This window comes from Prunus avium, chromosome 5 (assembly GCF_965620075.1).
Source record: "Prunus avium chromosome 5, drPruAviu1.hap1.1, whole genome shotgun sequence".
Classification (NCBI taxonomy): Eukaryota; Viridiplantae; Streptophyta; class Magnoliopsida; order Rosales; family Rosaceae; genus Prunus; species Prunus avium.
In genome coordinates this window covers 20513214-20747366 of record NC_142288.1, presented here as the reverse complement: position 1 = coordinate 20747366, position 234153 = coordinate 20513214, and the positions used below count along the sequence as shown (strand labels likewise).

The following is a 234153-nucleotide window of genomic DNA, read 5'->3' as shown; positions in this document are numbered from 1 at the left end:
CGTTTCTTCCAGGCCGATCGCACTGTACCTTTGGCGTATGGGGGATTTTGGCCCAAGTGCCTCCAGGCGTGGATCGTCGAGCTTCGCCCGAACCTGGATGGGCGAGGACTGTCGTTCCCTCCGCCGATCGTTGATCCTCTCGCGGCAATCGGAATAAACGCGATATTCGGGATGGCGCTCCTTTGGAGTGGGCACGAACAATCTTCGGGAGACAGTCGGTTCGTGTGCGGCCTGCTGCTTCCCTCTATCCTGGACAGTGGGCTTCCGTACGCTTTTAAACGATTTTTCCTGCCGAAGCTGTGTAGTTGGTTTCCGATCGTTCTGCAACTGGGCGGAGAGTGTTTGTTGATGATGCAGCTGCCGCTGGGTGTCATCCAGTTTAGAGGCGAGAATATTGTTGTGCTCCTGCATTCTTGCCATATCCTGCTGTAGGGTCTCCATACGAGCCTCCAGGGTGGTCGGTCGAGCTGGTGTTTCTGTTCGTGGTGTCTGAAGCAAGGGAGCTAGACTTGGCTCGCCGCCGAGGCCGAGGATAGGGCCATCGGAAGGGAGGACCGAAGATGGATTCATTTTTTGGTCTCAGAGCTTTTGGAGATATGGGTTAATCGATAAGCGATTCCCACAGACGGCGCCAATCTGTTGGCGCTAAATCTGAACAGATAGAGATGAGTGCAACTTACAAGCGGTGTGGACGATCTAGCAGATCGATTGAGTGATAGATGGAGATTCTTCCTGTCTTCAGATGCTGATCCTGAATAGAAGATAAGCGAAGCTATTGAGGTCCATGAAACCGGTGTGGAACCAGCCTAAGACCCTCCGATGCTCAAGTAAGATTGTTTTTTAAGAGCTCTTGTTGTTGACCATATAAAAGTATAGAAGTCAAGCTTAAAAGTCTTACCCCTCTTTTGTAGTGGAGGGGCCTATTTATAGAGGGCATTTTGTATGCTCTTAGTACTCATTTTCGATGTGGGACTCGTGGGAGGGCCTTCTGAGGTCGACACGAGTCCTTAGATATTTTGGGCGGATACTTCGAGATTGATTCTCTACAATCGGTAAAGGATGCCGATTGTAGACGAGCTTGGCCTGTAATGGCTGTTCGCAGCTTTGAGACAATACCATCGGTGGCCGATGCCGATTGTCCGGGGCCTTGGGTACTTGGGCGAGTCTGTAAGATCCACGTGTCGTTGTACGAGTGGAGGGTTAGATATGGTACAAACAATACCTCTTTTGAAATATATAGAAAACTCAGTTTCTACATGGTATCAAGAGCTTAAACTTTTTTTTTCCTCTCCATGGCTTCTAGCGAGGTTCCCACTATCTCCATTCCCAATATCTCTCACCTTGTCTCTATCAAACTTTCTAATATCAACTATCTCCTATGGGAAAGCCAGGTGAAACCTTTCTTACTAGGCCAGAATCTTTGACGTTTTGTTGATGGATCTCATCCTTGCCCCTCACTTACTCTGCCTCCTTTTGATAAGCCTGATTCTTCTACTCCGCCCCTGCTCAATCCTCCGTATGCCTCTTGGTTTCAAATTGACAAAGCCTCATTAGTATTCTGCGTGCTACGCTGTCTGAGATTGTTCTTCAACAAGTCATTAGGTTCTCCACCTCGCAGGCCATTTGGGACTATATCCAACAGAATTTCTCGCATGCCACAAGACTAAATGTGCTGACAAATGGACCATGCTAAAATTTTGGTTTTTTCATTTAAATTCATAAAATTTTGAAATGAAGAAAACAAAAATTGTACCCATTTTAAATGAAAAAACCAAGGATTTAGGGTTTAGTGATATAAAGCCTTCAAAAAATTTAAAAATGAAAAAACCTTGGTGCATAAAATTTTGGGTTTTTCATTTCTAAATTTAAAAAACTCCCTTAGTTTTCTCATGTGGCATATATGTGGAGCCCACATCTCCAATAATATAGTGCCATGTGTATTTAAAATACAATATATATATATATATATATATAAAATAATTCATAAAATGTTGGTTTTTTCATTTTTAAATTTTATGAATTTTAAATTATTTTTTAAAAACTTTATTAGTTTGTTGATGTGACATATATGTGGAGCTCACATCTCCAATTATATACTGTCACATGTATTTAAAATACAATATATATTTTTAAATTAATAAAATTTAAAAAAGAAAACCAAAATTTATGAATTTTAAATCAATAAATCAAAAAATCAAAAAATTTCACAGGGACCATTTGTGATAGGTGCGTGAACCTCATGGACGTTTTGTAATATATGTATATATGCCACGTCAACAAACTAACGGAGTTTTGACGAACCCTAACGGCATAGACTATTTGTGAGCACACATACTAACCTTAAGGACCACAAATGACAACAAATAAAAATAAAAATAAGAATACAATCTGATAGTTTCGTAAACCTTAGGGACGTTTTGTGATATTAAGCCTTCTACAAAAATCCCTTAGTTTATTTACATGTGCAACAACAACATACAACTTAAGCATTTAATACTTTGTAATTTGGCAAAATTGTAGCAATGGTCCATGGAATAAGCCCCAACTTTACTTTTCGTCCCTCATATTGCTAAATTGTTACCGTGGTACTTTAATTATGCCTCCAATATCAGAAACCGTCATTTTCGTCATCTCGGTCAACTTTTCCGTTAAATTTGATGACATGGCATGAACAAGTCCTACTTGGCATGGGCAAAAATGTCTTTTCACACATTAAAATGATTAAGCCGGTTTTGAAAGCAAGATCTTGGCATGGGTAAAAAGTATTTTCACCAATGAAAAGGATTTCACTGATTTTGAAATTGAAAGTTATCGAAGGTCGACATCAAACAGAGGAAAAAGCGAGCGAAAGGGGAAAGGGAAAACGGGAAAATGGGAAAATGGGTAGGGTTTCTTGATTGCGATGTTTCAAAGTGCGATTTGTGATCGAAAGTGCGATGTTTGAAAGGTAGATAGATGTCTTCAAATTCGCTCTGCCCTCAAATACATGTTGTGACGAGTACTTTTTTAGTGGGAAGGTCACACCGTTATGCGGTGTTTACTTATGTTAAAACACGTGTATTTATTCTTTAATATTATATATTGATCAATAACATATCAAATATGTAGTCCATTAATATTATCATTTTTGAATTATTAACACCACATGACAATGTGATCCTCACACTCACACTCACACTCAAAAATCTCACATCACTATATAGCTAATTAAAAATTTGTGAAATGTTGTTAATGATCCGTCGCGTCTTATTTTTCCGGTTGCATACATGCATGTGAATAATAAAAAATGCTTTTATTTTTCCGTCGCGTTTTATACTTACTATATTCTTCAAACTTTTTCCAGTTAACAAGGTGGTGGCTGACTCCTTACATGATTGCTCCTATCCAAGTATGGCGTCTTTTCAATAATTTATTGATTCTTCTTTTGCTACTTCTTAACTGCTTTGCTCATATATATCGCTGTCATATTTTCTGTTGCTATTGCTTTAGCTGAAGTTTTTTGTTTTTTTTGGTCAGATTGCTTTAGCTGAAGTAAGATTCGAGATAGCTGAAGTTTTTTGTGTTTTTTTTTTGTCAGGCTGCTCTCTGTTGTTGTGTTTTAGTTGCTAGGGTTTCATTTGTTTTGGGCCTTTTGATGTTTGTTATGTTGGGCTTTATTTATAATCCTTACTTATGAATGAAAGTCCACTTTGACCAAAAAAAAAAAAAAGTAAGATTCGAGATAGCAATAGGCCCTTTAGAAAAAGGATTGAAAGATGGTTGTCCTCTCTATAAATAATTAAACGCATGTTTGAATTACAATATTTTATTAAGAGCAAAAAGACAGAAGTGATCCACTAATTAAGTAATAAAAAATAAAAAAATACGCATCAAACTGTGATTTGTCGATGTTGAAAGATGGTTGTCCTCTCAATATATATGCCAAAATAATTAGACCCTAAAGTCTCAAAACCGGTCTTGATGCCATTTCTGCAAGTCTTTTTCTTGCCTAACTTTCAAACGTATACAACTTTTAATCCGTTAATCTATGAGGAAACAATCAAACCGGTCTTGATGCCATAACTGCATATTTTGTTAGGTGGGACGGTTATAGCAAATTAAATATACATATAGTCTAATATTTTAACTAATATATATATATATATATATATATATAGAAATTCTCTTATGCGGACATCCGAACGTTATTATCGTGCGGACGCAGTGTATTTTGTACTACCCCTCTCTGTTTTCCTGCCTGTTTACAATAGGATCCGCACGATAATAACGTGCGGACATCCGGATAAGAGAATAACTGTATATATATATATATATATACAATTTCAACACCAATAGGTATAGTCAAAGGTTTTCCACATTTGTATTTGGTGTCAAATTTTGTCCCGACATCAATTTTAAAAACTTTATATTAATTTGTCTCCAAAAGAGAAGCATTTTTCTAAATGAAATAATATAGCTCTAATTGCATTCTTTTTTCTTGTATTTACAATTAGCATGATTTAATATATACTTTTATTTCTAGAAAAACTATAGAAAATGTAAGTACAAAAAAAAATATATCATTAGATTTTAAGCTAAACTTTAGCTTGCCCACCCATTGAAAACTTTCTTGTTCCACCCTTGGGCGGAGGGGTTTGATTACATGCCATATATAATGGAAGGAGCAAAAGTTTACCAATGGGGTGTGTGTTGGATTGACTCAGATCTTTGGTGTGCTCCCAAGTGGTCCTAGATTTAAACCCTCATGGTCCCTATATGTGTGAGAGTTTCCCCCTCTCCCCATTCCTAACTTCGGCAAACCCAAAAAAAAGTCTTTTTTTTCTCTTCAACATATGATTAGATTTCTTAGCAAGAAAGCAAATCATGATTGAATTTCAGGCCGTATTGGACCCATTAAACCCCTTCAATTGAGTTTGAGTGCCAAGAGTGCCAAAAATGAAAGCGAAAGCAATTATCAAAGAGATCTCTCATGCATCGTTATGCTTATTTCATGAGAACAGTTTGCCCCTTGGTACACCTTCCTTCCCTTATAAAAGTTATTCACTTCCCGCTCAACAAGTTAAGGGTTTTTTTTTTTTAAAGCATGGAATGACTAAAAATGCTTTTAAATAATTGGTTTTTACGGCATTTAAAATTTAAAAGTTCTTGCACTTAAATTTTTAATTGTTTATAACAAAAACGCTTTTATAAGAAGGACTTATGAGCGTAAGTGCTTTTTATAAAAACATTCACAAATGAGAGGGCTCATTTGGGAGTGATTTTGGATAGACAATAATCATTTATTCATATAATCAGTTTAAGTGATTTTAAGTGATTTTAAGAAGAATCACATTAAAATAATTATATGGAAAGGCACATTAAAATGATTATATAGAAAAGCACCTCTCCATAAATGATTCTCATCCTTCCATAATCACTCCCAGATGAACCCTAAGTTATTTATTCTTCTGTAAATCTGAATATTCCTTTAGGTGCCCTATCTTGCCTCATAAATGCAAAAGAATAAAAAAAGCAAATAAAAAAACAAGTACGTACCAAGCCATGTGAATATGGTGAAATCATAAAAAGGCCAGCAATATAATAACAAAGCCACATGTATTGCATGCAGTAGTAGTAAGCCACATGTATTGCATGTAGTGTCACATGTTTAATTATTGAATTTGTTCGTTAAATGCCAATTTAGGGAGGTTTCATGTTGATCATGAGGCCCCTGACAAGGAGATGATTTTTGGGTGTTTCAAGGAGGTTTCGTGAAGTGGCAATGAAGCCACTTATTAGCTCATAAGAGCAAGTTATGAAGGCTTTAATTCTCTTTTTGATATGCAATATTGAGGGAGGAGGAAACAAGGGCAGAGCTAGGAAATTTTCAACGACTGGGCTAGCAAAAGGATTTAGGGTAAAATCAAATATTTTTTTATATACTCATTGCTTCTTTAGTCTTTCTAGAAATAAAAGTATACATTAAATAATATAAACAATGTTAATTCATAGCTTCATTAACTAATTTTCTTTAAACTTTAACATAAAATAAATACATACATATTGTACTAATAAATAAAAAAAACCAATATATATTAAATGCAACAAAAAAAACAGATATTATCAAAATGAAAATATGTTCAACAACAAAATTGAAAGTGTACCTATTTTATTATGTATTTTTATTGCTGTTATGCAACTAAATTTATAAAGAATTGGACTTTTTTGGAATTTAATAAATTAATACATATTGGACTATATTTAAAACACACAAGATATATAGGTTTGATTTTTTTTTTTCCACCCAAAAACATCCTTGGGCTACAACCCACCTTAGCCATTAACTTAGATCTAGTGGGACGGAAGTGGACAGAGAACCTCGGATGCATGGGTAAATACTCTTAATCACTTGAGTTAGAAGCCACTTGTGCTTTAATTCTCATTTAGTTCAGTTACTGACTTTACAATAAATGTAAAAACATAAAGTCATGCAAAAAATAATAATAATAAACACTCTCAACACGCCACCACCGCATGTATGGCAAACTTTCAAGCCTATATTTGCATTCTCAACTTGACTAAATCTTAAATTCCTTAACTCTTTTTTTATTTTTTATTTTTTAAATGTGAGACAAATACTCTCAATAATTTCTCTATACAAAAGGTACCTATAGCGAGGAATCATGTAGCAAAGTATTTTCCTAAGCACTAGTGCAATGTTTATCACGTGGCAGCACAACTTCAACAACAATTGCAAACGGAACTGCAGGGCATAGATCCCAATGATTTAGGTATCTTTTTTTGGGTCGAAATCCTAACGATTATGATCAAAAGACAAAAAAGAAAACAAAAATTAAAAACCGATCTAAACAGTGGAGGCAAAGGTCTCCCTTTATTAACACCCATTTCCCATCACAATTCACAGGTCACAGCGCTGAAAGCCTCTCTCACTTAATCTCTTCTTCCATTGTTTCTCATCCTCTGTCTCTCTTTCTACTTCTTGATTCTTACTTGCTTTGTTACACTTGTTACGTAAACTATTACATAAAACTCATTTTGTAGCAACAGAAAGAAAAAGCCATGGAAGAAGTTATATGGTCATATTCTTGACCCGATTTTGGTGAAGAAACCTCAGCTATGTTTCAACCACTGTTTTTGAGCTCCTGAAAACATCCCTTTTCTAGGAGAGGGACAAGTACTACGTTGCCCTCACGGCTGCCCTGCTGCGAGATCCTGTTGTTGTCTGATCCAAAGAGTGATTTTGATAGGTGCACAAGACCCCAATCTTCTTTGGAAATTTCCAAACAAGGTGACTAGCAGAGAAGCTCTTTTCCATGAAGACATATGGTGGACTTGGAGATGAGGCTGGTGGATCATGGAGATGTATTTTACTTTTACAGCGTTTCTTTGACCTAGTCATTTGTTGCAGGCCATGTCACCAATAATATTCTGGGCCGTGCATTCTGTTTGTGGTTTTGTTTGGCTTGCAGGTGCTCATGAGCTTCAGATTTATGAGTGTGAGAGAGTAAAAGAAGCCAGAGTGCATGGAATTCAAACTTTGGTTTGCGTTGCAACTTCACGTGCGGTGCTTGAACTGGCTTCTTTGGATGTCATCAAAGAAGATTGGGGTCTTGTATACCTATCAAAATCACTCTTTGGATCAGACAACAAGAGGGTCTCGGAGCAGGGCAGGCGTGAGGGCGACGTCGTAGTACTTGTTCCTCTCCTCGAAAATGGGATGTTTTCAAGAGCTAAAAAAGAGTGTTTGATATATGGCTGAGTTTTCTTGACCAAAATTGGGTCAAGAATATGACCATACATAACTTCTTCCCTGACTTTTTCTTTTTGTTGCTACAAAATCAGTTTTATGTAAGTGTGTATGTAACAAGTGTAAGGAAACTAGTAAGAATTAACAAGTAGAAAGAGAGACAGAGGTTGAGAAGCAGTGGAAGAAGAAATTAAGTGAGTGAGAGGCCTTCAGTGTTGTGACTTAAGTATGCCTCTATTTCTTAGAGCGGCTATATATATATATATAATATAATAAAATTGTAATTCTTTGGTTGAGAAGTTAATAAGGGACACCTACCTACGCATGCGTCTATGCCTGCAGTGTTTTCCTTTTTTAGATCTGTTGTTGAAATCCTAGGAGTAGTACTGCCATGTCATAAACGTAGGGCATTGCAGAGACTCGCCGTCTTAGCTCTTGTCAATTTCACCTCCGAGAATACAAAGAACACTCCAATAGAAAAGAAAGGGAGATCATCAACCAATGGAAGAGATTTGGCATTGTTAAACCATGCTGAGGCAGAAAGCCTGAGGAGAGACAAACTTAATCATCGATTCTATGTCTTCTGTCGTGTATGTCGTTCCCAATATGTTCAAAAAGAGCAGGTGGCTTGCTGATGTTGTGGTATACATTAATCAGCTCATAACAAGATTGACGAATTGAATGCCAAAATTCCAAAATCCAAACAAACATGGTTTAGTTGGAAATGTTCTCAGTTGTGTTAAAAGTGCCTTAATAAGGCAATAAAAATGGAGAGCACACTTTCATTGGGAAAAGTCTCGATAGTCTGGCAAGATCCTCCAGCTGACTGATGTGAATCATGCTCTTGAGAGTAGGAGAAATTTCAATTGCTAGTCCTTGGTTAAAATCGTGATATCACCTTCATAGATCGAATTGATTGTTTTGTTTGCCTTAATTTGGAAAAATTGTTGTAACTAATCATAGTGAGTTTGCAGTTAGCTTACACAAATCCATTAGCTGAGTTTTTAGAGAAGATGATTATGTATGTCCCTCTCTTAATCTCTCAAAATGTCTTCTACTTTCTCAAGAAGCATATATACCACCGTGATTAAGTTGTTATTCTTCTCTCTTAATGACAATACCATGTAAAAAACACAATGATGTAATATGTGGTTTATCCGTAGCCAACCCATGGCTGCAAATACATTGTCTAGCCCTTGCTATACTAGTCTCAGATCCTCGGCGTGTTTTCTAGTAGTGAGCATTCATGAGATTAAAAGATTTTTGTATTGACAATTATACTGTTTCTTTGATGTCTATGATATTAGTGGAATGATAGTGACCAGTCATTTGTCATTTTGCGTTCTTTTTCATATCTGTTTGTATATATTATATATATGTATAAAAATGAGTGCGAGTGTTCGTGTGGAATTACTACGGGTGAGTTAGGTAGGAATCATTGCAGCAACTGCTCTTTGCTTTTTCAGGTCTTTTTTGTCTCCCAATCACGCAGAGGTGCTTGCCCTAGTTGATGGGGCTCTTTGCTGTTCAGTGGAGTGTTGGGTATTTGGTCGTGGAGGGAGATGCTAGGTATATATATATATCAGCTGTTCTGGACTCGCGTGCAGATACCTCTGATTTGCGGTGCTTAGTGGAGGATTGCCGGCTCCTTTTTCTCTCATGCCAATGGTGCCTGTCGATTTGTATTTAGAGAAGCCAACTGTGGCTCATAAATTAGCTCGTTTTGCTCTTGCTGCAGCATGAAGTCGAAAACGGGAAGAACAAAGTCAGAGATTTCAATTTAGTTAAAGCAAAAGTAATGTGACATTTGGTGATATCCTTCACGCACCTGTGCATGGGAGAAATAGGAAGCAACAAAAAAAGAAAAGAAAAAAAGCCTTTGTATCCAGAATACGACGGCAAGAAAGTTATAGAAGGAGAGAGGTCTTTTGCCCCAATTCTTCGACTACATCTAACCCCCACAAGAAGACAAAAGAAGGACATAGTCAAGAAATTAATTCAACCGAGAAGTCCAAATCCTCGGGTTTCATAAGGGCAAATGAAAACAAAACCTTGGGCTTGGCAAAAAAAGTAAGGCAGACGAAAAATCCAAAAGCTGCTACCCCTTCATTCAACACAAGGAATTTCCCTATCAGAGAAAGCCCATTACTGATTTCAATTAGCAAGCTAATTTGTGTTAAAGTCTAATATGGACTTGTCCATTACAAAATCCACATAAATTCGGATTGTTGGGCTCAAATATGAAAATTGCACATGATTCTCAAATCTCCTACTCAAAAACTCAGTAGAACAAAAACCACCCACATAAGTAATCTACTCGGTTTGGTCGAGTACATAGTCAGTTTAACTTCCCACTACATGCAACTGCAACCAAATTTGAATTAATGATTCCGATCAATCAAATTCAACTCTAATATAATCCCCATTTCATCATCTCAACTAAATTCGTCCCAAACACTACAAAGTTTTATATCCAAATCACCCCAAATTTATATCACCAAAATCCCAAATAAATCCAATGAACTATGAGTTGTCTTGATATTCACTCAAAATAGAACAAACACACTTTTCTCGCAAACAATTTTCTTACTAATTTTAATCAAAGAATCTTTCCTTAAAACTTGTAACAAGAATTGTATTAATACTCCACATGTTATAAAGTATATATTTTAAGAATAGTATTATTTTAAAAAAAATCAACAGAGCATTCTGATTCTCTTCCTTCATTCTTCGAGTGCAATGCAGCAAACATGAGATGTGATCCCCATCAAATTATTAGCAAGACCGACAAAATTCGACCTAAATATTTAATATACTGACATGCACATGTTACCAAACCTATTATCCTCCCTGTGATCCCCATCAAATTATTAGCTCTCCGCAAATAAAAAATTTGTGCTGTGGCTTTATAGACACTTGGAATTTGGAAAAAGAGTTGTCAAAGATCTGTCAAAGATCTCCTCTTATTTTTAGGTTGAAGGGTATAAAGGATTAATAAAGTCCAATCAGTCTTTGATTTAGTGGTATTTGTCTCGTATTAGTTGAAGGATGAAAATCTCAAGTTCGACTCACATGAATGACGATAACGATATATATTTGTGATGCGACTTTATTATGAACGATATATACTTGTGATGAGTTCGTATCATTTGTCAACGAAAAAATCAAGGATTAATAAATAATATCATGTGAAAGCAGTTGCATGTGACTGTTGTACTTACTATAATCTGCACAATTTTCTCATTAAATTAACAAGCTGGTCCTGACCAAACCCACCCACCCCCCCCAAAAAATTATCCATGGTTGTTGTATATTTAAGAATCACATGGGAAATGCTTGCTATATAAGAACAACATCTATATAAAAAAAAACGTATATAGATATGGATCCGGATACCTGTTTTGGAATATTCTATTAGAATCATTCAGATTTTAGAACACATTGGTGTCTTTACTAATTTCTTGATTATTTTTTTTGCCACTTCTCTCTGTAATGAACTAAACATGTTTCAATTACTTTTCAGTATAATAGCAAAAAGACAGAATATACACATAATAATTTTCGTACATAATTCTTTTTTTATTTACTTACTTGCCACATAAGTACATAGTATTCTTTAATTAGACTAAAGTGCATTTTATAACCCTAAACTACATGTCATGTTGTCCGACTATTAAAATGTTACAATGTGCACCATCACCTTTACATATTGCGATTTTAGTCCTCCTCCGTTGCCTACAGTTCAACATAACAAATGTCTCCACCTGCAACTCCTAGCTCTCTCTCGCCCCTTCCCCTTCCCTTCCTTACATCATGATAGATCTTGCTTCTCTCCTCACCCGGCAAGAGTATGGGCTCCATTTATGACGTCGATCACCTTTGCCGGAATTTCTAATGGGGGGCTAAAGTGCAAAGAGGCAAAGACGGGGTGCACATTGTAAGGTTTTGATAGTTGGGTACCAAATTGAAATATAATAACCTACGTTTCGAGGGTGTAAAATGCAATTTACTCTGAAAAAAACCGCCGGTCGACGCATCTTAATTAGTTTCCTACACAGTGCCCCCACCAAATCCAAATCCAAGCTCAAATCTCAGCATGGGCATGGGGACAAATAATAACAGTTGAGAGATAGGTTCAACTATAAATTATGTTAGGTGGGACGGTCATACTCATAGGAACAGAGAGGGTATTATTTTTTTGACAGTATACGACACAACGTGGCATATGTCGTTTTCCAATAAGTAAAACTTTTTTTATAAAAACATTTCATGATCGGATTTGTTAGCAAATAAAACACATACGATGACTAGATTTCTTAGGTAAAAACATATCATAATTAGATTGTAGGCGATATTGGACCCATGAATGACAAAAATAAAAGAGAAAATAATTATCAAAAATATATTTTATACATTATTATGTTTATTTCATTAAAATAGTTGTGTCACTTAGTCACCCATTGTCCATATCTTTTATGAAAATATGAAAGCAGTACAATTATATATTTTTCATATAAGAAAAAAGGAAATACAATTATATATTTAAGAAACACTGTTTTGTTTCTTTTTATCCCTTCGTTTTATTTTTTTTGTATTTGAACGTTTTCAATTTCATGTGGTTTCAATTTCGGGATTTGAAGTCTTGTGGTTTTCTGACCCCAAAAAAAAGTCATGTTGTATACTTAAGATTTCATTTTAGGGTAATCCATTATATCAACAAACAAAAGTTGGCGTTTTGGTCATGTGATAAATAATACTCTCATGCATCCACTACTAACAATTTCTCACCAATTGATCTACATGTTTTTTTTTAATACAATAATCTACTTTTTTTTAAAAAAAAAAATCTAATTTACAAGGAAGATGATTCAAACTTGGATGTAAGTGGACAGACTCACTACGTTGGAAGACAAGTCTAATACACATATGCAACCTCCATGTCTATACTTGTAGGGACTATAAACGTGAATCCACTAGATCTAGATCATTTTCTTTGATTTTGTCCATTAAGATCTAGGGGTGCACATCGGTTCAAAACCAATATAATTTGACCAATTTGCATCCGATTCAATATAGATTGGATTATAATTTTTCCAATCCAATCCGATAACATATTAATCTGATCCAATCAAATCAAATCAAATATGATAATTAATGTCTTACAAATCAATTACGAATTCATAATTTACCTTATTTATGTTTTAGGTGCATAATTGGAACAAAAAATAAATAATAAATAAAAGTAAATATCAATAAATTGAAAAAGGCATGTAATCTTATGTGACGCAAAAGTCAAAGGACTTGAATCAACAACAATTTATGCGTGGATTGCACTCAATATCTCCACTCATAATTGAACTTATGCCAAATTTTTAAAAAAATAAAAGGAACATTATAACTCTCTCCTTCTTCCGAAGTCAAAATGCCCTCAAAGATCCCATTTTATTTCTATGGGACTATGGCCACGATGAAACCTAATGGCTTTTCGTTCTGCTTCCTAACTAAAAATAAAAATCTCTCCTTTTTTCTCCCTCTTTTAATGGGCTTTTGTTTTCAGAATTGGTATTGTTTTCCAAGAATGATAAAACTTTCAAACAGAGCTTGGAGTCAGAAGATAAATTATTCAGGATGGAGAGAAAAGTAGAGAAACTCAAAACCAAAAAAAAAAGACTCCCGCCAATTGCTCTGTTATAGAGAAAGAAAAAAAAAACACATATATGATACCAGAAGCTTAACTCAATATAATCATGGGACTGAAAATGATTTCATATAGTTTGAGAGGGAGAGGAGAAAGACCCATTAAACAATTGTAGTCAGGACCCATATGAATGAAAATAAGGTTTGTGGATAGGATATGTGGGTTTTGATTTTCCAAGACCTTGAGCTTAAGTTTCTATTAAATTCTGTTTTTTTTCCTTTTTTTTAAGCATATTTCAATCCTTTGATTGTATTTTATTGAGGAAGTAATTTTATATTAAAAGTCAATGAAATTCTAGCAAGGAGATGGGAGAAACTCACACACACACAGTTATTTCAGAAATGGTAATATTATTTTCTTAGTCTTTCTAGGAGAGTCATGCCGATAATTTTATAAAATAATTCGAATAGGAGCACTCAAACGCTAGTTTGTTAATAAGTTAATACGATACTAACTACTTAGTTTAGCCCGCTTCATAATATCATTTCACATTGTTTAATAATTTATCCATTCATTACAATCATAATTGTCCTTAATTTCATATTATAAAACGGTTGAATATTAATATCATCATCTACACTATTAAAAACTCAAAAGTTAATAATTTATATTCCAACATAGAGAAGAAATACAAAAAAAAGAGTTCATAATCCCAATATTAAAGTACCTTACTCATACATGTAAAAAGGGAGGGAAAAAATCACAAAGCTTAAGTTGAAGTTAAACAAAAGAGGAAGAGAAAGAGAAGGGAAAAAAGAGAGGAGTTTTTAGTGCAAATATCATAACCTAACATAGTAGATTTAATTGAAAGTAGAAGAGTGATTAAGAAGTTTAATGGTCAATTTGTAGACAAAAAGAACCTAATATATTATTTATTTTAGAGTAAATATCCCAAAAATAATATACTATAATATAATATTTATATCGTATATAATATATAAATGCAAGGGGTAAACAGATTGCAGGGGGCCTAGGACCACACAGATCCCTACATGGCTCCACCCTTGATGCCGATTAGTGGCTAGTTTTCGTCATTGATGTCATTGAAAAAGATTGGGAGAAATTATGGCTGTTGAAAGAGGTTATAGAAAAGTTATTTTCAAGAGTGATTCTGTTCAAATTGTTTTAGCTTTTGGGTTGGCTTAAGTCACTCGGTAAGTTTTACCCATGTATGTCATATTCTCCTTTTACCGTATGTGTCTTTTGTATTCTTTATTCCTATTGATCTAATAAAATTATATCATTTTTTTATTAAAAAAAAATAAAAAAGTATTATTAATGTTAAATATTTTAGATTCTAATGTCCAACAACTACCTAATACGCACTATCTTAATGTAGTAATATATTTTGAATAGAAATGTGGTCTTATTTTCAAAATTTTGAATGTTGATGCTTAGTTTATGCAAATTGATTAATGCATTATTGCCCCTTGCGTGGAGGACCGTGAATAAAATATATCTGTTTTTGAAAAGGAAAAAAAAAGTGCCATGTTAACATCTGAAATGACAAATTGTCCATATTATATTGATAATAACAAATCAAATAACAACATGTATCTATATATTATCGATGCAAAATTCATCTTTTAATCATGCACACATTAAAAATTTAAAAAAACCCGTACAGCTAGCAATATAGTAACAACCTACCCTAGCTACGTTAATGGCGTAACCTTAAAAAGACGTAACAATATATTCCTTTCTCTGGTTTGGAAATTTTCGAAAGGTCTGCTATTGTTTGATGCTGTAGGTCTGCTATTGTTTGGTCCGTGGTTAATCAAAACAAGCTGAGGGATGGCTAACTTAAGCTAGTTTATTAATTAACTAACATGGTTAATTAGGTTAATCAAAACAAGCTAAAATGCCTTTAGGTCTCAATTAGGAAAAAGGGAAATACCAGGAAGAGCCCACACATATATAACTATTTTTTTCCCCAATCCTTAAGACTCAAATTTTAAGTCCACAATTTTTTTAAATTGTTTAAAAATAGTTTAAGTCTATCTTTTTTTCATGGATAACTCGACTTCATTTAATCTTTTTAAATAACTTCATAATTTAATTTGTTGAACATTTTGACCTAAAAAAATGGAAATTCCACATATATAATTTTATTTGAGAAATGGTTGGGTATTTATAGAGTTTGGAGTGAGTTTGAGATTGGATATGATTTAGATTAATTTAAAATATTATTTTGACCATTGAATTTAAATTCCAGCCGATGAATTTGTTTTTTACGTTAAGACAACTTGAATTTAATCTCAATCGCTGATTTGGATTACTGTTGGAATAAATAAAAAATAGCCACGAGTCCGCGACACCTAGTGCGACACCCCTCTACAGCACAGCAGACGCGAGCCGCAGTTTTTACTCCTTGCATGTGGGCTGCTTTTGACTCAGTGGGCTGCACCAAAAAAAATTCCTTCCGTCCTAGATTTGAGTTTTTCCAAATTTTAGTTAAAGTTGGATTTTCTTGTATCTACTTGTTACTTTTTTTGTTCCAGGTGATTGGTATTCCGTCCTAGATTTGGGGTTTTCCAAATTTTAGTTATACTTGGATTTTCTTGCACAACCTTGTTACTTTTCTTGTACCACGTGGTATTCAGTTAATAGTTGCATCACCATGTCCATATTATATTTGATATCAATTAAATGAATGAAGTGTATTTTAATAAATGAAATTAGAAAAATAAAAACTAGTATTTTACGTGATGTGGTATGTACACATCAGCTGCCACATCATGTGGTATAAATTTGTGGTATAAAATGTAGTAAGATTAGTATTATTCTACAAATAATAACAAAGTATTTTTCCCAAAAATTGAGCCACGTTCATAGTGTCTACAGTATACAATGTTTATTATCTTGTGGCAGCACTGTATATGATTGCAAAAACAATTCTAAACAAAACTGATAGATCCAGGCGCAAGTTAGTGTCCCATTATTAACTTCTGACCAAGAGGGCCAAAAAAAAACACAAAAAACAAAAAAAATACAGTGCATGCATAGGTGTCCCTCTATATACCCACCTATATTTCCGATCACAGTGCACTCACCACTTTGTTTCTTCTTCCGCTGCTTCTCATCCTCTGTCTCACTTGCTGCTAAACTTTTTACATAACAATTCATTTTGTAGCAAGAGAAGTAAGCCATGGAAGCAATAATATCCTCTTGTTCTTCACCCAATTTTTGCCAAGAAAACCTAGGCACATTTCAACAACGCCTCGAATTCGTATTTCACAACAGGCCTGAATGGTGGGTGTATTCGATTTTCTGGCAACCCTCCAAAGACAGTAATGACCAAGTTTCTTTGTCATGGGCTGCTGGCGATTTCCGAGTTAATAGTGACTTGGCATCCAAGAGAAGCAACAACAATCACCAACCCAAATTTGGGTTCAACAAGAAGGTGACTAGCAGAGAAGCTGAAGAAGCTCTTTTCGATGAAGACATGGTGGAGTTGGAGATGAGGCTGGTGGATCATGGAGATGTCACTGGCTCTGAGTGGTTTTACTTTTACAGTGTTTCTTTAACCCAGTCGTTTGCAGCAGGCCATGCCACCAATAATATTCTGGGCCGAGCATTCTGTTCTGGTGGTTTTGTTTGGCTTGCAGGTGCTCATGAGCTTCAATTCTATGAGTGTGAGAGAGTGAAAGAAGCTAGAAGGCATGGAATTCAAACTTTGGTTTGCATTGCAACTCCGTATGGGGTGCTTGAATTGGCTTCTTTGGATGTGATCAAAGAAGATTGGGGCCTTGTGCATCTATCAAAATCACTCTTTAGATCAGATAACAGCAACAACAACAGGGTCTCGCAGCAACAGGGCAGCCGTCAGGGCAATGTGCTTGCTCCTCTTCTAGAAAAGGGGATCTTCTCAGGATCTCAGAAGGAACTGGCCAGACAAGGTAAACAGGAAACTTGTCAATTAGTCCTTTATATCGGACATTCTTTGTGAATTTTTTGATTGAGTTTGTCCTTGACATTGATACTTTTGTCCATATTTTTACCAGCAGCTGGTACAAAGGAAGCTGCACCTATCACTATAGGTGGATCATCACCAGAATCACTCTCTGGCTCTGTTGGAAACTTCACATGTGAGAATACAGAAAACACTCGATCGAAAAAGAGACGCAGATCATCGAACAATGGGGCTAGTAGAGAATCATCATTGTTAAACCATGTTGAGGCAGAGAGACAGCGGAGAGAGAAGCTTAACCATCGATTTTATCTCCTCCGGTCTGTTGTTCCCAATGTCTCCAAAATGGACAGATCCTCTTTACTTGCTGATGCTGTGGCATACATCAATCAGCTGAAAGCAAAAGTTGAGGAATTGGAGCTCAAAACACAAGCACAACCTCAAAATACTGAAAGGGTTAGCGTTAATAATCTTGACAATCAGTGCAGCCAGAGCACCAGCTCCATAGTTGATCATCATAATCATCATCATCATTCAAGTTATAATAATAGAACAGCTGTGCCAGTGGAAGTGGATGTGAAGATCATGGGCTCAGAAGCCATAATACGAGTTCAGTGTCCGGATCAAGACTACCCGTATGCTCGATTGATGAACGCCCTCAAAGGACTAGGCTTACAAGTTTATCATGCAAGCATATCAAGTGTGAAAGAGTTGATGATTCAAGATGTTGTGGCAAGAGTGCCTTACGGGTTCACCAGTGAGGAAGCCATGAGAACTGGTATTATAAAAAGATGGCACAACTAGAAAATAGCTTCCTTAGGTAATGATGATTTTTCATTCTTGTTTAGTAGTCTTTGTGGTAATAAATGTAACATATGACCGTATTATTCTATAATCACTCGTTGTAATCATTCAAAATGGTTGTTAGTCAATAATCAAGCGAGACTTGTTTTCCGATGTTTATTTTTTCTTATCTCTGCAACACAAACAAATCAATTTACAAGGATCTAAAAGTCATCAATTTGGTTAGTTGGGATTTTTCACTCCAAATAATCATTTGATGAAGCTGTGGATGTTATCATCAACTTTGAGATATTTTTTTATTTTATTCGATCGATAGTCTATTCTAAGGGGAGGGGGGATTCTATTTTAAGGGGAGGGGACCATAGGGTTTGCAAACAAAGACCACAAGTTTGAGATATTGAAGAATCAAAAGTTGATATGGATCTGTGGTCCCAATCTGATATAGATCCAAATAACAAAAAGTTGAATTAGAATCTAAAGGGTTTTTTCTTTAATTCTTTACTCTCATTATTTCCTTATACTATAGTCAAGATAATGATTTGTAGACCAATAAATATCAGATATTATTATGATTTGAATTGTTTACTTGAGTTCTTTATAAATTTGTATGTGAAACTGGCTTTGGTGGTAATCATGATTCAAGTTTCCGTACTGACGCACTGTTGGCACCAAATCATTGTTTTGTTTACGTAGTATAGTAGTAGGATATGGTCATTCAAAATTTCAAACCAAAGCCAATAAAATACAAACCTAACAACAACTATTTGAATCCAAACTAACGTATAGAGCCATATTGGGAAAGTTTCTATCTTTGCAATAGTTAATAAGGTAACCTACTCTATGTGCTGAAATTCTTTCAATTCGATTCTTCATAAATTCAAGAATTGAATAAACTAGGAAAGTAGTTGATCCAATTCCAATTCATTAATTCTCCGATTCATTACTTTCCTACTTCCTAGTAAGTATACATGCGAGCAAATTCAACTAACTTTTTATTTTTGTCAAACAAGTAAAGTAACTTTCTCACCCGATCCAAAAACAAAAAAAAAAACAAAAAAAAAAACAAAGTTTCTGAAATTGTGAGTTGTGTTGTGACAGGCTTTTGTAAAATTGTAACTTTGCATTGCTGGCAACAAGCTTGTTGTATCATGTATGTGCTAGCAAATGCAATTCTATCTTTTGGCAGGTGAGTCATGTATGTGTTGGCAAATCAAATATAAAAATGCAAGTAGGCTGAAAAGTTGGCACGGAGAGAATATATAATGTTTTACTTATTCTTTTATCATTTTAAATTTATGGGATTATTTTCACTTTTTAATTAGGGATTGAGGATTTTGATTTGGGATATCTTAGTTGTAGAGACATATTAATAGACAAATATCAATCAAGAAGTTTATTGATCACGTGTGTAAGGTGTGGCTACACGTAGACTGTGTTAGTTGATGTATTATAGAATTATTTAATGAAAGATTATGCTTGTCGGATGTAGTGAATTATTTCATGAACCGTAGAGATCTCTCACAACCTCGATCACATACAATAAACCACATGCGCATAAGAGTGTTGTTGCCCGCATCCTTCATAACTTGTTGATTATTCAACCAATTGCAAGGGTCGAATGAGTAGGTTAGTTAAAGTTATTAGTTCAAAATCTAATAAATTTTTTTTTTTTGGTACTAACAGTTTCTATCGTTTTTCTAGAAATAAAAGTATACATTAAATCATATAAATCACGCTAGTTGTAAACACAATAAAAAAAATGGAATTAGAGCCATATTATTCACAAAAGGGGTGAATTTTATTTAGAAAAATGCTTTTCTTTTTGAGATACGTTAATGGAAAAGGATTAAAATTGGTATTTGGGACAAACTTTAACTCCAAATACAAATGTGGAAGACCTTTGACTATGACTATTGGTGTGGTAGAATTGGCGGACCCATGAACTTTGTAGCATATGTGCAATTTTGAAAGACTAAAAACTCTTTGTGGCTTGAACATCTAAGACTTTTTACCTATGGTCCCTTCATGCATTCATATCATACATGAAAAATTGTTTTATGTAAAAATACTGACTAAGTATGAAAAATGGCTTTTATTCCTTACACATCAAATAAGAAAACTTGATTTTATGAGATTTTGGTATGAAGTATATATTGACTTAATGAGCCATCATTTTTAGCCGAAATCGTATTTTGCACTAAAACCGATTTTTTTTCTTTTTTGGGGTGGGAATTTGATTTTCTAGTATTTTTATTTGAATCCAAATGGAGGTTACATTGCAAACTTAAGTAAATGGAGTAATATAAAAATAAATGAAAGTAAAAGGACAAAGACATTTACTTAAATGCTGAAAATGGAAATAAGATAATTTATACACCTAGAGTGCATCACCACTAGCTGAGCAAAGGGGAAATTTGAAGCACCTACAATGGTTTTTCCGGTAAGGGAGGTGCTTAATAGGTCCACCACTGTGTGGTGGGATATGCAATTGTATATATATTTTATTTATTTTTAGTTTAAAATATTAGGCTATATATGTTTAATTATTTTTTTCCCCAAAACCTTCCCTAAGCTATAGACCTTGGGCTAGTTCTGCCCCTGTTCGGTAGGTACCTATAGACTTCACGATGTGGGGTTTAAAATATCGCAAAAGGTCTTGATGCAATTTAAAGTAAACTATCACTTAATTATATACCCTTTAATTAATCCACATCTCCTATCAAACAGATGATCATTTGCTATTTGTATAGGATGCCCCAGACAAGATTAGAGGTGTCAAACGGGTTGTGTTGGGCTAGCCCGACTCGTTTAGAGTCGGCCCATTTAATAAACAGGTCATGTCGTGCTTGTCTATTTATAAAATCATCAATCTCGGCCCAAGCCCATAGGCTCCGGCTGTGTGCTGGGCCACTAAATGGGTCGAGAGGGGTCCACACCAAATTTGACTTATGTATTGCTTTTTTTTTTAAATAATTTTTTTACAACCTCATTTAAATATTTTTTATACTTATGTATATAATGACAATATTTATTATTTGTTCCAATAACTTTGTTTAAATTTTGATAATATAAAAAAAAAATTCTTTAAAGTACATTTAAATAGAAAATGAATAGATTATTGTTTGAATTTTAAAGCATTATTTTATATATAAAGAAAACAATAAATTTTAATACATACTATTAAAGAAAAGAAATAGACTTGAATTTAAAATATAAATGTAATAATATTATGTATTATTTTTTTCTAAAACAAATATAATTTAATAAATAGACTTTAAACAGGCCGGTTCATTGAGTTTCAGATCGACACAGCTCTTAATGGGTCACAGGATTGGCCAGCCCGGCCCATTAGACCTAATGTATCTTGACCCGACACGACCCAAAGATACAAATTATATAATATTGAGCCTTATTTAAACGGTCCGTGCCGAGTCGAGCCAGTCCGTTTGACACCTCTAGCCAAGATGCATGTAACAAAGGCTTGCCTATCTTGGGTTTCTCTCATATATGGGTTTTTTCTCATATATGGTATATCCAGAATTTGCATACGAAAGCCATGGCCCAATCGCATGCCGTCAACCCTAAGGCTGTTTGGAACAATTGTAGGACCATTGGGCGAATACATGTACCGGGCTGAACCCAGGCTTCTAGGTCTAGCCTTCTAGGTTTTGGTAGAAAAGTAGACCTACCAGGTCCTACTAGTTAGGCCTCTAGTTTGAAGCCACCTGCAATTTATAGGACCCCACCATTCCACCGACTCCATCCCAATGGGCCCAACCCAATCCACCCCTTTTCCCTCTCTTATACAGTTATACTTACAATTTCCGGTTTGGGGGATTTAGATTTCGATGAATTTTTACAAAGTATACTAGACTTTTATTGACTTTTCGAACGTTGATGGACAGTAGTATAGACTTTTACAAAATTCAGTAGAGCTAATTGGTGGACTTTTTGCAAAATTTTGTAGAGCAAAATATTAAACTTTCGTAGATTTGAAACTTGGGAGTTGGGAATACCTAATTCATCCAAATGGAAGACCACAAATATTGGTTTGACAGAAATCGTTTCGATTGTTTTACCCGTTAATACCCGCTTCATCCATAATCAAAATTATACTAAAAATTCAATGAAAATATCAAACTATTAAATATAACTAAAGAAAACTTAAAATAAATCCGTCATCATCAATCAACACCAACTCGCCACGATCCAAAACGGCAATTTTTCATATGAATTTGTTCCGTTTGAACAGGTCGTGTACAATTTTGCCAATCTACTTCTTTCCTTAAATGTTTTTAAAAGAGAAAAAGCAAAGAGAGAAGAAGAGTGCAGTTTACGACAAAAAAAAAACAGAAGAGCGCAGTTGCCCATCACACGTAGTTCCATTGTGGTCCTCCCTCTTCGCAGCTGAAAACATTTCAAAACAAAACCATATGAAAAATCAAAAAAGGGCAAAATAATCCTGACATTACACCTACTCACAAGCAGAGCCACGTGACAAACCGTGATATAGCGACATGTGGCATCACCCCATTTGCCCATCTCTTCAATCAATCGTACGGAATATTGCCTGTCATTTTTTTTTTGGCTAGGAGATCTCAACCATTGTACGGACAAGTAATTATTTAGAGAACTTTTGTGACTGTGCCCAACCGATGCCCCAAATTTACCTGCAACTTTGGGGTTATAAATGGACTGTCTGAATTTAACTGGCAACCGACAGGAATGTTGGCTGTTTTCGCTTTCAAGAGCCTCGCTGCCCGCTGAAACGGTCACCGGCCGCAGAGGGTTGTCAGTCACTTTACACACGTGTCACCATAAGACTTGATAGCACAGAGTTTGTGTGCCTCCAAGAAAGCTTTTTAATTTTTAGTTTTTTACCATTGGGTGAAGGAATAGTAAGTGGCTTCACATGCGTAAGCTCAGCCTTAGGCTTTTATTCTCTTGTTTTTTTTCTTTATGGGGAGGTGTCGATTAATTGCCAAAAAAAGAAAGGGGTTGTAGATTGGGTTCATGTCGTCCTTTCCTTTTTCATTTTATTCCATCTTTTTATATTACCTCAAATATACCTCATAGGGTTCTCTCTTGTAGACTTTGAAACCTAAAAAGGAAAAGAAACAAGTAGGGCAAATCCATCAATTTCTGGTTGATCTTCCTCCTCCCCCTTCTTCATCTCTCTCCTCAAATTTTCCCCCAGGGGATTCTGGGATTTCTCCATTTCACATATATCTATCTTGGATTTTGGTCTGCCCCCTTTCTATTTTTGGAAACCTTTCTTCTTCCTTTTTTCTTTCTTTCTGGGTTTTGGAAACCATTTGATTTTCTGGGGTTTTTCTTTGTTTGGAAGCTGTGAATATGGTTAGGGGGAAGACTCAGATGAAGCGCATAGAGAATGCGGCGAGCAGACAAGTGACCTTCTCCAAGAGAAGGAATGGACTGCTGAAGAAAGCCTTTGAGCTCTCAGTTCTATGTGATGCTGAAGTTGCACTTATTATTTTCTCTACAAGAGGGAAGCTCTATGAGTTTGCGAGCTCAAGGTACGTTTCAGAAAATGAAAAGAAAACAAAAAACAATTATATATAATTTTAGATTCATTTTCAGATGGTTTTCTTCTTCATTTAATTAAATTTGAGCTCAAGTCTTTAATGATTTAATACAAGCTGCTCTCACTATTAGCATAGTACATACAGCAGTCAATAGATATAGGCCAAGTACCAACAGTTTCTCAGGCTTTATACATGTCTATGGGGTATCTATATATAGTAGGTTTCTGAATCAAATCTTTTTGTGTGGATTTTGTTTCGTTGGATTGTGTTTTGGTTGAAAGCTTCTGGGTTTTAATTGGGTTTTTTTCTAGAGAGAGAGAGAGAGAGAGAGATCAGATAGAGAGATCAGAAAGAGACTTCTAACAACCATTTTGGTTAGGTTTATTGAGCAGGAACTATATAAGCTAGATTTCTTTCTTTACCGTATGATCTAAAGGTTCAGATAGCAGAGCCTGAACTACCTGCTCCAAGCGTTTTTTAAGTCCACTATAGTAAGTTGGCCTGCCAATTATATGACTCTTTATTTGTATTGATCTAATAAAATTCTATCGTTTTTATTTTTTATTTTTTATTTTTTATTTTTTATTTATATAATTTGATTACCTCTAAGTCATATATATGCTTATGTAAATTAAGGTTATATATGACTCTTTATTTCTATATATGCTTATGGAATCATTTTTTTTTTCCCACTGTATCTGAGTGCCTTTTGAGGAAGAGGTTGTATCCAACCTTAATTTCCTTTCATGAAAAAAGGAAAAAGAAAAAGAAGAAAGTCAGTTTAAATTAGCTTTAGTTTCTGGCCTCTCCATTTTTATATGTATTTATTAGGTACTTAAATATATGGGCCTAGATCTCCACTATATATAGCTATTTGATAAAGTAAGCTTAACAATCTTGTTATAAGTGTAGGATTTGATTGATTTGTGACCAAATTGTTTCTTTAATTCTCATAATTAAGGGGATGGATGCTCAATCAAATAAGCTTAATAGAGGGACCGCTAAGTATATAATTTATTGTGTTTGCTTCATCATATTTCTTTTTCGACCCCGAAGAAGAGAAAAATAATCATAATTCTTTTGTTTCATTTTCACAATATCTTCATATTAAAATGAGTACAAGATACTATTTGGTCAATAAAATTAAGATCGTTATTCCAAAGTGATCAAAATTTCACAACAAAAAGATAAAGAAGAAGAAAGATCGATCAAGATTCGAATGATAAAATGTAAAATGTAAGCTCGCGCTTGGTGTAGAACAATCGTTCACCCTGAGCTAAAACTTTCTTTCGCACAACTAGCTTGATCACTAAACGCAAACGGGTTGTCACAACTCAGACAGCAACTATAATAACTATAAAGTCCATCTCCTTTTAGGTGGTGACACTTGTCAGGGATCTGGAGGCTTCCTCTTCACCTCTGATGCTTTATATCAGACGATGATCTTATGGGAAAAAGCTAAAAACTTTATTCATGTATAATTCATAAATGGTTTTTTTTATTGCTTCATGCATGCATTCGATATTTTCACTGCGTGTGTGGTGCTTGTCAAATCTTCAGTTTTAGAGGTATTTCTTATGTATTGTTGTGGTTGGAGAAGCTTCAGTATCAGCAACACATTAGACCGTTATCAAAGGAGAGTGAAGGATCAAGGCCTCGGCAGTAAAGCAGTTCAAGTTGATATGGAGGTAAGCCAGCTGCCATCATTTTCACATTGCTTTTATCAAACCTTTCAGAAAATTTACAAGTATAAGTTGAAGGTATCATTCCAGTATCATCCCATACAATCAATTGGTCACACAATGGAATCTAAAACAAAGAGGATATTGAACCGGTGGGAATGGTTGCTTATTTCGTCGATCGGATAATTATATTTGGATAAATTATCGGATGGTTGAGAGCATCTTCAATCATGCTCCTTATTTTCAAGTTAAATTTTATCTAAAAAGACTAGACAGTTACTTTAGGAGCTCTGTATAAAGTTTCGACTCCAACCATGCTCTTTGTGTCTATGTTTTTGTTGTTGAAAGAGAACGATATATATTAAACTAAAATTGAATTGCATTAGGCTTCAAACAGGAGTCACTAGGAATAAAAATATTAGTTTAAAATATTATTTTGAATGAAAATTATTAAGAGATTTTCTATTTAAACCCCACACTTCTCTTAGTTCACCTTATATTCTAAGTTCACTCCATCTTTTAATTTAAATTTTCACAATTTCTAAGAAAACCCCACTATCTTCCCAAACTACCCTTAAATACACCCCAAATTGAAAAAATAAGAAATAAAAGAGATTTTCTATTTAAACCCCACAATTTTCTTTGTTCCCAGCAAAAAAAACACAAACAAATAGAACCATAAACCCGAAATTTAGTACTTTCTAGAGAAAGAGAATAACTTTACCTCTCTCCAAGAACTGTAATTGGAATTCCAACACTTGGGTATTGTTGAGTTGATAATCAACATGCCTTTCCATCAATTCCCACGCATATTTAAAGTGGTAGGCTCGTCAATTTTCTATGTCTTTAAAAGATGACTAATCTGGCAATAGGATGTAGAGGAGTTTGTATTTTTCTAAAACTTGATATGAAGAGTGGTGGGGTGTGTGTGTGTGGGGTGTGGGGTTTGTGTATAGATGTACTAGGGTTAATTATTAAGTTGGATGACCTTTTTTGTCTTTTTACATAATAATAAAACTTACAGCTTAATGATTTAAGTATTGGGGTGAACAAAGAAAAGTGTGGGATTTAAATAGAAAATCTCAATTATTAATGATATGGAGCTGCTACTTTCTCTCTCCTTAGATTTAGGAGCTCCTAAAGAAGGTAGGAGTTGGATAGGGGAAAAGGTTAAAGGTGAGTCTTTTTTAACTTCTCTCCAAATTTCAACTTAGAAGCTTTTTAGGAAACCCATTAAAGATACTCTAGAAGTTACTTATCTATTACTCGACTAAACGTGCATACTTTTAATTCACAGTTCAACAATATAAGTTTCTCTGCTAAGATTTTTTATTTTTTAGAGGAAGCGATGAATCTTCTGAGAGAATATTAAATATATGTGAGTGTGTGGCGCTATGACCTACATTGCCTCGCCATACAATCAATGGAAGACAATAATTAATGAAATTTACATGTCTATGATATACAAATTTACGTATATAATATTTTGACATAAACATAAATCTACAAATTGTTTCCGAATGAATACATACAAGTGCGGATATTCGCAGTTAAATATATATGCTTATATTGTAAGACTGTGAATCTGAATTTTGCTTCAATGAGTCATTCTTGCAGTTCAACTAACACATTGGAAGAATAATATTTCCTTATATATATATATATGTTTGGAATATATTCTCTTATCAAAAGCATTCTTTTTTAAAGAAATACACAATAATCTTGTTACTCAGTTTTTGGTAATTATTGGATTTGCATGCAGCGTGGGAAGGATGACACTTGTAGCATGGCGAAGAAGATTGATTTTATTGAAGCTTCTAAACAGTTAATTCGATGCTCAACTTGAAATTTGCATTCTTAAGTTTATTCTAATTATATATATGTATATACATATATTGGCGAAAGAAGCATATTCTAGTTTTGTATATTGCAATCAGAGTTTCGTTTTGGTCTGAGGTTTAAATATTAGTATGTAAAATATCCATATAATTTAATGCATATGGTGTAGGAAGCTCTTAGGTAATTGTTTGGAATCATGTTCGATAGAGGAACTGCATCAGACAGAGAACCAATTGGAGCGAGGCTTAAGCAAAATTAGGGCTAGAAAGGTACATTTTTTTTTATCATATTAAGGCCCATGCATTCTCTTTCATTCTTTTGGTCTGCACATAATTGGTTTTCTTTATATATTGCATACAACTTTCAGCAAAGATAGCATTAATAGTGTGAATATTACTTCATGTGGATCTCTACTGTGGGCCTTAGCTGGCCTCCTTTGGGAGAACGACTTATATGAAACGGGAATAACACTTTTGCTATCATTGGTCAATAATGCTATGACACGCGTGATACTGGGAATAGCAGCAACTAAGTTTTTCTCCTCCTTTGGGTGGTTTGTTAACAAATATCTCACTCTTTTAATCGACATGTGGTGGTTATGACATTGGTATCACATTGACAAATCAAATCCAAAAATTTTAACTGTTAAGTTGAGAAACTAAATTGTTATAATATATGGATGTGAATGTTATAGTGTAAGACAATGGACCGTCGTGAATTATGATTGTATATATTGCGGCAAAAATGAACTTAAGTAGTGGTCCAAATTTACAATCTGATAGCAAAACATGCTTATGGTCCTAAAATGTTACATTTGTGTGTGTAGTAGGTAGTTTGATTCATGACCATAAACTAATGCACTTTGTTTTGCCTATTATCAGACTCAGTTATTGAGGGAGCAGATAGAGAAGCTGAAGGAAGAGGTAATTAAATAGAAGTGCTGTATTATAACTTATAAGTACTCGTTTTATCAGAAAGTGTTGATATAGATTAATGTCATTTTCTTAATTTTGACTTGATCAGGAGAAAAACCTATTTGAACAAAATGCTAAGCTACGGGAAAAGGTAATCAAATCTTCTTTCTATAAACAACTTTGACTTCAGCATGGTATGCACACCCTATGCAATTCTTTGACACATTCAATCTGGGCTCATGATGATCTCCAATACAGCATAAGTGATTAAATGGAATATATATATATATATATATATATATATATATATATATATTATGACAAGTAATGATCTCTTGTCAAACTTTTGTTGTTGAGCTGTGAATCTGAATCATACATGCACTGAAGTAAGAATTAACGTGATCAATAATCCAGATTGAAATTGATCAGATTCACAATTTGACAACATAAGTACCAGAAAGTCTAAGAGAGAACCTTTCTCGATGCATAAACTGATCATAAATTACCAAAATAAGCCAATTGATTTACTTACTAATTGTATGACTGGTTGATCCAGTGTGGCATGCAACCACTTGGTCCTCCAAGCAAAAGAAAAGATGGAGAGAATCTTGCGGTACGCCAGCCCCGGACACCAGATATGGAGGATGTGGAGACTGACTTGGTGATTGGGCCACCTGAAATACGAAGAAGTGGCCAAAACCCATAGGATCATCTCAATACTAGTATTGGTGATAATAAAAGTTTACAGCTTCGAAAAACCTGCAACTGCAGCTGCAAAGCTTCCCGATGGTCGCACAAGAATTTGGTGTGCACCTGAAATAATTGTGAAGCTAAACAGTTCAATATATAATGTATAGATCTTAATATTTAAAGCTAAATGCAGAATACAATTAAATGTGTGATTATTATTTTTCTTGAACTTCTGCTTGTAGTTTAATTGGAACAACATATGACTCTGTGATTGTATTTCATGGAAGTTAAATCCATCTTCTATGAAAGTTAATTTTGCTTTCTAGCATTGGATCATTGCACGTATATATAGGCTTTTTGTAATTATTATCCTTTGTCTAAGGTATTCACGTTCTCTTGGTTAATGCGTTGAATTCATATCGAGTATGGTTGAAGTCAAGATATCTTAGAAAGAAATTGACTCTTTCTTGAAAAATTCCCTTGAAAAGTAGTAGATCAGCTTCACGCGTGGCATCTGAAATTCTAGAACATGGTATAATATGTGTCAGTTTGGAGAAAAAGTTCACCGAAACAAAAAGGCTATCATGTCTTATATGCTTTCATGAATTCAAGGAGCTTCCGCCATTGGTAAGGGTGTGAAAACCTGTGTTTCTGAACTTCCCTTCCCAAATTGACAAATTGGACCCTTCTGATAGGTCTTCAAACTTGGTAATTAGATGTTCTACTTATAATTCTAAACAAACAGAATAGTATTTTTTTGAGTTTAGGTTTACATAATTAGGCCTACCACCAAACACTTTTTTTTATAACTTTGTACTTAAATTCTGTTTTTAAGTTTAAAAACTTGAATTTAAATAGAATATAAACAAACCCTTAGGCCCCGTTTGGTTCACGGAATGGATTTGAGGGGAAATCAATTCCCATGTCATTTCCCAAGGAATGGGAATGAAAGATTCCTTTCCCACGTTTGGTAATGTTGGGAAAGTAACCGGGAGATTTCACTTTGTTTCCTTTCCTATGTTTGTTTTGAGTAGGAATGGAAAACAAAGTTTGTATAATTTTCCAATTATATCCATATTAAATCAAATAAAAAAAAGAATGCATTTAATGATACGTTGTAATTATAAATTGTTCATAGGGACAAAATAGTCATGAAAATTGTGCATTGAATGTTGGCTCATTTTCCCAAACTTTCCCATGATGAAGGAAACCAAAACCCAAGTTAAAAGGAGGGCATCACTTTCCCCCCTACTTTCCCATGTGCAAGGCATCCATTTCCCATGCCGGACTCACCAAACATGGGAAAGGAATTGAATTCCCATTTCCAAGTCTCCTTTCCCATGAACCAAACAGGGCCTTAACGCGTTGCGGTCCTATTTTGTGGACAGTAGGCCTCGTACCCAACTCATAGAAGTGGGTGATTTGGACGAGTAATGGAAGTGCCGGCAGCTTACCAAATGTAAGGACTTTTGGTGTATGGTTATTGAAACTTGGTAATTAGATGTTCCACTTATAATTAGAGGAAAATAAAAAGCACTTGCAATGTAGTTAGAAATTATAAACACTGAAATAACAGAAAAAAAATATCTGTTTTGGTCGGCAACTCTTTTGTTTGGATTCGGACTAACATGTATCCAAGTCTTGACTCTTGATGAGTGAATAGAAAGCCTCCAATGCGTAGAATACACGAAAGAAGCATTTGATGCAGAAAGACTAAATTATCAAAACGACAACGGATGATTACACGACAAGATTTACTGGCAAGTTAAGATTACACGTCTTCAAATAGTACCTTGGAAAATTAAATAAATATTTTCTTCAATAGAAAATAATGGTTGCCTTAAAAATATATTAACATTCTTGAGATTTTTGGGTTCAAAAGAAAGCACTTTTCCTTCCATTTTCTGTACCACTCACTGGTCACCACCACAATGGACTGGAAGGGGGAGGAGGACACCTACTTTTTATGACTTTGATTGAGGGGCTAAATTGTTGATTGAGAAATTAGGTCACATTTATCATCTTCAAGAACAAAATTGGTCCTAAAGGGAAATAAGAAAGTCCTTTTTGTTTGTTTCTCGGAGAAATTATAGAATGGTATCGTATCACCACGTTAGCTGGTGATATTCTCTCTCAAAATTTGACACATGTACAACTTTTTAACGAAAAATTAAAATTTTATACAATTGGATTTTCCGGCCAGGGGAGGCACATCTGCACCTCTTTGTGCCTCTGTGGGTCCACCACTGAGTATACGTGGGTGTTGGAATGATTCAAATTCCTTACTTCCCAAGTGTTTACTAACACATAAGAAATAACCAAATTATGTGAGTTTCATGTTAAAATCTGTAATCAAATACCCTCAAATGACTATCAATTAGGGGAGTAGTTGATCCAATTCCAATTCCAATTCCTTGATTCCCCTATCTTCCCCAATTCATGACTTCTCCCATTCCTGACAAATGAACATGTCCTACCACGTGAATCTAATTTTTGTGTGAGAGGTGATAATTTTTTTTAAAATAAAATCAATTCTATTGTATCAATATCATGGCCCGCTGATCACTGGCGGATCCACAGAGGCGCAAGGAGGTGCAGCTGTACCTCCCCTCGCCGGAAACTTCCTTGGGGATGCCGGAATTTGCCCCTTTGCTAGTGCCCACCAATTGTTCGACTAAATGCCTCAAAGACATTGTATTGTTTGCTGCTGTGTGAGACCCTGAATATTTACCTTATATTGTTGGGCTCGATCTCACGAGCATGTAGGAGAAAACGGTTCATCAATCGAAGCTACACAACCAAAGTTATGAATTTTCGAAGTTTTTCTTGAATATTTGAAGTTAAGTTGCAGAGGCACAGTTTAAGGAAGAAGAAGACTCCCTGTCAGCGCTTCTGATTTTGATTCTTTTTTAAATGACCCAATAGCAAGCCAACACATGTCTATTTCTAATTGGCCTAGCTTAAAAAATTCATTAAAAACTCATACGTGTGCCAAAAAATTTATCAAAAATTACCCCAAACTTTTAATCACGTATACTTTTACTTCATGACCTCCAATTTACATGTGCTTTTGGTTAGATTAATTGGTATTGACTTTTGTTAGATTAATTATGTAATTGACATGGATTTTGTTCATATTTGATATGAATTTTAGTAAACTAACTGTGTCAATAACAAAGATTTTGTTCATATTAATTGATATCCATATAGACTATAATCCATTAGTTGTAGACATAAAATTCTTATTTGTTTTAATTATGAGTGACATTAGGATTTTGCACCTCCCCTGAAAAATTCCTAGATCCGCCACTACCGCTGATTGAATTATGACAAACTGGGAGCTGTCCATGCATCACGCATGCATGCGTGAATTGCTAAACGTGAATCAATTATCAATATGGATGTGAACAGATCTAAATGCCAACTGCCGCATAAGCCAGATCAAATACACCAAAACTGGCCAGGCATGAACACATGGAAATCGTTTTGGGGTAACATGCGTGGACGGTGGACACATTGAAATCGTTCATGGCTGACAAGACTTTCCATTCAAACGGTCGATGATCAAGATGAAAACACCATCAAGGAGGGCTTCAAGACAATAATACAAATAAATGGGAGCACCTTGATAAGCCGAGCATCGAAAAAACAAAATAGTCGGACTTGATGTAAATCGATGAGAATCCTAGCAGGTAAGACCCTATCATCAAATACTTGGTGAACGAAAATTTACCAAGGGAAAAGTCTGAGGCTAGAAAAATCAAGCAAAAAATTGCAAGATACTACATGAAGGACAACAAGCTTGTTCAAATATCATATTTCGGTGCTCATCTCACCTACATCAAGTACCCGAAAACTCTCGAAGTGCTCTGCAAAACCCACGATGGCGAATATGTAAATCACGCTAGGGGCAGGTCACTCGTCTAAAAGCTCTCAGCATAAGCTACTTTTGGCTGCTAGCGACCGGCGCCGTCGCTTCCACCGATTGGACCAGGCGCTGCCACAAGATCACGACGACACCCAGCTAGCAGCCACGCCAGCTGGTCTTCGTCGCAATAAAAAATTGAAGAAAAATAAAAACCCAAGCATGACCTACCTTGGTGTGCACGACGAGCAAGTACACTTCTTCAAGATCTCTCACAAGCTAGAAAGTAGAGGATGACAAGTTTGCAATTGAAGATGAGTGAAGAGAAGTCTTGTATTTATAAAGGTTGGGCATCCTAGGTCAAGGAGGAATCACAAGCCTGTTCAAATTGGGAGCCCAACTCCAAGAAGAAGTCAAAAGCCAACTCGCAAAAGGAACCTAACTAAAAAAAAAGCCCAGATGCAGTTAGAAAGCCCGATAAATATTTCTCATTTCCACCATGCCTCACAAGTGCCATGTTAGAAGTTATGGGACATTTGTGGGAACACATATTTCAATAACCAATAGATGTGCGACACGTGAAAAAGGAATATTCCTTAGGTCAACTAATTACCATAATTAAATGGAAATTATAATTGATTTAAGATGAGAATATCTCCCTAAATAAAGGATGAGATTTCCACCAAATCTTCTTGATTAATTCTAATCTCCTATTTTTGGGTAAGAATAATCCTAATTTAATAAGGATTATTCTTAAAATCCTAGAATACAAGTAGCCTATAAATACATGGCTACACAAGGCATTCAAGGTAATTCTTTTTGAACCCTAAAATCCTCTCTTGCCGCCACTCTCTCTCTCTCTCTCTCTCTCTCTCTCCCCACACAGATAAGAATTTTATAATAAATATCGACACGTGGCAATTGAGAATCTTATTTGAAATTTGAGATCTGAATGTTATAATAAATTGGACACGTGGCAATTGAAAATCTTATCCTAAAATTTAATCCTAAAATTTAATTCGAAAATCTTATTCGAAAATGTTATCTAAAATTTTAGATGAGAATTTTATAATAAATAGTAACACGTGGCAACTGAAAATCTTATCAAAATTAATTGTTTAAGTAAAAAAAATAGAAAATAAATTAAAATGAATAGTAATTGCCCTTGCCTATAAAGGTGGAAACAAAATATGCAAAGGCTGCCACTATTCACATAAATAGTGATAGACCTTGCCTTACCTTTGCCCTTTGGGTTGGAAGTGCTCTTAGCTATTGTATGTTTCGTTTGCTTTCTGCATTATTTAATGAGATCAGATTTTAACCACCAAAATAATAATAATAAAAAAAAAAACCGTGCCCCTGATCTCGGATGGGCTCCCTAAACCTCCATCCTAATTTACTTTATTTTGCGTGGGCACTCGGCTTGAGTAGGCCCTTGCCTTAGTGTTCTAGCTGCCTCTCCAAAGTTTATGTTTGTTTTGTTTTAGGGCTTCTTAGATCTAGGTCCACAACGATTAGCTATCATTGGGTTTAGTCCTCGCGGTTTTAGTTTTAGATGCAGGTCCTTTTACATTTATTACTTTTTTGTTGTGTCAATTTTACCCTTTGAGGTAAATAAGGAAAACACATTGAAAATCTAAATTTAATACATTATTTCCTTGTAATTGAATTCCACAATTTAAATTTTGAATTCTTTCCTTCATAATATTCCTAATATATGGACAAAATACAATTTAATCAATACAAAGTAAAGACTCACAAATTATACCAATACAAGCACCCACATTAAATTATATACCTGACATACAAGTAAATAGTGTTATTATTAGTAACGAAAAATACTTAGTGATAAATCATGTTACCTATAAGTTAGGAACATAAATTAGAAAACTACCTATAAGTCAGATAAAAAAATAGAAAACTACCTATATGTCCGGTATATAAAAAAGATAAATGGTAAATCGTATGTTACCTATAACTTAGATTCATAAACAAAAAGGCAAAAAAGTGTGGTACCTATATCTCATGTATGTCAAAACACAAGTCAATTAATAACTTTTTTTTTCTTAAATGAATATGTTACCTATAATTTAGATATATATATGAAGAAAAATATATCAAAAAATGTATTACGTACCTATGTCTCCGGTATACTATACATAAAAGAACAACTAAAAAGAACAAAATAACTGAACCTGATTAAAAGTTGAGCATATATTCAACATAGAATAATAATAATAAGATTACCTCATTAAGAGTTGTTGGATGATGAAAGAAATATAATATTGGCTAATTATCTCATTAAGGTAAGTAATCTAAGATAATGGGCAAGGGTAAATTGGATAAGGAAAGAAATATAATATTGGCTAATTATGTCATTAAGGTAATCTAAGATAATGGGCAATATTGGGAAAAAAAAAAGATTTTAAATATATAAAATAAAAAGATTACATCAGACAATATTCAAAAAGGAATGTAATCTTATGTGGCACAAAAGTCAAAGGACTTGTATCAAAGTCACCAAATCCGAGGATTAAACCCAACTTCTAGATGAGAATTTGGATCTATATCAACTTTTCTATTTGTTTTAAGCCTCTTGTACGTTTCTTTTGCGTCCAGCTTTCTTTAACGAGATCAGATCTCGACCACCCAAAAAATAAAAATAAAAAACCGTGGTCCGTGATGTGCGGCAAAACTTGCCAAGCGGACACGTCTCAAACTCAAATGGACAAATCTTCAAAGTTTCAAACGCTGAGCTCAGAAGTAAACCCAAAAATCATTCTCAAAGCAAAAGCAAAAGCAAAAGCAAAGCACCCAAGTTTCAGTTAGGATTTCTCCTTTGCTTTGAAACTCTTCCTTTTCTGTGCTTGTTTTATAATCTTATTAATTAAGATAAGCAGCAGTGCAGCACCACCAGAGACTTCATTGTGTTTTCTTTCTTTCTTTGGATGCCAAAAAGATTGGAGCCAACAGAGAGAGTGGGTGTCTAAAGAAAACCCGAGTGTCTTGACTACAGAGATGGGTACTTTGACTGCTGCTTCTTCTGTGCTTCCTTCGGATTTCAAACCTTCACTCTCTCTATCTGATCACAGAGGCTCTCTCCTTCACTGTACAAAAATACCCAAGAAAAGAAACAGGGCCATGGTTCCTGTAAGCTTCTTTTTATTTTATTTTTTATTTTTATTTATAAAAAAAAAAAATCACAAAATTGTTTCTTGGGGGTTTTTTTTTTTTTGGTGTGTGTGTGGGTTATTTTGGACAAGAATGGTTGAAATGGATTTGTGGGTTTGTTTGATTAGGTTGCAAGGCTATTTGGGCCATCCATATTTGAAGCATCAAAGCTGAAGGTTCTGTTTTTAGGAGTGGATGAGCAGAAGCACCCAGGGAAGCTTCCAAGAACTTACACCCTTACTCACAGTGATATCACCTCAAAACTCACTCTGGCAATTTCACAGACAATAGACAACTCTCAGGTTTGTGCCTTTACTTGAGTGTTGTGTATGTTTTTCTTGAGGCTCAAGTAAAAAATTTAACAGAGGAGATCAAACAGGGGATTGTTGTTTATGTTATTAGCTATTGGTGTAGATAAAAAAGAAAATTTCTGGATTGAAAATTGGGGAAATTGATTTGCAGTTGCAAGGGTGGTACAACAAGTTACAGAGAGATGAAGTTGTGGCCGAGTGGAAGAAAGTTAAGGACAATATGTCTCTTCATGTTCACTGCCACATAAGTGGAGGTCATTTCCTTCTAGATCTGTTTGCAAGGCTGAGATACTTCATCTTCTGCAAAGAACTTCCTGTTGTAAGTCATTAATTAATTACTCTTAATTACTGTTTAATTTTGTCTTTTTGATCTTTATTAATATTTATAACCAATATCTAAATAGGTTTTGAAGGCCTTTGTTCATGGGGATGGCAATCTGTTCAGCAACTACCCAGAATTGCAGGAGGCTTCGGTTTGGGTTTACTTCCACTCAAGCATTCCAGAATTCAACAAGGTGGAATGTTGGGGCCCACTCAGTGATGCAGCAGCACCTTATAGAAGTACGCCAGGTGGGGCCCTCGAGGAAAACGAGAAGGAAACTTTTCCAAGCAACTGGGACTTGCCAGCGCCATGCCAAGAAGAGTGTAACTGTTGCTTCCCACCATTGAGTTTGGTTCCATGGCCCCAAGAGCTTCCCCATGTAAATGAAACTAGATATGGGCCCCAGCAGAGCTTTGACGGCCAAACCCAAGAAACAAACTAAAAAAAATTCCTTAGTTTGTTTGATTTGATGTAAATAGAAACATATTTGTTCCTTTTGGCTTTCTGGAAGGTCTTTTGTTTTAGGAAGTCAGATTTATTCATGGCCAGACCAAATCCCATTCAAGAACTGTGAATCAGTGAATGAAACAGTTCTTGAATGGTGGTGTGCTATCTATCATCAGTATGTTCCAGTTCTAGTTTGCCAAGTTACTGTAAATGTAGTTGGTGCGTTATTTGCATCAACTATTAAATTGTAAAAGTAGATGAATATTTAAAGAGATAGATTCGATATATGTTTTTCTATTATGGTTTTTTTTTCTTTAATATAAGTGATAGTCTACAATATTCTAAACTATGAAAGAATGGTGTAAGAAACATAAAGATCAATCCAACAGCTCAAATCCAAACACAGCAAAAGAGAGAGAGAGAGAGAAAAAAAAAAAGTGAGAAAAAGTGTTAAGTGACCAATAAGTATATATTTGCAAAATGTGTGGGTACAAGTGGCATTTGCAGATTAAATTTGGATTGCACTGGTAGCGGTATTTCTATTTCCTATACTATTTTTAAGAAACGTAAATAAAATCGAGTATCATCGCGCGGCTATACTATTTTAAAATAAAAATTAAAAACTGGGTATAGCCGGGCGGCTATACTAACCCGCCTAATGACTAGGAACCAAGTGTCCGAAACCGTACAGCCACCCGGCTATACTATTTATTAAAAAAAAAAACCCGGTAGAGCCGCGCGGTTATACTATTTATATAAAAAAAAATTCATCGCGTATAGCCGGGCGGCTATATTATTTTTAAAAGAAAACAAAAGAGCCCAGCGATTGGGCCTCCACGTGTCAAAATAGGAGTCGCCGCCCGGCTATACTATTTAGAAACATAAAAAGCGCGTATAGCCGATCGGCTATACTATTTAATAAAAATTAAAAACCGGGTATAGCCGGTCGGCTATACTATTTATATATATATATATATATATATTAAAAAAGGACCGCCTAGCGCCTAGGCGCCAAGTGTCAAAACAGTAAAGCCGAGCGGCGATACTTTTAAAAAAAAAAAAAAATTTAAATCGAGTATAGCCGCCCGGCTATACGATTTATGAAAAACAAAAGAGGGCGCGCCGAGCGATTAGGGGCCATGTGTCAAAATAGGTGTAGCCGCGCGGCTGGACTATTTTTAAAATTAAAAATTAAAAACTGGGTATAGCCGTTCGGCTATACGTTATATATATAGAAATTCTCTTATGCGGACATCCGGACGTTATTATCGTGCGGACGCAGTGTATTTTGTACTACCCCTCTCTGTTTTCCTGCCTGTTTACAATAGGATCCGCACGATAATAACGTGCGGACATCCGGATAAGAGAATAACTATATATATATATATATTAAAAAAAGGACCCGCCTGACGCTAGGCGCTCACGACCCACTTGAGGAAAATCCATCTCTTAAGCAAATCCAAGTTGCAGAAAAGGCTCTCAAAAGTGTTCGAAGTTGAACATTAGGATGACCCAAATGAGAGAGGGAGGGAGAATAATAAGGGGGCAGAAGAAGAGAAGAGAGAAGAGAAGTGAAACCCACAAGATGCAGAAAAAGGAGAGAGGAGATGCATGATTGGGGTTTCATCTCTGAGAGAGCAGAGCAAAGATTCGAAGAATAAACCAAAATTTTCAGAGAGGAGAAGAGAGATAGAGTAAAGAGAGTGTTTTGAGAGAGCAAATGAAAAAGTGTGCAAAGGGATTAAGTGTGCAATATATAAGTATTTATAGATAATATCTCATCAATGAATATATGCTGGATGGTATATGACCAATAGGTTTGCAAGGAGTGATCTTTTTTGCCCAATTTCCCAATTATAATAAATCACATTAACAAACCGGGGGATTCTGATTCTGTCAGACATTTTGAATCATATTCTATAATCACAGGGGATGTTCATCATATGCTGGAAATGCTAAGGAGGGTGTATTCAATTAAGATTTTTAAATAGTTTAAAAGAGTTGAGTATAAATTTGAGCTTAAACATTGTCCTTGACGTCACCAACTTCTATAGTTTTGGCGCAAAAAATGTGAAAAAATTGTGATCCATTTACAAAGAATGTGAAGATACTACACCACAATGACCAACTTATCTTTCAGTATTCTCCCTTTAAATATACAAGGGAGCACCGAGAAGGTGAAAATAATTGATAACAACCCCCCCTCTCGATCTATACATATTTTGACTACTGAAGTGGGAAAAAGAGAATAAATAAACATTTGAAAAAGATTAAACCAATCATCGCTTCAACTCTCGTCTTAGCCTTTGAGGTCCCAGCAAAATCCCTGGTCATTTGTGGGTTGATTTAAGTTTACCATCTGATCAGCTCTTTTATCATGTCAAAAAGAAATGACATATAATCCTCATTCAATTCCCATTCCTCGGCCAATATGAGCAATTGCGAAGGTTGCTAAGTTGGTATCGAAGTCCCGCAGGAGGTCACCGGATCACAGTTCTTCCAAGTGATGATGCTCCAATTTCACTTTCTGTGTTCTGCAATAATAATTTGATTAACAAGAGTTGTATTGATTTACATAAGAAAGGGAAAAACACAGGGAACAACTAAATGCAATATAGAGCACTTGCATAAACCAATTTTAATTCACGTTCTCAGTAGAATGTCAAGGATATGGAACACAATTAGTTCCTCACCACAAACGCAGAATAATCAATGCCACTCATTATATATACATTATACCCTAGTCAATTACTATCAAATAAGGAATATCTATTAACCAAATTGATGGCATGTAGTATGCATTAATTTCCGTCAACTATTGAGTCTTTTTACCTGGGATTTAGGGGAAGGAAATACATTCCAAAATCTAAGTGTTTCATCTCCTGCTCCAGTGACAATCGTCTGAAACAACAATAATCAATGTAATAGATCAGAATATGCATAAAGGAACGTCAATTAATTTGCATAACCATAAAAAAAGGGCAGGTAATTAGAAGGAATTGGGGGTACATTACCTGTCCATCAGGTGAGATAGCAAGATAAAGAACTCTGTATGTATGGCCAGTAAGAGTTGCCAGCTGCATCAGCAGAAGAAAATTGAAAATTAGAAATGGAAGTAAAGACATTTATTGGTTACAGGAATTCACAAGACTTTGGCACTTTGGCACTTCGGTACCTTGGACATGGTGGGATATCTCCAAACTATTATCTGATTTTGGGAGTACCCATGCGTGCTGACAAGTTCATTGACATTTTTAGACCACACGAGATTGCATACCTGCTTATATACAATGGATGGAAGCACAGTCCTTATTAGAAAGAGGGAGGGGGAGGGATTTCAGTCACCAACTAAATTCATTTCTATGAAGAGAAATATATCAACATTTAGCATCACGAATGAGATAAATCCATGTTTTTCTGAGTAACATATTTCTTCCTTTCATCTAGCATCTAGATGCAAAACACAGCAAAATTAATCAGATTCAAGTTGCAAATGTGTTAACCCCAGTTTTCTCCCTTTACCAATACATGGAAAAGTTCAAAGTAAAAAATTGAAGTTACATCATTCTATATTGGGTGGAATGATCTACTCATTAGAAAAAGAACAATGTTAAGAAACAACAAGTTTGGGAACTATTGAAATAATGGCATCCAGTGCAATCAGTTTAGGTTCACTAAATATTCCCCATAGGGCAAAGCTTCCTTTCCGCATGAATATTTAAAGCAAACCAAGAGGAAAAGTAAGCATATTAAGCAAACCAACAAGTTTTTCACCTGACTCCCAGTGTCCATGCAGCTCAAGTGTGAGTTAGTGGTTGTATTCCAGAAACGAATACACCGGTCTGCAGTTCCTCCCCCAGATGCAAGAAGTCCATGAAGATGGGGAGACCATGCAATAGCTTTCACAGCTGCAGTATGCTCACAGTATTTCAGCACCGGTTGAGTTGAATGTTGATTCCAAACAAAAAGCTGTATATACAAGGGACAAATGATCAGTTATGAATAGGAAGCATGACCAAATTACAATGCACATAGCGTAAGTCAGGCTGAAAGGAAAATGTAGCATACTCTATTATCATTCCCGCCCGATGCCAACTCACGGTTATCGTAAGACCACTTCAGTCCACAAACCTAAAGAACAATAAAATTATTTTCAGACTGAGAAAATATAAATTAAACAGAATATCGCATGCAGCATATATGATAATAACATAACAACTGGTATACTACCCAAAGTTTAAATTAGAAAACTGAAGGATTAGAATGAGTAACATTCATGAAAGCACACTCGAGTCCAAAAAGTTTAGCAGTCTTTTATTCAACTCACAAGTTCAATCAAACTGAACATGAAATAAAGGATTCTGACCTCTGACTTGTGTCCGGAAAGTTTGCTAACAAAATCTTCTTGAGCACGAATATCACGTTGAAGAATACTCTTGTCCCGGCTACCAGAGGACAACATAGACGAACTCCAGGCTAAGGCTCCAATGCGCAGCCGATGGCCCTCCATAGTTCTTATCCTCCTACAACGAGATGCATCCCAAATCTACAGAGTAGGTAATGAGTGCATCAGCTAATCATTCAGCAGCATATATGCAAATGCACATGTTTAACAGTAAAACTAATATGCCAAGAAATAAAGATAAGAGGTTGGTAGATACGAAGTTCATGTTGTAATGCTGCACAAAACTTAACCCACAAACTGCTCACGTGCAACTGTCTTGAATATCAACTTATCACATAAATTTTCAATCATAACCTGATTATTGTACACAATGTAATCTGGTTCCAACAAAGGCAGGATACAGAAGTGGCATGTTATACATAACCAGACCACAAGTCGAAAGTTTATCAATGTGTGAATGTGCATAAAAAGATCAAATAAAAAAGTCACCAAAATCAGAATCCAATTCTGTTTGGACTCATAGTTCCAAACACTGTCACAATGTAAAGAGCAGGAGATGGAGGTTCCCAGTTAACCTATTCATAGTCATATCTAAAAACCAGTAACATAGATTATCTACAGCTCTGAACACCTAGTAAGGAATCTTAAGATTAAAACAATACTTGGAGATTCTAGAATGATAAAGTACTACCGATAATGTCTAATTATGCACCAAAAATATTTGATATGATGTGTTGGTGGGAGTGGCTGTGCTAAGGAGACCAGACAGGGGCTTGTTTACGCTGTTACACCTTTATTGAGCTAGACAGGACATTGTTATTTGTAGTAGCCTATATTCTAATATCGAAACTTTTCCACAACTTTCGTCGTTCAGATAAAAGTTTTCAAGCATTATGTTGTCCAATGATCATATCTCACATGATAAAGTCACAAACTTGTTGCTTAAAACACTTACTGTTTAGATGTTGTTGCAAGTCCACCTTTAATTCCAATTTGCAATATTAAAATATAAAAAATAGCATCTCAATTTTAAACCTATAAGAATGCAACATGTCTGATATCATGTACAAGTATCTCTTACTTGGACTTTCCCATTGCTAGTTCCAACAGCAAGATGAGTCCCACGCTGAGCCCAGCCTACGGAACAGACACTGTCATCAATCCCCAAGTCGCATAACTTAGTTACCTGGAAGTAACATACAATGATCAAGTTAAAAAAATTTATACAGGCAAAGACTCAAATTAGCAAAATTTCATACTAACACCACGAAAAGAACACACTAGATGATCAGAACAGTCATAAAAACCTACAAGGTTGTGACTTGTGACATTGGAGAACGTACATTTGCCTCAGGTAATACTCAACCAAACAAAATTACAACAATAACGTAGAGTTAGAAAACAGAAGCAAAGTCAGTGAAGCAAGAGCTCACCTTACTACTACAAGCATTCCACAAATAAACACAATTGCCCAACCCAACAGCCAGCACATTATGCGAAGACCAATCCACAAGATTCAAATAAAAGTCGTCTTGCAAAGCAGGTGCATCCAAAACCTGAACAAGAAACAAAACTCCATAAACCCAATTGACCAAATTCAAACACCAACCGAACCCAAATCGCCAAAAAGACCAGAAATTGATAAAATTTACCTTATAAGGCGACCTGGGAACCTTCCTAGGAGCCTTAACCGGGCTATGGTGAACCCCAGTGACCACATCATCGAACCCAAACGGCGAGAGCGAGTGCATGGACCGGCGAGTCTCGGTCTTGAACCGGAAGATGTTGGGGCTGGGCGGGTTCATCTGAATCAAGTTCCGCTTCTCTGGCGTCGCCGGAGGGACGACACCGGCGGCGTCGGGGCCGAAGAGGGCGGCACGTAAGAGCGTGGCGTAAGCGCTAGAGGAGTCATCGCGGCCCTCGGCCGGAGTATTCGAGATGTCGAAGAGGGCGAAGTTGGAGCCGGATCTGCTGGGGATGAACCTATCGGAGTAGATGGTCCTCGACGGAGATTGGTGGTGGTTGGAGTTGATCATTCGGTCGATGTGCCGAGATGGTGCTAGGGATTGCAGAGCCTGAGGGGTGCGCGGCACAGCCGGAGGCGGATTGAGCTGCGACGAAGACGAAGATGGGGTTCTCGGAGCTGGTTGGTTGTTCGACAGTGGTGCCGCGGGATCGTCCATGGAAGATCACTGTGTATGTGCGTGTCTCTGTCTCTCTGTGTGTATTAGAGAGAGAGAGAGAGAGAGAGAGAGAGAGAATGGTTTGGGATGGCGATGGAGATAGAGAGAGAAAGAGAGGAAGGGGGTTGATGCGTTTGATGGCTAGAGACTTCACTAGTAATTTTCCCGGGAAAACTAGGTAAGAAAGTAGTTAATTATCCCGGGAAAATCATAAGGGGGTTATATTGTGGTAAGGGGCTTTGGGTAAACAGTTAAAGGCTGGAGCTTTAGGCTTTCACACTTTAAACAACTTACTCTTTTTCCTTTTTTCTCCAGGAAGATTTATAGAAACCTACCAAAACTGGGGGATTCAGTTTCCCTTTTATTTCTTTACCAAGTTTCAAAATAATAATAAATTGGGACTTGGTGTACAAAAATTTTGCTATAGAATAACAATATACCAAGTTTTGCCTGTAAGTTTATATATGTGGTGGTGAAAGGTTTTCTTGTGTAGTTATTATGCTAGGATCATGTCTGCTTTAAAATCAAGGGGATGCATGTGGATTTCCATTATAAAAAAAACATAAGGCATGCTGGATTTAAGTACTGGAGTGGGTTTTTAGGATTTGGGTTATAATATATTCAATTTTGTTATGGAAAAAGGGCTTTTTTTTTTTTTTTGACTTTTTAAAATTGAGGAGGAGCTCATTCTTACAATAAATGTTGTTGCGAAAAGTGTCAAATTTTTGTAATTTTCTTTTTTCTTACAATAAATGAGCTCATGCTGGAATTTAACGGGTGTCAAAACTCTATTGGTTTTAAGGAGGAGCTCATCCTCAATTTTAAGGAGTCAAGCCATGCTCGCTTAAAGGAAAATTTACTTTAATAGGAAATGGTATGAATTTGTTGATGAAATAAAGTTATCTACAATTTATTGGTAAAGTTAATTGTTTATAAGGAATGTTGGTTGCGTGAAGATGCATGCATGTAAAATATAAATCATAAAAGGGTAATATGGCATATGTTACAGAAAGAAAACAGCTAGGATATCATTTCGAGCAAAAAAAAGAACAGCTAGGACATGATTAAAAAAGACAGCTTAGAACTTTTATATCATATTATACTTTCCGGAAGAGAAACTTCTCAAAATCTCAAGAGGTGTTGCCTGTGCTTACAATTAAGAGTTGTTATCTTGAGATCTTATTGGAATTCTGATCTAATAAGGAGATTGCCCCTTCTCACTAACTCGTCCATCTTTCCTTTTTCTGTTTTTACAAAGTGAACTATTAGAATTTATAGGTAGGTGGATTCAATCACGGATGCAAGAGCGCGAGCACAGTACCATATTCAACTAGCCTTAATCTTAAAAGTATTGAGTAATGTTTAGTTTACTTAGGGATGCTCGCGCAGCATTTGAAATACAAGCTTTCAGGCGTAGTGACAATCTCTTGATGACCGATCATTACTAATATATTCAAATGCATTCTTATAATTAGACCTAACAAAATTATGAACACAAGAAAACACGATACGAAGAAGTACGTAAAATTAAGTGTTTGGGTCAAGCCATATTAATTGGGTTGAGATTTCTCCCATAACAGATAGAACAATAATAACACGATTATTAATAGGTCAGATTATTGTTTATTGGCGAGACACGATAGTGACATGTTATCTTTATTCAATATGCTTATGTTTTGTGAAAAATCTCTTAGCCTATAATTTATTTATTTCTTTCTTATGTATCGTTTTTGGAACTTTGGTTCAACATTTGTATGTAATGCGTTTGACATAAGTTTCCATCTTATTGTAAGATGCTTTCTTTATGTTATACTATTACTTGATATAAAATGGTAATTTTCTTATATTTTGGAGTTCTGTTGAAAAAATAAAGCAAAATGGGTAAACGGGTGAATCATGACATGATGACACGCAAATTTTTTAAATGGATTTGAGTTCATAACTTTAGACATGATAAGTTAACCGGAGAGGTCATGTTGAAGATAATTTCACACAACACGAAATGTTGTCAGGTCTACTTATAAGGTTACGATTACTGCCCAATTGTTGTTCTTCACTTGAAAGTAGTAGAACTCATATGTATGTATGCTCTTCAAAACTTATCACATAAAATAGGTAATAAATTCATTGCAGGCCTATAGCATTGTTTCACCGACAATTTCAATGTAAATGGTGGGTTAAGAGCGTTTTGAAATTTGAAGCATCAATGGAATTACCTTTGACACAATAAAGAAAGGTAAAGGTGAGAATCATTGTGTTAAGGGAAGAGGGATGACTTTGCCTTTATCTCACAAGTGACTAGAAATCAAACTACTCTTTTTCTAAAGGTTGCATGCATCTGATCCAAGCGGAGATCCAAAGCTTTGCTACTTTTTTTTTCCTGTGGGATAGGAGTACCACCAGCAGCATCACAATAAAATTTCAGAAAATTCTGCATTATATTTCCATATCTGAATGAAATTTTGTGTGTTCTCTGTTCTCTTACCTTAATCTGCACAAGTCCAGATTGAAGACCTTTTTTCAGCCAGATTTTGGAATTTCTTAGAGAGTGTAGCTTTCCCATGTTTACCAGATTCTCTGTTCTTGTTGGCCAATATACTTATGGTGTGCCATTGAAACTGAAAAAAAAAAAATATTTGATGAAAAATTGCAACTTTATTTTCAGGTTGAAATATGCTATATTTTTCCCAGTTAAATATACATTTTAAGGTAAAAAAAAAGAACAAGGGATTGCCCCAGCTCAGAAAGTAGAATTCCCTAGTTCCACTCAATTGAACCTTTGTAAAAATTGGTTAAATTCAAATTTATCTCAAAATAAACATTGAATACCTTTTCATTTCAGCTAATGTTACAAAAAGAATAAGTATGAACAAAAATGAAAGCAACTCAATGAGGAGGAGGTATGTACTCATGCTCAAGTGTTGGCGTTGTTCGAGTGCCCGATGCGGTAGGAGCTCTCACATGTCCAACCATTGATACCTGCAAAGCTTCCTCTTCATAAGCCCTTCTCTCCATTTCCTCCATCCTTGACCTCTTCTTCACCCTCACAAACATTGCCACCAGAAGCAGCCCCAAGAGAAAAACACCTAAAGCAGATCCAACTGAGCTACCTACTGCCACTTTCCACGGGCTCACTCTCTTGCTCTTGTTCAACTCCACTGGTGATGGCTTCTCAATGACCAACCCAAAATGGCCATGCCTTTTTGCAATACAAATGTAAGGTGAAGCCTCCTTTGCTAAAGCCACTTTGCCATGACCTTCAAAACTAGCACATAATGGCCTTGTACCCGATTCGTTGTTCACCCTTGTGATATTTCTGAAGTCTATCCTGATGGGTTTTTCTGCAGCTTCAATTCCAAGCTCAAAAGGGTTGCTGAAGTTCACATCAGTACCGGCATTATAAGCTAAGAGGCCTAGTATAGGGGAAACAAGCTGATAGCCAGATAAGTCATAATTGGCATAATATATAGAAGACCAATTGTAACCCAAGTTTTGTGTAACTATTATGACCCTCTCAACACATGGATGCACAGATACACCAAGGTCTAGATGAAATTCTTTTACCTGCGCACCATACCTTCGGAGACTACCACATCTGAATCTTGCTGTGTCAACTATGATGCCAGAGAAGTTTGCTGGTAAATTTACAGCGTGTAGAACTCCTGTCCTGAAGTGTGTGTCATAGGCCTTGAAGGTGTAGTCCCGGATGAGCAGGTCGAGTAGGCGAGCTGACTTGATCTTCTGAGCTTCTGTTTTTATTAACGCTATGGAGATGCATGAGAGAATTACCAATGTGAGAGAGAAGAGAGAGCCCATGTGAGAAAATGAGCTTGATTTTGAAGGATGAAGGTGGTAATAAATCATAAATGTACAATGGTTTTGCTTACTAAAAGAATGGCTATGGCTTGAATTCTATGAAAACTAGATCTAAATGAGTTTCTTTTTTTCCAGAGGATATAAACAGGTACAAGGTTGCAAAGAGTTAAGCTTATCACACTGTTTGAAGACTTTATAGCTCAGAAAAAGCTGAGGTGGATTAAAAGGTAAGCAAGTAAAAGGGAAAAGAAAGTTCTTACTTTGTTTCCCTTTATATAGGCCTTGGAGAGAATACAAGTTAGGTTTTGACATTTTTTATCCAAAACTAAAAGGTTGCCTGCTGTTTTCTGTAGGAGGGTTGGTCAATGCAAGACCTCACAAAATCAAGTTTGGACAACAGCAAAATATACATGCTTGTTTGTTTCCTTTAGAAACTAAAATTGGGCTCCCAAGAAAAAGAAAGTAAAATATTGAGGTGGGAAGGTTGAAGAAATGATGTTAAAGCCTTGGTGATGATGACACTTTGTGGAAAAAGGAAGAGAAAAAGGGAAGCTTGGCGTGCTTAGGCAATGAATTGAGAGGCCCTTTTTGGGGAGAAAGACTTTCATGAAACGGAGATAGCATTAGTTTGCTATCTCCGGCTAATAACGCTATAACACTCGTGATAACACTTTCACGTGACATAGTATTATTAGCCGATGTGGAAGGAGAGAGACTTTCATGCAACAGTCCTCAACTAATAACACAATTACACGTGGGATACCTTTTCCCGTTACAAGAAATGTTTTTGCCTTGGGAGGGCATAATATTGCTCCTAATTGTTCGTTTGATTTGATAACATGTTCCCCACTTTTAACCACTTTGTGGGGGTCACGTTTTAGCAAGCATGGCATTCCATTTGATTCCCCCTCTAATGGGACCACAATTCACATGGGATCAAACAAATTAAAAAAACATGACATGGTAGCAATGATCATGGTCTTGTGGGTGTTTTTGGTGATGCAATTATACTTGAGTGGTTTCTCTGTTTCTAATTTTATGACCCAATTTGAGATTTAGGATTGCAAACGTATTTCTTCTCTTCTTTGATGACTTCCCAATATGGCATTGAATCTTTAGAATGAATTATTATGTTTGTTTTATCAACTGTTAGATCACAGGATTGAAAACCAGAGAGTCTTTGACAATTTGGTTTTTGTTTTTGCAGGATAACAACATAAAGTGTGTGATGAAACATAAGACTTTTCATCCTTTGATACAAGAAAAGCCACACGTAAACTTTGTCATGGCTCTGAAATGCTTTTCAAATATATTCTTGGGACAAAAGCACTTTTCAAATTATTATATAGATGATATTTGCAGAGGCAGAGAACTTGTTTTTCAACCAAATAATGAAAACAAGCAGTTGTACTCTTAGCATGTGAACATTCTGCTCTCATTTTAGTGAGTAGAAATCACTTTAGTAAGGATATATATAAGATGCAAATTAACCAGAGGAAAATTTGCCCTGCATAAAAATTTTAAAATAAAATAAAAAAAGAAAGGGAAAATTTGCCAAGCCAAAGCAACAGAGAAAGGCCTTGCGGGCTTCATAAAAAGTAAGAAATTAAGAAAACAAAAAAGAGTCATAGATGGCATAAATATCTCTCATGATCTGCTTGTTGGGCATCAATGGAAGTTCACATTTGCATTGTAAGTCAAACCCACATTCCAGTTTGAAGGAGCAACATTCCATGCTATTATAGTCTCCTTGGATGTGTAGGAAGTGATCCTGAAAGAGAGAGCTTGGCCTCCCAAGGTTGCAAAGGCCTGGTATGAAGCTCCCCAGTTATGGCTCATTTGGATCCACCCTGATCTGCTTCCCTTCACCCACATGTTTGCAATGTCACCCCCTCCTGCTACATTCATCACATACACCAACAACCAGTACCCATTTCCCTGGAAAGAGAATCGAAGCCCCCCGGCCCTTATGCATGGTACTCTGCAAGGAAATAGCATAGATGATTGAGAACTCCATGAGAAAAATTGATGTATAACATGCTCTTATAACCATATGTTTGAAATCTTTGTGTATACTAACTCACGTAACAAGAGAGATAAAAAAGACAATATTACATCAATGAAATGTATTATGAAGCTTTAAGGGCTTATGTTGTACCTGCGGTACATGACTGGGACAATGCCAGCCTTCCACTGAGCAATTTTCATGAAAGCGGGCTTGGACATATCAAAATGGGTCCGAGGCGGGTTGCACCAGCCACCGGCGTTGGAGTCTTGGGACCAGTTTGGTGGACAAAGGTTGGTAGCGGTCACCGTGGTGAATTGAACATTTCTAAAGCATGCACTAGCCCCATAACATTTTATCTGGTAACAAGTTCCACAAGCATATCCATTGTTGAATAGTGTCGAGCTCAATGCTGCTGTGTCTGTGCCATACCCATTAACGAACAAGTTTCCATACCCACAAGCTCCACCTAAAACCCCCCAGAAAAAAAAAAATTAACATCAAGGATTTAGTAATAATTAAAGCATAAACTACTTATGTGACATCACCAATAATGGTAACGTAGTTAGAGTCTGACAAGAGATCATTTTAGTAAGTAAAGAGCATACATACCCATGGTATCGGAGGCAGTCTCGTCACCGTAAAAAGTAGCATGGGCAAGGTGCCACGGGCTAGGTCGGTAAACGACCTTTGCAACCACCGTTCTGCTTAGGGCTACCAGCATCCATGATGTGAAGAGGAAGCTAAAGCTCCATGAAGGAAGGAAAGAAGCCATGGCTGTGTTGGTAGAGGTTTCTTTGAGACCCTTTAGGATAAAAAGTACCAAGTTTAATGCCCTTTGGTACGTATTGTATGCCTTATATAATGTTCAACTACATGACACTGAGGTTGCTAGAAACGACTTCGTGGCCCCAACGAAGGTTATGCCCTTCAGTTAGTCAAAGCAAGAGTTTTTTTTTAAATTGCTCACGCAATGAATATATTTTGAGGGCTTCAATTTATGAAATATTTTATGGTGCCAAACGTTGTTATTTGCATTTTAGAACGTTGATAAATAATTAAACATTATGTAACGAATATTACATTATTTTTTATAATATATTTCAAATTCTTATTCTCTTGGGGGGTATTTGAGTTTGTTGATGGAATTTTAAGTTAGTGCCCAATTGTATGAAAAAGGATACATTGTGTTTGGCTACATTAGTGTCCTTTTTTCTCAAATGTTTTTTAAGTCAAAGTTTTAAAAATCATATATCACATTTAATCAGTTGAATGCTATGCACAAATGACAAATACTGATTTGACTTTTAATATTATAGATTATATGTTAATTTGGGGAGGTTATCTAGACACAAACACAATTAATTATAATCTAGTTAAGGAATTTTAAGTGGTTGTACTACTATTTTGGTCTCTCAATTTTCACTAAAATTCAATTTTAGATTAGAAACATCCTAATTTTTTCAAGTTGACGAGAGTAAAAAGTATTTATTTTTTTCTATTTGAATCCCGCACTTCTCTTTGTTCATTCCATATTCTAAGTTTACCCCAACTTCTAATTTAAATTTTCACAATTTCTAAGAAAACCTCACTATTTTCCCAAACTACCCTCAAATACACAACCAGCAAAAAAAATAAAAAATAAAAAAGTTTTTCTATTTAAACCCCACACTTTTAATTAAATAGATAAAGAGAAACATTAAAATTATTCGAAAACTATATGGCAACTTCACCCTTGGGGCCGACATATCTACTGTATGAATCAAATGGGAAACAAATGCAATGGACAATAAGTGTGTTTTAAAGTTCAAATTATATTTTTTTTTGAGTTTTTCTATTTAAACCCCACATTTTTCGGATTTACTTTTTTTTGTTCATTCCAATACTTAAATCATTAAACTCTTAAATTTCATTATTGGGGTTGACATATGAACTGAAAAGTCGGATATATTAAACAAAAGGAAGAAAACAAGATTATTACAGCCAATCAATCAACAAGCCTTTCCATCAGCTCCCACGTAACTTTTACAAAGGTAGGCTCCTCAACATTCTATGTTTTTAAAAGAAAAAAGTAATCTGGCAGTAGGATGTAGAGGAGTTTGTATTTTTCTAAAACTCAATATGAAGAGTGGTGGGGTATCTGGGTATAGATGTACGAGGGTTAAGTATTAAGTTGGATAACCTTTTTTGTCTTTTTACACAATGATAAAACTTAATAATTTAATGATTTAAGTATTGGGGTGAACAAAGAGAAGTGCGGAGTTTAAATAGAAAAACTGAAGAAAAAAAAAATTATTTTTTATACAAGCGATATTTGAAAAGATGAGGAATCGAATTTAGGACCATGAATACAAGGGTAAAAATACTCTCACTTGAACTACAAGTCTTTTGCAAAGAATAGTTTTTTTTAGTACAAGCGATAATCTAAATTAGAGGAGAGAAGAGTATCTCACACACACATACAACTAAGACGTCATGAGAGTTCAGACCTAAGGCCTCTTATCTACAAATCAAGGCTCTTTTCCACTAGGCGCAAAGAATAGTTTTCTTAACTTTGGAAGAAACGAGTCATTTTCTACAAAGGTTTTAAATGTCTGGGTTATTTCACCATAAAACTCAAATAACAGTTTTGGATTTATATAATATTTATAGAGTGATTGGCAACTCCATGGGCTCTTTCGGACCCTTTGGGCTAAAGGCCCATGACCCGTAGTTTTCTCAGTACAGTACAAATTCTACTACCTCAACCCAAAATCCCAAAATTCATACCCGAAAACCCGAAATCATTCTCGAACCAAAAACTCAGGGAAGGCAACAATGGAGAGGAGAAACAGAGACGACAAGATGGGCGGACCGGGTCCCCAGAACCAAGCCCAGACCCGAGGTCCACCCGGCAGACCCCTCCCTCCTCCTCCTCCTCACTCTAGGGGTCCACCGCCCCCGCCCCCTCCCCGCCTCGAGCCCGTCGACCGTGAAAAGGTCCTCCCTTTCAAGCTCTGCTGTTTGCTTCTTTAGGGTTTCTATGTTTTTCAAATTTTGTTTTCAACTTACTTTCTTGCTGGTTTATGTGCAGACTTGCCCTTTGTTGCTTCGGGTTTTCACTAAGGTATGTGCAAGTCCAGTTAGTGTTTTATTGATTTATTTTAGTTTTTAAGTATTTTATTGTTGTCAAATTGGGTTTCGGATATTGGTCATGACTGGGTAGTAGTCAGCTTCTTCTTGTGCTAATTCTTTTTCTATATTCAAAATCAGATGACCCTTTTAAAACTTCATTCTTTACTTGACTTAAGGTCTTTTTGTGGAAGTAGATATTGTTGATTTTGTTGCAGAGTAGTGTTAGAAAAGCATTTGGGTTAGAGAGTGAAAGGGAAACGATTGAAAACTTGTTCTTACAAATGTGCTTATGAAGTCCCCACTCTGAACTACATATATTAGTGGCTCACTCTCTCTTGGCCTTTAACATGGTTGCTCTAACTAGGCTCTGAAATTAGTTCGGTAGAAAGTTATGGTGGTGATTCTGAGATAAGATTTGGAAGGGGGAAAGAGAATTACATTGGGTTTCCTGTACCATCATAAGCAGTAATAATTTGGTTTTGAAGTATGGAGAAACTCACGTTGTACGAGAATTTAGCAGCAGTGTTAGTGAGGGAAGTCAATGTTAATATAAAGGAAATGAAAGAGACATATGGTTTGGCTGATGACTGATGATATTCCGATTTAGCATTTTACAATTTCATTTAACGTATCTTTCTGCAGATTGGAAGTCATCATAATAATGAGGATTTTGCAGTCAGAGGCAAGGAACCCAAAGATGAGGTCCAAATTTATACATGGAAAGACGCGACACTTCGCGAGCTAACTGATCTTGTATGTGGTGCATTCTTTATATTGTCATGCCATGCTATACTCTTTGCCATATTTGGTTGAATAATTTTATATTACTTGCTCCAAAGATGATTCTAGTTCTTTGTCAGGTCAAAGAGATTGCTCCAGAGGCTAGGAGAAGAAATGCAAAACTTTCTTTTGCTTTTGTATACCCTGACAGGCGCGGTCATTTTGTGGTGAAAACGGTACTTACTACCTTCTCACTTGGTGATATATGCATGTATTATGATACATTTTATGTTTTCAAATCAAGCTATCAAGACTTTCTTTATGCTCCACTTTACAGATAAATGAATCTTCTTTTCTGCTTCAACTGAAACTTATGCTCATTAATGTGAAAAGCTTATGTCCTATCAAAAGAAAAAAGTGAATTTCATATGTATCTTTTCACCTCTTTTAAATTTGTTTTCTATCACATGTGGCATATTCGATGGGCGTGTATACAGGATGATATTGATACAGAGTATAGGTAGGTTGGAAACAATATAGCTTAGGTACAGATGCAGTTGAGCCGTGTATATTATGATCTATACATCATCATAGATACACCACTCGTGTACTTATGCACATTAATTTAATTTGTGATTTTTAAAAATTGTGTGTTTCTCTAATTTCTAAAGGTTGGGATGACACATTCTTATGGAAATGGTAGAAATCCGGATGAGAACAAGGCATTGAATGATTTTAACTTCCAGGTAAAGTGAAATTTTATATCAGAATTTATTGTGTTCAACCAAAAAGGGAACGATGGGTGTTCTCACTTCTTTCCGTTCAATGATGTAGATTGGGGATTATTTAGATGTGGCGGTCCTATAGAGAAGATGGTGGTTGCTGCATCAGCTGTGATGTTTTTACAATGGCAGCATCTCAGATGGATTGAGTAGGAAGGAGCGAGCCTGTCTCATGTTTTTCCACCTTTAGAGTTGATTTGTTGCCCATTATTGTGGATGTATTAATATGCTTTATCTGCCTTTACTCAACCGTCTTGTGGAGGCCGTTCTGTATGTCGTATGGATGTTGAAACGCTTCAGGAAGTATTCTTGTAATCTTAGTACTATTGGTTTTTCAGTTCTTGGTACATGAGAAAACACTATCATATATTAGATGGACAATTTTTTAAGTATTTATTACTGGCAATAGGCAGGCATGATTAAGATTTTATTTTATTTTTAATACAAGTGATATTAGGAAGGAGGGGGAATCGAAGGTGCATGAGTAGATGTAGTTAACCAGTTGAGTTATAGGCCCCTTGTCGATGAAGCTTTAGTTATGCAGTCTGCATAACGGCCATAATGTACAAAGAGCTGTGGTCCTGTGGACCATAATTTGTACAAAAGTTACTAAGTAAGTAATTGCGATCAACTCTGTGGGGCTTAGTATACGCATTTCAGTCCAGAGAGGGTTATTTGTAGACAACCCAAATATAGAGAGAAGAAAATGCTTCACAACTGAGTTATTGTCAAAATTTGGAATTTAAGATCGCACGATAAGCGTGAAAGCTGAACTATCTGATCATGATATCTTCTCTCCTTGTATTCATATTCACAATCAACTGCTGAGATTTTCGAAGATCCAAAGAAGAACAAAAAACTACTGTTCGAGTATATTATTCAGCACAAGAAACCACTTACACAATGCAAGTGCTGATTTATGCATTACTTTTTATGCTACATAATTGAGTTGGGTAGATAATATACGTACTCCCAAGTTCCAAATTCTAATCAAGTATTGCTTCCTTCTGGCAATGTAATCAAACGCGTGTTTGAATCATAAACCAACGGAGTTTCACAGCTGCAGTCAAATATTACTCATAACAGTTAAAACTAAAGGGAACAAAAACAAGGAAACGTGGATACTAGAATCAAAGATTTTCCTAAGATCAGTTGTCCACGTGCAAGTGGCCGGCTCTCAGTCACTGATGCAATGTAGGTTCCACGTGCATCAACGGCTGAGAGTCGTCCATTTGATAGTGGGTGACTGACCCGAGCATTGCTCATAGAATCAATGGTTAGCTGTTTACTCACTTTGAGCATTTAATGGTGTTGGTAGCACCGCCGTTTGAAATGGATAGTATGGTCCCAAAGAAGGACACATTCTCTGTACCACAGTTTGGACAAGGGCCCTATAAAATAAATATTACATGTTAATAGCAATATAGCATCAACAACATCAGATACATAATATTTTCATATAACTTATAAGAAGTTAAGAACTAACATTTGACAACACAAATTCTCTGTACCTTTAAGATCAGAACATCCTTCACAATCAGTTTGGTGAGTGCCTGAGCTAAATAAACTATGACTGGAACAGCGGCAAACCATGTGAAAATGAAGCTGTATGGCTCTGGCAGCTGCAGCCCAAGAATTTATGAAAGGTTGTGTTAAAAGAGAGCACATCCAAAAAACAATGACTTTTAGCTATCCCAAAATATGTGTGAAATTAGAACAAGGAACTCTGGATATGGTGAATGCTTACCTCCAAAAGATATGTGATTTCGAACCCAGTTACATCATCCAGGAAGAAGAACCTAGCAGATCAGGACACAAGGAAAGTTCACCAGAGTTTCAATAAATAAAAAATAGGAAAGGCATAATTTTTAAGTTTGAACAGAGTCAAAAAATAAAAATCAGTTTCTACTTTCTAATCATTTTCACGAGGAAGTTGATTAAAATGAAAACAAGAAAAATGATGCAGTATTATATAGAATAGCCCAACTTGTTATAAGAATATATCCCTTCACTCAAAGAAGAGCTGTGAAGCAGAATAACAAAGCATTCTCAAAACAAACTCTTTTAGGTTCACATGCATTAAAGCTGCAGCTATGGGATTGTGAGTTTTAAGCCTACATTTGATGATATGATCATATAACTTACGCTGCTAGGGCAACAACAGTCGCTGGGACATTCAGCAGGAGCATCTTCAAATAGTCAACAGTCAGGTCACTATAAACCTGTTGGAAGCAAATTCATCAGTACAAGCACAGCCCTGTTTTGCCCATTTACGCCTTCATTTGTGCAAGCAAGTTAATCAGTGTACAAGTCCCGTCTAGAGAGCTGGGACTTATAAGAACTGGCTTTGACTCAGCTCCGATTCAGTCCAAGTGGAGCCACAAAACAAGGCCAAGGGTATACAGGGGTAAATGCATACAATTGATACACAGAGAAAGAGCAAGAAAACTGAGCATTTCACACCTTTCTGGTACGGAGACTGCATCTGGGACCCTCAACTACAATATCACTCCCTTCCGTCTGCAAAATAAAAGAGTGAGCTAAAGCATACATATGGAGAGGCCATTGAAGACATGAAACCAACCAACAAAAACAAACCTTTAGCCTCATCTTCAGTTTATCATACTCTTTGTCTGTCAGAATTGGGTTCCCAGACACATAGGCCATTGAAGCTTCCAAAAACTTCTGTTCATCAGAGCCTGCATGGTAAAATAAAACAAGAGAAACTGAATTTAAATCTTAAAAAAATATGAACATATGAAATTCAAGATATTGAGATATCAAGTCCCATTCAAAAACAAAAGAAGGGGTCCATACTTAGCATGACAACGCTGCTGCCTTCCCACATTAGTTCTTCCTTGAGATTATCAAATTCCTCATTTGACATAATAGCTTTACCATCGTAATAGAATGACTTTAAAATGAAAAAGAAGAAGAAGAAGAAGAAGAAGAAAAATAGTCAGTATCTTGAACACAGATAGATAACTTCTAGAACAAGGTAACTGATGGAGCCATTGCACTTTTTGCCTACATTAGTTGCTCAAGGCGACCGAGATCCAGATTTAGTATTTTCTTGTATCTCTTTGTCCATAGAATCATAATGTGTCTAAAAGAAAACACTACAGCAATATAAAGCATTGAAATGCAGTGTAGAATTACTTGTAGAGCTTGAAGAAAGTCTTGTTCAAGTTCACCCAAGGACTTCTTCCCTTTCTTGTCTATGCTACAATATTGCAGGATCTTGCCATCAAAAACTTCCTCGTCTTCAACCTTGTCTGAAACAAAGACATTGGAATTGACTCGAGAAATTTCAAAGGAAAACCAAGCAAGAAGTTTAAATTTAAGCACGATAAACTTATTTGTGAACATTGACTACATTGCTTTCTACAAAGGTGACATGGAGGTAGAAAACAAATTATGTAGATGATCCCCATATTGATAAGAAATGTGATCAGTAAATGTGGTATATATTGCAAAGAGGGAAAAAAAAACCTATTCCACATTATGGAGTAAATTTCACATGGCGACACTTGTCCGTGCAAGTAAGAAAAAATTTAAAACTGAATCATGAACAAGTCCCTAATTTTCTTTTGCACTACATTAAGAAAAAAATCTAAGTTGATCATTTTGTTTTGTTACATATTCTTTCATGACTTGGGAGATATAAGAACGAACCCATTTACAATATTATCTATTAACTAAGCACACCCTTTATAGTAAGCAAAGTGTTCAATTCATAACACAATGATATAGCAGTGAACTTGAAATTGATTACTTAATTAGTTAATTTCAATCATCATACACAATGCTCAATCAATTTCATTCTCATAAATTTTTTTTTATTAATTTCATTCAATAATTACACAAAACTTAAACCAACAAGCACCAAACACCAATTTCAAAGCCTCAAATGGACGCAAGGGGCTCGTAGGTCAAGTGGTTAAGATCATTTACCCATGCACCCGAAGTTCTAGGTTTGATTCCCCATCCCGAAATATCGCTTGTATAAAATTAAAAAATAATAATAAAAAAGCCTCAAATTGACAGATGATCCTAACCTTGTCGTTGGTCAGCAGTAGCCTTAGAGGGAAGAACCAGAAGCCGGCGCCGGAGACATAGCTGCCTCCCTCTGAACTGAAAAGACTCAACCCTTGTGGAGGGAGAAGAAACAGAAACAAAGGGTCTCTGACTAGAGGGATTAAAAGGGGTTGGAGATGTTAAGGTGAAGGCTAATTTGGTAGCCATTGGAAGTGAGAAAATGGCCACTAATCCTCTGTTTACAGAATGAGCAGAGCAGTAAATGGAGACCAAGATTTTGGGTTATCTGATTTTTGGTAATCTGAATTTAGGTTCATTTTTTTTTTCTTTTTTGGATGTTTGGAGGGAAAGCAGAGAGAAAAATCATATGAGGAGATAAGGTGACCGGGGAATGTGTGGAGGGAATCCAACGGCTTTTTTGTCGACACTTATCAAACGAAACAGTTCTAGTCTCACAAATGTTTTCAACACCACGTCCCTATGTTTGGAAACTTATGCTTTTTATGTCAATAACGCTCCGGCATCAATTTATTTGTCAACATTTTGATACCAATACATGTGGCACATGATATGTTAGAGTAAGAGCATCCACAGTGGGGGGTGTATATGGGGGTGTATGTTAAATATACACCCCGAGTCATCGGAATCGTCTCCAATGGTGAGATGTAAATGTATGTAAATATACATCACCATCATGGGGATGTAAAATAAATTGTATATTTACATCCATTTTTACATCCCTTGCAGGCGGGACCCACCCGAGAAAAGAGAACAAAAATGAAGAAAAGTCAACATAAAAGGCTGGGACCCACGGCTACACCCCCGAATTTACACCCCCCACTGGAGCAAAAAACATATTTACACCCCCCGGAGGTGTAAAGGGGATGTAAAAGTGGCTTTACACCCCCGAATTTACACTCCCCCACTGTGGATGCTCTAACAAAAAGAATTTAGATCCCCTCTTCCCCTCGATCTACTGTACTCCTCTTGTTGTAAGTTTGTGCCTTTCTGTTTATCGGCTTTGTATTTCTCTCGGCTTTTTGCCTGCTTGTTATGAAATTCCATCTTTTAGACCCATAAAACAAAAACATGGTTGCCATGTCATGTGATGTGGCATATGTATTGATATCAAAAAGTTAGTAAACAAGTTGGTGCTCGTAGCATTATTGTATTATTATTGCATATTTACGTAAAATTTATATATTATTAAAAAAGAGTACTGCTAAACGAACCCTAAAATTAAATGAGTACACCATATGATCTAAGAACACCCTAATATTTTAATCAAAATGTAAAATTAACTAAGTACACCCTATTTAACTACAAAAAATATCCCTGATACACCCTAATACAATCTATCACACAACACCCTAATACAATCTATCACACAACACCCTAATACCAATCCTAAACAAGATTTCTCTTTTACATGAATTCATGCTCTCTTTTCAGATTTTGAGTTTGCATCAAATCTTTAATTTCGTAAGTTGCTGTAGATTTACTAGCTCCTCAATTCAAAGCTTCATCATCTTACTTCTATTTTCAGCGGAACACCATATCTTTCATCACCAATCATCTTTTGTTTCTTTGTTTTTGGTCGAAGGTAGATGTGACTTCATAAAAGGCAGCAAGCCAATGAGGAGATACATCTGATGATAAGCAAATACCAAAATGGAAAGGCAAGATAAACAATTGGAAAGAAAATGGGGCTACAACTCCAACCAGTGAAAAGAAGAGAGGGCCAAATTGATTTAGAGAGAAACATAATCAAAGAAGTGACCCCAATAAGCCAGCGTCAGTCTTCAAACCAAAATACAGTTATAGTTCTTGAGGTGGACATGGAAGGCCATCATTGTTAAGCACTAGTAATCTTGAACGAAGGAATTCGATGAGAAAATCTATATAGCTCATTAGGTGGTACTTGAAACAAGATAACCCCCATGATTCACTTTGCTGAAACAAGCTAACAAATCCTTTTACTGGCACCAAACAACACGAAAGTTTATTTGCGTTTGATTACGGTTGAATATGATGAATAGGGTGTACTTATTAAAATTATTTTTGTTTCACAATTCAATATATCCTTTTTGGTCATTTTATATTAGGGTAAATTTGTAATTCAATAAATAGTTTGATAGTAGGGTGTACTCAGTTAATTTTAGGATTCGTATAGCAGCACTCTTAAAAAATTATATATAATTAAGTAATTAACCGTCCATGTCCATCATGTCAACTGTAGATACTTTTCTTGTCAAGATTGAGTGAGCAAGATTTCTGATGCTTTCTCCATATATATTTTTTTTTGGACAAGATGCTTTCTCCAGATTGGCCTTTTCTCCTCATGCACGCGTAACACAAGGTGCCCACGTGGGTAGGTGGGGTTTCAGTGTGTGACGCGTTTGTTGTCATGCTATTTGCATGTTTCCAATGCCAATGCCTTCTGAATTTGTGTGATTCTTACTATTTTGCTTCAATAATCTTATTGTTTTTGTTTTGGTCTGGTCATGAATCCTAATTTAGTTATGAGGCCACGAATCCTTTTATACAAATTTATAAATAAACTCAATCCTAGACATGTATTTATAAAAAAACTCAAACACTATTTAAACATAGAAACACACCCAAAATCAACAATTGTATATTTTTTGGGTGTGTTTATAAATGGATTTTGAGTGTGTGTAATTATGGGTTTTGGGTGTGTTTATAAAGTGTTTTGGGTGTTGGGTTTTTTTATAATTTCAGCCCCCATTTTGGGTGTTTTAGTGAAACTCCCATCTTTTTAAGTGTTCAATTTGTCTTCTACTGTCAAATTTGTTAAATTTTTTCATCAATTTTAGGATTATTTGTGTCCGCTCATAAGGCATTTTTAAGTACGAATTTGGCCCAGCCCACTTGGAAGAATTTAAGAATTGGCCCGGCACATGTTACTAAATATATTTGGTACCACAAAACCCAAAAAAGTTAGAAATAGCAAAGCACCAAATTCAAGAAGACTATAAACATAGTCTTCCATGTTCTTAATCATGAATAGGGTTTTTTTCCTTTTTCATGTTTGCGTTGAATTAAATTATATATACTACCAAATTGACAAATACTAGTCTTGGAGAGAAGAGAAGAACATATATATACCAAATTAATGATGAGATATTTAATCATATACCCATTTTTAGCACTAATAATATAGATAAACCTCACATCATTTAATTTCTATAAACAAACCCAAAAAATGATAACTGACCCTATTGAATTTAATTTTGATTATTAAATTACTTTGATACCCTATTGAGTATTTTGGGTTTTTTTAATGAGGTTTTGAGGTTGGGTTTGTTTTAAAAAATTAATTGCAATTTTGTAATTTATAAGAAGTTAAAAGTCTCTTTGTTAGGCCATCCCCAATGGTTGGGGCTCTAAAAAGGGTTTATAGAGCCCCATTTAGAGCTCCGATGGAATATTTGGGGCTCTAAAGGCATCTCTCCCACAATGAGAGACTCTATATTCGGGGCTCTATATTAAGGATTTGATATTTTTTTTATGATATAATTTAATTTAGGTGCTATTTTTGTTTTTTGTTAACTTATTTACGTTAGTGTTTTTTTTGTGAACATTTCAACCCAAAAAAATAAAAAATTGGACAAAATTTGAAAACATGGTTAAAAAAAAATAAACCTAGCCATTTAGAACTTGAGGGTCGTAGCCTGAGTTAACTTTACCCAAAAAAAACAAAAAACAATGAGACAAGCTTGTTGCAATTGGCCAATTGATTAAAAAAATAGAAAAAGTAGTCAGCAACTATCAAAATGGGCGAGTATGACTCTGTTGAGTCGCAAGGCAAGTGCTCCAAATAATTGTTGGGCTGGCAGCTTTTTCCAAATGTGGTCCCCACCGGGTTTCAGGGGCTGCAACTAGGTACACAGATACAGATTTAGCTTCAGCTCCGGTTAGGCTCTACCATTTAGAGCCCCAAAATTATACCATTGGGGATGGTTTTTTTCGAAAAATTGCTATTTATTAGAGCCCAAAGGTGGTGCAGCCCATTTTAAAGCCCCCATTGGGGATGGCCTTATGTTGTAAATGGGCTTTGGATGTGTTTATGAAGTCTATTTCATATAGAGTATTTTTATAATTTGAGTTCTTATATTGAGTATAATAGTGAATTTCCTTGCACGAGTGTGAGACTGAGAATTCAGAATTCTTCTTGCTTGATTAACTGCATGTGTGGGGAGGTTTGTTTGGTTGGAAGGATGATTAGTTGGACTCGATAATTTTCCCAATTTTGCGGAAAAATGACTATTAATATTAATTTGTTTTATTTGGTTATTATGGTGGTAATTGCTTTAATTCCAAAAAACGTAAGTATCAGATTTGACATGGGAAATGACTAACATGTGAAAACTGTCAAATGATTGATATACAATAAAAGCTAATGATAAAATATTTTGAAAATTAAAAACAATAAAAGCTTTTGACTTTTTCATTTTGCTTTTACTAAACCCCATGTTATTTTTTACTTTTTTTGTTTTTCTGCCAGTAAGTAGTGTAAGAGCATCTCCAACCGATATGTCAAAAGTGCCATATAGACATTTAACAGCTAGAAATAATATTTCACACACTCCAACCGATGTGTCAAAGCTGATGTGGAATGAAGGCTGAAGATTAAGATGTTATTTTTGACATCCCAAAAGCAAGATGTGAAATGAATATTTTATTATTTATTATTTTCTATTCTTTTTAATTAAAAATAAATCAACACTAAAATGTAATAAAATAATAATTTAATTTGACATATCGGGTGGAGTGTAAAGCTGTGTAAGATGTCAAATTGCCACGTCAGCCATCAAATTTAAATTTGATGTTTGGTATTTGACATCTCCCTTGGAGATGCTCTAAGAATCAATAGAGTTTGACAAATGTTGTTAGAAGTATATCTCAAAGACCAAAATACAGTTTTTGTACCTCAGCATAAGTTGGAAAGAAAAAATCAAGTAAAAACAATTCAAATTAAATAGGTTGGTATTTGGGCCCGAGTACGGGCACTGCCCGAGCACGGGCACAGTCTGTTTCAATGTGGATTTAGGTTTTGGGCCGTGCTGGAATAAATGATTTTATTCAATGGGCCAGCACGACGTGGCCCGATAAATTAAATGCATGTTTGACACCTCTAGTCGGGTATGAAGGATAAAAAATAAATAGAGGGACGAGTTCGGGAATTTTTCGAGTATGGTCTTCGGGGAGGGGCGGGAATGGTATTCTACTCGCACCCTCCCTGTTTAGATTTTATATATATTTATATAAAAATTCATATAAATATATTATTAAGATGTGTGATGGTGGTGCTAGTACCCCTGTAATGATGATCATATCTTGGACATATAGTTTTGACATGTATTAATATAATTTTCTAAATAATCTGGATTTTTACTTAAATACCATTAAATTGATACAAATCTTGTGCTCATAGTGTTTTTTCATCGTTCAATAGTATCACATATTTATAGGAATGATAATAGGTCAAATCGCAGGTGGGTATGTCATTCCCATCTCCATACCTGTTAAGCATTTTACCCCAATTCTCGCCTTCATATCCATAATATTTCAATCAATCCCCGCCTTCCTTGGAGAATGGATTCCTCCACCTGCCCATTATGAAAAAAAAGAGTCTAATATGACAGACAAGCGGAAATTAGTGTTGTTCGTACTGTCCATAACGTTGCCTGTGGTGGAGTGGAGGAGGTTTAAACAAGTTGATATTTTTAAAATTCAGGAGGGTGGAAAAAATAGGGAATAGTTGGAAGAAATAATGCCAATTTAAATAATAATAATAATAACAGCTCAAGGGCACAACTGAGAAGCATTTTCATGTATTAGGACGTGAGACTATTTAAATAATTTAAATTTTTTTAAAAAGCGTCATATATAGTCATATTTAATACATAAACCGTCTTTGCAGCAAGCGACCGAATCAAAACACATTATAATAATAATATAAACAATGGAGTTGCCCATAGATTTCGCCCAAGTAACCTCTTATCAGTTCCTAGTTTTGTTTGATGCACACCCTACAAATTAGCTTGCAACTACCCCTCCTATGTTGACTTGTATTCTATGAGTAAACAATTCATAGATGTGTAGAAAATTTATGGCCACTCTACTCCCATCATCCATCACAAACAGTGCCACGACGACTGTTCTTAACCATTTGAACTATTAACCCCAGTCTAGCATGATATGATGCTACATTATCGACTCAAATCATTAATTAAATGAATTTTTATTTGATTGTAATTCAAAGAGTATAGTTTAATAGCATAAGATATACAATTCTAATTAACAAGTTCTTATAAACAATAATATTTTGAAGACAATGAGACAATTATAACTTGCAAGAAAGACAAAAGGCTAAAAAAAACAAAGTGGAAAAGATTTGGAAGAAAGTAACGAAGATATAGGCAGGTAGACTGACTGAAAGTTGCGTAGTTGACACACACGAGGTGCCAAATCAACCAACTTGCCTTCAAGAGACTTCTCCCGAGTCTTCCCTCCAGACCCCAAATCCAAGAATCAAAGAAAATAGAAATCATAAACATCTTCGGGAGACTTCTCCATCTAACTCAAAACCACCTAAAAGAGAATTAGACCAACCTAACAAGCAACATTACATCAAATAGGTTAATTATCGTTCGGTCCAGTGCCAGTGTCTCTGCTTTATTAGAATTGTCAAAAGAGGTAATGTACCCAAAGGGGAATGCTAACAATCAAGGTGGTTGATGTGTGTGGTTCGGCACTTTCATTCCTTAAAAGAGGTCAGGGGTTTGATCCCTGCTCTCGTATGGAGTCATCACTTTGGCCAGCACTTTACTCTTTACGGGACGACCCGATGTGAGCGGGGATTAGTCTGGATTGTGGTTAAGGCTTAAAAGTGTCACTCATAGTTGGGGCCCATCCAGGACCACCTCGTGGTTCAGACAAAAAAAAAAAGGAGGAATGCTAACAACCTTCTTTCTAACATTCTCTTTTGGATTTTCTCCCTTTTTCTAATGACATGCGTCATTTTCTATACACTTAAAACAACGTCATCAATACTTGAGACAAGCTAACTTTTGTTTTCCAAACTTACCCTTATTAAATATAGGGCCCCTTAAATATATTGACTTTCATATTTCCTTCAATTTATCTTTTAATTTTTTTACAATTTTCTTATTACCTTGTTAAAAAATTAATTTAAAAGTGATATATCATATATTGATGAAGAATCACGTGTGTGGTGAAAAATTCAAATTCACGTGGAAACAAACATGCATGAACATGCCTGGGTCTTGAATGTATGTTGATGTTCAAATCGTTGGAATGATGTAGGTGTTCCAAGAATTTTTTTTACCATCCCATCCATTTCCGCCACCTGGGATAAATTTTTAGGTTGTTTCCTGCTGAATATTTTTTTTAAAATAAAAAATTTCTGTTAAAAGACTAATCCTACGGCAATTGGATTGATTGTAAGTTTGATTTTTACGCTCTTTTAAAAAACTGATGTTTTTTTTTCTTATTTAATTTTTAACGAGATGATAAGAAAGTTGTAAAAAAAAATTGATAAATTGAAAGAAACATAAAGGTTAATACATTTAATAAGGGTAAATTAGGAAAACAAAAGCTAGCTTGTCTCGAGTATTAATGATATTGTTTGAAGTGTAAGTAAAGTGACACATGTCATTAGAAAAAACGGGCAGGTCCAAAAGAAAAAGTTAGAGACAAGGTTGCTAGAATTCCTCTGTATCCAAATGTCACCAACAAAACAAGCTAGCTTGCCTCTGTTTGGTCTTGTTGAACCTTGTTTGCTTACTGGTAGGTAGGAAAAACGTGCTCAACAAAACAAGCGATATATGGTGGTTTTATGAGAATGGAACCTCAACGCCCGCTGATTTGTGGCACCAATTCAGGCCCGTAGTGTGGATGAGGAAGGAACTTTCTAGCTATTGATACAACCGACTTATAACTCTTTAAAATTAAATATATTAAACATGAAAAAGTCAAAGAAGCAATAAATTCGAGATCACAACGTTACTTGTACGGACTTATAGCTCTAGTGGCAGAAAAAATAAACACTGCTTATGACAAGAGTCTAACTCTTGCCCTTTTCTATTGAATACAAAGAATGTGGATTTATGAAACCAAATAAATCATTAGGGTAACTTGGGCTCAAAGTTTGAAATATTAGCAAAATGCTTGTAGCTCAAATGGATAAAAGTATTTACACTTGAGATTGATCGTGTACTCGATTCTCCCCTCCCCGATAACATCTCTACAGAAAATAAAATAGAGAGTTTGGATTATTAGTCCAGTGAAATAAGGTATAATTGGAAGTGGTTCTAATGCTACATATGCTCAGGCATAAATTGGAATGCAACTAATAAACATGTAGGTGTAGCCCTTAATCTATCTACCGTGCTTAGGGGCCTCTTTGTTTAGGGTAGCCAAATGTGTGATTAATTATTAGTTTTTAGAGTAAAAATATAAAACTAATTAGTTTCTAGAACAATGCATTTAAATGCTATAGTTAGGCAATGAAGAACAGAAGTCTTGTAGCTGGCACTGTCTGAAACTCTGAAAGGACGGATATGGTTGTAGCTTAAATCCCATGCATGCTCACTTGCCAGTCAAACCTTCCTTGTATGAGAAGTCCGGTGGGTGAGAAGTGTCACATGGACAACAGACCCAAAATCACACAAATTCAACACAAACACATTCTCCACTCTCTCTCTGGTTGGCAAGAAGTTCCCCTTGAAATATAAGCACCTCCAACTACTAATTTGGCTACACTACTATAAAAGCAACATTACCAATACACCATTAAACCATTGCTTCATCAATCCACCATAAGAAAAGAGCATAGGCCTGCACTTTTAGTGTAAAAAAGCTATTAAAGAAAGCTAGCCAAGAGTTCAGAGCTTACGAAGAGCCGGCTGCCAAAATGGTGAGCTCTGATTCAGTTAACTCAAGAGTTGAGACCTTGGCCAGCAGTGGAATTGCAACAATCCCAAAGGAGTACATCAGACCCAAGGAAGAGCTCATAAACATTGGTGACATCTTCGAACAGGAGAAGAGCACTGATGGGCCTCAAGTTCCCACCATTGATTTGAAGGAGATAGACTCTGAGAACGAAAAGGTGAGAGAGAGATGCAGGGAGGAGTTGAACAAGGCAGCAGTGGACTGGGGTGTCATGCACCTTGTGAACCATGGCATCTCCGATGAGCTCATGGACCGGGTTAGGAAGGCCGGGAAGGCCTTTTTCGATCTTCCCATTGAGCAAAAGGAGAAGTATGCCAATGACCAGGCCTCTGGTAAAATTCAAGGCTATGGAAGCAAGCTTGCAAACAATGCTTCTGGGCAGCTTGAGTGGGAGGACTATTTCTTCCACCTTATATTCCCTGAGGACAAGCGTGACTTGTCCATTTGGCCTCAAACACCTGCTGATTACATGTAAGTACTCAAGGGAAAAAAAAATTCTTATCATTCTTAATTGAATGAAAATTTTGAACATATCCTAGAAAATAACACAACATTCTTTAAAGAATTATCAATTGTTTACATAACTTTCTTTTCATAGATATCAATATTCTGTCTTATCAACAGTTTTGTTTTTTCAGACCCTCAATATTTCTGTTAACATAGATAGTTAATACCTTTGCAGTGAGGCTACCGCCGAGTATGCTAAGGAACTGAGGGCGCTAGCAACCAAGGTACTGCGCGTGCTGTCACTTGGGTTGGGATTGGAAGAAGGGAGGCTGGAGAAGGAAGTTGGGGGGCTTGAGGAGCTTCTCTTGCAAATGAAAATCAACTACTACCCAGTTTGCCCTCAGCCAGAGCTTGCACTTGGTGTTGAAGCTCACACTGATGTCAGTGCACTCACCTTCATACTCCACAACATGGTTCCTGGCCTGCAGCTTTTCTATGAAGGCAAGTGGGTCACTGCCAAGTGTGTTCCAAATTCCATTGTCATGCATATTGGGGACACCATTGAGATTTTGAGCAATGGTAAGTACAAAAGCATTCTTCACAGAGGAATGGTGAACAAGGAGAAGGTGAGGATTTCATGGGCAGTTTTCTGTGAGCCACCAAAGGAGAAGATCATCCTTAAGCCGCTCCCGGAAACTGTGTCAGAGACTGAGCCGCCAATCTTCCCACCAAGAACTTTTGCTGAGCATATTCAGCACAAGTTGTTCAGGAAGAGTCAAGAGGCTCTGCTCAACAAGTGAAGCTGCTTATATTAGTTATCATATTGTTGTGAAATTATGATATTTATGAAGCCAATTTATGGCCTAGTTTGGATGATATATCTTGGTTGTCATGATGTCTGCTCTTCTAGCTACTGTCTACCTGCTTTGTTGAATAATATTTATTTTATTTCCCTTGTTCCTGTGATTAATGGCTATTTCTAGTCCATATCTCATTATATGGGTGGTCTCATTTTTCTTATTTCTAGGCCAGATCTCATCTTCAAGTTTGGTATATATAAGTGCTTCATATTGTTTATTAAGCTGGAAAATTTACAAATGAGATTGCACCAAGGCAACCATAATGCAATCCATTTTAATATTTTGGAAAGATAAAAAGGTCTTTTTTTTTTCTTTCTTAACTAATGAGAACAATTTCTTCCTCAATTTTTTTAAAGAAAATGTACCACTTACCCATACTCCATTAGAGGCACACATGATCCAATGATTTATATTAGAAAATTAAGATTATATTACATAGTCCAATGATTTGTTGTATTTTAAATACACTGTTTCAATTCTATTTCGAATACATTTTACCCAAGTGTATTTATATAGTTTTTAATCTAATTTAGCTTTATTATAAAATCTATCATAATGGACCCTAAACGAATTTACTGGATATTAAGTGAGTTAATAAAATTGACACAATTTTCATACTAAATAAATAAATAAATGGACACAAATTTGTTCAGAGTTTAGAAATTTATGGACGTCCCCTGGCATATTCTAATGACACAACATACTATGTTTCTAACTAGTTCTTGATGTGGCGAAAAGAGTGGCATATTCTAATTACACAACATATTACGTTTCTAACTAGCTCTTGATGCGGCCAAAAGAATAATATCATGTACGACAAAAATTAAAGAGCAAAGTTGAGGACAGTCGTTCACGCGCATATAGATTACTGTATGGATATCCCATGATGGGACAGAAATCCATCCAAAACTTACGTAGCCAAAATCAAGGCCAATATCAACCATAAAGTCCAATCTCCTAGTTATATATGAGGGCGGTTTTTGAATTTAACCACCAGTCTATGGCATCGTCTCAACCAAATTCTGGCGGGGCAGACGATTTGAGTTCAAAGTAATTATGTAAATCATAAAGGTATGATTAAACTTTATATTACAACCCGTACTTACCATTCCAAATTGTTATAACATTTAAAGTTTTGAGTGGACTTTCCAAAAAGTTCTTTGCGTCAATGGAGTATTCTTTCTCTCTATTCATTGTCCAAGCCCTGCTTTTTGACTGACGTTTAACCTAACTCATTTTTGTCATTTATCACCTGCAACCAATTTGAATATGTAATCATAATCATCCAATTTGTAATTTTTGCATTTCGAATAATATATTTCCATGTGACTTTTTTCCTTCATAATTTTTTACCTCGCGAGATTCTCACAGAACTATCCCAAATTTTTTTACTTCAGATAGAACAATGAACATGGAGTTTTCCAATTCTTTTCATAATATATGGACAATTACTGAAAAGTATGTGATGTGTAATAATATATTCCATCAAAACATCATATGCAGTAATAAATATTGCTAAACAAAATTAACCCAACTGATAGTTTTCTTTTAGAGATCTGTTTCAAAACTCAGAAAACTGTTTTCATTCTTTCCTCAACGATCGATGAGTATATCCTTTCGAGCTCTTTTTTCGTTATAATTATTATATAAGTGTTTTTTGTATTGTAATACCATATATGCTAGCATATGTAACAATAAGGAAGAAAGAGCTGAATGATGAATATAATTTACACAAATTATAACTGGACAACCAAAAAACACAAAGCTTTCCTCATCTCATAACCGATTTAAAGCGCACAAATGATGAGCAAACAATTAAGAAATTATATATATGTATGGGACAAGTTACCTTAAATATACTTGTGATATAACGAGAGAACATGATGGTATGATTGATCATGGAGCTGAAAGAAAGAAACTGATACCATCAAGAAAGTTACAGTTTCCAATCTCAAAACCAAAAAACCTTAATAAAACACAAATTTCACATATATACAGGGACATGTTATATTCAACAGCTTTTGCAAAACTCTCAGCCACATTTCAATACCAGGCCACATTAAGTGCCTGGAAGGTCGAATATCTACAGGTATATAAATTCATCACACCAAACTTTTACAAAGGATATCAGTTCTCCCAGCACCTTATTTGAAGTCAGCTGGCTGATCATAAGTTTTTGTCAATCTCTGTTGGAGCTCAGACGTATCAATGCTTCTCCCATCACTCACCTGTGTATTTACACACCAAATATGAGGTATTGATGGAGAAATGTTCTCTTGTCAGACTACTTTGCTTTGCAATGGTAGTCGAAATTTGCAATCTGACAATATAAGTGTTTGTCTGGTAGCATAAGTACTCTTCTAAGAGAACATTAGCCATGGTTGATAAAAAAGATACTTTTTACACAAGCAATATTATAAAGGAGGGGGACTCAAAAACAGAAGATCTAAAGTGCGTGAGCCACTTGAGCTATAAACCCCCTTGCAGTAAAGATATTTAAGTAGCCAAGAAAAGAAAAGTGGCAAATTAAATCCCTAACTAAAGTTGAAGACAGTTGCCAATGATTCTAACCGTCATGGTGACATGTTATGTTACTAGATTGTGTATCAAGACCGTTGATTAGTCGGACTATGTCCGAATTCAGTACACAGTGTTGATTAACAGTTGTATATATATCTCGAAATTTAACACATTATTTGAGAAAATTAACTAGCTAGCTACCGTACCTTGAGATATTCGAGGGGGAGTTGTGATCGAAGAGATGCATAAAGGGTGGCCATTTCTTGTCTTCTTTGCCGTTCAATATCTCTATGCATGATCTTCTTATTGCCCTTTGGGTTTTCATCATCAATTTCACCAAAAGTGATATTGGATGAAGGTATTGATGCCTTGTGCTTCTGCCCAGATTTTGGCCTGCAACTGAGATCACGACCATCTTGAGATGGAGTTGGTGGGAGTGCTAGATTTTCTTGGGTTGTGTGCTCTGTGTAGGGAAGGCAGGAGATTTGGAACAGCTCATTATTTTCCATATATTTTATCCCCAACACAAGTCCTCGCAATGCAATTATTAGCCAAATACCGTCGATACTCCAACTACACCTTCTTTTGTGATTACAAATTGAGACGATGCAGGGGCCAAATGTGGGGCAAAAACAACAGTAAGTCTCCTTCGTGTTTGACTGGATATACTTGTTGAATGTGCATAAGGACTGTTAACCCCAACAGATTCCTCATGCCTTGACAAGAACACCCTTGAATTGACGCAATGTGCCCAAGCCAGTCCCAAAGCTGGACTAACTCGTCTGGCTGATGTATGTAAGCACTCCAAGTTTCCCAATCTCACCCCATCTATTCCATCAGCTGACCCAATGAAATCCACCACCTGGTTGGTCAAAACCACAGCCACCCCAAACTTATTTGCCAAAGCCTTTAATTTCCCGGAAACCTTGAAAAACATTTCAGATCTGCGTTTCAAATCAGCGGGTGTTCGGTCATATTGTGACCCAAACAGTGCAGCAATGGAATCAATGACAATGAGCTTTACAGGTAACCGGGTGTGACCAATGCCCATAAATGCTTCTATGTCTCGAAGCACATGGACCATTTGTTGTGCATCATGAACGGCATGAACATATATGTCTTCCAATGGGTTCAACCCTATCAAGTTAGGGTGTGATGCCTGATAATGGTTGGCTAGTTGCTGCAGTCGACGAAATGGGAAGCTGAATTCTGTGTGTATGTAGAGGGAGGACCCTCCTAGTCCACCATGTGAGGGTGGGAGCTGAGCTCTTACTGTTAGTTGGAGACAAACTTGCGTCTTTCCAGAACCGCTCTCCCCCACCAATTCTGTTATGGAGTTGCAGGGTATGCCGCCACCCAAGCAGCCGTCCAGTATTGGGCATCCGATGCTTAATTTAGGGGTTGAAAGAGGAAGGACCAGGAGGTTTTGTGGTGTCATTTTTTCGAATGAGTAATAGATGACCAAAACAACTCCCCTTAAACCTTTCCAACTGCTCTGAACTGAACTTCTCCTTAATTGCAGTAATGGCGGTCTTTGTGTATGACAGGGACAATGCCTTTCCTTGAAACTTGTTCTTCTCCACAATCATGAGCTTTACATTTGAACTTAATCTTCAAATCCCTGCACAACAAAATTATACATTCGGAAATTAGATATACAAAAAGGTTGCGTCCCTCCAATCCATGCATTCATTCAGTTATCTTTCAAAACCAACACTGTCCTCCTACTCTAATATTCATGATTCAGTACAAGGAAAAGCTGTAGAGAGAAGCACAAAAATGAGATGAATGCAATTTGCAAATAATATACAACAATCCTTCAGGGAATTGAATGCACAGTTTGTTTGTAAACTCAAATATCTACAATAAAAATAAGCAATTTGACATTGAAAAGTTATCCTTCTTCCATGTATATAAAACAGATAATAAACTGCATATGAGAAGCAAATCCTTCAAGCTTATCAAGCAATCACCACCAAATTCAATATGAAATAATCATAAACTGCATAATGGAAGCAAAAACCAATCATTCAATCACAGATACCAAAACAGAGAATTCAATCATAACGGATACAAAAACAGATCATTCATTCATAATGGAAACACTCAGCCCATCACAGAAACCCATCAATGGCTCAAAGAATTCTGGTGGGACATACGATTTGAGTTCAAAGTAATTATATCAATAATAAGGTGTGATTAGAATAGTACTCTATGACTTTAGACCAGTGTTTTCAAAGGCATGCCTTCGCGCGCTTCGGAGCGCGCGTCGGAGCGAGGCGGCAGGAAAACGCCCGAGGTGGTCGACTGTTTAGCGAGTTGCACGTTTAGCGCGGGGAAGGCGTAAGGAGGCGTTGCAAGGCGTAGCGAGGCGGAGCAAGGCGCGCTTGATCTGAACCGGAAGAAATTTTGAGCGTCTGCAATTTGGCTGCGGCGCTGCGAGGAAGAGGAATTCGCGAGGAAGACGACTCAGTTTTTATTTTATTTTAGGTTATTGTAACGAAACGACGTCGTTTCGATTGAAGTGTTTTATAAAAAAACTTAAAAGTGAAACGACGTAGTGTTTTGAACTAGTTTCTGTTTTTTTTTTTTTTTTCCTTCCCTTTATTGTAAACATGCTATCCCTTTAGGGGTCGTTTGGCACGGCGGACTATCATGGACTGGACTAAATCCTAGGACTGTCTCGGATTAACTTGGATTGGCCTAAGCTGGATTAAGTCCTGACCTACGTTTGGTGCTGCGTCGGACTAAGAAGCTGGATTGTAAAAATAGTGAAGACCTATGTTTGGTGTTGTGTCGGACTAAAAAATAATTATTTTAATATTTAATTTTAATTAAAAAAATAAAATTCTAATATTTAATTTTAATTAAAGATTGCTAAAACTATCTTATCTCTTCTTCTTCTTTTTTTTTTTCCTTCTCTTTTTTCTCCTTTTCTTCTTCCTCTCCTTCCCAGCCCGTTTCTTTCTCTCTTTTTTTATTTATTTATTTACTTTTCTTCCTTTCTTCCTCTCTTCTTCTTCCTTCCCAGGCCATCCCCCTTTTTTTTTTTTCCTTTCTTCCTCTCTTCTTCTTCCTTCCTTCTTAATCAAACTGTCTAAATTGAAAGCTGTAACCTTTACTGAGAGAGAAAGAGAGAGTGGTCAGGGATTTTAGGTTGAGAAAAAGAGTAGAAAGAGAGAGAGACAGAGGATGAAAATTCAATACCAGCTATTTATTCCATAAGTTCAACTTGATGGCTTCTATGTCATTTACCGGAAGAATCCTTTAATGGGTACCAATTAGTTTTTAGAATTTTTGTCAAACCACTTCAAGACTGGGAATTCATGACTTCCTTCTCTCAGTCTCATACAAGAAAGCCCACATCTCCGTTAATGGTGTCTCCCTTGCAGTTTTCTTGATCATGGTGGATGATTTCTTGGAAGGTTCAATTGGGTTTGACAGTGGTTGTTGAATTTGGGTTCAATTGGGTTGTGGTTCCAGTGGGTTTGAATTGGTGGTGGTTGATTCGAGTGATTGGGTTTGAATTGATGGTGGTTGGTTCGAGTGACTGGGTTTGACGATGGTCTGTGGTGATTCTGGTGGTTTGGCTGGGTCTGTGGTGGTTATAGTTCTAGGTGAAGAAGAAGAAGCTGGTTATTGTCGGACTCGCGTTCTCTGTTTAGCGACATCGCTATTTTGCGAACCGATTTTGAGGCTCACTAAATTGGAAGAGCTAGTGAGGCTTTTTGTTTACTGTTGGGCTCTACAATCCCATTTAAATTAGTCCCTTTTCAAACCAAACATGGGTTTCAGGTACAATATAGGACAGTCCTATCTAGTGAGCCCTACCAAACATGCCCTTATTGTATTAAACTTAAGGCAAGATTAATTCTTGCCTTTTCTATCTCCAGCCGTAGCTTTTCTACTTACCCTTTTTTTTTTTTTTTTTTTTATTTAAAATTCTCTTAAATTAATATATTAACACATGGAATTATATATATGTTGTACAACCCTAATTCCTAACATTATCATATAATCTCCATTAATTTCAAGAATTCTCTTCATCTTTCGACTGCAAGTAAGTTATTTTATTTTTCTCTCTAATTCTTCGCAACTGTAATTTGAAGTTTCGTATAATTTTTTTTCAATTTTTTTTAAAAATATATTAGTTATCTTATTCGTTTATGTGATATAGTAGAAATTTGACGTACATGCATCATACTTGTATCTTAGAAATATTAATAGTGTTGTTTTATAGTTATGAATCGAAAAGATCCTACGTGGAAGTATGCAAAAGAAATAGAGGGGGGAAAAATACTTGAGATGCGCATTTTGTGATCAAAGATGCAGTGGAGGAATTTCTAGACTTAAGCATCATTTGGGTCAAACTCATCATGGTATGCAACCATGTAAGAAAGTACTGAGCATGTGCAAAAAGAGTGTGCTGCAACTTTGAAAAATTTGCAACTTGAAAAAAGAAAGAAAAATGAAATGCTTAGAGAGATTGGGGATGGTCCAGGAGGAGGGGCTCAGAGTATGGAAACTTCATTGGATGAAGAATATGGAATCCCTGATACTAGGAGTGCTGCAGTTGATGAGGCTCTTGGACCACAACCTAAATCAAAAGGACCAATGGATAGATTTGTCACTTTAGAAGCTCGGCAAAGTAAATTAAATTCAGCATACAAACAAGAAGAAAGAAAAGAAGTTTGTCGAAAGATTGGTCGTTTTTTCTTCTCTAGAGCACTCCCGTTTAATATTGTAAATGATCCATTTTGGCTACCTATGGTGGAAGGGATTGCTGCATATAGTATAGGATTTAAGCCTCCATCAATGCATGAGTTGAGGACTCCTTAAGGAAGAAGTTAACGACATTAATACGATGATGGAAGAACATAAGAAAGCTTGTGTGAGATCCCACATCAACCAACGGAGAGTGGGTGATGTGCCTTATATGTACACACCCGCATCCATATAGCACGAGGCCTTTTGGGAGCTCACTGGCTTCGGAGTAGTAGGAACTCCGAAGTTAAGCGAGTTGGGGGCGAGAGCAATCCCAGGATGGGTGACCCACTGGGAAGTTGGTCGTGAACTCCCAGAAACAAAACCGTGAGGGCCAGAGAGGGGGGCCCAAAGCGGACAATATCGTGCTACGGCGGAGCCGATCCGGGATGTGACAATTTGGTATCAGAGCCACTCTGCCGTGTGGTGCGAGTGTGCCGACGAGGACGTCGGGCCCTTAAGGGGGGTGGATTGTGAGATCCCACATCAACCAACGGAGAGTGGGTGATGTGCCTTAAATGTACACACCCGCATCCATATAGCACGAGGCCTTTTGGGAGCTCACTGGCTTCGGAGTAGTAGGAACTCCGAAGTTAAGCGAGTTGGGGGCGAGAGCAATCTCAGGATGGGTGACCCACTGGGAAGTTGGTCGTGAGCTCCCAGAAACAAAACCGTGAGGGCCAGAGAGGGGGGCCCAAAGCGGACAATATCGTGCTACGGCAGAGCCGATCCGGGATGTGACAGCTTGGGCAGAGTATGGATGTACTATTATGTCTGATGGTTGGACTGATGGTAAAAATAGAGTGCTAATAAACTTTCTTGTGAATAGCCCTGCAGGTACTTGGTTTTTAAAATCTATTGATGCATCTGATTCCATAAAAAATGGAACGTTACTGTTCAAATATTTAGATGATGTTGTCAAAGAAGTTGGGGAGGAGCATGTGATTCAAGTAATAACAGATAATGCTTCTAATTATAAGAATGTTGGAGTGAAACTTATGGAGAAGAGGAAGAAGTTATGGTGGACTCCTTGTGCTGCCCACTGCATTGATTTGATGTTAGAAGATATTAGCAAAATGAAAGTTTTTGAAGATACAATTAGACTAGCCAAGCAAGTAGTGAAGTTTATTTATGGGCATACATGGGTTCTTGCTTTGATGAGATCTTTCACGAAAAACAAAGAGATAATTCGCCCTGCAATCACACGGTTTGTCACTTCTTATCTTACTCTTCAAAGCATCTATAAGCAAAAGCAACCTCTTCAGGCTATGTTTTCTTCTAGAGAATGGCACAATGGACCATTTGTCCAACATAATGAAAGTATTAGGGCTCGCTCAACTATACTATATGATGTTAATTTTTGGTCTCATGTTGCTTTTTGCATCAAAAGTGTTACTCTATTAGTATCTGTTTTGAGAGAAGTTGATTCAGAGGAGAGACCCGCTATGGGATTTATTTATGAGTTAATGGATGTTGCAAAAGAGAAGATTGCTTTTAATTGTGGAAAAGTTGAAAGAAAGTATAAACCAATTTGGAGAAGAATAGACGAAAGATGGGGCCCACAACTTCATCAACCTTTACATGCTGCTGGTTATTATTTGAACCCTCAATTGCGTTATGAAGAAACCTTTTCTAATGCTGAAGAAGTGAGGAAGGGATTGGAAGATTGTATGAGTAGGATGTTGTCTTTTGAGGATCGTATGGTTGCTGATATCCAATTGGACTTGTATGATGAGGCAAAATGAGAGTTTGGAGGTCGTCTCGTTGTGAATTCAAGGAAACTACGAACTCCAGGTTATAATCTTTACTTTTTCATTTTCTTTCAAGTATAATGAACACTTGAAATAAATGTTTAACTTAATTAGATGGATTTGTTTTGTTTTTTTTAGCAAATTGGTGGAAGCGTTTTGGAAGGGACACACCTGAGTTGACAAAATTTGCTATTCGGGTCCTTAGCCTTACTTGTAGTGCATCTGGGTGTGAGAGGAATTGGAGCACATTTGAGCAGGTAAAGTTCTTCGGTTAAAATTTGCTATTCGGGTCCTTAGCCTTACTTGTAGTGCATCTGCATTGATTTTATTGTTCAAATTTTGATCCTTCTAAATCTAATTTGTATGTTTATATTCATTTTAGATTCATACAAAGAAAAGAAATAGACTTGAACATCAAAAGCTCAATGCTCTAGTATATGTGAAGTATAATACGGTAACCTTATGAAACTGATCTACATACTCGAGTGCCTATTTCTGTGGAGCCTATTGTTGATCCTAGGACTCAAGAGCAAGGGAATATTCATGTTAGGACTCAAGAGCCTATTGTCCATTCTAGAACTCAAGATCCTATTATTGATGATGATCTTATTCTTGATGATGATGTTCTTCTTTCCTCGTTAACTTCAAAAAAGAGAAAAGATGGTGAAACCTCAAGTAAGTATGGAAAGTAAATCATGGAGTGAAAGTTACAATTAGTGTTTAATTCATTACAACTAAATTTTAATTCATTGTTCATATGTATAGGTAAGAGGAAAGTCAAAAGCAAGTCCTTAAGAGCGATGCTTATGGATGAAGATGATGAGATAGATCCTTCAACATTTGATAGTGGAAAATATCCTTTTCATATTGATACAGTTGATCAATATGATAGTGATGCTAGTTTGAATGATATTAGTGTTCAGGAGTGGGATGAGTGAATTATGTTTTTGTTTTGATGTTAAATAAATATTTTATGTTTTGGGATTGATTATTATGCTTTGAAAGACAATTAGTACTTATATTTAAAAGATTGCTATGGTTCAATAAGAATTAGTTGTACAATTTAATTGTATTGTATTATTTATAAATTTTTCTTATTAAAATAAATTAATATCCAAAAGGCTTACGCCTCAACGCTTCAAGGCTTACGGCTTGCATAGCGCTACTAAAAACGCCTCACCTATACGCCTCGCCTTTGAAAACATTGCTTTAGACTACAACCCTAACTTGCCATTCCACATTTTCGTAACATTTAATTATAAGATTAAAGTTATGACTGGACTTTGGACCCAAAAAAGTTATTTGGGTCTGGAGTATTCTTTCAGTTCATTGATTTTTCAAACCCTGCTTTTTGATTCATCACTAATTTTGGTCATTTATCACCTGCAATTGCTCTCTACTGGCAAGTTGAAAATTTGATTGGGAAACTTTTACTTTTGCATTTCTAATAATATACTTCCATGTAACTTTTTATTTATTCGTTTAAGTTCTAACTTTCTAGAATATGAACACATAAACAAACATTAAGCATATTCACACATAACACCACCTCAAGCAGAAATTTTCCTCCTGTAACTTAATTTTTTAATTTTATATAAAAACACCCAAAAGGGAAATGTTCATCCTAAACCCCTTGTTTTGCTTTCTCATGAACCAAAGAGCCAGATACAGCTAAACCCCCACAAAACCCACAACGCGTACATACGCAAGCAAAAAATAAATGCAGACACTCAAATTTGTACATATGCATCATTAAGACAATTACAGATGATGTACCTTGACCTAAAGCGTCTGCTATCGCCATTGTTTGGAGCTCGAAAAGCCTCCCAGCCTTCTGGCTTTTGAGGGAGTCAAATTTGCTGAACACTGACGCCAGGTCTAATTTGGGAGTAGTCGGGGATTTTGGGTTGGGCTTTTATCAACTTCTTAGCTAGCTTCAAGGTTCTGAAGCTTTCGTTAGAGTTTGAGCTTCTGGATCGGTATGGTTCGGCCCACATTCGTAAACAAAGCAAAATATATATTTATTTGGCCCATAATCAAATAAATAATATTAGATTATTGTAATTGATGTTATCTTCAATTTTTGAGTTTAGTATTAAATTGTTAAAACTGATAAGGGTATATTTCAAATTTAAAGGCAACGGTGGGCAAAATGATTTCTCTTAATAATAACTAACTTTTGAATTAATGATATTTGTCTTACATACGGTGAAAGAGGTTCTAAGTTCGAACGCTAAATTATCATACAATTTTCATTGTTATAAGCATTTGCTAGTTTCAAATTAGAAAATGTTTTACGGGAGAGAAAAAAAGAAAAGAAAAATGTTTTGAAACAAAACAAAATAAGTTTTGAAATCTGTATACCAAAATCACTATAATAAATTAGGACACCTAGTGACATGATATGTAGGCAAATGTTGCGCCTTCGAAATTATTTGATAACATAAGATGTTTATATTGCTAAAGTTTGAACTTTGATCATTAATCATGTTGGTTCATGCCTAATTGGTGATCCAGTTTGGCAATATAATAATCTATTCCGCATGGATGCAATCTTATTTGTTAAACATAAAAGAGGATGATAAGTGAGGTTAGCTCAAATATGGAGAAACAAAATTAAACACAAAGTACTTGTAACCCCAAAGGTTATGGATGCCCACCATAAGTGCATTGTATTTCCTCCATTATACCCATCATTATACCTATCATTATAGGGTTGTAACCTATGCACTAAATACCCTATTTATCATTGGTTATTATGTTTTGTAACCTACTACTAAGGTGGGTAGATGGTGATGTATTTCCTATACCTATAAATAGTAGGCACTAAAGATGAATAAGACACTTGAGTATTAAGCTATTGAGAACTACTCTTACCTTCATATACTTTCTCTATTTACTTTTACAACACGTTATCAGCACGACTCTATTACCAGTTGAGGATCTTGGCTTGGACTTGGTATAATTTTCTTATCTAATTTCTTATTTTATTTCGATTGATGCTATAAGTTTGTTTTTGTTTCGCTAACCAAGTTTCTTTGAGACATAGTCCCACACATGTTGATTAACTATAATACAGAAGGATGCTATGACTCAAAGTTTGGTTCTACCATGTTCTCAGTTTTTTTTTCTAACCAATTGTGCAAGGTCTTCATTTGTTTATTTAATATACACTATAACATGCATATGCTTTTATTTATTATCATATATAAATAAACGATTGCACTTTTATAAAGAATGATTTTATTTATACATTAGAACCCGAAGTTCACACCCTAATGATTTAAACCTGAAGTTTTAAATCAAAGAAATCCAATAATTCTAGAACCCGAAGTTCTAAGTTATATAATTATTTTAGAGCCTGAAGCCCTAAATGTATAGAACTCAAACCTGTAGCTTTGAGTGACTAATTATGCATATGTTCATTTATTTAATTTTTTTTTTATGATCATTTTTGTTATTGAGGCATATCTAAATTTTTCATGTTTACAATTAATTCTGAAATATTTGATTTTTGTTTCTTAGACGTATTCAACAATGTTGAATCTCACGAAGCTTGAGTTTGTTGCACTTGACATTTCTGGCAAGAACTATTTGACATGGATCCTTGATGCTGAAATTCATTTGAATGCAAAGGATCTTGGAAATACCATCAAGGAAGGAAATGAAGCATCCCTGCAGGATCGCTCGAAAGCTATGATTTTCCTCCACCATCACCTTCATGAAGGGTTGAAATCTGAATACCTTGGGGTGAAGGACCCTGCTATCCTATGGAAAAATTTGGAAGAAATATATGACCATCAGAAGAGTATAATTCTTCCAAAGGTTCGTTATGATTGGATGCACCTGCGCCTGCAGGATTTCAAAACAGTGAATGAGTACAACTCAGCAATGTTCAAAACTGTCTCTAAATTGAGGTTGTGTGGAGACACGGTTACTGATGAAGATATGTTGGAGAAAACATTCACAACTTTTCATGCATCAAACATGCTCCTGTAGCAGCAATACCGAGAAAAGGGGTTTACAAAATATTCCCAACTGATTTCATGTCTCCTTGTTGCTGAACAAAACAATGAGCTTTTGATGAAAAACCATCATTCCCACCCAACTGGCTCAAAGCCATTTCCAGAAGCAAATGCATCATTCCCTAAAGCGAATGCAAGCAATTATGGCCGTGGCCGTGGTCATGGTCATTATAATTTTCGAAACCGAGGTGGTCACAATCATGCCTCAAATAAGAAAAATGCACCATACCACAAGAAGTGGAATAACAATGAAGAAAAACAAGGAAAAGGGAAAGGTGTGCAGATTAATTCTGAAAAGAAAAGTGATGAGGCTTGCTATAGGTGTGGCGTGAAAGGGCATTGGTCTCGTACCTGTCGTACGGCGAAACACTTGGTTAATCTTTATCAAGCATCAATTAAGGGAAAGGGAAAAGAGAAAGAAACAAACTTCATCGATTTCAACATTTTTGATGATTTTCCTGAGCTAATGGATATCACCCATTTGGATGTGTATGATTTCTTGGCGGAACCAAGCGGGGCATTTGACAATTCATATGGTGATGGAAATACCAATATTGGTGATGAAAATATGAAGGATGGTGATGATCATACCAATGATGGGAACCCCAATATTGACTAATTTTGTGTTGCTCTATTATGTTGCTTTATTTCAATTCAATAAAATGATATGAACTAATGATTTAAGTTTCAGTTTTTCATTTGAAATGCTTTCAATTCAATAAAAGGATCTGTCATAATTTTATTTTATTTTATTGTTATATTTATTCATAAACTTATTATATGTATTTTTTTTTGGTGAAAACCAAGGTATCCCCCGCGCGATTGCGGGGACTAACCCTCGAGGTACTGTCGGACGCAAAGCGGGGACCTCTCCCAACAAAGTCTGCTCTATTCGCAAGCGCCTGGGATCGAACCCAGGACCTCTTGTTTAAAGGATCCAAGCCCCTTCCACTTGGACCAACTCCTATTGGTATTATATGTATTTTTCTTTAAATGAAGAAGCATGGAAAATGTCAGTGCTTTGAGCAATTCCAAGATGCATGATGGAGATGTATGTTTGGTGGACAATGCTACAACACATACAATCCTTCGGGAAAAGAAATATTTTTCAAACTTAAGAGTAGCAAAAACTAATGTGAATACAATTTCAGGTAGTGCAAAGCTTATCGAAGGCTCTGGAAGAGCAAATATAATATTACCTGGAGGAACACATATTTATATCAAAGAGGCTTTATATTCTGTCAGATCCAGAAGAAATCTGATTAGTTTTAAGGATATATGCCTTAATGGGTTTCATATTGAAACTACAAATTAGGGGAATATAGAATATATGTTAATTACTTCTATTGTTTCATGCCAGAAGCATGTAGTTGAAAAACTTCCAGCTTTCTCATCTTGCTTGTATTATACAACTATAAGTGCAATAGAATCAAATATCATAATGAACCAGAAGTTCAGTGATCCAAAGCTTTTTATGCTTTGGCATGACCGACTTGGCTATCCGGGGTCAACAATGATGCGTCGAATAATAGAAAATTCACATGGTCATCCATTAAAGAACCAGAGGATTCTTTTATCTAGTGATTGTCCATGTCAGGCATGCTCACAAGGAAAATTGGTTATTAAACCTTCTCCCTTGAAAGTTGTTAGTGAATCTCCAACGTTTTTACAACGAGTCCAAGGGGATATATGTGGACCTATTCATCCACCATGTGGGCCATTTCGTTATTTTATGGTTTTAATAGACGCATCATCAAGATGGTCACATGTTTGCCTACTTTCTACTCGTTCTATTGCATTTGCTAAGCTTCTTGCTCAAATAATGAAATTGAGGGCACAATTTCCTGACTATCCAATTAAGACAATTCGTCTTGATAATGCTGGTGAGTTTACATCTCAATCATTTGATGATTATTGCATGTCCATTGGCATTGGTGTTGAACATCCAGTTGCACATGTACATACTCAAAATGGATTAGCAGAGTCCTTTATCAAACGCCTTCAAATGATTGCTCGGCCTTTACTTTTAAGGTCGAAATTACCTACTTCTGCTTGGGGACATGCTATATTGCATGCTGCATCTTTGGTTCGCATCCGACCAACTGCTTATCATCAATATTCTCCATTACAACTTGTTTTGGGCCAACAACCTAATATTTCTCATTTAAAAATATTTGGTTGTGCTGTTTATGTTCCCATTTCTCCACCAAAGCGAACTAAGATGGGCCCTCAAAGACATCTTGGAATTTACATTGGGTTTGATTCTCCATCCATAATTAGATATCTTGAACCCCTGACGGGTGATATGTTTACCGCACGCTTTGCGGATTGCCATTTTGATGAGACAGTTTTCCCGCCGTTAGGGGGAGAAAAGGTGCCGATTCTTGAAGAACGGCGTGAAATTACATGGAATGCATCATCATTGTCTCATTTGGATCCACATACAAATCAAAGTGAACGTGAAGTTCAAAGGATCATCCATTAGCAAAGTATAGCAAATCAATTACCGGATGCCTTTACTGACATAAAGAAAGTAACAAAATCTCATATACTGGCTGTAAATACTCCAGCACGGATTGATGTCCCTGAAGGTCAATATGATAGTACATTAAAGGCACGCTTGAAGCGTGGTCGTCCTGTTGGTGCTAAAGATAAAAATCCCCGAAAGAAAAGGACACAAGAAGTGCCTATTCCAGAAGAAGATAAAAATCCAAAACAAATTAGTACTCTTGATGAGCCAAAAACTGACGAGTTTAAAATTGATGAAGATATAGCCCCTGTAGAGGCACATACATCAAAAGAAGTACATACATCAGAAGAGATCTCTTTGAATTATATGAGTACAAGAGAAAGCTGGGATAAAGAGAAAATTATTGTTGATGATGCCTTTGCATACATGGTTGCTATAGAAATTATAAAAGATAATGAGGATCTTGAACCAAAAACTGTTGAAGAATGTCGACATAGAGAGGATTGGCCAAAATGGAAAGATGCGATCCAAGCAGAATTAAATTCCTTGGAAAATCGTAAAGTATTCGGACCAGTAGTCCGAACACCTGCAGGTGTGAAACCGGTTGGATACAAATGGGTGTTTGTAAGGAAACGTAACGAGAAAAATGAAATTGTAAGATACAAAGCACGACTTGTAGCTCAAGGTTTCTCGCAGAGACCTGGAATCGATTATGAGGAGACATATTCCCCTGTGGTTGATGCAATCACATTACGTTTCTTGATTAGTTTGGTTGTCACAGAAAGACTTGATATGAAACTTATGGATGTAGTTACTGCATACCGATACGGATCACTTGAGAATGATATCTATATGAAGATCCCAGAAGGATTTAAATTGCCTGAAGCAAATGATCCAAAATATCATGATATGTATTCAATTAAGTTACAACGATCCTTGTATGGATTAAAGCAATCTGGAAGAATGTGGTATAACCGCCTTAGTGAATATCTTATACAAGAAGGATATGTAAATAATCCAATTTGTCCATGTGTTTTTATTAAAAGATCTAGAAATGGATTTGCTATTATTGCAGTATATGTGGATGATTTAAATCTTGTTGGAACTCCTGAAGAGCTTACAAAGACTGCTGCTTATTTAATGAAGGAATTTGAGATGAAAAATCTTGGGAAGACTAAATTTTGTCTCGGCCTGCAGATCGAGCATTTACCAACTGGAATCTTTATCCATCAATCAACATATACAGAAAAAGTTTTACAACGATTTTATATGGATAAAGCACATCCATTAAGTAGCCCCATGGTTGTTCGATCACTTGATGTAAAGAAAGATCCTTTTCGCCCACGAGAAGATAATGAAGAATTACTTGGTCCTGAAATACCATATCTTAGTGCAATTGGAGCTTTAATGTATCTTGCAAATTGTACACGGCCTGATATAGCTTTTCCTGTCAACTTATTAGCAAGGTATAGCTCTACACCAACTAAGAGACATTGGAATGGTGTTAAACATGTACTACGGTATCTTCGTGGAACAACCGACATGGGTTTATTTTATTCAAAAGGGTCAAAGTCTCAAATAGTTGGCTATGCTGATGCTGGTTATCTTTCTGATCCACATAAAGCTAAATCACAAACAGGATATGTGTTCACTTGTGGTGGTGCTGCTATATCATGGCGGTCTATAAAGCAAACATTAACCGCCACTTCCTCAAACCATTCTGAAATATTAGCATTGCATGAAGCAAGCCGGGAATGCATATGGCTAAGATCTATGATACAACATATTCGAGAAACAAGTGGGTTGTCTTCAATCAAAGATTCTCCAACATTACTATATGAAGATAACGCTGCTTGTATTGCTCAAATCACAAATGGATACATCAAAGGTGACAGAACCAAGCACATTTCCCCAAAATTTTTCCACACGCATGAACTTCAGAAGAATGGTGACATAGATGTTCAACAAATACAATCTAGCAACAACTTTGCAGATTTATTCACTAAAGCACTACCAACTACAACATTCAGAAAGATGGTCAACAATATTGGAATGCGCCAGCTCAAGGATCTTTTGCCAGCATCAGGGGGAGCGTGTCATAATTGAGACCTTCACACTGTACTCTTTTTCCTTCATTCTGGTTTTTATCCCACTGGGTTTTTCCAGGCAAGGTTTTAATGAGGCAGTGTCACACGTTCTATATTACACATGGATATGTACTCTTTTTCCCTTCGCCTAGGTTTTGTCCCACCGGGTTTTACTGGCAAGGTTTTAACAAGGCATACTCCATGCATGGTGGACATCCAAGGGGGAGTGTTGTAACCCAAAGGTTATGGATGCCCACCATAAGTGCATTGTATTTCCTCCATTATACCCATCATTATACCTATCATTATAGGGTTGTAACCTATGCACTAAATACCCTATTTATCATTGGTTATTATGTTTTGTAACCTACTACTAAGGTTGGTAGATGATGATGTATTTCTTATGCCTATAAATAGTAGGCACTAAAGATGAATAAGACACTTGAGTATTAAGCTATTGAGAACTACTCTTACCTTCATATACTTTCTCTATTTACTTTTACAACACCTATTAGTGAAATAAAATATTTGGTAAATAAAGATTGTAGTTGATAAAGGGTGTGGGCCACATACATTGTTTGAAAACATAATTGATTCGCCTCACGTGGCTATGTCTCAGAAATATCAACATAATTAAGATAAGAAAATAGGTACCAACTATAAATGTTGCCTTAGGTCATCCATATCTTCATTAGTTAGGACTATCTTCTTTTGGTCGATGGGGTCATATATATCTGTCATAGTGGAAAGTATGTTTGGCCTAAAATCAATAGTTTCAAGTTCGAAACTCCTAATCCTATCTTGGTGAAGTAGGGCTAGGTGAGCTAGCTAGCTAGCAGAACTCTTATTTTGCTGCAAATAATGCAAAATTAGTGATGAGAGATTACTTCAAAATTCAATTATACATATATTGGATATTGCTTTGTTGGAATATTATATATGTGTATAACATAGAACTTGGTGTTTCTCATATAACAACTATGAAATAATCACTAGGAAGTATTCTCGCTTATCTGACTCCATGCACGAACAACCTTGAATATATAATATAATATAAGGAGTTGGATATATATTAATAGTTGGAAGATTACGAATGTTGATTATTAATTAGTTGCAGCTTTCCTATTATATGGAGAGTAACTTTAGGTATTGAATAACGAAACTTCAGTACATATGCATCGCTTATGAACCTGTCTGGTTCAGACGAAGGGAAAGAACTTGCATCAGTAATATTTCAATTTCAATGAAAACACATGAGTTTGATTTGCACTACATGAGAAATAATTAACATACGGAAAAGAGGAAAAAAGGAATGGGGTCTTTGTCTAAAGAAATGCCTGGAGAAAGGACAGATGTATTTTCAAGAATACGTATTGTGAGTTTCTGTTTATGTTTAGCTTTGTGTTACTTATGAACGCAATGTAATCTACATATTAAATCACACATCTGAAGCAAAAGTTGTAGGACTATACAAACGGGTAAGTAACTAAAATTTTAACTAAATAAGGACTTGCCAACAACAAATTTAATGGATTCACGAGAACTTATGACATCGAATTAATATTAGCATTGAATATATAGACCAGATGTACATTACTTGGAAATGACAAAGTGTCGCAAGTAGCACTAATAGTTAGCTCCTTTACAATCGCTAACTGGTTAGTAAGTTCATGCGGCACACACCACTTATTTGGGCCCACTTTACTATGTCATCTCATGATCTAAACCGGTAATTTGTTAGGTCATTATTCAAATATCTCCCTCACAAAAAATCAGCCAAATCGAACAAAGTTTTGCCACTTGATTAGCTTCGTGATTATTTCATTGTTTATACGTAAGGAATATGTGGCGAAAAAGATTATACATATGATATATGAAAAGTTATTAACGATGAACTTACTGGCCACCAAAAATAACAGCTGATCAGAGCTCATTTCTAGTAATTTGATGCTTATATTTATGGAATACAAATATCACAATTGATATTCCTAGCTAAATGGACAACCAAAAAACACAAAAGCTTTCCTCATCTGAGAACGTTAAACGTCCGATTTAAAGCGCACAAATGACAAATATTTAAGAAATTATATATATATGGATGTGGGCACAAAGTTACCTAATTATATATATTTGTGATAGGAGAGAACGTGATTCTATGATCATGGAGCTGAACGAAAGGACGTGACACCATAAAGAAAGTTGCGGTTCCAATCTCAAAACCAATTGACAATGGAAGAGCATCCCAAATATCTCAATCAAACACAAATTTCACATATATACAGATTTTGCAAAACTCTCAGCCATACCAGGCCACGTTAAGTGCCTGGAGCTGGAAGGTCGAATATCTACAGGGGATATAAACACATCACACCAAACTTTTACAAAGGATATCAGTTCTCCCAGTACCTTGTTTGAAGTCAGCTGGCTGATCATCATAAGTTTTTTGTCAATCTCTGTTGGAGCTCAAACATATCAATGCATTTCCCATCACTCACCTGTGTATTTACACATCAAATATGAGCAGGGAATTAGATGGTATTGATGGAGAAATTTTCTCTTGTTGCTTTGCTTTGCAATGTTAGTTGAAATTTACAATCTGACAATATAAGTATTTGTCTGGTAGCACTAAGAGAACATTAGTCATGGTTGATAGGTAAGACATTTTTTTTTATACAAGCGATATTATAGAGGACGGGGGAACTCAAAAACAGAAGAACTGTGTTAACCACTTGAGCTACAATTTCCTTTGCAGTTAAGATATTTAAGTAGCTAAGAAAAGAAAAGTGGCAAATTAAATCCTTAATTGAAGTTGAAGTGAAGAGATTGATAAACAATACCTCAGATTCAATCGTATAAATCAACTTTTCATTTACTTGTGCTGAGATGCAGCTGATTGTGCTAAGTCCTTCTTCCTTCAGAATCTCGAGCAGTCTTGAAAGAGTAAGCCCTTGTTTCATGGGAGTATTCACCACAACCTCCACCCCTACTTTACAAGTTCTAACCAATACTACAGACTCCTTCATTGGAGTCTGGGAATTTTCCACTGTTACTGCAGTACTTGTACTGGAAGAGCATGAAATATTGCACGACCTTTTCAGCCCATCCCTCTTATTATGCAGCTCTTGGATATTGCTTTGTAGATGTTTTATGTAAATCGCTGTCTGATGAACATGATCAGATATAGACCTATTTCCCTGAAGCCATAGATTACAAAATATATAAACCAAAAACACTAAACAGAAGGATTGATATATAAACCAAAACATATATGTATATACTACATATATACAAAGGTTTTACATAAACTTTGCCATAGAAAAAGAATTCTTATAGTCTAAAAAATCCCTAATTTGAGATAGCATTATACTTAAAATTAACAATAATTCAAACCTAAAAAAAACCCACATAGTTCTTAGTCTCCTAACAACAATTGTCATCATAAATACAAACTCAGTTCTGAGAAAGTACAAACGAAATTTGTGAAGTCTCCAACCGAAAAATGTTGACAATGCCTCTAACCGTCGCGATGACATGTTATGTTACTAGATTTCGTAGCAAGACCGTTGATTACTCGAATTATCCAGTACACACTGCTGATTAACAGTTGTATATGAATCCCGAAATTTGACATTATTTGAGAAAATTAAGTAGCTAGCTATATTGGACCGTACGTTGAGATATTCAAGGGGAAGTTGTGATCGAAGAGATGCATAAAGGGTGGCCATTTCTTGTCTTCTTTGCCGTTCAATGTCTCTATGCATGATCTTCTTATTGCCCTTTGGGTTTCGCTCATCATCAATTTCACCAAAAGTGATATTGGATGAAGATATTGATGCCTTGCGCTTCTGACCAGATTTTGGCCTGCAAGTGAGATCACAACCATCTTGAGATGGAGACGGTGGGAGTGCTTGATTTTCTTGGGTTGTGTGCTCTGTGTAGGGAAGGCAGGAGATTTGGAACAGCTCATCAGCTTGTTGTAAAGCTTGGTCAAATTGGAGTATATTGGAAGGAATATAATCCATGTTTAAAGCTCCGAATCTCTATTTTCTCTATTTTCCAACTTGCATTTCATCGACTTTATACCGACCTCCCAGCGCGCTCTATTATAATTAAAAGGAAAAAAGAAAACATACTTGAGATATGTTCATTTTGGAATGAGATCTTTGATGGGGCCTAGGGTTTCAAGATTTTTCTGGAAATTTTATTACTGGCATGGTGATATAGCAAGTGACCTCATTTCAGAGCTATATAAAGCAGATTAATTTTTTAGTCAAAAGAAAACTGTACATCTGGAGACTAATAAAGATATGCCTAACTAAATTCACATGCAGCAATGCTGACTTGCTGACAGGGAAATGGGCTAGCTGCATATATATAGAATGGAGTCTCATATATACTGTATATCATCACGTAGGAAAATATTAGAAAGAACACATTTATCATGTATCACATCTCTAAGAGATGTGACTCTGATTGTTTGAGTAGGCTCCACTTTTATTAAAAAGATGGTACACAATGTGATATATAAATATGATTTTCTTAATATTATTCGGTCCCAAATTCTAATCATTTTGTGATCGTACGTATATATAAAACCAAACAATAACACCTATGTACCACATCTCTAACTGATTCTATGGGATAGAGGTGGTACACATGGTATATAAACGTGATCTTCTAATATTATTCGGTCCCAAATTCTAATTATTTTGTGATGTACGTATATGCAAAATCAAACAAAATAATGAAATTATAATTTATTTGAAGGTCCTACTGAGGTCTAAATCATTATATGATTGTTATACACCTGTCCAGGATAGTAACTGCTGAACGAGTCAGCTCACCAAATGGATTTGAAATTAGAATATCTTAGGCATAAGAAAAACGAGTGATGGATTGATTAGGAAACCCCAACAGTATACGAAGAAGAAATCTTAGAAAACGTCAAGATGGGAGAATTTATATTATTAATTAAGTTTTAATTCTTGACTTGTAAAATTATAAGTTACCAAGCAGAAAAAAAAAAACCAATGGAAGCTAGTAGAGGGTTTATGTTAGGGCACCATTCATAAAGACAATAATATATACAGTCTTGATCTCTTGGACTACAGGGGTCTAAGAGATTTGTGGTCACTCACCGTTGGATGTAAATTCAACGGTTCACTTACTCTTGCACTCCTTTTAAGAAACTTTTTTGAACCATTAGATTAATATCCAGCGGTGGGTGACCATAATCTCTTGGACTCCTGTGATCCAAGAGATCGGGACTGATAATATATATATTCGCCATGCATCTTTTTCACTTCAAACATTTAATATTATTTTTTTAATTTGTGGGGAACAGGATTAGGATTAGGTGTTGATCGTCGAGGTGGGCCCCTGGAGTACAAATCATTGAGAGAAGTGTGGATACTGCATATCACATATCACATATATATCTTGAATCCAACTTCATTCCCACTTAGCTGGACAATCTGTCAATGCAACGTGCAATGAAAGGCGTACACTTATATATAGTGACAGTTGATATTTATGAATGCTTGTTTACTATTACGAGTATATATGTTTAGACCCTCTCGTATTCGGTAGCAGCTGTTTTGGATTGATCTTTGTGCTTTGTGAACCTCTATTCAATATAAGTAATTTTTTATGTTTGATCTGTGCCATTCGGAAATTGATTCAATATAGTGGTTTATGATTTCTTAAACCCAAGCCCACTCTTTATTAAGCGAACTCAATCCAACCCAAATTTTTTGTGATCGAGTTGGTCGGTTCGGTCAAATTAACTCAAAATTAAGCTTATTTTTATGTTTTGGTTCCAATCCGTAACCCAACCTGTATATAGGAGTTTAGAATTTTTTGAACCCAATACCCAATCATTTTTAGGCCAACCCACTATGATTGAGTTAGACGATTCAGTTGAGTTGATGCGAAATTGTGCCCACCTCTAGCCCAAATTATAGGAAGCAATGAGATTTAAATTAATCAAGTGTGTTTATATATGTATCTTTAATTTGGAGGCCACGTTAGGCGGGTCATCCTAGCTTACTATCTATGTCTTTTTAATTTATAAGTATATTATTATTAATATTATTGATCTTAAAATTGTGATAATCTTCTAGTTGATTGCTTCTTAAAATTAAAATTATGAATGAGATTCGTGCAATCTTTTCTTGTGCTTTTGATTAAAGATAATGAACGACGACGACTTGGTTTCTAGCTAAATGTGACCATATGAGAAGCACGCGGAAGAAGATAAACATAATTATTATTCATGGTTTTTATTATTTCTTTTATTGTAGTTGTCAAAATAATATAGATTGGGCTTATTTCCAGAAAAGATGATGGGAGAATCCAAAAATAATAAAGATAGTTGTTGATCAAGAAAAATAAGAAACAAAGGTTAAATACTTTTTGGGTCAGTGGGGTTTACATGAAAATTCAATTTGGTCATTAAGAAAATAATTTAGCCAAATTGGTTATCGTGTTTTCTTGAGTTTACAATTTATAGACATTCCTTTAGCTTCAGTTAAGTGTAGTTTTATTTTAAATTTTTTTTAATTTTATAAATGTTTAACACCTTCAGTCTTCTTCCTCTAATTCAACGACTTAGGGTATATTGTGCTATTAGGGTTCAACAAATTGGGGGAAATCTTGGGTTGAAATCGAAATTGTGAGGTATGAAGAAAATAAAAAAGCCAAACCAAATTAAAATGAAATCAACAACCTACCAATATATTTTGGTACTCTATCACCTTGATTACGTCTCTTTGCCATTCGAAGTCACAATACGGTTCTCACTCAATCAATTTAGGCTTCAATACAACCCAAGATTTCAACCCAATATATTTTGGTGACCTTATACCTCATAATTTTGATTTCAACCCAGGATTTTCCCCAATTTGTTAAACCCTAATAGCACTATATATACCTTAACTCGTTGAGTTAGAAGAAGAAGATTGAATATGCTTCGTAAAAAGGAAACTGCACTTAACAGAAGTTAACGAAAAAAAATGGAATGTCTATAAATTGTAAACTTTGGGAAACACAATGATTAATTTTTGCTAAATTTTTTGCTCATTGACTAAATTGAATTCTCATGCAAAACCCAATGACCAAAAAGGTATTGAACCCAAAAAAAAAAAAGATACTGATTAGGAAAAATCGTGCTATGGGTCTATATTTGAAGTATATACATTCTCTTTAGTAAATAATTGATTAAAGATAATCATGACCATAGAAGGAGATTAAAAAGACAATGAAACTTATGTTTTGTGGCTAAATAAAATTCACAAATCTACCTATATTAAAATAATGTCCAAAAACATACAAAACCTTACGGGCTTATGATTGTTCTAAAAGATGGATGAGTTCATGCAAAGGGCTTATACGTCAAGAACATTTATCTCTGCACCTGAAGTCTTAGGTTTGATTTTCCAATTTTGACATATGAGGCTGTGATTTGGACTAAAGCCAATGACCCATAATTAATTTTATGGTTGTCCACTGTCCACACAGATATGCAAGAATTCTAAGGCCCTTAGATATGAATTGGGTGCAAGTAGAATTCTTATTTCTTAAAGTTTCAAACAAGTGTCGTTAATTCGGCCCATATTTTCTCATGAGGTCTGGTCTAATCAGGGATCATCATTTGGTCCACGATCTGTGGGATGAAGTGGGTAGCTCAAGGTCCGATGGGCAAAAGTCCGATGGTTAGGTCCACTCGGCCCGGTCCATTCTAAGGTTGGGTAGAGGTTGAGGTTTGAATTTGAAATCTTCAGCCTGGCCCAGCCCGACTAGACCCACCCATTGTGTTATATTGCCTTATTTCCATCCCAAACATTTAAGTAAATGTCTTGTCTTTTTACTTTAATTTAATTTTATATTACTCCATTTACTAATGTTTTTATATTACTCAAAATTTGACTAAGAATGAAAAATGGACTTTCGAAATACTAATGCTTTCAATGATATTTTTCGCGGTTTATATTCCTTACATAATAATCAAACACAATTTTATGAGATTTTAGTATAAAATAGGCTTATTTGTTCGAATACCCCCTGTGGTTTACAAAGTGTCTCAAATTGCCCCCTGACTTTTGTAATGGCTCAAATCACTCCCTGAACTTCCATTCCGTTACTAAGATTGCCCCATGCCATGAATTTTCAAAGAAAAATCGTTAACTCGGCTGATGTGGCAAGGATACTCGAGTAATTTCATACAAATGACAACAATTGAAAATATTTTTATTTCAAAAATATAATTTTACAATTAAAAATATTTTTCCTCTCTCCATCTCTCTTCATCTTTCTCTCTCTGTATTCTTCCCAACCCAATTCGATATTCCCCCCACCATCCCTTAACACCCAGCCCCATCGAAAAACCTAACCCCTTACCTTCTTCAATGAACCAAGCCGCACCATCACCACCACCACTGTCACTTGCACAACACCTACAATGAATGCCAGCATCGACATTGGGATGAGATTGGAGATTGCGTTCACCAAAGGAGGGCGCGGAGCTCAACTGCCACTCTCTCCCCCCAGATCCGAAGAGCCCGAAACTCCAGATTCTTCGTCTTCATTGCCAACGCCACGACACCATGTTTGTCAAGGCCACATTACAATCTTTGTTAAGTCCATGCCACCGTCTTCGTCAAGGCTACGCCACCACAACCTACAAACCCAGCTTGTTGCTAATGCAACGCGACTCATTGTCTTCATCGTCATCCGACTTGAATAACGAGAAACCAAAGTGGCCCAAGTCTATGCAGCCAAGATTTTCAAGATTTTCGGGAGGGAGATGTGTGTATGGAGGTTGATTTAAGATCTGATTATTTTTTGCTCAGAAGCTTTTAAGCTTTGTTTGGGTGCTGAGAAAATTTTTGAACTTCTGGAAAGTTTTGATTTTTTTTAATTTCCTCTATTGTAACATACTCTCTCATGGGTCCCACCAATAGCCACGTTGGATGCCAATTTGAGATCAATTGTTGTCACTTGTATGAAATTACTCGAATTCCCCTGCCACATCAGCTGAGTTAACGATTTTTTGTTGAAAATTAACTGCATGGGGCAACCTTAGTAACGAAATGGAAGTTATGGAGTAATTTGAGCTATTACAAAATTTAGGGCACAATCTGAGACCCTTTGTAAATCACATGGGGTATTTGAACAAATAAGCCTATAAAATATACATTGACTTGTTGAGGTATCAATATTAGTATAAACTGTACTAAAACTGGATTTTCATATTTTAATTTGTTGGGAATTTGATTTTCTAGTATTTATAATTCAATCCAAATGAGGGGTACTTACTTATTTACATTGTAAACTTAAGTAAATGAAGTAATATAAAAATAAATTAAAGTAAAAATACAAGACATTTACTTAAACGTTTGGAATGGAAATAAGGCAATGAGCTGGCCTACTCGGCCCATGGGTGCCCTGGCTTGGCCCAACTTGGAAAGCCCGCCCAAAAAATGAAGAAGCCCATCAAGACCCGGCCTGAATCCAAAAATTTCGGACCGGGCCGGCCCAGTGACAAAAGGGACAAAAAGAAAAGAAAAATTGTAAATGATCATAAATGAGGACACGTGGCGAAGGTGACCCATTTGATCTGCGGTCTCCCTCACCGACTGTAACGCTAGCACAAGTGAGTTCCGGAGCCGTAAGCTGTTGCTTTACAACTACCAAGTACTTTTCGAAAACTAGGGCTTTGGAGGAAGATTACACAGACAACGTTACACACTACACAACACATACTCCTCGTACTCTTTCACTTCGTCTCTCTTCAACTTCTTTGTCTTCTCTCTCTAAAAAGGTAAGAATGTTTCTGTTTCTGTTCTTCTTAACATGTTGTTCTACTTAAATGGGTCTTGATATTAGCTTGTGTTTTTTTTTTTTGTGTTTTGCATTGGAGGGAAATTCAATTCTTTGAGGTGTTGAATTGGGTTGGGACAATTTTGTGTGAGTTTATGACTAAATGGTGAAATCTTGCTTTGTGTGCTCTCATTGATTGTTGAGAGCAAATGTGGGAAGTAAAATGAAGAAATGATTATTCCAATCTTTATGCAAATTTTGTGTAAGAGGTCAAGAAAAGTTGTAATGGAAGTCAATATTTGTTTATTTATTTATTTTATAAAAAAAATTCCCCTTAGTTATATCTGCAATGATTGAGGTTGAGTTATGAATCATAGAGAGTGCTTTGATGGCCTCTTGGCTTCTTGGATTGAGGCTCTTAAGAAAACATTGTTGTCCTAGAGGTGGACTCTCTGCTTTATACTTTCAAATGAGTAGGACCTTGATTTTAGTTCAATAGCCACTTTTCAGTATTAGATGTTAATGATACATAAACTTTAGGATTTGCTAAAATTGATGACCTAGAGTGGTGTTTAAGAGAGAGTGTATCGCTATACACTGATTATATTTTGAGTTGGATAGTGACTTTGGTTTAAACTTCTCTAATTAAACTTCTCTAATTGAAAATTTGACATGCTATTTTTGTGAGAACTACCCTCTTTGTCATTTTTGAAATTGTGATCTACATGCAAAGAAATTTGTTACACTGTACACAGCATGACAATAACTTTTATTTAGTATGAAGTTGTGGGGCTTGCTTCTTATAAGATAGTTGAATCCTCAAACTTTCTAGGGTTAGATTATTATAAATACCCCTTATATGTAATTCATTAGGGAGAGTTTAGATTTGAGATATTGAGTAAAGCTTATTTTCTAGAGATTGGAGACTTCTTGGTGTGAAGCCAAAACCCCTTGGTGTGAAGCCAAGACATAGTTTTCCATCTACTTTCTGTTTTATCATTGTGTTCGCTTCTGCTAAATTGCCTAAATACTCAATTTGCCCATATCCTACATCATCGAGGATTAGGAAATGCTTTTTAGCAGGTTCTTAGAACTTACTTAAACTTTAGACAGCTAGTTTTTATCTTTTAATTTTTTTTTTAATTATGAGAAATAATAAACAGATAGGTAAGCATACCATCTAGTTAATGAGTCATAACCTTAATTTTGGGCATTGTAAAAGGCTTATGCTTGAGTTTTCTCCTTTGTGATAACAGTGCTGCAACTTGCAAGTGCTAATAAAGTTTTTATTTATTTATTTATTTATATGGGTTGTTAGTCTCCACTTTTCACTATTTATGTATGGTAAAGACAACAACAGACTGCTTGTTTCTTTTCATATTGAATCCCCTTCTACCATATTTCTTCGTATGTAATGCTATGCGGCTTTTGTACTCTTTAGTCATTCTTGCGTATTCAGCTGGAATGGGGATTATACTTTTTGAATTAGACTCTGTTTGTTTTGATGCGAACTAATTCAGCAGAAAAATTTTCGTATTGAAAAACTTTCTGATGCCTGTTTAAGTGGAAAAGACTTTCCACTTTGCAAATATTTTTTGAGATACATGAGCTTTTCCGTAGTTCTTGTCATGTAATGTTTTATTTTTTAATTGGAAGTCAGGATATGTTTTCTGAGGAAAAAGAAAGGATAACTTTACCTACCCTTATGTTGAGTTAAAGCCTTGACCAAAACACAATAATGAAGAAAAAGAATCTTGATGGAATTTTGGTAAAATCCAGGGGAATCCCCTAAAAATGATAGTTTCTGTTTAAACAGATGGACATAGTTCAGTTGGCTTCCTTCATAAAGAAATTTTTGAATTTTTTTGACCATATTTTCTTTTTTTGTTTTTGTTTTATTGGTTTCTCCTACCTTACCATAGTTCTGCATAGTCTCCAGTTTATGCTTACATTTCACCTCCTTCATAAAGATATTTTTTTGACCATATTTTCTTTTTTCTTTTTGTTTATTGGTTTCTCCTACCTTACCATAGTTCTGCATAGTCTCCAGTTTATGCTTACATTTCACCTGCATTTATGACGTAGTAGGTTGATAGGGATATGTCTTGTGATACTGCAAAAGAGAATGCATCTGTAGTTGACTCATCTGTTACTGAATGGAAACAAGACATGGGAAACTCAGATGATCCAGGTAACAATAATGGAAGTTCTTTCTTTTTATAATTTCATGAAACTTTTGATTTTGATATACTTTTATTAGTTTGACATAGATTAGCTGTTTCGCAAGCAAATATACATTATTGATGTGTTGAATGCAGCAGTTTTAAACTTTTCAGCTACAACTGAAAGTTTAAGATTTCTGTTGTGAAAGTGTTCCTTTAGAAGTTCTTTGGTGAATGTACAAAGTATGATGTTGTGCATCTACACTGTTTTTACATTTGTCATTGTGTAATATATTCTGGGATCATCATATAGCTTGTATTGTTATGTGCATTCGACAAATTTCCAGTTTATGTGGGCTTGGAGTTGGAAGGTGCAGTTGGTGATTTTCTCATGCTGTTCTTGGTTTCCAAAGATGTACTGATATCTTTCATTTATATATTTTTGACAATACATATATTTCTAGGAGATTAATTTCAGTCTACAAATATCAGTGTTTTTAACTAATATAAAAATGCTTTTGCCTTTTCTTCTTCTTCAAGATAATATCATTTGAAGCAGTTAGATAGATAGATATTGGCTGCTTGATTTAATCATCTTCAGTTCATGTATGCATCATGCAAAACTTTGTAATACATTTTCTAATTTTCATCTCAAGCTATGATCAGTGGATGATATGATATTTTGTTGTCAGAGAGTTCAAGTCACAAAGTTAATGAGGAGGGTAATCCATCTAAGTCAGAAGAAGGGGGCAATTGTCATGATCAGGGTGGAAAAACAACTGGAAGAAAAAAGGGTACTTTGTATGATACAAGATATTTCATCATTAAGAGTTTGAATCATCAAAATATCCAACTATCAATTGAGAAAGGAATTTGGGCTACTCAAGTCATGAATGAACCAATTTTGGAAGAGGCCTTTCATGTAAGATCGTCTATGTTTAGTATCATGCTTTTCTTTTCCAATCTAGATACTTTATAGGGAAGCATATGGTTGTGTTGCAGAATTCTGGTAAAGTAATTTTAATATTCAGTGTCAACATGAGTGGTTCCTTCCAAGGGTATGCCCAAATGATGTCTTCTGTTGGATGGAGGCGAGACAATGTATGGAGTCAAGGAAGTAGTAGAAGTAATCCATGGGGGCGCAGTTTTAAGGTCAAATGGCTGCGGTTAAATGATCTGCCTTTCCAAAAGACTCTTCATCTCAAGAATCCATTGAACGAGTACAAACCTGTTAAAATTAGCAGAGACTGCCAGGTTTTTAGTTATTATATTAAGTGTCTTCTGATTCTTTTTATTGTTTTTTCTTCTTCTTGGAAGAGTGTTTTAAAATATGACTTGAAGTTCTGTATTCTTTCAGGAGTTATCTCCAGATGTTGGAGAAGCTCTTTGTGAGCTTCTTGATGGGACAAATGATGTGAATGGACTGAATAGGTAATAATTTCTGGATGCTTAAAGATGAATTTACTTATTTATAAGCCAGTTCATGAGCCTTTTGTTATGATTTTATTTTGGAACAGTATTGCTATGGATGATTTTCCATCAAAAAGGCCTTGTATAGAGCCTCCATGTTCATTAGGTGAGGAAGAGTATAATGTAGGCCCCATGCATCTCTCATGGTCCCAGACACCCATGCACTATCCCTCCTTGCTTTACCAACATCAGGCCGAAGCAAATTTGCCTGTCAACTCTGTGGCATCAAAAGTTACAAGGGCAAAACATTCTCGCATTAATGGATACCATTCTAATATACGAGTGGACAGGGATTTGTCATCTCGGTTTGATGTTTGGGGTTTGTCTGCAGAAAGCCGTCTAGCAAGTGTTCTTACTGAGGATGATTTTCTGGAAATGGTATTATGTTTCTATCTTTGTATCTTTATTTCTGGACTGCTCTTCTTTTTTCCCCATATCTTCATTTTAGGCCTGTAGTACTGTTTGAAATCGTCCTTGCAAATTAGTGAACTTAGAGACATGAAAGGCAAATGGTGATATCCCGTTGAAAATAATTTAAAGCTGAACGTAGGACTTGCTTGTTGTAGTATGTTAAGAAGGTACGGGCTTTAAATCATTGAGACCAAAAAAAGAAATTTTTTTAAGGAAAAAGTTTATTTTGATTTACTCTTGTTGAAATTGTTAAAGTTCCTAGCCATGTTTTCTAGTCTCTCTCCCTCCCTCTCTCTCCCAAAGTCTCTTTTCTAAAGTTGTCTAAACATTATTGGGAATTGGGCCTGGGGGTTAATGAAGCTGAACTAGCTCACTGTAGCTAAACTAGAGTATTCTAGTTTTGCTCACTTTATTCATAAGACTTCCATTCTGAATGCTCTGCCAAGGAAAGTTCACATTTTTCATTTTTTAAAATCTTTATTTGTAATGTTATATCTTCATTTTACTTTTGATATTTAATGTTATTTGTCATGTTAAATCTCCATCTTAATTTTGATAATTTAAATCGTAAATCTGTTCTGTTGAGAACGATCTTGTCATATGTTATTGGAATATTGTCTTTGATAATTGTACTTCTTGTTATTGCAGTCTTATGAAGAATACCTGGAGGCCCAAAGTAGAAGTAGCAAGGAATTATGTCTGCCTGTCAGTATGCTATCTAAGATTATCTAGTTGACTTTACTATGTGGTTTATATCCAAATATGTGACAGTATGATAACTTTAAAGCCTTGTCTTCTTTATGATCAATTGATGCGTCTCTTGCTCATAATTTCTGGTTTTTGAAAAGCAGTCTTGTAGCCAAACTTGTATTTTTCTTTTCCCTTTTTTGTTTTGTTTTCAAGTTTATGTATTTAAGTGCAAATTTCCTCAGTGGATTTAATATTCTTTATACGTTTAATAAAACCTGGAAATAACTGGAGGCCTATCAGTTGGACATTCTGGCTGATCATCATAAAATTCATCATAGGAATTAACCTCACTTGTAGAGGGACGTACACCATTCAGTGAGAGCCTCGAATGCTCTTATGTTATCAAGATTGTCAGGATCTTTGATTGCATCCTTCATTGGAATGTCTCTTGCTTTATTCTACGTAGAAATGCTCTTGCTGAAAATATTAGTATTGGGATAGATTATTCATGTGCTTGTAGAACATTCCCCTTTGCTCTAGAATTTGACTTCAGTGTCCTGTCCTTTTATCCGATTGGACTGCACATTGTCTCCTTAATTAGATAGAAATGCTTCTAAAGTAACCCTATTTGACAGGGTTCGAGACCACATGAGTCATCAAGAAGTAAAATGCAGGAAGATGATTTGTAAGTACAATTTTATTGCTTAAATGATGAACCGAAAGTTGAGTATTAGCTTGGTGTGTAGCTCGCTGATTGGCTTCATGAATCATTCTGCAGAAGCTCAAGCTATGGAATTGACCGCAGCTGCTCAAGGAAAAGGGCTCACCATTCATCCCATAAGAAATCACAATGCTAACACAGCTGTGACTTCCCTTGGTCGTTTTTGGATAATAGCTTTGTCATCTGATGGAGTTTTGCATTTCCTTCAGGCAATCATTCAGTGAAGTCATTTCTTTATCTGTAAACCGTTGTGTCCTGTTCTTGTACACATGTCTGTTGTTTAATGTTCCATAATGTGACTGGTGTTGGGGCTGGTTACTAAATTGTACAGTCATTGAATTGGCAACATGGCCCCTACCCTTCCTCCTCCATATTGACCTAGATTAGATAAATGAATGCTATGAATTCAGTGGTGCAGTTTTATATGGTCACCGACTCAGAAGCGTAGTTTGTTCGGATGTAAAATTGTTGACTTGCTCAGATGCTGGTGCATGAATGATTGATATGGATGTAAATGAAGTTAGAGCCTAGATGTGTGTATGTGGAACTAATTCACAGAAGCTTGATGATCAGTGTTTACTGATAGATTTCTTTTTTAGTCAGAGATCAGTGTTTTCTGATTATGTAATTGTCGTGTAACTCCGGCCCTTGGCGATAATGTAAGGAGCTGTCTTGGAGATGGAGAAGCAGGTGGTATTGCTTCTGTGCAAAAATGTTTAGTTTAGGCAAGATGCGACTGGCTTTGAGAACTTGGGATGCTTGGGTATGCTTTTGATTTTGTTGCCTGGTTCATACAAAGTAGAATCCAATTCAGGCATGCATGGAAACCAAAGGTTCCAGTACTGATCATAATCAGCCTTTGTTACAAGGCAAAACCTGCGAAGCTTGTCCGTTAAAAAAAAATCAAACCATCAAAATTTATCTTCATAAAATTAGAATTAGGAAGGGATATTGCTTGCCTCCTTCATTGGAGTCACTGTTGAAAGTGTGTACGAGAATGATTTATCAAAAATAAAAAAATAAAAATTTCTACACATGTCAAATTGCCATTGGTAGGAGAAAAATATTTCCTACATTTTATCAAGGACACTAATTTCCCAAGGAAAAATCACATCAGTCATAGAAAAAGAAAAATAAATAGCGAATATAAGGCTGTGGCGGTAAATAAGTGAAGGGGGTCTGGAGCAAAAACGCAAAGCGAAAATCCGATGGAGTGCTCGTACGTTCACCAGGTTAGCAAAGAGGAGGTGATAGCGAAGCTAAAGGACGACGGAGACTTCGACAGACTCCGCCGCAAGATCATTCAAAAGCTCAAGCACAATGTACGCACCATCTCTCGCTTTCTCTCTCTCTCTCTCTCTCTCTCTCTCTCTCTGTCTCTTTCTCTCTCCTTATTTGATTCTTTTCTCTTTCCTAGGGTAACGAAATTCGCTTGCTTCTCCATTTGTTTGTGTTACTTTGAAGAAATGAAAAATTAACCAGTGCTTAAATGCTAAAGCTTAGGGTGTTGCTGAGAATGCTGGAATTATATTCAATTTTGTCACACTATGAAAATCAAGTATTTTCTACTGATTCATGAAGTATTATGGGAACATTGTTTTTTAGCCAAACAATGTGAATGGGTTTCACTTTTTTTATGTAATTTAATTTTAAATTTGGCCAAATTTTTGGACTTTAGGATTGGATTGGGGTAGATTGAAAGCATGCATGAATGTTTGGCAATTTTTTCCTTTTATGTTTCTGAGCCAAATTTGTGAGTGGATGTTTCTGAAACAAAGGCAATTGATTGCAGGATGAATTGCGTGAAAATATTATTACAATTGTGAAGCAATCGGCAGCGCTTAATCGTGAAGCTGCCGAGAATATGAAACCCAGACAACTTTCTGATGACATTTATCAGGAGGTTGGGTAAGTAACCACTTTCTCTCAATGACTTTAATGTGACTGATGACTGTATACGTTTATGTGGTGGTGGTTCTGTATCTCTTTGATGAAACACCAGATATGGTTTTTTTTGGGTCTAAATACTAGAAGATGGTTTACTAATTTTAAATAGAAGAATTTTTTTTCCGACTTGATAAGTCTCTGGTATCACTCTTCACAGTTTAATGATCATAACATGGTAATTTTTGTCTTCGTAGACTTCTATGCTATAGTCACAAACTTTTATTTGATCCCTCTGATTTGGTTGTTGTCATAGGATACAAAGGTAAAATCATGTGAGATCCGATAATGACAATTTTTTCTTTTGGTGTGCTTCCAATTGCTAGGGACCAAGTAATGAGCCACATATCTGATGGTTTGTGGGGTATAATCAGATCAAGTGATGGCATGAAAAGTGAAATCACAGAAACTGTTCAATCTGTCTACAATAAATTAACTAACCCAAAAGGGAAAGCTGAGGGTGAAGCTTCCACTGGTGATGTTCCAGTTCGCAAGGAAGCTGACAATAACGGTTTAGTTGTTGCTGCAGCCAAAGAAATTGATGATACGTTGTCTGGCAATGAACCAAAAGCACCACCGGGATTTTCTTTATCTCATAATCATCTGATAAACAATAATGATGAGTTACAGCTACCTCTGCGTCATGTAAAAGGAGCCATGGAAGAACAAAAGGAAAGTCCACACCAGTTACAGGATAAGCTGAATGCCGATGATAACAGACTTGCGCCTGGATTTTCTACAGACATGGAGCACAAGCAGGCATGTGATGCTGGTGATGAGGATCCTGATGTGCCTCCTGGTTTTGGTTGATGAGTTTTCACGGTTATTATGTAGCCATAAAATTTCAGTGACAATGCGGTCAAGTATGCTTCTATGGTAACTACCTGAGGAAGCTTGCATTGAGTTCTTGCAATGGGAAAGTTTCTATGCAATTTCCTTGAATAGAATGTGAGATGATTCATACTATTGACATTTTGTTGCATGAGGGCATCTGGCTCCTGGCTATGCAGTGTATTTAAAATGACTAGCTTCCTTACACCTGATGCCCTGATGTGTGAGCAAAACATGAAATCTGTATGTAGGTTTGGCAGGTCATGAGCAAAGAAGCTTGACAGTATTTGCAACATTTATCATTCTTGAGCAAGGTTTCTTTTCTCCATGTCTAATTCTTTACTGAAAGTGTGCAACATCTGGGTGAGAAAATTATAGGGTCATCCCAGTGTAAGTTAAGTAATTAGATTTCTATCACTAGTTTTCATTACTGAAATAAAAATAAAATTTGAGTTAGATGTGAGAAAGTGCATTGGATTATGGTATTTCTATATTTGTGACATTGTTTTCTTTCTAAATGCTGCGTATTATATTTAATTTATATTTAATTTAATTTTAATTATTCTTTCAACGGGAAGCAGCAGACCCAAGATTTCTCTATCTCTGGTAACTTGGGTGTCAGAGGGTTTCTTTTTGCCCCTTGCTTAAATTCTCCAAGTGGTCTTTAAATAGTTGCCATGTTATTGAAAAAACATAAGGAAATGAGTAGGTACAAATATGTTTGATCACATACAGCACCATGAACTTTGATGAAAAACCACGTGCCCACTATATGATGTGCATCCATTACTCACTGGAGTTTAACAGAAATTGGACTCCTAACGACGTGTTTAGTAGAAACCCATGTTAGAAATCCTTGAGTGAATTCACCAGCTTTGCCTCTCGAACCAATACGGCTGAATGTCACTGAATACGACAGCTTCTGGTTCACCTTTGAGAAGTAAAGTGTTTTGGGATTGATACTCACATAGACTTCTTCTGGTGCAGTAACCTTGACTGCATAAGATGAATATGCCTCACCAACATTTGTCACAGTTCGTGTGAATGTCTGAGATGGTCCCAGTGTGACAGAAAATGAAGGGTAGTTCAGCTCTCCTTCAGGTATGCTTGATACCTTTGAGCACTTTATTGGTCTGTGCACAAGGATACTTACTTCATCGTCTTTGTAGCCCAAGCCACAAAGATAAGGGATATAATCATCAGGTTGGATATCATATACTAATCCTGGGTCATTTGCCTTTGATGGATTGACATGGCCTGCACCGGTGGCTAAGACATCTGCAGGCTGAAGTGTTTCATTGGGAATTGGTTTTCCTTCCAAATTTAGAAGATCAGCAGAAGTCATTATAGCAGATTTGATGGCAGCTGGTGACCAGTAAGGGTGAGAGCTCTTGAGCAAAGCTGCAATTCCACTGAGATGCGGGCATGACATTGAAGTTCCGGAAATTATGTTGAAATTGACTTTTGAATTTGTGGTGTTGTCCACAGGGAATGGCCATGCAGCAAGAATGCTTACGCCTGGTCCAATAATATCTGGTTTCAGAATACCTGGACTTGCCAGGCTGGGCCCTCTTGAAGAGAAGGAAGCAACGGCAGGAGTAGATGAGTCTCCGATGACAGTTCCTTTGAATAAGATTGTCGCTGTTGGTGTTGCTGTTGAATTTATATACGCTTTGATCTTCAGTCCAGCTGCATGGCTTACATGTGTTGCAGGAAGAACATGAACATCAGCTGATGTACTGAAGCCATCGGTTTCTTCGTTCACAAGAATCATGGCAGCACCTCCAGCATTTTTCACTTCCTCTCCCTTGGCAATTCTTCCTATTCCCCCACCTCGCTCACACAAAACTACCTTACCTTTAACACTGAGACCTTTCAAGGATCCTTCAGCGCACAATGCAGAATCTGCTTTACCATTTACTCCAGCATAAACAAGTGGCAACAATGTTGAAGGGAAATCTTTTGGCTGAAAGAGAGATTCGCCATCAAATTCTTCTCCATTTCCAAGCTTTGCTGTGGCTACAATATGTCTATCTATGGTACTTGCTCCAACTGTTAGAATCCAGGGGGCTTCATTAGAAAGAGTGCCATTAAATGGGCCAGAATTTCCAGCTGCACAACTTACAAATATTCCCTTTTGGATTGCTGCAAATGAGCCTATTGCAGTACTGTCTTTGAAAAATGGAACTGAATCTTCGCCAAGAGAGATTGAGATCACATCCACACCATCCTGAACAGCCGCTTCAAGCGCAGCTAGTATATCGGCCTCAGGACAGGGTTCTCCGAAGCACACTTTGTATATTGCCAGGTGAGCATAAGGCGCTATCCCGACTGCTGTACCTTTTGCATTTCCCAGCACATCAGCATTCTGCACAAATGCACCAGCAGCTGTGCTTGCTGTGTGGGTCCCATGTCCGTCTATATCATTTGGTGCCTCAGGTTGATCTCCTTTCAATGCCTGAGCTGCAAGATTGAAAGCCCTTGCACCAATTAATTTGTTATTGCAGTCTGACGCATTAAAGTCACACCTCCCTTTCCATTTTGCAGGTGGAGGTGGAATTCCTGCACCACTAAATGAAGGATGGTTGGGCTCAATTCCACCATCCAGTACTCCAATGATCACTCCCTTCCCAAAATTGGATTCATTCCATATACCTGTTTGTTGATGCAGCCCCAAGAAGTTGGGTGTGTGTGTAGTTTTCCGACGAAATACTCTCTCAGGATGTGCTGCCACAAAGCCATCCATCTCCTTCATTGCTCTCACTCCCTCCTGAGTGAGTCTAGCTGCAAAACCACTGATCACTTCTTGGTACGAGTAAAGCATGCGTGGCTGTTCATCTGAGCTTGCTGTGGTAATGGCTGGCAGGAAAGATTCATGCCAGCTCTTCAGGTCTTCTGTTTGAGCAAATACCCTGCCCTCTGGTTTCCTTACATGGACAATATATGTTTGCAAATTGCCCGATTTAGTAGTGGTTGGAAAGAGGTCATTTTGCTGAGCAATTACACAATAGAAGCTAAACAGGAAAATGAGAGTAAGAAAAGGGATCAAAGCCATGGTGACCAAAACCCTTGTGAATGAGGTAGAAGGGATAGTAGCTGATGCCTATGCTTCTGTTATCTGTTGGGAAAGGATCATATATAGGGTAAGGAAGCAGAGAATTGGCCGGCATTTTCACGAAAGTGTCGAAATGTATCTGTTGGAGCTTTATGGTTCGGCTCCTGGTGAAGTTTATGCTATTGTAGCCTTATTATCGTCTCGTGTCCCATGGAGAATTTTATTTAGTGACTCTACTTCTCCTTAGGCGGCAACATGGATGCTGTGCAGGTTTTTGTCTAGTACTTTAGTTCGAGTTTAGTACTGTGTCCGACTGTCTTGCCAAGCTTGATTTGGTTTTACACTAGTACTGCATGTTTGACCAGTTCAAAGGATGGCTCCATATTTCCTTCAACTTTTTGTTTTGAACTGGACGGTTCTTAGCATATCTGTAGGTTATTCTCTTCTAGAAGGAACCCAAGCCATTATATTTGTGTAATTAATGGGTGTCACATAAATCAGCTATTTGTGTGATTTTTATTGTGTTTAGACTTTGCTGTCCTTTTTTCAGACCAAAAAAATAAAAAGACTTTACTGTCCTTTTCTGTTTGGTTATATTTTGGCACCAGCAACAATCTCATAGGCATTAGAGAAGGCATTGCTCTGTATTTGGAAGCCATATTTCTTGGTGAATTACTGGTTTCCCTCTTCTCATCTATTGTGAGATTCGGGAACTTTTATATATTTTGTATGTGCTTAATTTCTCTTGTGGAAGTTGCTGTTGGAAATGTTTTCTTAAGGGCATTTTTTTTAATGTAAACTAATCACGTTCTTCATACACTTTGCAATTGTAGAGAACAATGTGCATATGTTTAAAAAGAAATATATTAAGCATACATGGGTTAGGCCATTTGTCGAAGATAGTGTGCCCGGTGGCCCCGCCCCTTAAACCCGAGCTTAATCCCTCTCTTGGTAGTTTAGTTTAGAATATCGAGTTGTAAAATAGATATATAGGGTATATTAAAATTATATTTAAAACATCTGAGTAACAATTATTATTTTTATTAGTTTCTTTAATATGTGCTTCCAAAATTAATTATATCTTAACCAATATTCGTTAGATATAAGTGATTTCTGTATTTTTCTTTTTGGTCAAAGAATAAATTTTCGGTTTGTTTAATACCCTGTCAAAGGGATTATTCACAGCAATGATCCCTCAACTATACCCCAAGTTACACTTTGGTCACTCAACTCAAATATTAGTTGCAGAGGTCACTCAATTAGGTGTTTTGTTGCACCGTTACCGTCAAGTCTCTCTAACGGTAGGGACTAATGGTGCAACACAACACCTAATTGAGTGACCAATCTCCAAGAATTTTTTGATGAACTCTCTCTTGTTTTTTGTTTTATTTTTCTTCCTGAAGTATACAATAATGCACATGGGATGGGAAAAGAATGAGGACCCTCAGTGGTTAGTTTAAGCCAATGTTGTGATTTACTTTCAAACATTTGAATATGCTAAATATCAGTCTTCAGATATAGTTTTTACATCTCTATAACCTGTAATGCAGCTTAATAAATTAGTTTTCTTTTTGTTACTGTATATTTCTAAAGTGAAAGGATGACTTTAATCTTAGGGTTCTTTGCAATTTTGGTAATTACAATTGGATTTTTTTCTCTTTCCTTGGCCTTCAACCTCACCAATTTGAAGAGTAGAGGCTACCCATATGAGGAATTGGGTGGGCAAGAGAAGAGTAGAACTACCCAAGAGCAACTCCGAGTATAGTTGAGGGATCATTGCTATAAATAATCTTAACTGAAAAGTCACATTTGCCCATCAATAATCTAAGAGATGCTGACACGTCATCATTTTAAACAGAAAAAGTAACAGACTTGACGGTAGGACTAACGGTGCAACAAAACACCTAATTGAGTGACCTCTGCAACTAATATTTGAGTTGAGTGACCAAAATGTAACTTGGGGTATAATTGAGGGACTATTGCTGCGAATAATCCCCTTGTCAAATATGCTTGACATGAGTATATGCCCCTTTTATTATTATATGAACGGCAATGCTGCTCATATAAACAAATTTGAATTGTTATTTCTTTAGTTTTCCTTTTTACCTCCTCATCCAGAGCTCCCACTTTTTAGTATAGTCTTAGCATGACCTCTAAAGATATGGTTTGAGGTTAAAGAGCAATCTGATATGGAAAATGAGGTAGAGTGGTTTTATGATGCTAGTTTTGATATTATTTAAAATAGGGTTTCTTTAGGTGGAGATGAAGAAGAGAATGGTGGTTGCAGTAGTTTGTAAATGGTAATTAGTTTGAGGTTAAAAATTGTGGAAGCTTTGGATAATTACAGAACATTCAAAGTAAACCGAGTATAGCCGCGCGGCTATACTGTTTTTGTACACGTGGCAAACCGGGCGGTAGGCGGTTGGCGGGTGGTCCTTCTTAAATCACAACTAGTATCGCTGAGCGGCTATACTTGGGGTTATTTTTTTTAAAAAGGCGTATAGCTGGTCGGCTATACTCCGGTTTTTATTATAAAACTCGTATAGCCGTGCGGCTATACTATTTTTGACGCAGCGAGTGCTGATCGCCAGACGGGTTTTTTTAATTAATAAATAGTATATAGTATAGCCGCACGGCTAGACTACGGTTTTTTTAAAATAAATAATATAGCCGATCGGCTATATTATGGTTTTTTATTTTAAAAAAATAGTATAGCCGCAGTTTTTATTTTAAAAAATAGTATAGCCGGGTGGCGATGCTATTTTTGACACGTGACGAAGCGGTCCTAACGCCAGGCCCGTGATCATTTTTTCCTTAAACAAATAGTATAGCCGATCGGCTATACCAGGGGTTATGTTTAGTAAAACAAGTATAGCCGTCGGGCTATACTACGGTTTTGATTATCTAAAAATAGTATAGCCGCGCGGCTGTACTATTTTTGACACGTGGCGAAATGAAAGCTAGGCGCAGCGGCCATTTTTGTAAATAGTATAGCCGCCCGGCTATACCCGGTTTTTTAAATAAAAAGCTTATAAAAAAAATAGTATAGCCGCTCGGCTATACGCGGGATATTTTTTTTGAAAGGGTTATTGTTACCGACATGTTAATTAAACATGACAGATATTGGACTGACAGTTAACACTACGATAAAAAGAAACCCCCTTCAGATATCCTTCAGCAAATTGGTTTCTTGCATCCCAAGTACTGTCGTCTGTTCAAGTAAATGTCACTGTAAATTTTGCTGTCTGCTTCACCTCAGTGAATGCAATTACATCAGTCACCACGGTGATATCAACCCCATCTGGTGGGGCAACCCACGCATAGTTAAAGGCAGAGCCAACATTAGTCACTGTCCTTGTAAAGGTCTGAGGACTGTTACTGAATGCAACCGAAAATGAAGGATAGTTGAGTTGTGCTGCAGGTATGCCTTTTGAACTTTATCACTGTATGTAGTGTTGTGTGATCATGCCTATCTCAGTGTCTGTAAGATTCAAGTCACACAAGTAATTGACATACTCATCAGGATGGATGTCGTAGACTAACCTCAGATCGCTTGCTTTTGATGGGTTAACATGTCCAGCGCCAATAGCAATGAATTTGGCTGGAAGAAGATCAGAATCAAGGATTGGGTTTCCTTTAAGATTTACAACATCAGCTGTTGTCACGATTGCAGATTTTATCGCGGCCGGAGACCAGTCAGGGTGGGCGCTCTTGATCAAAGCTGCAATGCCACTTGAATTTGATCCTTATTTGATTTTATTGTTGCCATAATGTTACGAAGTAGAATCATGTGATTTCTGCCATAAGATTTCAAATTAGCGGGGAAGATCAGTCTGCAATTGGAGAAGCCAGTTCACCATATCCATATGTATAATGTATGGTCATTTCTTTCTTTCATAGGACAGCACATTTAGTAACTGAAAGTTGACAAATTTGCATGGTACTTAACCAGTCTTGGGAGCCTATCTTAATTTGACAGATTCAAATTTTGGTCTTCACTCAAGGCTTGGTTCTCTGATATAAGATACTATTTGAATATGAGTAACACTTAAGGTCAATTGGCATTTTTGATTTATTTCATTTGCTTTCTTAAGAGGAACAACCAGAACAGCCCTGTCTAAATGAATTCAAGTGCTTCCCCTTTACTCGGTCAAGATATGAGTGCACACGAACTTTTCTTCTTTTAATTTTTTCTAATTATACAATAAAACATATTTATATTAGAAGGATGCATACATATTGATATCACTTTCTGGGATACATATAGAGGTTGCTGTAGAGTTTAAACTGAACTTTTCTAAGGTGTGAGTAGCAGCATCCTATCGTCGTTTTTGAATGCGACAGAAATTGGGCTACTAACACCATGTTCAGCAGAAATCCATTGCAGGGAGCCTCGAGCAAATAACTTATGGCCAGCACTCTGACTATAGCCCTCATCATCTAGGCTGAAAGTCACTTTGTAAGTTGCTGTCTGTTTCAGCTTGGTGAACACAATCTCCTCAGGCTTTAATTGAATGCTTACAAACAACCTTCACAGTGTAATTTGATGAAGCTGAGCCAACATTAGTCACTGTCCTTGTAACCACCTGCGGACTTGATCCAAATGTTATCGAAAATGAAGGGTAGTTCAGCTGTGATTCAGGTATGCCTTTTATCTTTGAGCAGTTCACTGCTTTTTGTGTTATTGCTTCTACCTCTTTGTCTTTGTACTTGAAACCGCACAAATAAGGAATGTAATCGTCTGGTTGGATGTCGTAGACAAGCCCCGGATCGTTTGCTTTGGAGGGGTTAACATGGCCTGTGTTGTGTAGATACAGCTTCACCAAAATGGATTCAGTTGCATCCTCAACTTGTGATACTCGCAAGTGCACGAACCGTTCGGTAGTATAGCGTATGTAAGTGCGAGGTCGATCCCACGAGGATTGGTGATTGAATGATTCAATTCATTTTCCCTACACAAAACAGAAATGAAAAAGAAGGGAAATAAATAAAAACAAGGAAGAAAGAAAATAACTAACTCAAGCAGATAAGTTCCCAAGTTCAATTAGATTAACGAATTGATTCTAGCTAATGTATGATTAAGCCATGGTGTGTGGTCATAACCTTGTGTTCCTAATTCCCTAATTTGATCATTTGTTGTCTAACCTAAAATTAAGCATTAGGAACCCATTAAGCATAGAAGAACAATTTAAACAACCAAGCATGTATCTAATCCCTGTTGTCGAATGTCCATACATACTCTTCCTATTCATAGTTCAATTCGAATTAAAGCATGGTGTCTACTCTTAATTCAAACCAAGATAGCTAACATGCAAGCCTAAATGGTGATCAATCATTCAAACTAGCATATTAACTTATAAGCATAATGAATAAGAACAAAAACCATAATTGAAACTTGGAAACTAATCAAACTTGAAACTAAAGAAAAGAATGTACATTACAAGAAAAATAAATTACAACTAAGAAAACATTAAAGAAAGCTAGAATTGAGAACTAGAAAGCAAAACTAAGAGAATTTGAGGGAGAGAAGGGAAGGGAGCTCTAGAGAAGTGTTTGAGAGCTCCCCCCCTTGGGGTGTGTTTAAGACATGGGGAATTTGGAAGAGACTGTTTGAGAACTTGGAGGATTTGGAGAAGAAAGTAGAGAGGTGTTTTGAGAGCTTTGTGGATTTTGGAAGAGAGTGTTTAGGAACTTTGAGAATTTGGAAGAGAGTGGTTGAGAACTTGGAGGATGTTTGTGAACTTGGAGAATTTGAGAACTTAGGGAAGGAAGAGAAATGTGTTTGTGAAGTGTTTGAGACATGGAGACTTTTGGAAGAGAAGGGAAGTAGAGAGATGTTTGATATTTAGTACAAAGAAAATTTAATAGAATGATCTTATTACAACAATTGAGAACTACAAAGGGAAACTAAGAGAATTTGAGGGAGAGAAGGGAAGGGAGCTCTAGAGAAGTGCTTGAGAGCTCCCCCCCCTTGGGGTGTTATTACAAGCTTAGAGAACTTCCCTATTTATAGGCCTAGGGGAAGTGAAAATCAGAATTCAATAAGACTAATGCATACAACACTTGAATTATAAAATCTGAAATGGTTGATGCACTTGTATTAGAAAATCTGAAATGGGTGATGCACTTGTATTAGAAAATCTTGAATTGGTTGATGCACTTCACCACTAAATCCCACCAGCAGCCCTAGCTCATCTTCATGTCACCATGACCAAGCTTCCAACCAGAAATGATAGCTCATACCTAGCTCACCATGACCAAGCATCCAACCAGCACATGCTGAGGTCAGCATGACCAGAAACTTCAAGGGCTTACAACTTGGGCTTCTCTTAATCAAATTAGGACTTTAAGCACTCTAAATTGAGGTTCAGAATGTCTTCTTTCCAGCCATATGTTATTTGGGCCAATCCAAGGTCGGAGGAAGAAGTTAAGGCCGAAACAAATTGCTAACTCATTTTCCGCGCTGATAAGATCCATCCTGAGCATGGTTCTGTGTTTGCTAGGTAACGGACTCCAGATTTATCCAATGGGGCTGAATTTTGGATATGTTATAGTACACACCAATTGGAGCAACTTTCATGAAGAATGTGGCCTCATCCGAGCTATGTAGGTTGCTGAAACAAAGCTTGCAATATGACCTACGGAACTGGACTGGCAGGGGGCTGTAGCCATAATGAATTTGTCTTTAAGCTCTTCATCAATTCATCCAAATTAGGCCTTAACATGCTTGAATTGCATGAATTATGTTCTCCAAAGCCATCATTGTTACCTAAAGCTCAATTAACTGAAAGATAAACACAAAAAGGATTAAAAGCACAAGTTTAACTCAAAAACATAACCAAATCATAAGCTAGAAGGGTAAGAAATAATATACAATTATGAACCGATCAAATACCCCCAAACCTAGATTTTGCTAGTCCTCGAGCAAAACAACACAAAACAAAGTTAAAAACAAAACTAGAAGTTAACTAAACCACTTTCGTAGGTAACTCGATTGCATTTAGCATATGCAACAAGCCTTTAAACCTCTAGGCATCCCTAGTAGGAGGAGTTGTGTCTCCTGAGGGTTTAACAGATACGATACCCACAAACGTTTTACTGACTCTGTAAAACAAAGTAATTAGAAAACTTAAAGATTGTTAGTCCTTAAGCAAAACCAAAAACAAAAACAAACACAAAAACACAAAGAACTTAAAACAATTTTTCCGAACATTTTCTGAAGAGAAATGACTCATGCACATGACTTAAACGTTTTAACAATAAAAGCTCAATTTTTAGACATTATTTACAAAGCGGCAAAGTTCTAAACACAATATGCTCAAAGTGTAGTAGTGTGATAGCCAAATGCAACAAATTCCCCAATCTTAGTTTTCACACAATTTCAAAAATCATACAAAGCATAAGTTCAACTTCAAATCTCACCAAAGTTGTCCTCTCACAAATGAATCACTCAGAAGAGGGCTATAATGCACACTCAGTTATAAACATGAGAATAGAGTTAAACCATAAGGGACTTAACTCGCAATAGAAATATGAAGAACTTGCATTAATATGATCTCAAGAAGGATGTCAAACACTTAAAAGTAGAAAAATGAATGCAATTCAACCACATGACATTTAAGATCAATTTAGGTCTTTAACATGGGTTGTAATGGGGCCAAGGGTGTAAGGTGAGTAAGAAATGAAGGATATGGATAATACAAAGTCCAAGGAACTCGCAATGCAAGAGCATAAAATAATTGTTTACAAGACTTCGAATCATCACGATTAGATTTTTTTCTTTTACCTGATCAAAACTCCTTATACCCTTCATTTACATTGATTCACTCCTTTCCTTAAACACCAATTTATTTTGAAGGCCCAAAAATGAAACCCAAAAATGAAATTTCATTCAACCACCACTTAATCACAACTTTTCTCTTTTCTTTCACCAATTGTGTGATTTTTTTTTTTTCTTCGAAATTCCCAAACTTAGTATGAAAAACACATCCCAATTAAAGCTCATGAGTTCCTTAGAAAGGTAAATATTTGTTTTTCAGGCTAAGGCGAGGAAATATAATTGGTTAAATGAAAGAAAAGGTTTACATGTAGGCTCAAAATGGTTAACAATGGAAAATCATGCTTAAGCATGCATAAGGTTAGCTTGAAAGGTACAAACGATCCAAAGAGGGCCTAATATCATTTCTTAAATGTCATGAAATCGAATTGCAAAAGAATGAATGACTTTTAAGTATTCAACCAAATCAATGAATAATGAGATCAAACAACAACTTTGATGACAAGAAAATAAGAGTATGTGTATAACACTCATGAAATGAAGCACAAGGCTCAAAAGCTCACATTTATGGTTATATAAGTCTAATTTATGCTTGATACAATTCTTTGGGTCATGCAAATCCTTTAATTGGAAAATTATGAAACAAATGGCAAGTGTAAAGAAGGTTTCAAACATATCATGCTAGAACAATGCCAAATTTTTTTTTATTTTTTAATAAAGAAAAAAAAAACACTAAAATAAAATGAAATCCAATTTTTATTTAAGTCATGCAAACATTTATCACTATCTCATCATAAGTGTTCGGAAAGTGACTCAAAACAAAAACAAAACAAAACAATACTTAAAATAAAAACAAGCAAAAAAATAAATAATTTTTTTTTTCTTTCAATTATTATTTTTTTTAATTTTAAGAAAAACCAAATTTACTTGCTAAACTCCAATACCCCCAAACCTAGAAATGAACATTGTCCTCAATGTTTAAAAATTAGCCACAACCAATGTCATAACAACAAATGAAGGGTATTAAAGCAAATAAAAATCACAAAACATACAAAAATAAAATAAAACAATTACAAAATAAAAATTACAAAACAAACAATCAAATAAAATAAAATAAAATAAATAAATAAAAAAACACGAAACAGTAAAACACTCAAAACAGTAAGCCCTAACAGATAGTCTTACACAAACTGAAACCCACACAATTGAAAGCCCAACCCAAAATGAAATTAACCCAACAACGGTAAAACCCGACCCAACATGAAATCTGAAGCCCACACGTTTAAATTTAATTTTTTTCTTAAAAAGATAAAACGTGAATTATGAGCGCAAAGCGGGATTTCTAAAAAGAGGGAATGTGGTCCCTGATGTCGTTTCATGGATAGTCACGGGCAGAAAGCAGGAGCCACGTGTCGACGCATAGAGGCGCCGCAGATCCACAAGCGAAAATTACGGGCTCATGGAAAGGCGCGACAACTTTGCTGAACGCGTCCGTTCAGACAAAGCAAGTCGTGACAAATGTGTTGGAAACGGTTGGAAAGTGAGAAGGTTGTGGGACTCGAGGAACGCTGGATATTCAGAAAACGCTTAGACGCTGCAACGGCTAGGGTTTGTTTGTCAAAGACTATATCTATAAGAAGGAAAAAGAAGGGAAAAAAACAAAAAACAAAAAACACACAAACTCAGAAACACAAAAGAGAAAAGAAGCAAGAAAAAGAAAAAAAAAGTGAGAAATCAAATGGCTTCTTCCTACCCCTTTTCGTTAGATCTCAACCTAGCTCCACCGACTCAGACACGAGGCCAAGCAGTAGCACCAGTATGGATGCCCTACTTTGCCTCCGCACGGGGGCCTGTGACTGTCAATGACTCAATACTCCTGGACAACGATGTTGCCATTGGAGTTTGCAGAAATTTAGTGACTCCCAAAGATATACGTGTGTTCGGGACAAGGGATGACAACCGGGTCACGAGTGATGCCCTGGCACTGAGCGTGCAGAGTACAGCATGTGTCGCAAGTTTGGGTCATCGCCTACTTGCGAAGTCCCATGAGGTAGAGGTGCTTAAAGCTCAGTTGGCGGCGGAGCGAAGTTTGGTTGAAGACTGTCAGAGTGCTATAAAAAGCTTGAAAAGGGAGAGGTCAAGGATTGTGGAGGTGAATCGACACCAGCTAGAAGTATTGCGAGACGAGAATAAAAATCTATCAAAGATGGTAGAGTTGTACTCTCGCGACATGAGAAAGCAACTGGAGGACCTAGACCGACCGGATAAACGCAAGCAAGCGGATCGCGAGAGTAGTTACGCTCAAGCTAAGATTGCGATCTTTGGGAGCTCAAGTGATGAGCCCCAAGAGGCTGTGCGTGAAGCCCTGGAAGAGGGCAGCCAGAGGGCCAAACTCAAAGCTCCTATGGTCGAGACACCGAAGGCCAAGAAGAAATGATTTCAGTTTTTATTTAATTTTAAAGTGTATGTGTGTTTTTTTTTTTTCTTTAATTGGGAAATAAAAACGTTAGCTATCTCAAAGAAACGATTGACTCTAAATTTAAAGAACGACAATCAAACAAAAACACGAAGACCCAAACAAGATTTTTTATTTTTATTTTTTTATTTTTAGTTAAGTGAATACACAAATAACTGCTTCTTCTTTTAAGAGAAAAACTTAAGGATGACCAGTTAAGGGCCTCAGAAAACACAGCCAGGGGTTCCGGGAAGGTTGGAGGGGTCACAATGGTCCCGCTTAAAACCCTAACTTCTTAGACACCGAAGGTGTCGCCTTAAAGAACTCCTAGACACTGTATAGACTGCGGTTGCTCACTGGAGTTACCAAAAATTTAGCTCCTTCAAAGAATATCCTATGAGTTTTAAATTATACTACCTAATTAAATAAAAAACAAAATAAATAAATAAATAAATAAACTGAAATAAACACGCAATTCAAACAAGAATTTAAAAGAAGAGTTGGGATTCTTGCACCAGGTGTCCAAGACGCATCTTTAATTTTGTCTCTTCTTCCAACTACATTATTAAGAAACCTGTCAAACAAGAAGAAAATAATTGAAAATAAAATAAAATAAAATAAAATAAAATAAAAACTGAAAAAGCAAAAACACAAACATCAGAAAACAGGGAGGCAAAAGTAAGTGAAAGTGTAGACATGCTCCCTTTTAAAAAAAAACGTGCTCGCAATTTGCGCCAGAAATGAAGGGATCCGAGAGAAAAGAGCACAGGATAGCACCCTCGAGATCCGAAGTGCTTTCGGCTCCCTCATCTGCATAAGTCTATTTAAACTCATCTCGGTGAAGTAGAAGAGCACCCCGCATTTCTTCCTGCAAATTCAGAGAAAAACATCAAAAAATCCAAAAACAAAACAATGGCATCCTCATGCACTCACCTTGATGATCTTAGCCTTGAACTGTCCCTTGCACCACCGAATGCGCAGATAAGGGCTCCTCAAAACCATGTCTTCCCAAACTCCACATATCATCACGGTACGGCCTCAAACTTTGCTGAGGTAATACCGAACTTTTCTAAGGCAATGCCGAACAGAGCAGCGCTGCTTGGAGGCATGATTGGCAGCAAGCTCACACCGACAGATCATCTGCATGTGGCACAGAGGTCTGACAAAGCAGCGGTGGAGGAGTCCAATAATTTAACTGTTCTCCATGCGGTCTCGGCTACCAATTTGGGTATGCGATTGCTGGCGAGAACACGGGAGTGTGCCGCGATGAGCGAGGAAATAACTTCCTTGAAGGCTATGGTGGCGGACTTGCAGAAGCGGCTCTACTGTGCCAATCAGCACGTGGAAGCACTGCAGAGAAAAAATGAGGACCATGTGGAGCTGCTGCAGATTCTGCAAGTAAGAGACAATAGAGGCATGCCATGAAGATGAAGATGAAGATGAAGAAGTTGTTTTTATTTTTAATTTACTTGAATGTTTTTTTTTTGTTTTTTTTGTTTTTTTTTTGTTTTTTTTGTTTTTTACTTTTTTTTTTCTTTGTTTGTAATGTTTGAAATGAAATAAAAATGTGTTTTTAACACTCAGAAATAAACTAACTAACCACACCACGTAAATAAATAAACTAACCTAACAAAACAAAAAAAAGAACATAAAAGAAAACAAAGAACTTCCAAATTGAATATTTTTTTTTAAATTTATTATTATTACAACTAACTGACCACACAAAGAAAAAAAAAAAACAACAAAGAAGTTCCAAATTGCAATTTACAAGGATAAAAAAAATAAAAACTCAAATTTCAATTTTTTTAAATTTTTTTTGTTTTTGTTTTTGTTTTTGTTTTTTTTTTTTTATAAAACACACAAATATACAAGCAACTCATGGATGACCAGTTAAGGGCCTCAGAAAACACAGCCAGGGGATCCGGGAAGGTTGGAGGGGTCACAAAGGTCCCACTTAAAACCCAAACTTCTTAGACACCGAAGGTGTCGCCTAAAGAACTCCTAGACACTGTATTGACGGAGACGCTCACTGGAGTTACCACGAGTCAGCTAATATAAAAAATCTTTTTAATTTTTTTTTTAATAAAAGAAATAGAAAATTAAAATTACTAAAATAATAACAAAACAACTAAAGAGAAAAGATTGGAATACTCCCCCTTGAAGCGATTAGGTCGAGCATGGATGCATTTGGAGGTCGCGACTTCTCCCACTGCTCCACACTCCCCATTCTTATGATTGAGGTTGCCATCTCTCTCCATTTTTATTAAGCTATCATAAATTGCTAAAACGAACACAAAAAAACTTGAAACAGAATTAAAGGATTATGAAATATTAAAAAAAAACTAAAAATGAAAAGGAAAAATCAACACAAGTCCAATTCCATGCTTCAAAGCAACAAGCACCAATGGGTTGTGTAAGCTGGGACTTAAACCCAGTTCTCTTGCTTGTTGGGCAATTGTCCTTTTCTGTTGGACTACAAACACAACTTGTCCATTAACGTCATTAACTTTAAAACTTGAAATTGTCCAGTTAAGAAAAAAAAATAAAGTAGGAAAGCCAAATAGAATCAAACAATGTTACCGGTCCCCGGCAACGGCGCCAAAAACTTGTTGTGTAGATACAGCTTCACCAAAATGGATTCAGTTGCATCCTCAACTTGTGATACTCGCAAGTGCACGAACCGTTCGGTAGTATAGCGTATGTAAGTGCGAGGTCGATCCCACGAGGATTGGTGATTGAATGATTCAATTCATTTTCCCTACACAAAACAGAAATGAAAAAGAAGGGAAATAAATAAAAACAAGGAAGAAAGAAAATAACTAACTCAAGCAGATAAGTTCCCAAGTTCAATTAGATTAACGAATTGATTCTAGCTAATGTATGATTAAGCCATGGTGTGTGGTCATAACCTTGTGTTCCTAATTCCCTAATTTGATCATTTGTTGTCTAACCTAAAATTAAGCATTAGGAACCCATTAAGCATAGAAGAACAATTTAAACAACCAAGCATGTATCTAATCCCTGTTGTCGAATGTCCATACATACTCTTCCTATTCATAGTTCAATTCGAATTAAAGCATGGTGTCTACTCTTAATTCAAACCAAGATAGCTAACATGCAAGCCTAAATGGTGATCAATCATTCAAACTAGCATATTAACTTATAAGCATAATGAATAAGAACAAAAACCATAATTGAAACTTGGAAACTAATCAAACTTGAAACTAAAGAAAAGAATGTACATTACAAGAAAAATAAATTACAACTAAGAAAACATTAAAGAAAGCTAGAATTGAGAACTAGAAAGCAAAACTAAGAGAATTTGAGGGAGAGAAGGGAAGGGAGCTCTAGAGAAGTGTTTGAGAGCTCCCCCCCTTGGGGTGTGTTTAAGACATGGGGAATTTGGAAGAGACTGTTTGAGAACTTGGAGGATTTGGAGAAGAAAGTAGAGAGGTGTTTTGAGAGCTTTGTGGATTTTGGAAGAGAGTGTTTAGGAACTTTGAGAATTTGGAAGAGAGTGGTTGAGAACTTGGAGGATGTTTGTGAACTTGGAGAATTTGAGAACTTAGGGAAGGAAGAGAAATGTGTTTGTGAAGTGTTTGAGACATGGAGACTTTTGGAAGAGAAGGGAAGTAGAGAGATGTTTGATATTTAGTACAAAGAAAATTTAATAGAATGATCTTATTACAACAATTGAGAACTACAAAGGGAAACTAAGAGAATTTGAGGGAGAGAAGGGAAGGGAGCTCTAGAGAAGTGCTTGAGAGCTCCCCCCCCTTGGGGTGTTATTACAAGCTTAGAGAACTTCCCTATTTATAGGCCTAGGGGAAGTGAAAATCAGAATTCAATAAGACTAATGCATACAACACTTGAATTATAAAATCTGAAATGGTTGATGCACTTGTATTAGAAAATCTGAAATGGGTGATGCACTTGTATTAGAAAATCTTGAATTGGTTGATGCACTTCACCACTAAATCCCACCAGCAGCCCTAGCTCATCTTCATGTCACCATGACCAAGCTTCCAACCAGAAATGATAGCTCATACCTAGCTCACCATGACCAAGCATCCAACCAGCACATGCTGAGGTCAGCATGACCAGCAACTTCAAGGGCTTACAACTTGGGCTTCTCTTAATCAAATTAGGACTTTAAGCACTCTAAATTGAGGTTCAGAATGTCTTCTTTCCAGCAATATGTTATTTGGGCCAATCCAAGGTCGGAGGAAGAAGTTAAGGCCGAAACAAATTGCTAACTCATTTTCCGCGCTGATAAGATCCATCCTGAGCATGGTTCTGTGTTTGCTAGGTAACGGACTCCAGATTTATCCAATGGGGCTGAATTTTGGATATGTTATAGTACACACCAATTGGAGCAACTTTCATGAAGAATGTGGCCTCATCCGAGCTATGTAGGTTGCTGAAACAAAGCTTGCAATATGACCTACGGAACTGGACTGGCAGGGGGCTGTAGCCATAATGAATTTGTCTTTAAGCTCTTCATCAATTCATCCAAATTAGGCCTTAACATGCTTGAATTGCATGAATTATGTTCTCCAAAGCCATCATTGTTACCTAAAGCTCAATTAACTGAAAGATAAACACAAAAAGGATTAAAAGCACAAGTTTAACTCAAAAACATAACCAAATCATAAGCTAGAAGGGTAAGAAATAATATACAATTATGAACCGATCAGCCTGCACCAGTGGCAAAGAGTTCAGTACATCAGCAGTTGTCATCATTGCAGACTTAGTGGCAGCTGGTGACCAGTCAGGGTGTGAGCTCTTGAGCAACGCTGCTGTACCAGTCAGATGAGGACATGACACTGAGGTACCTGAACTCACTGAAAATGATGAGTCAGACGGCCAGGCTTCAAGAATATTTCCTCCAGGTCCAATAATGTCCGGTTTCAGAATCCCGGGGCTTGCTGCATATGGACCTCTTGAAGAAAAGGAAAGCACAATGGGAGCAGATGAGTTTCCTGTTTGAGTTCCTTTGTATGAGATTGTGGCAATTGGTGTTGAGGTTGAATTTATATAGGCCTTGATTTGCAACCCTGCTGCATAAGTCACATGTGTTGCAGGTAGCAACCCCTCCAAATTTCTTCACTTCTGCCCCTCTAGCAATGCCGGCTTCCCCTCCACGTCCTTGACATAGCACTTCCTTTCCTTTCACCATGTCCCTGACATTTGCCAACGTTCCCTGATTGCAGAATTCAGATAATGTGTGGCTGCTTGTGGTGGGGTATACAAGAGGTGGCAATGTTGTTGGATTCAACAAACCAAGAGGCTGGTAAAGGGATTCACCTTCAAATTCTTCTCCATTTCCAAGCCGCGCCACGGCTCTGAAACTTCTATCAATGGTGCTTGCTCCAACAGTAAGGATCCATGGGGTTGCATTCTGCACTGTACCATTGAATGGACCAAGATTCCCAGGCGAAGCGCTCCCGAGGATACCCTTTTGGATTGCCTGAAATGCACCAATTGCTGTTATATCATTTACCAAAGATGGGATTGGACCAGCGCCGAAGGAGAAGCTGAGCAGATCAACACCATCCTCAATTGCTGCATCAAAGCCCGCCAGTATGTTACTACATACTAAGGTTTTTTATTATTTAAAAAATAGTATCGCCGCACGGCTATACTAGTTTTTACACGTGGCGAGCCGGCGCTGGGCGCCAAGCGGTGGCCCTTTTTTTAATTATAAATAGTATAGCCGCCCGGCTATACTCGGGGTGTATTTTTATGAAAAGAGTACAGCCGCCCGGCTATACTACGGTTTTTATAAAAATAGTCTAGCCGCCCGGCTACACCCCTTTTAAATATAATATGCCTAACAAGTATAGCCGCGCGGCTATACTGTTTTAACATGTGGCCGAGCGGCTATACTACGGTTTTTTATTGTACAAAAATAGTATAGCCCGTGGGGAACCGGGCGCTAGGCGCCAGGCGCCAGGTACTTTGCTGTCATTCTTGCTGCAAACCCGGTGACCACGCTTCGATATGAATGAACCAGGTATGGATTCGGGTTCACGGTTTCTGTCTCCGTGGGCAAAAATGACTGGTGCCAGCTTTGTAAGTCTTGCAATTCTGAAAAATCTCTGTCATGTGGCTTTTTAAGGTGAACAATGTAGGTTGCTAAAGTACTTGGTGATGGGGATTCTATTACCTGTGTTGAACAGGTTTCTGAGAAGGGAAGGATGATTAGAAGAATAAGAACTTCCACAAATGACAGCAAAACACACATTTTGTTTTCTGTTCTTGTAAAAGATCAAAGAAGCTTACAAGTAACAGTGCATTTCAATATCTTCCCAAGTTACCCTATTATATAGTAGATAGAGAGGGGGAGAAAATTCTATTAAGAATGGTAGGTATAATTAATGGTAATTGGTAATGGTCTTGGACTTCTTATTCTGTATTCAGACAACTCTTTGAACATTCGAAAGTATATCTTGGCTCTTACCTTCTGTCATTTAGTACTTGAAATTTACTTCAACTTGGTATCCCGATTTCGAATAAATAATGTCGATTTTAACTTTAGTTTGTGTCAATCTATACATAGCAATGTCACTGATGATGTTCTTACTGTCACACCTGTTAACTTCAATGGAAGAAAAAAGAAAGAAAAAAGAGCTAATTAACCTCAATTATATGTCAAGCTATATGGATTCAACCCATTTGCAGGCATGGTAACTTGTTTCTCTTATGCCAAGGGACATTCAATGGCCACAATTTTACTTAGCAATGGAGCAAGCGGCTTTGGCAAAAGTCATCTTTCTTGAAGCAATAGGTGAAAAGGTTTTCATGATGAGAATATAATAAATAAAATAGTTGTAAAATATTCAACCAAGACCCTTTGAGTGAAACTGTGAAAGAAAGAAACAATATGTACTTTTATCTCTTAATAAAATTAGTGCCTATCACCGTTTGATTTTAGGATTATCATTGGACTCTTTACTTTTTGTTTGTAGAAAAGTCACTCAGAATCTTGATTAAGATGGGAGGCTTTTTTTTCTTTTGGTTAAATGGCAGGCCTAAGCCGACAACAAAACTAAACTAACAAGGAATGACCCTGGGCTGAGCCCTGCCTAAAACATCAGTAGCCAAAATGTTAGTAATAGGGGGGGAGGAACAAAGGCTTCTGGTTATGCAATTGACATTCGTTCTTTTAATAAAGAATGGACCATCAATGTGCCCATCGATAATGAGTCGATATTATTGTACCAACAAAATGTACTACATTTTCAAAGAAATCAATGCAAAAAACTTGATTTGAGGTCTATGCACAACACTTATCGATGGAGAAACTCTTTGTATGATTTTACACCGTCTAAATTGAGCATGAGATAGTGAAACATTTTCCCAAGAGAACTATAAATTGTTTTAAGTGTTTTACTAGGGCTAAATGGGTTGGGTGAGGCTGACCCTAGTTTGTTAAGCTCAAATAATGTGATTATGTGAGGCTGACCCTAAAGCATGTGGTCATGTGATTATGTAAGTAGTGTGAACTGTTGAGTATATATTGAGTCCATCTAGACTATATAAAACAACTATAAAGAGTCTCATTATTGATTAATCTTTTACCATTTTTACGAGTGATGTAGGAAGCGAACTTAGGACCTCATGTGCAAAGGTAAATATTCTTAATCATTTGAGATACGTCTTGCGATCAAAACGTCCTTAGGTTATGATAAAATTTGATTAAAATCAAGTCACATTGGCCAAATGATTAAACTTATGTCCTTAGGCTATTTTACATGTTTGTTTTATTAATAGATAGTAGGGGTGGGCATTTAAATCGAAAAACAGAGCTGAATTAAGTTGAAAAAACAAGAAAAAAAATTGGGTGGACCAAAAATCAAACCAAATCAATTTGGTCCGATTCTATTCGTTTAGTGAAAAAACTGAATCCATTGTGTATTTTTATTTTTTCAATAAAATATTTAATTCCAATGCTAAATTTCTAAGCCCATAACTAATCTTTCCCTAAACGCAACTCCAAATCACCTCTCTTTTCTAAGGCAAATCACCTCCCTTTGCATGAAATTGGGCCATTTGTGAATTTTTAAGCCCAAAATATAAAATTTTAGTTGGATTTTGTTAAAAAAAAAAATCAAAAAATTCAAAAATTCAAAGAAAAAGAAAAAAGATTCTGGTCCAAAACCCAAAAAACCGAAACTGAACCTATTTATGGGCAAATTAGACTGAAATGGTTTTTATATTTTTTTGTTAAAATCGGACCGAATCTGAATGAATAGTGCCTATTCTGATTCCAATTTGAGGTGAGAACCGGACCGTACTCACCCCCAAAAGACATTGGATTAGAAATGTTACTAAACCAAAAACTAGTTGGTGGCTCTTTTTACGACTATCACATAACCTACTCCATAATCCTTTGGTTCCAGGATTTATTGGTTGAAAAAATTAGTAACTTCAAATTCACCCGAAAATTTAATCCGTACACCCGGGCTCAAAAAAAGAAAGAACAACACATAAAACACTCACCCCTACTCTGAACTCTGAAGCCAAAGAGACGGATGGGGCAGACGCCATAGGAGTGCATGGAAGTCCATTAGTCTTCAGAACACTGCATTATGGAAGATTGGATTCTGAAACCCAATTGTCAATTCAAGGTATGTATCCTGATTCCTATTAAACCTTGCAGACCTGGCTTGAAGCACCTATAAGTTTGTCTATTGGGCTGGTTAGAAAATCCCCAAATTTTCAGTTACCATGTAAACCACTGCCCGAATTTGTATATTGGTTGATGCCATTAATATATTAATATTAGTGCTTGCCTCAACAACTAGCTCTATCTGGAAAAATAACATTAAAGAACTCTTGTTTTCTTTTTGGTTGAAACATTATGTAAGAAATGGTTGGCCTCACAATCACAATCAGAATCCTACACACACAGAGAGACATTGGTATGGAGGGGATTGCAAGTTAAAGATCAAATCTTGAAGACTAGAATGGCACCAATGGAGTAGTACTTATTTTGGGTTTCAATTTCTTCTGTTATTCTCTGCAAGCTTGTGATATTTTCTTCTGGGCCCAAGTTTAAGTTCATTTAGTGCTGAAGGTAGCAACTATTCGGGTGGTAACAGAATGCTTATCAGAAACCCATCTCAAGTAACCCTCAGCAAATGGGACACCGTCCTTCCCAGCATCGTCGTGTGTGTTGAACTCGACATGGTAGGTAATTTTCTGGTTAACCTCTGTGAATGTGAGCACCTGAGGATTTACACTCATGCCCACTTTAGGTGGTACTACAAGAGCCAAGTTGTAAGTTGAATTAGCTGGGCCAACATTTGTCACCGTTCTTGTGTAATACTGAGTCCGAGTCTCTGAGGACCCGGTTTTGATAGAAAATGTAGGATAATTTAGCTGTGCTTCTGGTACGGCTCCTACTTGAGAGCAGTTCACTGTTTGTTGGGTGATGACCTGTATCTGCTCGTCTGTGTAATTCAAACCACACAAGTAAGGAATGTAATCCTCTGGTTTTATGTCGTAGATGAGCCCCGGGTCATTTGCTTTTGAAGGGTTAACATGGCCTGCACCAAGGGCAAAGATATCTGCTGGAAAAAGTGTTTGGTCAACAATGGCAGAGCCTGCGAGGTTTTCTACTTCAGCTGTTGTCATGATTGCTGACTTAATGGCAGCTGGTGACCAGTCAGGGTGGGAGCTTTTGAGCAAGGCTGCAATGCCACTTAAGTGAGGGCATGACATTGAGGTACCTGAAATCATGTTAAATGTTGCCTTGCCTTCTGTTCCATTGTCCACAGAAACAGGCCATGCAGCTAGGATGCTAACACCGGGACCAATGATGTCAGGCTTCAAAATTCCAGGGCTTGTAATGCTTGGTCCTCTTGATGAGAAGGAAGCAACCTTGGGAGCAAGTGGATCTCCGATGACAGTACCTTTAAACAAGATTGTGGCTGTAGGTGTTGAGGTTGAGTTTATAAAGGCTTTGATATTCAAACCTGCCTGATAACTCACATGTGTTGCAGGGAGGACATGAGCGTCAGCTAAGACGCTATAGCCATCTATCGCTTGGTTCACAAGAATCATGGCAGCACCACCAGCTCTTTTCACTTCTTCCCCTTTGGCAACTCTTCCTCTTCCTCCTTCGCACACCACTATTTTACCTTCAAGATTTTCAAGGGATCCTGGACTGCACAAAGCTGATGATGGGTTGCCATTTGCGCCCGGATAAACAAGAGGTAACAATGTTGAATTAAAATCTTTACAAGAGGTAACAATGTTGAATTAAAATCTTTAGGCTGGAACAAAGATACGCCGTCAAATTCTCCATGATCTCCAAGCAAGGCTGTTGCTCTTATGCTCCTGTCAATGGTGCTTGCTCCTACTGTGAGAATCCATGGGGCCTCATTGGATAAAGACTCATAGGAAGGACCAGAATTTCCAGCTGAACAACTGACAAAAATTCCTTTTTGCATTGCTCCGAATGCACCCACTGCAATTCCATCTTCATAGAAAGGAAATGAAGGACCACCAAGTGAAAGGGAGAGCACGTCCACACCATCTTCAACAGCAGTATCTAGAGCAGCTACAATGTCACCTTCTGTACAACCATCCTCAGAGCAGATTTTGTACATTGCCAAATGAGCATAAGGTGCCATGCCAGCCGCTGTGCCATTGGCCATTCCAAAAGCATTGGCGCCTTCCACAAAATTCCCTGCAGCTGTGCTGGATGTGTGGGTGCCATGGCCTTCATCATCAACTGGAGGGCCTCCTGTAGTTTTTCCGCTTTGGAAATTTCTTGCACCAATAAGCTTGTTATTGCACACTGTTCCATTGAAGTCGCACTTGCCTTTCCATTTAGCTGGAGGAGGCAGTACTCCTTCATCACTAAACGAAGGATGATCTGGTCCGATCCCAGTATCCAAAACTCCAATTATCACACCTTCACCGTAATTTGCTCCTTTCCAGACTCCCAATCCTTGCTGCAACCCCAAGAAGTTAGGACTATGAGTAGTGTGTAAAGGCAGAATCCTCTCTGGATGAGCTGACACAAACCCTTCTTTCTGTTCCATTGCCTTTACTTCCTCCGGCATCAGTTTTGCTGCAAATCCAGTGGCTACATTGCGGTATGTATGAACCATTCTTGGCTTTGTCAGCTCGTTTGAGTTTGCAATAGTGTCCGGCAAAAATGTTTGATACCAGCTCTCTAAATCTTCATGAGATTTTGTAAAAAACAAGTTCTGGACCGGCCTTTTCACCCAAACAATGTAAGTTTGCATGCTACTTTTGCCCTCATCTGTCTCCGCAGCAACTGCTACTGATAAATAAAACATGACACTGAAGCCAAGAAGATATATAATCTGCAACATCACACACTTTTTGTTCTCCATCTTTTGATCAAGAAGAACTTGGGAGTACAAGTGCTCTGTGTTTGTCTACCACTAAAGCAATTATATATAGAAGATAGCAACAGATCAAGCTGGAAAAAGCCTGCATTTCTTGTACAGGTTGAAGGTGAAGGTTGGCTTGTTGTGACTTGGTTAAATTAAAGCGCTGCCAAATGGTCCTTGACATAACAGTCCAAAACCTGTGCTGGAGTTATGAAATTAATACAGAGGACTTGGTAATGCTTGCAAATCCATAGTTACTTACACCAAACTGGCGATAGGCTTTATGTTATAACTTACACTAGATTTATTAGCAATTTGGGCCAACTTTTGTTTTATTTTATTTTTATCATTCTTGTTAAAATTCATTGTTGCTCTTGGTACATAGTTATGGAGCTTGCTGCTGATACAAGTTGAGAATGTCTCCAGCCGGGAAAAAATTGATAATGTCAAAATGAATTATCAAATAAGCAGGCCAATATTTTTAACTTACATATTTGAGCTCACTGCAAGAGTCAAACCATTGACATAGGTCATGTATGTGGTTTTTATTTTATTTTTATATATTTTATAGTGTGCTGAAGTTATCATCCACACCAGTTAATAGTGTTCAAATGGTCATATAATTGGGATTAAATAAAGAGTTATTTACACTAACAGGGTTATTAAGAAAACTCATTTTGCTAGAAAAAAAAAACATGTTGTGAATTATTACATTTAAGTTCCAAGTATACCATTGTTATACTTCATGTTTTTTTTTGGTCAAGTGAACTACGTGTTAGTGTAGTGGTTTTTATCTTTCAATATTATAAGAAGTTTCATGTTCAAATCTCCTCCTTCGATCAACAAATGCATACCCTTAGGTGACGTTTGGTGGCTCGGGTTGGAGTGGATTGGTCAAGACAAGAGTAATATAGGAATTACATATTTATCATAATTTAACCAATTACTTATTAATTTGTATTGCACTTGAACTTACATATAGTGTATCTGACCCATAGTGTACGTGAACCTGCTGCGAAGCCGAAGAGATAGAGAGGCCCTGCATTAAGGAAGCTGGGGTTCTGAAACCCAAATTCTACACTGAAGACTTACATTTTCCTTCCACCAAGCCAAGCAATCATATTAGCTTCTGGGTTTGCTTCTCTTCTGTCCACCGCACACACTGACTGGACCTCAGCTTCAAGGTATGTATCATCTTAAACTTGCAAACTTGACTTGAATTGAAGTGCCTACAAATTTGTACACAATGCCCAAATTTGCAGTTTATAGTTTCTACCGTAAAAGCCTATAGTTAATGCCATTCATAAAAAATGAAGAAAAGAAAAAGATAATAAAAGTTAATCTCATTAATATAGTAGAGCTTCACTCAAAGCTAGCTAAAGCTCTATATGGAAAAATTGATAAACAACAAACAATCCTTTTTTTTTTTGCTGTCAATTTCAAATTATTGCTGAAACATCATGTAAGACATGGTTGACCTCACAATCACAGTGGTGCACAAGCAGAGGACACATTGGTTTGGAGGGCTTCCAAGAAAAATATCAAATCTTCTAGTACTTCAATTCAATTACACCACTGGAGTTGCACTTATTTTGGGCTTGAGTTGTTTCTGTTATTCTCTGGAAGCTTGTGACAACTTCTACTGGGATCCTATTTTAATTTCACTTGCTGGCAAAGATAACAGATATTGGGCTAGTAACAGAATGCTGATCAGAAACCCATCTCAAATATCCCTGAGCAAATGGTACACCATCCTTCCCAGCACTGTCTTCTGCGATAAACTCCGCGTCGAATGTAATCTCCTGGTTAACCTCTGTGAATTTAAGCACCTGAGGGTTCACACTCATGCCCATGTTCTGTGGCACAAAAAGATCCAAGTTGTAAGTTGAATTAGCCGGGCCAACATTCTTGACGGTCCTTGTATAATACTGAGACCGAGAGTCTTCGGACGACCCTACTATAATAGAGAATGAAGGATAGTTTAGCTGTGCTTCTGGTATGGCTTCTACTTCAGAGCAGTTCACTCTTTGTTGGGTGATGACCTGTATCTGTTCGTCTGTGTAATTCAAACCACACAAGTAAGGAATGTAATCCTCTGGTTTTGTGTCATAGATGAGCCCAGGGTCATTTGCCTTTGAAGGGTTAACATGGCCTGCACCAGTGGCAAAGATGTCTGCTGGCTTAAGTGTTTCGTCTACAATGGGCTTTCCTTCAAGGTTATGTACTTCAGCAGTCGTCATGATTGCAGACTTGATCGCAGCTGGTGACCAGTCTGGGTGGGAACTCTTGAGCAAGGCTGCAATGCCACTTAGGTGGGGGCACGACATTGAGGTGCCTGAAACCATGTTAAATGTTGCCTTACCTTCTGTGCCATTATCCACCGAAACAGGCCATGCTGCTAGGATGCTAACACCGGGACCAATGATGTCAGGTTTCAAAATTCCTGTGCTTGCAATGCTTGGTCCTCTTGATGAAAAGGAAGTAATCTTGGGAGCAAGTCCGTCTCCAATGACAGTTCCTTTAAACAAGATTGTGGCTGCAGGACTTGAGGTGGAGTTCAGATAGGCTTTGATTTTAACACCTGCAACATAACCCACATGTGTTGCGGGAAGTACATGAGGGTCAGCTAAGGTGCTATCACCATCAGTCTCTGCATTCACGAGAATCATGGCAGCTCCACCAGCTCTTTTCACTTCTACCCCTTTGTCAATTCTTCCTACTCCTCCACCTCTCTCACACAACACTATTGCCCCTTCAACGTTTCCAAGTGATCCAGCATCACAGAATGCTGATGATTGTTTTCCATTTGCGCCTGCATAAACAAGAGGTAATAATTTTGAACTAAAATCTTTTGGCTGGAATAATGATTCACCGTCATATTCTGCTCCATTTCCAAGCAATGCTGTCGCTTTTATGCTTCTGTCAATGGTGCTTGCTCCAACTGTGAGAATCCAGGGTGCCTCATTTGCTAAAGAAGCATAGAAAGGACCCGAATTTCCAGCTGAACAACTGACAAAAATTCCCTTTTGTATTGCTCCAAATGCACCAATTGCAATCCCATCAGCATAAAAAGGAACTGAGGCACCTCCGAGCGAGAGGGAGAGCACGTCCACACCATCTTCCACAGCAGTATCAAGAGCAGCTAAGATGTCACCTTCAGCACAACCCTCCTCAGAACAGACCTTGTAAATTGCCAGGTGAGCATAAGGTGCCATGCCAGACGCTGTGCCATTGGCCATTCCAAACACATTGGCACCTTTCACAAAATTTCCTGCAGCTGTGCTGGATGTGTGGGTGCCATGACCTTCATCGTCAACTGGAGGGCCTCCTGTAGTTTGCCCACCTTGGAAATTTCTTGCACCAATAAGCTTATTATTGCAAACTGTTCCATTGAAGTCGCACTTGCCTTTCCATTTAGCTGGAGGAGGGGCTACTCCTTCATCACTAAATGAAGGATGATCAGGTGATATCCCAGTATCCAGAACTCCAATGATCACACCTTCACCATAGTTTGATCCCTTCCAAACTCCCAATCCTTGGTGCAGCCCCAAGAAGTTAGGACTATGAGTAGTATGCAAAGGCAGAATTTGCTCTGGATGAGCGGACAAAAACCCTTCTTTCTTTTCCATTGCCTTTACTTCCTCCGGTGTCAATTTTGCTGCAAACCCAGTGGCCACATTGCGGTATGCGTGAACCATTCGTGGCTTCTTCAACTGGTTTGAGCTTGCTATAGTTGTGGGCAAAAATGTGTGATACCAACTCTCTAAATCTTCATGAGATTTTGAGAAAAAGTATTTCTGGACTGGCTTCTTCACCCAAACAATATAAGTTTGCATGGTATTCTGCTCCCCATCTGTCTCAGCTAGCGGTTCCAGCACTGCCTCTTCATTAGCAACTGCCACTGATAAATACAACACGAAACTTAAGCCAAGAAGATATATTATCTGGAAAGCTAAAAACTTTTTGTTCTCCATCTTTTGATGAAGAAGAACCTCAAAGTGCAAGTGCCTTGTGTTAGTCTACCATTGGAGCTCCTATATATAGTAGACAGCAAGAGATGGAGGTGAAATGTGGGGTTTGAAGGAACATTTGCCGGCATTTCTTGTACCGATGATGGCGATTCAAGGTTGTGAAGGTATGCTTGTTGTGACTTGGTTGATTAAGGGGCTGCCAAATGAGGCTGAGCATAAGAGTCTAAACTGCGGCACATTTGGAATTAAAAAACAGGACTTGGTAATGCTCGCTAATCTCTTTCAGTTATACCAAAGCGCCGATAGACCTTATGCAATACTAGATTTGTTTTGTCTGGATTTTGGAGGCTGTTCTGTTAGTCTGGTGCCAACTAGTTTATTGTTCTTATCAATTAATTGAGACAAGAGTGGTTAAAATAACAATTGATGATTTTGATTCTAATTTGGCACTATATAATGTTGTGAAAATGGACAAACACTTTCACTCACTCCCCTAATGATCTTGTTGTTGATGGACTTTGTGACACACACAAGGATGGATGAATCACACACACACAACACTTGAGAAACCAACCAAGCACAAAATGACATAAGTATTTTAGAGGTTCAGCAATTGCCTACATCCTCTTGGTGATCCTCTTGAGAAATTCACTAATGAAAGAATAAGTTACAACTTTGGTTTACAAAGAAACCCCTTTAGAACTCTATTCTCTCCCAAGCTCTCTTTTCTCTCTCACCCCTTGCTCAACACTTTGATACACTTGTGAACACTCTCACAACTCTTGGTGTTTCCCCCCTTTGGTGTCTAGACTACTCAAGACTCAACTCAGCTCTCTCTTGAACTGATTGCCCTCTCTCTCTTCCTCCCTTGGTAAGTTAAACCACTCTTGGACACACTAGCTCCCAGCTACTTGTCCACTCCTTGAGAAGTAAAACCACACTTGCTGTCTTGCTTCCTCTTCCCTTTAATACACAAGCCTTTGGACTTAGGAGAAGGCTCCATCTTTTCCTCCCACGTTCTCCCCTTGGTTTCCAGACTTGGACCACAACTTGGGCAGAACAAAGGCTAGGCATAGATAGCTGCAACTTCAGCCACCCTATCTAGAGCTATAGGGTAGGTACTCTTTGAAACAAGTCAACTATCCTCATTCAATGGTGCTCCAGCTTTTCCAGCACCTTGCTAGACATCCTAGAACCCATAAAACTCCTTGGAAGCTCGAGGGATTAGGTAGGGAACCGACACATGTGAAGACACCTTGAAAAACGCATGGAAAAAAACAGCACAGCAACACTGGCGATCGGTCGCCGATACATTGCGACCGGTCGCTGATACCTTATGGATACATTGCGACCGGTCGCTTTCTGCGATTTCTCCAGCCTTCGAATCTGTGAAAAACGACCGGTCGCCCAAACCTTGCGACCGGTCGCTCACTCCTTCACTTGCATACTAAATGTGAGCCATTTTTCCAACAGACTTGGTAATGCTCGCTAATCTCTTTCAGTTATACCAAAGCGCCGATAGACCTTATGCAATACTAGATTTGTTTTGTCTGGATTTTGGAGGCTGTTCTGTTAGTCTGGTGCCAACTAGTTTATTGTTCTTATCAATTAATTGAGACAAGAGTGGTTAAAATAACAATTGATGATTTTGATTCTAATTTGGCACTATATAATGTCAAACAAAGTTACAAATGGCTGGCATGGCCTAAATATGAAGACAATAGTTTAACATTTTCTTTTGCTTTAGGGGGATTTGCGCAGTGTGAGAGTCGGATAATTTCCCATAGGTGTAACTGTTTTACTGAAGTTAATAAGTCCACACATTGTTTTTTTTTTTTAATGGGTACATAATTAACTTTAAAGTAAGGGCTTTCATAAATAAAGTAAGGGAAGGGAATGCTTCATCATGACCAAGACCTGGAAAATCGATTGTTCTTTTTCATTTTTATATTAGGGCAATATAATAGCAGTTTACCTCACAGTTTTTATCCTTTTTTTTTTTTTTTTTTTTTTCTGGTTGAATCTCTCAAATTATTACAATTTTCGGTCAAGTTAAGTTGAATTTCTCAAATTATTGAGACTTTCTGTTGAATTGTCGCCCTTTCTTCATGCAAAGGTTAATTGCAATTTCGACAGAAAAAAAAAAAAAAGGAAGGTTAATTGCAATTTGCAACTTTGGATCTGTTCAGAGGGAATAACAATCAACACGATGAGTCTCATGTCTTGCTAAATAAGTCATCCTTGAAATGTTTAAAGAGTTCACGCTAATAGTTGACAAAATAAACATCTCAAGTTTCACTCAAAAACTTTCTTATAATTTCCAGTGCTTCTCTCAAATTTTCACTGATACCGATTGATAGGAATCTCTATTTGAGCTGGTACTAGGGTTAGTTGTTAACCATCAGTTAGGCTATGGTTAGTTGAGAGTTGGGTAGGTCAACTCTATATTAACGAAGTGAGTCTGTATTGAGGAGTTAGTTGAGAAATTGTATCTTGTTCTTTGTGAAAGAAATAATATCATTGTTCTTGAGATATTGAGTTAAGGTAGAAAGCAGGTTCAATCACCGATTTTGTGTCAATATTTCCATGAAAATCGATTTTTAAAACCGGAGGTGATAAAAGGGATGATTTGAACTTATAGAGCCCTTAACAAAATTACAGCTAGGGTATATCAACAAGGCTCTTAATCCCCTTGACTTCATATTCTCACAGGTAAATTATTATTACAATATATGAAAATACATTATTATTTGTAACTAGATTAAGATTGAATGATTATTACCTACTTAGAGTCAAAGATCACAGCTATTGGGCTAGTAACATTATGCTTATCAGAAACCCATCTTAAATACCCCTGACCAAATGCTACACCATCCTTGCCAGCACCATCTTCTGCAATAAACTCCACATGGTATGTAATCTCCTGGTTGACCTCTGTGAATGTAAGTACCTCAGGATTCACACTCATGCCCATTTTATGTGGTACAAGAAGATCCAAGTTGTAAGTTGAACTAGCCGGGCCGACATTCCTCACGGTCCTTGTATAATACTGAGACTGAGACTCATTGGACCCTATCTTAATAGAAAATGAAGGATAATTGAGCTGTGCTTCTGGTATGACCCCGACTTGAGAGCAGTTCACTTTTTGTTGGGTGATGATCTGTATCTCTTTTTCTGTGTAATTCAAACCACACAAGTAAGGAATGTAATCCTTAGGTTGTGTGTCGTAGATGAGCCCTGGGTCATTTGCTTTTGTAGGGTTAACATGGCCTGCACCGATTGCAAATACGTCCGCGCGATTAAGTCTTTGATCAACAATGGGCAACCCTGCAAGGTTCAGTACATTGGCGCTTGTCATGATGGCAGATTTGATTGCAGCTGGTGACCAGTCAGGGTGAGAGCTCTTGAGCAAGGCTGCAACGCCACTTAAGTGAGGAGTTGACATTGAGGTACCCGAAATTATGTTGAATGTTGAATTAGACTTTGTGGCATTGTCCACAGAAACAGGCCATGCAGCTAGGATGTCAACACCTGGTCCAATGATATCAGGTTTCAGAATTCCAGGGCTTGCAGTATTTGGTCCTCTTGATGAAAAGGTAGCGACCTTTGGAGCGAGTGGATCTGATGCGGCGCCATTGAACAAGATTGTGGATGTAGGTGTTGAGGTTAAGTTTAATATTCTGTCTGTGGTGCTTGCTCCAACAGTGAGAATCCATGGAGCCTCATTTGATAAAGAACCATGGTAAGGACCAGAGTTTCCAGCTGCACAGCTGACAAAAATTCCCTTCTGAGTTGCTCCAAATGCACCAACTGCAATCACATCCCCATAGAAAGGAATCGAGGGACCGCCAAGTGAGAGGGAGAGCACGTCCACGCCATCTTCAACAGCAGCATCCATTGCCGCCAAAATGTCACCTTCAGCACAACCAAAGTCGCAGACTCTGTAAATGGCCAAGTGAGCATAAGGTGCCATGCCAACAGCTGTGCCATTCGCCACTCCAAATGCGCTTGCGCCTTCCACAAAATTTCCAGCAGCTGTGCTAGAAGTGTGGGTGCCATGGCCATCTTGGTCAAATGGAGCGCTCCCTGTAGGTTTCCCTTTGCTTGAGCCTATGAAATCTTTCGCACCGATAAGTTTTTTATTGCACAATGTCGCATTGAAGTCACATTTGCCTTTCCATTTAGCCGGAGGAGGGGATACTCCTTCATCACTAAATGAAGGATGATATGGTGCAACACCAGTATCCAAAACTCCAATGATAACGCCTTCACCATAGTTTGTTTGTTCCCAAAGTCCCGACCCTTGGTGTAAACCCAAGAAGTCAGGACTATGAGTAGTCTGCAAAGGCAGAATTCTCTCGGGATGAGCTGACACAAACCCTTCTTTCTTTTCCATTGCCTTTACTTCCTCTGGCATCAGTTTTGCTGCAAACCCTATGGCCACATTACGGTATGTATGAACCATTCTTTGCTTCATCAGCTGGTTTGAGTTTTCACTGGTTTCAGACAAAAATGACTGATACCAACTCTCCAGGTCTTCATGAGATTGTGCAAAAGAATTCTGGGACACCGGCTTTTCAACCCAAATGATATATGTTTGCAGATTGTTTTGCTCCTCTTGTGCAATTGCGAGTGATAAATAAAACATGAAAGTTAAACCAACAAGATATATAACCTGCAATGCCATACCCTTTTCTGTCTCCATCTTTAATTTGGTTAAAAGCACTTGTAAGTCCTAGTGGTTTGTGTGAGTCTACCATTTCAAGCACCTACATATAGTAGACAGCAAGAGAGGTTGAACAATATCATTGTTCGGTCAAGTCAAGAAACATTGGCCTGCATTTCTTGTAATTTTGAATGCTTACCTGTTGCAAGTATGAGTTTTGTAATATTTATATATACAGGACCTGGTAATCCTCGTCAAGCTATAACAAAGAGGTGAGTTGGTGCCAACTGGTTTATATATCATTCCTTTTAAAACCTGAATGATATCAATTCAGTAATGTCACAGATTAAACACGAGCAATAAAAAATAGTTCAATTAATTCTTGACAAAATGAATTTTCAAGCTGGCCCTGCACTACTGTACTTGGGTCAGAAGAAAAACAAATGAATCATTTGTTTGAAAAATTTGTATGTGCTGCAGATTGCTTGAAGCTCTTTTAGATTTGTATACAATGCCTAAAATAAAATAAAAAAACAAAAAAAAAAACTATAGTTTATGCCATTATTATGGTAGTGCTTCACACAAAGTTAGTTAGCTTCTGGAAAGATAACACAGAGAAGAAACTGATAAAACCCAAGTGCTGTTTCCATTGGCAAAATTTTCTATCATTGGAGAACTGTATTAACAAAATTGACAGCTAAAGTACAGTCATCTTCAGTAGCAAGGATCTTAATAGCCCTGAATTTACTATGTTCATTATTATTAGATCACGCATTATTTTTTTGATAATTGGAGGAGGGCTGAATTCGAACCGGAACCTCTTTCGCCATTCTGTAGATACATTATTTTACATACATCTAGTTGTAAGTTTACTTAGACTCAATGACCACAGCTATTGGGCTAGTAACATTATGCTGATCAGAAACCCATCTCAAGTATCCCTGTGACCAAAAATCATCCTCTCCAGCAGTAGCACTGTCAAGTGCAAGAAACTCCACCTGGTATGTAACGGTCTGGTTAACCTCTGTGAATGTGAGCACTTGAGGATTCACACTCATCCTCGTTTTATTTGGTACTAAGAGATCCAAGTTGTAAACCGAATTAGCTGGGCCAACGTTCTTGGCAGTCCTTGTATAATGTGCAGACTGAGTCCACAGCTTGTGACTTGAACTCACAAAAATAGAAAATGAAGGATAATTTAGCTGTGTTTCTTCTATGGCTCCAACTTGAGAGCAGTTCACTGTTTGTTGGATGAGGATACGTATTTGTTTCTCTGTGTAGTTTAAACCACACAAGTAAGGAATGTAGTCCTCTGCTTGTATGTCGTAGATGAGGCCTGGGTCAATTGCTTTTGAAGGGTTAACATGACCTGCACCTATTGCAAAGATGTCTGCCGGCCTAAGCCATTCATCGACAATGGGCTTGCCAACGAGGTTTAGTACATCCGCGGTTGTCATGATTGCAGATTTAATTGCAGCTGGTGACCAGTCAGGGTGTGAGCTCTTAAGCAAGGCTGCAATGCCACTTAGGTGAGGACATGACATTGACGTACCCGAAATTATGTTAAATGTTGCCTTAGATGTGGCATTGTCCACAGAATAGGGCCATGCTGCTAGGATGTCAACACCGGGTCCAATGATATCAGGTTTTAGAATTCCAGGGCTTGCAATGTTTGGTCCTCTTGATGAAAAGATAGCGACCTTTGGAGCGAGTGGATCTGATCCGGAGCCTTTGGACAAGTTTGTGACTGTAGGTGTCGAGGTTAAGTTTAATATTCGGTCAGTGGTGCTTGCTCCAACAGTGAGAATCCATGGAGCCTCATTTGATAAAGAACCATATTCAGGACCATCATTTCCAGCTGAACAGCTGACAAAAATTCCCTTTCGCATTGCTCCAAATGCGCCAACGGCAATCAGATCAACATAGAGAGGAACTGAGGGACCGCCAAGTGAGAGGGAGAGCACGTCAACGCCATCATCAACAGCAGCATCCATTGCAGCCAAAACGTCAGCATCAGCGCAATCATAGGCGCCACAGACTTTGTAAATTGCTAAGTGAGCATAAGGGGCCATGCCAGATGCTGTTCCATTGGCCTGTCCAAACAAGCTTGCACCTTCCACAAAATTTCCTGCAGCTGTGCTAGACGTGTGGGTGCCATGGCCATCTTGGTCAAATGGAGCACTCCTTCTAGCTTTCCCTTTGCCTGCGTCTATGAAATTTTTTGCACCAATAAGCTTGTTATTGCAGATTGTTCCGTTGAACACACATTTGCCTTTCCATTTATCCGGAGGAGGGGATACTCCTTCATCACTAAATGAAGGGTGATCAGGTCCAATCCCAGTATCCAAAACTCCAATTATCACTCCTTCACCATAGTTTGTTTGTTCCCAAAGTCCCAATCCTTGGTGTAATCCTAAGAATTCAGGACTATGAGTAGTGTGCAAAGGCAGAGTTCTCTGTAGATGAGCTGACACAAACCCTTCTTTATTTTCCATTGCCTTTACTTCCTCAGGTGTCAGTTTTGCAGCAAACCCTGTGGCTACATGGCGGTAAGCATGAACCATCCTTTGCTTCATCAGCTGGTTTGAGTTTGCACTAGTTTCAGGCAAAAATGATTGATACCAACTCTCCAAATCTTCATGAGGTTGTGCATAAGAATTCTGGGAGACCGGCTTTTCAACCCAAACAATATAAGTTTGCAAGCTAGTTTGCTCCTCTTGTGCAACTGCTATTGATAAATAAAACATGAAAGTTAAACCAAGAAGATATAGCACCTGCACTAATGCTATACCCTTTTTGTTCTCCATCTTTAATTTGGTTAAAAGAAGAACTTGGAAGCTCAAGCGGTTTGCGCTAGTCTACAATTTCAAGCACATACATTTAGGCCATAGTACATAGCAAGAGAGGTTGGTTCAACATGGGATTTGAAGCAACATTGGCCGGCATTTCTTGTCAGGTTTGAAGGTTGAGTTTGTTGTGACAAATGGGAGACTTTTGGACTATGTATATTCACATGACTTTGTAATGCTCACTGAGTTTATCACAAGTGATGGCGATGGACCTTATGTCATATTATAGATTATTATGTTATATTTTCCTATTTGGATCGGTGCACTAGATACTAAGTTATATCAGGTTTGGTAAGAGTTTAAATTAAGTCGTACCTTGAGGCCCAAAACCTTGTGGAATAAGGAAGGGTTTTGAGGCCTATTAAGGAGTCCTAATTTGTTTCCTTTTGCGTGAACCGATTAAGTGGGCTTGGAAGATTAGTCAAGTCGGCCCTCGGTGATGAGTAGAGACAAATTGACCTAGCCCTATATAAGCTTAAGGCCCTGCTCTCATCAGACACGTTCTCTAAACCTATTCTCATCATAAAGAGAGAGCTGAAACAGATTCTGTGAGAGAGCAGAAGTCTTGAGCCGTTCTTGTTCTTGCTAGGGTTGCTGCTGCTACGGGTTAGATGAGTTCAGAAGCTGTGTACTCAAGGAAGATGGCTCTAGGTATGTCTTCATGTCTTTATACGTATTACATATTTGTGTGAAAGATCTAGATTATATATAACTATAGAAATCTAAAAGTTGGTATCAGAGCTTTTGGTTGTTCACACATACCTGTAATCGTTGTTCAAGCATGCCTAATTTGTTTACATATCTGGTTATGTTGTATGATTTTTGGTTATGTTTAATTTTTGAAGATTGATTAAACATGTTTTCTGAAATATCAAGAGTTTTAAAGAATTTGGAAAAAACATGTTTTGATTCGGTTTTCATATTTTCAAAACTTTAAACACGTTTTTGACCTAGTAGATCACCTTAAAAGCCTAAAAATGCCTATATGTCACAGCAAGCCTGTGAGTTCTGTAAGTTAGGTCATTCCCTATTCAGAAAGGTATTTTGCGTTAAAAACAGACACCAAAAACCCCTAAAACACTGTTCACGACAGTTTTACTGTTCACTGCAATTTTTTTGGGTTTTCCTTATTGAACTGTGCTTTGTTTTGGTTATTTTTGAGCTAGATAGATGTTTGCTTTGTTCTGAGAATCAACAAACTTTTCATAACAAAACCAAACCTAAAAACTCAAACCCTAAAGAAATAATCAGAAATTGCATTATACATAAATTGCTTGGTAAGTTTCTTCAACAAATAGAATCTATCCAGTAATTTATTTGTGATGGCACAAGATAACATGTAATTTGTGTAAGCTATAAGTAATCTCTTGCCACAAAGGTGTGATACTTAATTAAGGACGCTTGCATGTATTATTTGTTAGTTTTGTGAATGAAGTTAAACTGGTTTCTCTTAACAAATTGAGAATCGGTTTTTAGGAAAGTAATATGTAACATGCTTTCGTTTGCAAATCCTTACAGTTTTGAACACTCCCTCAATCAATTTCTCGCAAATTGAAACACTCACTAGTCAAACTTCAAAAGATGGAAGTTTGATTTTAAGGATATTCTCGGAATGAATGAGATCAATTATGATTTCACTCATGTTCTTTGTTTCGTTTATGCGTCCTATCAAACGACTCCAAAAGTTTGGGAAAAAAGAGAAGCATTTGGCTTTTAATAGGTGTCACTCGTGTCAACTTGTCACGAATGGTATTCTAGTAAAGAATATAGTAGAGCTAATTAAGAAGCGGCACGAAGATGAGCTGGAGCGGAAAAGGGTTAAGGCGCAGCGAAATCGTCGACCATATAAGGATATACACGGCTACAAAGGACAGTCTCAGAAGTCTTAGGATCGCTATGAAGCTTGGTGTATGCGCTTATGGGAGAGGAAGAAATATCAATAAGCTACTTTGATACAAGAATCTCCTAGTGCAATATGTGAAACCTGTGCCCCAACCTAAATCAGATGTTGAGTTTTTTGATGCCACCACTAATAGGGAGATAGTGATACTTGACCCATTCCCTGCTAAGGAGAACAACACTTTCATGGCGGCGGCGGCACGTTGTGACAAGGAGGATTAGATAGCTGCATGTTGTTTTAATTGAATATTATTGGAGTAGTTGTTTTAAGTTGGATTCAAGATCTATTTTCAGAGTTGGATGATGTAGTTTTCCAGTACCTTAAATAAAGAGAAATTCAATTTCTGTTTCAAGATTATTAAGACTTTGTTTTAAGTTGGATTCAATTAAAATGTTTTGTATCTCTCAGAATTCAAGGACAATAAATGAGGATTATATTGTCTCAATTACAATAAAGATGGTGAAGTTTAATAGCTAAATCGAGTGAGAAAAGATTAGAAGTGAAGGAACATCTACTAGGTTATGGCATAGACGTTTAGGGCACATGTCAAAAGAAAGAATGAAAATTCTTGTTAAGGAACAAATCTTGCCATCACTGACTTTCAGTGATGACGAAATTTGCATTGAATGTGTTAAAGGAAAGCTCACTAAGACTAAGAAGAAAGGTGCAACTCGTAGTAATGACCTCTTAGAAATCATCCACACAGATATTTGTGGACCGTTCCCTCATCAAACAATTGATGGAAATCGTTATTTCATCACTTTTATAGATGACCATTCTCGTTTTGGTTATCTGTATCTCATAGCAGAAAAGTCTCAAGCTTTTGAAATGTTTAAGATTTTCCAAACTGAAGTAGAAAGGCAGCTTGAGAAAAAGATTAAGATTGTGAGGTCGGACAGAGGGGGTGAATATTATGGACGTTTTGATGAAGGAGGACGACGTGCTGGACCTTTTGCAAGGTATTTACTAGATAATGGAATAGTTGCTCAGTACACAATGCCCGGAACTCTGCAACAGAATGGTGTAGCTGAGAGAAGAAATCGAACCTTGAAGGATATGTTAGAAATGTGCCCTAAGAGCCAATACATTTGATGTAATCTCCTTAGAATACATTTCGTATATGATAAATAAAGGGCAATATTATTTTGTTATCTTTTATGTCGTGTAAAGAAATAAAAGTCCAGGGTGTACTAAATAAGAGATAAAGTAATCTAAAGAAGTTTAGATTCGGGAGACCTTTAATCTCTAACTGTAGTATCCCAAAATGTTCCTAATCATAAGGTTATCAAATGGGCATTGATAAACCGTCAAGATTGGCACATACTATGTATGCTCAATGATGAGGATGGTTGGTCTCAAACCATTTGTGTAGTTGACACTAATACAAGTATGTGGGTGCTCATTAGTGAATGAGTACACTGAACGCGATCAACCGGAGTTCTCGTATGGAGTATTTATCTATATGTCAAACGAGAACTCATAGTTGCAATAATGCAAATTAGTCCTTAGACCTGAGGCATCATGGTTGTCTTGTGATGCGTTATTGATCTTTGATAGCTCACAAAGGCAAGTCGTAAAAGATTTTCCTTATGTGTTATTGGGATCTCTTAATTCATCATAGAGGCATGTGAATGTACAATAAGGAATCTCTACCTTGATAAAGAAAGGAGAATGTTTCAAGATATGATTCAGTGAATCTTCGGCCGAAGTACTTGAACATGATTTAGAAAGTGGTTTTTAATTGTGTTCTATTGAATCATATGAGTTTAATCATATTAGGGGTTTGACATTATCAATCCGTACCCTAACAATATGATTGGAAACATTGTATAAGAGAAGGACCGTATTGCATTGCAATTCCAACTGAATAGGTTCTTCATCTATTCTAATTAGCTTGGGTAGCCATGATATATTGCTAGATGTCACTCTTGGCTTGTGGAAGTCCTAGGACTGATTGTGATCAATCCAAAATAAAGGAAGAATTAAAAAGGGGTTTTAATTCCAGTTGGTTAGAAAGAGTTCTAATGTTTTCCCACTGCCTTGCTAAATTAGAACCTAATGGATCGCACACCTTAAATGGTTAACTTTGAGTAATACAAATGAGAATGAGGAAATCAATTTGATTGATTTGATGTGGATGATTTACTACGTGTAAAAATATATTTGGGCCTCGATAATAGTTAGAGGGAAGCCCAAATGGTTGGGTATCAAGCCCAAGGGCTTAAGACACCTAAATATTATGGTTTAAGTGTCATAAGGCCCAATTTTGGAAGCCCAATGGGGTTTGGCCGAAAATGGTTAAGTGCATGTGTATGAGAATTGTTTCCATAAGCTCATTTGACACACAAACACAATCCAACATCAACCAAAGAGGTTTGGGAGATCAAAGAGAGATAGTTGTGAGTTTTTCAAGAGTGAAACACAATCTTCTTTCAAAGGGGTTTAGATTGAAACCAATCTTGAGAATCTTGTACTAGCATCCTTGTATTCTCAAGATACCTCTTCTCATCTCAAGGTTTCATTGGTGTGGAGACTTAGAGGCCATATACTTTTGTGGCTCACAAGGAGGAGAAAGATCAAGAGGAGATCAACAAAGGAAAATCATCAAGAGAAGACCAAAACACAACTTGGTTCATATAATTGCTTCAAGGGTAATTAGATCTTATCCTTTCTCTTGAATTTTCATTTATGAAAAACATATCAATGTTCATGGCTTAAGATACTTGGAAGAAGTTTTGTTTTTGAATTTAAACAACCACCATATTCTTCCGCTGCGATTAATTTGATTAAATGCATGTTTAATATTCAAATGAACTTCTTAAAAATGTTTTAAAACCAACAGGATATGGTTCACAGCATGATTTCGAAAACTGATTTGCCTAAAAGTCTATGGGGAGAAGCGATCAAAACAGCAAACTACATACTTAATAAAGTGCCCAGCAAGTCTGTGCATAAGACACTTTTCGAAATTTGGACCACCAGAAAGCCTAGCCTGAGACATCTTCATGTATGGGGTTGCAAGGCTGAAGTTAGAATCTATAACCCTCAAGAGAAGAAGCTTGATCTTAAAACGATTAGCTGCCATTTTATAGGTTATCCCGCAAGGTCAAAGTGTTTTAGATTTTATTGCCCAAATTATGGTACCCGAATTGTTGAGACTGGTTGTGCAAAGTTTATAGAGCATGAGGAGAATGCCACTGGGAATAAAGATTTTATTTTTGAAGAAGAAGGTGATGTAGCTGTGATTGAGAATGCTGAACCAGATATTACACCTTTGATTCCTTTAAGTGAAACTGTTTTGGAAAATCCTCAGTTTGAAGAACCAGTTGAACCACAAGAACAAGCTGTCAAGAATCCTAAGTTAGATAATCCACAAGAACCAGTACAACCGAGAAGATCTGATAGACCAAGAAGATCCACAGCAAATTCAGATTATGTGTACTTACAAGAAGTAGATTTTGACATTGGAGATGAGGCTGATCCAAGAAGTTTTAAAGAAGCAATGGAGAGTCAGAATGCAGACAAATGGAGGGAAGCGATGTTGAATGAACTTGAAAGCATGAAGAATAATCGAGTATGGGAATTAGTTGAACCTCACAAGAGCCAGAAATTGGTAGGCTCGAAATGGGTATTTAAAACAAAGAAGGATAAAGATGGAAGAATCGAAAGATTTAAGGCTAGATTGGTAGCAAAAGGATTTACCCAAAGGTAGGGAATTGACTACACTGAGACGTTTTCTCCAGTTTCCACCAAAGATTCTTTCCGCATTATTATGGCTTTGGTGGTACATTATGACCTACTTTTGCATCAAATGGATGTCAAAACTGCTTTCCTGAATGGTGAACTCGAAGAAGAAAATTATATGAGGCAACCTGAAGGGTTTGCAAAGGAGGGAAAGAGCATATGGTTTGCAAACTTAGTAAGGCAATTTATGGACTAAAGCAAGCAAGCAGGAGGTGGTATTTCAAATTTCAACAAACTGTTTCATCTTATGGTTTTGAAGAGAACATAGCTGACCAGTGCATTTATCTGAAGAAGTGTGGGAGCCGATTTATTTTTCTAGTGCTGTATGTCGACGACATACTCTTGGCCACAAATGATCATAATTTACTGAAGGATACTAAGGAACTACTTTCAAATAATTTTGAGATAAAGGATTTGGGAGAAGCTGCTTTTGTATTAGGCATTGAAATTCAGAGAGACCGAGCTCGAGGCCTCTTGGGCTTATCACAGAAGACATACATTGAGAGGGTACTCAAGCGTTTTGACATGAGTATGTGTTCTGGACAGAAAGTTCCGTTAGCTAAAGGAGATTTAATGAAGGAGCATTGCCCTAAGAATAAAGAAGAAGAAGATGAGATGAGGAACAAGCCATACGCTTCTCTAGTTGGAAGCATTATGTATGCACAAGTGTGTACAAGGCCAAACCTAGCATTGTGCATTAGCAAGATGGGGAGATTTCAGTCAAATCCGGGAATGCAACATTGGATAGCTGGAAAGAAGATTCTAAGGTACCTACAGAGAACAAAGGCTTATATGTTGATTTACAGACGCACAGAGAATTTAGAGCTTGTTGGTTATGCTGATGTGAATCTTGGAAAAGCAGAGGATGATTACATCTCTACTTCAGGTTTTCTTTTCAAGATGGCAGGAGCAGCTGTTGCTTAGAAGAGTGCTAAACAAACTGGTGTTTCGAGTTCAACCATGTTTTCAGAATACATAGCTTGCTATGAAGCCACTTCTCATGCAGTATGGCTAATGAATTTTATTAAAGACATTAAGGTGGTGGATTTGATCTCTAGACCAATACATATATATAATGACAACACTGTGGCTGTTTTTCACTGCATGAACAACAAGATGTCGTCTGGACTTCAGCATATTGACAAAAAAATATTTAATAGTGAGGGAGAAGGTGGTGGACAAACTAGTCAAGTTTGATCATATCAGAACTCAAGATATGATTGCAAATCCATTCACAAAGTTTTTGCCTTCAGAAGCTTTTCTGAGACATGTTGAGAGCATGGGATTATTTCCTAATTTTGATGCTGCAATCTAGTGGGAGTCTTGTTCTCATTATGATATTTTACTAGTTTGTTTATTTTTACTATTTTTCTGGATTGAGGGATTTGCATTTATGGTTGTTAATTTGGTTGACAGTTTTATATATATTAAGTTCTACCATTTTGACTATTTAGCTGTTTAAACTTATTATGCAATTTTGTTTATGCGTGTGAGTTTATGGTCTCTTTTGAGATACTATTGTTTTAAATAACATTGCGGATTGACTTTTGCTAAGTCGTAAAGGGGTGCTTGTACTGAAATTGCATAAAGTTTCACATTAAAGATCAGTACATATTAAGGTTCACGTTGTAGGTGCTTCATGTGTTTTGAGATTGCATTATGTGATTATAGATGGTTTGTTTTAATAAACAGAGCAGTGCTTGTCTATAGTTCATTTTGTCTAATCACTTTTCACGGTAGCTTGAGGGGAAGGACTTGACTGTTTTAAACTCATGGCCAATAAAGATTATCAAACCTTTCGGAATACAGAAACTTAGTGCTCTAGTGCTTGATCCAGTGGGAGAATGTTATATTTTCCTATTTGGATCGGTGCACTAGATACTAAGTTATATCAGGTTTGGTAAGAGTTTAAATTAAGTCGTACCTTGAGACCCAAAACCTTGTGGAATAAGGAAGGGTTTTGAGGCCTATTAAGGAGTCCTAATTTGTTTCCTTTTGCGTGAACTGATTAAGTGGGCTTGGAAGATTAGTCAAGTCGGCCCTCGGTGATGAGTAGAGACGACTTGACCTAGCCCTATATAAGCTTAAGGCCTTGCTCTCATCAGACACGTTATCTAAACCTATTCTCATCATAAAGAGAGAGCTGAAACAGATTCTGAGAGAGAGCAGAAGTCTTGAGCCGTTCCTGTTCTTGCTAGGGTTGCTGCTGCTACGGGTTAGATGAGTTCAGAAGCTGTGTACTCAAGGAAGATGGCTCTAGGTATGTCTTCATGTCTTTATACGTATTACATATTTGTGTGAAAGATCTAGATTATATATAACTTTAGAAATCTAACATATTATTATTATGGCAAGTGGTTTATATTCTTGTTAAAACCTTAATGATATCAATTCAACAATGTCACACATAAAAATAAAGTAATACCGCACGAGCAATAGACAATAATTGAAACTTATTCTTGAGTACAGTCTTAAAGGTTTTAACAAATGATAAACCAGTTGGCACCACACTATACAATCAATAATTTATCACACACAAAAAAAGGAATATTATTCAAGCTGGTCCTGTACTGCTTTGTAGTCTTATGGAGATAAACACCACTGTGTTGAAGCCTATATAACTCCGAAGGGGCTCGAAACTTTGTAAACCCTCCTTTGCCCATACCCTTTTTTTGTTCGTTTGATTTTCACTTCATATAATGCACCCAAGTGGGGCAGGAAAGTGTAGAATTTGGACAATGTGTAGCAACACAATTGTATTTGGATTTGAACAAAAGTTTAGAAATGAAAGGAAAGAAAGACAAAGGAAAAAAAAAAGGAAGAGGAAATCACAAAATAAACCCACCACCAACAAAGTGTACGTGCATTATTATTTGTAGTAAATTCCTCGCTTATTCATAAGTTCGTTACCTAGGTCATAAGCTTTCTATATATAAGCTTCTACAGGGGCAAATTTTAATTTTACTTAGTCAAAGACCACAGCTATTGGGCTAGTAACATTATGCTTATCAGAAACCCATTTCAAATATCCCTGACCAAATGCTACGCCATCCTTCCCAGCGCCATCTTGTGCTATAAACTCCACATGGAATGTAATCTCCTGGTTGACCTCAGTGAATGTAAGCACCCCAGGATTCACACTCATGCCCATTTTATGTGGTACAAGAAGATCCAAGTTGTAAGTTGAACTAGCCGGGCCAACATTCCTCACTGTCCTTGTATAATACTGAGACTGAGACTCATTGGACCCTATCTTAATAGAAAATGAAGGATAATTGAGCTGTGCTTCTGATATGACCCCGACTTGAGAGCAGTTCACTTTTTGTTGGGTGATGATCTGTATCTCTTTATCAGTGTAATTCAAACCACACAAGTAAGGAATGTAATCCTCTGCTTGTGTGTCGTAGATGAGCCCCGGGTCATTTGCTTTTGAAGGGTTAACATGGCCTGCACCCATTGCAAAGACGTTCGCAGGATTTTGGTCTTGATCAACAATGGGCAAGCCTGCAAGGTTTAGCACATCAGCAGTTGTCATGATGGCAGATTTAATTGCAGCTGGTGACCAATCAGGGTGTGAGCTCTTGACCAAGGCTGCAATTCCACTTAGGTGAGGACAAGCCATTGAAGTACCGGAAATTATGTTAAATGTTGCCTTAGATTGCGTGGCATTGTCCACAGAAACAGGCCATGCTGCTAGGATGTCAACACCGGGTCCAATGATGTCAGGTTTCAAAATTCCGGGGCTTGCTTTGTTTGGTCCTCTTGATGAAAAGAAAGCAACTCTGGGAGCAAGTGCGTCTCCAATGACAGTGCCGTTGAACAAGATTGTGGCTGTAGGACTTGAGGTTGAGCTTATATAAGACTTAATTTGCAACCCTGCAGCATAACTCACATGTGTCGTGGGTAGCGCATGAGATTCAGCTAAGGTGCTAAAGCCGTCAGTTTCTTGGTTCATGAGAATCATGGCAGCACCACCAGCTCGTTTCACTTCTTCCCCTTTGGCAATATTTGTTACTCCTCCACCTGTCTCACACAGTACTATTTTCCCTTCAACGTTTTCGAGAGTCCCTTCCTTGCAGAAAGCTGATGGCTGGTTGCCAACTGAGCCTGCATAAACAAGAGGTAACGTAACTTTTGAATCGAAATCTTGAGGCTGGGAAAAAGATTTTCCATCAAAATGGTTATTTTTATCATCCCCGATCTGCGCTTCTGATTTTAATATTCTATCAGTAGTGCTTGCTCCAACTGTCAGAATCCATGGGGCCTCGTTTGATAAAGAACGGTTGAAAGGACCAGAATTTCCACCTGCACAGCTGAAAAAAATTCCCTTTTGAATTGCTGCAAATGCACCAATTGCAATCACATCCTTATAGAAAGGAATTGAGGGGCCTCCAAGTGAGAGTGAGAGCACATCCACGCCATCATCAACAGCAACATCAAGAGCAGCCATAATGTCAGCTTCAGCACAACCAAAGCCAGTGCAGACTTTGTAAACTGCCAAGTGAGCTTTCGGTGCCATGCCAGCCGCTGTGCCATTGGCCTGTCCAAACACGCTTGCGCCTTCCACAAACCTTCCAGCAGCAGTGCTAGATGTGTGGGTGCCATGGCCATCTAAGTCAAATGGAGGACCTGGTGAGGGTTGACCTTTGCCTACTCCCATGAAATTTCTTGCACCGATAAGCTTGTTATTGCACAAGGTCCCATTGAACTCACACTTACCTTTCCATTTAGCAGGAGGAGGTGGCATTCCTTCATCACTAAATGAGGGATGATCAGGTGTAATCCCAGTATCCAAAAGTCCAATTATCACACCTTCACCATAGTTTGTTGCTTCCCAAAGTCCGAATCCTTGGTGCAAACCCAAGAAGTCGGGACTATGAGTAGTCTGCAACGGCAGAATCTTCTCTGGACGAGCTGACACAAACCCTTCTATCGTTTCCATCGTTTTTACTTCCTCTGGTGTCAGTCTTGCTGCAAACCCTGTTGCCACATTGTGGTATGCATAAATCATCCGTTGTTTCGTCAGCTGGTTTGAGTTTGCATCAGTTTCAGGCAAAAATGACTGATACCAACTCTCCAAATCTTCATGAGATTCTGCAGAAAATTTCTGAGAGGTTGGCTTTTGCACCCAAACAATATAAGTTTGCATGTCATTGTTGCCATCATTTTTCTCAGCAGCTACTGATTCCAGCGCCATTTCATCATAGTCTGCAACTGTAAGTGATAAACAAAACATGAAAACTAAACCAACAAGATATATAACCTGCATTCCTGCTGCACCCTTTTTGTTCTCCATCTTGATTTTGGTTAAGAAGAATTAGGAATAGCAAGTTGTATGTGCTAGCACTTCAAGCACCTATTTAAAGCAAACATTGGCCGGCATTTCTTGTACTGATTATTATACTTATTAGAGGTAATTGTGAAGGTTGACTGGTGGTGCTTGGTTAAGAGGCTGGCAAATGGGGTTGGGCATAAGAGTATAAAAATGAGGGAGTTTTGTAATATACATATACAAAACTTGGTAATAATCGATGAGCTATAACAAAGCAGCGATGGACCTTATGTAAAACTATAGATTAATTTTTTTGGATTTAATTTGGAGGTTGGTTGTTCTTGTATTGGGTGGTGCCAACTGGTTTGTCATTCTTGTTCAAACCTAAATTACAAAAATGAATATATTCAACCTGGCCCTGTGCTGTTGTTCTCGGGACAGCGACTGCTATTGAAGATGACATCTGGTGTAGGTTGTAGCAACAATAGTTTGAAGCTTTTTTGCTTTATTGACTTGATTTGGCATCTTCTCTGTTTTACAAAGCTCTAACCAAACATGATTGGAAGTTTCATTGTGGATATGCATACCTGATCTGGAGTTACTATACCAATTAGAGGTATAGCTAGCTGCTAGTCACACTGAAAATGAAAAACTTACAACATGAAACCTTGGAACACCCAGAATCCATCTATCAAAATTACAAAGCAAAACTACTGAGGCATGGAGAGTTTCATATATATGACAACTACAAAGTGAATCACTCAATATTGTTAACGCACCAGTGACAAAGTTAACCTCCATGAAAATATGTTAAAACTGCGTATTGTCAAAAGGGAAGGAAGTTGAGGTTCCACTTCAAAACCAATTGGCTATGGGAGGAGTAGCCCAACACCTTATAAGCCCTTGCAAGGTTTCTCAACTTTTCAATGTGGGACATTTCTTTACATTCTCACAAAAAGGATGTTAAATAAACTTGATATCTCGAATGATTCAATTGGTCTAGTGGTACATCTCTTGCCAATGTTAAAAAGGTCCCAAGTTCAAATCTTTCTTCCCATATTAATCAGAAAAGCAAAAAGAAAAAGTGGCCATCGAGATTGTGGGAGCAAATTTCCTCCCACGGGAATATTCGCCTAAAGATTCCTTCGTCTTCTCCGCACCTCTCTCTCCCTGCAAAACAGATCGGAGTAAAAGGACCACACCCGGGGGGTGTTGGCCAAAGGCCCTCCGATGCCTAAGTTAGGATGGGTGTTTCAAGGAAAACCGGGTGGCCGGAGCCGTGTGTGGAGGCCGGAGCCTTGTGTGAGAGAGAGAGAAAGAAGATGGTGGCTAGGGTTTGTAAAGGATAATTTCTGCAGAGTTTCAGTAGGAATTTAGACGTACCTTGACCCTTGTGTGTAGCTAGGTATTTATAGGAGCCTCGGAGGCTAGGGTTTCAGAGGAATAATTCCGTAGATGGAAAGGAATTATTCCTCCCCGATTAGGTGAGATTTGATTAATTAGGGATTTGATTTAATTGATTTAAATCAAATCCCTAATTAGGGTAGGAATCAAATCAATTCCCATTTTAATTAGGTAATTGCCAATTTAATTGGGTAACTCCCAATTAGGTCAAATAATCCCCAAATGGAAGGAATTATTTGACCTAGGGTGATTTAATTCGGTTCCCACAAATGCCCCCTAGCTTCTGCATGGCGCGTGGTAGCATGTAGGAGATGTGAATTATCTGTCGAGCTGTCCAACTGCAACTGGGCTTCCTTCTGTGACTTGGGCTCCTGCGTGGAGGAGGTCTTTGACTTGCCCATTTTATGAACTCCCAAGTTGGTAAGAATTTGAGATTCCTTGTAGGTCAAGGAATTTTTGCTCCTTATAAATGTAGGGCACCTCCGAATTATTCTTCATATCAGAAATTTGTTCTCCAATTTTGTCAGTTAGAGAATCGTTCCAGCTTGTCAAGAAGGAGAGAGTGCGTCTGTAGGTAATTTGGCTCGAACTGAAAAATACATATATATTTAGATATATATATCTTTTGTCTTCTCGGTTGGGGTCCAGCATGGTGAGCCAAGATGGCAGCAAGAGTGCAAGCTTGGGTCCTGCTGCAGGTGAGCCTGGTGCGTGAAGGCTGCGACAAGGCTGGACCAAGGTGCGGGGCGCGAGCTGGAAGGATGCGCAGGCCAGGTCCTGCGTGCGTTGGGCTCGAAGTGGTCGTGCGCTGGGCTGGAGGCTGGAGCGAAGAGGCGCTGGGCTTGCGTGCAACGTGGGCTTGCGCTGGGCAAGCTAGCCACGTGCGCTGGGCCTTCGCATAGGCAGCGGGCCACGACCTGGAGCGGGTGCGCTACGTGGACCAGGCTGGAGCAGGAAGGGCGCTGGGCTGGAATTGGATACGAGCTGGGCTGGAGGCGCGAGCTGGGCCGCGACGGCGCTGGGCTCCTCTGCAGATTGGGCTGCCACTTGCTGGACCTCTCTTCTTCTTTTTTGTTGCTGCTGTTTCTTTTTCCCTTCTTTTTTTTTTTTTTTTTTTTTTTTTTTGTTGAGCCACGAACTATGAATTTTAACTTGCAATTTTCTTCGTTTGTTTTTGCAGCTGCTCAACGACCATGTCTTCTGAAGGGAGAAGTCGATCACCAAGCTCGCAAGTGCCTTTGTACCGGTGGGGTGGTTCCCAAGTGCCCAAAAAGAAGTTCGTGGCGAATTTGCACCGCGTTACCACCGAGGCCCAGTTTAAGACATGGCGTGCCCTTTTTGCTTCTGCCATTCCCAAGGACGTGCATGTCAAGTTGGCAGAGCCCTCGTCTGACAGTGTACCTCGTGTGGATCCGAACAATCCAGGAGCCAGGATTATCACGTTCCGTCCCTTCTATTTCTCGCTGGGCTTCACATTTCCATTGTCAAAACTTTTCAGGGATGTGTTCTGCGCCATGGAGTGTGCCCCGAGCCAGTGTACTCCGAACGTTTATCGGGCGATCCTCTGCTTTGAGAACTTGAGTCGCTTTTTCAAGCTAGGTCTGACTGTACGTGAATTCTTCTACTTCTTCGAGGTGAGGCACTTCGAGAAGTATGCTCAAGTTCGTGCGTGCCAGCCAAAGTTGTTTGACAGTTTTAGTCAGGGCGATCATGTGTGGAGCAAGGACGTGCTAGAAGTCAGTGGCAGATGGGAAGGGGAGGTTGGCGACGGTCCGCTCGTTCCTCTCACCTACTGTGATGGTAAGTTGCATCCCTTTGATCTGCTACAGTTTTCCTTCTTTGTTGTGTGTCTAATTGACTTTTGTCTTCTGCTCGCAGGAAATGCCATCCGCAAGAAGCTCGTTCTCGACCCGGACATGATCAAGGTTCAGCAAGATCTGAACATCCCTGCCCAGTTTCGTGAATGGCGCTGGTTGCTGAGCGAACATCGGAAGGAGGTTGATGGCCTGCCCCCTGTTGAGGATGTTGAAAGATGGAAGTTACATGGTTCGGACCTAAGTGATCTGCTAGTCGAGCAGGAGGAGTCCTCGACCGAGTTCCTTGAGGAGGTGAAGGCTAGTAGCAGATCTGCCCGCGATGAAGCTGCAGTCTCACGATCAAGAGATAGGTCTCCACAGCGGAAGCAGTCAAGACCTCCTTCTGTCACGAGCAAGTCTTCCTCAAGGGTGGTCTCGTCTGCTGAGAAGGTCCATAGGGGAGTTTGTTGCATTCCTAAAAGGACACAAATTAATGTGCAAACAACCAATTAAAAATACCCGCAAGTGCACGAATCTAATGAAGTATAGATTATGTAAGTACGGGGTCGATCCCACGAAGAACTTGTCGGCTTCCTATAAGTTCTAATTTGAGTACGTAAAGAACACTTATTTAACACACTACAAATGCACAAATGCAAATTGGAAACTAAAAAAGAGTAAAGAAATGTAAAAGAAATAAAACAACACAAGAAACCAAAGAAAAACAGAAACAGCACTTTCTATCACCCTTTTATCACCTATTTATCACCTGTGAACAGTGTCGTGAACAGTGAAAATGAACAGTGACAACCGGTCATTTTTGGACAGATTCATGTGCGACCGGTCGCCTGAACAGTAATGACCGGTCGTTTTTGGGCAGATTCGTTTCTCTGTTTTTCCAGTTTCGACCTCTGTCCAGTGTTTTGCCTATAACTTTCCAACCGTTTATCCAAATTTCATGTTCTTTATACGGTTGGATTCATCACACAAAAACAAAGAACACAGCGCGGACCAAAAGTCCAAAACAGTTACGAAAATAAACAGAATTTAGTAAACAAGACACACAACGTATCAAACACACAACTCACACACACATTGGGGGGGGGGGGGTTTGGTTTGGTTCAAGTGACCTATTTCTATTGCATGAAAGTAAATGGACTTTGAATTTAAATGAGAATGGCTGAGATGAATTATCACAATGTGAAATTAAAATGTAACAAACACTAGGGTTTCGGAATCCACCCTAAATAATTCTACCCATGTTCATGGATACTCAAGTCATGAACTCTAAACGTATTGATGAAGATGTTCGCAATCAAGACCATGGGTCGTGGCTCAAGACGCATTGATTCTCTCTAATATACGTAAAGTGCATGGTTCGTGCTACAATACTTGTGCCCTCCCCATAACCGAACCTAGGTATGGTTCGTACTTCGATTCAATTACAAGGAAAACCCATTAAGTTCAAAGAGAATATGAACATCACAAGAATCCTAATAGCATGGTATTTACATTAGGTATTCAAGAAACCAATTCACATGGATGGTTCTTACTCCATCCATTTATTGCTTAGGAAAACATGAAGTACACATAATCCCAACAACCTCAAGAAGCATGCTTTCAAAGGTAATCAATCAAGGAAAACACACATCAAGGATAGATTAATTTGGTGAATTGGAATTCATCAATTGTTGTCAAGAAACCAATTCACATGATGCTCACTTAAACAAGTTCAATCATTTGTTGCTAATTAGAAATTATGTTCTTGGTTATCTTACACAACTTCTCAACTTTAGCTACATGCATACAACCTAAGGTGATTAAGCAAAGGAAGCAAACACATATCATAAGATTCAATTAGTGAATGGGGTTCATCAACAACATCTAGAAATTCATACACTCAAAGCATCAAAACAATAAGGTATTCATGTTTAGGGCTTCAACCTAAGCCCTAGCTATGGAGTTTAGTTCCTCATACTTATTTCAAATACAAACTCAAAACAAAACTAGAAAGAAGTTACAGATTTTGTGAACATGGGAGCTCAAAGCTTCATCTCCAGCTCCAAAATCTCTGCAAATTGTGGAATTGATCTGATTGCAATGGCTGATGCTCTTTGCACTCCTCTCTCCTCCTTTCCAGCTTTTCCAAAATATCTTTTAATATAAAACAATTACTTTTGTTAATATCTCTCATTTACTAAGGTAATTTCTTGTTACCAAGTGTTATGGTAACAAGAAGAATCAAGATGACACAATGGAGGTAAAAGCTGGCCAATTTCGGATTTCCAGAGCTGTGGTAACATGCTGGATTGGTTGGATAGGCAATACTTGTCCAATGGAGCTCAAATTTGGATATGTTGTAGTCAACATCCATTGGAACAAGTTTCATGAAGATCTTCACCTCATCCGAGCACCCGAGCATGTTGATCCCAGGCCAAGAAGTTGACCTACGAAAATGAACAAAATCAGAATTTATAACCAATAATGCACTTTTAGCTCATTTTCATTCTAACCAAGGTAAAACCTATGAAAACACAAAAAGGAAGTAAAAAGCGATAAAATGTCAAGAACTAACTCAAAATAATGGGTGAATAACATGATAAATCATGTGTAAAAATGAACCGAACAGAGTTGCTCATGCCTCGTCTGCAAGGACCAGAAGCCTCGTCAGCGCGAACAGCAACAAGGTCAATGGCATGCAGGAGGTCCGAGATATTCTGCTCAAGTCTCCGCCCGTACTACCCAAAACTCGTGATCTGCCTCGTAAGGAGGCCGCTGAGAAGAAAGGTTTGGGGCGTTTGCGCCGATCCGGAGATCAAACTGAGAAGACTGTGCCTTTGTCTAGCAATCATGACTCGTCTGCAAGGCCACGAACAGTCAAGCGCGGAGTTGGCTCCCAGTTGCAAGTTGCAGCCAGGAGAGCTAAAGAGTCGTCTGCTCGAGCGAAGAGTCCTTCAGTTGCGCGAACTGCTAGTCCGGGAATTGGTGATAGCACTGCTGGGGGTGAGTCCGTGTCTGATCTGCTTAAAGCGGGCTTCCTGTCAAGTCCGTCTGCTTGTGCGAAGCTGGTCGACCATGTGTATCGAGCCGGTGACCTTGGCGCTTTCTCGAGCCTTCCCTTGGATAAGCAAGAAGAAGCCGCCATGTACCATCTTCAAAAGGGGATGGTTTTTAGTGTTGGGGCCATGCGGAACTCACGTGTTGTTGCCCCCTCTTCTGCCCTGCTTGATGAGCTGGTGAAGAAGAATGCTGATCTGGCTGACAAGCTCTCGAACGAGCAGATTTGCCATGATGCAAGGATTTCCGAGATGAAGGAGAGTATGTCTGCGCTCAAGAGTTCTGTTGGCCATAAGGATGGTGAGATTGAGTCTCTTATGGCTACTCTGCTCGAACGCAAAGAAGCCTACTTTCGCCTCGAACATAAGTATGCTGCTCTGGCCCAAGATCGTGACAAGCTGCTAGCCAAGTTTGACACCCATGTGGATGCCATGGAGGCATCCAAGCATGAGATTGCTGCTAACGCGTACAAGTTAGGATACTTGGATTGCCGAAATGGTACTTCTCCATGCTGCCCTCTCGAAGATGATGATGGCGAGCCGCTCTGTCTTGACCTGCCCCCTGCTCAAAGTGAGCAGATCCAGGCTGTGGACGTAGAAGCAGTAGAAGAGCAGGTAGCAGATGAAGCTGCTATGGAGGAAGACAATGCCCAAGGTGGCACAGCTGACGAGGTTAGGGCAGATGCAGAGGAGCAGGCAGTTGAGGTTGCTGAGCAGATGGCGCCGGTTGAGCAGAGTGATGTTGAGGCAGCTGAGGACGTGACCGGCTGAGGGTTGTCTGTCGAAGTCCCCTAGTAGATGTAGTTCATTTTTTCTGTTTTTCGAACTTTGTAATTTCTTTTCAATAAGTGGCCTTTAGTTGACCACCTTATTTCTTGTTGAACTTGGCCAGTTGGCCACTTTGCTATGGAATTTTCAGTTATCTTTCAAACTTCAATTCTCATTGTATCTTGTAAGTGTACGTCCGGAGACATAGCGCTTGAAAAAGACTCCATTGAGTTTGTACTCGAGAAGTAACTTGCCTGCAATGGAGGTAAGGCTTGTAGCCTGTGTGCGTATGTCGGGGACATAGCGCTTGAAAAAGGGGCTCCATTGAGTTTGTACTCGAGAAGTAGCTTGCCTGCAATGGAGGTAAGGCTTGTAGCCTGTGTGCGTATGTCGGGGACATAGCGCTTGAAAAAGGCTCCATTGAGTTTGTACTCGAGAAGTAGCTTGCCTGCAATGGAGGTAAGGCTTGTTGCCTTCGAGCGTATGTCGGGGACATAGCGCTCGAAAAAGACTCCATGAAGTTTGTACTCGAGAAGTAGCTTGCCTTCAGTGGAGGTGAGGCTTGTCGCCTGTAGGCGTATGTCGGGGACATAACGCTTGAAAAAGACTCCATGAAGTTTGTACTCGAGAAGTAGCTTGCCTTCAGTGGAGGTGAGGCTTGTCGCCTGTAGGCATATGTCGGGGACATAGCGCTTGAAAAAGATTCCATGAAGTTTGTACTCGAGAAGTAGCTTGCCTTCAGTAGAGGTGAGGCTTGTCGCCTGCTAGTGTATGTCAGGGACATAACACTCGAAAAGTGTTCCATTGAGTTTGTGCTTCGAGGAGCAGCTTGTCTGCAATGGAGGTTCCATTGAGTTTGTGCTTCGAGGAGCAGCTTGTATGCAATGGAGGTAAGGCTGGTCGCATGCATGTGTATGTTTGTGGGACATAATGCTTGAAAAAATACTTCATTGAAAAGCTTGCTCTTATATTGATGTCGGTGTGACTACATTGCTTTATTGAATAAAAGAAATGGACAACATAGATAACATCGAAAGCAGTTTGTCTTCAATGGAAGTAAGGGAGGCCTGTCGCCTACTAGGAGCCCAGCTGGCGAGCGAAGGGCTTTATGGATAGTATCTCCGAAGGTGATGTGCATTCCATTGTCTTGGAATTTCCTTTCCTTCTAGGGTGTCGAGGGTGTAACTTCCTCTGCCCCCAGGTCGGCTGATCACGTAGGGGCCTTCCCAGTTGGGCTTCATCTTCTTTGACCCTTGCCTTGGTGCTGTGATGAAACTCTTTCTTAGCACAAGGTCCCCAGGTCGAAACTGTCTGATCTTAGCCTTCTTATTGTAGTAGGACGTTAGCTGCTGCTGGTAGGCTGCCACTCGAACAATGGCCTTTTCCCGTTCTCCTTCGAGCAGATCAAGGTTGACTTTCATTTGCTTGCAGTTTTGGTCAAGACTGCCCACCTCAATGCTCATGGAAGGGACTGTGATGTGTGGGGGGATGATTGCTTCTGTCCCATAGGCTAGGGAAAATGGCGTCTCGCCGGTTGATCTCCTTTTGGTTGTGCGATAAGCCCACAGGACTCCTGGTAACTCGTCGACCCATTTTCCTTCTGCGCCTTCCAGTCTTTTCTTCAAGCAGTCCAGCACGATCTTGTTGGATGCTTCTGCTTGGCCATTACCTTGCGAGTATCTGGGGGTAGACAAGTGCTGTTTGATGCCATACTTCGCAAGGAATGCAGTGATCTGCCTACCCACGAACTGTGTACCATTGTCGGTGACTATTGACTGCGGGCATCCGAACCGGCAGATGATGTTCTTCCAGATAAATCGTTCGACATCAGCTTCCTTGGTAGAGGATAAAGCCTCGGCCTCGATCCACTTGGTGAAGTAATCCGTGGCAACGATCATCATCTCCTTGTTGGCAGGTGCTGTCGGCATAGGTCCCACCAAGTCGATGGCCCATTGCATGAAAGGCCATGGACTGTTCTGCGGATGGTATTCCTCAGCTGGCAAGCCAGGGATCGGCTTATATCGTTGGCACCGATCACATCTTTGAGCATACTCCGTGGAGTCTTGGCGCATGGTAGGCCAGAAGTAGCCTATGCTGAGAGCCTTCTGGGCAAGCGATCTGCCCCCAGCGTGATTTCCACATTCGCCGTCGTGTATTTTGCAAAGGACCTCGAGCGTCTGCGGGTACTTGATGCAAGTAAGGTGAGGGCCGGAGTATGATCTGCGAACAAGCATGTCACCTTTCATGTAGTACCTCGCAGCCTTCTGTTTGATTTTCCGAGCCTCGGACTTGTCCTTGGGTAAGTTTTCGTTAACCAGGTAGTCAACGATGGGGTCTTGCCAGCTAGGATCCTCGTCGATCTGCATCAAGTTTGGCTGTTCTGCCTCTTCTATGCTTGGCTGGTCAAGGTGCTCGACCGGGATAGAGCGTCTGAACTGGGTATCAAGCGCTGATCCTAAGCTCGCTAGTGCGTCTGCGTGCGCGTTCTCTGCCCGAGGCACTTGTTGGATAGTGAAAGTAGGAAACGCCTTCAACAACTCTTGGACTTTGTCAAGGTACAAGATCATCCTTGGGTGCTTCGCCATGTATTCTCCTGAGGCTTGATTTGTGATCAGCTGGGAATCTGAGTAGATGGCCAGCTTCTTGATTGACAGCTCATTTGCCAAGCGCAAGCCAGCGAGCAATGCCTCGTATTCTGCCTCGTTGTTTGAGGCTGGGAAGCCAAGCGTGATAGCTTGCTCCAACAGGGTTCCTTCCGGAGTGATGATGACGACGCCTGCTCCAGCTCCTTTTTGGTTCGACGCTCCGTCTACGCGCAACTGCCACATGTCTTTAGGTTGGTCAGGTTCAGCGAAGGTCTTGTCTGCTCTCGAACTTTCCTTCTTTTTGCTGACCAGCTTCTCTTCTTCGGCCGATGGCGTGAATTCTGCGACAAAGTCTGCTAAAGCCTGGGCTTTTATTGCAGTCTTCGGCCGGTAGAGGAGGTCGTATTGGCTTAGCTCTATAGCCCACTTCATGAGTCGTTGAGACGCGTCAAGGCTGTGCAGGATTGACCTCAAAGGAAAGTCGGTCATGACGATGACTCGATGAGCTTGGTAGTAGGGTCGTAGCTTTCTCGCGGAAACTACAAGGGCCAAAATGAGCTTCTCCAATTTTGGGTAGCGAGTCTCTGCATCGAGAAGGGCTTTTGACGTGTAGAATACCGGATGTTGGGCCCCCAGTTCTTCTCGGATGAGAGCTGAGCTGACAGCTGAGTTGGACACCGCCAGGTACACGAACAAGTCTTCACCAGGAACTGGCTTCGAGAGCAGGGGAGGTGAAGTGAGGTAAGTCTTTAAATTCTAGAAAGCTTCTTCGCACTCCTCGTCCCATTTATCTCTTTGCCCCTTCTTTAAAGCCTTGAAGAATGGTCTGCACTTGTCAGTGGATCTCGAGATGAATCAGTTGAGGGTCGTTGCTCTGCCCGTCAGACTTTGTATTTCTTTTACTGTTGAAGGTGACTTCATTTCGAGAATGGCCTTGATTTGGCGTGGGTGTGCCTCGATACCTCGTTGAGTTACTAGGTATCCCAGGAATCGACCGGACGACACACCGAACGTGCACTTACTTGGATTCAACTTCATGCGATACTGGCGGAGCAGGCTGAACGCCTCAGTGAGGTTCTTGATGTGGTCTGCTCGCTTAGGGACTTTGACCAGCATGTCATCCACGTAGACTTCCATGGTTTTGCCGATCTGCTCCTTGAAAATTTTATTCACGAGCCTTTGGTAGGTTGCTCCAGCGTTCTTCAGCCCAAAAGGCATGACCTTGTAGCAGTAGGTCCCTCTCTCTATGATGAAAGAAGTCTTCGCCTTGTCATCCTCGTACATTAGGATTTGATTATAGCCGGAGTAGGCGTCCATGAAGCTGAGCAGCTGATTGCCGGAAGTTGAATCCACGAGCTGGTCGATTCTCGGCAATGGGAAGTTGTCTTTAGGGCAAGCTTTGTTGAGGTCGGTGTAATCGACACAAACTCTCCATTTGCCCTTTTCTTGTTTCGCCACCAGTACAACGTTGGCCAGCCACTCTGAGTAGGAGACCTCTTCAATGAAGCCGGCAGCTAGAAGCTTATCGATCTCGGCTTCAATGATTGCAACTCGCTCGGGAGCGAAGTTGCGTCTCTTCTGCACTACGGGTTTGCTAGCAGGGTTGACATGGAGTCGGTGGCAGATGATGTTCGGGTCGATGCCAGGCATGTCAGATGGCGACCATGCGAACATGTCTTTGTTCTTTTGGAGGAAGGTGGTCAGCTCCACCTTCTCATCTAGGCTTAGGCGCGAGCCGATCCGCGCTTTTTTGTCTGGCTGGTCAGGATCGAGGGGTACTAACTCAACGTCTTCCTCAGGCTTCCAACCTTGTTCAAGGGAGCCTTCCGGGCGGATTCCCTCGTCTCGATCCGTCTTGTCTGGATTTTGGCGCGAGCCGATCTGCGCTTCTTTGTCTGGCGGGCCAGGATCAGGGGGTACTAACTCAACGTCATCCTCAGGCTTCCAACCCTTTTCAGGGGAGTCTTCCGGGCGGATTCCCTCGCCTTGATCCTGGCTCCTTAATTGCTATTTTGAGGTAGCAACTCCCTTCCCGCTCGGGCTTGCTTGTCTGCTGGGAGTGTTTCCTGCCTCGTCAGTAGCTTGCATTACTGGTGTGAACTACAGATGTTTGCTCTTCTTGAGCCCTTGGGCTGTGCATCTCCTTGCCATGGTTTGGTCACTGTTGATCTGCCCGATACCACCTCCAGGGATGGGGAAGCGGATCTTCTGGTGTAGAGCAGATGTGATGGCTTCGATCTTGTTGATCCATGGTCGGCCCAAAATCCCGTTGTAGGGAGAGACCTCGTCGATGACCATGAAGGTTTGCGAGCAGATCACTGGGGGTGAGCGGACGTCTAGGTCAATTGTCCCAACAGTGATTGACGTGGCCCCATTGAAGCCGGTGAGTGATCTGGCAAGTTTGCTGATCTTGGGCTCCAATCCCATCTGTTGGATAACAGATAGTTGCAGGATATTGGCTGCGCTGCCCTCGTCCACGTGAACTCACTCGATCACAGCTTGTTCAATTTGGATGCAGATTACTAGGGCGTCATTGTGCGGCAGATCAAGCCCGATCAAGTCCTTCTTCTGAAAGCCGATGATGGGTGTATCTGCAATGACTGGTACGCCCGTTGTGACTTGGGAGACATAAGTCGCCTGCGCGATCTTCCTCTTGCGCTCCTTGGTGGTCAGCCCGGACTCCTGGGAGTCAGCTAGAATGGTGTTGATCCGTATGACCTTTTGGGGAGGTTCCTTGGTAGCCGCATCACGATCCTCGATCTGCTGGATGGCCTTCTTTGCAACGAATTCTGTGCAATAGCCGTCTCTGACCAGCTCCTCAAGGTGCCTTTTCCAGGCGTTGCAGTTGTTTGTGTAATGACCATGCTCCCCATGGAATGCGCAGTACTTACTGGCATCCCTCTTAGACGGGTCTCCCCTCAGGGGCGGCGGTCTCCTCACCCACGGCTTGTCCTTCACTTGTGCCAGGATCTGGTGGATTGGGATAGTGAACTCAGTGAAGGTTCCTGTTTCCGAGCCTCCCTCTTGGGGCCGCGATCTGCGCTTGTCTCGGGCTTTATTCTCGAACTTATTGCTCTTTTGGCTCGCCTGCTTGGGCGGGTGATCAGCCTGCTTGCTGGCTTTCTTCGCAGCAATATGATCATCATCCCAAAGTGCGTAGCGCTCTGCCGTCGCGAAGACCTCTGCCAAGGTTTGGCTTGGAGTTATGGCCAGCTCACGATACAGCTCATGTTCAGTTGGCAAGCCCTTCTTGAAAGCTGAGGATGCAACTTGGTCATTGCATCCTATGATGTTCGCCTTCTCAGCCTTGAACCGTCTGAGGTAGTCTCGAAGAGACTCATCTGGTTTCTTGTGCAGGTTGAACAAGTGGTCTGCATGCTTTCTGACCGTCTTGTAGGAGGTGTACTCCTTTATGAAAATGAGGGCGAACTCCTTGAAGTTGCCTATTGACGCGGACGGTAGAGTGTGGAACCAATCTTGAGTTGCTCCTCGCAGAGTCATCGCGAACACTTTGCACATCAGGGCATCGTCTGCCTTGTACAGGATCATGGCACTCTTGAAGTGCCTCAAATGGCTCTCAGGGTCAGAGTCTCCCTTGAACGGAGTGATGGATGGCGTTGTGAACCGCTTTGGCGGTGGAGCTCGTTCCACTTCCTCGGTAAAGGGTGAGCAGTCGACTCGAACAATTTCTTTGCGCAGGGCCTCCTCCGTGCTTCCATTAAGTTGGAGACTTTGGAGTCGGTCATTCACTAACTTCTCGACATCCTCTGCTCGCAGAGGTAGTGGTTCAGGTCGATGTCTTCGGTGTCTCGAGCGCCGCTGGTTAACTTCCTCCTCGGTTCCCAAGGGTCGATCCCCTTGGTTGTTCTGCCCGTGGGGCAGATTAGGAGATTGAGCTTGTGAGGAGTCCTCTACGGCTTGCTGCCGCGTGTTGGTCCTCGAGCGGGCTGGTGAGCGTCGATTGTTGTGCTCGTCACGCGATTGTTCACGAACTCGAGCTCCTTGTGAGCCCAGCCTGGATTGGTTACTTCCTTGTGGGCCTAAGCGGGCGTGGACATTGGACTGTGGGCCCAAGCGGGCATGGACATTGGACTGTGGGCCCAGCCTTTCGCGTACATTAGTCCTTGGACCTAATCTCGAACGGATCGTCGACCGGCTCAGAGTGCGACTTGCAGATGTCTGCGTCTCGTCAGCACGATCTCGTTCTCTCCCCTGCCCATTTGCCCTTGCCTGACCAGCTTGGGACCTCTCGAACTGCTCGCTGACATGCTCGTGTGTCCTCCTCTCCTCGTCACGGGGTCCAAGGTTGGGGCCTTGGTTTAAGTTGATCTGCCTGAGTAGCTGGCCAATCAGGTTGTTCTGATCGTCAACTCTTTGTGTAAGTTTATCAACCCGTGAGTTAAGGTCCACCTGACCAGAGGTGTGCATTGGGCCCAATGGCACGTGGGCTAGGGCTCCATTAGACGCGTACATAGGTGCATACGTCAAGTGTGGTGGTAGAGGAGGGAGAGAAAGGATCTGCTCCAAGGCTGGGGAGGCACCAAAGTAGCCGTGGGGCTGTGCAGCAAGTCCGACAGTTGAGTGGTGTGGCTGCTGCTGTGTTCCGACAGCAGGAGGGCGCGGCAGAGCAGCTCCAGCCGCTGGCGCTTGCAGCTGCAAGGCTGTGCAGGTCACAGGACCACGTGGTGGCTGTTCTGCAATTCCAGCAGTTGTCTGCGGCGACTGTTCTGCAATTCCGGCAGTTGGAGGTGGCTGCGAAGCGCTTGGAGGCGGACGCAAGGCATTGGTAGCCACGATACCGTGAGGTTGCAGAGAGTCTTCCACCACGAAACCATGAGACGGGCCCGTCGTGGTGGTGTTACTCTTCGAACGTCTTGTATCGACCATGGTTGATTGGAAAAAGTTGTGGAAAATGAATTTGGAGCACGCTTTGAGTATAATTTCGCGCTCTCAATGAGAGCACCAATTTGTGGGAGCAAATTTCCTCCCACGGGAATATTCGCCTAAAGATTCCTTCGTCTTCTCCGCACCTCTCTCTCCCTGCAAAACAGATCGGAGTAAAAGGACCACACCCGGGGGGTGTTGGCCAAAGGCCCTCCGATGCCTAAGTTAGGATGGGTGTTTCAAGGAAAACCGGGTGGCCGGAGCCGTGTGTGGAGGCCGGAGCCTTGTGTGAGAGAGAGAGAAAGAAGATGGTGGCTAGGGTTTGTGAAGGATAATTTCTGTAGAGTTTCAGTAGGAATTTAGACGTACCTTGACCCTTGTGTGTAGCTAGGTATTTATAGGAGCCTCGGAGGCTAGGGTTTCAGAGGAATAATTCCGTAGATGGAAAGGAATTATTCCTCCCCGATTAGGTGAGATTTGATTAATTAGGGATTTGATTTAATTGATTTAAATCAAATCCCTAATTAGGGTATGAATCAAATCAATTCCCATTTTAATTAGGTAATTGCCAATTTAATTGGGTAACTCCCAATTAAATTGGGTAACTCCCAATTAGGTCAAATAATCCCCAAATTGAAGGAATTATTTGACCTAGGGTGATTTAATTCGGTTCCCACAGAGATTACTTCATTTAATACAACCTATTTCTTCTTGTTGTGATTTTTTATTTTTATGAGTTAAAAATATTTTCCATTTCACACATGTTATTGTTACTTATCAATTAATACGTTTTATTGTCGTTCAGTCACACATTATACTTATACAAATGCCTATATTGTTTCCAATTATAAGTACCTGAAATTTTGATATGCAAACCCAAAACACAAATTTCAAAACAAAGACCGAATTAGATGATTCCTGCGAAATTTCTCTAGGAAAGTTATAATTAAAAATATTTGTAGGCACATTATTATTAAATTGTAAATATATATGCGGATACATAATTATTCGTAGTATATTACCTACATCATAGCTCTTGGCCTGGATAAAAAGTGAGCTTATATAGGGTTCTGCAAGGCCAAATTTTAACTCTAGGTAGATTCAAAGACCACAGCTATTGGACTAGTAACATTATACTTATCAGAAAACCATCTCAAATATCCCTGAGAAATCGGTACGCCATCCTTGCCAGCGCCATCTGCTGCGCTGAACTCCACATGGAACGTAAGCTCCTGGTTTACCTCTGTGAATGTGAGCACCTGAGGGTTTACACTCATCCCCATTTTATGTGGTACAAGAAGATCCAAGTTGTAAGTTGAACTAGCCGGTCCAACGTTCCTCACTGTCCTTGTATAATGCTGAGACTGAGTCTCATTGGACCTTATTTTAATGGAAAATGAAGGGTAGTTTAGCTGTGCTTCTGGTATGGCTTCTACTTGAGAGCAGATCACTGCTTGTTTGGTGATGAGCTGTATCTGTTGGCCTGTGTAATTCAAACCACACAAGTAGGGAATGTAATCCTTTGGTTGTGTGTCATAGACGAGCCCCGGGTCATTAGCTTTTGAAGGGTTAACATGGCCTGCACCAGTTGCAAAGATGTCCGCGGGCTCAAGCCTTTGATCAACAATGGGCTTGCCCGCAAGGTTTAGGACGTTGGCGGTTGTCATGATGGCAGACTTAATAGCAGCTGGAGACCAGTCAGGGTGTGAGCTCTTGAGCAAGGCTGCAATGCCACTCAGGTGAGGAGTTGACATTGAGGTACCTGAAATTATGTTAAATGTTGCCTTAGATTGTGTCTGGTCCACGGCAACAGGCCAGGCTGCTAGGATGTCAACACCGGGTCCAATGATGTCAGGTTTCAGAATTCCAAGGCTTGCAGAGCTCGGTCCTCTAGACGAAAAGGAAGCGACTTTGGGAGCAAGTGCATCTCCGATGACAGTGCCGTTGAACAAGATTTTGGCTGTAGGACTTGAGGTTGACCTTATATAAGACTTAATTTGCAACCCTGCAGCATAACTAACATGCGTCGCAGGCAGTGCATGAGATTCAGCTAAGGTGCTAAAGCCATCAGCCTCTTGGTTCATGAGAATCATAGCAGCTCCACCAGCTCTTTTCACTTCTTCCCCTTTGGCAATATTTGTTATTCCTCCACCTGTCTCACACAACACTATTTTCCCTTCAACGTTTTCAAGAGAACCTGCCTTGCAGAAAGCTGATGGCTGGTTGCCAACTGAGCCTGCATAAACTGTTGTGAATAGATGACTAACTCACTGCCCTTTTAAGATCTTGTTGTTGATGGACTTTAGACAAAGAACTCAATGATGGATGAGTCTTACACACACACACACGCAGAAATTAACCAAGCACAAATGACACAAGTGTTTATAGAGGTTCGGCAAATTGCCTACATCCTCTTTGGTGATCACCTTGAGAAATTTCACTAATGAAGATAGGTTACAACTTTGGTTTACAAAGGAAACCCCCTTAGAACACTACCCTCACAATCTGTTTCTCTCACACCCTTGCTCAACACCTTGATACACTTAGAGAACTCTCTTGCTCTCCCCTTGGTTTTTCTGAAACTCTCACTAGAAACTCGGAACTAGTTTCCAGCTTTTGCCACTACATATGTTCAACATGCTTTCACCCTTGTGTTATCTTACTTCACCCCATTACCTACACAAGCCAATGGACAAGAGATAGGATATCTGATTGTCCTCCACGTTCTTTCCTTTTAGTCACCACTTAGACTAAGGGTCAGATTAGGTAGGTAATACAATCCCACTCAGCCACCTCCATTAAACCAGAAAATGGAGAGGAGATTAATCAAAATAGGATAACCAATTAGCCATGAGTGCTCTCCCAACTATCCAGCAGGTAGTCAACCCTCTTTTACCTCAGAAGTGATCCATTAAGCACCTGCAAACTTGTGGAAAGCGATAGCCATTGAAAAGACAGTTGAAAATACGTAAGCAAAACAGCACAGCACGACTGGAGCGACCGGTCGTCAGGAATGGGCGACCGGTCGCCAGAAGTTTTCCCTCCAGACTTTGAATCTGCTTCATGCGACCGGTCGCAAAGAACTGGCGACCGGTCGCTCCTTGGTTTAGCTCCAGACCTCGAATCTGCCAGAAACGACCGGTCGCAACTTCTCAGCGACCGGTCGCTTTTAGGCAGTTTCAAATTCTCTCTTTGAGCCTCAAAACCTTTGTATCCTTTAGGTGAGCCATTTTTTCCAACATAAACAAGAGGTAACGAAACTGTTGAATCGAAATCTTCAGGCTGGGACAAAGATTTTCCATCAAAATGCGTATTTTTATCATCTCCAATCTGGGCTTCTGATCTCAATATTCTGTCAGTGGTGCTTGCTCCAACTGTCAGAATCCATGGGGTCTCATTTGATAAAGAGTTATAGGAAGGACCAGAATTTCCAGCTGCACAGCTGAAAAATATTCCCTTTTGAATTGATGCAAATGCACCAATTGCAATCACATCCTCATAGAAAGGAAGTGATTCTCCAACAAGCGAGAGGGAGAGCACGTCCACGCCATCCTCAACGGCGGCATCAAGAGCAGCTAAAATATCACCGTCAGCACAACCACCTCCGGATCCAGCACAAACTTTGTACATTGCCAAGTGAGCATAAGGCGCCATGCCAACTGCTGCGCCATTGGCCTCTCCAAAAACACTGGCGCATGCCACAAAATTTCCTGCAGCAGTACTAGACGTGTGTGTGCCATGGCCATGGTTATCAACTGGAGGGCTGTCTGTGGTATTACCTTTGCCTGAGCCTACAAAATTTTTTGCACCAATAAGCTTGTTATTGCACAATGTAGCATTGAACTCACATTTTCCTTTCCATCTAGCCGGAGGAGGTGGTACTCCTTCATCACTAAAGGAAGGATGTCCCGCTCCAATCCCGGTATCCAAAACTCCAATGATCACACCTTCACCATAGTTTGTTTGTTTCCATAGTCCGTATCCTTGATGCAACCCCAAGAAGTCAGGAGTGTGAGTAGTTTGCAGAGGCAGAATTCTCTCTGGACGAGCTGAGAAAAACCCTTGTTTCTTTTCCATTGCTTTTACTTCCTCAGGTTTCAGTTTCGCTGCAAAACCAGTGCCCACATTGCGGTATGCATGAACAATTCGTGAACTCTTCAGCTCATTTGAGTTTACAGTCGTTTCAGGCAAAAATGACTGATACCAGCTCTCTAAATCTTCATGAGATTGTGAAAAGATATTCTGAGAGACCGGCTTTTCAACCCAAACAATATATGTTTGCAGGCTATTCTGCTCCTCTTGTGCAAGTGCTAGTGATAGATAAAACATGAAAGTTAAACCAAGAAGACATAGCTGCATTAATGCTACACCCTTCTTGTTCTCCATCTTTAATTTGATTAAAAGAAGAACTTGAAAGTCCAAGTGTTGTGTGTTAGTCTACCATTTCAAGCAGCTATATATAGTAGACAGAAAACGATCGAGATCGATCAACATGTGTTTGGGAGGAAAATTGACCTGCATTTTCTTGTACTGATCATTATGAATATGAGAGGTAATTGCAAAGGTTGACTAGTTTTGACTTGGTTTACAAGCGCTGCCAAAATGCAGGGCTTCGTAATGCTCGCTTTTTTTTGTTGTTTTGGTCAACAAAGATATCATAAAAGCCAACCGGCAAAGACCCAAAGGGGAGCCCAACCCAACCAAACAAACAGGACAGACACACCAAACCAAAGAACTAAAAACAAGAACATGAAGCAAAAACACCAAAAGAACAAAACACACGAAAAAACCACACAACAGAAGATTAAGCACCAGGCAGAGGGCAAGGAAGACCATCCCGAGATAAAATATGAACTAGAGAGGATGGAGGTCGCACAAGCCACAACTCCAAGCACATCCCCTTCCTAGCAAGCGAGGCAACGACATCCGCAGACCGGTTCGCTTCACGGGGCACCCATGCCCAATTCATATTTGTGAAATAGGCTTTAAGGCCCTGTTTCTGGGCTGGACTGGACTGGTTAGGATTGGACTTGGAGTATTGGACTGATTTGGCTTGGATTGGGTTGGACTTTAATAAGTTGTTTGGTACATTAAGTTGGGCTAGACTGCACTGGACTAAAGTCCAATCCGTTGTTTGGTACAAGTATGGGCTGGACTGCATTCGACTTCAAACAAAATTTATTTTTAAAATTTATTAAAATTATTTAATATAAGAAATAATTAAATTTAATTAAAAAACAAGCACACAAAATTAAAATTAAGAAATCACATGAAGATACCATAAAAATAGTCCAAAATTTCACAAAATTAGTAATAACACGAAAATTCTTTTAAGTACATTCAAATGATCAACAAAGGTTCATGCCTAACAAAGATTCGGTTCTTAAGATAGTACTTTTCATAGTACCATGCTGTCAAAAGCATATATGACATTTAGTAACATCATGGATGCACACAAACGTTGTTTCTCTAACTCTACTGCAACTAGAGTTGTTACAATCTTCATCTTTCTCTTTCGATCCATGTCTACCTTGCCATTAACAATATTGGCAAGAACAAAATCATAATCTGTGATGTAATAATGATGTAATAATTCTTGAAACTCATAAATCCAAAGCTGAGCAGAATGCCAAAATATATGAGATAATAAACAAATATATTTATATGCGTATGTATGTCACCAGAGACCAATAATATTATTGCGGAGGATGATGAATATAGTTTTATATATTGAAGTAAAATCAAAGGAGAAATTACATGATGACATACCAATTTCAGATCCAGCTGCCAACCAAACCAATATAGAATATCAAAGAAGGAGCCAAACAAAGACCAGGGAATTAGTTGCAGCTGATGATCTCTCAACAGAACCGAAAATCAAGTTTCCTCAGCTTCAGCTTTATATTTTGTGTGCAATTTTGGCACTTCCAATAACCGCCATCTTTAATTCAGCTCTGTATCATGAAAACTGTGATGACCAGGGGAACAAAACAACCATCTAACGTCAGTTTTTGGCAACCATAGAACTCTGCCACCACAGACAGAAACTCAAACAAGTAGAAGCAGCTCAGAATTAAATTCATACATGCAAAAGATTCAAAGAACAAAAGAATGAGAGCAAAGAAAGAAGGCTTTTTTTTTCCCCACCTTAATGATCAGCCATGGAGCACACATTATTATTAAATTGTAAATATATATGTGGATACATAATTATTCGTAGGTATATTACCTACATCATAGCTCTTGGCCTGGATAAAAAGTGAGCTTATATAGGGTTCTGCAAGGCCAAATTTTAATTCTAGGTAGATTCAAAGACCACAGCTATTGGACTAGTAACATTATACTTATCAGAAAACCATCTCAAATATCCCTGAGAAATTGGTACGCCATCCTTGCCAGCGCCATCTTCTGCGCTGAACTCCACATGGAACGTAAGCTCCTGGTTTACCTCTGTGAATGTGAGCACCTGAGGGTTCACACTCATCCCCATTTTATGTGGTACAAGAAGATCCAAGTTGTAAGTTGAACTAGCCGGTCCAACGTTCCTCACTGTCCTTGTATAATACTGAGACTGAGTCTCATTGGACCTTATTTTAATGGAAAATGAAGGGTAGTTTAGCTGTGCTTCTGGTATGGCTTCTACTTGAGAGCAGATCACTGCTTGTTTGGTGATGAGCTGTATCTGTTGGTCTGTGTAATTCAAACCACACAAGTAGGGAATGTAATCCTTTGGTTGTGTGTCATAGACGAGCCCCGGGTCATTAGCTTTTGAAGGGTTAACATGGCCTGCACCAGTTGCAAAGATGTCCGCGGGCTCAAGCCTTTGATCAACAATGGGCTTGCCCGCAAGGTTTAGGACGTTGGCGGTTGTCATGATGGCAGACTTAATAGCAGCTGGAGACCAGTCGGGGTGTGAGCTCTTGAGCAAGGCTGCAATGCCACTCAGGTGAGGAGTTGACATTGAGGTACCTGAAATTATGTTAAACGTTGCCTTAGATTGTGTCTGGTCCACGGCAACAGGCCAGGCTGCTAGGATGCTAACGCCGGGTCCAATGATGTCAGGTTTCAGAATTCCAGGGCTTGCAGAGCTTGGTCCTCTAGACGAAAAGGAAGCGACTTTGGGAGCAAGTGCATCTCCGATGACAGTGCCGTTGAACAAGATTTTGGCTGTAGGACTTGAGGTTGACCTTATATATGACTTAATTTGCAACCCTGCAGCATAACTCACATGCGTCGAGGGGAGTACATGAGATTCAGCTAAGGTGCTAAAGCCATCAGTCTCTTGGTTCATGAGAATCATGGCAGCACCACCAGCTCTTTTCACTTCTTCCCCTTTGGCAATATTTGTTACTCCTCCACCTGTCTCACACAACACTACTTTCCCTTCAACGTTTTCAAGAGACCCTGCCTTGCAGGAAGCTGATGGCTGTTTGCCAACTGAGCCTGCATAAGCAAGAGGTAGCGAAACTGTTGAATCGAAATCTTCAGGCTGGGACAAAGATTTTCCATCAAAATGGTTGTTTTTATCATCTCCAATCTGCGCTTCTGATTTTAATATTCTGTCAGTGGTGCTTGCTCCAACCGTCAGAATCCATGGGGCCTCATTTGATAGAGAGTTATAGGAAGGACCAGAATTTCCAGCTGCACAGCTGAAAAATATTCCCTTTTGAATTGCTGCAAATGCACCAATTGCAATAACATCATCATAGAAAGGAAGTGATTCGCCACCAAGGGAGAGGGAGAGCACGTCCACGCCATCTTCAACAGCGGCATCAAGAGCAGCTAAAATATCACCGTCAGCACAACCAGCCCCAGCACAAACTTTGTACATTGCCAAGTGAGCATAAGGTGCCATGCCAACTGCTGTGCCATTGGCCTCTCCAAAAACGCTGGCACCTGCCACAAAATTTCCTGCAGCGGTACTAGACGTGTGTGTGCCATGGCCATGGTTATCAACTGGAGGGCTGTCTGTGGTATTACCTTTGCCTGAGCCTACAAAATTTTTTGCACCAATAAGCTTGTTATTGCACAATGTAGCATTGAACTCGCATTTTCCTTTCCATCTAGCCGGAGGAGGTGGTACTCCTTCATCACTAAAGGAAGGATGTCCCGCTGCAATCCCGGTATCCAAAACTCCAATGATCACACCTTCACCATAGTTTGTTTGTTTCCAAAGTCCGTATCCTTGATGCAACCCCAAGAAGTCAGGAGTGTGAGTAGTTTGCAGAGGCAGAATTCTCTCTGGACGAGCTGAGACAAACCCTTGTTTCTTTTCCATTGCTTTTACTTCCTCAGGTGTCAGTTTCGCTGCAAAACCGGTGCCCACATTGCGGTATGCATGAACAATTCGTGAACTCTTCAGCTCATTTGAGTTTACAGTCGTTTCAGGCAAAAATGACTGATACCAGCTCTCTAAATCTTCTTGAGATTGTGAAAAGATATTCCGAGAGACTGGCTTTTCAACCCAAACAATATATGTTTGCAGGCTATTCTGCTCCTCTTGTGCAACTGCTAGTGAAAAATAAAACATGAAAGTTAAACCAAGAAGACATAATGCTACACCCTTCTTGTTCTCCATCTTTAATTTGATTAAAAGGAGAACTTGAAAGTCCAAGTGTTTTGTGTTAGTCTACCATTTCATGCAGCTATATATAGTAGACAGAAAACCATCGAGATCGATCAACATGCGTTTCGGAGGAAAATTGGCCGGCATTTCTTTGTACCGATCATTATGAATATGAGAGGTAATTGCAAAGGTTGACTAGTTGTGTGACTTGGTTTACAGGCTGCCAAAATGCAGGACTTGGTAATGCTCGCTGAGTTATATTACAAAGCTGGCGATGCAGCTTATGTAAAAGCAAAACTATATTTTAATTTGGAGGTTGGTTGCTCTTGTATAGGCTATAGGGTGGCTCCAACTGGTTCATCATTCATTCTTGTCAAAACCCGAACCTGAACCTTAATTCGTTCTCTTGAGTATATTCTTTTGCTGGTATAAATTGATAATGACAAAATGATTATTGAAGCTGGCCCTGTCCCACATGAAGACAAAGCTTGCTTTATTGCCAATGGATCAGTTAGAATTTTGTATCTCAGGCAAAATGAGAGTATTGCTCAAGATTGGATGATCCAATATTGTGCATGCATTCTCTAGTTAACTCAAAAGTATTCTACGCGGTACCATCTTGAACTCAAAATGGAGATGAAGTAGGTCTTGATACAAATTTGACCTAACTAGAGCTTGATATAGTGTCTTCTATCCATATTTCAAACCTTCTTGAGTTTGCTTAAAATGTAAAACTTTTGGGTGTGACAGTCACACCGCAACATGGTATTTGCTAATCCACATGTTATAGTATTAATAAATAAATACACGTGTTATAACATTACTAAATTAATAACACAACGTAACGACGGGACCATAATATTGAAATGGTATCAAGTAGGTACTTGGGTCATATTTACAACGGATGCTCGATCTAGTGTCATGGACCAAAATGGGTGGGTGGTCGCTTGTCATGGATACGAATTTCCTCATCTTGTTAATTTGAATCAAAATACCATCAAGTATTGTGTATCGAATTGCTTAGCCAAAACCATGCATTTTAATTTGGATCCGAGGATGGAACCACCGTTGGGCTACATTAGGCTATAGCCCAGGGCAGCCTTGAACGTAACCAGCAATTTTGACAGGTACAATTTTAGGGGGTGTATCCAATTCTAACTTTTAAAGACTTTTTTTAAGTGAATGACTTTTCTAGAGTTGACAGATTCTTAATGACTTTTACATACTTTATAAAGTAAAGTGACAAACTTTCATATACTTTTGTCATAGAGTTTTATAGACTTTTAAATACTTATTTTTATATTTATTTTACGAATAGTATTTATCTATGTTGAATTAACTAGTCGGCATACAATTACGTTGGGGTGTAAATTAGTCGAGCCTAGCTTGAGCACCATAATATATATTATTCAACTTCAAGATTGAACAAAGCTCAAGTTCGGCTCAAATGATTTTTTCACGCTCAAACTCAGCTTGGCTCATTTTTGTATTGAGCTTGAGCTAATATTGGCTCGGGTCAACTTATTTTTCGAACGCGCTTAACCTTAAATTTGGCTCACGCCAATGAGAATGAAAAATAACAAGTAGTCCTTTTTCCACTGAGCTAGGCTACAAGTATATTATTACACACATATTATTACCAATGTGTCATGGGGTTTCGAACCTGAGACTACTAGTCTACAAGTAGTCCTTTTTCCACTGAGCTAGGCTCGTTGGCAATATATATATATATATATACCCATTAATATTTCTTTATTTCCTTTTGTTCATTATTTGTAATGGACCATTCTTGGTTAAATACTTGTAACAATAAGGGCAAACCAGTTGGACTTGGCACCATGATTTGCTACCACAGCAGCCTTCCATAAATGAAACAAATAAAATAACTCAAGGTTTCCCGCCGCATTGTTCTAACTTCTAACTGTATAGAATGCCAAGCATACCAAGTCGTCCACATTCCAAAACTCTCGCAATTTATGTATATCTCATGCCACATGCCTAGAGCCTCATTTGGCAGTTTGTTAAGAAACCAAGTTCCCAACTTAAGCCAGAGACCTTCACAACCTTGAATTTGCATCATCAACTGTACAAGAATTGTTGCAGGCCAATGTTCATACCCAATATCAATCTCTTGATATCTTTTGTTACAAGTTCATTTGAAATTGAATCAGATTAAAGATGGAGAGCAAAAAGTGTGTGGTGTTGCAAATGCAAATTGTATATCTTCTTAGCTTGCTTTTCATGTTTTCTTTATCACTGGCAGTTACAGATGAGGAGCAAAATGACATGCAAACTTATATAGTTTGGGTAGAAAAGCCGGTGGCTCAGGGATCTTCTGCACAATCTCATGAAGATTTGGAGAGTTGGTACCATACATTTTTGCCAGAAAGTACTATTGCAACCTCAAACCAGCTGTCGAAGCCCCGAATCGTTCATGCATACCACAATGTGGCGACCGGGTTTGCAGCAAAACTGACACCGGAGGATGTGAAAGCAATGGAAAAGAAACCAGGGTTTGTGTCAGCTCATCCAGAGGCAATCCTGCCTTTGCACACAACTCACAGCCCCAACTTCTTGGGTTTGAACCAAGGGATGGGATTTTGGAAAGGATCAAACTATGGTAAAGGTGTGATCATTGGAGTTTTGGATACTGGGGTTTCACCAGATCATCCCTCATTTAGTGACGCAGGAGTGCCTCCTCCACCAGCTAAATGGAAAGGCAAATGTGAGTTCAATGGCAGAGTGTGCAACAACAAGCTTATTGGTGCAAGAAACTTCAATGGCATAAGCACAGGGCAACCTGCAGGAGACCCTCCACTTGACCAAGAAGGCCACGGGACCCACACGTCCAGCACAGCTGCCGGGAACTTTGTCAAAGGAGCTGCGCTGTTTGGAATGGCCAAGGGCACAGCGGTTGGCATGGCGCCTCATGCTCACTTGGCAATCTACAGAGTGTGCTCTGCAGTGGGTTGTGCCGAAGGTGACATTTTGGCTGCAATGGATGCTGCGGTTGATGATGGGGTGGACGTGCTTTCGCTCTCCCTTGGCGGTTTCTCGCGTCCTTTCTATTCAGATGGGGTTGCAGTTGGTGCATTTGGAGCAATTCAAAGAGGAATTTTTGTGAGCTGTTCAGTTGGAAACTCTGGTCCTTCCTATTCTACTTCATCAAATGAGGCTCCATGGATTCTCACCGTCGGCGCAAGCACAATTGACAGAAACATCAGAGCAACAGCACGGCTTGGGAACAAGAAAGTGTACAATGGCGAATCTCTGTTCCAGCCTAACAATTTTAACTCAAAAATTATGCTACCTCTTGTTGACGCAGGCTCACTTGGAAACCAAACATCAGCTTTTTGCGACGCAGGAACTCTTAAAAATGTTAAAGGGAAAATAGTTTTATGTGAGAGAGGTGGAGCAGGTGGAAGAATTGACAAAGGAGCAGAAGTAAAAAGAGCTGGTGGAGCTGCCATGATTCTCATGAACCAAAGGATTGATGGCTTTAGCACATTAGCTGACCCTCATCTGCTACCCACAGCACATGTGAGTTATGATGCAGGGTTGAAAATCAAGTTCTATATAAAGTCAACCACAAAGCCTACAGCCACAATTTTGTTCAAAGGCACTGTTATTGGAGATAAACATGCTCCGAGTGTTGCTTCCTTTTCGTCAAGAGGACCGAGCACTGCAAGCCCCGGGATTTTGAAACCGGACATCACTGGTCCCGGTGTTAGCATCCTGGCAACATGGCCTGTTTCAGTGGACAATGCCACAAAATCTAAGGCAACATTTAACATAATTTCAGGTACCTCAATGTCATGCCCTCACCTAAGTGGCATTGCAGCCTTGCTCAAGGGCTCACACCCTGACTGGTCACCCGCTGCTATCAAATCAGCAATCATGACAACCGCTGATGTACATAACCTCGGAGGTAAGTCCATTGTTGATCAAACACTCAAGGCAGCAGACCTTTTTGCAATAGGTGCAGGTCATGTTAACCCTTCAAAAGCAAATGACCCAGGGCTAGTCTACGACACGCAACCGAAGAATTACATCCAATATCTGTGTGGTTTGAATTACACAGACAAACAGATACAGATCATAACCCAACAAACAGTGGATTGCTCCAAAATTGGAGCCATACCAGAAGCACAGCTAAACTACCCTTCATTTTCTATTATAGTTGGCTCCAATAAAAAGACTAAGTCTCAGCTTTATACAAGGACAGTGAAGAATGTTGGGCAGGCAAATTCAACTTACAAGTTGGATATTTTAGCACCAAATAAAGTGGATGTGAATGTGAGCCCTGAGGTGCTTAAATTCACAAAGGTTAAGCAGACTATTACATATCGGGTGAAGTTTGTTGCACAAGAGGGTGCTGGGAAGGATGGTGTTTTGTTTGGCCAGGGATATTTGAGATGGGTTTCTGATAAGCATAATGTTACTAGCCCAATGGTTGTGATCTTTGGGTCTTAGGGAAGCCAAAATTTGGAAGCTCATTGAAGCTCACTTTGTATGAGTCGTTTCATGAAGGGTCCATGTATGGCACTCTCACTATAGAATTTCGTCACTTTGTATACAGCCCAAGCTTTTGTTCACTGCATACTTTGTGTCTTTATTCTCTATGAACTTTCTTGAAAATTACATATTCATTTGGGTCCATTCTAATAAGATATAGGAACTTTCGAGATTTCTTGTGAAAGAACTACTATCGCTTTCATTTTACCACATGGAATTGTGTCTAGAATTAACTTCCTTTTCTGCCATCATTAATCAAAATCGTTGAGTAAGTCAGTTTCCCTAAATCAGATTAGCAAATAAAGAAATTAGATACCAAGAAAGGAAACAAAAGAACTTTTCTAGTTTCTACACTAACAGATACATTTTAGAGTCCTACTAGATATGTCTCGAGTTTTCGAAACAATTTCACATTGTTTCTAGACTACTTCGAACACTCAAGTATTTTCCACCCAACCACTCATAATTAGGTTTAACTGGCAGTCTAATAAGATAGTATGTTAAATTGCTCACATCTCAATATAATCAAGTTAAATCTTAAGAAAAATTAACTTTGAAAACGCTTTGGTTAATGTTGTTCTAGATTTTTATAGAAACTAAAGTAAAAAAGTAAAAAATAAGTAAATACTTCTTTTCTTTTTCTTTGAATTGGTTGTCCTCCTTTCCAATATTTCAAGCCTTTTTTTAATAATATGTCAAGAGAGAAATACTTGTGTGCAACGAGAATATAACTGTTTTGCTATTCTCAGCCAATTATGTTATACCACGTGTGATAGCTTTTCCATTTGGCATAGCGTGCTATTTCCATTGCATATAATTTTTTTATTTATTTCAAGGGTATCTTCTATAAACCAATTGGATTAAAAAAAAAAAAACATTACAATTGAAGAATTACAATTACCCCTAAATTGTAATGATGGATTAAATGAAACAATAAACAAGCAGGTGGAGGAAGGAGATGAGCCGGTAATTAAAAAAAAACAATCTAGAATCTACCATTACCAAGAATTTCCATCTCTTTCTTCTTTTTTGACCAGAAAAAAAATGAATTTGATGATGTAAAGAAAAGAAATATACCCAAAAACGCAAATGCAAAACTAGAATAAAAATTAAAATGGCTTTTCTGAGGTCAGTGGCTACGACAACTGCCATAGCTGCCTCTGCATTACCTGCGGGTTTTGCCCTTTCTTCACTCTCTTCGTCTTCGTCGTCCTCCCCATCTCAATCTTTTCGGTTCCCAAAACCCCAAAACCTCTCCTTTCTCTCCTCCACACCATCTCTGAACCCGAATCGTTCCTGCCTCGCTACAAGCTTCACCAACTCGCCGTCAGCTATCCACATGGACGCACCCACATCAGAACAAAAGCCATCCCATCAGGTTCGCTGAAATTCTTCAACTTTCTTTTTTCCTTTTTTAACATTTAATTAATTCTCTAAGTTTTCATTAATGGGTTGTAATCTGATTCTTCAATTGACTTCAATTTCGTTGATGGGTTCTATTATAGCTCTTGAATTTATTTAAACTTTCTGTGATCGTTCACAGCTGAATCTTTAAAGTTCTTTGTTTTTGAACCGCAGAGCGATGCTGCCTTGCCAGAGCTGTTGGTAAGTTTCACCCTTCAAAATTTAGTGTTTTTATATTTAGTTCTATTTATTTATTTCATAGATGATGTTTCAGTTACTTTGTTTCTCCTTGTATGATATGATTAAGCTTTGAGTTTTCTCAAATGGAGTAAATTTGAAGTATTTACTAGGAAAAAGTTACAAATGTAAATAATTATTAGTGATGAAAATTAAAGGATTATGCTAATTTGGCTGAGAAATTAAAAGTTTTTGTTTTGATTCCGTATTCAGACGGAGTACATGGTGGATATGAAATGCGAGGGTTGTGTTAACTCTGTCAAGAATAAGCTACAAACTGTTGATGGTAAGCTTTTCTGAGCTAGTGCATTACAAACAGAAACATTTTCTTCTTTTATGCCCCCTTCTTTTTGGCAATTTATCTTATGCTGTTCTTGTTCAATTGGTTTTCTTCTAGGGGTCAAAAGTGTAGAGGTGGACCTTAACAGCCAAGTTGTTAGGATTCTAGGTTCAACGCCTGTGAAAACCATGACTGAAGCTTTGGAGCAGACGGGTCGAAAAGCAAGATTAATTGGGCAAGGGATCCCAGAAGGTTACATCTTTTTTTACTTTATTTTTCATAGACGCAATGCTGGTTTTACATTTTTGTTTTCTCAATATGTTACTGATTTGTAATCCATTTAGGGTACTCATTCTTTCTCATTAATTTCTTGTTGCATGACGCTATGATGCAGATTGAATAAGGATTCTTATTCAATGAAGTATTCTGTTTTCAGCCAATTAAGCGACCAAGTATAGTAGAATCTGAAATGTGAACTAACAGGACTGTGATTCGAGTATGATTGGTGGATAATATACTAGATGATACCGTCTGTAAAAAATTTGTGTTGAAAAATATAAATGACCTCATCTAACAGTTAGCATATACCTATGTTTTGAAAAAACCTTCTTTCTTGTTGCATGTCGAAGATCTTGTAATTTACATGAGGTTTATTGCAGTCCTGTTTCCATTAAGAAAAATCTAAACATCCTGTTTTTACTGCAGCAGAATTCCTTACTTGTTGAAGTCATAATTTGGTTAGTTGCTGAATATTATTTAGTAATCATGGAATTTTATGTTGAGGGCATATTTCTTATTTTTTCTTGGTTTACAGATTTCTTGGTTTCTGCGGCTGTTGCTGAATTTAAAGGTCCAGATATTTTTGGTGTGGTTCGTTTGGCTCAGGTGAATATGGAATTGGCTAGGATTGAGGCCAACTTTAGTGGGTTGCCACCTGGAAAACACGGTTGGTCTATCAACGAGTTTGGTGATGTAACAGAAGGTGCTGCAAGCACTGGAAAAGTGTTTAATCCATCAAAGGAAGAAGCAAATGAGGTTTGCTTTGATATAAACCTTCTCTCTGATATTTATGTTTGTTTTGATTTTCCATGTCCTAGTAACTAATTATCTGACTCCTCCAAGTCTCGTAGAATGAGGTAAAATAAATCTTGCCAGTAAACATTCAGATCAGTGTTGTAGGGTTCTTGCTATTGTATTTGAGGCACAAACAAGAAAACTACAATATGTTTAGAAATTATGACTATAATTTGTTTGTTGTATTGATTAAGAACTGTATATGTTTGCTGTATTGCTTGTGCAACAATTGATTGCTCTTGAAGAAATTTGCATGCCTGTATATTTCCCAAGACATGTTTTAAGATTTATTGAGTGGTATAATTTCACTATTTTATATTCATGGTTTATATTTCCCAAGACATGTAATTTCTAGTTCTAGTGCTCGCTTGTCTTCACAATGACATTCACATTTTATGGCAATCTCTAAGTGTTATGCTGAATTCTTTTCAGCCGCTTGGCGACCTGGGAACATTGGATGCTGATGAGAATGGTAATGCCTTCTTCTCCGGCGTCAAAGAGAAGTTGAGAGTTGCTGATCTCATCGGGCGGTCATTAGTGGTATACGGTACTGCTGATAAGTCGGACTCTGGTATCAAAGCCGCTGTAATTGCTAGAAGTGCTGGAGTTGGTGAGAACTACAAAAAGCTTTGCACTTGTGACGGAACCACCATATGGGAAGCAACTGGCAACGACTTTGTCACCAGCAAGGTCTGATATCCGAAGCAAGCCCTATCTGGGGTCATAGTCGAGTTGAATTTCTTAGGCACCTTATACAAGCACGAGAGTGATTGTATTTTTCTCTCTTTGTACTTCATAAAAACTTTGCCCAGTGTAGAAAAAGAAACATTTGTTTTATCGAATAAAGGAAATGATTTTGACCAACTTGCATCATCTTGTCAAATATACCAAAATTTGAAAGATCTGATGCTCACCCTAGCCCTACAGATCAGAGTTTTAACATTTCTCAACGCCCCATTCACTTTGTTGAGAGGGCAACACAGACTAGAAGAAGAATAGGAGAAGCTAGAGAAACGAACAGAGTGAACATTCTTTAACTGTTGCTACCAGGGCTGAATGATACAGAAACCATGCTATATGCAAATAATTGTTGCACCATCAACAATCACAGCTTGTAAACACGGCAAGAAGAACTCTACAGCTCAATAATAAACTGAACATAACAGAACTAAAAGAAACTTTACACAGCAGAGAAGAAAATCCAGTCAGGATCTAGCACCAACTGTGCTGGCAAACATCAAAACCCACCAAACCAAAAATAGGGTACAGTTGCTACAATAATTAGCAGCTCATGCTTTCAGGTGAGGCAAGAGCCCTTCTTTTTTGGCCATTTCATAGAGCGCAATGGCTGCTAAAACCTTTGCATCGGCTGTCATGCACCAGAGCTTTTCATAGGGAACCGCACAAACCTTAATCAGCTCCCCATGCTCTCGAAGACCTGTCTCTTTTCCTTGCAGCTGCTCAATAATCTCTTTATTCACCTGCCCTCTGTACAAAAAGAGACTGATTTCTTCATCGCACCCTCCCTAACCATGAAAAAACAAAAAAGAGTGACCCTTTACAGACAGGTGGAACAAAAGAGAAAACACAACTATTATTTGTATAATACCTGAGTTTATTCAATCTTAAATTACAAACCCATGGTTACTTTTAAAATGCAATGTTTTCTGCATCCAAATTAGTTTCATGTTTTTTCTTTTATTGGGCCAATAGAGAGCATATACTTAATGCAAAATGACTATTGGAGTTAATTTTTGTGAGTTTTATAATGGTTAAATATATGGGATCTTTCTTTCCTTCAACCAATTCTCACCTGCCCATTTTTAACAATGGGAAGATTTCCTACATTTTTAGTTTCAATTTGGCATTTTGGCTATCCAGAAAAGAATTAACACCAACTTACTGGAGAAGGAAAAATTTTGCCTCCAGTAGATTGGTCGAGGAATGCTGTGAGGTCCACCATGTCTTCTTGTTTTAGGCATATGCCAGTCTCCTCTTCAACCTGCCAAAGTGTTAGATAAGAATCACGCATCTTAAGTTTGGGTAAAATTTCAAACCTTGCAATATGTCACAGTTAGTTCATTATAGTTGAATATCACAGAAGCTGAAACATGACCAAAGAAAATTTTACAAGAAACATTTTTAGGCCTGACAAAAATTCCAAGATAAATTAGCAACAAGAACATATTGGACAATGTTCATTTGCATCAGCTTACAAAACATAAACAACTAGATTTACCCATGACTAACGGAAGACAAAGTCCAACCAAGAGTAAGATGAGAAAGAAGCAAAACACAATAAATAAAAAATCAGATTTAACAGAAGACATTGTATATAGTAAAAATAATGGAGGACCAGAGTTCATGAGAAGACTCATGAAAGATATGGCTACCAACTGAAGTACAACCAACCATGAAATTATGGAACAATAAACTTCTCGATAAACCAAACCATAGCTTGATTTATGAGTAAACTAGTTCAATTTTCAGGCATGCCCTTAAAAAAATTTGACTCAAGTTGATATACAGACACATACATGTACATCATATTGTATTTGTGCAAACATAGAGAGACCTCACGAATTGCAGTGCTAAGAAAATCGCCCTTGTCGTCGTCCAACATTCCAGCGGGCAACTCCAGTATGACCCTTCCGACAGGGATTCTAACCTTGGACATGCATGGAATTTCAACACAGTTTGAATACATGGGAAGTACAATGCCACCGTTTATTTACGTAATAACTTATTGGGCATATATAATACAATGAATGGATTTTCACATAAAGTAAAACCTTCAAAACAGATACTCTAAATACCAAAGTAAAGACCTACCTGTTCAGTAAGAACAGCATAGGTCTTGTCCTCTGATTCCAAAAGAATAAGCACAGCTACAGCTGGTCCTCGTGCAAACACAATACCTGGAACCTAAGTAAGTTTTACTTCATAATGAAGCAAGAGAAAGAAATCAAGAATTATGGGCACCAATGAAGCCCAAAACAAGAGAAAGCACATCACATGGGCATTATCATCAGATACCTTTTTCCCAGTTTCTTTATCAAACACATCTGCAACAAATTTCAAAAACCCAATGCGCTTTCCAAACATATCCACACCCTGTTACCCACAAAAATTAACCAACTAACTATTAGCAGCGGCTAAAGGATCGTTTCTACAACAATGTTTATATACCAATTCTTCAAAATTCAATCAAAAAAACGTCAACAAAGCATTGAATTACCTGAATTAGAACTCGTCTAAGAGACAATGCACCGCCGTACAAAACCCCATTTTCACTTTCCATGTTCTTCAGCCACTGCCTGAACAAAGACGAATCGATAGCACTCCTGCAACATTAATTTTAACATTTCCATTACTGCATAATTAGCATCGTAATTACATATTGTTTCAAAAAGAAGAAAAAAGGTAAAAGAAAAGCGTGACTCACCTGAACTCGGAACGGGAGATATTGGGGGCAGCGACGATCTCGACGGGTTCGGTGCGTTGACTCGGGAGAGTGATGGAGTGAGTTAAGGGTGGCGAGTCAGACGACATTTTGCAGCAGAAGGATCGAAGTTGAAGGCGAGTGGAAGAAGAGGAAAGGCTGAGTCTTTTGGACAGTGAGCTCGGACTCAGAGGCACTGAAGCTTGAAGAAGGCGTGTCATCTTCCACAAACCCCGAGCTCTCTGTGTGCACGTGTACATGCGGTGTTGTTTAATTCGGCAAGTCCCTGTTGCATAAACGGCACGTCGTTTCCTTCTTTTCTTTTTTCTTTTTTCTTAAAATTGTTTAGCTCTTTGTAAAGAGTATTTACTATGCACCTAAGATCCTAAGTTCAAGCTCCTATAAGATCTTACAGCGGTTCCAGCGTTGAGCTCTTGCCAGGGCAGGAGGGGGCCCAAGCCCCAAATTCGTCTTCCAACAGGCTGAAGATTCTGGGGCCCATGAAACCAGGGCAACCCTTAGGCAAAATGAGCCCGTGCTCTAGCCTGGGTTTGCTGACGTCAACGATGACGTCAGCAACTAAAAAAAATTTAAAAAATCTACAAAAAAATACAAAGAATTTCAGATTTTTTTTTTTTAACAAATACTTAGTCATATTCGTCACTTCCCACACCAAAACTTTATACAAATTCATTTCCTCATATCTCATGTGAATAGTTGTTGCCATGGCAATGGGTGGAAACACCACAAGCCTTTTGCAAGGGCTGCCACTATTCATGTGAATAGTAACAGCCCTTGCCTTGCCCTTGCCCTTTGCCATGGCAAATGGGTGGAAGTGCTCTTAGTTGTGTGTGTGTGTAAAAAACCTCTTCTCCTCTATAGTTTAAACTATAGCTTGTACCAAAAGAAAATAAAAAATTCTAGGTTCGATTCCTACCTTTTCCTTGCATAAAAATACATGAAATGAAACAGAGACTTGCCGTATATTATCAATTCATCAGTCACTATATTGCCTCTCTTTTTTTTCTTCTTCCTTCTTTGGAATAGTTAATTAATTTTCTGGTATAATTTGATTCTGTATATCATTATTTTGTTATAATATTAAGAGACTGACGAATAAATCGATTGGCACATGCATAAGTATCTCAATCTCCATCAAATCTGGGAGCCAGATAATTAGTGAATCAAATTGGTCTGATTTGTTGCAAGTCCCCAACGCTTCTCACCAACTTTTGGAGACATGCTTATTATTATATATATTGACTTCACCTAAATAAAATACAAAGGTGTAGATGTCTTATAGAAACGAAAAACAAAATTGGACACCTTCAGCTAGTTGGACCAGAAGATATCTGATATCTTTCTGCAATGAAGAATTGTGTACACAAGATAATGACACTTTCCAAGTTCAACTTCCCTTTTCTTCCTTGAGAAAAAAAAAAGTGAAGTGCAGAGAGAGATAAGATAAGCAGAAGAAGAAGAGAGAGAAATGGAGTTCTTGAGCAGTTTCCTTTATCTCATCCTCACCTGGACATTGATCCAAACCATCCTCTATTCAATTTCAAGAAGTGAAAAGAGCTCAAGATCAAAGCTTCCACCAGGGCCAAAACCATTTCTGTGGGGGCAAATTTCCTCCCACGAGAATATTCGCCTAAAGATCCCTTCGTCTTCTCCGCACCTCTCTCTCCCTGCAAAACAGATCGGAGCAAAGGACCACACCCGGGGGGTGTTGGCCAAAGGCCCTCCGATGCCTAAGTTAGGATGGGTGTTCAAGGAAAACCGGGTGGCCGGAGCCGTGTGTGGAGGCCGGAGCCTTGTGTGAGGGAGAGAGAAAGAAGATGGTGGCTAGGGTTTGTGGAGAATTATTTCTACAGAGTTTCAGTAGGAATTTAGACGTACCTGAACCCTTGTGTGTAGCTAGGTATTTATAGGAGCCTCGGAGGCTAGGGTTTCAGAGGAATAATTCCGTAGATGGAAAGGAATTATTCCTCCCCTATTAGGCGAGATTTGATTAATTAGGGATTTGATTTATCTGATTTAAATCAAATCCCTAATTAGGGTAGGAATCAAATCAATCCCCATTTTAATTAGGTAATTGCCAATTTAATTGGGTAACTCCCAATTAAATTGAGTAACTCCCAATTAGGTCAAATAATCCCCAAATTGAAGGAATTATTTGACCTAGGTGATTTAATTCGGTTCCCACAATTTCCATTGATTGGAAACCTGCTTCAACTTGGTGACAAACCGCACAAGTCCCTTGCCAAAACACATGGCCCTTTGATGAGCCTAAAACTAGGCAAAGTAACAGCCATTGTTGTTTCTTCAGCAGCCATGGCCACGGAAGTCCTCCAAACCCATGACCAGTTCTTATCCAACCGAACAATCCCCGATTCGATTCGAGCTCATGATCACCACACTGTTGGCCTACCATGGATTCCAGTTTCAACCCTGTGGAGAAACCTTAGGAAAATATGCAACACTGAACTGTTTGCCAATAAAATGCTTGATTCTAACCAAAACCTCAGGCGCAAGAAAGTGCAGGAGCTCATTGGACAAGTCCACAGAAGCAGCCAAGCTGATGAAGCAGTGGATATTGGGAGGGCAGCCTTCACAACAACACTGAATTTGTTGTCTAACACAATTTTTTCCATTGATTTGGCCGACCCAAGTTCTGAAATGGCCAGGGAGTTCCAGGAGATGGTGTGTAATATTATGATGGAGGCTGGGAAGCCAAATTTGGGAGACTATTTTCCTGTGCTTAGGAAGATTGATCCCCATGGCAGAAGGCGGAGGATGACAGAGTACTTTGGGAAGATATTGGATCTGCTTGACGACATAGTAAACCAAAGGTTGAAGCTGAGAGAATTGCCTGGTTCTACAACAAAAGATGATTTGTTAGATACCCTTCTCAACATTACTGAGGAAAACAGTGAGGTGATCAACAAAAATGAAATCTATCATCTGTTACTGGTCAGTCCCATAATCTTCTTCAAACTGTTTGATATTTTTAGTTTTTTGTTTCTTCTGGTATAAACAATGCTTTGCCCATTAATAAATTCCGAGCACACACAAATACAGATATGTGAAAGTGGTACAGCATATTCAAAAATGCAAATTGCTTACTGTCTCAGTCACTTTGAGGCTTTCAATTGCTTATGATTTTAATGGTTATGTTTGCTGATAGGTTCTATTTGTTGCTGGATCAGACACAACTTCATCCACATTCCAATGGGCAATGGCAGAGCTACTGCACAACCCTGAGGTTTTGTCAAAGGCCCAACTAGAGCTTGAACAAGTAATTGGCAAAGGCAACCCAGTTGAGGAATCAGACATTGCTAGACTGCCTTACCTGCAAGCCATAGTCAAAGAGACCTTCAGGTTGCACCCTGCAGTTCCTTTGTTACTTCCCCGAAAGGCGGGAGCAGATGTAGAAATCAAAGGATTCACAGTACCGAAGGGTGCACAAGTGCTTGTTAACACATGGGCTATTGGCAGAGACCCCAGCCTCTGGAATGAACCCAATTCATTCAAGCCAGAGAGGTTCTTGGGGTCAGAAATTGATGTTAAAGGCCGGAACTTTGAGCTTATACCGTTCGGAGCTGGACGAAGAGTATGTCCTGGATTGCCATTGGCAATGAGAATGCTGTACTTAATGTTGGGTACTCTTATCCATTCCTTTGATTGGAAGCTTGAAGATGGGGTCACACCAGAGAACATGAACATGGATGATAAGTTTGGCATCACCTTAGAGATGGCCCAATCCTTGCGAGCTGTCCCTGTCTCTTTGTAAATTGTAAACTTCATGTTTGCATCAGTATTTCATGAAATGTTATTGTTCTGCCAGCTTAATAATATTAATAAATAAATAAATAATTCTCTTCTTTTTTTTTACAAGTAATTCATAACTGTGCTATAAGTCGTGACTTTAACCAAAAACTAAAAGCCACAACCCCACAGTTTTCTTGTTTAGGCAAGATTTCATTCTGCTGGAAGTCACCACCATTCACAGAATATTCACTTATATTAAATACATGATTAGAAATGGCCGGCTTCTTAGCAAGGGAAGGCTCTTTTTGTTGTACAGCCAAATCATTCAAACAGAAAAACTTAGATGGAAAATACAATTTTCAAAGGGCAAATCTGAATTTGTTTAAAGACACTCCAACAAGCTAGCACTATTGGATTGATGAGAAACAACTATAGTAGAACAAGTAATGTTGGGTTTTCTCTCTGTCTGGAAAATGCAACTATGAAATGAAATGCAATGCAAAATTCCCACACTATTTCTTCAGGCCAAAACGTATCAGACCCTTTATGCAGGTGGAACAATCACAACGGAATATAGCACCATTTCAAGGACAAAAACTTGGGAAGGAGTGCCCTGCCACGTTGCAGGTATTGTCCAGTTAAAACATGTCTGGTGTAAAGAACATGAATCATTAAAAAAAAAACTAATAACATATGACATGTTGTTACTAGAGAATTACTAGAAAACTGCTTCCACTTGAATATAAGAGCTAAATGCAGTCTGCTTCAGTAAACTTTTTCTTTTATTCCGACAAATAGAGGAGGTTCGTTGTAAGGAAAAAAGAAATACAGATTGATAGTAAAATGCTATAAGATAGATATTGAGGGTGACAAAACCAACTAGACTAGTACAAGAGATAAAGGGGACTTTCCATGGTTCCATCAGGTTCTAGCAATTCCTTCATTCTAATGGTAATTTGACAGCTATTGGGCTCCTAACTGAATATTGATCAGAAACCCATGTCAGAGATCCCTCAGCATACTGAACAACTAGTGGAGTTTTACCTGATTTTCCTCCACCCTTGCTTCGTCTAAAAGTAACCGCGTATTTTGCCTTCTGATTCACCTCTGAGAATGTAATAAGTTTAGGCTTGATGCTGACACTGATTCCTTGGGGTGGAGCAACCTTTATAGCATATGAAGAATCAGCCTTGCCAACGTCTGTTACCTCTCTTGTATAAGTCTGAGGAGTGAGCCCCAATACAACGGAAAATGAAGGATAATTTAGTTGAGCTTCAGGTATGGGTTTTTCCAAAGAGCAGTTCACCTTGCCTTGCAACAGAACCCCAACATGTCTGTCAGTGTAATTCTTACCACACAAGTAAGGTATGTAATCAAGGGGTTTGATGTCATATACAAGGCCCAGATCATTTGCCTTTGATGGGTTTGGATGGCCTGTGCCAATGGCAAAGACACTGGCTGGCTGGAGTGTTTCATCAGTGATTGGCTGGCCTTTCTGGTTTACAACCTCAGCTGTAGTCATGATTGCAGACTTAATAGCAGCAGGTGACCAGTCAGGGTGGGAACTCTTTAGCAAAGCTGCAATGCCACTCAGGTGAGGGCATGACATTGAGGTACCTGACATCACATTGAAGTTTGATTTCGAATTCAATTTCCTCTTGTCAGTAGGGAAAGGTGAGGCTGCTAGAATGCTCACTACCAGTCCAATAATGTCAGGCTTCAAAATCCCGGGACATATGGAGCTTGGTCCCCTAGAGGAGAAGGAAGCCGCCATGGGAGCAGATGAGTTTCCAATTACAGTTCCTTTGAATTTGACTGTGGCTATCGGTTTAGAGGTTGTGTTTATATAGTGCTTGATGTTCAGGCATGCAGCATAACTCAAATGGGATGCAGGAAGAACATGAGGGTCAGTGTAGGTAGTAAAGCCTTCCTGTTCTTGGTTCACAAGAAGCGTGGCGGCTCCACCTGCAGCTTTCACTACTTTTCCTTGATCCAGTCTACTTATTTCCATACCTCTCTCACAGAAAACTACTTCTCCTTTCACATTAATATCTTTCAGTGACCCATTGTTACAGTTTTGAGTAAGCATTTGACCATTAATGCCTGGTTGAACCAAAGTATTTGGAGTTTAACCCTTTAGTAGAATTAGGCTGAAAAATTGACTCCCCATCAAATTCATCCCCATTTCCAAGTCTAGCTGTTGCTATTATGCTTCTATCAATGGTGCTTGCTCCTACAGTGAGAATCCAAGGAGCAGCATTATATACACTATTGGAGGATGGGCCAGAATTCCCAGCCGAACAAACCACAAAAATTCCTCTTCACATTGCACTGAAAGCAGCCAATGCAATACTGTCTTCAAACAGTTGACCGAAATTTAGAGAGGTCATGGAGATGGAAATCACATCGACACCATCCTCGACTGCAGCATCAAACCCTGCAAGGACATCAGTACTTGAACATTCATAAAGAGAGCAGACCTGGTAAGTTGCCAAGTGAGCATGAGGCGCTACGCCAGAAGCCGTGCCATTGGCATTGTTATATAGATTGGCACCTCTCACAAAATTCCCAGCAGCCGTGCTAGCAGTATGAGTGCCATGGCCTATCTCATCAACTGGTTGAGCACTAGAGAAGTCTGTAAAAGGTTGTCATAGACTTGGAAACTTCTTGCACCAATGATCTTGTTGTTGCAGACGAATGTGTGATTAGCTGTCTGGTTGAAGTCACACCTGCCTTTCCATCTATCTGGTGGAGGAGGCAATCCTTCGTCCCGAAACGAAGGATGATCTGGTAACCCGCAGGTGTCCATAACACCAATAATTACACCCTTGCCGAAATTTGATTCTTTCCAGAACCCCTTCTCCGGGTGCAGGCCCAGAAATCCAGGACTATGAGTTGTTTGCAAAAAAAAAATTCGTCTCGTTATGAATAGAAAGAACCTCTTCTTTCTTCTCCATGGCTTTCACTTCCTCTGCTGTCAGTCTTGCTGCAAACCCAGTAACCACATGCCGGTATGAGTAAAGCAACCGTTGCTGCTGGTGCTCGGTGCTTGCAGTGGTGACAGGCAAAAGTGACTGATACCACCTGTGCAAACTTTCTGATTGCATAGAATGCAGACCCTCTGGCTTGTGGACATAGACAATGTTTGTCTGGAGGTTGTTTTGGCTCAGTGAAGCAACTTCTCCTTCTTGAGCTAAAGAGACATGAAACATGAAAGCTATGGTAAAAAGCAACGTGAACTTCATAATTGGCAACACTCCACACATATTGTTCTTCTTTTCACTCAGTATTGCTTGAAGGTTTGAAGAATTACCATTGCAAACCTCATGCCTGTATATAGTAGAGAGGGCTTTCATTGTCTGCAGTTTGGACTTGTAAAACAGGCTGGCAAGGTTTACATTGTTTAAAGTTGAATGAATAAAGTTTTGATGCTTCAAGAGACAGGTTTTGGGATTATTAATTGTAGATGAATGGTTTATTTGTCGATTTGTTTCGGCATGTAGTTTATTTATAGATTTTGGTCCATGGATTAATATGGCCTGCTTAATCACAGTTTTAGTTTATTCATTAGTTTTCTATTTCTTAAAAATACTGCATTCTCTTCACGTACCCCTTCAAATGCTCAAATCTATTACAGTGGTTTCTATTGGACCATACCTTCTGCTCTTCTAAGGAACAATACCTTTTCATTTCTCCCAAGGTTTAAGGTCAAATCCTTGCCAATTCATTGAAGGAAGTTCTTATGAGAGTGATGGTTTTTGCCAAAAGCACCATGCAAACTTATAGTAATTAGCTCAAAGTTTTGACTTCAGCCAAAAGTTACTGTTCTACATTCCAAGTGATGAACAATCCACCACTCAGTACTTCTAAATTAACCATTGGGGGAATTACTAGAAGGGTTTTGGAGGTGGAGGAAGATGAGGGGTCCGGAGAACAATCATAGCAATGAAAAATCATGGTAGAATAGCAGAATTGGTGGTTTTTAATAAACTAATCCTCAGAAAAAGCAAAAAAAAAATAATAATAATAAAATTGTTTTGGCCAAATCTTCACTCTGAGAGGAACAAACTTGTAAAAGAAATTTTTTTCTTGAAGGGTTGATCACTAACTTGAACCATTTGTGCATCATGCTCCCCATTAATAAGCACCCCAAAAGAAAGAAGCTCAAACATATAAATTTGAAAAAGCAAGAAACCCCATCAAAATTAAAATCTGAATCAACATGAAGGCAATATAAAAAATTTATTCAAAAAGAACATTGCACCTTAAAATTTCTGAAAACAGTGTCCTCCCCCACTGCAGCAATCTTGTGCCTTTGCCTTCGATGCTTCAACTTTCAAGCAGATTATAATCATTGGAAAATAGTTACCAATGAGGGGAAAATGCTGGAATTACCACTGACTCAGAGTAGAGTAGTAATTAACGAAAGAGTACAATACAATGAAACCCAGAAAAAGTTTTCTCTTCAGGCGGTCCAAGGTTTCAATTTTCAAACAATGAAGGTAAAAATGGCCTGGAAATGATTAAAGCACTTGCGGTAAATGCTTTATTATTAGTAAAATAATTGTGATGACATTGACAACAGGGTTTCGTGGTGTAGTTGGTTATCACGTCAGTCTAACACACTGAAGGTCTCCGGTTCGAACCCGGGCGAAGCCATTGTACAATTTTTTTTAAATTTCTGTCCATTTCTCAAGCTGGAGTCTAGAATTTTTATTTTTATTTTTTTAAATGCAATAATGTGAGATGCATATCGTACCAACTAAAGAAGAAAGCAGAGCAAATAAACAAGGGATTTCACAAGAGTTTTTGACTGGAAACCAAAGAGTGAAGCAGGAAGATTGTTTGAGAAGCTTGAGACCAAGTTGATCAGGTCTGAAATTTATTTGAGAGGGAGATTGTCCATGTTTACGTCTTCATTTTTTGATGATATAGTGCCCTTTACTAGCCAAATGACATCAAGAGAAATAGCTTAGGTGCTAGGGAACAACAACCTTCCATCTTTTCTTGCTCAAATTAAGCAGCCACATATTGGCTTTGAAAATATGAAAATAAGCTAAATATACCAAACAATTTAAGCAGGATTTGATCTTGCTTTGGACGTAAATTATGAGTAGCATTTAATGCACCTCACCTAATCCTACTTAGCAAGTTACCCACGTGAGAAATGGATGCAAAGGCTGTTTCTAATATGGACTTTGTAACCATGTTTTGGTTATTAGAGCATCTTCAACAGAGTTTTCTTGAGAGAGAGAGAGAGAGAGAGATTCGGGATGTTGATGAGATTGGTTTTCTACTTTTCCTTTTAATATATTTGAATTACAAGAGAGAAAAAGAGAGAAAAATAATAAAATGTTGGAGGAAACACCTATTAAGTAGTTTGTTATGATGACTTTTTAGCTATTTTTATTATTATAGAATTTAGCTAAAATTTGGAGACTCTCATGGAGATGCTCTTAGCTACTCCGCAGCTGCAACCTAATTCCTTCCTTTTGGATTGAAAAAGTTATTGTCCAAATTATTTTGTTCCTTTTTAAAGCCATTGAATTGACCTAAGTCAATTTTGGTTCAAACAAATTTGTTTAGTTTGGATTCTAGGAAAAGCATGGATCCAGAGCCATGGGTAGGAGGAGGACATAAATGGAGGTATAGCAAAAGAAGCTCTTGTTGAACCATCCCGATAAATATGGTTTTTTATTTTATTTTATGGAGGCCAAAATGGTCTTCCCATTGCATATTTTGGAGCAAGGATATTGAGGTTGCTTGGTAGCGGTCTTGTAAAAATGTTTGGTGAAGGAATGCATGCGCCACCATCATAGATTTTACTCTTTGCTTTAAAACTACACATGTTGCTTGCTTAATTAAAACTACACATGTGGTATTTAGTTTCTCTATTTTATTTCAGAGTTATTTACACTAATACCCCTTTGAGGTTTTTGATGCTTTCACAAAACTCTTTTAAGTTTCAGAAATTACACGAACACCTCCTGAGATTTCAAATTGTCTTCACAAAACCACTTTTCATTGATTGTTCATCCAAAACTTGATGATTTTACAAATAAAAACTTATGCAAATGACAAAATTAACCTCAATGAATGTGTGTGCAAGCTAATCTCAAAGGCTAACTTTGTCATTTGGAGAAATGTCATCAATCTTTGGACGGAAAACCAATGAAAATGGGTTTTGTGAAAACAATTTGAAACCTCAGGGGGTGTTCGTGTAATTTCTGTAACCTCGAGGGATTTGTGAAAATACAGAAAACCTCAAGGGATGTTAGTGTAAATAACTCTTTATTTTATGGCTTTCCACAAATAAGCTCATTCTAACATGACATATTATACAAAAACCCATAGAGTCTATTTGGAGGGAAAAAATCAAAATTAGCCACTTATCATTTTCTAATTGGTTCTTATACTATGGATAATTCTTATAAGTTATTCAGATAACAAGATAAGATAAATATATTATTTAGTAATGGGAAAAGAAGGGTAATATTGACTTATCTGAATTCCTATCCCAGGAACACTACAATGGCAGCATGTGAAAAAAGGCGGGTTTTAGAAATTAATTAATTTCCTTCCATATTCAAAGTAAGATATATTATTTCATACTTTTTGGTTAATTTTTTCTATCTAGACATAATTTCAAGATAAGTAACCTTGATAAATAGTTCTATTATAGAAAACGTATCGTCGTAATTACATCATATAAAATACATAGGGAGAAAAAATAGGTACGTCAATTAGGTGCAATACTCATAAAACTGCATCCACCCAAAACAAATGGTAATTTTCGCGTCTCTCGAAAGGAGAGGTAGAGTTAGGGTTTCCTATAGGGAGGTTGGACTTGCGACGATGGCTATACTGAGAGGGTTTCTGCTATTTTCCCATTGTTTCTTGCCACAATGACTTGTTTTGCTCCGTGCTAACTGTCGAGGGTGAATTCTTACGTAGGGTGGAAGGTTACGGTGAGATTGCCTGTGACATACATTTTCTGCTTGTGGGGTTTTGGACATGGAGGAGGTTGAAAAACAGTTTGGGGTGAATCTGTTTTTGTCAAAGAAAGAACGTATGAGTCTAATCTTTGAGGAAGAGGATATTGGAGATTTATGGAAAGGTTCTTAGTTCACGTTGGTGGATAGGGTTGTGACTCACAAGTCTATTAATTGGGAGGCGTTTGAGAGTGTTTTCATGAGACTGTGGCGAGGCAACTACGGGGTATCTATAAAGGAGATCGGGGAGCGTCGCTTTTTGGTGAGATTTGCCAATCAGAATGATAAGCAGAGGATTTTAGATATGGAACCATGGACTTTTCGGGATGGATTGGTTCTGCTAGCGGAAGTTCGTACTGGAGCCGACGCGAGGACGGTGCTTGTGGATATGGGTGTTTTTTGGGTCCAACTACATGATATTTCTCCTTTAAATATGATCATGATGGCGGCTAAGAAAGTGGGGGCCCTGATAGGCCAGGTTTTGGAGGTGGACTAGGCTAATGATGTAGATTGCATAGGCAGATTTTTGAGGGTTCATATCAGGTTTGACGTGGGAGAGCCATTGATGCGGGGAACCTTCGTGGTGTTTCCAGGGGAGGGCTCTCGGTGGATTGACTTTAAGTACGAATTCCTTCCAAAGTACTATTTTGTCCGTGGCTGTCTTGGCCACCCTAGCCGCATATGTTTGGAACAACGAACAGAGGAGTCTGGAAGCAGTAATGTGTGATCTGGAAGTGTTGAAATGAGTTGGTTTTCAATGGGGTGATGGTACATCCCTATGATGTGGTGGCCTTGCTATTGAAACAGGTGGGAGAATTCAATTAGGTGCATGTGGAAAAGCATACACAAATGCAGGAGCAGAGTGATCCTTCTGATCCTGTTTGGACTAGCCCTCCCCCAAGTTTGGTCAAACTCAATTGCGATGGGGATTGGGAGGCTCAAACAGGAAGAGGGGGTGGGGTGGGTGCTCTGAGATGGCATAGGCTGCTTCATAAGTGTGGGAGGCTATGGGGAATTGTGATGTGTCTCTACGTTAATGGTGGAGGCAGAGGTGATACGGGAAGCTTTAACCCGGTGTTTGGAGTTTGGAGTTTGGGTTTGACAAGGTGGCGGTGGAATCAGACTCACTTAGTTTGATCAAAATGCTCAATCAGGAGGTTGCTATGGATTTGGAGATTGAAGGAATTCTATTTGATATTCAGTGCTTGACTCAACATTTTTATCAAGTGGAGTTTATGTATGCTCTGAGAAAATGTAACCAAGCTTCCCATTTAGTGGCAGCTTATGCTTTTTGTAGTGGTGGCATGCTTAGTTGCGATATTGTTTGTCCTAAATGGCTGTTTAATTGCCTAGCCCAAGATGTAAACTGCTCTATTTGTATTTAATATATCTTCCTATCTTTGTTATTAAAAAAAAAAAATACAAAAGGAGAAAATATTCACACACCAACGACAGGTCGCTATGTGAACTTAAAGATGTCCATATGGACACAATTGCCCCTAATCAAATATTCCATCATGATAGTGATGTACCAAGGATCTCAAACAATCAAATCGAGTAATTATTCCACACTCTTAAGTTAAACGGCTATCTTGCACAATCAAATTGAGTATTATCCCCGTTCCCAAGTCAAACACTAATTTTACACCAATTACATACCAAAATTATAGAGTTTCAATATAAAAACAGCAAAGAGAAACTAGTATTCACCATTCCGAAAAAATCTCATATGTTTATTGACTGGATAATGTCTGATGATTTTTCTGAATTGCTAAGATTTTGAAAGATATTATCTACTCGGAATAACCAATATCATGGAGGAATCAATAAATGCATTGTGATTGGCTGGTAATATTCAAACAGCAGTCGTCTGCTCCGATGCACGTGTTCTCCCACGCAGTAACTGTTGTTGACTGTGAAGCGTCTAAGATTTACCGCTAACAAACAGCGTCTTTACTCTCCTTTCCCCTTTTTTTTTTAGCCATATATATAGTTAAAAAATAGAGAAAGTAAAATAGCGGTCAGAGCCGAGTCACCCGCGACCAGAAAATCACATTACACCATTCACAACACCGACACTCCAAACACAAGGAATTTTCCTATAAATCTAATACCTCATCCTAATCCGACGGCCCCAACCCCACCCTCTTCCCCCCAAATCTGAATGCCCACCGTCTGATCCCATCCCCACACACAAAAACAAAAGTAACCAAAACCCCACCCTCTTAGATCTAAGCCAGAGAGAGAGCGCGAGAGTCTGTCTCCGACTGTTGGGCTCTTCAAAATTTTTAATTCCCATTTTGCTCTCGATGGTGGAGGCACAGACATGGACGACGCGTCGTATGAGCAACCCCCGGCTGCAGGACACGACGTCGTCGCCGGACCAGGTCGTGGACATCCCAGCCACGCCTACTGGCGACGTCCGCAATGGCACAAGCTACGGGTTCTCCTCCGCCGTCGGATCGCTGCTCTCCCCGACGCTGTCTACGGCGGCGATCATCGCCTCCTGGTACCTCTCCAACATCGGCGTCCTCCTCCTGAACAAGTACCTCCTCAGCTTCTACGGCTTCCGCTACCCCATCTTCCTCACCATGCTCCACATGATCTCCTGCGCCGCCTACAGCTACGTCGCCATCCACCTCCTCGAGCTCGTTCCACGTCAGCACATCCTCTCCCGCCGCCAGTTCTTCAAGATCCTCGCCCTCAGCGCCATCTTCTGCTTCTCCGTCGTCTGCGGCAACACCTCACTCCGCTATCTCCCCGTCTCCTTCAACCAGGCCATCGGCGCAACGACGCCTTTCTTCACCGCCATCTTCGCCTTCATCATCACCTGCAAGAAAGAGTCCGCCGAGGTCTACGGCGCCCTCCTCCCCGTCGTCTTCGGGATCGTGGTCGCCAGCAACAGCGAGCCGCTATTCCACCTCTTCGGCTTTTTAGTCTGTGTGGGGTCCACCGCCGGACGAGCTTTGAAATCCGTCGTTCAGGGAATCCTGCTCACCTCCGAAGCTGAGAAGCTCCACTCGATGAACTTGCTTCTGTACATGGCTCCAATGGCGGCCTGCATTCTGCTGCCCTTCACTCTGTACATCGAGGGCAACGTGGCGGCGGCGACGGTGGAGAAGGCCCGGAGCGACCCTTTCATTGTTTTCTTGCTGGTCGGGAATGCCACGGTGGCTTACTTGGTCAACTTGACCAACTTCTTGGTGACCAAGCACACCAGTGCATTGACTCTGCAGGTGCTTGGCAACGCCAAAGCGGCGGTGGCGGCCGTCGTTTCGGTGTTGATATTCCGGAACCCAGTCACGGTCATGGGCATGACCGGGTTCGCGGTGACCATCATGGGGGTGGTGCTTTACAGCGAGGCCAAGAAAAGGTCCAAAGTTACAACTCATTGACAGAGACAGAGAATAAAGATTGAAATTGAAACCACAAAAAAGAAAAAAAAATGATCATTCATTTTGACTGCCTCAAGATTCGGGTACGAATTTGTTTTGTGTTTTAGTTAATTAATTGTTTTGATTTTTATGGCATGGTAAGGGAGAGGGTGAAGTGGAATTGGAACTGGAGTGTATAGGATGGTGGGGAAAGAGGGAAATTGGAAAAGGTTGAGCTCTTTTTTTCTGCTCTTTTGAGGTTTAATTGTTGTTGATAGAGGGGGGTGGGTGGTAGAAGAGAATATGTAAGTTTTTCTCTTTCGCTTGACCCTGTGTGTAACTTTATATGATATGCTCTGCATTTTGAATTGAACACATACAAGTATTTTATGGGGAGGAAAAATTCCTCTTCCAGATTCAATTTGTTAAAAAACATGTTCTCTGTTCCTTTGGCCCTCTTTCAATGTGCAAGTTTTGCTAATTTCTTTTGTACTTTGCAAGTATGTTTTCGTGTTTCCGGCATTGTTTAGCTTGTTTGTTTTGCATTCAGTGTTTCGTTATGGTTATGCAACTATTCGGACTTTAGGTTTAGAAGGAACAATTCTAGACAAAGCATAAGAATAGAGTTTATCCGGGTGTATGTAAGATGGTTAATTACGTATTAAGATCGTAATTATGTGGAATCGAACTTCAAGAAATAGCTTTTTGACAATCTGATAACATAACATGTCAGATATAGGCATGATATGTTAGAATCTTGTAGCTGTTGCACGTTGTTCACCCAAATTTTCCTTTTCATCTGATGCTAACAATTATTTAGAATCTAGGTTTAATTTTCTTTAAATCATTGCAACAATATTGCTTTGCTGATGATATCGCAATTAGCATCGACCTATCAGAATATATTTCTCTTTTGTTTCTTCTCATGTGTATTGGCTTATTAGGAAAACCAATGAGAACAGGAAGACGGTTAGTTAGATCACAAAACACCCAGTTGGTTTCGTGTCTAGATTTAGTTTCCTTGTTTGACTTATTGCTACTCTGGCGAAGGATTTTGAGTTTGACTTGGAGATCATATTTCTATCACTTAAGAAGATGTCAGTAAGTGATTGAGTTTACATTAAACTTAGTCTGACTCTATTTTAATGTAGTTCAAAGGTTATTTTTGGTTGAACTCAGCAACATAGGAGGTAAAATCCTGAGTTTCTGTCATGGAAAGTCAGGAAGATAGAGATTTCATGTAGTTTCCTACAAGTTTTCCTCTTTGAGATGTGGAAATTAGATACCCTGCTAGGCAGTTGTTGATGGATAAATCTATCCTGTCTGTACCATTAGCAGCCACACCTTAACCTGGCCCATCATTCAATTCCTAGAAACTCCATCTAGTTGGGAATATGCTTGCCTATTTGATTTGCCGCGTGGCAACAATCCATATGCTCCATATGGTCTAGTTGCTTGTTCTGGATGAGGATGGCAAAACATTGGTTTGAAGTGTCATGTTGTCGGTGACAATGGTGATGTGGTTATGTTTTATCCCCTGGTTTGGCATTTACTGGGAAGCAGCCTATCAGCATCAAGGAGAGGTGAGACATGAAGACATGCAATCTAATTGCACTGGACTACTCTCTCTAGGTGCACCTGGTGGTTGAAACTTTCTTGTTTGGTGCAGCTATTTTCAATTTATTGTTCTTGCGAAAGATGATGATGGGTTTTAATTCTTTTGACTGAAATGTGCTTCGATTGCGATTAGATGCAAATATTACATGATGTGGAGAACAATTCATCCAACGTTTGTAGCATCACAAACAGATTGCAAAACTCACACTTATTAATAACTGGAAAATGAATTACCCAAACACAGTGTTACTGAAAAACAGTTACGACGCTAGGATTAGCGGCCCCAAGCTTAACGCAGATCACCCATGTATTGCTCCAAGTTGACACTTCTAGTTGGTGTAGCCCCAGGTGGGGGCTTTGAGCATCCCAGGAAGGTCTGCTTTTTTACCAGGTGGGACTGGGGGCAGGAGCAGACCATGAAGGGTTGCTGTTTTCCCAGGTGGGGCTGGGGCTCGGAGCAAACGACGATGGAAACACAGTTATAAGAAGCTTCTGGCCACCCATTGCACAGTGCTGGGCAACACCACAAATGTACCATTTTCTTCCAGGGGTTGCAAGGGTGATCACATCATGTCCACTGGTTAATGGCACACTGTCTAATGGAGCTGAACATTGCTGGAAATCAGTCCCATTCACTTTGAACACATTGTGGACTCCTTTTGGATAGTTAAAAACTGCACAAGAACAAAGACCACAGAAATATTGGATGAGTTCCCAGAACACTATTCTAAAAAAGAAAACGAAATCAAATGAGCTTAATTTTTTTAAAAAAAAAATTTACCAAGGTTGTCGCCAACATAGAACATCTTCCCCCGTGCCCAAGCTAGGTAGTCGAAGTTAATGGTCCACCCTTTGCCATCGCCGACAACATAATTTGTTGCCAAAATTGAAGGGGCCGAAATTGCTAGAATGGCAAAGATGATGAAGAGCTGGGAAGAGGCCATCACAACTAGACCTAGTTATGTGTTTTTTTTTCTTTCTATGAAGGTGGTTGTTTTGATTTGGTTGGTAAAATGAGTTGAAAAGGTGAGAAATTTATAGGGTTTTGGTAGTCTTAGTGTAGCATTGGGTGTGCCACTGCCAACGGACGGCATTGCCTGCTGCCGAATGATACGAATGGATTTGATAGTTAAGTTACAAGATAATAAACAAACGATGCATACCCTTTTAGAATTAGAACATCAATTTTCTTGGAGCTATTCAAAAAAATTGGATTCTTTGTGTGACCAGTAAACTTCCACGAATTTACACGTGGCCTACCATATCAATTTCTGAAATTGCCCGACAAAAACAAAAAAAAAAGAAAACAAAAAAGCCTTTTTCTAAGAGGGATAATACCGAAAAAAGCATCCAAGAAATCAAAACCAAATTATAAATTATAAATAGTGTGGGGTCACTCAGGTTGTTGGGAGTTGAGGGTTTAGGGTTCAAAAAAATTTACTTTAAAATATCTATTTTCTTTTACTTTTTAAATTTAACTTAACCAAAAAAAAAAAAGGTTTTAAAATTAAAAAAAAAGGCAGCCACAGTAAAACACATTCGAAGCCCCAAAAATCTCTCAACGTGTTTTGCTTCCTCCATCACTGACGTCGTGTTCTGCTTCCTCTTCCTCCCATCGTTGCCGCCACAGCACCTCCGAATCCGTCGTCGCGAGCGAAAATCCGGAGCCACCCATTCCCTTGCACTTCAACAAGGTCAGTTTCTTTGTACTCAATTTTCTGATTTGAAATCCTTGAATTTCATGGTGAAGCTCATGAAAAAACAGGCCCAACCCACATGCCTATCAGCCCGTTTACCACCACCCAGGTCCATTCGTATCCAATACGGTTCTAATACGGTCAAGATACGGATAGGGGCTATTTTGAAATTATTTGGAAATATTTGCACTCGTTTTGAAAATTACAGAACATTTGGGGTCAAAGTATGGATTTCAAAACTTGATTTAATCATACCCAGCCTCGTCTTCTCGACAGAGCCTAGGTTTTTCACTGTAAAAGAAACGGCGGCAAAAGCACCAGAAGGAAGAAGTAGAAAGCCACCATAACTCTAAATACTGCATCTGCTCCACTTGTAACAAATACGGCGGTCTCTTCTTCTCGACTGCGTCTGCAGCTCCACGAGGTTTTCATAGTGAAGGGGGGCAAGAGACAATGAAGCTGGACGTGAACATGTTGAGATACCTCTCAAAAGAGGATTTTAGGGTTCTAACTGCTGTGGAAATGGGAATGAGAAATGTAAAAGCCTCTGCTGCTCTTTTGTTTTTGAAATGCAATAAATTTCTCAGCATAGCTTAGCTTTAGTATGTATCTACTTAAATTTAAAGCTTTTCCCTTTTATTTTCTTGCAGCATGAAATTGTACCCTGTGAGCTGGTGGAGCGCATAGCTTCGCTCAAGTATGTATATAGTTTTGAATTTTTTTGGTTGCTGAATTTGAAAATGCCCATCTTTTTCTGTAATTCTGATATGATCCTCCAATTTACAGGCATGGAGGAACTTATAAAGTTCTGAAGAATCTGCTCAAGCATAAGCTCTTGCATCATGACTCTTCTAAATGTAAGACAGCTGTTGTGATTCTAACAATCAATAATATTTGTTTTGAATTTTCTCTTATGTTCTTTGCTGTTATGTGAATATAGATGATGGGTTTCGGCTCACCTACCTTGGTTATGATTTTCTTGCAATCAAAACTTTGGTCAACCGTGGAGTCTTTGTGTCCGTTGGTCGACAAATTGGTGTAGGGAAAGAGTCTGGTATGTTAGTTTCCTTTTTGTTTTATATAACACATGCTTGTGCCTACCAATCCTATTATTATCCATTGTCATTATTCTTCATAGAAGTTCTTTTTTGTTTTTAAATAGATATCTTTGAGGTGGCCACGGAAGATGGTACCGTGATGGCAATGAAGTTACACAGGCTTGGTAGAGTTTCTTTCAGAGCTGTTAAATCGAAGCGTGATTACTTAAAACATCGTAGCAGTTTTAGTTGGCTCTACTTGTCCCGCCTTGCAGCACTCAAAGAATTTGCTTTTATGAAGGTTTGCCTCTAGCTTTTGGCATTTTTATCTTTGTGTGTTGCCGTATTGTGTTTATCATGTTGATTTTGTCTTTACCCTTTCCTTCTCCTTGGGCAGGCCTTAGAGGAGCATGGTTTTCCTGTTCCTAATGCTGTGGATTGTAACAGGCATTGTGTCATTATGTCATTAGTACAAGGCTACCCATTGTAAGCTTCTTCTTCACAAAATTACTGTTTGAAATAATTGAATAAGAAACCCTGGAAATGGCATGTTACGGAATGATTTTAGCAGCTATAATGCCTTCCTTGTGCATTTCTTTTGGAGCTGACATGCTTAAGAAAAAGAAGATTAGAAATAAATAGATGATCATGCTGCTTCATGGAGCTATGGAATTCACTTCTGTCCAATGCAGTGTGCAGGTGAAGCAATTGCAAAATCCAGAGGTGGTTTTTGAAACAATCATTGGACTTGTTGTTCGCCTCGCCGAACATGGTTTAATTCACTGTGACTTCAATGAATTTAACATCATGGTAAGCATTTCAGGCAGTCTGATATTACATCTTTCCAACTTCCAAATTGCATTATGTTTCATAATCTTGTCATTATGTTTTCCTCTGCTCTCACTTGGTACAGTTTTTCTATATGATTGTATTAATATTTCAGTTAACATATGCGCTTCAAATGCCTTGTTAGCTTGCTCTTTCAACTCATTGGTAAACTTGTATTTATTTTTCAATTTCGGTTCTTTTAGATTGATGACGACGAGAGGGTCACCATGATTGATTTTCCACAAATGGTATCTGTATCACATCATAATGCACAGATGTAAGAACTGCTTCTTAAAAATGTCAGCCATTTTTCCGTTCTGTTTATTGTAACGTCTGATTGCTGAAGTGATTTGATTTGTTTTCTGTGCCGAAAATTTTGTTAATCAAATATCATATTCTCATTTTTATGACGTTTCCATGTTTCAGGTACTTTGACCGTGATGTTGAATGTGTATTTAAGTTTTTCAAAAAGAGGTTAGCGTTCTTTTTTCGTATCAACTAGTATTAATCTTTAATTCATCAGCAATCGCTTTTCACTTTCTGAATGCTTATAACATTCAAGGCTCACAAACCTTGGTTGATGGAATGCATACATATGATATTTGTCACCATCTTATTAATAATATACAGTATGATATTTGTCACCATCTTCTTAATAATATACAGTGAATATAAAACAATACATTGAAGAATACTATGCACTGAATTGTGAAATATTTAGTAAATGTTGAAAAACTAATTAAGCCTATATTTATTATCTCTTATTTCATCATTTTTTATTTTTAGATAATTAGTATATGGCTTTGGCTTCTTACTTTTTCATTTATCCTTTATAACTCCTGAGTTTGGGTATTGTGCCTGGGGAATGACCCTCTCTTTCTCTCAGGTTCAACATGTCTTTTCAAGAATGCACAGATGATATTGATGGAACAGAGGTAGATACAGATTCAAGTGGTAGGCCTTGTTTTTCTTCAATAGCCAAGGATGCTGTTTTTCTGGACAAGGAACTTGCTGCTAGTGGGTTTACTAAGAAGGATCAGGAAGTCGTTGAGAAGGTATTATATTGTCGTGAAGCATGGTAGATTCAATTGCCACATCCTCCATGTGTCTTTGTGGAGCCATATCCATATAGTTCTATCATTGAATAGCGTAGCCTGTTGGGTATCCTTTATATCTCCTGTTGCTTAAAACACACACCATATTAGATTTTTTTTTAAACTTTTGCATGGAATATGTTCCCTCCTTTTGGAAAAATATTTCATTTGGATATTGAGAGTATACTCCACTGTTTGTGATCAATTTCATTTAACGAAAAATGCTTTTTTTGTTTGCTTGTCATATAATAGACATCTATGACTATAATAATGTTCTTCAATATCTCATTGTCGCATGCAGTTCATTGAAGGAGGTCTGGAGAAGGATGCTAGTTCTGATGATGAAGGTACTGGAGATGGCACACACATCTCTGAGGAGGATGCTAGTTCTGATGATGAAGATTTCGAAGATGCCACACACATCTCTGTGTTAAATGAAGCGAACATAAAGGGTGTTGATTCATTGCATTTGCTAGATCAGGTACATTTTGCACTTGCTATTGACGTCATCAAGAAATGGAACTCATCTGAGTCACAATCTGAGTACAAAATGAAGATTAGTGAAATCATAACTGACGATATATTTGCCGAGTAAAAAAGAAGCATGTTGTGTTTGTATAATAAGAACAAATTGGGCTGTAATAAAAAAATGTCTTTGACTCGTACAATTTGGGTGATTATGTTCTTAATCCGGCTTAATCATATTGTATGTGTCTATAGCATATGCATTCTTGCATCATACATTGTAACTTGGTACTTACATTTTGTTGTAATTCATCAGGGTCAGACTTTAAATTCAAAGCATGAAGAGGAAGGAGTAGGGAACAATCTAAGAAACTGTGAAGTAGGTCCAAGCAGTAAACCTGAATCTCAAGATGTGAGTGACAAGGTAGGTTTTGAAATTGTGTTTATATTGTGCTTCCGACACGGACTTGAAGTTAGGATTTATCTAGGCCTTGGAGTTGCTGTCAATTGTTTAGAACCTTAAGGGTAAAGAGCTTGTGGATCCATAATGCAGCTCTAATAGCAGTTGTCTTCCCTTTTGGTACTGGGGTTAGATGTGGAGTGGTCTGTAGCTAGATACTTTATCCTTTGTTTGACTCCCCTCCCTGGTGCTGTCATTCGACATGAGCACTATAACAAAATGGAAGCCCTTATAGTAGTTTTGTTTCCACAGGAGGGAGATGATGAGGCTGCAAATGACGATGATGCTGAGCTGGAAAAGCGCTTGAGCAAGGTGAGACGACGTGCCGTAACAGCAGCTCGCGGAAGACGGAAGAATCTTGCCTCCAGAAATACCTACAAAGACAAGGGCGGTAGATCCTCTCAGAGTTCCAAAGTCCAGAGCCAATTAGGCAGCTGGTAGAATATGTGAAGTCCCACCGCAAAAACCAAGATGTTTCCATAAACAATTGGAGTTGGTTGCATACCAAAGAGAGGCTGGTAGCATCACATGAAATTTTGTTCTCTTAGTACAGTGGTACCCAAGGTCCAAAATAATAACATTATGAAATCCTTGTTATAGCGGCTATGGCGCGCGTCTATTCATGTAAAGTACAATGTGAAATCTTTCTTTGGTTTTAGTTGTCTTCACAATTTCTCAATTAAAGTGACATCTAATTATAAAATTTTGCCCTCTATAATGTGAGTTTTATTAGATCGGTTTTTATTGCAGACGTTTAGTTTTTGAATTATATTGTGACTCAACTCGGAGATGTATACACTAATTAGTAATACTTTTATATCAATTGTTGATTGATGATGGACAAAGACATCTATCTTTTTGTGTACATCCATATATCCCTATTTTCAGTTTTTCCACAGGACAAATTTCAAAACTCCCTCATTCATGAGAAATTGTTTGGTTCTTTATATTTTTTTTAAAAATATAATAGTATAGCCGAACGGCTATACCCGATTTTTAAAAAATTTTGTATTTTAGTATAGCCGACCAGCTATACTCAGTTTTTTATATTTTCATTTAAAAATAGTATAGCCGCGCGGGTATACTTGTCTTGATACAAGATCACGAGGATCTTTTTATATAGGGTTATTCGCAGCAATGGTCCCTCAACTATACCCCAAGTTACACTTTGGTCACTCAATTAGGTCACTCAATTATGTGTATTCTCAGTGGGGCTTGGGCTAGAAGCAAATGGTGATGGAAGCACAGTTATAGCTAGCTTCTGGCCACCAACTGCAGAATGCATGGCAACACCACAAATGTACTATTTTCTCCTGGGGTTGCAGGCTTGATCACATCCTTTCCACTTGTTAATGGCTCACTGCCTAGTATTTGGTGAATACTAGGTTGATTTTCACCAATAGATAGCTCCGGCCATCCAAATTATGCCTTTTGCAACGCAAATGCTTTGGTTGCGTTTGTTTTTGCCTAGAAATCATGGAAAACCTAAATTTTGTGAATTCAATTTGCTTTTCTATCTTCAAAGATTCAACATGGTTTCTAATTAGATAAGATTTTGCCAATAATAATGTCTGCCATTTACGACAGCCCAAATGACATGTTAGTTAGGATTCACGGAGGAGCTGATGAATGCTTCTGGTTTGAGGAAGAACTGAGACATCTTAAGTACCTGTTTGAGGAACCAATAGCTTTTTACCAAAACATAAAAGAAAAAAAAAATCCCATTGTTTTTATTTTCCCACTTGGTAACATGATGACGTATTGAAAAAAACTCCATGAAGAAACTATGTCTACAAATGTTGTCAATGGCAACTTTGGTTGTAGAGGGATTATTAAAGTTAGAGCTGGAAAGGGCCACAAATACTTAAAATTTTGACTGAGGAAGGAAAATTATTATTTTTAAAATGGTTGAGAAAAATCAAAGTGAAAAAAAATAAATTAATGAGGAATTTTTTTTATTTTTTTTCTGTTTTTGGTTAAAAGCTAGGGGTTCAGTAAAAGTGAAAAAGAAATTTTTTTTTACAATAAAAAAAAAAATGACACATGTCACTTTGTGGTTAAGCCACAATAGAAGGTAAGGAGGGAAATATTGTCCTTTTTTTTTTTTTCCAGGGTCTCTCAACAAAAATATTTAATAAAAAATTTGCACACTTGAAAGTGACAATGTTTTTGGCCAAAAAAAAAGTAAGACTTTAAAAAATATATATATATATAATGACTTTTTTAAAAATATATAATACCAAACACTTGTATAAAAATTATTTCAACATCATATCATTTTTAGTCATTATACATAGCTCACAGTTATTTTACACAAACATTTACCAAACACTCTTAAATTGATTTTTGTATCAAAATCACTTTTAATATAAAGTTTACCAAACGCCAAACTGCTTTCATTGACATCTGATTTCTCTTACAACAAATTTGAAAGTAATTATTTTCATAGCACAACAATCCCAAACTCTCCCTAAGTTTCTTTACAATAGCCGACTAAGAGAAAGAGAAAGCTTCACGGATCCTTGATGTTCTATGATTTTTGACGCATCTATGCCGATATGGTCATCCTTTGGCAGATCTATTGGTTCCTTTCCACTTGCAGGCTTGATCACATTCTTTCCACTTGCAGGCTGCACATTGATGGAAGTCAATCCTACTCACTTTGACCACATTGTGGACTCCTCCTGGATAATAAAAAACTGCATATATAAACCAAATTGAAAAATCATGAATTAGTTTCCAAACACTCACGGTGTATAAATATATATGTTATTACCAGAATTTTTAATTATGATAATTTGATTTAGTGGCATTCAAATTGAAAGTATCTTGACTTTAAATATCATGATACGATAGTTGTCGTTGAATGAATTAAAACAAGTATATATGTATGTGAAGAGCTTGATTTACCAAGACTGTCACCAACATAGAACAGCTTTCCCCGAGCCCAAGCTTGATAATCAAAGTTAATAGTCCAACCTTTGTTGTCACCAACAACATAATCTTTTGCCAAAGTTGAAGGGGCAAGGATTGCTAGAATGGGAAAGATAGTGAAGAGCTGGGAATAAGCCATTGTAACTAGTTTTGAGTTGGTTAGCTTCTTGATTCTATGAATTTGAGATGGTGATGAGCTCAATCCAATTGCTTGCCAAAATGAGTTGAAATGCATGCCCATTTATAGTGTTTGGCCTTAGCATATAGATGATTTGATTATTAATTTGAGACTTATAGGACTTGTAAGTCGTATTGGGTGATTTTATGTAAACTAGTAAGTTATTTGTAGACATCAACACCCAAAAATTATTGTCTCAAATTTTCAACTTCGCCGGCTTCATGCTTTGGTCATGATTTGAAAGACTTGAAGAAACAACTACAAGTATATACTTGATTTACCAAGTTTGTCACCAACATGAAACAGCTTGCTTCGAGCCCAAGCTTAGTAATCAAAGTTAAAAGTCCAACCTTTGTCCTGACCAACGATACAATCGCTTGCCAAAATCGAAGGGGCAAAAATTGGTAGAATGTTTGTACTTTCTTTACCAATTTGCATAGTTTGGCAGTCAAGTTTACACATTATAGTATGGCGGTTTGCTTATAGGATTAGTCCTGAGTTTTCCGAGACTCGAGGTGAAAACGAAAAATGAGCCCCCACACTCAAAATTTAACAATAAAAAAATTAATAAATAATCCTTGTATACAATTTATTTACTTGAATAAATTTCTTGTTTTTATAAAGTAAATTAATTTTGTAACATATACTTATAAAACATGAATTAATTGTTGATCCTTGAACATTAGAGACATTAAATACTAAAATCTTTACCAGTGTATCATCATTCAGATCAACAAAGAAAAAACTTATGACAAATTGAAACTTGATTGGTTAGATATTTCTATTGTTGCAACTTAAAAAAATACATTTTATCATATGTTCTTATTCTTTCTATACTATAATACAAATAATAAAAAATTACATTCATATTTGTCATTGAGTTTTAAATGAGGGGCCCAAACTTATTGCCCAATAATTTTTATTTCTTGTGGAGCAAATTATGGTAGTTTTGATTGCCAAATGGCAAATGGTTGGACTTCAAGGGCTCTTTTATGCCTTAAATTTCAAGGTTTTCGCCATCCCCAGTTCATGTTGGCAAATAAAGCATTCTTTGGCCACACAGGTACCAACATATATTTGGCAAGGAAAGATATTGTTGCAACTTGTGATGGAGCTTAAACTGAATTTTTACGAGTCAAGAAGATTTTTAGGTGTCACTGGCTGTATACAATTATGTGCTTCTTTCTCTTTAGAGAGTGAATTTTGATATGTGCTACGTATAAATGTATCATTTGGCCAAGATTCAAATTATAAATATTATGGAAGAATAATCCAGATAATAATGTTTACAATAGTATCACATAACCTGTTAAAACTTAAAACTCACACCTAATAACAGGAAAATAAGTAAATAATTAATTAAATACTGATCCAAAACATCAAGCCATGAGCATCCCAAGAAAGCCAATAGTAAGAAGCATCATCAAAGCAAATCTTGTTCCAACAGTTGTAGTTGCTGCAGATGCACTGGGGCCTGGCCCAGCTGTGGCACTAGGCCATGAGCTAGGGCTTGGACTTGGAGCAGATGAAGATGGAGATGGCAGCACAGTTATAAGAAGCTTTTGGTTCCCCAATTCACAGTGCTGGCCAACACCACAAATGTACCATTTTCTCCCTGGGGTTGCAAGGTTGATCACATCTTTTCCACTTGTTAATGGCACACTATCTAATGGAGCTGCACATTGTTGAAATCCAGTGCCGTTCACTTTGAGAACAGTGTGGGCACCTTTTGGATAGTTAAAAACTGCATAAAACCAAATCACATAAGAAAATATTGAGTTCGTTCTCATACAAATAATTTTATTAAAAAAAAGCTAAGTTTGGCAACGGAAAATTAAATTACCAAGATTGTCACCAACATAAAACGACTTTCCCTGAGCCCAAGCTTGGTAATCGAAATTAATCGTCCAACCTTTATCGTCACCAACGACATAATCTGTTGCCAAAACTGAAGGGGCAAAAATTGCTAGAGTGACAAGGGTGATGTAGAGATTGGAAGAGGCCATTGATTGCAGCTACTAGCTAGTATGGGAGTAGGTAGTTTCTTTTCTTTTTCTTATATGAATTTGGTTATTTTGCTTTTCTTTTTTAGGGTCGGAATGAATGTGTTTTGAGATAAGGAGGAGCTCAATTGATTTGCTTGCCAAAATAAGATGAAATGCTGCCAATTTATAAGGTCTGGTCTAGCCACTGGCCAAGGTCGGCACTAACTCTGCCTAATGGCACGAAAGTATTTGGGTTGAGCTTAGATTTATAGAATAGTAATATTTTGTTGGAGCTAGTCAAAAACACTTTACAGTCGGGCTCTTTTATTTTGTATGACCAAGTTCTATGAAGTTACTGGTGGCCTGCCTGCCTGCCTCCCCACTCCATAAGAAAACTTCTTAACGCGTATAAGGTGGTATTTTTCCCCAGCATCAATTATTTGCCTTGTCGTATATGGTCTTGTCTCTAACTTTCTTAATTGAATGCAAGGAGTTTGTAATTCAAGTACAAGTAGCTATCACTGCACTTGAGGTTCTGTGATCGAATCTTCCAATCTAAATATCGATTGCACAAAAAAATAAAAACTTTCTTAATTGGATAATTATACCAAATGTAGCCTACGAACCGTCTATTTTATTTGGTTCGTGGATTGAATTTCTTGGTGATAAACTTCTCATGTCTAATTCTACGAAGATGGGAATGAAGGATGCTCATTCCCATGTTTGGGAACGCTAGGAAATGAGGACTATAGGAACTATCATTTTCTCTCATTCCCATGTTTAGTTTGTGCAATATTAGGAATGAAATGTTGTTCAGTTTTCCAACAATATCCTTGGATTTTTATTATTAAAAGTTATTAATTTGAAGAGTTTTTTTAAGGGTCAAAGTGGTGTTTTAAAATAATAAGATGGGAATGCAATTTGAAACCCATTTCTAAGCTCCTAAACCTTGAACCAAACGGGCCCTTAGAACACTAAAATAATAACCATTAAGTGCATGGTTGAATGATTTTGGATTCTTATGATTGTTTGCATAGATGATCTTTGAGTAAATAACTAAAAAATGGACAGTCCATATTGTTGAAATACATAAACAGTTCTAATTGTTGAAATACAATGTAGATTGGACCCGAGAAAAGGTGTCAAGTAGCTCATGTGATATGTGGGAAAGTAAGGAGAGGATTGGTTTGAGTAATGTAAAGTAGATGTTGTGTTTTATCGATCTTATGGTCAAATTGGCTTTATTTGCTTTATGATGTAGTCCGGTTTAGAAAGACTCCATATTTGATGTCGCCCTTTTACAAATCTTACCAGCTCAAAGAATTGAAGGAATTTTGGACTATCTTTTCATTCACTTTGGTTGATGTTGTTTGATTTCACACGAAATATGTGCTATGATTTCATTAAGATTCAAATTACAATCGACGTGGATGAATAATAAAAATGTTTGTGGCATCACAAACTGATTTGAAACCTCACGCTTAATAACAAGAAAGAATGAATCAAATACTCAACAACAAAAGAATGTACAATAAAATATCAAGCCATGAGCATCCAAAGAAAGCCAATAGTAAGAAGCATTATCAAAGCAAATCTTGTTCCAACAGTTGTTGCTGCAGATGTACTGGGACCCGGCCCAGCCGTGGCGCTAGGCCATGAGCTTGGGCCTGAGCTTGGAGCAGATGAAGATGAAGATGGCAGCACAGTTATAACAAGCTTTTGGTTCCTCAATTCACAATGCTGGCCGACACCACAAATGTACCATTTTCTCCCTGGGGTTGCGAGGTTGATCACATCTTTTCCACTTGTTAATGGCACACTGTCTAATGGAGATGCACATTGCTGAAAGCCAGTCCCATTCACTTTGAGCACAGTGTGGGCTCCTTTTGGATAATTAAAAACTGCACAAATCCAAATCACAAGAATATCTTTGAATTAGTTCCCAAACCAACAATTAAAAGAAGAAAAAAGAAATTACAAGTTTGAGAATGAAGAGTTGCATAATTTAATACCAAGATTGTCACCAACATAGAACAACTTTCCTTGAGCCCAAGCTTGGTAATCGAAATTAATCGTCCAACCTTTATCGTCACCAACGACATAATCTGTTGCCAAAATTGAAGGGGCAAATATTGCTAGAATGACTAGGATACTGTAGAGATTGGAAGAGGCCATTACAACTAGGTAGTTTCTTCTAAGAATTTGGTTTTTTTTTTCTTTTTCTTGTGTGGGGAAGGAATTTGGTTGTAATTGAGATGAGGAGCTCACTTGATTTGTTTGCCAAAAGAAGTTGAAATGCTGCCCATTTATAGAGTCTGGTGTTTTGTCAAGTATAAGCCACAGAAGTATGGAATCTGGCCAGGGTCGGCATTGACTCTGCCGAATGGCACGAAAATAGCTAGATTTATTTAATACAACTAGAATATTATTGTTTTGTTGGAGCTATTAAAAACACTTAACAGAACAGGCTCTTTTCTTTTGTATGACCACGTTCTATGAAGTTACTGGTGCCCTGCCTGCCTGCCTGCCTTCTCCACTCCATAAGAAAATTTGTAAACGCGTATAAGGTGGTATTTTTCCCCAGTATCATTTATTTGCCCTATTATGGCTGTTTCTAATTAACTTTCTTCATTGTTGTGGCTTGGTTTGAGTACTGCAGAGAAACACTTATATGATACGGGGATAACATTATTTTGTTATTTTCGGCCAATCACGGTATGCCACGCGTGATAACTTTTTCACATGACATTATGTGATTGGCAGGGAATAGCAAAATAGTGTTATCCTAGTTTCATACAAATTTTTCTTGCAAAGATTTTCGTGGCACAATTAATGTTGTGGCTTATCCTTTCGCTAAGTTGGCTTTATTTCATGCATATTCTGGTTTGAGGAGACTCTAGATTTAATCGGATGCTCTTTTAGTCGATTGTAAATTGTCATAATCCTTCAATAAAATCCTATCATCTTTCTTTCAGAAAAAGTGTTAGCATTAAATAATAAAATACCAACAAAAAATGCACAATATTATATCTTTCATTACTCCATCTTTCGTACTCCTTTACCGATCTCTTAGCTATCTTAAATTTGCACCCTTTTTACTTGAAGTTCCACTGCGTTCAGGGTTTAATAGTAAAACTCAAAAATACAAAATAATATTGAATTTATAATAAAAGGCTTAGATTGAGAAAGAACCACAAGTAACTAGGGTTTCATAATGGTTTGTATGCAATAACATTCATGTCTACCTAGTTCGTTCCTCTACAGTAAAAAATTTAACGACTTTGAATATCTTTTAACCTCAAAAACTTTTTATTAACTTCTAATGATTCTGTTGATCTCTATAGGTATAAATAAGGCATAGATACTACCAACTCAAAGGAGTAAGCGAAAGAAAAAGTAGCAACTACAAGCTCGTATACCGCGGCGAGCTGCACCAAATACTATCGTACAAGCTCAAATGATTAAAGGAAATAGAGTATTGAAAGCTAAAAAGCATAAGGTCGAATTGATGATTTTGGTCACCATAGTTTGGACAATCTTTTCATGCACTTTGATATCTTATATGATTTCAACTTTGCAAATGGTGTTCTTATAATTTAAAAATTGTCAATCGAGGCTAAATAAACAAAATGATCATGCGAGGGAGGTACTTATATATGTCTCTTTCGATTGTTTTCGTACGAAAATTGCTTTGAATTCACACTCAGTCAAAATTACAAATCATGTGGATTATAAATGTTTCTGGTATTACATACGGATTTAAGACGTCACACTTAATAAAACAAAAGAATCAATCAAATACTCAACAAAAGAATACTAAGCCATGAGCATCCCAAAGGCAATAGTAGTAACCATCATCAAAGCAAATCTTGGTCCAGCACTTGTAGTTGCTGAAGATGTACTGGGGCCTGGCCCAGCTGTGGCACTAGGCCATGAGCTAGGGCTTGAGCTAGGAGCAGATGAAGATGAAGATGGCAGAACAGTTATAACAAGCTTTTGGTTCCCCACTTCACAGTGCTGGCCAACACCACAAATGTACCATTTTCTCCCTGGGGTTGCAAGGTTGATCACATCTTTTCCACTTGTTAATGGCACACTGTCTAATGCAGCTGCACATTGTTGAAATCCAGTGCCGTTCACTTTGAGCACAGTGTGGGCTCCTTTTGGATAGTTAAAAACTGCATCAAAACCAAATCACAAAAGAAAATCTTGAGTTTCGTTATCATACCAATAATAAAAAAAACAGAAAAGAAAATGTTAGGTTTGGGAATGAGAATTTAAATTACCAAGATTGTCACCAACATAGAACAACTTTCCCTGAGCCCAAGCTTGGTAATCGAAATTAATCGTCCAACCTTTGTCGTCACCAACAACATAATCTGTTGCCAAAGTTGAAGGAACAAAAATTGCTAGGATGGAAAGGATAATGAAGAGCTGGGAAGAGGCCATTATAACTAGCAGTATTGAATTGGGTTGAGTTTGGTTTTTAGTTTCTGTGGATTGTTTCTTTTTAAGATGATGAGATCAATGGATTTTCTTGTAAAAATAAGTTCAAATGCTTCCAATTTATAGGGGTGGTTTCACTTGACTAAAAAAAAAAAAAAACAAGAGTCTTGTTTGGAGAATAGTTCCAAGTCTGGCCATGGGTCGGCACTGAGTCATTGAGCCTGCCGAATGGCAAGAAATGGTTTCAGCTAGAGTTAAATACAACAAAAATATTATTATTATTTTTGGAGCTATTTAAAAACACTAACAAACGTGAATTTGCCTCTGCAACATTATCAAATGCAAATTTGTTAACGCGTTAATTAATATTTATCCTTGCCTTTATCCTTGCCATTACTGTTGGAGATGCTCTACTGTTTGAAATTGCCACGTAGATCAACAAACTTCAATTTGAAGAGTTTTATTTGCTACTACTATTGGAGATGCTCTTAGGTGGTGTTTTAATTTTGTGGCATGCAGTGGTACTCTTTTTCCTTAACTGAATTTTCCTATTTTGGGGGTTTTTTAAAACAAAGTTTTAACGATGCCACACAATGACATTGCAAATTTCCAGTAATTCCTCTCACATGCCCCTTTTTATCTCGAGGTTCATTTGCTTTCAATAAAAAAAAGGTCTTAATAAAAATCAATCACACTCCATCTTGGAGACTATGAAAAAGGCAATTGGCATGCGTGAATTAATAAAAGTAATAAATTTTGATTGGCTGAGTGTTCATGTGGTTACTTTGGTAATGGTTTCATATATATAATCGATGATCGAGATTTTGACATTGCAAATTTCCAGTAATTCCTCTCACATGCCCCTTTTTATCTCGAGGTTCATTTGCTTTCAATAAAAAAAAGGTCTTAATAAAAATCAATCACACTCCATCTTGGAGACTATGAAAAAGGCAATTGGCATGCGTGAATTAATAAAAGTAATAAATTTTGATTGGCTGAGTGTTCATGTGGTTACTTTGGTAATGGTTTCATATATATAATCGATGATCGAGATTTAGTCCTAGTATAAGGTGTTTATTGAATTTAGCTTAAATTGAATTCCTTTTTATTAATGAGAGAAAGGAGATTCGAATTTAGAATCTCTTACAACATTGAGAATAGAAGTACCGCTAGCTTAAATTGATACATGATCGAGGCATGATTTGTCAAAACTGATAAATGTATGCCATTAAAGAATAGTTGTATAGCATAACATTTATTCAACCATGAAAAGCATGGAGTGTGGTAATAAGTCAAGTGAGTGAGCAACATCCATGCATGTGTATGAATTAGTGGAAATACAGAGAATGTGTATGAATTAGTCTTATGAAATAACAGGAAAAAATTAATGAAATAATAAATAAACAACAAGGTATATTTGGAATACAATAATTATGAAACCCTAAGCCATGAGCATCCCAAGAAAGCCAACAACAGCCATCATCCACCCATATTTTGTTCCAGCACTTGTAGTAGTTGCCGCAGAGGTATAGGGGATTGAGGTGCTAGGGCTTGAGGCAGGGAGACTTGGGCTTGGGGCAAACGAAGATGGCAGCACAGTTATAAGAAGCTTCTGGCCACCCAATTCACAATGCTTGGCAACACCACAAATGTACCATTTTCTTCCTGGGGTTGCAAGGCTGATCACATCCTTTCCACTTGTTAATGGCACAGAGTCTAATGGAGCTGCACATTGCTGGAAGCCAGTGTGCCATTCACTTTGAACACATTGTGGGCTCCTTTCGGATAGTTAAAAACTGAAACAAAACTAAATCACAAAGTCTTAGAATCAGTTCCTTCCTTCACCAAATATTATTAAAAGATAAAAGTATAAACAATTGCAAGTTTGTGGAGAGCATTTTGTTTTATCTTACCAAGATTGTCACCAACATAGAATTGTTTTCCCTGAGCCCAAGTTTGGTAGTCAAAGTTGATGGTCCAGCCTTTATCATCACCAACAACAAAATCTGTGGCCAGAACTGAAGGGGCAACAATTGCTAGAAGGACAAGGATGATGATCAAGAGCTGGGATTTAGAGGCCATAGCTTCTTAGTTCTGTTCTGTGATTGAATGAGGTATGTTTTGAGATGATGAGGGTTCAAATGCTTGCCCATTTGGGGAGGGATTTTTGAACCAACCACAATGTGACTCTATGATTGGGTCTGGCCAGGGACGGCAATGCCCTGCTGCCGAATGTCAGATTTCAGTTTTAGATACCACGTAGTAAACAAAGTATATGACTCGCCATTATTAAAAGATTTAGAAACTTCTTGACGCGTCAAAATGGCACATACCCTTCACAACCATCAACGCCTAGTCAAAATAATTTCCATCGATTATTTTTCATGAACATTTTTTATATTGTTTATCATTACATTACAAATAGGAAATGAACAAGATCGAATCAAGTATTGCAAATAGGAATTTTAGTTCTCTGTGTGAGTTTCCGCGGATTGCTTAAGGTGATCCTCAGCTAATTTGAACTGGGTTTCCACTTTGACCACGGCTTTCAGCATTGCCTGGCGAAAAGTCTATATTACCCCTAAAAGATAAACCATATACTAGGTAAAAATAAATAATTTAACAATAAAATGACTAAAATGCAACGCGTGAAGGAATTTAAGGATACATAATTTAATAAATTTTAAAAAAAAATTAAGATAATTTAATAATTTAATAATAACTGAATCCGTGTATAATTAAATAATTTAATGACAGCTTGATAATTAACCCTAGTTGAAAATGTTATGTAGTTGTCTTCAAAAAAGAAAATAAAAGAAAATAAAAAGAACTAAGTTAAGGAAATTGAGGATGAGTGTCCAACTCCTTTCATGATTTTACTGTTTGGATTATACAATTTAAGTTAAACTTGATCCGGATATCAAAATCAGTTAGGATTTTAATTAGGTTGACAAATGCGGATAAGATTAAGTTGATAGACTCTCATTATCTAACTAGTACTAGTAATCCTGCTAGACACAGGAGGTGTTGAACTATAAATACTTCATCAAACCCACCTAATTTTGTACGCTTAATTCCATCGATCCTGCTTCCAAGTTGTTTTCTCTGGTTCAATTTTTGTTGCTTCAAGTAATTTTCTTAGCTTTCTTAGATTGATTTTTGAGTGAAAGAGATAGAAAAGAGTTAGAAGAAGGTAACAATGGCTGGGGGCGGTATAGCTCCATCGAGTGGTGGAAAACAATACCCTGGTAAACTCACAGCTAGGGTTCTTATAACATGTATTGTTGCGGCTACCGGTGGTCTGATTTTTGGGTACGACCTTGGAGTTTCAGGTATGTAACATTTTGTTTTTTCACAACCCAGTTTTATTTTATGTATATATGTATCCTTTAATTTCTAGAATTACCATGTACTTATAAGAATATACATGACATCGAATTTGATTTGGTGATTATGTAGGCGGTGTTACATCCATGGACTCTTTCTTGAAACAGTTCTTTCCACCGGTTTACCAGAAAGAGTCTTCGATCAAGCCTTCCGACGATCAGTACTGCAAATTCGATAGCCAGACACTTACACTTTTCACATCTTCGCTATATTTGGCTGCTCTAGTTGCATGCGTTTTTGCATCAACTATAACCAGAGTGTGTGGTCGCAGGCTCACAATGATCTTGGGTGGAGTTCTTTTCTTGGCTGGTGCCTTGGTCAATGCCTTTGCTAATGCTGTTTGGATGCTTTATGTTGGTCGCCTGCTTCTTGGTTTTGGTATTGGATGTGCCAATCAGGTACCCATGATTATGATTTTCTTTTTTTGATACATAGATTATACTTATGAATTTTAGGTTATTTGTACTCCCAATTTGTTATTTTGCGTACTTTTTACAAACCCTAATTTATTTATTTTTATTCTTTTTGCGCAGTCTGTGCCGATCTATGTCTCTGAAACAGCCCCATCTAAATACCGTGGTGCTCTAAACATGATGTTCCAATTGTCGATCACGATTGGAATCCTTGCTGCTGGTGTGCTTAACTATTTCTTTGCCAAGATCAAAGGCGGTGGGGGATGGCGTTTGAGTTTGGGAGGTGCTGCAGTCCCTGCCATTATAATCATAGTTGGAGCATTGTTTTTACCTGATACACCAAACTCCTTGGTCGAGCGTGGCAAGCATGAGGAAGCCAAATCTCAGCTTCTTAAGCTCAGAGGAGTTCCTAATGTTGATGAGGAGTTTAATGACCTAGTTGCGGCCAGTGAAGCATCCAAGTTGGTAAAACACCCATGGGTTAGCTTGTTGAGCAGGAAATATAGACCCCAGCTTGTGTTTGCAATCGGCATCCCCGCCTTCCAGCAACTCACCGGCATGAACGTGATCACGTTTTATGCTCCTGTCTTGTTCAAAACAATGGGGTTTGGAAGCAGTGCTTCTCTCATGTCAGCTGTCATCACCAATCTCGTTAATGCTTTAGCTACATTTGTCTCAATTCTCACTGTTGATAAGGTTGGAAGGAGGAAGCTTTTCTTACAGGGTGGTTGCCAAATGCTCCTCATGCAGGTATAATTCAAGTTCCTTTTTTCTTTCCCTGTTTTGTTTTGTTTTCTTCTATTTATATGTTTTACTTCCTTAGATTTCATAATTTTAAATAATAAAAAAAGAACCTGAATTTTATGTTTTTTTTCTTCTTTTGTTGGCATTTTTAGGTGGGTGTTGGAATTGCTATGGCTGTTAAATTTGGGGTCAGCGGCAACCCTGGAAAGTTGACACTAGGGTTTGCAGTTCCCTTGGTGGTCTTAATCTGTGTTTACGTGGCTGGATTTGCTTGGTCTTGGGGCCCTCTAGGATGGTTGGTGCCCAGTGAAATTTTCCCACTTGAAGTAAGGTCTGCTGCTCAGGCTATCAATGTCTCCGTCAACATGATTTTCACCTTTGCCATAGCCCAAGTCTTCACAGCCATGCTCTGCCACATGAAGTTTGGCTTGTTCTTCTTCTTCTCTGTCTGTGTAGTGGTGATGAGCATTTTCATCTACAAATTGTTGCCTGAAACGAAAGGAGTTCCGATTGAAGAAATGCACACTGTGTGGGAAAATCATCCATATTGGCGTAAGTATGTTATTAAAGAGGAAGGCATTGCCATGGGCAAGGGTAAGGGAGGACAAAGTGCCTAAAGATTTTAATTTTTCCCTTTTCGAAAAACAATAGTTCGTAGCTAACCACCTTTGCTTTCTTTTAATGTAACCCCATCAAGCCAACTAGCTTATATTCTATAGTCTAGCTTGTGATAACGTCTGTCGCTATAGGTTGCATAAATTCACTTGAATTTTATCAGATGTGAAAAACCATGACTTCTCAAACTTTATATTACAAACCACAATTTCGATCGTTATATGTATGATTATCTGATTAATCCCCTCATTCTCTCTTGTGATTTCACCCCTTGCACACTGCAATTAAATGGAAAACACTTCAATTTGTTGGAAGAAAATTAACTTGAATTGTAATTAACACCTCAATTTGATCGAATCAATAGAGAACATCCCTTACAACAGGACAGCAATATAAGAGCACGAAACTCGATGTTCGGGTTGGTTGTAGTGTCTTTTAGATTTGGTTTTGATTTGGTTGCTTTTTGTGTTAGGCCAAAATTTAAAACACTACTAAAAAAAAGACATAGACAGTAAAAAAGTGATGTGATATGTGGGTTATCTGTAACCAACTCATTGTGGTCACGGGGTACACACTGTCCTTTATTAGTTGGTACATGGTGTTCTTTGCCATGACATAAGTGTCACACTTAAATTGTGAATTACTAAGCAAGGGGTTTATAGCTTAAGTGGTTAAGAGCAGTTATCCTTATACCCGATATCCTGTATTCGAATTCCCCCTTCTCAGTATCGCTTATGTAGAAAATTGTGAATCACTAAAATTCAAAAACAAAGATGATGAATGAAGGGTGCCACAACCATACTTTTTTTTGGGGGGTAAAAGTACCACAACCATTTGATTCTTCTTCTTTGTCATGCATCCTCTCACATGGTAAGCCGAGAGCCAACATCATTATACCATGTGGCCACATTCTAATATCATACAATAATTTCTCCACATTCAGGCAATACAACCCCCTCTCTTAGTAACTCGAATAATATTAAACATAGGTAAGGTGGATTATTGTCACTTTCTAAAGGTAATGTGTGATTTGATGACTTTAGGGGCAGCGGTATAATTAGCCTTGATATAATTTATGTCACAAAAGAGAATTGTGTAGGATGCCAAGCACTGCATCATGAAAATCATGGAGTCAAGTGCAAGCAAAGTCAAGTTGGTAACATCCATGTATATTTTGCATGTTCAATGAAATTATGCAATGTATATCTCACGGTATAAAGCTATGTGTTGGTCAAAATTAATAAGAAAACTGCCTTGAATATTTCTTTAAGATCCAAATGTGATAAATCATTCATATAAATAGTGGTAGGTGTGTCACAAATCCATTTCAGAACTTACACTTATTATTTCAGTAAAGAATTAATCAAATACACAGAAACAATGATGAGACCTTAGTCCAAATATTAAGCCATAAGCATCCCAAGAATGCCAACAACAGCCATCATCCACCCATATTTTGTTCCAAGACTCGCACTTGCTGCAGAGGTGTAGGGGATTGAGGTGCTAGGGCTTGAGGCAGTGAGACTTGGGCTAGGGGCAAAAGAAGATGGCAGCACAGTTATCAGAAGTTTATGGTCCCCCAGTGCACAATGCTTGGCAACACCACAAATGTACCATTTTCTCCCTGGGGTTGCAAGGCTGATCACGTCATTTCCACTTGTTAATGGCACAGAGTCTAATGGAGCTGCACATTGTTGGAAACCAGTCCCATTCACTTTGAACACGTTGTGAGCTCCTTTTGGATCGTTAAAAACTGCACCAAAACCAAATCACAATGTCTTGAATTAGTTCATTGACCAAAGATTAAATACTAAAAAAAGGGGACATGAGCTTAGCCAAGTTGGCTAGAGAGACTCTGCACCCGAATTCAAATCCCTCCCCGTAACTTAGATTAATTTAAAGTAAAATATTAAAAAGAAAAAAAGGGAAAATAAATAAACTGCAAGTTTGTGGAGTGCTTCATAATGTAATTACCAAGTTTGTCACCAACATAGAACTGCTTTCCCTGAGCCCAAGCTTGGTAGTCAAAGTTGATGGTCCAGCCTTTGTCATCACCAACAATGAATTCAGTAGCCAAAATAGAAGGGGCAACTAGTGCTAGAGTGGCAAGGATAATGAAGAGCTGGGAATTATAGGCCATTTCAACTGGTTTTGAGTGTTGGCTTCGGAATTTCTATGAACCTTGGTTGTTTTGAGAAGATGAGCTCAGTTGATTTGGTTGTCAAAATGAGTTCAAATGCTGCCAATTTATGTAGGATTTGGTTTGGCTAGGAACGGCACTGCCACTGCCGAATGGCATTGAAAGATTGTATGGTTCAAATTACAATGTAATTATAATATTAATTGGTAAGCAAAGCATGACTACTAGAAGATTAATTTTGTTTGAGCTATGTATTCAATTTTGTTTTTTTTACTAATAACAAATTTCTCAGAGGCCTGCCTCTGCGGCGTATTAGGACCTTCTTCCATCAATCAATTTTCATGGCAATTTTTCATTATTAAACGCGTAAAACGATTGGCACCATTTTGTTATTGCATGGTCTGATATTAGTGCTTCTAAAAATAAAAAAATAAAAAAATAAAAGTTTTTACATTTTGCCCACTTTGAAATTGGGCCGGAAATGGCATTGTTTGGGCCTGAAAAGACCAAACAATTTTATTGAGATCTTAAGCCACAAAATATTCAAAGCTTTTATCCTTCCTTGCATGTCATAGTTATTACTCTCAATGTCATAATCAAGTAAAAATCATTTGATTTTCCCTCACGGGATGTCCCTCCAAAAACCCACTTTTTTCTCAAGAAAAGTGTTGGCTTCCATTTCATCGTCCAAACCCACCACAAGCAGAACCCACGTACCTTCTAATTTTCCCACTTTTTGTGAAGACACCTAAAAAGTACAAAAGGAACAAGCTTCCAACAAAATATCAAATATAAACAACATATGAGACTTAACATGAAAACTAGTCCAAGAACTAAGCAAACTAGTCCAAGAACTAAGTCTTAGTTTCACTCTAGCATCAGCAGAAGCAAAATGGATCAAAGACCACCTTCTCCAAGTTTCCTCAAGTCTCATTTTATTGATATCCATGAAGTCTTGCCAGAAGAAGACGAAGAAGAAGAAGAAGCAGAAGAAGGGAGTATTAGCAGAGAGAACCCATTTAGCAGAACCCTTAAAATCAATAGAAAGATGAAGAGAAGTGATGGGAGTTTCAATAGGCAAGTTTCACTGGAGACTGGATTTTCAGTGCTTAAAAAAGAGTCCAAGGCTAAAGATGAGAAGAGGGTTAATCTGCCCAGGAGTGGAAGAAGTTTCGGAGGCTTCGATTCGAGTAGCAGGCTTGGCATGGAAGCAAGGAAAGGAGACTTCAGTATTTTCAAGACCAAATCATCAACTCTGAGTAAGCAGAACTCTGTGTTGCCACCAAAGAAGGAAAGAGATCAGATGGAGTCTCAGAGGACCACTGATGGCAATGGAGGAGGACTTGATGAATCTGTTAATCACAGTGTTCCTGCTGGGAGATACTTTGCTGCGCTTAGAGGACCTGAACTTGACCAAGTCAAGGTAACACACTGATCAAAGCAGGTTCCAATGTCTAGTGTTGAACTAATTGTTCCAACATTTTCATATGTTAATATAACTTTACTCATTTGATAGAAGTGATTCGAAATCGCTTTCAGTCATTTTTTAGATATCCGACTCGTTATGTTGCCAAATTGTCAATCTAACATCATACATTTAAATCAGAATCAGCCTCTTCAATGACTCAAATTAACACTGACAACATATCATATCAAATTATCCAACAAGAGAACAATATCTGTATATGTATATTGATCACTATTATTTACCAGATTTATCTTAACTAATTAATTTATGAGTTACTATATGGTTTGCAGGATGATGAGGATATTCTCCTCCCAAAAGATGAGAAATGGCCCTTTCTCCTCAGATTTCCAATTGGATGCTTTGGTATTTGTCTTGGCCTTAGCAGCCAAGCTGTGTTATGGCATGCCCTGGCCACCAGCCCAGCCACCAGGTTTCTCAATATCTCACCCTTCATAAACCTTGCCCTCTGGCTATTAGCAGTGCCAGTCCTGCTCTGTGTCTCCTTCACCTACATCCTGAAATGCGTCTTCTACCTTGAAGCAGTAAAAAGAGAGTACTTCCACCCAGTTCGGGTCAACTTCTTCTTTGCTCCTTGGGTTGTCTGCATGTTCTTAACCCTTGGTGTACCACCTGCAATAGCCCCAGAAAAACTTCAACCTTTCATTTGGTGCACTTTCATGGCACCCTATTTTCTTCTTGAGCTAAAGATCTATGGACAGTGGCTTTCAGGTGGGAAGAGAAGGCTTTCTAAGGTTGCCAATCCATCTTCTCATCTCTCAGTAGTTGGGAATTTTGTGGGGGCAATTTTGGCTGCCAAGGCTGGGTGGGATGAGGCTGCCAAGTTTTTGTGGGCAGTTGGCTTTGCACACTATCTTGTGGTTTTTGTGACTTTGTATCAGAGATTGCCTACTAGTGAAGCATTGCCTAAGGAGCTACACCCTGTGTATTCCATGTTCATTGCAGCCCCTTCAGCTGCAAGCATTGCTTGGGAAACTATTTACGGGGAGTTTGATGGGGTGTCGAAGACCTGCTACTTCATTGCATTGTTTCTGTATGTTTCTCTAGTCGTAAGGATCAATTTCTTCACAGGGTTTAGGTAAGCTACTTTGTTTGACATGTTATGTTATCAAACTATTAATCATGACCGGACGTTGAAACATAATTTCATCTAACCAATAGCTCATCCTTTTGCAGATTTTCAGTGGCTTGGTGGTCTTACACCTTTCCAATGACAACTTTCTCAGTAGCCACCATCAAGTATGCAGAACAAGTACCGTCAGTTGGAAGCAAGGGCCTTGCAGTTACTCTTTCTCTCATGTCATCGGCTATGGTGTCAGTATTGTTCGTGTGCACGCTTCTTCATGCCTTTGTTTGGCACACATTGTTTCCAAACGATCTTGCCATTGCCATAACAAAGAGAAGACTTGGCAAGGAGAAGAAACCCTTCAAAAGAGCCTATGATATAAAGCGCTGGACAAAGCAGGCTCTAACCAAGCACAATTTGGTAACCAAGGATTTTGGAGGGAAAGAAGAGGGCTAGAGAGAGAGAGAGAGAGAGAGAGAGAGATCAGCAGTTAAATGGAAATTACATATAAAGTTCTGTAATTGTTCTTCAACATATCATCCTATTGAGCACATAACTGCAAATTGTGTATATTCTTTGACTAATCACAATTACATGTGTCTGGTGCCACTAAAAGAAAATGTTGTAAGTAAGAGGTGGCCTTAACAGCTATACAACACCAGCCTTCGACATATTTATTCGATTTCAACTGAAATCTACAAATTGGAGAAATGCAAAAAAAGATGCTGGTTGTACATATATCTGAAAGAACACCAGCCATTGTGGATTTTCCATTTACAACAGAAGGAAGGGCTTCATAATCTTTCCAAAGAGTTGTGCAATCATTGGTCGAAAACATATTTTTAATGGTCTTTCATTTTGACAGCAGATAACCAAAATCTGATGCCCTGTAGAAGCTATTTCAGAACTTTGTGCTCTTTCACTTTCAATGGACGCCAAAACTCCTGCAGCAATTTCAGGGACAAAATAATTTAATAAGAAAAATATAGAAATGAGAATAGCATCAATTATCCATCATTCAGCTGGCACACCTCATCCTCGATTTGTTATCAACATCAGTGGTGCACCTGTCACCCCCAAATTGAGCCTGCTTTGCACCAAACAGAGAAGGTTTTTCTTTGACCATTATCTACAAGACGATGTGAGACCACATGCATAGCAGATGAGAGAAGGAATTAAACGAATCTCAAGCACTCATAAGGACCAAAAATAAATAAGTAATGAAGATTGTATTAACAATCAGTTCTATAAGGTACTTTACCTTGTGCTCTGGTTGGAAAAAATTCGATCTATTTTCTTTTGAGTCCTTATGCCAAAAAAAAAAAAAAAACAAATAACTCAATAGTTACTAAGGAACGTGAATTCTAATCAATAGTATATGTTTGATGTTTAATGATAGTAAGGGGAACAAGGATAACCTTCATAGATAAAGATATAGGCTGAGATACTTTCAACCGTGATCCATTCTTTGGCTGGAGCTCAGATGTCAAAGACAGCTAGGATTCAACCGAAGAACAAATGAGAATTACAGGTATGTAAAGTTATGCAAACAGTAATATGGTTACAATATAGGAACAATATGAGAGAAGTACTCCAAAAGGGATACAAAGAACTACAAAAACTTGTCAGCATCTACCTTACTGAAAAGATCCGTTGGTGGAAACTGCTGAATTTTCCTCTCTGTCTGAAAATTAAATTCCTTTATATGAAACAAAAACATGCTGTTAGCTTAGATGATGTTGACAACTGGGAAATATAAACAATATGTGCTCACTAAGCAATAGGATAACGTCTTTGAGCTACCATTGGTACAGTCGTTTCCCGCTTGTTATTCCAGAAAACACCAATATCCCCTTTGCTAGATAAAATCTGCATTAAGACAGGAAAAAATTCCATAGTTGGTATCTGCTAGAATGAATTTCTAGTAAATTAGCAGTAAAACATTACCTTTTTATTAAGAGGACGAGCTTTGAATTTTTGCATTTCTTCATTTCCATCCTGCTTGGGACCATCCACTGTACTTGGTCTAATCAAAGTAGATCAAACCCAGAGTAAGAACTATTTTTCAGTTATACTAAAACATTGGAAAATGTAAACTGAGCATTCCTTTTTCTCATGTGGACTAAATGTAAACTGGGCATTCCTTTTTTCTCATGTTGACTTTGGTTTAAAAGATTCTTTCTGTTATTACCTTCTAGATTCTCTGTTTCCATTTTTTACAACAGTAGAAATACTAGGTTTGTCCAGACCCTGCAAAATGCACAATAATAGTCATGATTCCATTAAAAAAATTTGGGCACAAGGTTTAACATTTGACAGTAGGGATCACTTTGACTTCAGATAACAGTGAAAACTACTTAATAAAAATAACAGCTAACCTTCTCAGGATCATTGAAACGATGTGAGGATGATGAAACAGCAGATGTATTTTGCATGGCCCTTTCCATTGTCTTGAGGTGAAATTCCTAAGAAGAAACGTAACAAAGGGATTCTGAGCCACAAAACTTAAAAACATAATTATTTATATAGAAACTTTTTCTTTATTTCGTTTCAGTTTGAGCTACAGAAGTCATTATCTTCCAAGCCACTGGTGCAGAGTAATAATATGTAAAGAACAAGCAAATTATAAATATCAAACACTCACTTGAAATTCTGGCAACTTTGGAGCGCTCCTTGTTGGGAGTGGCAATGAAGGAGCCTCGAAAATCTGTAGTTTAGAAACAGAAACTTGAGGGAAGAATGACAGTGAAAACATTATTCAAATCCCGATTTAATAACTTTAAGTACCAACTTTTCGGTTCAATGGACGAGCTTTGAATTTTCGATGAGCTGATGTCACTTGTTCTAGCACTGATGCATTCTTAGGCCTGAAATATAAACATATAATAACTACCCTGCAGACTGGTAAATAAAGCTATGTGCTTTGTGCCCTGATAGAAAGAACTCACCTTATCCTATATGCCCTAGATGCTGTTTCAAGGTCCGGCTCTCTTGGAATAGTAAGTCTCAACTTGGCATGTGCAGTGGTTTTATCAAAAGTTTCATCCTGAAATGCCAACGCATAATAAATATTATAATTTTATAAACTTTACTGATAACTTGGGCGGATCTCTTATTTAGTACATTATCTTTATACAACACTATAGGCCATCTTCAGTTCCCTTTTATGTATCACTTCAGCCATCTAAGAACAAAATCACAAGTAAGAAATATGGAAGACTTATGACACCCGGAGTTACATTAAAGACTTTGCTAACAATGTAAAATGTTCTGAAATACAGGTAGCAGTTGCATTTTGACAAAGGTAAATTGGTCGAAAGTTTCAATTTGCGAGGACAGTTTTTGGCATAACCTCTAGTGTTATTGGATGTAATTTTGGCAAGGCTTGGGTCACAGTTAGCCACACAAACAAAAGCTGTTGGTTTATCAGAAGCATAATTTCATAAAGAAAATCACATATTTCAGAATTTGCGAAGTTTTAGGCATTACTTATCAAACAAATACTGGACAAATCTAAAACAATTGTTTGTTTTTTTGTGGAAAATCAAACACCAAGCAGTAGGTAGAATACCTTTTTAGGCACCTTGTGAACCAAATTAGTTTGCTGCTTTGCGTCAGTAACCTGAAATGCAGAAAAAAGAAGGATGGTCAATTCAAAGGAACCACTAGTTCAAAAACCAAGTGTAAATTTTCTATTCAATTTTAGATACATATGAATTTACTGTAAGTCAAAAGCACACCTGACTTAAATAACTATTTAGATTTTAAATGAGAATAATACACATTCAAAAGAACATAATCATCATGCAGCTAATACTGGTCCAAATGTGTGTAACGGAAGAATACTGATCCAAGTTCTATAGAAAGACAATTGATAAATTTTTGGAATATCCTCAGTACAAATTACTGATAGACTAGTAAACTTACATACCTTACGCAAATGACCTCCATCTAGCTTTTGCCTCTTGGCAGCTTGACTTTCAACCCCAGAAGAACTACACAAGCTCTTCTCATTGTTTTCAAAATGCAGCATCTGAAATCTAAAAGTGACGTAATAAAACATCAGAATGCGGTCAGTATGGGACGTAAGGGTAATCATTTGGGTATACAGGAAATTGAATGCAGGTATTTATCATATTGAATTAAATACTTTATTGGACAGAGTAATGCCCAACTTAACGACCCCAGTAGCATTTTCACAAATAAGAGCCCCACCTAGAATATCTGGGGTGAGAAAGTAACTTAATGAAAACTATGCTGGTATGCATAGATGCAGAACATTCTGAATCACCTGGAACCGCCAATTTGAGGTTTCAGATTTTGCTTAGCAAGCTGACTTGCTGTAGGTTTCATCAAAGTTGAGCTCCTGGGGAAAGATGGCTTTACAGAAGTTTTACTTTTACCTTTTAGCTTATCACTGGCTAAGTGATTGTAGAATGTCATTCCTGGAAAACAAATATATAAATTAAAGAGGGAGAAAAAAACTAAAAACAATAGATACATTATGTTGGACCGATGGAATAACTTAATCATAGTTCATGACAACATCGTACTCAATACTTGCGTAAAGCTTAATTTCAGCTGAAAGTCTTCAGATTTTAAATAGGTACAGTAAAATTAATCATGAAGAACGTAACAAAATATAAGTATTCACTAAATCATTATATCATGCTCTTAATTTATTCGGAAACATTTGGGAAATCCATTAGCAAACACAGTAGTCATAAAGGTATCAGAATGATCACCTGTACCCGTTCCATGTGGTTGATTTAGAACTTTTTGTAAATTTCCAAATATCCCTCTATTCATTCCTCCGCAATCTAGAAAATAGACACATTACACTTCAAAATTTAGACTTCAAACCAAGATAAAGATGCTCAAAAGACTTTGCTTTTCTAAATCCTGCCTCTCCACGAGGCACAAACCAACGAGTTTGATCGATACCTCTGTTATTTACATCCATTGCACATACTTCTTCGCCCCCACCCATATCACACTCGCCTTCATTAGTATTCTCCACAGCTCTGGATTTTGGGGAGATGTTTACATTTTCCCGGAGGATGTCCGCTCCTAGTACTAACCTTGTCACAAAAGCTGAAACAGACAAAAATGGCATAAGCTTGGTAATTTTTCCCTTCTATCCAATATATATAACTTCATGCATTGCTAAAATTCCTGAAACCACAGATATCTGTTTTGAATAAGGTAATGTATCACAGAGTAAAATCAATTTTTGAAAAGAAAAAAAAAAGTAGAGTAAATATATCACCAAAATAATCACTTTCAACTGGAATTATCGGAATATAGATACAGCATTGAAAAGATTCATTTTTTAATTTTAGCAAAGAAGAATGCTAGGGTTTGTAAATGCTTTAAAAAATGGATAAAACCGAGCTCACTATAGCTCAACTTAATCAAACACACAAAAATATTCAAGAAGAAATAGTTCCAAAAATATAAATTTCAAGAAAACGTGTCGTCTAAGGTAGAGAAGCTCACGAGACGGCGGGTAGCTCTTGGCGGACTCGAACCAGAGCTCGGCTCGGCTCGCCTCAGCCGGAGTTTCCTCTCTGGTGAAGTTAAAGCACCGAGCGGCGTCGAACTCGTAGTCAATGTCAACTTCTTGAGCCATAAACACTTGCTCAACCTCCATATCTTCCTCCATTTCCATTCCCTCTCTCTCTTTCTCTCTCTTCCACCTTCACTCTCTACAATGCACCACAACCAGAGCCAAACACCATGTATCCAATCACCAAAAAGCTCTAATCCGGGACTCAGAGCTCAGAACCCGACCCGCTAAAGCTCTAAATCTGGAGGTTTCGGCTCCGTTTTGTAGCAGCAACCATAGAGAGAGAGCAAGGTCCGCTCGCCGCAATGTAGCACCACCCGTGAAAAATTTTGTAACTGAAATTTAAGCGCAAGTACAAGGGGTCAAAAGCGCAAGGCCGTAGGGTACAAGCGCTTTAAAGCCGGCAGAGGCGTTTTGCAGGAGCGTTGGGCGTTTGGACATATGCCAGGCTTCTCTTTTTGTTTTGTAGCGTCGAAGTTTTTTGTAACGATCCGCAAAATTTGAATTTATGGCCCTGGAGAATTTATATATTATTATTTTTTATTGGGATTTGGATTGGCGAATGTACCCCTGGGGTTTCTGGGGAATTGCGAGCTGTTTGGGTTTGAAATTTGAATAGGGTGGTGGATAAGAGCGTCATTTCGGTTGTGTCCTTCGACTGAGGGGCAGTGTTATCGGCTTTTGCGCCCTGTTTCGGGTTGCGAAATCCTGTCTACGACTCTGAAATTTCGGCGCGTCTTCAGTATGCCCTTCAGGTTTCGTGGAATTGCAAGATTGTCCCTAACGGTAGTGTCTGTTTGTGAGGTCATAAAGAGGAAAAAATGGGGCCCCTCCTTCACAGGTTCAAAAATGAGACTGTGATCAAAGGGCAAGATAGGCAATATCAGAATTTGGTGCTGCAAATTATATTGTGTATTTCTTTTCATCTAGGGGTGGTGCAACACGTCCAGATTCAGAACTTAACTCAAACTTAATTAAGGTTTAAATATGTTAATAAACTCATATTTGAAACTCAGGTTGACCAAAACTCCATCAATTCATTACAAATATATATATTGTCATCGTTGTTTATGTGAATTTTATGCAATTGACCCACTAATGTAGTGCTTTAGAACACTTGCTCTTTCAAGAAGGGTTCTGAGTTCGAGCCCTAGCACCCGTGCAATGTGTATGAATTTAGTATAGTCTTTTTCGATAATAAAAAATTCCCGACAAAATAAAAAACCACTAAATGACCTGAGATTTTGTATAATAAAATAAAGAAAGATACCGCTAAATCAAAGGCCGGTCGGTCACTATGCCTCTTCAATTATGTGATTTGATAGTTGTCTTTCGCAAAAAATATTATAGGCACTCTTTGTCAAAGAGGAAATCATAAATGTAGACTTTTTGGGCATACTGAAGTGTATATGCAATCTCAGTCCACTATATTCCTAATGAGGAAAATTCAACACACATAGCACAATAGAACGTCACACCAAAAAGAGGATGTTATAAACATGGGATGTTGAATAAAGACACAAATTGAGTAGATTATTTTTGTGTAAAAGATTTAAAATGCAACACCAACCAGGCAAAATTGAACACTGTTTGTGCTTATATAGTTTCTATACACAAAATTGTGTAAAGATTACTTTCCTTGATCTGAACAAATTTGAAATATGGGTCCATCGATCATTGAGGAAAGAATTGAATGAGCTTCTGAGGTGCTTGTACTGGTCTATAGCATCCGAGGCTTTTCTAATTGAATGGGAAGATTACTTGGTAGCTCAAAGTTTCAGAGATGTGACAGAAAATATAAATGATAACCATTTAAGTTTTTTTTTTTTTTCTTCTTCTTCTAGTTCCAATTTAATATGGGATTTTTCCCACATTGGATGCCTTTCCTTCACCTAACTTTTACTTTGCATTAGGGTATGGGGCTGGGGCTCTGGGGAGCAAACTGCTTTTGAAACGTGCCCGACATTTGACAAGATGCAGCTTAGGCTGTAAGTAGCCTACAGTAGTATCCATCATATATTAGATGTTGCTGAGGTCCATAATGCAATAATATATGGTCACTCGTTATTAACACAGGGTTAAATGATTAATTCACCACCCAAGACAAGAATTCTGAAATTGTTTAAGAGAGTATGTGGATTCCAAGAAAAACTTGCATAAATCACTTATATACACCGGTTGTAGGTAAGTTTTTCTCGTTGTTTCTTTGCTATTGAATAATTATATATATTTTTTATGAACCTAAAGTTGTATGCATATATATAATTGTAGGGGCTGGACATTCGGACAGGAAATAATCAAACTGGTTGAACCAAACTGATTGGCTTAGTTAGTTAGTTTTTTGTTTTTTTAATTCCAGTTATAAACCCGATTTGGACAGGCTCGATTCCGGCCTCCTAGTGCGGCTCGTTTCGGTTGCCCGTCCCTACATAATTGTACCAAAAAATTACTGCCTATAATCCCAAGTTCTTTTTATTTGCCCATTAATTACTTTATTTTTAAAATAAAATCCATGAACAATGACCATGATGACAATCAGCTTCTCTCAGTCTCAAGAATCACTACGTATTGTACTCTCAAGAGGCATTCTGAGGTGTGGAGGAAAATGATAATGTAATTTGCAATTACCATTATATATACCCTTCTTGCTATTTACACTTTCGAGTAAATTTTATTTTTATTACCTTTTGAACTTTGACCCCTCCCTGGGACAGTTTGAATGTTTTCTCTAAAATTATCTGATTGATTAGTGTAGTTTTGCGGCTCTCAGACTTTTTTCCCCTCTCTTTGGACTTGTTA

The 234153-nt window shown here is 38.1% G+C and overlaps 27 protein-coding genes, 1 non-coding gene and 12 pseudogenes across 41 annotated transcripts; 17 read left to right on the top strand and 23 right to left on the bottom strand.

Annotated features, from left to right (window-relative positions):
- The first annotated feature begins 16423 nt into the window (after positions 1-16423).
- On the top strand, positions 16424-18318 carry LOC110747623 (transcription factor bHLH14-like). 2 transcript variants are annotated; one of them, XM_021947782.2, is made up of 2 exons: positions 16424-17344; positions 17453-18318. In XM_021947782.2, exons 1-2 carry the CDS (start codon positions 16594-16596, stop codon positions 18157-18159), a joined length of 1458 nt encoding a protein of 485 aa, XP_021803474.1. In that variant the 5' UTR covers positions 16424-16593; the 3' UTR covers positions 18160-18318. The 2 variants fall into 2 exon arrangements, with proteins under 2 accessions (XP_021803474.1, XP_021803466.1); XM_021947774.2 differs by having other exon boundaries at positions 17450-18318.
- Positions 18319-23143: 4825 nt separating this feature from the next.
- LOC110747560 (agamous-like MADS-box protein AGL19) lies at positions 23144-29153 on the top strand. Of its 2 annotated transcripts, none has more exons than XM_021947727.2 (7): positions 23144-23696; positions 25312-25393; positions 27150-27211; positions 27396-27495; positions 28108-28149; positions 28250-28291; positions 28697-29153. In XM_021947727.2, the coding sequence occupies exons 1-7, from the start codon at positions 23515-23517 to the stop codon at positions 28844-28846; spliced, it is 660 nt and encodes a 219-aa protein (XP_021803419.2). In that variant the 5' UTR covers positions 23144-23514; the 3' UTR covers positions 28847-29153. The 2 variants fall into 2 exon arrangements, with proteins under 2 accessions (XP_021803419.2, XP_021803407.2); XM_021947715.2 differs by having other exon boundaries at positions 25306-25393.
- Positions 29154-35437: 6284 nt separating this feature from the next.
- On the top strand, positions 35438-37231 carry LOC110747541 (protein STAY-GREEN homolog, chloroplastic). The gene is made up of 4 exons (XM_088253268.1): positions 35438-35845; positions 35995-36168; positions 36329-36496; positions 36582-37231. The coding sequence occupies exons 1-4, from the start codon at positions 35714-35716 to the stop codon at positions 36939-36941; spliced, it is 834 nt and encodes a 277-aa protein (XP_088109394.1). The 5' UTR covers positions 35438-35713; the 3' UTR covers positions 36942-37231.
- Positions 37232-39015: 1784 nt separating this feature from the next.
- Positions 39016-43733, bottom strand: LOC110747838 (B-type cell cycle switch protein ccs52A). Its single transcript, XM_088253475.1, has 10 exons — positions 43004-43733; positions 42785-42907; positions 42433-42537; positions 41313-41492; positions 41015-41077; positions 40721-40915; positions 40122-40223; positions 39961-40023; positions 39779-39847; positions 39016-39480 (listed from the first exon to the last, which is right to left on the bottom strand). The coding sequence occupies exons 1-10, from the start codon at positions 43532-43534 to the stop codon at positions 39427-39429; spliced, it is 1485 nt and encodes a 494-aa protein (XP_088109601.1). The 5' UTR covers positions 43535-43733; the 3' UTR covers positions 39016-39426.
- A 1883-nt stretch (positions 43734-45616) lies between these two features.
- Positions 45617-47619, bottom strand: LOC110747816 (uncharacterized). 2 transcript variants are annotated; one of them, XR_002525316.2, is made up of 3 exons: positions 46443-47619; positions 46020-46152; positions 45617-45914 (listed from the first exon to the last, which is right to left on the bottom strand). XR_002525316.2 is itself a non-coding variant. In XM_021947910.2 (2 exons), exons 1-2 carry the CDS (start codon positions 47396-47398, stop codon positions 46134-46136), a joined length of 975 nt encoding a protein of 324 aa, XP_021803602.1. In that variant the 5' UTR covers positions 47399-47619; the 3' UTR covers positions 45926-46133. The 2 variants fall into 2 exon arrangements, 1 of the variants encoding a protein (XP_021803602.1); XM_021947910.2 differs by lacking the exon at positions 45617-45914 and having other exon boundaries at positions 45926-46152.
- Positions 47620-48942: 1323 nt separating this feature from the next.
- Positions 48943-50154, bottom strand: LOC110747803 (expansin-A7-like). The gene is made up of 3 exons (XM_021947902.2): positions 49968-50154; positions 49509-49824; positions 48943-49331 (listed from the first exon to the last, which is right to left on the bottom strand). The coding sequence occupies exons 1-3, from the start codon at positions 50128-50130 to the stop codon at positions 49019-49021; spliced, it is 792 nt and encodes a 263-aa protein (XP_021803594.1). The 5' UTR covers positions 50131-50154; the 3' UTR covers positions 48943-49018.
- Positions 50155-52109: 1955 nt separating this feature from the next.
- On the top strand, positions 52110-54363 carry LOC110747792 (histone deacetylase complex subunit SAP18). The gene is made up of 6 exons (XM_021947893.2): positions 52110-52334; positions 52429-52461; positions 53112-53222; positions 53330-53425; positions 53861-53935; positions 54024-54363. The coding sequence occupies exons 1-6, from the start codon at positions 52173-52175 to the stop codon at positions 54054-54056; spliced, it is 510 nt and encodes a 169-aa protein (XP_021803585.1). The 5' UTR covers positions 52110-52172; the 3' UTR covers positions 54057-54363.
- A 370-nt stretch (positions 54364-54733) lies between these two features.
- On the bottom strand, positions 54734-58435 carry LOC110747778 (PGR5-like protein 1A, chloroplastic). Of its 2 annotated transcripts, XM_021947886.2 has the most exons (10): positions 58030-58433; positions 57131-57246; positions 56789-56885; positions 56570-56670; positions 56435-56491; positions 56117-56193; positions 55719-55770; positions 55483-55593; positions 55265-55362; positions 54734-55031 (listed from the first exon to the last, which is right to left on the bottom strand). In XM_021947886.2, the coding sequence occupies exons 1-10, from the start codon at positions 58214-58216 to the stop codon at positions 54962-54964; spliced, it is 966 nt and encodes a 321-aa protein (XP_021803578.1). In that variant the 5' UTR covers positions 58217-58433; the 3' UTR covers positions 54734-54961. The 2 variants fall into 2 exon arrangements, with proteins under 2 accessions (XP_021803578.1, XP_088109541.1); XM_088253415.1 differs by lacking the exon at positions 54734-55031 and having other exon boundaries at positions 55261-55362; positions 58030-58435.
- Positions 58436-66826: 8391 nt separating this feature from the next.
- Positions 66827-68412, top strand: LDOX (leucoanthocyanidin dioxygenase). Its single transcript, XM_021947877.2, has 2 exons — positions 66827-67480; positions 67692-68412. Exons 1-2 carry the CDS (start codon positions 66972-66974, stop codon positions 68254-68256), a joined length of 1074 nt encoding a protein of 357 aa, XP_021803569.1. The 5' UTR covers positions 66827-66971; the 3' UTR covers positions 68257-68412.
- On the bottom strand, positions 67302-73317 carry LOC110747748 (DNA repair protein XRCC3 homolog). Of its 2 annotated transcripts, XM_088253146.1 has the most exons (5): positions 73048-73317; positions 71043-72457; positions 70460-70544; positions 70166-70220; positions 67302-69568 (listed from the first exon to the last, which is right to left on the bottom strand). In XM_088253146.1, exon 2 carries the CDS (start codon positions 72272-72274, stop codon positions 71384-71386), a length of 891 nt encoding a protein of 296 aa, XP_088109272.1. In that variant the 5' UTR covers positions 72275-72457; positions 73048-73317; the 3' UTR covers positions 67302-69568; positions 70166-70220; positions 70460-70544; positions 71043-71383. The 2 variants fall into 2 exon arrangements, with proteins under 2 accessions (XP_088109272.1, XP_088109271.1); XM_088253145.1 differs by lacking the exons at positions 67302-69568; positions 70166-70220 and having other exon boundaries at positions 70268-70544.
- A 1992-nt stretch (positions 73318-75309) lies between these two features.
- Positions 75310-78289, top strand: LOC110748023 (uncharacterized; annotated as a pseudogene).
- A 2599-nt stretch (positions 78290-80888) lies between these two features.
- Positions 80889-81995, top strand: LOC110748011 (uncharacterized). Its single transcript, XM_021948058.2, has 2 exons — positions 80889-81176; positions 81354-81995. The coding sequence occupies exons 1-2, from the start codon at positions 80889-80891 to the stop codon at positions 81993-81995; spliced, it is 930 nt and encodes a 309-aa protein (XP_021803750.2).
- Positions 81996-88325: 6330 nt separating this feature from the next.
- On the bottom strand, positions 88326-90081 carry LOC110747978 (transcription factor bHLH118-like; annotated as a pseudogene).
- A 5484-nt stretch (positions 90082-95565) lies between these two features.
- Positions 95566-101631, top strand: LOC110748120 (YTH family protein). 3 transcript variants are annotated; one of them, XM_021948159.2, is made up of 9 exons: positions 95566-95753; positions 97838-97943; positions 98607-98836; positions 98917-99168; positions 99272-99345; positions 99432-99762; positions 100444-100500; positions 101121-101170; positions 101264-101631. In XM_021948159.2, the coding sequence occupies exons 2-9, from the start codon at positions 97853-97855 to the stop codon at positions 101340-101342; spliced, it is 1164 nt and encodes a 387-aa protein (XP_021803851.2). In that variant the 5' UTR covers positions 95566-95753; positions 97838-97852; the 3' UTR covers positions 101343-101631. The 3 variants fall into 3 exon arrangements, with proteins under 3 accessions (XP_021803851.2, XP_088109740.1, XP_021803846.2); XM_021948154.2 differs by having other exon boundaries at positions 95567-95753; positions 97841-97943; XM_088253614.1 differs by lacking the exon at positions 97838-97943.
- Positions 101632-102358: 727 nt separating this feature from the next.
- LOC110747733 (uncharacterized) lies at positions 102359-104309 on the top strand. Of its 2 annotated transcripts, XR_002525288.2 has the most exons (4): positions 102359-102528; positions 102999-103114; positions 103477-104098; positions 104233-104309. XR_002525288.2 is itself a non-coding variant. In XM_021947851.2 (3 exons), the coding sequence occupies exons 1-3, from the start codon at positions 102415-102417 to the stop codon at positions 103958-103960; spliced, it is 714 nt and encodes a 237-aa protein (XP_021803543.1). In that variant the 5' UTR covers positions 102359-102414; the 3' UTR covers positions 103961-104309. The 2 variants fall into 2 exon arrangements, 1 of the variants encoding a protein (XP_021803543.1); XM_021947851.2 differs by having other exon boundaries at positions 103477-104309.
- A 157-nt stretch (positions 104310-104466) lies between these two features.
- LOC110747721 (subtilisin-like protease 4) lies at positions 104467-107557 on the bottom strand. The gene has a single exon (XM_021947845.2). It carries the CDS (start codon positions 107034-107036, stop codon positions 104772-104774), a length of 2265 nt encoding a protein of 754 aa, XP_021803537.2. The 5' UTR covers positions 107037-107557; the 3' UTR covers positions 104467-104771.
- Positions 107558-111294: 3737 nt separating this feature from the next.
- Positions 111295-123741, bottom strand: LOC110745149 (subtilisin-like protease 4; annotated as a pseudogene).
- A 2397-nt stretch (positions 123742-126138) lies between these two features.
- On the bottom strand, positions 126139-128643 carry LOC110746691 (subtilisin-like protease 3 pseudogene; annotated as a pseudogene).
- Positions 128644-129645: 1002 nt separating this feature from the next.
- LOC110745150 (subtilisin-like protease 3) lies at positions 129646-132761 on the bottom strand. Its single transcript, XM_021945231.2, has one exon. The coding sequence runs from the start codon at positions 132615-132617 to the stop codon at positions 130305-130307; it is 2313 nt and encodes a 770-aa protein (XP_021800923.2). The 5' UTR covers positions 132618-132761; the 3' UTR covers positions 129646-130304.
- Positions 132762-135213: 2452 nt separating this feature from the next.
- LOC110745151 (subtilisin-like protease pseudogene) lies at positions 135214-137403 on the bottom strand (annotated as a pseudogene).
- A 746-nt stretch (positions 137404-138149) lies between these two features.
- Positions 138150-140087, bottom strand: LOC110745152 (subtilisin-like protease 3 pseudogene; annotated as a pseudogene).
- An 8530-nt stretch (positions 140088-148617) lies between these two features.
- Positions 148618-151160, bottom strand: LOC110747109 (subtilisin-like protease 3 pseudogene; annotated as a pseudogene).
- Positions 151161-166629: 15469 nt separating this feature from the next.
- On the bottom strand, positions 166630-169924 carry LOC110747108 (subtilisin-like protease 1). Its single transcript, XM_088253611.1, has 3 exons — positions 168785-169924; position 168425; positions 166630-167783 (listed from the first exon to the last, which is right to left on the bottom strand). Exons 1-3 carry the CDS (start codon positions 169922-169924, stop codon positions 166630-166632), a joined length of 2295 nt encoding a protein of 764 aa, XP_088109737.1.
- A 1536-nt stretch (positions 169925-171460) lies between these two features.
- Positions 171461-174284, bottom strand: LOC110773514 (subtilisin-like protease 3 pseudogene; annotated as a pseudogene). The gene is made up of 2 exons (XR_015835819.1): positions 171577-174284; positions 171461-171536 (listed from the first exon to the last, which is right to left on the bottom strand). The product of XR_015835819.1 is annotated as a subtilisin-like protease 3 pseudogene (transcript).
- A 1878-nt stretch (positions 174285-176162) lies between these two features.
- On the top strand, positions 176163-178689 carry LOC110773491 (subtilisin-like protease pseudogene; annotated as a pseudogene).
- Positions 178690-179701: 1012 nt separating this feature from the next.
- Positions 179702-182478, top strand: CCS (copper chaperone for SOD1). Of its 2 annotated transcripts, none has more exons than XM_021978015.2 (6): positions 179702-179997; positions 180198-180224; positions 180474-180546; positions 180658-180792; positions 181355-181575; positions 182047-182478. In XM_021978015.2, exons 1-6 carry the CDS (start codon positions 179734-179736, stop codon positions 182308-182310), a joined length of 984 nt encoding a protein of 327 aa, XP_021833707.2. In that variant the 5' UTR covers positions 179702-179733; the 3' UTR covers positions 182311-182478. The 2 variants fall into 2 exon arrangements, with proteins under 2 accessions (XP_021833707.2, XP_021833708.1); XM_021978016.2 differs by having other exon boundaries at positions 179735-179997; positions 180163-180224.
- A 248-nt stretch (positions 182479-182726) lies between these two features.
- NUDX14 (nudix hydrolase homolog 14) lies at positions 182727-185316 on the bottom strand. Of its 3 annotated transcripts, XM_088253419.1 has the most exons (7): positions 185060-185315; positions 184853-184958; positions 184651-184728; positions 184447-184539; positions 184190-184282; positions 183518-183616; positions 182727-183140 (listed from the first exon to the last, which is right to left on the bottom strand). In XM_088253419.1, exons 1-7 carry the CDS (start codon positions 185275-185277, stop codon positions 182904-182906), a joined length of 924 nt encoding a protein of 307 aa, XP_088109545.1. In that variant the 5' UTR covers positions 185278-185315; the 3' UTR covers positions 182727-182903. The 3 variants fall into 3 exon arrangements, with proteins under 3 accessions (XP_088109545.1, XP_088109546.1, XP_088109547.1); XM_088253420.1 differs by lacking the exon at positions 184190-184282 and having other exon boundaries at positions 185060-185316; XM_088253421.1 differs by lacking the exons at positions 184190-184282; positions 184447-184539 and having other exon boundaries at positions 185060-185316.
- A 1229-nt stretch (positions 185317-186545) lies between these two features.
- Positions 186546-188946, top strand: LOC110773497 (geraniol 8-hydroxylase-like). The gene is made up of 3 exons (XM_088253102.1): positions 186546-186667; positions 187264-188029; positions 188244-188946. The coding sequence occupies exons 1-3, from the start codon at positions 186546-186548 to the stop codon at positions 188847-188849; spliced, it is 1494 nt and encodes a 497-aa protein (XP_088109228.1). The 3' UTR covers positions 188850-188946.
- A 645-nt stretch (positions 188947-189591) lies between these two features.
- Positions 189592-193328, bottom strand: LOC110773494 (subtilisin-like protease 4 pseudogene; annotated as a pseudogene).
- Positions 193329-193412: 84 nt separating this feature from the next.
- TRNAV-AAC (transfer RNA valine (anticodon AAC)) lies at positions 193413-193486 on the top strand. The gene has a single exon. It is a non-coding gene; the product is annotated as a tRNA-Val (tRNA).
- Positions 193487-197942: 4456 nt separating this feature from the next.
- On the top strand, positions 197943-199638 carry LOC110773495 (Nucleotide-sugar transporter family protein). Its single transcript, XM_021978019.2, has one exon. The coding sequence runs from the start codon at positions 198129-198131 to the stop codon at positions 199212-199214; it is 1086 nt and encodes a 361-aa protein (XP_021833711.1). The 5' UTR covers positions 197943-198128; the 3' UTR covers positions 199215-199638.
- Positions 199639-200901: 1263 nt separating this feature from the next.
- On the bottom strand, positions 200902-201919 carry LOC110773507 (blue copper protein 1b-like). The gene is made up of 2 exons (XM_021978035.2): positions 201592-201919; positions 200902-201484 (listed from the first exon to the last, which is right to left on the bottom strand). The coding sequence occupies exons 1-2, from the start codon at positions 201752-201754 to the stop codon at positions 201195-201197; spliced, it is 453 nt and encodes a 150-aa protein (XP_021833727.1). The 5' UTR covers positions 201755-201919; the 3' UTR covers positions 200902-201194.
- Positions 201920-202364: 445 nt separating this feature from the next.
- On the top strand, positions 202365-207140 carry LOC110773505 (protein serine/threonine kinase). Of its 2 annotated transcripts, none has more exons than XM_021978032.2 (14): positions 202365-202504; positions 202784-203044; positions 203158-203204; positions 203294-203364; positions 203448-203561; positions 203670-203845; positions 203942-204030; positions 204237-204354; positions 204576-204649; positions 204799-204846; positions 205259-205427; positions 205768-205947; positions 206248-206343; positions 206644-207140. In XM_021978032.2, exons 2-14 carry the CDS (start codon positions 202961-202963, stop codon positions 206830-206832), a joined length of 1455 nt encoding a protein of 484 aa, XP_021833724.1. In that variant the 5' UTR covers positions 202365-202504; positions 202784-202960; the 3' UTR covers positions 206833-207140. The 2 variants fall into 2 exon arrangements, with proteins under 2 accessions (XP_021833724.1, XP_088109011.1); XM_088252885.1 differs by having other exon boundaries at positions 202369-202504; positions 206248-206355.
- A 3688-nt stretch (positions 207141-210828) lies between these two features.
- Positions 210829-211637, bottom strand: LOC110773506 (blue copper protein 1a-like). The gene is made up of 2 exons (XM_021978033.2): positions 211347-211637; positions 210829-211247 (listed from the first exon to the last, which is right to left on the bottom strand). Exons 1-2 carry the CDS (start codon positions 211507-211509, stop codon positions 210883-210885), a joined length of 528 nt encoding a protein of 175 aa, XP_021833725.1. The 5' UTR covers positions 211510-211637; the 3' UTR covers positions 210829-210882.
- Positions 211638-215194: 3557 nt separating this feature from the next.
- LOC110773481 (blue copper protein 1a-like) lies at positions 215195-215996 on the bottom strand. Its single transcript, XM_021978007.2, has 2 exons — positions 215775-215996; positions 215195-215666 (listed from the first exon to the last, which is right to left on the bottom strand). Exons 1-2 carry the CDS (start codon positions 215935-215937, stop codon positions 215305-215307), a joined length of 525 nt encoding a protein of 174 aa, XP_021833699.1. The 5' UTR covers positions 215938-215996; the 3' UTR covers positions 215195-215304.
- A 1379-nt stretch (positions 215997-217375) lies between these two features.
- LOC110773482 (blue copper protein pseudogene) lies at positions 217376-218016 on the bottom strand (annotated as a pseudogene).
- Positions 218017-219024: 1008 nt separating this feature from the next.
- On the top strand, positions 219025-221330 carry LOC110773508 (sugar carrier protein C-like). The gene is made up of 4 exons (XM_021978036.2): positions 219025-219266; positions 219394-219719; positions 219855-220484; positions 220631-221330. The coding sequence occupies exons 1-4, from the start codon at positions 219134-219136 to the stop codon at positions 221093-221095; spliced, it is 1554 nt and encodes a 517-aa protein (XP_021833728.1). The 5' UTR covers positions 219025-219133; the 3' UTR covers positions 221096-221330.
- A 1166-nt stretch (positions 221331-222496) lies between these two features.
- On the bottom strand, positions 222497-223233 carry LOC110773509 (blue copper protein 1a pseudogene; annotated as a pseudogene).
- A 752-nt stretch (positions 223234-223985) lies between these two features.
- On the top strand, positions 223986-226275 carry OZS1 (C4-dicarboxylate transporter/malic acid transport protein). The gene is made up of 3 exons (XM_021978005.2): positions 223986-224656; positions 224992-225797; positions 225896-226275. The coding sequence occupies exons 1-3, from the start codon at positions 224126-224128 to the stop codon at positions 226239-226241; spliced, it is 1683 nt and encodes a 560-aa protein (XP_021833697.1). The 5' UTR covers positions 223986-224125; the 3' UTR covers positions 226242-226275.
- Positions 226276-226329: 54 nt separating this feature from the next.
- On the bottom strand, positions 226330-231819 carry LOC110773480 (protein TPX2-like). The gene is made up of 18 exons (XM_021978006.2): positions 231285-231819; positions 230730-230879; positions 230531-230605; positions 230077-230230; positions 229717-229825; positions 229357-229407; positions 228734-228831; positions 228577-228652; positions 228430-228492; positions 228164-228250; positions 227977-228035; positions 227733-227811; positions 227589-227654; positions 227422-227484; positions 227204-227281; positions 227047-227091; positions 226817-226914; positions 226330-226729 (listed from the first exon to the last, which is right to left on the bottom strand). Exons 1-18 carry the CDS (start codon positions 231454-231456, stop codon positions 226711-226713), a joined length of 1542 nt encoding a protein of 513 aa, XP_021833698.1. The 5' UTR covers positions 231457-231819; the 3' UTR covers positions 226330-226710.
- Positions 231820-234153: the final 2334 nt, after the last annotated feature.

Excerpts from the sequence above, each read along its gene's own strand:
- LOC110747623 (XM_021947774.2), top strand. The coding sequence starts at position 16,594 with ATGGAAGCAATAATATCCTCTTGTTCTTCACCCAATTTTTGCCAAGAA. Across the intron at positions 17,345-17,449 it reads GAAGGAACTGGCCAGACAAG|CAGCTGGTACAAAGGAAGCT; the intron begins GTAAACAGGAAA and ends TATTTTTACCAG.
- LOC110747560 (XM_021947715.2), top strand. The coding sequence starts at position 23,515 with ATGGTTAGGGGGAAGACTCAGATGAAGCGCATAGAGAATGCGGCGAGC. Across the intron at positions 25,394-27,149 it reads CAGTTCAAGTTGATATGGAG|CGTGGGAAGGATGACACTTG; the intron begins GTAAGCCAGCTG and ends ATTTGCATGCAG. Across the intron at positions 28,292-28,696 it reads ATGCTAAGCTACGGGAAAAG|TGTGGCATGCAACCACTTGG; the intron begins GTAATCAAATCT and ends TGGTTGATCCAG.
- LOC110747541 (XM_088253268.1), top strand. The coding sequence starts at position 35,714 with ATGGGTACTTTGACTGCTGCTTCTTCTGTGCTTCCTTCGGATTTCAAA. Across the intron at positions 35,846-35,994 it reads GAAACAGGGCCATGGTTCCT|GTTGCAAGGCTATTTGGGCC; the intron begins GTAAGCTTCTTT and ends TTGTTTGATTAG. Across the intron at positions 36,497-36,581 it reads TCTGCAAAGAACTTCCTGTT|GTTTTGAAGGCCTTTGTTCA; the intron begins GTAAGTCATTAA and ends ATATCTAAATAG.
- LOC110747838 (XM_088253475.1), bottom strand. The coding sequence starts at position 43,534 with ATGGACGATCCCGCGGCACCACTGTCGAACAACCAACCAGCTCCGAGA. Across the intron at positions 42,538-42,784 it reads GGAATGCTTGTAGTAGTAAG|GTAACTAAGTTATGCGACTT; the intron begins GTGAGCTCTTGC and ends TGTTACTTCCAG. Across the intron at positions 40,224-40,720 it reads GCATGGACACTGGGAGTCAG|GTATGCAATCTCGTGTGGTC; the intron begins GTGAAAAACTTG and ends GTATATAAGCAG.
- LOC110747816 (XM_021947910.2), bottom strand. The coding sequence starts at position 47,398 with ATGATTTATTACCACCTTCATCCTTCAAAATCAAGCTCATTTTCTCAC.
- LOC110747803 (XM_021947902.2), bottom strand. The coding sequence starts at position 50,130 with ATGGCTTCTTTCCTTCCTTCATGGAGCTTTAGCTTCCTCTTCACATCA. Across the intron at positions 49,825-49,967 it reads GACTGCCTCCGATACCATGG|GTGGAGCTTGTGGGTATGGA; the intron begins GTATGTATGCTC and ends GGGGGGTTTTAG. Across the intron at positions 49,332-49,508 it reads GTCCCAGTCATGTACCGCAG|AGTACCATGCATAAGGGCCG; the intron begins GTACAACATAAG and ends ATTTCCTTGCAG.
- LOC110747792 (XM_021947893.2), top strand. The coding sequence starts at position 52,173 with ATGGAGAGGAGAAACAGAGACGACAAGATGGGCGGACCGGGTCCCCAG. Across the intron at positions 52,335-52,428 it reads AGCCCGTCGACCGTGAAAAG|ACTTGCCCTTTGTTGCTTCG; the intron begins GTCCTCCCTTTC and ends GTTTATGTGCAG. Across the intron at positions 53,936-54,023 it reads TGAATGATTTTAACTTCCAG|ATTGGGGATTATTTAGATGT; the intron begins GTAAAGTGAAAT and ends TCAATGATGTAG.
- LOC110747778 (XM_021947886.2), bottom strand. The coding sequence starts at position 58,216 with ATGGCTACCAAATTAGCCTTCACCTTAACATCTCCAACCCCTTTTAAT. Across the intron at positions 55,363-55,482 it reads AGGATGTTCTGATCTTAAAG|GGCCCTTGTCCAAACTGTGG; the intron begins GTACAGAGAATT and ends TTTATTTTATAG. Across the intron at positions 55,032-55,264 it reads AACACCATTAAATGCTCAAA|CTGTGAAACTCCGTTGGTTT; the intron begins GTGAGTAAACAG and ends ATTTGACTGCAG.
- LDOX (XM_021947877.2), top strand. The coding sequence starts at position 66,972 with ATGGTGAGCTCTGATTCAGTTAACTCAAGAGTTGAGACCTTGGCCAGC. Across the intron at positions 67,481-67,691 it reads CAAACACCTGCTGATTACAT|TGAGGCTACCGCCGAGTATG; the intron begins GTAAGTACTCAA and ends ATACCTTTGCAG.
- LOC110747748 (XM_088253146.1), bottom strand. The coding sequence starts at position 72,274 with ATGACACCACAAAACCTCCTGGTCCTTCCTCTTTCAACCCCTAAATTA.
- LOC110748011 (XM_021948058.2), top strand. The coding sequence starts at position 80,889 with ATGTTGAATCTCACGAAGCTTGAGTTTGTTGCACTTGACATTTCTGGC. Across the intron at positions 81,177-81,353 it reads AGAGTATAATTCTTCCAAAG|CAATACCGAGAAAAGGGGTT; the intron begins GTTCGTTATGAT and ends CTCCTGTAGCAG.
- LOC110748120 (XM_021948159.2), top strand. The coding sequence starts at position 97,853 with ATGTCTTGTGATACTGCAAAAGAGAATGCATCTGTAGTTGACTCATCT. Across the intron at positions 98,837-98,916 it reads TTTTGGAAGAGGCCTTTCAT|AATTCTGGTAAAGTAATTTT; the intron begins GTAAGATCGTCT and ends GTTGTGTTGCAG. Across the intron at positions 99,346-99,431 it reads GATGTGAATGGACTGAATAG|TATTGCTATGGATGATTTTC; the intron begins GTAATAATTTCT and ends ATTTTGGAACAG.
- LOC110747733 (XM_021947851.2), top strand. The coding sequence starts at position 102,415 with ATGGAGTGCTCGTACGTTCACCAGGTTAGCAAAGAGGAGGTGATAGCG. Across the intron at positions 102,529-102,998 it reads TTCAAAAGCTCAAGCACAAT|GATGAATTGCGTGAAAATAT; the intron begins GTACGCACCATC and ends AATTGATTGCAG. Across the intron at positions 103,115-103,476 it reads GACATTTATCAGGAGGTTGG|GGACCAAGTAATGAGCCACA; the intron begins GTAAGTAACCAC and ends TCCAATTGCTAG.
- LOC110747721 (XM_021947845.2), bottom strand. The coding sequence starts at position 107,036 with ATGGCTTTGATCCCTTTTCTTACTCTCATTTTCCTGTTTAGCTTCTAT.
- LOC110745150 (XM_021945231.2), bottom strand. The coding sequence starts at position 132,617 with ATGGAGAACAAAAAGTTTTTAGCTTTCCAGATAATATATCTTCTTGGC.
- LOC110747108 (XM_088253611.1), bottom strand. The coding sequence starts at position 169,924 with ATGGAGAACAAGAAGGGTGTAGCATTAATGCAGCTATGTCTTCTTGGT.
- CCS (XM_021978015.2), top strand. The coding sequence starts at position 179,734 with ATGGCTTTTCTGAGGTCAGTGGCTACGACAACTGCCATAGCTGCCTCT. Across the intron at positions 179,998-180,197 it reads AACAAAAGCCATCCCATCAG|AGCGATGCTGCCTTGCCAGA; the intron begins GTTCGCTGAAAT and ends TTTGAACCGCAG. Across the intron at positions 180,793-181,354 it reads TGGGCAAGGGATCCCAGAAG|ATTTCTTGGTTTCTGCGGCT; the intron begins GTTACATCTTTT and ends CTTGGTTTACAG.
- NUDX14 (XM_088253419.1), bottom strand. The coding sequence starts at position 185,277 with ATGACACGCCTTCTTCAAGCTTCAGTGCCTCTGAGTCCGAGCTCACTG. Across the intron at positions 184,729-184,852 it reads TTAGACGAGTTCTAATTCAG|GGTGTGGATATGTTTGGAAA; the intron begins GTAATTCAATGC and ends TGTGGGTAACAG. Across the intron at positions 184,540-184,650 it reads ATAAAGAAACTGGGAAAAAG|GTTCCAGGTATTGTGTTTGC; the intron begins GTATCTGATGAT and ends AAACTTACTTAG.
- LOC110773497 (XM_088253102.1), top strand. The coding sequence starts at position 186,546 with ATGGAGTTCTTGAGCAGTTTCCTTTATCTCATCCTCACCTGGACATTG. Across the intron at positions 186,668-187,263 it reads CTTCCACCAGGGCCAAAACC|ATTTCCATTGATTGGAAACC; the intron begins ATTTCTGTGGGG and ends TCGGTTCCCACA. Across the intron at positions 188,030-188,243 it reads AAATCTATCATCTGTTACTG|GTTCTATTTGTTGCTGGATC; the intron begins GTCAGTCCCATA and ends GTTTGCTGATAG.
- LOC110773495 (XM_021978019.2), top strand. The coding sequence starts at position 198,129 with ATGGTGGAGGCACAGACATGGACGACGCGTCGTATGAGCAACCCCCGG.
- LOC110773507 (XM_021978035.2), bottom strand. The coding sequence starts at position 201,754 with ATGGCCTCTTCCCAGCTCTTCATCATCTTTGCCATTCTAGCAATTTCG. Across the intron at positions 201,485-201,591 it reads CTATGTTGGCGACAACCTTG|TTTTTAACTATCCAAAAGGA; the intron begins GTAAATTTTTTT and ends GTTCTTGTGCAG.
- LOC110773505 (XM_088252885.1), top strand. The coding sequence starts at position 202,961 with ATGAAGCTGGACGTGAACATGTTGAGATACCTCTCAAAAGAGGATTTT. Across the intron at positions 204,031-204,236 it reads TTAGTACAAGGCTACCCATT|TGTGCAGGTGAAGCAATTGC; the intron begins GTAAGCTTCTTC and ends TGTCCAATGCAG. Across the intron at positions 204,355-204,575 it reads TCAATGAATTTAACATCATG|ATTGATGACGACGAGAGGGT; the intron begins GTAAGCATTTCA and ends CGGTTCTTTTAG.
- LOC110773506 (XM_021978033.2), bottom strand. The coding sequence starts at position 211,509 with ATGGCCTCTTCCAATCTCTACATCACCCTTGTCACTCTAGCAATTTTT. Across the intron at positions 211,248-211,346 it reads TTATGTTGGTGACAATCTTG|TTTTTAACTATCCAAAAGGT; the intron begins GTAATTTAATTT and ends GGTTTTATGCAG.
- LOC110773481 (XM_021978007.2), bottom strand. The coding sequence starts at position 215,937 with ATGGCCTCTTCCCAGCTCTTCATTATCCTTTCCATCCTAGCAATTTTT. Across the intron at positions 215,667-215,774 it reads CTATGTTGGTGACAATCTTG|TTTTTAACTATCCAAAAGGA; the intron begins GTAATTTAAATT and ends GTTTTGATGCAG.
- LOC110773508 (XM_021978036.2), top strand. The coding sequence starts at position 219,134 with ATGGCTGGGGGCGGTATAGCTCCATCGAGTGGTGGAAAACAATACCCT. Across the intron at positions 219,267-219,393 it reads GTACGACCTTGGAGTTTCAG|GCGGTGTTACATCCATGGAC; the intron begins GTATGTAACATT and ends GTGATTATGTAG. Across the intron at positions 220,485-220,630 it reads GCCAAATGCTCCTCATGCAG|GTGGGTGTTGGAATTGCTAT; the intron begins GTATAATTCAAG and ends TGGCATTTTTAG.
- OZS1 (XM_021978005.2), top strand. The coding sequence starts at position 224,126 with ATGGATCAAAGACCACCTTCTCCAAGTTTCCTCAAGTCTCATTTTATT. Across the intron at positions 224,657-224,991 it reads CTGAACTTGACCAAGTCAAG|GATGATGAGGATATTCTCCT; the intron begins GTAACACACTGA and ends TATGGTTTGCAG. Across the intron at positions 225,798-225,895 it reads AATTTCTTCACAGGGTTTAG|ATTTTCAGTGGCTTGGTGGT; the intron begins GTAAGCTACTTT and ends ATCCTTTTGCAG.
- LOC110773480 (XM_021978006.2), bottom strand. The coding sequence starts at position 231,456 with ATGGAAATGGAGGAAGATATGGAGGTTGAGCAAGTGTTTATGGCTCAA. Across the intron at positions 229,408-229,716 it reads ATGGAGGTCATTTGCGTAAG|GTTACTGACGCAAAGCAGCA; the intron begins GTATGTAAGTTT and ends TCTGCATTTCAG. Across the intron at positions 228,832-229,356 it reads TTCACAAGGTGCCTAAAAAG|GATGAAACTTTTGATAAAAC; the intron begins GTATTCTACCTA and ends TTGGCATTTCAG.